Source organism: Talpa occidentalis, unplaced genomic scaffold (assembly GCF_014898055.3).
Source record: "Talpa occidentalis isolate TD23 unplaced genomic scaffold, MPIMG_talOcc4v2.1 talOcc4.7, whole genome shotgun sequence".
In the NCBI taxonomy this organism is placed as follows: Eukaryota; Metazoa; Chordata; class Mammalia; order Eulipotyphla; family Talpidae; genus Talpa; species Talpa occidentalis.
This window is the reverse complement of record NW_023605083.1, coordinates 64157285-64445642: the sequence shown is the minus strand read 5'-3', so window position 1 is coordinate 64445642 and position 288358 is coordinate 64157285. Positions and strand designations below refer to the sequence as shown.

At 47.7% G+C, this 288358-nt stretch overlaps 4 protein-coding genes, 1 non-coding gene and 1 pseudogene across 13 annotated transcripts in view; 3 read left to right on the top strand and 3 right to left on the bottom strand.

Annotated features, from left to right (window-relative positions):
* Positions 1 to 104936: 104936 nt before the first annotated feature.
* LOC119233081 (U6 spliceosomal RNA) lies at positions 104937 to 105043 on the bottom strand. Its single transcript, XR_005122248.1, has one exon. It is a non-coding gene; the product is annotated as a U6 spliceosomal RNA (small nuclear RNA).
* Positions 105044 to 110683: 5640 nt separating this feature from the next.
* RGS3 (regulator of G protein signaling 3) lies at positions 110684 to 251012 on the bottom strand. Of its 9 annotated transcripts, none has more exons than XM_054689374.1 (24): positions 250889 to 251012; positions 236658 to 236838; positions 223835 to 223885; positions 220688 to 220746; positions 219517 to 219611; positions 218419 to 218487; positions 203432 to 203492; positions 202502 to 202592; positions 201848 to 201903; positions 195579 to 195660; positions 194688 to 194793; positions 193574 to 193925; positions 192692 to 192731; positions 187595 to 187791; positions 185229 to 185312; positions 179996 to 180107; positions 173452 to 173495; positions 167728 to 167850; positions 125235 to 126161; positions 117203 to 117267; positions 113736 to 113837; positions 113318 to 113379; positions 112531 to 112697; positions 111612 to 111797 (listed from the first exon to the last, which is right to left on the bottom strand). In XM_054689374.1, the coding sequence occupies exons 1-24, from the start codon at positions 250910 to 250912 to the stop codon at positions 111612 to 111614; spliced, it is 3336 nt and encodes a 1111-aa protein (XP_054545349.1). In that variant the 5' UTR covers positions 250913 to 251012. The 9 variants fall into 9 exon arrangements, with proteins under 9 accessions (XP_037349466.1, XP_037349467.1, XP_037349471.1 ...); XM_054689375.1 differs by having other exon boundaries at positions 193733 to 193925; XM_037493566.2 differs by lacking the exons at positions 236658 to 236838; positions 250889 to 251012 and adding an exon at positions 235047 to 235220.
* Positions 251013 to 254535: 3523 nt separating this feature from the next.
* Positions 254536 to 280925, bottom strand: CUNH9orf43 (chromosome unknown C9orf43 homolog). Its single transcript, XM_054689377.1, has 14 exons — positions 280859 to 280925; positions 272736 to 272935; positions 272492 to 272633; positions 270181 to 270238; positions 267934 to 268034; positions 261610 to 261676; positions 260699 to 260865; positions 259888 to 260038; positions 259467 to 259527; positions 259006 to 259220; positions 258462 to 258522; positions 256208 to 256284; positions 255463 to 255529; positions 254536 to 255266 (listed from the first exon to the last, which is right to left on the bottom strand). The coding sequence occupies exons 2-14, from the start codon at positions 272884 to 272886 to the stop codon at positions 254863 to 254865; spliced, it is 1722 nt and encodes a 573-aa protein (XP_054545352.1). The 5' UTR covers positions 272887 to 272935; positions 280859 to 280925; the 3' UTR covers positions 254536 to 254862.
* LOC119231800 (abl interactor 1-like) lies at positions 262496 to 263793 on the top strand (annotated as a pseudogene).
* A 451-nt stretch (positions 280926 to 281376) lies between the features above and the next one.
* On the top strand, positions 281377 to 284206 carry POLE3 (DNA polymerase epsilon 3, accessory subunit). The gene is made up of 4 exons (XM_037494247.2): positions 281377 to 281751; positions 281852 to 281937; positions 282307 to 282425; positions 282704 to 284206. The coding sequence occupies exons 1-4, from the start codon at positions 281572 to 281574 to the stop codon at positions 282874 to 282876; spliced, it is 558 nt and encodes a 185-aa protein (XP_037350144.1). The 5' UTR covers positions 281377 to 281571; the 3' UTR covers positions 282877 to 284206.
* A 3788-nt stretch (positions 284207 to 287994) lies between these two features.
* Positions 287995 to 288358, top strand: part of ALAD (aminolevulinate dehydratase) — a 17211-nt gene continuing 16847 nt past the window's right edge. The window contains exon 1 of the mRNA XM_037492652.2: positions 287995 to 288088. The gene's annotated coding sequence lies outside the window, so the exon portion shown is untranslated. The remainder of the gene's footprint in view (positions 288089 to 288358) is intronic.

Genomic DNA, 288358 nt, shown 5'->3' with positions numbered 1-288358 from the left:
TGCTGTAGTGGCTGTGGTGAGCTTCATAGGTTGCGTCTTAACCCCTTGCACCACCAGGGAGGCCCCTGGAAAAGGAATCTTTGAATCCACCTATTCGTGTTTGGATTCCTGAAATATTTTGTCTCTAAGACAGAGAAGAAAACTGGCCTGGGTTCTGACCTGGTGGTGTCACTGCCTTTATATCAGCCCCTTGCCCTGGCACCACGAACTTGGGACTGTGAAACAGTTTCCATAGTTGGGTTTTGGAGGCCTGCAGGCTTGAATTTGAGTCCTGCTTTGGCACTTTCTAGCCATGTGACCTTGGCAAGTTACTTAATCTATCTAAATGAAAGAGTATTTGAGGCACAGAGCAAGTACCCACTAGGTATCAGGGCTTGCTGCTATCCAGGGCTACTCCCCCATTAACCTTTGAGCTGAGTAGGAAGACTTGGTTTTAAGTTTCCCCCAGTTGGGAATCATTTTAAGCACTTTTATATTATAAACAGAGAATAGTATAGAGATACAAATAGCATTAATTTTTTCCTGCAAGCACAAAACTTCAAAGGCATCTTGCTTTTCAATAGCTGCTGTGGGCACTGCCCCCATCCCGGGGAGGGTGGGAAGGCACCCATGTGGCTCAAGCTCTTGCTCACCCTCCATTAGGGAGATTTGGGAAGCAAGTTTGGAGGGAGCAGACAGAATCCTCATGACCTTTACCATCAGCTCCATCATAAAGGTGAGGAAGATGAGGCACTGGGAGGGCAAGGTCATCCAGCTTCGTCTTTCCCTGGTACTGTGTGTGGATCCTTTGCCACCCTTGCCAGGACCAGCTCCAAAATCTACAGGGTCAGAGGTAGCCAACATTTATTAAATGCTGTCCTTTGTGTGTCTCTGATTTTAAAATGCAGCTCTTGAACATTCATATTTTCCCCCAGCAAATAAGCAAAATACACTCTTTTCCTTGAAATTCTGCATGTTCAGCGAGATATTTTTGGGCACCGAGGTGGATTGTAATGCAAATGCCCTTGATTTTCTTGGGACTCTCTTTCTCTTGTGAATTTCAGTGAGTGATAGGCCCCCTTGAAATAAATGAGCTTTTGAGAGACGAAAATTCCCTTTTCCTTTATGAAATGTGCTTGGCAGTACATACTTCCATTTGGGGAGTTGGTTTAATAACTCAATGACGTGTAGGGCTCAGATGAGCAGGCCTGTGAGATAAAGTGAGGACCTACGAGGAGGACCCAGGGACTCATGAGCTCACGGTCGGGACCAAGACACAGGGAGCGAGAAGTTGGAGTCTCCACGTTGGCCAAGAACCTGGAAGTGACCGAGTAGGTCCAAAGCACATAAACTTAAAGGCAAGGTAAGCAAGGGTGGGGGAGGGGAATGCAGATAAGCAGAACCAAAGAGTAGGGTCAATACCAGGACGGCTGCTTTTTATTTTGTCCTTTATGTTGAAGCAGCAGCTTGCACAAAAGTGACAATACATGCTTATCTCTCAGAACCCTTGGCGGAAAGCAACCTGCTGCCATCTGCACTGGAATTCTTGGAGATGTGAAACAGCTCAGGATTGTGGTTATCACTTCCAAGAGAAACCTGTTTAGGGTTTGTGGTTGGGCCAGTGGCACCTTCTCAGTGTTGTCATGGTCCAGTGCTACCAACCAGGGAAGACTTATACCAACCAGTATAAGTCCTTGTTTTAGTCCAAAAGCCCAAGAATTGGGAGCCCAATGGTATAAGACTTGCCCTGAGTTCAAAGGTCCAAGAAGTAGGGAGGCCAATGTCGAGCAAAAGAATGGGCACTCCAGCTCAAGCAGAAAGAGAATCTGACCTTCCTCTTCCTTTTTGTTCTAGGCAGAACCTCAGTGTATTGGCTGAGGCCTACCTGTATTTGGGGGAGGGGTGACCTTCTTTACTGTCTGCAGATTCAAATGCCAGACTCTACTGGAGATACCCTCATAGACACACCCAGAAATAAGGTTTTATCAGCTTCCTGGTCATCTCTCAGTCCAGTGAGGTTGCCTCATAAAATTAATCTTTGCAAGTATTTCGGTCTTCGTCCATTTGGGCTGCTATAATATAATACCCTATACTGGGTCCTACAAAAACAACAGGAATTTTTCTCACAATTCTGGAGGTTGGTGAGTCCAAAATCAAGGTGTCCACTCTGAGTTTGCTCTCTGGTTTACAGATCACTGTCTTCTTGCTTTGTTCCCACATGGCAGAGTGGGTGAAGGAGTCTCCAGGGTCTCTTTTATAAGGGCACTAATTCCACTCAAGAGGGCTCTACCCTCATATTCTAATCACCTCCAAACCCCCACCTCCAAATACTGTCACACTGAGGACTAGGTTTCAACTTCAGAATTTGGGGAGGGTCATGCAGACATTCCATCTATACCACTTCCTTATTAGAAGGAAAAGATTTTTAGATTATCTTATAGAGATACATAAGTGAAGCCAAGTAATCCACGAGAGCTAAACATAAGAATTGGGCCAACATAGGCCAGGCGAAGAGAAAACTGTACCTTGATCCAAAATAAGGTAAAATTAAAAAAAAATCAAATGAGATGAAGCAGAACACCTGATAATGTGACAGGTTACAATTCACAATGTGGATGTAACAGCTATGAATATCACTGCACCAAATAGCACACGGCATGCTTCATAAAGCAGAAACTATAGGAGATACAAAATGAAATGTACAGAAACCAGGAATATAGAGACAATTTAACACACCACTCTTACTTTAAGAAAGATGTAGTAGACAAAGGATAAAGATGGATAGAACTTCCAAACAACATGCTCAATAAGGTAGATCTTAGGTGTAGCTATCAAAATTTACATTTGAATGATAATGGAGGATATACCTGCTCCTCAACTGCATGTGAAACAGTCACAAAAATTAACAATACATTAGGGGGCAATGAAGAACTATGTTCCATAAAAATATAAATACAGACAGACTAAACTAACAATTAACTAAAGCATGAAAAATAAGCAAATACACAAAATAAGGAATGACAAGGCAGAAATAACAATTGAAACAAAAGAAAATTTTCAGGGCCTCCCTGGTGGTGCAGGGGTTAAGTCTCAGTGCTATCAAGCTATCACCAGCCACTGTGGCCTGAGTTCGATTCCTGCCCAGGGAGCTAACCCACATGGCACAGCAGACCTCTCCTGTCTCGCCTGCTGCTCCCCCCAGCAGGTATTTCAGTGGATCCCCCTGTTCTGCTCCCCACTCTGTCTCTGGTGAATCCTCCTAGGCCCCTGCACCTCTGGCCTAGACCCCAGCTCTTGTTTGCATAAATAAATAAATTTTTAAAAAGAGAAAAAGAAAATTTTCAGATATCTTTGCACAATTTTATGCATGTAAATTAAAGTCTAGATGAAATGGATAATTTTCTAGGAAAAACCTCACCAAATACAGTTGGCACAAATGCAAATGGCATACATAAATCTATTTTTATAACAGATAAGGCAATGAAAGGAACTAACACCCCCCCATAAAAGACCCAGATGGTTTCAAAGGGAAATTTTACTTCTCCTTGAAAAATCAGATAATTTATCATTTCATTTGTTAAATTGTGATTTAAATTAAATGACAGAAGAATGAAAACTTCTGAACTTTTTGTATGAGGTGAAAATAATATTGACAGCTAAATCTGATATTGTGCAGAAAAAAAAGCTACAGACTAATGTCACTTATCAAAAACTATACAGAGATTCTAAACAGAATTTCTTAACAGAGCCAACAGCATATTTGAAATAATATAATTGCCAAATATTATTACAATAATTCAAAGATGGTTCAATATTAGGAAATTAATATAATTCTAACAAAAACAATATGGTCATCTCCATAGCTGTTCTTCTTAAGCAATATAACTTAATATGTCCAAAGATAATTTCTTTAGCCCAATACCAGTGAAAAATACTTTTTTCAGGAACTAGGAACTTCTTTCAGGAAATTTATTTTTTTCAGGAACTAGACAATTTGATTCTGAAATACACATGGAAAGAAACATGAATGGCCAGGAAAATGTCAAAAACGTAAAGCAATGGCAAAGGAAACTAGTTCTTCCAGGTATTAAAACATATAAAAAAGCCTCTAAGATTAAAATTATATGGTATTCCCCCCACAATCTAGCTTTGTAGTGGAAACATGGAATGGCATCAATGCCAAAGGCCTTGTGGAGGATGCCCTGGGGTTCACGTGGAGTCTAGGCACATGGGCTAAGAGAGAACCCAGAACACCAGCCTACGATGTGGACCAGATCAGGATCCTGGACAACAAAGGCACTTGCATGCTAAATATCAAGGGCTGAACCTATGCAGGGGCCTGGACTGAAGATGGAGACGTGGCTTTCATACTGCAATAGTAAGGCTGGGGACTCCTACCTCATGGAGGTGGCCAGAGGGTCACCAGTTCATATGGCCATTGTGATGCCCTCTGACCTTTTGGTGCCTGACACCATTTGGTTGGGGTCATATCATTCCCTTATTAGAGTTTCCAGTGGGATTAAGCATCTCTTCTCTGATTCCTTGCTCTGAAACTTGATAATGAAAGGGAAAAACCTAAACTTTTATTTTATCCTTCTAGGAAGATCCGTGACCTCTGTCTACTAATTCTTAGAAAAGAATTCAGGCAAAATGTAAATTATACCAGAAAGAAACAATCAGGAGACTCCAAAACGTAGGACATTCTACAAGAAAGAGGCTAGTATTTCCAAAAATTAAAAAAGACCTACGCGTGAAAGATGTTTCAGGTTAAAAGAAATAGAAGAGATACAATAAATGCAATATAGGCAGCAAATGCAATAAATCTTGCACTTGGGGAAAGGTATAAAAAACCATTTTGGGGATTTTTGGTTATTTTACCAAAGGGAGGACTGGAATTAGATAACATATACTTATTAATGTTCTTGGGTGCAAAATAGCATTTCATTATTAAGAAAATTATTTTATTTTTAGATATGTGAAGGATGAAAAATCATTTTGTCTGTTGCTTATTTCAAATACCTCAGCTGAAAAAGAGATAATTATATAGACCTATTGAATCGAGTGGTGAATTAGATACACAAACATTGCCTGAGTTCCAGATTTCATGATTATTGCAGCCCTACTCCATGACTGGCTCACTGCTCAGCATTTTATGGTATGCAATTGTATTTTATTCTTATCACTACCCTACAAGGTAGCCATCACTCTCTCCATTTACCAATTCTTGACTAATATCACAACATGTAATTCAAATCCAGATCTGCCCAGCCTCATGTCCAGAGATCATTAAGGCGCAGCTTATTTACAAAGAAGCCACGCAGTTGGTGGGGCAGAACTTAAAGACACTTCAGTAAGAACCACACAGAAAGAAGTTAAATTAAAACCACTTTCCAAGCACTCCCAATAGAGGGCACAAGGAAAGCAGAGGCAAGATTACTGGAAAGTGGAGAATGTTCTGGAACAGCAATTGATCCAACACATTTCTGAGTATGTTGAAGAATGAGGAGAGGAGTTGAGCCAAGTCATGGCAGGTCTTCTGCACCAGACTGCGAAGTGTGGGCTTTTTCTAGTTGACAATAGGGAGTCCTGGAAGGTTTGTACTTGGGAGAAGGACATTGTCAGGTAGACTTATTTACCCCTTTCTATCTCCCCAGTGGGAGACCAAATGAACATAAACAAACAAAACTTACTGAAGGAATTAGAGCAAATTTTTGATGTCTTATTCATGAACTGAACATTGGTCAAGTGAGGAGAAAAAAACTTAAGATTAAAAATTGATGTAAGAAGAGCCATTCCATGACTTGTAATAGCCCTTGGTAGAGAGAGAAAAATGAAAAGCTATTTCATGAAAGATTGAAACTCCAAGGTACTTAAGGTTCAAGTGCAGGCAGAAAGCTCTCCTGTCGCCATGCATCTTCAGTCGATGGAGTTTTTCTATGAAGGGAAGTGGGCCCTTTCTGTGAAGGTTGGAGCACAAGCTGTGGTCTGACAGCTTGGGGAGCCACTAGGCCTGGGGAGGACCTCTCCACTCTCTCACACACCACAGGGCCAGGCCAAAGTTGGGGAGGTCACAGAACCAAAGCCCTCAGACTTACAGAAGTCTTATAGAAGTGGTCTGGCTGTTCTAGCTGGTCCTCGATCCACCCTTATCACTCCCAATTTCCTCTCCGACAAATAAAGCAATTGTAAGTCATTTATTCCTGACCACTAAACTAAGAAATGTTCACTGGTCATTTGGAAAGGATGAAAAAGCACAAAGAAGAAAACAAAATTCACTCATCACTTACCACCTATAGATAGACAGTTATACACTCATCCCTTAATCCAAGGGGCAGGTTCCAAGACTCCCCCAAGGATCACTGAAATCATAGATAGTACCGAATCCTATATGGAGGAGGTATTCTCTGGTACCTACCGATGGTAAACCTTAATTAATAACGTAAGTATGGTAAGAGATTAACAACAATAATAAAGAATAAGACAGAACAATTATTTTTTAAAAGATTTGTTTATTTATGCATCCAAGCGCCGGGGTGCAGGCCAGAGATGCAGTGGGTGAAAGGATTCACCAGAGACAAAGTAGGGAACAGAACAGGCAGATCTACTGAAATACACTGCTGAGGGGAGCAGCAGGTGAGGCAGGAGCGGTCTGCTGCGCCATGAGGGTCAGCTCCCTGGCCAGGGATGGTACTCATGCTGCAGTGGCTGGGGATAGCTTCATAGTGCTGCATCTTAACCCCTTGCGCCACCAGGGAGGCCTGACAGAACAATTATTAAGAATACCTATAATTTAAGTTGTGTGAATTTGGTCTCTCTCTCAAAATATCTTACACACATATTTTTAGACTGAGGTTGACTGTGTGTGACTGAAACCACAGAAAGTGAAACCACTAATAATGGGGGAATGACTATGTCTTTTTTTTTTTTTATAAAATATAATCATACTGAATGTGCTGTTTTGTAATGTTCTTTCGACACCAAATAATATTCTCAAAATTTTACCCATGGACTTGAATTATTTTATGGTATCTTTTAAAATCACAATTTAACTAATCCTCTTTTGTTGGACATTTGGTTTGTTTCCAGTTTGTTTTTTTAAATACAAATAACACTTTAATAAACACTCTTGAACACAGATGGTTTTTGTGCATTCTGGTTATTCCATAGAAAAATAATTTCTTAAGATAGAAAATCATGCATTTTCCCTTTGCTATGAGTCATGCTACCTTGTAATTTCCCATCCATTAAATCAAATCACTTTCATTGCTTTGGGGGGATGGCGTGGGCACCTCTGACCAAAAAAGTCATTGTCCCACTTTAAATCAAACTAGAGGTCTGAGGCAATTGCAAGAAAGTGGCCTTAAAAGACAGGTGATGCTGAGAAAGATTAAAGTCTTTAAATTCTAAATGTTTCTTTACTATCAAGAACAGTGCCTGGAGGCCTCACATTATAGAATTTTTCCATAAAGTCACATTATAGAAAAGAGGGTGGGGGATCAGTTCCTATCAGAAAGAATGGGGGAGAGAAGGAAGAAAGAAAGAGGGGAAAGTAGAGAGCAAAGACTCCAGGGCACTGGCTCTTTCTTCAGTGCGGAGTTCCCCGGATGGGGTCTAGGAAATAGTAAGAGGCGGGAAGGTCCCATGTCTGGTATAGAGGAAAAGCTGGCACAAAACCCACTCAAGCCTGCTTTACTTCCTGCTACTCTGGAAGGCAGCCCTTCATGTGATGTCTCTGCACCAACACGGGCACGGTATAGTTAAGAGGAGAGAGAGTCCAGTTCCCATGGCTGTAGCACGTAGGGGATCCAGAAGGTCCAATGCCATAGCTAAGGGTGCTGGGAAGTAGGCTCACCCCTGCTGCCCATAGTGAGGGCAAAAAGACCCTATATCGGGGGGCTACAGGATGAACCCCTGATATTGGAGATAAAATAGTGTTTGGGTCACAATGCAGAGCCACTGACGTCAGGACCCGGTGTGCAGGGGAAAATGGTAGAACTTCCAGGGAGCAACCACGAAGCTATTCTAGAGCAGTGTCCCCTGAAAACAGTGCCTGTTCCTCTTGTTTCTGAAGCACAAATACTGTCCTTTGCCTTTAAAGTGTCGTGTCTGATGTAACTTTGAACTTTCAACACTTGAAACGAACTGACCACATACCAGTAAGAATCGGGATGCTTTCCTTGTCACTGGGCACCATCATGGGAAAGAGGGAGAGAAGCAACCTTGTCTTAAGTGGTGATGAGAAAAATCACTGCTCTCCCCCCTCCCCCTGCACACACACACACAAAAGCCCTGACTCCACCTTTGCTTATAATAGCATGTTTTCCTTAATGGGCTTCCCACCATTGGCCTCGCTCTATGTTCTGGACAAAGCTTTGCAAATATGTTTTATCTCAGTTGCCAGTGTCATTCCATCAGTGGGGAGAGTTTGAGGCAACTGTGCTGAGGATTCCAAGATTTGGTCTGACTTCATAGAAAATTATCCACGATCAATCAGTGATGTTTGCCACGGACTTGGGAGGAGAGTGTGATGGCCTTTGGGCCAGCTCTTGCAATCCCTGTCAACACATCAAATAAAAATGATTCAGCTTTTACAAGCTGATCTGATATTTATTGGAGACTGGGCTTATTTTCATCCTGCCTTCTGTTGTTAAGCAGTCCTGGCTTTTTCCTTGTCCCTTCTGGTTTCTAGACTCCTTAGTAGCATTGGACAATTTATTATTGCCCCCTTTTAAAACTGGTCACACAGGAACAAACATATTCAAGGCCTAATTCAGAGCTCTTCCCATACTCTCTGACCATCGAGTGGGCGCTCCCCATTTCCAGATTCTCTCTTTGGCACCGGGTGAACAGGGAGGGAGGCTCTAGCCCTCGCCCACTTCTGTAGGGCTTGACCATGGGGGTTAGCTTGATGCCGCCTCCTACTTTGAGTAAGAGGAATCTGTGAGAACAGATGTCCATCTGCTAAATCCCTGACATCTTTTCACCTATTACTGTGGACCCCAGCCCCCCCAGCCCTGGACCTCTACACCGGGATTGGCTTGTCTCTGTCAATTCTATCATGCTCAGTTTTGTCCCTATCTCCCGGCTGTGTCATTTCTTGGATTCTAGATGCTGCCACTTGGCATGTGTGTTTTTGGGACAATTCTCATAGAAATCAACAGTCTCAATGTGGCAATGTGGCTCTAATTTCAAACAAGAGGGTGGCAAATCCAGGTCCTCCCATGGGAGGGCCTCACTGCAGTGCACTTCATCATCCCTGGTCAGCTGTCTCACACACTGGGATTCTCTGTTAGTGCCCAGCAAATGTGGAAACCAAGAAGCCCGTGATAAATTCCACGTACATCCAAAAAGTTATGCATAGCCACTATGCGCCAGGCATCTATTTGAGTCTATAAAGATCCTAGCCCTTCTGGAGCTTACTGTCCAGTGGGATTTGCAGGAGCAGGGAAGAGAGGGGAGACAGAAAAGAAGCTTAGTAAATTAGAAGGCAGTAAGAATGTGGGGAAAGAACATGTACATTGGAGCATGACGGAGAGAGAGCGTACCATGTTTGATATGGTGGTTGGGGTAGGCCGTACCGAGAAGGGGCCACTGGAGCAAAGACTTGGAAAAAGGTGAGAGTGTGAATCACACAGACATATGGGATGAGGGACAGCCATGATCCAGGCAAAGGGAATAGCAAGGTCACCATCCCGAAGCCAAGCAAGTGACGGGAAGGATGGTGAATATGTGTTTCCTGTAAATATCTGGATCCTTCTCTGGGTGAGATGGGTAGACTTTCTGGGAGTAGAGGTTTCCATATTGAAGGAGTCAGGGTATAAGCAGGAGACTAAGTCAGGAAACCAGAAATGAACCCCAGAGATAGGTGTGACCTATCCAAGGTCACACAGGAAGTAGGAGACGGAAGCAGGAAGAAGACCGGCTCTCCTGACTGGTACTGCCCGGCGACACAGTGGGAGCCCCAACCTTCACAGCAACAGTCTACGGGGTCAGAGGAACTTCAAGCCAGTGTCCAAACTTCAAGTGAGGCTTTCATGAAGAAATGGCGAGAGCAGCTCTGTGATTACAGCCTTAATTTTGCTCTGATTCAACACAGCTCTCCCCTCCGGCATGATTAGTCAGGTACCATTACCATTTTGTAATGAGATTAATGAGAGAATTCATTCAGAAGTCATTATCGTACCTAATAATGACCTTACTGATTACTGTATCTCCTTCAACTAGGTTACTGATTTTGATGAAAATATAATAAATATAGCTTGCAGCACCTGGAAATTTGTTCTCTGCCTGGAACAGTTCTGAGGTGAAGACTTATTTTTAAGAATTTCTTGAAAGTGATTAAATATTTTGGTTCTCCTGAGGCGGTATTTCTGTGTTTTCACAGATGACATTTTTGAAATGTATGAAATATTTGATGATAAAATATTTAATAAGCCTGGCGTTCATATTTTTCAGACATCTGTTTCTACTTTGAGACTGTCTGAATGTGATTTTACATGAAATTTCTATTTGCATGTTGTGTTGGTTTAAGAAAAGGGCTTGTGCTATGCATGACATATGCGTCTCATAAAATAATGAATGCCCGCGCCTCGCAGTCCAGAAGATATTCTACAAGAAGCACTGTGGTCTGCATATTAAAATGTATCTAAGCAAATCATTAAATAAAAACAGAACCATTTCCAGGGGGGAATAATGCAACCCAACTCTTAATCATTAAGAACCTACTAGGTACAAAGGTATTAAAGAGAATAAAGGACTAATAAGCCATGGGTTTTGTCCTCAAGATTCAGATTCATTAAAGTATTATTAAACTCCTACTCAGTGCCTGCTATTTTCAGTCTCTCCATCTCATCTGTTGAGACAGAGCGGTTCAAGGATATAGGTTTCTGGACTCAGATATTGGGGTTTGGATCCCTGCTTTATGCTTTGGGGGTCATGTCATCTTGGGCAAGTCACTTACCCTCTCTGTGCCTTAGTTTCCACATCTGTAAAATGAACTCCTTTGTTTGTTGCAAGGATGAATTATAAAATGATCAAACAGAGTCTCTAGGGTTAAAGGATCTGCCCAAAATCACAAGTTTAGTTAGTGGCGAAGCTGCAAGTCTCAACCCCTTGAACTTCAAACTTCAAGGTTATTCTATTGAGACATCCTGTCTCCTATCCCTGAAGTTCAACCTTGCTGTGAAAACAGACCAAGCTTCAATTCGGAGACCTGGGGTAAGCTCTTAGGCGATTTTCATAAATCTAAATAGTTATTCTATGACACCCACTTCACTCCCTGTTCATCTTAATCCATGTGTCACCTGCAAAGATGGATGAGTAATTTGGAGGCTTGACTGATGTGGGTTTTGCCTTATGACTTTCCTCGAAGTTAATGGGAGCCATGCGGTCCCAGATCCATGAATCACTCCAGCTGGAAATGCTCCATTAGAAGGAAAGAGAGAACAAAAGATCAGCAGGATGCTGGGAAAACAGTCATACTCAGGGCTGTGAATGGAAGGTAATAAAACACCGAGTTTGGAGGTGTGGTGGGGGTGAGAGGGCAGGGGAATTGGGATTCCCATCTGGTCTCTGCTGTGCCCCCAGTCTTGCTGTAGGATCTTGGGTTCACATCATTCTTTCTCAGTGGGCCTCGAATTTCTCACCTTCCCCACAAGACTGAGGAATTAGGACACAGTTGATTATTCTTGAATGTTTACTATGGATCAGGCCTATTCTAAGAGCCTCACACACATTATCTCATCTCATTTCACAAGGACCTTGCCAAGTACCATTAGTTACATTTTGCAAATAAGGAAACTAAGGCACAGAGAAGTTAAGTAACTTGCCTGACGTCACGCAGCTAGAAAGTAGCAGAGGCAGGATTTGAATGCGTATATGCAGACCCAAGTCCTGGCTCAGTCTTTACCGATACTGTCTTGTGGGTATTAAAGTGCTTCAAGCGCAAGCGAGACCTGTCATTACCATTATTACAACATTCACTGTATCCCTATTTAGGTTCTCAATAAAAAGGGGAGAGCGAAGAAATTACTTTGCTTGACAGTGAAAGAGGAGTCAGAGGACAGATGTAGCAGGCACAGCTTCAACACTTCATGGTTGTCCAACTAAGGAAGGAGGAATAGATGAACTGGAGTAAAACTGGGGAGATAGGTCCTGCAGGAGAAATTTATGAAAACAAATAGATATTGAAAACAAATTTATGAAAACAAATAGATATTTATGAAAACAAATAGATATTCAGACAGATATTGACCAACCTCCATCCTTGAGTTTATCCAACTCCATACTCACATGCAAAACAGAGAAGGAAAGCTCACCAATGGAACAAATAGGGATAGCTTTGAAATGGGGTATATCAACCACAGTGACATCACTCAGGGCTTGTTAGAAATGCAGAATCTTAGGCCACTCTCCCAAGGCCAACTGAAACGAGAATTTCCATTGGCACAAGATGTGCAGGGGAACCCTTTGCACATTACAGTTACTGAAATCTTAATTGAAAGACACATGCTAACAAATTGGGGGGCATGCTGCCAATTGAGAGGTAAAAATCGTGGCCCAGAAGAAACAGCTTCTGTTTAAAAATTGCCAAGTTTATGTTTTCTCAAAAGCCAAGCATGCAAAGTCACAGAAAGTCTCATAAGTGTAGTAGATACACGTCGGGTGAGGCTCTAGGAAGTCCTGGTGTTTTTATCTGAGTGACAAGAAGACTTTGAATGCAGGGGCCCAGCCAGCACGAATCAGCCTAACTGATGTCCCATCTAAGCCATGACACTACTGTCCTGAGGGACTTTGGAAAGAACCAGATTAAGGAGTGAATAGCTGGACAACTGCCCAGGACACAAATTGACGAGGGAAGCAAAAACATGGTTAAAATAAATAGGGAAATGGAACACATTCCACTTCCATCAAAGTAGACAGCGCCCTCCAGTGGAAAATAAAAACACAACATTTCTCCCAAGCACAGCAGGGTCTTTATAGGAGACAGTCATGGCGACCTGCAAGTTTGGAAGGTCTGTTTTGTGGAGCCAGGCTGTTTACTGGGAACCACAGACTAATTTTATTATCTAAACATAAAACCATTTAATATACCTCCCCAAAAGTTGTACAGTGCAGCAAATTGCAAAAGAATACTGAAGGAATGTAAGAACCACAGAAATATTTGGAAAGTAATTTTCTGAATGTTGCCACCCTTTCTGCCCAAGGAGGCAAATGAGTAAATGAATTTCTTTTTCTGTATGATTTCTATTAATGTAATGCCAGGATCTCCTTGCCCTCTTGAAATAGATGTTGGGCAAATATTGAAGGGCATGAGCTTGAAGGTTACTAACTAAACCACGAGCCTGGATCACTCATGGTCCTTAATCCCACTCTGCCCTTACATGACCCTCTTCCCCACCCTGTGCTTCCCTCCTCATGGGTAGTAGGAGGCTCGAGGGGCAAAGTGGATTTGGAAAGAGGATGACAGACAACAGAATATTTCAAACTATAAACCCAACAAAGGAATACCCAGAGGCAGCAGACTGAAAAGGTCCCTGGTTCCTGTGCCCAGGAATTGTCCTTTAAAGAAACATGGCTGAACATGAGCCAAGGACAGAGAACAGCAGACACGGGTCAGAACCCCCAGGTCTTTATACCCAACTCGGTTATGAGTCTTTCAACAAATAACTTTGTTAGGTGCTGCTGGATATGTGGAGATATTTTATTCTGCTATCTCCCTTAGAAAGCTTCCAAGTTGCTACAGCTAGTGACTAAAAGCCAGATGTGGGCATAGATTGGCTTCCAAGTTCTTGGCCACCTAATTTCTGGGTGGCCTCTCAGTCTTCAGAGGTAAATGGTTTTTTTTTTTATGGAGCCCCTAAAAGCCCAGTAAGGGCATTGTAGGAAGAAAATGAGATACATATATAAAGTATATATTTGTATACATATATAAAGTATACATATATAAAGTACCTTCATATATAGTCATCAATAAAAGGTTATTATAGTCACCTCACCCCAGTTAGTAGCCCAGAGAGGAGGCTCTTTATTTGTATCACAGAAAGATTAAAGTTGGCAGAGAGGCGTCTATGAGGAGATCAAGCATAAATTGGGTCTGGAGAGATGAGGAAGTAGTGTTGGGGTATTTTAGACAGGAAGGCTGATACGAGTAAAGGTGTGGATGAGGGACTATTCTCCAATTCATTGTAACCTGACTCCTACTTCTCAGTTCCTCAACATCCCTTGCCCTTGGTCCATCTTCGATGTCACTTTCTCCCTTATTGGAGCGGCCAAGTCTTCATCTTCATCCACTCTAACTGGTCTTTCTAGCCTCATGGCCATCATCCACATCTAGTCATTCTCTGGTGTCAGTTCTCCCTTCTCTCTCTTTCAGAATGAAGAGCACACTTCCCTGTCTCCTGGTAGCTGGGTGCAGCCATGTTCATCACCCCGGCTGGCTAGCGCTGTGTGAATCAAAGTCACAGGTGCAACTTCTAGGTGAAAGGGGGAACCCTTCCTGCTCACCTGTCCTTTTGTGTTACAGAACTCATTTCTGTCCATTACCCCAGAAACCATTCTTCACATAACAGTGACAAACAGCAAGCCATCTTGAACCATGGAGACAATGGATAGTCCTCAGGATATAGATCCTTTCAGAAGGACTTTGTACTACAGACAACTTTGCACAGCAGAGTCTTCATACCAGTTAGAACTTGTAGGTGAGGAAGAAATGAACTACTATCTTAAGGAAGCTGTTATTGGTTTCTGTCATATGCAACAGGAATTATTCTAACCAATGCCAGTTGTTTATCACCACTACAGAGGGAAGACTCCTTGGAGTAGTGAAAAGCAGAGAGGTAGAGGGGAGAGCAGAGCTACCGGCATGAAAACTGGATGAATTCATAATAGTTGGTATGTCTGAGGAAGAGCGGTGAGAAATAATGCAAAGGAGCTGGCAGAGTCCAGACTATGCAGAACCTTCCACGGAGATTACAAATGTTGGGCTTTATGCTGAAGGCAATGGGAAGTCATAGAAGAGTGTTATACAGGGGAATGGCTGGGTAGCAAAGACAAGGATTGCCTCAATATTCGGGAAGTTGGAAGAGCCTCCAAATAATTCTCTTGATCCCCAGGATAGAGTTGCCCACCTGCCCCTGAAGGCACATCCCACATTCTTCTCCAAGACTCACCCCTTAATGAGAGAAAACCCACAGACTGAAGAGATTTGATTTTATCTAAACTAAGAGGTTTCTCTGGAACTATGTCTGAATCCTCTCTAGATCTCAAAATTGAAATAACTGAATATCTGTATCCTTCAGTACTGTGTCTCTAGCCAACTAATGATGACAATGATGATTTCCATTTTCAGAACACCAGCTGATCTGCAAAAAGTCAATGGGAAAACTTCAAATAAAGCCACTAATTGTTTCTGCATCCCTGGGTCTTCAACAATATGGTGAAGTGTGTTCTTAAACATTCAGGTGCCTTGGGGGCGCTCAGAAGCTAGTCCACCCAAAATCCTCAAACCAGCATAGACCATAGTCCATGCTGTCAAGTTATTTAACTCCCCTGCCTTTCTAAATATTTATTTGCTCCTGTCCCTCAATGACTAAGATTGCAAGTTGTTCCTTGCAGAAGTTCAGTAAAACTTGTTCAAATTGGATCACGCTAATGTATTCCTTAAATTTTTAGTTAGTATAGTTTTACTCAATTAGGCATTTCAGTTTTTCATCCAGGTTCATGTATATGCCAATAAATATTATAATTGGATGGAATCATGGTTTTCCTGGGAATTATTTCTATCCTCCACAGAACCACTTCTTTGCCCTTATAAAACATGCTTGACAAAAGAAAAGAAAAAATTCCTTGTTATGGTGAATGGTGCCTTATTTCTGTGTTTTCCTAGGAAGAAAAATCAAGATAGATGCTTGCTGTACTTATAAAATTTTGAAAACAACAGCAGTTTTTTTCAGAGTAACAGACACAGGCGTACTGCCCCCAGAATGCAAGTAGGCCACAGAGACATGTTGTCGTTTTTAATCACTTTAGGTTAATTTCCTTATCTATCAGGGCAGAGAGTCAGTAGTTACTGTCTTAGTGAAAAATAGTTTAGAAAGTTAAATGATGGTGGATCTTGCTTGATGGAGAGCCACGATGACATCGTTCATTCATGCCTTGTCTAGCCTCACAAGCCCCCAGCCCTTGTACACCAAACACACAGCAATAAAATAAAATAAAATAAAATAAAATAAAATAAAATAACAGAGAACATTAAAAAGACAGAAACCTGCTCAAAATCCAGAGAAACATCTCACCGGCCCAGAAATGAAAGATGAGAAGCCAGTGAGCCTCCAGATTTCCAGGTGGGGAAGCAAGCTGGGGCAGTGGTGACTTGGATTAAGGATGTAACTGGGGGGTCTCCCTGGTGGCCTAGGGGTTAAGTCTCAGAGCTATCACTGCTATGGCCTGAGTTCAATGCCCAGCCAGGGAGCTGACCCACGTGGCGCAGCAGACCTCTCCTGTCTTGCCCTCTGCTCCCCTCAGCCGTGTATTTCAGTAGATCCACCTGTTTCTGCTCCCTATTCTGTCTCTGGTGAAACCTCTCACCCCTTACACCTCTGGCCTACACCCCAGTTCTTGTATGCATATTTTTTTTAAAAAAGGATGTAACTGGGAGACACAGCCTCCATCATGAGGTGGGGTGCCAGAGCAGACTCACTGCCCCACCCCAGGAGTTTCAAGGGGTACTGTGCTCTAGAAGGAGAAACAACTCCCAGGGGTCACATCCCCTGTGAGACTATAAACTTAGGGGAACAGGAGGAGGACATAGCCTCACAGCAAAGACCTCAATCAAACTGCTGAGTCAGTGAAATTATATGCCATGTTCCCAACGTCACCTCCGGCTAGAGGTCCGTGAAGCTAATGCATGAGCTCGCTATGAACTGAGATTCCCCAGGAGTTGGGTAGAGACAGCCACCTAACTGCTAAGCAGGAAGAGGAAAAGAATCTCTTACTTCAGATGAACCTGTGATAAGTAACTTTCAAAAATATAACAAAACAATACCAGTAAAAATGGTGGAGTAAAGACTCCCCCAAATTCTTCCATAAAAACAATGAGAAAACTGAAAAAAATAACAAAACTTCAGAATCAACTTTTTCACAACGCTGAAAGTGAATCAAAGGTTTGCAGCAAGTAAGGGGCATTTCTTCAAGACAAACAGCTAAATTAAAATAAGATACTTGGGGCCTCCCCGGTGGCGCAGCGGTAGAGCGCTGGGTTGCGAAGCTGCCCGCAGCCTCTGCGGCGCCGGTTCGATTCCCGGCTGCTCCCCGGCCACCGGAGGAGGGTCCCACATGGTGCGCAGACCTCTCCTGCCACCCGCTGCTCCCCTCAGCAGTGTACTTCGGTCCTTCTGCCTGTTCTGCTCCCCGCTCTGGCTCTGGTGAATTCTCTCACCCTCCCGCGCTTCTGACTGTACCCAGTGCATGTATAAACAAAACAAATGAACAAACAAATAAATAAATAAATAAAACATGCCTCTATAAAAAAAAAAAAAAAAGATACTTGGATGACTTCTTTCAGACATATGAAGAGGCAGAGAGGAAAATAACAAACACAATTGAAGAGAATTTTGAATAAAAATACCAACAATTCCATGACACTAACACAACATTATTTTCCATTTCCAAAGGTTTTAGATTATTTCACCTATAACCACGCCCCTAAGATGAATTCCCGTACATTTTGACCCTGAACTCAATCCATTTGGGTATCTTAATTTTCTTGCCACTATGCCAGCATTTTATACTGATTAAGTCCTAGCAGCATTTCATAACAATATTCTTGTCTTTTTAGTATATCTGTTCACGTCTTGCTGGATCCAAGACTCTGGTGGTGGAATCTTAGTAAAGGATCAAGACAGAAGGAGGCTTTGCAGTCGAGTACTCAGTGTCTTGGGTACCATTCAAAGTGTGTTAGAAATATTAAATCTTGAAATAAGGATTTATAACAAACAGTCTAACAAGCCCTTAAATTATTCAAAAATAGATTAAAAGGGAACAAATTACACACACAAGGATAAAAACAATTCCGTCATCAAGGGATGGTGCAAATGTTTAAAGTAACTCTTGGAAATATAAAATCATCACAAGTACCCTTGGACAATTAGATGACAAATACTTAACATGTCAAAGATGTTAAAATGAAAAAGAATATGATAATTGGATAGATATAAAAACACCTAAAGGCAGAGGGGTGAATTTTCAAAGAATTGGTTATCAGACAAATTGATAATTAGGCAGAGTAGTTTTCAGGGATCTGGTCTGTTCCCATTTCAGACTAGTTACAATTTGAATATTCATTTCATGTTCTATTTCCTTCTCATTTCACATTATAACTAAAGCATTTTCTTCTTTGTCGCATATTCTTTATAAAATTAATTGCTATTTCAATGACATTTGTTTTTTTCTGATTATAAAAGTAATATGTGTTCATTATAGAAAATTTTAAAAACACATAAATGCATAAAGGAGAAAACAAAAATCAACCATAATCCCATCATCTGAAAATAAACACTATTTCATTTTATTACTATTTTTTAATGTCACTTTATGATTGTCATAAATTGTCCTATAATTCTTTCAGCCACTTATGATTCATGAATTGTTTACTTCACATCCACTTTTTTGCCTTTATAGATAATACTATGTTTGGCAGTTTTAGACAAATAGCTTTCTGCCTTCGTTGAATTTTTTTTGTTCTTAGGAACAACCATAATACCGTAAGAATGGTATTACAGGCCAAAATTCTTATTGCGACAGATTTCATCCCCTCATCCCTTCCTTTCCTCCACTGTTCAAAAGAGAAGACGGAGGCCCTGAGAGAAGGGATTTGCCTGAAATTATTTAGTTTTTGAGTAGCCAGGACCAGGCTCTCCCAACTCCTGGCTACCCCGCAGTCTCTAAGGAAGGTAAGACATTCCAGATACGGGCTCCATTGTGTGGGAGGTCATTCCATTTGTTATTCTTCTCCCATGAAATTAGAAACTACAAAAGTTTTCTAATAACCAAATCCTTCCAAATGAACTATTCAAAGGCTCTGAAGTCTCACCCCAGGGCAAGGCATTTACAAGGCTAAAATAAATCTCTGCAAAGCCTTTATAGGATCCTTAAAACCCAATTCCACAACAAAATGTTTGTTTTCGTTATAAAGCCAGCTTTTATTATCAGCACGAATGCTCACGGTGCTACTGACATGGTAAACACACAACACATGAGCAATTATAAACATCCACACACCTTCAGCAGTGGGGGTTGTTACCTAGAGCAACAGTTCCGGCCAGATTCTGATGGGCACTCCTAGAGAAAGAGAGGACTCAAAATATAAGCCCAGCCTGTTCCCACCCAGTCCAGAGAGGGCAGTGAGGGCGAAATCAGGCAGGCGCCTGGGCCTGGGTGGCTGCTCCATGAGAGACATGAAGGCCAGGTGGAGGGTCCTGTCTGCTGGGAACTTGTGGTCAGGTGGGGGGCAGGACGGGAAGGGAAGATAGGCAGACACTGTAGGCTGCCCCATCCTACCTCTTTTTTGGCCTTGATTGAGGTAACATTCACATAACATAAAATTCACCATTGAAAGCATATAGTTTAGTGTGGAGGACCCTCAAATTATTAAAAATAAATCTACCATATGACCCAGCAATTCCATGCCTAGGAATCTACCCAAAGGGCACAAAAACATTCATTCCAAAGAAAACCTGCACTCCTATGTTTATTGCAGCACTATTTACAATAGGTAAGATATGGAAACAACCTAAATGCTCCAAAGAGACGACTAGATCAAGAAGATGGGGTATATATACACAATGGAATACTACTCAGCAGTCAAAAAAAGATAAACTCATGCCATTCACAGCAGCATGGATGGAACTGGAAGGGATTATGCTCAGTGAAATAAATCAGAAGGAAATAGATAACACCTGATGGTTTCACTTATAGGAGGAATACAGGGAAACCTAACAAGGGGTCATAAAAGAAGACGAAACTAGCAGCAAGGTAAATCTGAGACATACAGTAGGGGAGGGGGAGAGGCAGGGAGAGGAGTTAAAATGGGAGGAAGAGCACAAGAGACTATGGTGATGGTTCATGGGTGATTTGGTAGAAATTTCACAGAGGAGAAATCAAACATTATACAAAAATGAACAATATGAAAATGCATACATTGTGCAAAAATGAAAAATGATGTAAGAATTATATAAAATATTGGGCCTCCCCGGTGGTGCAGTGGTTGAGTGCTGGGTTGCAAAGCTGCCCGCAGCCTCAGCAGCACCGGTTCGATCCCCGGCTGCTCCCCGGCCACCGGAGGAGGGTCCCACATGGTGCGCAGATCTCTCCTGCCGCCCGCTGCTCCCCTCAGCAGTGTACTTCGGTCCTTCTGCCTGCTCTGCTCCCCGCTCTGGCTCTGGCGAATTCTCTCACCCTCCCGCACTTCTGACTGTACCCAGTGCTTGTATAAATAAATAAATAAATAAATAAACAAACAAATAAATAAATAAAGCTTTAAAAAAAAGAATTACATAAAATATTAAAAAACACAAGAAAAGTTAAAAAAATGAACAATGATATAAAAAAGAATTAAAAAAAATCAAGATATTTTGGGAAAAAGGTATTTTTAGTAGTACTTTGTATATTCACAGCAATGTGCCATCATTACCTCTATTTAGTTCCAAACCATTTACACCCCCAAATGGCAACCCCTCCCTACACCAACCAAACTATCACTGCCCATCCCCTACCCTCATACTCCCCTTTCCCCTAGCAACCATATAGCCCCTTTCTCTCTCTGCAGACCTGCCTATTCTCATTGCTTCATATTTAAGGAAACATCCAATATGTGACCTTTTGTAACTGGCTCTATCACTTAGCATTTGGAGAGCTGTACAGGCTGCAAGGGGAAGTCTGGTGGCAGGACTGGGGAAATGCTTTTGGAGAGTGCCACCCTGGCTACACTGCGGATGGAGGCAAGGGGAGGGGCTGCATGAAGTCTAAGGGCATCCCCTGCAAGAGCTTAGGGAGCCTTCCAGAAGGAGCAGCTAAATGGCACCCAGAAAACAGTGAAAAATTAGCCGGATGGAGCAGGCAAGGAGATTGTGCAGGGCTTTGGACATTGCTCTGAGGCAGGGGGAGAACCACCGAAAAAGGATTTGAAGGTGGACAGTGTCATGATCAACTTACTGCTTTTGATTGATGCCTCTGGTGGTGGGGCAGAGAATGGACAGGAGGGAGGCGAAAAAGCGAAAGCCCAGATACCAGGTGCTCTGGTGGTCCAAGGCAGAGACAATGGGTCCTGGCCATGATGGCCATGAAGGGAATCAACAAGAGCAGACAGATTTGAGATCTGTTTAGTGGATGGCTCGACAGGAAGGGGTGATAGACTAGACTTGGGGAGTAAGGGAAAGAGATATCAAGTATATTGTCCCTTTTTGACTCAAGCAGTTGAGTTTCAGGTAGTGTAATTCATGGGACAGGAAGTCCAAATGCAATAGAGAAGATGACCATGATGGGGTCAGTTTTGGCTGAATGGAAGTAGAGGAACATCCAAGGAGCGAGAGAGAGAGATCATTGGAGACAGCTCCAGTCTCATTTTGCCACCATTAGAGTCAAATTGATGAGCTTTCCTTCCTATAAATAATCTAGCCTCAGTAGGTACTCAAGAAGTGTTTTATTGATGAAATAAGTGAGCAACTACTGCTGGCCCACTTAAATACCTTGCCCACTTTACTCTATTACTTTCACTTATTTCTGCCTTTTACTTATTTAACTCTTGCCCACCCCATCAAGGGTCACCCTCTCCAGGAGCTGCCACCTCTCTGGTCAGCCTGCAGACCCCTGGGCATGATCTCTGAGAAGCTATGGGGCTGGGGAGGATGACCCATAACTGGCTGTTTCATCTGGAGGTAGCAGAGATCAGGGTCAAGAACAATCAAATCTTTTTCTTTGGCCTAGACACAGGGAGGGTGGAGGGCCTAGACCAGAGCCCGTCTCTGAAGAAACAGTGGAAAAGGGCTAGACACACTCTGTCAGTCGAGGAACATGGAACTCTCTAGCTGGGATGGTTTCCTGTCTGCCTGCCCAAGTGCTGGCCTCGGTGACAGCAGCCATGAAGCCAGCGGGCCCTGCCAAGGCGGCTGGAACACAGTGAGCAGTTGCTTGTGATGTGGGTCAGTGTGTCAGATGCCAAAGCCAGACTGGCGCCAAGGAGGAAACGTGCATCTGCTCCCAGGGCAAGAAATAGCAGAGATGGAGGGGCAGAGGATGGCAGCTTGGACACCCTGCCAGGTTCTCAGGCCTAAGTGTGGGTCTAGGCCACCTGGCCCCGTCTTCATGGTAGGCGGTGTGCGTCACTCAAGCCCCACCTCCTAGCCTTTGCTCCTGTAGAACTATCATCTGTGATGCTGTCTCCAGTTCTCTCTCCCACCCACCTCCTACTCAACCTGACCCAAGCTGAGGCTTGGTCTTTCTTGCCTAAGCTTACTTTAAGTGCCACTTCCTCCAGGCAGTTCTCCTTGCCTCTTTCAGCCTTCCCTGCTCTCCTCCCCCATCTGAGCTCTGGGGCCCTTCATCTGAAGCAGCCAGGAGAGTTTAGAAGCTAAAAGCCCAGATTCTGGATTTAGCCAGTCTGGATTCAAATCAGTCCTACTTTACAGCAGTCAGAGTCAAGGCACATTACCTAAGCTGGGTTTCCCCATGCACCTTGGCTTTCTCACCTGTTAACCAGTGCTACTAATAGTGTGTACCCCTTAGAGCGTGAGGGGATTCAATGAAACAAAGCCTGTGAGTATTAGCACAGTGCCTGGAAAGTGGGAACTCTTAGGAGCCACTTGAGCCCACATTTCCTGCACATTTTTTCTGATGTGTGTGTGTGTGTGTGTGTGTGTGTTTATAGCAGAGTCCCTCTTGCTCCAATAAGGGTGGGTTCCTTGAGGAAAGGCAAAATGCTCCACACTTGAATGCAGTTCTATAAATAATCCTTGGTTGCCTTATGAAGGTCACTTGACAGTAACCAGGCGGGAGCTGGACTTTTGAGCAGAGCTCATTCCATGGCTGGTTTGAGGAAGGGGGGGACTGGCAGAGCTTTCTGTGGCTTGTAGGCCTCTTGACCCACCCACCACTCCCCTCACGCACCCTATGTCCCCAGGCCAGGGAAACTTGGGACATGTTAGCCAGCAGGTCCTCTCTAAAGCTTTTCTTGTCCCCTGGCTTCATGTAATCAAACCAGCCAGCCCTTACGCCGCCAGAGTGCAGGGACTGTGTCCTCAGCATCCAAGCAGCCCCTGCGACAGGGACTGGAAGAAAGTTGATGTTTATTAAGCGCTCTCCAGCACCGAGCACCATCCTCAGTACTTCAGGTACATTTTTGTATTCACAGGGGTCCCTTGACAAGGCTTGAGTCCCTTGAGAGAGGAGCCTGCGGAGATGCAGAGACTAAATGACCAGTCTGAGGTCACAGCCAGCAGCAGCAGGACGGCTCCAACCCAAGGCACCAGGACTCCTTAGCCGCCAGGCAGCCTGGGCTCACAGTAGGTGTTCAGGAGGTGGCCAGGGATGGCGTGGCTCTGGCAATTCAAAGCAGCAGCTTCCAGAGACCTTGCACACACACCCCTTGTGCATCCTAGGAAATTCTGAAAAAGTTATTTGAAATATTCCTAGAAGGTTCCCCCATGGAAGCCGACTTTGGGCTTCAGGGGAATTCCCGTAGGGTATTGGCAGGCGCAGAGGGAAAGGATTTGCTGCAGCAGTTTTACTCATGGACCCCAGCACATGAAGCTGCTATTGCGCCTGGAAGCCCAACCAAATGCCCCGCAGCTGAGAGTTCAGACTTTCCCACCAGAGGCAGCTGGAGCAAAGGCAGAAAGTATTGAAATGGGGACAAAGGGAGGATTTCCTCTTTCTTAGAAGCTGTATGTGTCCTTCAACACAGCTGCTAAGCCTGGCGCACCCCACCCTCCTCCAATCCAACCAGTAAGAGGATAAATCCCACACATGAGAATCTCTGTCATAGGCAAACTTTTGACAAAGGGTCAAACACTAGAGCTGAATGACTCAAAAACCTGGACTAATTTAGATTCTGCCAGGCTTGGATTTCATTCTATCTGCCAGTCCCGAGAGCTTTAACAAATTACACCAGTGATATGAGCCTCTGTTTTCTCATCTGTTCAATGGGAACAGTCGAGCCCGCTTTACAAGATTCTATAAAGGATCAGTGAGATAATGTCTGTGCAGTGGGTGCTATGGTGCACCCTCCTTCTAGAAGGTTCCCTCCTTTCAGTTGGGGGCTCTCACGCCACAGGGTGCTGGTAGAATAGGGGACTGATGGCCCTCTAGGAATATGACTCTCCCCAGCGGTGGAGCCAGCTCCCAGTGACTGGTCTATACAGGAGGATGAAGGCCCAGCCCTGATTCATTGGGAACAAGAACCATTAGCTTCAGAGCTCCCAATGGGACAGGCAGAGGCCTCTGTTGCAATTGCACCGCAGGCCCTATTTTCTTCTCTCGCTCAAGGTCTTGTTTCCAAGAGTACCTCCTTACACAATAAACCACCGTCATGTACCTCTCCAGCTCAGAATCTGTTCTCCAATGTGATGGTTACTCATATGTGTCCACTTGGTCATGGGCCCCAGGATCTAATCAGACACCAACCTGGATATACTGATGAAGGTATTTTTGAGATGAGATTGAGATTTGATTCATACATCTGGAGTAAGGCAGCCTGCCCTCAGTGTGGGAGGGTCTCTGCAATCACTTGAAGGCCATAAAACAAACTGAGATCTCCTGAGAAAACGGGAATCTGCCCCTTCAGACTTGGGTCTCTAGCCTGCCAGCCTGCCCTGCAAACTTCAGATCTGCCAGGTCCAAATCTGCCTGCTCCATAATCTTGCTAGCCAATTTCTTTTTTTTTTTTTCCCTCTTATTAATACAGTATTTATCTTCCCTGTCAAACTCTGAGCCAACCACTTCCCCGGGCTGCCTGGGGAGGTATAGAAAAAGGTACAGGGTAGATGAAAAGTGGAAAAAAGAATTTGGGAGGTGGAGATGGCTCCTTTCCCTGGCAGAAAGGATGAGAAAGGCTATCATGAGGGAAAAGAGCTTCACAGAGGGCCTAGCCCTGAACTGCATGAAGGAGCTGTGCTTCGGAGAAAGGTTCCCGCACAACCAACCATGAGGCTCCCAAGCACAGCCCAATTCCAGCCAGAGCCAGCCCTCCCTGCTGTGGCAGCAGCAGCCCCTGTGAATTTGGCTGCTGTGTCCATGTCCCTTGAAACAGCGCTTTGGAAGCTGGGCAGCAACAAGTGAGCTCAGTGGACACCGGGCTGCCAAACCAGAGGTGCTCATCTGTCAGCATCAGGTGGCTTCAGGGCCACAGACAGTGAGCTCGGCAGCTCAGAGGTGCCCCTGACCAAGGAGAGAGTCATGAACTTGGCGCAGGCGGTGAGGGGATATAGCAGGACAGCTGCTCCCAGTGCAGAGGAGAGAGGGGTGGGGTCTTGTTAGCCAATTCCTGAAAATAAATCTCCCTATTTATGCGATCTGTAGGGCTATCCCTCCCTCTTCCTTCCTACACACACACCCTACCCTATTGGCTCTTGCCCTGGAGATGCCTGATGACCTCACACACCCAGAACCCAAGCTCAGACCTACCAGTGCCAGAAAAGCAGCCCTCTCCCACCCCGCCCCGCACCAGACGGTCACATATACGGACTCACTGAAGAGCTGAGGGTCTCTGTACCAGTCAGCAGGGACCCCCGCCCAGTCTCTATCAGCCCCCACACCTGTGGGTCTATGCAGGCACTCTGGCGAGGCTGATATCGGGGAACAGAACAAGACCCAGGAGTCCTAACTCAGGCTCCCTGGAATTCAGGGAGTCTTGGGGGAGGGCTTTAAATCCAAAAGCCCTAAGTCACATTTTCCTTTGGATTTCCTTGTTGGTATGTATTTTGAAATTAGCCCTTATAACATAAAAGGGCTGATGGCAAATTAATATTTCTCTCCCAACAAGCCTGGCAGTGGTCCCACACTTAGGTACCTAACATCTGATCGCCATCAATGGTTTTGGGTGTCTACAATAGTTTCCTGTAAAATAGACATTTAAAAAGATATCCTTTAAGACTTACTCTGCATGTATGATTATGAACATCTGTTCATGTTTACAGAGAAACCAGAGTCAGTTAAAAATGTCAGAGCCAAGAATGAGGAAATGCCCACACCCTTTGGGTTTTACTTTTATCCATAGATGTGTTGGGGTATGCACGGAATTGAGCTTTTTGCAGGCAAGTCCGGGGCCATTGAAGCTTGAAGCCAAGGCACCAAAGGCGTTCATGTTATCAGTGGTCCTCAGCGCAGCACAAGAAGGCTGACTGTCAGGGGCTGGCATGTAGGTGTGCCTGGGTATACGGGCCTCGGAAAAGCATGGTCTCAGAGCTCACTAAGCAAGGAGGCCGCCCTTTCCCCTAGAGACTGGGGAAGCCAGCACCCCAGGAATGGCTGAGCTGGTTTGTGGTTGTGAAGAAAATCACAGTTCTGTCGAATGATGTCATCTGCTCAGCAGCCCCGACTCGTCTTAATATTTTGAATCTGAATTTGACATGCTTGATCCACTCTTGACAGACATTTTCCTTTTCTTCTTATGTATTTGATTACTTTTTATTTTGTCAAAGGAAAACTGACAACAATTTGACAGGAAAGCTAGTTCATTCTGCTTGGGCTTCCTCAGTGGCTGTTTTTTGTCCTGTGAATGAAGCCCATTTTGGGAGGTAATGTATATATTTGTAGAAAAGAAGCCATTGTCATTGTTTATAGTGTCTGATCGTGAAACCGTGCGTGGCGGTTCCTTATCTCTGTTAATCTCTTTTTAAATGGGCAGTTTCTCATTTTGTGTCATTTTATCTTTGATTGAATTTGCCAGAAGTCTGTGTGTTTTATTAGTTGTTTTTGAAAAGAAAACTCTTGGTTTTACTTGCCAATTCCACTGAGGTTTTTGTTTTGTTTTACTCTCGAATTAATTGAACTGTAATCTTTATTATATTAACCTTATACTTTCCTTTGTGTTTGTTCCTTTTCCAGTACATAAGGTGAACAGTTGTTTTCTTTTTGATGACAGCATGTTTAAAGTTGTGATTTTTCCCCGTAAATACTGCTATGTCTTCATTCTACAAAATCTATTATTTTGATTCACATGGATATGTTTTTATATCTCAGTTGTTTTATAAACAATTGAGATCTTTTGGAGGAAAAATAATGATCAGCAAAAAGCCAAACATGAAAAGAAAAAAGGAAAAAAAACTAAATCACCAGAAATCCCATTTCTTAGAGATACAGGGATTGATATGTATTATACATTTTCTAGATTTCTCCTTTACAAATTTATATAGATTTAAATTTTTCTTTTACAAAATGGCATCACATTTAATACCCTTTTGTAATATGCTTTATTTATCTAAATAATAAAATTAGAACCTCTTTCCTTCTTATTAAGACTAGATTTACACTGTCAATTTTAATGGCAGTCAAGGATTTATTCTGTTGTGCAGTATTCCATAATTTATGTTACCAATTACCTATTATTAGACTTTTAGGTCATTTTCATTTATTTTGTCATCATAAAAAGCACACATGCTGCAATGTGTGTGTGTTGCAAATATTTGTATACCTCGGTGACTACTTCCGCAGGATAAAATTGTAGCAATGGAATTGCCAGCTGAATGGGGCAGGTATAGCTCTTAAGACTTTTGATGCATCATCTTTATTTACCCCCCAAATCAGTGATTTTCTTTCATCCTGAAAACTCCAATTTCCATCTGAACTCACCAATACCCAGTGTCCTTAATTTTGACACTAATGGTAGAAGAAATATTTATGCGGCTATTTTTATACATGTATTATCAGCCACTTGTATTTTTCTTTTGACTGTTCATTCATAGTCCTTCTTACCCTTTCTGCTTTATTCTTATGCATTTGCCAGGACTTTTTGCTTTTATCCATATGTATTGTAAATATTTTGACCATTTTATTGTTTAGAGATTCTGGCCTTATGGAATTTGTCAAGATTTATTCAGTTAAAAATATCAACCTTTATTCTTCAGCTTGTTTTTGCATATATGTTTAGAAAGATCTTATACAACAAAGATCTAATTATTATACATTTCTTGTTATTTATTTGTTTACATTTAAACCTTGTAAGCATCTGGGTTTATTTTAGTGTATGATGTAAGCTGATTTTGTTTTTTCACTCAGCCAGTTGGTCTCGGTCATACCCTACTCTTTGCCCATGATAGTTATATTAAAAATATCTATAGAAACATACAAAACTGGGCCTCCCTGGTGGCGCAGGGGCAAAGACACCGCACTATCAAGCTATCACCAGCCACTGCAACATGAGTTCGATCTCTGGCCAGGGAGCTAACCCGCGTGGCACAGCAAATTGTCCTGTCTTGCCTGCTGCTCCCCTCAGCAGTGTATTTCAGTAGATCCACCTGTTCGGCTCCTCACTCTGTCTCTGGTGAATCCTCTCACCACCACCCCCCCACACCTCTTGCCTACACCCCAGTTCTTGTATGCATAAATAAATAAATCTTTTTTTTAAAAAAAGAAATGTACAAAATTGCACACTGGAATGTTCCTGGCTTTCTATTTCTATTTCTGTTATGTTGACTGTCCATTCATTCACAGAATCTGCTGCTATTCACTGTGGTGGCAGGAAGGACCAGACCTGGAGTCACTTTGTGGATATTTGAACTTGTTTCTCCCAACTATGAACACTGACTTGGACAAGTCACTTCAACACTACCTTTGGTTTCCTTGAGGGTGGCTGAGGATTGTGAGGATTAACTAGGAGGATATGTGCAGAGTTTATGGCTCCTCCAGGACATGTAGATATCATGCTAAGGTAGATATCACTGCTACATAGATAGATGTAGCAGTGGAACCCCAGGTCAGCTGGGTCTCCCCACTAACCCTCAGGGTAAACTTGTCTTCATCCCCCCAAGGGGGAGGGAGGAGGGAGCTGTGCAAGCCCAGAGCCTACCCAAGATCCCAGCAGGTGTCTTGCCCTCCCTTACCTGTCTTAGTGTCTCTGGCTTTCCACATGTCTTCCCTTCTCTCACCTCATTCCTCCTCTCAGATCCTATTACAACTATTCCTACTCCTCCTCCAGGAAGTCCTTTCTAATCCCCCTGCATCCAGGTCTCTCTCTCTCCATATCCCATAGCTCCTGCCTGCTCAGTAGTGGGCCATCTTCCTTCGATGGGCTCCCTAGCAACAAGGGGACAGGCTCTACGTTGATCTCATTTCTGAGAGCCCGGCTCCTGGCATTTCACAACTCACAGAGCACCTCAAGTCCTCTCTACCTTTTGATCCTTAACAAGGATCAACAGAGATGACCATCCCATTTTACAAAAGAGGGAACAAAGCACTGTGCCAGCTGGACCCAGGCCACCATAGCTTGAGTAAAAAAGCCCTATTCTCTGGACTTGCCTTTGCCATGCAGATTTCAACAGAGGCTGGGCTGTTAGTGACACCAAATACATTTTTACGGGTCTGTCAGGCGTTGTAGTGGCCTCAGATGCTGGCTCCCTATATCAAGAGCCCCCATGAAAGCCAATGTAGTCACACCACCCTCACCGGAGCGCCTGTCTGCTGCCAGCTCTGGGGGCTCCCTCCCAGGGTGAGTGCTGGCTGCACCTGTTCACATAGGCTGAGGGCCAGCAGCAGGCTCTTGGCCCAGGGACAACCACTTATTCCCCTGACCAAGCTGAGGACAGGGGTGTCCCTGGACCTTGGAGCAAGCTGTAGCAGAGCCATTTTCACTCACTGTGGAGAAATGGAATTGGGGTCCTCAGTAAGTGTCAGCTGCAGCCCCTCCCACGGACTTTCGATCCCCCTGTGAGTTAGTCAGGATGGTGTGGGTTATGTAGTAAAAATCTCCAATCTCTGCATATTAGCACTACAAAGACTTACCTCTTGCTTATGAAATTCCACTGTGGTCCTGCTACTTCAATCTTGTGGATCCCACCTCTGTCTGATGTCCCTTCATGACTACCAGTCACTGTGACAGAGGAGAGAAACCATGGAATGAGCTGGGGTGACACTACCACAGTCTGAAAGTGCCACATGGCACTGCCACTCACATTCCATAAATCAGAAATAGCCACATAGGCCTGACGAGCAGCAGGAGAGCTGGGAAATTTCTTGCATGGCAGGGAAAAGGACAAGGACATCTGGACACCAGTGATGTCCATTACACTCTTTCCAGGGACCAGCCTGTGTGGTTCTCTCCAATGCCCCTCTTCTTGAGCCACTTTTAAAGATACTCATTTGGGGCCTCCCTGGTGGCACAAGGAGTTAAGAAGCAACCTATGAAGCTATTCACAGCCACTGCAGCACGAGTTCAATCTCCGGCCAGGGAGATACCCACATGGTGCAGCAGACCTCTCCTGACTCACCCGCTGCTCCCCTCAGCAGTATATTTTAGTCAGTCTGCCTTTTCTGTTCCCCACTCTGTCTCTGGTGAATCCTCTCACCTCCCACACCTCTGGCCTGTGCCTCAGTTCTTGTATGCATAAATAAATAAATATTTTTTAAAAGAATAAAGATAATAATTTAGGGAAGTATATTAATCAGCACTTGCTACACTACAGCTGCATAACAAACCACACCAAAACTCAGTGGCTGACAGTGGTGAGCTCTCCTGTCCTTGCTCATATGCCTATGGATTGACCGGTGTGGCTGTGTTCCAGATTACAGGTCGAGCCGGCTGGGCTACAAGCATTGTGTTGGGTTCCATCCACTGCCTGGACCAGCAGATGTTCTGGGCATATTCTCAGGGTGTATTCTCATGGCAAGAGCACATGAGTCCAAGTCGAACCTGCCAGCACATTAAGGCCTCTGTGCACATCACATCTGCTCACATTCCATGGGCAAAACAAGTCACCTTGCCAGTGATAGGGAACTGTCCTCTGCCCAACAAGAAGTGATATATGAGGATGAAGGATTCAATTAAAGGAGGAAGTAAAGATTGGGAGCAATGATCTAATCAGTCGTGAGAGGTCTTTGGCAAAAACATAGAGTTTAGAGCCCCACCGACAGTGATTTGAAGCCCAGCTTTACCCTGATTGAGGCTCTCTACCCCTCTGTGCTTTCAGTTTCTTCCATAAAACAGGGCAAATATCTCTCTTCAGGATTCCTGTGTGATTCAATATCACAGATAAGAGTTGAATTCCCACCAGTTCCTGCCAGTTAAATCAAACACCAGGGGAAATGTTTTACATCCACCATTAGGTCTTTATCCCTTGCAGGCACACACACATTAGTGGGGATTAGCATACAGGGTCCCAACCAGAGAATAGATTTGAGAGCTGGGAGCCCAGGGATCCACCAGGGCAGTGAGGAAGGAAATAAAAAAAAAAAAAAAAAAAAAGACCCAAAGATCATGGGAATGTAAAGTGGTACAGCACTTTCAGAAAATGATCTGGATTTTGCTTAAAAAAAAAAAAAAAAAAAAAGGAAATTATGTAGGACCCAGCAATCCCACTCTTGAACACCTACCCAAAGAACTTGAAACCATCAACTCAAAATCACATATGCACACACGTACATGTGCACACACGTCCACATACACACACATCAGATAAAAAGTACAGGAAACATGAGCTCAAGTAATAGTGGCCTCCAGGTCTGATCTCTAATACAAACTGGTGTCTTGCCTGGTTTTGTCCAACCAGAATTTCAGTGTTTGTTTCTAAACAGCCAGCCAGATGACTTGTGATCTAAGAGAAACCTTCTGAACCAGATTGGGTTAATCACGAACTTGGGACAATCCAAATTCACCCATTTCTTTACCTGGTTATCCCAGTGTGAAATGCATAAACATAAGAGGGAGGTCCCTGCTTTCATGAACTCCCCAGTTCTAGAAATTCTACACCTGCAGGCCCCTTCCTTTGGCTAACAGACCCTTTGCTTAAAAAAAAAAAAAGACGTCTATGTAGCTACAATAAATGTACCCCAAATCATAGGCTTAGCCGTTATACCCCTTTACAGTAGAGTACATACTGCAGTTTCTCTGCAACAAAAATGGGCCCAAGGTCATCTTGGCTAGGGGTAAACCAATATTTGCTCTTAATTTTGAAAAAAGGAGGGGATTTAATCTGTCTGTCCCAGGCATGCCTGGCAGAGGTTATGAGAAGGTGACTTTTCCATTAAAAGCCCAGCTCATGTTTTATGCATTTCTAAAGAGCCACAATTTGAACTTAATTCCTTCTCCCTTTAAGACAAGAACCCCAAAGTTAGTATTTAAAATGTCACATGTAGCCAGAGTTCTTGGTAGGTCATGGAGGGCTGGACAATTTATACTGGGAAGTAATAAAATTGATACTGAATGACTTCAAGACCCAGAGAGTTGCCTAAGAGGTCAAACATAGAAAATGTGACACCGAACCATGAATAAATCTTAGGAAAGCTGTTAGCAGAGATTTTTTAAGAAAGGAAGCTGGTAAATAAACTTGAAATCCGCATTATGAGGGCCAGTTAAAGGAGGTAACCTTAGGTCAGCAGTGAACCATGGAGGGTTATCAAGTGTGTGAAGTAAACCCCTCACCAAGGCCTTCTCCACCAAACCAGTGCCCATCCCTATCTATAGACAGGACAGCAGAGGCGCTGGGGCAAAGAGCTAGTGGGTGACAAAGCTGGGATTGGAACCCGAGTCTACCTGGAATCATATATAGAAAGGGCTTAGAACAATGCCAGGCACACAGGAACACTTATTTATGCTGCTCATTATTATCATCATTTCCATTATATATCATCATTATGATTATTTCAAAGCCTGAAGACATAAGCTTCAGGGTTTCTTGGGTCTCATAGTATGACCCCTTCAAAAAGACTCTTTAAGCTGTCACCCAAAAGTTGCCTCCATTACTCGGGACACTCAAGTTGTTGTGTTGTGAAGAGTGAATCAGGATACTCTTAATCATCATTGACTAATCCCCCTACCCACCACTCCTCAAAAACACTGTACATAATTATAGTTCTTTATTACCCGTCTTGTCTTGCAATTGCTTTTTCTGTTTTACCAACATATGCACACATCTTTCCATATCTGTCCACAGGGCTGCACTTGTTCATAATGGTTGCTCGGCGACTCACTGCACAGCTGTATTGCAGTTATTTAACCATTCCTTTGAATCATGGGCCATTTTTTCACGATTACAAACAATGCTGCATGGAGCATCCTTGTACAGTATCCCTGTGCACCACTTTTAGTATTTCTGCAAGACAGATTCCCGGAGATGGGACGACTAGGTCAAAGGGCAGGCACAGTAAAACGTTGATAATTAATGCCAGTCACCCTTCTCAAAAGTTCAGTTTGCCAGGGTCTCCCTGGTGGCACAAGGGGTTACGTCTCAGCACTATCAAGCTATCTGGCACCCACTGCAACACGAGTTCAATCCCCGGCCACGGAGCTGACCCACATGGCGCAGCAGACCTCTCCTGTCTTGCCCACTACTCCCCTCAGCAGTGTATTTCAGTAGATCTGCCTGCTCTGCTCCCCAATCTGTCTCTGGTGAATCCTCTCACCCCCACACCTACACCCCAGCTCTTGTATGCATAAATAACATAAATCTTCAAAAAAAAAATTCAGTTTACCAAAAGTACTTCCTATTCACTTTTACCAACAATATTTACGATCTCTTACTTCCTCCCATTCTTCCCAGTATCAGCTGTATCATTCTTACTTTTAAACAGATAGGTGAAATGATGTTATTTAATTTATATTTATCTGATCATTAATTAGGTTGAGCCTCTTTTATATACTTATTAGCATATAAAACAATATTTTCCTGTATTCTTTTGAGAATCTTATATTTAGATCATTGGCTTGTGTTATTGAGTTGTTGTCTTTTTCTAATTAATTTGTAAGCATAGTTAATACCTTGTGGATATTAATTTTTGGTTTGTAATATAGGGCACGAATATTTCTTTCTAGCATGTCATGTGTCTTTTATCTTTGTTTATTGTTCATTTCCCCAAATAGTTTTAAATTAGGGGGGCAGCCTGTCTGTCAATCTTCTCCTTTGTGGATTCTAGGATTTGTGTCATTTTTGAAAGGCTTTCCTCAGGCCAGAAATACAAGACTATTTTTCTATATGGCAATTTTGTTATTTTATCCTTTACATTTATATCTTTAATCCATCTGGAATGTATTTCTGTTTGCCATGTGAGTAAAGGTCTAACTATATTTATTTCCAAATGGATAACCAGTTGACCCAGCCCCATTACTCAAAATTCACCCTTTCATAACTGATTCAAAACTTCACTTTCATTATATGCGAAAATCCCACATCTACCTGAGTCTGTTTCTAGGTTCCCTACTCCAGAAGATTGCAACTTTGCTGTACATTGGAATCCTCTGATCTCTCGACTCCCGTTCCTAGGCTGCACCCAGAAGGATTAAATCAGAAACTTTAGTACAAGTGTTATAGGACAGGGAGAGGGGCAGCCCAATGTCCTATAACACAAGCGAGGTAGTAGTTTTTAACTCCCCGTGTTTAAGAACTAGCACTCTAATGCAGGGGTTCTCCTAAGTTAGTGCCCATTCACAAACACCCCAGAACTTGGTTAACCTGCAGAGGCCCAGGCCCTAATCTCTTCAGACAAGCCGGGGCTTGCCTTCTTTGTTAGCCCTCCAGGTAATTCTGACACATCAGCGTCTGGGAATCATTGCTCTCACCTACTGGAAGCCTCCAGAGAACCACAATTCAACAAGCCACTCCACTTCACAAGCAACCAAGGGTGCTTGGGTCCAGAACAGGCCTGTTTTCAAAGCTCCCAGGTGATTTGGAAGGTGGAACCAGCCTGAATGCTTGAGACTGGCTGGGCTGGGTCCGATTAGGCAGGACCTGGACTGTGGGGGAACTTCCCTTCCTAAAAGCTCAAGAAAAGTCTCTTGTTGCACCTGCTTCCCACAGGAACCCCGAGTCCTTCTGCAGCCTATGGATGCGCCAGCCCTGGCTGGTAGCAGGTTGAGGACCTGGTATCAAGAAACGCCATTCCCAAGCAGTGATGGATTTTCCACTGCTTATCATTTCTCCCCATAACTAAACCTAATTATTCCCATCCTTCAAATTAATTCCTTCTGAGATTGATCAATTTGGCCATGAAGGGTGAGCATTTCTGTGAACTGGCTGGTGATTACACACACCAGGGCGCAGAAAGCGGGGTTACTCCTTTTTTGTTTAGTTCTGCTCTGTTCTGTTTTGCTTTGTTTAAGCATCTACACCCCTAAAGCAATTCCTTTTCATTTTGTTCTACTCCAAGCATCCACTTCAAGTCCTGCACAGCCCACCTTCCCCTCCCCAGCCTTCCACCGCCTCATGGAATCCGGCTCCTCCATCCGCGGTGGTGAGAACCGCCTGGCGAGTTTTAAAGCTCCGGAGGCCTAAGCTCCGCCCCGCGCCAATTAAACCCGCAGCTCCGGGGGCAGGACGGGTCCCCGAGCCCCCAAAGCCCCGCAGGTGCCTCCAATGCGGAGCCCGCCCAATTCTAAGGCAAGCCGGGCGCTTCTGTTCGGTGGAGCAGCCTCTCATTTCCTCCGCTCCCACCCTAATGCGCACACAGAACACCATTGTTGGTCTATTTGTTACAGGGTGGAACCTCCCCCTTTCCTGGGGGGGGACCACCCTGTTACATTTTCAATGAAAAATGTTACCTTTATTTGTTCACGTTGGAGTAGTCAAGCTTTCAAAGATACAAAAGGGTAGAGGAGAAAGGCTTCCACCCACCAGTCACCTAACCCCTTCGCCAGCTTCTCCCCCCTGCTCTCTGAGGGCACCCTGACTGCAGGAGCTGGCCATGTGTTTGGGGCACAGAGGCCCAGGTTTGAGTCTTCTGGCCACTGACTTCCCAGGTGACCTTGGAATAGTCATTTCAGATCCAGGAGCTTCCCTTTCCTCGTCTGTAAAATGGAGATAACACCTGCCTTGGGAGGTGCCCAAAAATCCACCTGAAGGAAGGTTAGAGATATTTGACTCTGTTGTGGCTTCAAAGACCCCAACAGTGGAGGCTTGTGGAAGCAATCATTTAACTTGCTTATGATGCCGAGGGTCAGGGATTCAGAACTGGGTGGTCCTGATCTACGAGGTGTCCCCTGGGGTCATTCCCCTTGACTAGATCATCCAAAACAGCTTCACTCACATGGCTGAGGCATGGGGACCCCGCCGTGTGGCCTGTCCTCTAGCCTGTGACTCATTTGGCTCATAGTGTGGTCCCTGAGGCGCTGATGTAGATACCCCTCAGCACAAGCCTTCCAAGCAGGGTAATGGACTTGCAGCTGGTGCCAGTCCCTTACCGCCCATTCTCAAAGTTACATGGTCATCCCAGATTCAAGGGGGCAAAGAGAGGCTGTTGCATCACAAACCACCTTGGTGTTCAGAGGCCTGGAAGACAGTCAGGCAAGGCTCCCACGGCAAGTTCCCCTCCCTGGTAGAAAGGGAGACAGGGCTGGGGAGGGACAGGGCCTGCCCACCGTGGGGGCCATGGGCCTTTGGCCAGGCACCTGGATTCCCAAAAACATGTCTGCAAGGCGGGTGTTTAACATTGAGAAATGTCTTAGCAGCATCGAGGGCAATGATTGATAGGTCTGATGAATGCATCCCCATTATTATTGAAATTTATACATACTCTGCCAATCGAAGACTCTCGGTGCACACGTCTCATTTTGTATTCACAGCTGTTGTTTTTCAACTGGGAACTTGGGAGTCTGGCCCCTGGATTGACAAAGCTGAAACCTTTGGGCACCATCCAGAGAGCAAATTCTGGACAGAAAGGCCCCCATTTTGAAACTTCGCCCTGCCACTAATTTTTCTGTGATCTGGGAAGGTGGCTATGGAAGCTGAACCGTATTCTAGAGTGGGGGGTGGGGGAGAAAAGAGGTCACGGACAAGATGAACCAGTCCAGACCCTCACATAATCATGAAGACTCTGGCTCCCTCCGAGAGGAATATGTTCACCCAGGAACATATATTTTTGCTTTTGTTCTGTAAGTTTATCTTTAATTTTCATTGAATTAACATTGGTTTATAACATTATATAGCTTTCAGGCATACAGCATTATAATTTAACATCAATATATAGTACATTATGATTGGCCCTAAGTCTAACTTCCATCCACCACCATGGAATTGGCCCCTTTACCTGATTTACCCTCCCCTCTCACCATCTTGCAATATATATTTTTTGTGGTAGGACTAAGGATAGAGCAAAATCACCTTGACAAGCTCTCCTGTGACTTATGGTCTCATGGAACAGATTCTAAAGGAAACAAACAAAGCAAAATAAATACAATTTGTGATGATACTGAGAAGAAAACAGGGTGCTGTGGTTGGCACAATTGGAGAAATGATTTGGGGTGTTGTTTAATGAATGGTCTCAAGTCCTAAGACATGTTGGACCCCAGGGTAGACCTTCATGCTCCGCTTGATAAAGTTGGTCCAAGATCATGAAGGCAGAAGTGACATAAGGAGCCAGACACGGTGTGTGGGCAGGAGCAAGCACTAACCATCTGTCCACTCGCTGACTTGTCCACACAAACTCAGATGTTATCACCTCATGTCCTAACTCCACAGTGTTCTGGCTGTAGGGCCTAAGGCAAGTTGGTTGGTTGGTGCTTCTGTGCCTCAGTTTCCTCACCTGTACAATGACAGTGGCAATAGGATCCTCCTCCTAGGGTACTTGTGAGGATTAGCAGTTAGCACTTTAAAGTACTCAGAACATTCTGGACTTGGTCTTCACTATTATTGCCCCCCACATTTTGCATGGGGCTGCCACTGAGGCTGGGCTTTGGGGTCTCTGGGATGGAGTTGGCTGAAGGGAAACTGTACTGATGTGGGCTTGTTGTGGTTTGGTGTCTCCCAGCCTAGCCAGAGGCAGGATTTACAAGCAAGCGGCTCATTTGAGAGGCGCTGGAGATGCTGTTAGGCAGTGAGGATGCAGAGGGAAAGGCAGCGTGAGAGGTACACTATCAAGCCCACTGGCACTGTTGGTAACTGGAGTCCATAGTCTCAAGTTTATCCCATGAAAGGGCAAGAAAGCTGGGGTGCTTATGACCAGCTGGTCCTCATTGATGGAGGACTATGTGGTGGTGGAACAGGGGGGCAGGAACTTTCAGCAACCTGTACGCCATCCTGGCAGACAAAGTGGGCTCCAGCAGCCCCAAGGAGCAGTGCAGATTCCAGAAGTGGGGACGTAGGTAGTGGTGTGGGTGCGGAGATGGGAAGGAACCCCATGAGCCAAGGGCAGAGGAGCAGCCTAAGCAGAGATCCAATGAGGCAGAAGTGGGGTCAGCGAGTTTGTAACCTCTGGCGGCTGACAATGCCATGCCAATCCCTGGTCACGAGCACCCTGCTGAGGAGCTGTGGGCAGCAGGCAGGCACTTGGGGTGTTAGGAGAGGAGGAGGCAGAGCCTTATCATAGATAACAATAAAATCCTAAGGTTGGGTCTGCCCCACCCCCAAGTGCCTCTGGAGTCCACTGCCCCAGCTCTTGCTATGCTCACTCCACAGCCAGGAAGATGGACATTCAAGTGTTTTCCTAAAAACACAAAATCTGGTGGTGCAAGGGGTTGGGATGTAGCACTATGAAGCTCTCCACAGCCACTGCAGTATGAGTTCAATCCCTGGCCAGGGAGGTGACCCACGTGGCGTAGCAGACCTCTCCTGCCTCGCCTATTGCTCCCCTCAGCAGTGTATTTCACTCAGTCTGCCCGTTCTGTTCCCCACTCAGTCTCTGGTGAATCCTCTCACCCCCACCCCTGCACCTCTGGCCTACACTCCAGTTCTTACATGTGTGCACGCATAAATAAAAATAAATCTTAAAAAAAGAAAAGAAGAAGAGAGCTGTGGACCTGCTGACCACCAACGGGCACCAGGCTGGGTATGCTGACCGAGCTAGGTCCTGCTCAATCTCTCCATCACTGGGCAGGGTGGGGCATCAGCTCTGTAAGCAGAGGCTACCACACGTTACAGGAGGCTAGAAATGGGATCCAAAGTAGGGTTGGAATTAAATCCGGAGGGCTTCAAATGCTCTGGCCTAGGGTGTCCAGACTTACCTGTGGTCAAGTGTCAAGAGGAAGCCTGGCCACCTGACTGGACTTGAGGGAAAGGACGGGAAGGAAATGTCCCCAGAAGTTAGCAAACTCCTGAAAGTTTGCCTCACCACCGTGTATAGACAAGACACCAAGCTGAGAGAACAGAAGCAGGAGACAACCCGCATCAGAAAGGAAGCCAGCGCTCCTGGCGTCTGCATGAATCACCTGGCTGTCCGCAATAACACCTAGAAGAAAATGCAGGATGCCAAGACTGTTATTAAAAGAGACATTTTGCTGACAGGAGTAAATCAGAGCTGGGGAAGAGTGATAGAGGGGAGTCACGTGGGCGAGCGGTGGGCTTGCTGCTCAGGAAGCTACCGGCTCCTAGGCCTTCAACAGAGCTCCGGGAGAAGGCAGATGGGATCCTGCACCCTCTTCTAGAGGCCTATGTATATGCATGTGTGCACACATGTATGTTCATGTGCACACACATGTGTGTACACAGATGTGTATTGTGAGGGTGCATGCAGCCCATGCACATAGATATGCCTGTGATTGTGCACAAACATGCATGTGTATGCGTGTGAGCATGTTTGTGCTAATATGCCCTGTGGTGTGTACATGCATGCAGGAATGTGCACTCACAGCTCCTTGTATATCTGTGTGCACATATGTATGTGTGTGTAACTACAGGTGGGTGTTCATTTGGACACACGAGTATGTGTTCAGATAAGCTGCTATCACGCCCTTCTTCCCTGCCATTGCCAATGTGACTGGCAATCTGTGTGCAGGAGCAGCAGACCCCTGGTAACCTTGGAACTGAGCCTATGAGGGCACAGAGTAGGCGCTAATATTGAAGTCAAGCCTAAAGACAGTAGGTCAAGCCTAAACACTGGGGTTCTTGCCTAATCACTGTGTAATTCCCCCAAGAAGAGATGAGTTTAGGAGCTGGGACTGAATGTGGGATTCCCTTGTCTGCCAATAGCATGGGAATTGGTTTCCTTCTTTTTTCTTACCCACCCATGATTCCCCTCCTGCCTCGCTCCAGCTCTCCCTCCTCCTTCCCGCCTTGTGGACTCATCAGTTCATACTCATTTTCTTCCCTCTTCCCTGCCCAGGTATTCTTCTTTCATCAAGTACCCACTTTCCATCCCCGTTTCTGTGACCCCCTCAAATCCAACCCAAACTTCACCCCTCTACTCACACCCAGATCTCAGCTCGGAGTGTCTCTTCCCAGAGCCTTTGCTGCTCCGTGGGCTCTGTTTTTTACTTTTCTTAAAAAACAAGCAAAACAACAGCTCTACTGACATATTCACAATCTGTACAGTTCACCCATTTGAAAAGCACAATTTCAGTTCTCAATCCACAGGGCTGTGCCGCCATTCCTACGATTTAATTTCAGGATATTTTCCTGCCCCCCTTCCTTCTCCCCCAGAAGAAACCTCAAAACCTTTAACAGCCTGCCTTCTGTTTCTTTGAATTTGTCTATTTTGGACATTTCACATAAATGGAATCATACAACATGTCATCTTATGCGACCGGTTTCTTCGCTTTAGGAGGCTATTTTCAGAGTTCAACCACGCTGCGCCGGCGTCACCAGGCCCCGCTTCACCCCTTCTTACCGCCAAGCGACCTTTGGTGTGAGATAGGGCCGCGCTGAATTCAACTTGTCCACTCGCTGCCGATGGGCATCTGGTGGCTTCCATCTACTTTTTGCTTATGAATAAGGCTGTTCTGAACATTTGTGCACAAGGTTTGGTGTGGACAGATGTTTTCAATTCTCTTGGGTATGTGCCTAAAAGTGAAAATGCAAGTCACACAGTAACTCCAGGCTTCACCTTTGAGGAACTGCTGGGTGCCTTTCCCAAGTGGCTTCAATCCCACCAAGAGTGTCTGAAGAATACAACTTCTCCTCCCCACTGTCACTTTGATTTTTCTGACTTTTTGATTCTATTCGCCCTCGGGGCTGAGGTTTTGCTGGGTATTCTGGTAACTAACGATGCTATCAACTAAAAGATGAGCATCCCATGGCCATTGTATATCTTTCTTTGGAGAAATGGCTGTTCAAACCCTTTGTCCATTTTTTACAATTATTTTCCTTTAGTTGTTGAGTAGTAAGAGTTCTTTATATACTTCCAAGTACTATACCCTTATCAGATAAGTGATTTCCAAATATTTTCTCCCATGCCACGAGTTTTCTTTTCACTTCCTTGATGGTGTCCTCCCTTGAAGCACAGAAATTTTAAATTTTGATAGTTTGATGTTTATCTTTTTCTTTTGTTGCTTTTGGTTGCTTTTGGTGCTCTTTGTATCCTATCTAAAAAATTGTTACCTAGGTCAAGATTAAGAAAATTTACTTTTATGGTTTCTTCTAAAAGTTTTGTAGTTTTAGCCTTTACATCGAGGTCTACGATACATTTTCAACATTCAACAAATACTTACTGGGAAGCTTCGAGAGCCAGGCACTGATCTAGGGTCTAGGGCTGGGTAGACCTCATATATCAGCAAGCAAAGCAGGCATCCTCCCTCTGCTTGAAGAACTGAAATTCCAGGGGAGGAAACAGACAATAATAATAATAATTTTAAAAAACAACAGAATAATTTGAACAGTGTTGAGCCCTGAGTTATGAAAGCGCATGCATATTCAGGGAATTGGGTCTCTCTGTTAGGGCACAGACTGAGGAGTACCCTAGTACCCCCTAATGTGCAACATTAAATGGTATGATCATCTATGTGCACAAAGACAAAGCATACTCTTAGTGTAAAGGAACTCTACTAGAATTAGTGTGCATAGATTGAGAGAACAAGGGCTATTAGTTTCTCAATAAAATAGACAAAGTTACCCATCCCCTCATGGGTAAATGCCCAGCCAAACAGGATTGGTCTGAATGGTGCCGATGAGCCCCAAAAGTTTGCCACAAATCTAAGGTATATTCTAAGGAAAGGAGCAAAATCAAAGTACAAATCAAGACAGAGGCTGCTGTTGTCAGGCTCCCCACGGGTCTCTCACCCACATGTCTCTCACCCACATGTCTCTCACCCACATGTCTCTCCTCCACATGTCCCCTCCAAGTCCCCCAAGTCCCTGGTGAAAGTCCAAAGTCAAGAAGCAGGCCAGCCCTTCTTCTCCACGTGTCTCTCGAGAGCCACCTGCCTTCCGTGTTTCACAGCTTCACCTGGCGGTTCAGCAACACTCACCAAGGGCGGTGGGGAATATGGTACCTCGCTCTTTCATGGAGGTACCTCTGTAGCAATGTCACAGGGGCTGGCTAAAGGGCCCTGATAAATCTTAGCCTGTTTACAAAGGGCAGCCCGAAGTCTGGGAGGTGGGGTGTCCAGCCCTGTGGGGTGAGGCCGTGGTAGCCCGCAAACAAACTTCCAGTTCCTAAACCTGACTTCAGGTTGGCAGCCAGGATGTGGCTGGAGGAACGCGGTGCATTTTCCTAGCAGCAAGGTTTGTGCTTCTAAGCGTGCACTACAGGTGGAAAGTAGCAGGCAGGCTCCGCTAGCACCTGAGCAGTGTCTGGTATGAAATACCAACCCCCTCTTAGATTAGATGATCCGGGCGATGATTTTTATGGGTAATCCCCTCACGGTGAATGGCTCTGCTGTTAGATGGACTCTTTCTGCCATGGGTTTTGATGAGATAATATCTCAGTTAATCCATTTCTCTGTTGGACTGTGTGGAAACTTCCCCCTTAATCTTCCTTATCTCCTACCATGTGCTTTTGTTGGGGTATTACTGAGCCAGCTTCACCCCAAGGGCTCCGGGAAGTTCTAAGGAGAGGAGATAAAATTCAGAGCAACCCCAGGGCCTTGCCTGTCAGGGGCCAGCCTCCGAGGTCAGGGGAAAATCCCTTACTCTGACACGTCAAGTCTTTGGGGGCATCTGTGGCTACTTCGTGGACCTTCCTGGGAATAGGGCAAAACAAAATCTAACCATTAGAATCAGGAGTTCAGAATTTTACAGTAATCAGGGTAGTCTTGGTCAGCGACTCCAGGTGGGGTTCCTTTTTTTATGCACATCTGCATGATTGGCTTTTATCACTGATATAGTAGCTATAATTTTTGATTTGGGAGTTGCAATTTTTCCCTCACCTCCACTGTTTGTACCCCCTCTGCCCTATCTCCCTCCCTGCCCTCCTAAGCTCAGAAACCCCACTTTATCATTGCACATTAGTTTTCACAATTTGTTTAGTCCAATTGTAGCTATGCAGACGTCTAATATTCGTCCTTGTCATTCTGATTTGCTTTATTATACATAATTCCTTTGAATTTCTTCCATTTGGCTGTAAATGATAACATTTTGTCTTTCCTTATGGCTCAATAGTACTCCGCTGTGTGTCTATAGCACATCTTCTTAATCCAGGCCTCTATCACTGGGCAATCAGGCTGTTCCCATATCCTAACTATTGTAAATAATGCTGTAATAAACACTGTAGGACAGATCATTTTTTTGCATCGATGGTTTAATGTTTTTTGGATAGATGCCTGAGACAGGGGCTTTCTTGGATGGGCTTGCTCCTTTTCCTTAGCATGTAGTCTTAGGAACAAGAGCACTAAAATAATAAATGAATCATTGTTTAATGAATTATAGCAAATCATTACTTATTCTCAGTCCCTAGTAACTTCTCTGTCTTAGTCAATTGTCTTAGAAGTCCAGTGACTACAAGGCAGAACCAGTATGGCCTCATGGACAGGACTGGTTGGATCCAGTTGGTAGAGTGTCTTGAGAAGAAGCCTGAACTTACTCCAACCTAATCTTCATTATAATCCTAAGACCTCTGCCTTTGGGTGGGATTTGTCCTCTGTTTTCTGAACATGGGACACATGAAGAAGCACGTCCACACCCCCTTCCCCCAGGCCTGTACTAGCTTTCTCCAAAACCTCCTTCCTTTCTTGCATGAAGAATAAAGTCATCCCTTGCATTAGGCTCCAGAGAGAAGTGGGCATTTGTATCTTCCAGGGGAAGAGACTGAGGGTCAAGGAAGTCTCCTGGCTTGGCTCAGGTGTCCCCAATCTGGAGGGACCTGGACAGCCCCTCCCCACTGTAACCAGAATAGAACCAGGAAGTGGGGGCTTCCTGCAGCTGGTCCTGGGTTCTATAAGGAATACTTTCTGTCTGTGGAATGACAGATCCAGAGAAAATTCATGCCTTTGCTATGATGAAAATGAAAATTTCCAATTTACTACTCAAAAGCATTTCCCTGTTTAGAGATAAGGGTAAATTTGAGTCTTCGTTATCAGTGATTAATTCATTATAGCACAGAACCTCCTTGCAGTATCTGGCCCCACTACAAGGTTTAGGAAGACGGTGTACCTGGCTATAGTAACCGGCTGATCCCTAAACTCCATCTTGCCTGATCTCCTTGCCAGCACAGCTCAGTGATTTTTATTTTTTAAGTTTTAAGGAAAGTCTACCATGTAGGAAGAAAGAGAAGAATACAAATCTGAGTCTGTCTCATTAAGTCAGAGAAATGAGGGACCATTTAATGAAACAGCCTTCTAACTGATGTCTGCCTACAGCACACTGGACAGGGTGGGTGTCAGGAAACCCAGGGCCTGAGCTTATTTCTCCTGTTCCTCTTGAGCCTATCAATTTAATTTAATAAGAATTTATTGTTAGGAAAGTTGCTAACCAGGAAAGCAAAATGGCTTTCAGTTTTCATGCCAACTTGAATTGATTGGTAGTGACTGCCTGCAGTGCTAGATGGATAAGGATTCTGAGGACACCCAGAGGTTTAGTGGGTAAGAACACCTGATTGATTATTCATGTCTGCCACGGGCCCAAGAGTGGAGAGCAGTCACATACAGTAAAATGAAATAAATAGTAATGATGACATGAATAATAATCATAGTGGTAACAATGAAACCTTTCTGGTAGTCACCAAGTAAATCGCGGCTGTGACGGAGGAACTGGATGTTGAATTCTGATCAAAGCTTTGACTGTGAATTGAGATGTCCTTGTTCATACTGATTCTTTCCCCTGGCATGTTGCCAGCTCTTGTTGTAAGACTAGCGGCAGCAGTGGTATGGAGGGAGCCCTGTAGGGAGATGCACATTCATTCATTCATTCATTCATTCCTGCTCTGGACTGGATGTAGTCCAGTGTTCCCAGGTTTGTGCATCTGTCTAAGATGTATTTGGAAGATCTTTTAAGATCCAGGTACTGGCACCTAGACAATGTGAGTGTCTGTCTCCTCGGAGCTCCCAGAACAGCTGACCTTTGTACTTGATCTTCAAGGAAGGGAGAAGATTTGGCTTCTATCAGTCTTGGGATCTCTCAGCGACTCTGGTACTGGGTAACAACCACCCTGTCAGAACTGCTGGGAGAGACTCCAGTTCCCAGGGCTAAGCGCATGGGTTATTTGGTAGATGACCCCAGAAGGCACTGCTAAGGAGTGGGCATGTAGCTCAGGAAAGGGAAGGAAGCCATTCAAGAGCAGTTTACTAGTGTGGGCAAATGGGGCTCTCTGATGGTATCACATAGAAAGGCTCAGAGTTGCCCCACCACAAGTAAAGATATCAGGGTGTCTGTCCACCAGCTTCCATCCATCAGTGGTTGGGAGATGCTCCTGGTACATTAACGCCTAACTTTTCTGGCCATTCCCTGATGCAGGTCAAGTCTGCTCCTGCAGACAGAGGAAGCTCTAGGCAGAGAGTGCCAGGTGCTTGCCTTAGAAAGCTGTGGTGGGTACAGATCAGAGTGTGCTGAGGGGACAACAGCAAGGATCAGAGTCAGGTCAACTACCGCATTGAGAGATCATCTGGTCAGCCACTCCATTATTAGACCTGGAAACAAATGAAGCTCAAGAAAGTAGAAGAGTGCAAATGTTAACATAGGCAGCTGCTAGCCAGGGTGGCAGCCCTAATGCTACTTGCCAGATAATGGGTGCCAGGCAGATGGGAGGGGCTTACATAATTATCTCTAAGCCTACAAGGTAGATGGTACTCTTCCCATTTATAGTTAAGAAAATGGGGCTCAGAGATGTGACATATTTGCTCAAGGACACTACACTTAAGCAGCCAGAACAGAATTCACACCCAGGTCTGTCTCCATAACCTGGGATCTACTCACCACATAATGTTAGTAGGGTCCTTCAGTTCAGAGTCCAGGGTTCTGCGCATTGCCCAGCAGTCAGGACAAGGGCATTCTCTGGGTTAAGGTCCTCAACCTGCAGGCTGTCTTAAATGCCATTGAGAGCTCAGAGCTAGTCCAACACTGGGCATCTGTTTCCACTGCCAGCTGGCTCTCATCTGCAGGGAGAGGGGAGGGAATGGGTAGGGAGCAGAGACCACCATAGAGAAAATGAGTCGAGCGAGCTTGCCACCATGACGGAGCTGCAGCGGGGTGGTTATCAGCTAAGTGCTCCAAGAAAAAGCACAGGGAATCTGCCCCTCGCCATCCCTGCCTGCAAAATGGGCGATAGTAAGAACAGCTAACACCTTATGAGCACTTCACCAGCCACTTCCCAGCACTTCCCTGAATCACATGACGTTCCCAGCCCACAGGACCTGTTATCAGCATGGTCCCCAGTTCACCTGGAAGAAACTGAGGCACATAAGAAAGGAGTGGCTCACAACCAGGCCGTTCAGCCCTGGGATTGGAACCCAGGCGGCTTGATTCCAAATCTGTTACTTTAATCACTCTGGGAGAATAAAGAGACTACGAAGTGAGCCCCTCTCTCAATGTATAACTACAGAATCCCTGCTTACAAAGTGGTTTGGCAAACACGCTCATAGTGGGGGTAAAGTACTGTTACCATCTCCAGAGTTTTTCTAAAGAGGAAACAGATCACAGCGGAGCCAAGGTCAAGAACAGGCAGGTGTCCTTCCCCAGCTGCTATCTCGCTGGCTGGGGCGCCGGCCTGGTGGTATCGGGGCTCGGAGCGAGGGAGCAAGGGTGCGGGGTCGCGGCAAGGAACCCCGGCCCCGGGCGGGCTGCGCGGCGGGCCCCCCACCTCCGGCACTGAGCCTCGCCCACCCCACCCCTGCCCGCAGGTAAAGCGCCCGGCAGCGCTGACTCTGCGGATTGCGAACCTCGGTACCGGGGAGTGGAGCCTGCGGGGCTCGGCAGCCTGGGGGGCGCCCGCGCGGCACCGCCTAGGGCAGCGAGAGCGAAGACCTTGCGGGAGCATTTATGAGGATGCCCGGGGCGGGAGAGAGAATTGGAGAGACTCCCTAGGTGCCCAGGGAAGCCAGCGTGTGGGAGAGAGAAGAAGGGGGGCAGGCAATGAATTTCTGGAAGCCCTGAAGGTGCAACGATCTGCCTGGGGTGGGCGGCTTCAGAACGGAGCAAATCTACCCCCAAGCCCCCACCGGTGTCTATAAGCATCACGTCTCACTTGGCCTGCACGCCCCCGCCCTTACCCCACAAGAAATTCCCCAAACCGGAAAGCAGGGGAGGGGAGAGAGAAACCCAGTGGAAGGGACCCCTAGAGACCTGCTGCTGCCATCCCACCCGGCTCTGAAGAAACTGAGACCCCGGGAAGGAGAGAGGAGATCCTCCGGACCTGGCTGGGGGTGGGGTTCGTCCTTTAAAAGGGGGTGCAAGGCCAAGTCCCACACTCCCTTTCCCCTCCTCCCCCTGAGGCTCCAGGGTTCTGGGTTGGCAGGGTCTCTGTCTCTAAAGAGGTCCCAGTTTCCCCACCATCCTCAAGAGCTCTTCTCCCTTTTCTAATCCTGGGGAGGGGGTGGCCTTGGGAAACCTCTGCCAGCATCTCTACCTGGGCATGTTGGAGGAGAAGGAAAGGAAAGAACCCCCAGATCTGTGTTCCCCAGGTCCCCAGAGCTGCCCCCTGCTTCAGCTCTGCAAATCACTGGTAGGGAGGGGTCCTGACAGGTCCCCCCTCATCAACACCTGGGAATTATAGTAACAGTAATGAAAACAACTCCCCTGGCCTGGGAGGAGCCCACAAAATCTAGCCCTGCCTCCCTTTATTTTCTCTATTCTTCGGGGTCCCCTCATTTCCAGGCTCCCTCCAGACACCAGGCCTTTGCACCCACTGTGAATGCCTACCCGAAAGCCTCCCACCATGATTGCAAATTAAAGATGACCCCACACAGCTGGGGCAGAGTAGGGTCTGGTCAGGGGCCCTGTCACTCTGCGGTGGGGTCCTTCGACCCTGGCACAGGTCTGGTGCAGTTGCGCCCCACCAAGTGAGAGCCACCTTCACTCATAAGTAGCCTGGTCAGGCCCATGGACCTGCTGAGGGCTCCATTGCAAAGGTGGGGAGGGACAGAGTAGAGCCAAGGGAGGAAGAACAGAAGGAAACTTCCATCACTGGGCCACTGACATCAGAGCCAGGTTTTTCCTTTTGAAACTTCACGAGTGCATGAGGAATGTGTGAATTCCCAGGTAACTGGACTGCCGGCCACAGTGCTGATCTACCCATAACAAAATATTCCTGATTTCTCTTTCTCTCACCTCCACATTCAGTCTAGCAGTGAATCCCATGGACCTGAACTCCAAGATGTGTTCCTAATTCCTCCTCTCCATGTCCACCTTTCTACACCTTCTAAGCTGCCAGCAGCCTGCAACGCCTCCCCTGTCCTCCCACAGCTCATTCTCCACACAGATGGAAAGAGTAGCCAGGGGCCTGTCTGAAAAGTCCCAAGGGGACTAAGTTCGGGCTGCCTTCCTGTGGCTTCCATATCCCTACAGGTCCTCAGCCTATCTTTTTCCTGGTCTCCTGCCCCCTAGTGCCACATGGCTCAGCTTCCCACTTTGCCTCCTCAAACAGTGATAAACTCCTACCCCAGGGCCCTGGCACATGCCCTTCCCCCAGCCTGGCACATTTCTCCCCAGATCTCCACAGGCCTCCACTCACATATCACCTCCAGGGAAAGGCTGTCCAGGCCACATGTCACCCTGTTTCATTGTCTTCACAGCACTTAGCTTTAACTGACAACTTTGACATGTTCATCTACTTACCTTCCAACTGCGCCCCCTCACCCTCCATTGCCCTCAGCCCCCCCACCCCAGGGAGCAGGGACATTGCCCAGTGCCTGACCCTAACCCCACAGGGGCCTGGTACATAGTAGGTGCTCAATGCATATTTGTCTAATAACTGAAAGGACTGCACCATGTCTCTGCATCTTGTACATCTGTTTGGAACTGCAGTGTAGACCCAGATGTGTTATTTTCCCTTGTTAATTACTGCAGAGTAATTATAGTAAGAAGTGTAAGTACAGAATGCATTAATGGGGAAAAAGCATAACAGATTTCACAACACTGGCCTGAACAAAACAGATGAACCAGCAACAGGCCTCACCACAGCCGGCTAGATTTCTGGAATGGGTAATTTGACCTGAGCACCAACCCCCACCCCGCAAATGGTTCCCAGGCCTGTCTGTGACTCAATGGAGACGGTGGTGGGACTGGTAGAATCTGAGTCATTTCAGGTGAAAATCTGGCTCCCTGAGGAGTTCGGGAGTCGTGTTGGGCAGATAACTTCTCTGAGCCTCAGTTTTCCCATCCGTAAAATGGAGACAGCGAGGTCTTTCTTCTGAGGTTCCTTTTTCCTGCTCAGTGCCTGTCAGAGAAAGAGAAGCACCCGCTTCCCCACCCCGGGCTCCCGTGTGAGCCCGCCCTTAAGGAGAAATGGCAGGAGTTGTCTCCATCAGTTCTCCCTCCTCTACTCTGAAACACCACATTGATTTTGACAGGGCTGGTGAGAAACATCTTTCATATGGTTGTTGCGGCCCCCCGAGTTTGGAAGGGGGTGCTGTTGGTGGAAGTGCTGTCTTCAGTAAGGAAGTCCCCTGTGGACAGCCAGCTAGCTCTCCGCTTGGGGCCGGCTGTTCACATTCGAGGGGAGCAACATTGGCCACCCCCAAATATTTCTCTTGATAAGGATTATTTTGAGCTGGTTATTTTTAGGAAACAGCAAATGCAGGAAAAACTCAGAAATCAAAGCAAAAGTTATTCTTTTGGAAGAGATATTTGCCTGTAGAAGGGGGAAATCTCACTTGTAAGGGTCGCTCCCTACCAGGAAGAGGTACATGACCAGACCCTCAGAAATTCTCATCAAAGCAGAAACCGCCCATCCAGCTGTGTAACAACTACACCTGCTTCCTGGTGCTTCCTGGTCACCTCCCCATAACCGACTCCCTGCCCCCCACATCTTTCTTTTGTTTTTAGCTGAAGGTGGTATTGAAGGAGTGACTTGGGCCATTTCCAGGACCTACTTAGTTTCCTGGGTTTCTCCCAGGTCTGCAGGAAGCCTACATCCACTAAACTTCTGCTTGTTTTTTCCTCTCCTTAATCTGCCCTTTATTACAGGGTGTCTTGGGTAAGAATCTAGAATTATTTATCCTCCCCCATATATGTCTGCCTGGAGACACACAAATGGACACCCACACCATACCACACCACAGCACACCCTACCCCTCAGTTGTTTCCCACTAGGTAAAGAGAGAACTCCAGACACCTTCTGGGGTGGAAACTACTAGAAGTGACCTTAGAATGTTCAAATGACACAGGGAGAAGAATTATAAAGTGAATTCTAAAGTTCTGGAGAGGCAAGCTCATTGCCGATTTTCCAGAATCTGCTCTTGGGTCATTGCTGCTCCAGGGAGGATCTGGGACTTGAGTGTTGCCTTCAGGATGACCCTGAGACGCCCTCTTGTGGTCATCACTGGAGTGGCAGGCTTTCTGATGGGCCTTCTGCCAGGTGGAGCCTTACTATCCTTTCCTGTTCATTTTTCTTTTAAGATTTATTTATTTATGCATACAAGAACTGGGGTATAAGAGGTGTGGGGGGTGAGAGGATTCACCAGAGGCAGAGTGGGGAACAGAACAGGCAGACTGACTGAAATACACTGCTGAGGGGAGCAACGGGTGAGACAGGAGAGGTCTGCTGCGCCATGTGGGTTGCTCCCTGGCCAGGGGTAGAACTCGTGCTGCAGTGGCTACAGATTGCTTCATAGGTTGCGTCTAAATCCCTTGTGCCACCAGGGAGGCCCCTTTCCTGTTCATTTTTAAAAGTGCTCTTTAATCCAGAGCCACAATGTTTATGAATAGGATATCCCCAGATCACCAATGTTCTGTTTTCCAAAGCATTGAAAGATGAAGTTCCCATTTCATGATCGATCCTGTCTTTAAAAAGTAAGCATTTATTTTGCCCTTTAAAAATCAATATACAAAATTTTGAAAATTAAACTAAAGAGGAAGTCTTCTAACTTCATGATAGTCCCCCCCAAAAAAGATTAAAAAAAAAAAGAAAAAGAAACCAGCAGAAAGACATTCTTCAGTTCTCCTGGTGGACTAATGGTTTCTTTAGAAAAACATTCTGACAATTTGAACTCAATTCCGAGCTCCTGAAGGAGGCTGGGCACATAGTTCAGGCTGTTGACCTTGAACGTGAAGATTCTCTGAGCTCCTCTCCCCACACAATGTTTACTAGCCATTTAGATGGAGCCAGACCTGTGTGCTCCCCTGAGATATGGCGAAGGCCAACACCCAGCCCCAGTTGCCCTGCAGAACTCGTGGGTAGACTGGGCATGGAAGAAGCCAGCGAGGACAGAGCATGCTCTGATGGGGAAGAGCACCAAGTGGATGTTCTTTGGGGACCTGGAGGCCAATGCCGACTCCATCGTGCCCCAGCTGTGTGACCTTGAGCAAGCCATATCCCTCTCTGAACCTCAGCTCTCACGTCTGTAAAAAGGGGGTATTAGTAGTACCTATCTCATTAAGTTCTGGTGAAGATGAATAGAGAGCAAGCCCAAGTATAAAACATGAAGCTCAGAGTGGTCACTTACTAGTGCTACTTCTCTGCCTCCATATCAAATTCTCTTTCTTCTGATGCTGGAGAGGAAGCCACATCTCCTTGTTAAAGCCTGGTGCCTACTGGACTTTTGGAAAGATCATGAAATTTTATATATAGTTAAGGCAGGCAAGGGGCCTAGAAATCATTCAGTCGCAAGCAGTGGAAATGAGGACAAGAGAAGGGAGGGGATTGATTGGAGTCACACAGAGACAGCAGAGTACAGCCCAGAAGTCCCTGAGACCCCATTCTCTGCAGGGGGAGATGCTGGCTTTTCTCCAAGATTCCATTGCTGGCTGTCAGGCAGATGAGTGGAACTCTGCACGCCCAATACCCTCCTCTGTAAAATGGGCATAATAACAATCTTCTTAGGGCTCGTAGGAGAATTACACTTATTCCCAATACCATGTTAGTTGACCAGAGGAGAATTTACAGAGTTGAGAATTTTAGAACCGCAATCAGCATTCCAAATCTATACACCTTGCCCCCAGAATCATGGGTCAGCGCTACACTCAAGTTCTTCCTGAATGTAAAGACCTTTTGGAGGAAGCCTGGGGGAGAGGAAACAAGCTCCTGTTGCAGGCAGCCTGGGGGTAAATTATGCTGAAAGAGAGTTAAGATCAAAACAGGGCCACTTCCTCCCTGCCCCCACCCCACCCCCATGACTCTCACTTGACATCACTTCAGTGAACGTGGCTGGGTCACATTTTAAGAAAATAGGCTGCTTCTTGATCTCTGATAGTCCACTGCCTCCGTTGGCATGCCCAAGATGAATTATGCTGGTTTAAGGTCAACAGCAAAATGCCAACAATTGCATCAAAACATCAGATTAAATAAGAATTAAAAACAAGCAAACATCAGGCAGGATAAGTTAACTCTGCATGAACTATGGCTAATGGTGGCCTTTCCTCATTTTTTTTTTTTTTTTTTTTCAAAAATAGCTCTATGCTCAGAAGCCTTTCAGGGGTCACCCCAATAGAAAAGGAGTCCCTCGAGATTGGTTGCAAACTCCAGTTCATCCATGTCTCTTCCCATATCACCATGGAAAATCACCAGCAGATCTGCAATTTCTGTGCACTTGCATAAACAAAGAACATACACTTTTCCTTTTCTTCCCAGTAGAGTGTTGAATTTTTTATTTTCTAGTTCAAGGAAAATGTTACAACCATTGTGTGGGGTGGGGAGGGCAGAGGTTGTTGAAATACCTTGAAAGCAAAGATATAATATTAAAGAAATATTTAGAGAAGTAAGAAACCAGTTGAAGGGGTTGTCGTTTGAGGCCAGTTTTTGTGTTTTCAGGAAACAAGTGCCAGAGGGAAGGGAGAATGGAAAATTCCAGAAAGGGAAGGAGGCCAGGATGTTCAGGAAACAAGTGCCAGAGGTCAGGAGCATGCGTTTCATGCTGGTCAGAAAATCTATATTCTTGAATAATTGGTTGATACGCTGTTTTCAGGAATCGTGATCTCTCACAAGTTGATCACCCTATGATCACTCCATCTGAAGGGCAGACCTTGTGAGGTCAGCTGTGCCCTCAGATAAACCGCATCTAAATCCATCTCTGGCATCATGGGCAAGTGACCCTGAGTGCTGGGCTACCTGTCTCAAGAGTCACAGTCTCCTTATCAGCAAAAGTTGACCATAATGTCAATGCCGTCCCTCCTCAATTTACAGCTGTCAGTATCTGATTTGCTCCTCTAGAACCTTCTGAGACCTCAGAGCCAGAATCCTTGTACCTGCTCACAGATACCACGCTTTTAGTCCCTTAAAGATGATTCACTTTGTAGTGAAGAGCATGGGCATCTTGAGAGAAGGGGAGATCTGAGTTCAAGTCCCAAGGCACCAAGTGAAGGCATCATGCCTCAGTTTCCCCCTCTGTGCTCCCATACTTCACCCATCAGCCTAGTCAGTGCAGGAGCAGCACCCCTAGACATTGCAAGCTCTTAGCGCACCCCAACATTATCATAGTCCTCATACTTCAGGAAACAGAGTAGGGGGCATCAGAAGCCCAAGGAGAAGGATGTGCTGTGCAGAATAACACTGTGGGTCTAATCAAGAAAGCAAATGACTTCCCTTAATGGTCTCATTTGTCTTCCTGTGCCCTGGCTTGTCACTCTTCCCAAGGGACAGGCACCATGGCTCATGTCCCCAGGGCTGGGCTTGGAGAGAGGTCAGGCAACATGACCCATGTGGCCCGAGGTGTGACGTCTCTGCAGGACTCCAGCCTGGCAGCCCCGTGGGGAGCATGGAGGCTCCCAGCTCTCTTGATCTCAAGCATCTGAGTTCACTGTAGCCGCCCACAACTCAGCACTCTAAAGTCAGGCTTGGGGAGGGAGGGAAGGAGGGAGAAAGGGGAAATCAAGGGGAAAGGGTGAGGAGAGCCCTGAGCAGTGAGCCAGGGCCTTGTGGATCCAGTGCCAGCTCTGCCTGGGTGACCTTGAATGTGACCTTGACTTCCACATCTATATCAGCTTGGCTGGAGTTAGTGTTTCTCCAAGGCTATTTCACAAACACAGTGTCTCTCAAAAGGAGCTCCTGGGGGCCCAATGCCTGGAAAGCACAGCAGGCAGTGCCCTCTTTGGAGGGTGCCTGTTTGTGCAGATGCTCCTTGACTTATAATGGGGTTACATCCCAATAAACCCACTGATGTTGCAAGTACCATTGAAGCTGAAAATGCATTTAATCCACTTGGCCTACGGAGCATCACAGCTCAGCCCCGCCGACCCTCAGCGTGCCCGGAACACTGACATTAGCGAAGGATGGGCAACCGCATTGAGTCTCATCTGGAGAGTAATCGCTTCCTCTTTCTCTTCTCACCAGCAGCAGGAGACATGGGCACTTTGTAGACCCGATGGGAATAAAAAACACAAAACATTGTTCAGAAACCACTGGCAACACAGCACCTGGCAGGGACTGCTGGCCCTGAGACGGTGTGGCCCCGGGGAGCTGCGGGCTGCCCAGGGTCACGAGGGAGAGCCGTGAAGCTGGCAGGTGCTGCTACGTGCACACTGCTTTCGCGCCAGCGCAAAGTCAAAAACTCATAAATCAAACCATCCTAAGTCAGGGGCCATCTGTATAGTAAAGATTCTGAGAAATCCGACGGGAAAAGAAGACCCTTTAAGCTTTGACTAGATTCTAAGCCCCAGGCAGGGGTTTTGTCTGACTTGGTTTTATTCACTGCCGTGCTCCCCGGCCCCGGAACGCAGGCTTAGAATAAGTGTACAAGAACGTGGGTCAGATGAAACAGATAAGCAAACTTCCTTCAACCCGGCATTTCCCGAGCGGACTTGTTCACAAACTTTATCTTCTTTCTCTGCACCCCTACAGCCCTGGGAAAGGGACTGTTATTTTAGGTCTGACCTTATATCCTGAGCGCTAATCTGTGTACGAACGTCAAGTCCAGGGTCTGGAGATGCTTATGGGACCCTGCCATTAAAGGGGGGCACGGCCCCTCATGCAGGACGTGGCTGCACTGGGAGTGAGCCGGTGTCTCCATCCTTGCCAGGGGCACTCGGCATGTTTGACTCCCACTTTCAAATGCTTCTGTGAGTCTGAGGACAGAGGGCCAGGGAACCTCAAGAGGAAAAAAATTAGGGGCTTCCCAGGATATTCTCCAGCTTCCTCCCAGGACCCCCCAGCTGTGAGCCTGAGACATCACGAACAATGAGGGAGGAAGGGAGAGAAGGACGGAAAGACTTGAGGACTGTGCTCCCCTCCCTTCCCCTCTCTCTGGCTCCCTCTCTCCCCAATGATCTGTGACACCCCCTTTCTCTCTCTTTTTAAAAAACATTTGTAAACTTAGTTTTATTTTATTTTATTTTTTAAGATTTATTTATACAAGAACTGGGGTACAGGTCAGAGGCATGGGAGGGTGAGAGGATTCACCAGAGACAGAGCGGGGAGCAAAACATGCAGACAGACCAAAGACACTGCTGAGGGGAGCAGCGGGCGAGTCAGGAGAGGTCTGCTGCGCCATGTGGGTAGCTCCCTGGTCAGCAGGGGGATCAAACTCGTGCTGCAGAGGCTGCGGATGACTTCACAGTGCAGCGCTCGACCTACTCGTTACCTGGGAGGCCCAACACTCTCTTTCTCTATCTTCAAGCTGAGAAGGTAGACATGGACAACGAGCCTCAGCCCCTGCCTGAGAGCCCAGTCTGGCGGGAACATGGGTGACGACCCACCACGAGGTCCTCACGGGGTACCTGGGCCTGTGGTGGTGGGGAGCAGCCACAAACCCAGCCCGCAGGAGAGCCAGAATGGCCTCCCAGAATAAATCATGCCCGCTTGGTGCTTCGAGGTTAAGTATGACTTCACGAGAAAGAAGCCCCTCTAAGAGAAATACCAGGCGCGAAGATGCCAGGCCAGCCAGCAGCCCCCTGATTCCGGGGAGTCCGTGTGGTCCAGTGGGGCTGGGAAGAGGGTGGGAGGGGAGGAGAGACGGCACAGGGAACCCGTCGGTGCTGAGCACAGACGGGTTGACCTAAATCCTGTTAACTCCTGTTCTTCCTATATAGACAGGAAAATCCCAGGCCTGGAAATGAATGGACAGAAACCCTATTTAAATGAGGTTAGGCGGCTGGTAGTTCCCATGCAGGGCACTCAGCAAGCCTAGGACCCATCAAGCGAGCTCTGTGTCTCCACTAGGAAGTGATGTCGCTTCCCCCACCCCAGCAGAAGCAAAGGACACCTTCAGCCAGCAGCCCCTCCAAAGGATAAGTCAGGGGGTGCTGGCCTTGGACTAGAAAAAGCAGGCCTGAATCTCGCCAGGAGAATGCACTCACCAGACAGCCATTTCGGTGGTGGTTTGCTAAGACGTACATACAGCATGTTGGTGGAATGACTTTTTCTTTTGAGGTCAACGTAGGGAAGGGATCTGATTGGCCCCTTTTTGACATGCCCACTCCTGGGTCAGGGCAGGAGGTGGTGGTTTCTAGACTTGCCTACATTCCAGAAGCACCTGGATCATTAAAAAAAAAAAAACCCAGTACTCAAGCCATACCCCAGGCCAATTAAACCCTAAATTCTGGGCATGTGCTGCCTGAACTACCTTAAGTATGGAAGGGGCAGGTCCCTGCAGAAAGGAACAGGGGTGGGGGAGGGCTGCTGTCTTCAGGGGAGGGAAGGCTGCTGGGCAGACCAGATTCCAACAGACCATTGTGGCGCTGCCATTGTGGTCCATCAGAGATGGGGTGGAGATGGAACGGAGGCCCCAATAGGACCGGCAGTTTGTGGGTGCAAGGGGGGATGGCCTAGCTTTCCCACCCGCTAGGAGAGCCCTTACCAGGCTCAGATCTAGATCACTTAGTTTTGTTTTTTTTTTTTAAGTTTTTTTTTTTTTATAGAGGCATGTTTTGTTTATTTATTTGTTTGTTTGTTTGTTTTGTTTATACAAGCACTGGGTACAGTCAGAAGCGCCGGAGGGTGAGAGAATTCACCAGAGCCAGAGCAGGGAACAGAACAGGCAGACTGACGAAATACACTGCTGAGGGGAGCAGCGGGCGGCAGGAGAGGTCTGCGCGCCATGTGAGACCCTCCTCCGGTGGCAGAGGAGAAGCCGGGGATCGAACCGGCGCCACAGAGGCCGCGGGCAGCTTCGCAACCCAGCGCTCAACCGCTGCGCCACCGGGGAGGCCCAGATCTAGATCACTTAGGAGGGGCCTGGCCATCTCTTCCCACACTGGGGCATGACTGGTGTACAGGGTGCGGCCCTGGAGAACTAGGAAGCAACCATAGGGCCCACCTCTTGGCCTCAGGTTCCCAGTCACAGATAAGGATCTTCCCACCACAACAGGCTGTGAGGAGAGGGAGTTGGACCCAGCCCCATCCAGAACGGATCTGTCCCCAGTTCCTGGTGCACATCTCCACCCGTTCTCCCAGAGAGTGGACTGGCTGAAACCTTAGAGGAATGGAGAGGAAAATAACCAAGCAAATGCTTTGGGGAAAATGTTTTGATTCTGTGTAATTAGAGGGTGATGTTTATACCGATCATAAACACCACAACAACGATAGGAGCACGGGTTTCCTTACACAGGGGTGAGAAGGGCTGGCCTCTGTAAACTGTCGCCTGAGGGCCTGGTCAGGAGGCTTTGTCAGACCCCAAGACACGGCAGCCGGTGCCACCTAAGAGCCCTGTCCTCACCATCCTGGGCATTTGGGGGCATCCTGGGTCTCTCTATCATCTTTCCAGGCTGAGAGAATAGATCACTTTGCTGATGGGGAACAGCTGAGGGGGTGGGGGCCCTCCACAGAGGCCAGACTGACATGGCTTGTTATTTAAATTAATCATCAGGCCGCTCATTTTAATCCACTTGATCGGGCATTTCGCTGCACGTTGTGATTAACCAAGGGAAACGGGTGCCAGAAGCCTGTTTTGTAGGAACATTCGTCTGGTTCTCTCTAACAGGACCTAACAAGGTCAGCCTGGTGTGGAAATCAAGAAACACAAATGGCTGCTTCCAGGGAACTTGCGGTGAAAACAATTGCCATGGAGATAGGGGCCTGTGTGTGTGAAAAGACAGGCGTGGTAGCCAATCGTCTCTCTTTCCAGCCTGACTGTGTCATCTCACTGATCATACCTTCCAGTCCCGCAGGCACTAAGGTTTTATTTCTGTATCCTACCAAATCTCCATGTTTGGGTCGAGATCCAGAATTTGGTGGCCCGCACTGGTGCTTGTTTTCGGACGTCTCTCTGTGGCCCGTGAGCCCTAGCTCTACAGATTTACTCTGGCTCTCATGCCTCAAAGGACCACCTTTTCATGCCCCCAAGAATGGCCTCCTTTGCAGGAATGCAAACTCCCTTCCATCATTATTTGTCTATGCATCTGTTCAACATCTGTTTATGAGTACTGCCAGGGAGGCAGGGCCGGTGCTGGGCCAAGGAAAGCAGACATGCTTGGTTCCTCCATCGGGACACTGATGGTTCAGTGGGGGAGACTTCAAAGGAACAAGTACAGTTGACCCCTGAACAATGCAGGTTTGAACTGCATGGGTCTTTTATAGACAGATTTTTCTCTATCCACAGCTCCTGCTTTCACAGATTCATCCAGTGCAGATGTTGGAATCTGTGTAGTAGAGGCCTACGATAAGAGCCTTGAGCATCCCTGGACTTTGGTATCCGTGGGGGTCCTGACACCAATCCTTTAAAGATACCAAGGAATGGTCATAATTAAGTTTGGGGAATCAAAACCTTTATGAGGATTTTCAACTGCATGAGGGTCTGAGCCCCTAATTCGCATTTTGTTCAAGGGTCAACTGTAATTATAACTGAGATGAATGGGGCATGTTGATGGGACATGTATATAGAGGTCAAGGTGTCCAGAACCCCTAAAAAAAGTGACTCATGAGCCAAGTCCCCATGATGAGGAGAGGGTAGAAGAACATTCTCCTTAGTAAACAGAATGCATAAGACTCTGAGGTTGATGTGTTAGAGGAACTGCTTTTCTTAGCTGAACCAGAGACTCAAGGAAGGAGAAAATGTAGGCGATATAAACAGGGGCCATTTCTTGTAGGTCCTGGTGGCCACAAACTCTTTGACTTCACCCTGAGGACAATGGGGGATCATTAGAGTCTTAAGGAAAAGACACCCTCAGACTTTCTTCTCTAGACATTTCCTGGATTCCAGGAGAGGATGATCTACCGGGAGCAGATGCAGGGGGAAATCCCAGCATTGAGACTGAATTTTGGGGGAAGTTTCAACTTCCATTTCAGGCTATTCAGCTACATGGAGTAGACTAACGAGGCTATGTCACAAAACAATTGGAAAAATGGAGTGGCATTACGCAAATTAAAAAATTTTCTGGTGACACCTGACTTGGGACCAAAGGATATTAATATGTCAGGACACCCAGTATAACAAATAATCCTGACATTTCAATGACAAAAGCCCAATTAAAGTCTGGTTTTGCTCATGCAGCCATACAACATGGTGTTTCTGGTTCTAAAGCTTTCCTGGGTAGCTCTCCTCCAAGTGGTGACTCAGGGATCCAGGCTCTTTCTACCTTGTGGCTCTGTATCCAGTTGGGAGAACATCTGGAGATGGAGAACACTGGGGAGATTTTCATGAATCAGATCTGGAAATCTGATTAATTTTGGAAAGGAAATCCATCCCCATTTTGGTGGCCAGACTCAAAGACAGGACAGCACTTCACTGCAAGGAACTTGGAAAGTGCAGGCCAACTGTGAGCCCAGAAGAAAGGGAAATGCTTTTTGGGGAAGCCAGCCTCTCTCTACCACTGAGCAACCAGTTGTGGAAAACTGGGACCCAGAGAGGAAAACTAATTTGCCTCCTGTTACCCATCGTGTGGGTGACAGAAAGAAGATTGAATCCTAAAATCTGAATTTTGAGGTCTTACCATCTCACCCTTCACTGTAGTTGACAAACTGATCAGTGTGTGGTGGTGTCATGTCACTATGAAGAATAAGGAAGTAGAAAATCAACCCCACATGCTGTTATTAGAGCCTGCTGTTCGTAATCGGAAGAAAGATGAAGAATAAATAATTTCTACCTTCAGAGGCTCACTGTTTTCAATGGGTAGAGCGCTTGCCAGGGGCATAGGAGGAGAAAAGCAAGGGCTCCCAGCCCCTTCAGGAAGAAAGGTGTGAGCTAAGCCTGCCAGGATGGGATGGGAAGAGATTTTTGCTTTTGTTTCCATTTTGGTTTCCTTCCACATTTATCAGAGTCAGGCAAAGTTGCTCATCTCAGTGCCCAACACATTCTCACCATTGAGGACTCTTTTAATGGATTTGGGATTTTTTTTTTTTTTTGGCTTTTCTCTTCTTCTCTGATTTCCATTACCAACCCTCTTCCCCATAGTCATTCTTATTAGTGTAGCTGATATCTCTTCTTAAATATGCACCAATCCTTATAACACGCATGCTCTTCTGTGCTTACGTATACTTTTAATTATCATGATTAATTCAAGGCCATAGCTCTCAGTCTGGTTTCTGTGTTTTTTACCATTCAGTGCCTAGGTGTGTTCGGTGGTGCGTAGTAGTTGTCAGTATTGTGGCACAATATTCCTGGGTGAGAATCCACCACATTTGTCTCATCCATTTCCCCAGGGCTGGGCACTTGGATGGTGTCCAAGTTCCCACCCACCCCTCCACCCCAAAGTCTGCTGCTGTGACAGCTTCATGGGGGGCAGGGCTCTCCTTTGTCCCATGGGACATCTCTGAGGCGGGACAGCCAGCAGTAGTCTTGCGGACTCCTGGATAAATATTTAATTTCTTTAACTGTGTCCAAATGGTTTTCCAAAGTCCAGGGCCCCATCACACTGATGGCGCCTCAGTGAAAATTAGCAAAAGTCGCCCCTACAGGGGATTTGCCCTTTCCCTTGTCCCGGGGACCTCTTTCCCATAAACGACTGGCAAGTCTGCCCCCCGTCTGCCAGCTTTTCCACGTTCTCTACCATTGTAGCTCTTCAGTTTGTCTTTATCCCTGACACGAGGGTTCATGCCTTCAAAAATGGACCCAGGAGCGGCGCAACCGCAGGAGAGCAGAGCACAGGAACGAGAACGGGAACCTTCTGCCTCAGTTCTTCACTTCACCGACTCCTTCTTATTCTTCAGATCTTGACCAGAGGTCACCTCTTCAGAGAAGCAGGCCTGCACCCCAGGGGTGAGACGCCCCCCATCATTTCCTCTCAAGGTACCACATGCAGGATTTGCAATTAAAAATGAATTTGCTTATTTATAGTCTGTTTCTCTCACCAGTCAACAAAATCTTCAAGGACAGAAACTAAGTCCCTCCTGAGTAGCTCCCAGCTCAACACCAGCTCCACAGCCAGAGTTAGCATCTATCGAGCACAAATTAGCTGATGAACAAGCCCCCCGCAAACCTAGCCACAAATACCAACCCTCTGAGGCCATTCCTAGTGACATCTCCATTTTGCGCTGAGGGAAAGTGGGACACAGAGAGGTTAAGTGATTCGCCTAAGACCACACAGTGGCAAAGGAAGATGGGGTTGGCCTTGAACTCAGTTGGGCTAGTTCACGTTTATAGCCTCTCTGTTCCTCACAGAGGAATGCATAAGCACAGGGGAGGAGGGGAGGCGGTCAGATGATTGCAACAACATTAACAAACACACTTGGGCACAGCTTTTTTCCCCAAGTTATTATGCTCCTAATGAGAGTTATTTTTCCTCTAAGATGATGATTTTCATAAATTATGGAAAATTCCTTGGCCATTGCTTTTTATGTTATGGCCTGGGGTGGAGCACAGGGGGGGTGATGAATGACTTTTTAAATTCCTTCACATTGAATTCTCAAAGACAAGACCGCATGTAGAATCTATAATTAATTATTATTCACACTTAATATAGTTAGATAATGTGAACACATCTTTCCATTAATTTATGTGGCTGATTCCTCATCATTTTCCCATAGGTATAGTTCACTGATTTCTCAAGTTATTAAAAATTAAAATTCATATTAGGGAGTTAGAGGAGCTAGTGTCCCTATACCTATTTTTAGTCTAAAGTCACAAGCTGTGGCGGGGGGCGGAGGTTCATTCCAATTGCTTCCTTTGCACAATTCTAAACTAAAATAGGTGGGTGCATTTACTCTTTTCCTTGTTAATTCCTTAAATGTTGATTTGCAATGACTTTGACTGTCCCAGGGAGACAGAGAAGTCTTGATAAGCAGCTGGTAAGCACTTATCAAGAGGGCTGGGGAGGAAGGAAGGGGCTATCTTGCTGGGAATGAAGGCAGAAGTAGGTGACAATGAAGCTGGCCCTTGAAGGAAGAGGACTTAGATGGAGAAGACAGGGAAAGGATGCCACAGCCAAGAGGTCATGTGCCAAGCATAGGAGTCCGGAAAAGGCACAGCAGGTTCTGGAAGGCCGAGAGTTCACTCCAGGAAGCACACCTAGGGGTGTGGGGGTTAGGCTGGAGAAGGGCGGGGGCAAGGCCGTCATGAGCAGAGTATGGAAGGAGAAGAGAGAGGATGGTCCTCCCCAGAAGCCTCAACACTGGATTCTGAATTCTCTGTCTCATCCCGGAAGCTTATAGCTCATTGAGACCAATCCACCCACTTTGAAGGTGAGGAAACCGAGGCCTTGCCTGCTTTAGAAACAAAAGAAATTTGCGGATCAAGTACATTCATCCCCACTCAGATATTCAGGGCTAATGCTGTCCATAGCACAGGGGTGTGCGCAGCCAGGTCCTGGACACTCAGAGGGCCGTGTAAGCAGGTGTGAGTTGGTGGAAAGCCACTGCCCAGCCACTCAGCGGATAGAACCTTCCAGATCAGAGAATCACAGGTGCTTTGCTAGTTACAACATAACCCAGGCTGCTCCTGATTTGCATATTCTGCATAACTTTGCATAAACCATTGACAAGTCTCAGAGCCTGTAAAAGAAAACTAATTAGAGCAGCATCTTGCCCTGGTATCCAGACTTTGCATGTAGGTGAAGGGGAGGGGATGCTCTGTCCTCAAGGGCTCACTCAGGTACAATCTGGGGGCTGGTGGAGATACTGGAGCAAGAAATGAGTTCAAATCCCCACTCTGCTACTTACTGTTTGTGGGACCTTGGGCAAATCACCTCTCCCTCCGGAACTCCCTAATAAGGGGCACTGGATCCTAGACATACAAATCTGTGGGTAGAACCCTATGCATCAGGGGGACCAACTTCCCTGCCACAAAGCCCGACACATTTCCAGCCCCAGGCGAATATTTAGGCAGGAGGATCTGATCCAGGGGCAGCCACCCTTGCTCTGGTACTCAATGCCAGGACATGTCTACCTCGTTTCAGTGTGCCTTTGACTTCTTGCCTGTGCCTCCCAGAATAAGAAAACGTATCCCTAAAACAGAAGAGGGACCCCAGGTCCCCAGAAAATGACCTTCCACGGAGGGGTCAGGACATCAGAACCTTTACCTGCATGGAAGCTTAACCCAATGAGAAAACTGAGACTCAGCGGAGGGATGTGAACATGAGGGCTGGAACCCAGGTTTCCCGACTCCCCACTGGGTTCCCACACTGCCCCCCATGACCTGGATTTAGGACATTTTCGTCCCAGCTCCTCGGAACGCCAGCCCTGCATGGATGCATCTGGCTGGAGTTTCCGAAGATCAATGCTGCTTCCGATACTCCCCCTGCGGCAAGCTCACGACATATTTTTTCACAAGTAATAATTAGCGACAGAAATATCTGACCTACTTACAACTCCACAAATACACACATTTGGCGGCTTCCACATCAGCTCGGAGGCCGTCAGAAGGAGGCTGTTTGGGAATAGCTTTTTTTAACCTGGTTAAATGACAATTCCGCAGCGGGCAGTTTGGGAATGCTAATTTCTGCCCACCTTAGCTTGCCAGGCTGGTAGTGTCCCCCCACATCCCCCCAGCACTCTGCCTCCCCCTGCAAGGTTCAGACCCTGAAGTCGGTGATTATTTTTACATTCTGCTCCCAGGAGCAGAGGTGGATTGAGTTTCTGTCTTTAGAAAGATAGATGTCTAAAGCAATATAGGCAACATGGGGTTTGGGCTTTTTTTTAATGCTAAACATAATAGGATAGTTTGGCAAATGTCTGCTTGTACGATGTTAGTTCCACCCTTGCATTTTCTAAATCCAGCCCCTGAGGGTATGGGCTGAGCCTTCCCCTCAATGCCATCACGCAACTTCACCTCCAGCGGGAGAAGGCCTCTCCCTCACCTGTGCACTCAGGTGCGTTCCTGGACTCGGTCTTGACAAAGTGGGGCCAGACAGCATGAGTGGTCCTGGAAGCCGGCAAGGACGAGTCAAGGGCAGAGCTGAAGGAGGCCGGTTGGAAGGCAGGACAGTCAGGAGCTGCCCTGCGGGGGCTGCAGACCCTTCCACCAGCTTCTCCCAGAAGTCCAGCACCACCCGCTGTGGGATTTGGTCTCCACAGGACATCTGTCTCCTCCTCCCTGGTTCGCCATGGGCAGCAAGAGGCCCTTTGAACCACGAGCCTGGATTGCATACCTCTTCCTGAGTCCCAAGGATGCGGTGACAAAGAGCTGTCCTCAGGGTGCCTGCAGAGGGTCTGACACACAGTGGGGTCCTGGAGACGGGTGCTGGATGGGTGGGGGGACGGATCCAGCACAGAGGGGGGTGGGTGGGTGTCAGAGAGGGGTTCCTGGAGGCGAGGCCCTGGAGCCCTTTCCTATCAGTTCTTCTCTGCTCCAGTTGTGGGGCATGGAAGAGAGGGAGCGCCATGGTGGTGGCCCCTGGAGCAGCTTGTGTAAAGTCCCAGAGGTCTGTGGAGAGTGCGGAGGGCTCGGGAAGCCTCTGAAGCTCAGGGGCAGTGCAGGGAGCTAAGGCAGAAGAGGAATCACGACGCTGGAGAGAACCATGGAAGCATCTCAAGGGCTCAGACTCTCACATGAGGGCAATAGGGACCTGAGAAGCCACTTTAACAAGAAGCCCGCATGATTCAGTTTGGGTTTTTAAAAAGCCACTTCATAGGTTCCCAGCACAAAGAACCATCTGGATGGGAAAAAGCAAACACTTCCCAGCTGCCCCGCCCTCTGTTCCCTGACTCGGGGCAGTAACGTTAGTTTACCACACCCCGTTTTAGGGGCCTAGGTTCAGTGTTTTATCAAGTGTAGACACCAAGGGGAGTCCCCACCCCACCTGGACACAGGCACACCTTTGGGAAAAGTGATCACGGTACTTTCAACTCTCCTGTTGTGAATTTATATTCCTTATGTAATTTTTAAGAATTAAAAATTCTTAATTGAGAATCCCTGCCTTGCGTTCTTGCCCACTCACTTCAGGGGGATTCACGTGTGTCCCCATCTCAGCGGGGGCATCCTTGGCCACGCCATGTAAAAACCGCACTCTGCCCCTCTCCCCCTCACTCTGCTATATTTTTCTTCCAGTCCCTGGCACCACCTCACATAGCTCCCCTGACCTGCTTACTCTCTGCCTCCCTTCTAGAACAGAGTCCCCACGAAGGCAGGAATTCTGTCTGCAACCTTCACAACTCCGGCACAGTTCACTGGGTCCCAGTGGGTGTTCAAATAACATTTTAAAAATGAATTCTTGGCCAGTTATCAGAGAAGATGCCCTTCTCCTTGCCAGGCTTTAAGAAAGCCTAAAAGCTTCTCTTTATAAGGCAGTGAGAGAAAGATCCAGCACTCCAAGAGATAGACATCAGGGGATGGAGGTTTTCCACAAAGTTCTTCCTCATATCCACTCAAAATAAGATCAAATTGTCATGAAATATTGGCACCAGGCGGGTCGCCCCCACTGGTGAAGATTCTCTCACTGTTCTAAAAGCTTCCGTTGTGAAGACCACCCCTCCCCCACCACAGCAAAAGCAGTGAGGAAAGTGTGTTCAAACTGCTGGCTCTCTGGACTTGTTTCTGTGGGATCAAAAGCCCCTGTGTCCTCTTACCCAGGGGTCTTACATGGTCAGACACGGAGCACAGTCCATCACAGCTTCCACCTCTGAGCAGCATTTAGAGATGAGGGCTCCCACTACTTCCCAATGAGAATATGAGTAAGCAGTGATAACTTAGCAAGATAGAAAGATGATGGAGGGGCCTCCCTGGTGGCGCAAGGGATTAAGAAGCAACCTATGAAGCTATCTGCAGCTACTGCTGCACGAGTTTGATTCCCAGCCAGGGAACTACCCACATGGCACAACAGACCTCTCCTGTCTCGCCCGCTGCTCCCCTCAGCAGTGTAGTTCGTCAGTCTGCCTGCTCTGTTCCCCACTCTGTCTCTGGTGAGTCCTCTCACCCCCCACCTCAGGCCAGTACCCCAGTTCTTGTATGCATAAATAAATAAATCTTTAAAAAAAAAAAAAGAAAGATGATGGAGAAATCTCATGCTTTTTAGCAAACCATAGTAGCATAAAGGAAAATGTCCCCTCAGAAATGGAAAGTGACTTCCTAGGAAGAGAATGGGGATGGGGAGACTGTTTCTGAGTTGGGGTGAAGGAGAGATTCAGTACCTCATGGACTGCAGCCTGACTGGAAAAGTAGCTGGGAAGCGAGGCCTCTTAATTTGTTCTCCTTGTTAAAACTTTGGTCAGTGGTAAATACGCATTGGGGCAGACCCACACTCTCCAGGTGAAGCTTATCAGCCCATCTTCCCCCTGCCCCTATCTCTTCTCCCCCCTTTTCCTGCTCCCTTCATCTCCCTCCCTCCTCCACTTATTAAACATCTGTCTGTTCAGGAGGCCTCACCTGAGGCCTCTGAGGTCCCCTGACCCCCAATTGAACACACTGAAGTCTTTGCCCACAAGGGACTCTTAGAGCAGTGGGGGGTGGAGTGGAGGAGGGTGGTCAGTGCTCCCACCGGAGGAAATGCCTTGCGAAGGCCTGGAGGTGAGAGGGGATGGAAAGGGTTAGGGGGTAGTGGGACAAGCTGGGCCATCACCCCGTGCCAGGGCCCACTGATCACCCACAGCACTTGCCAAAGCACCAGCCCATTTTGGACTGGGCAAGGCTCAGGGTGGCTGAGTTTCCCCAGAGCCCAGTGGACTGGACCTTTGGGCTTCACCATCACTGGAACGGAGAATGGGTCTCAACCTCCTACGTGCTGCCATCTGGGAAGTGAACACAAGGTGGCAGCAGAGTATCATAGGGGTCAGGGCTCAGGCCCGGAATCCGCAGATACCCCATTGTGCCCTGGATGGCTAACTGCCGATACCTGAGCCAGGCCCTGGAAGACCGTGGTCCCTGCCCTGACAGCAGGGGCATCAAAGTCAGGATGTCATAAGTGTGTGTGCATGCATATACCCACATGCACAAGTGGGTGTCTCTGTATACATTGCATATATGGGTATGTGTGTGCACGTGTGCATCTGTGTACATTTTTGGGGGCATGCATACTAGTCAGTCATGTATAGTCATGTGTGTCTGTGTGTGTGTGCATATGGGGGTAAGCCTGGCCCCGTATATGTTAAGAATCCTACTTAACCCTTATGCCCAGCTCACCCTACACCACCTCCGAAAAGACATCCTTGGCTCCCCAGGCCTCTCACCTCATAGCTGGCAGGGTTGAATTCACTGCCATGGCCCACCAGCCAGGATCCCTGAGGGCAGGGGCCATCATGGCACCCCCCACTCTCACAAAGGCATAGGCAGGAGGCTACTCAGCTATCTTGGCCCGTTTGGAGCAGGAGATGCTTCCTGGCTGGGGGCCGAGCAGAGGGGCGCTGAGCGTGGCCACCACACTGAAGCTCTGGATGGCTAGGCTCCGAGCCAAACTGCCTGTGTTCAAGCCCTGACGCCTCTGTTAGTGACCTGGGCAAGTTCCCTACCCTTCTGGGCTTCATTACCATCTTCAAATAAGATGACAACAGGGCTGTTGTGAGACTGAAGCGATCACCGCCTATGTAAAGAGTAGCAGGTCTGCACCTGGCAAGGGATTAGGGCGATTAGCTACCATCTTTGCTACTGGGTTCAGATCCAGCAGAGTCTCTGTGACCTTGGACCAGCCAGCTGCCACCTGGGCCACCAGCAGGCCCCCCTGGATGACCACCACGGCCTCCTCCAGGTCCTCCCTGCTTCTCTCCCCATCTGCCACTTTCCTCTCAACAGCCAGTCATCTTCTAAAGCTGAAATCACACCACTCTCTTGCAGAAAAACTTCCTGTGGCTTCCCACACACCTCACACCAAATCTAGTCTCTCCCTGTGGCTGGCCACTGCCCTCACTCGCCATTCCCCCTGCTCTGGCCCTGCTTCGTGCCCTTCATAGCAGTTCCACTCGCTGGCAGCTCACACTCACAAAGACACACAAATATACAAACACACACAAGCACACTACACAAATACAAATACACATACACTCAGAAACCCAAGCACACACATAGATACATACACCAGAGAAAGACACAAACACACATACACACAAGCACACCACACACACTTGCATACATATACACACAGGCACGAGCATACATACACACACACAAACATACACTCACAGAATGTGTGTGTATTTCTTTACCATCTTCCTTCCCCAACACAGACCAATGGAAGCTCCATGAGGGAGAAAGCTCAGTGAAGCACTGGCTCCTAGTAAGGTGCTTGGCCAATAATAGGTACTCAATAAATATTTTACAAATAAATGAACAGATGTGAGCTTTCTTCATCCATAAAACGGGTGACAATAACCCAGTCTTACAGGGCCACTGTTAAGAGCGAACCAGACAAGGCAGGGAAAGCAGTTTCTTCCACGGAGTGGGAGACACTGGTGTCTTAGAAGTAGACACCAGGGGGCAGCACAGCTCCAAGTCACTCTGTGGCACCCAACCCTGGCCAAGAGGCGCAGGAAGAAAAGGACTTTTTATAGCTCTGGCAAAGGTGGGCTGGACACCTCTAAACATCACCCTCCATGCCCAGGCTGCCAGGGAGGCTCTGGCAGGTGAGAGTCACACACTTTCTCTTTCGTTTACCAGCTTTGACTGAGTCACAGAGAGGAAGCTGTCTTGTGACAGAGCTCAGAGCCTAGTGGAGACAGTCTCTGAACAAGTAATAAAAGCAATTACTCTAATTCAAGTGATTAAGGCAAACAAGCTTTTACCCTGACAGTGGCTTGCAGGATGCTTTGCACACAATGACACAATGGTCCTGTGTTTGGGGCTGAGATGTGAAGGCGGAACCAGAATCAACCATGTATTTATGAGAGTTATCAGACGGAGGGAATCTCCTGTGCCAAGGCCCTGGGGCAAGAAAATGTTTGGCCACAGAAAGAAAGGTACTCCCTGAGTAGCAACTCTCCGAAGCCCAGGCTTTCTGGCCCCCAGTCAGGAGTCCTCCCTCCTCTCTGGGTTTCTTCTCCAACAGGCTTCATCTCTGATGTAGCAGCTGCGCCAGAGGCAGAGGAATTTTGGCCTTGAGAGTGTCTGACCCAACTTCCCCAGTGTATGAGCTGATAAGAGATTTTCATTCTGATGTCTAGACTAAGACATCCCCACAGCTGGGGACGCCTACATTTGGGGAAAGGCAGCGGGCGTCCCTGTAATCATGTTTCAGTGGCCCTCGACCCGGGCTAGGGCCACTGCTGGGGGCCAGGATCTGAGCACAGCGGCTCAGAAGGCATTGACTAGGAGTCCAAGACGCCAGGAAAGCTCTGACCCTTCCCTAGATGAACATTCCAGGGAAACTTAGCATGGAACGGGGCAACCTGCCTGTCGAAGATAAGGTTGTATTGGAAAACAACACAACTCCTAAATCCAGAGGCTTAAAACCACAAAGATGTGCTTCTTAATTCAGAGTGCAGGGTGTAGGCAGGCTCTCATGCTGGCTCAGCTTGGCCCCAGCGTAGCCAAGAGCGAAGAAAGATCTGCAGGGACATGCCGCCACCTGGTGGCTACTGCCAGGCACTCGGCCAAGCTCAAGGTGGTGGTAAAGCGTCTTCCCAGGTGTGGGAAGAGGCCCTTAGGAGTGTGAGCAGCACTAATGTCCAGCTACCTGCTGAGGAAGGACCGGATGCCAGGGAAACTACAACTGAGGTTGGACCCTACTTAGCTGAGCAAGCCAGAAGCCTGGACTTGGGGTGGGGCAACCTGCCCTGGCGGTGGTGTTGTTTATTAAGCATTTACTATGGGCCCAGCCCTCATGGGCACTATGACAATCAGTCCCCCAAACAACACTGTCGGTAGCTACTAAGCTCCCCACCCCCGCCTTTTATAGATGGAGAAACTCAAGCATAGAAAGTTAAAAGCAATTTGGCTAAGGCCACACACCCAAGCATCTGTCAAAAAGATGGATTCAAAAAGAGAAAAAAGAGGGGTCTTCTGAGGCACACTCACAGTCTTATGAGTGGTGGAGAGAATATTTAAGACATTTTCCTCTCCTGTGACGCAAGTCTTGCTTAGAGAGATTTTAATAAAGATTTATGGCTTTTCCAGTGCCTTTTTAATTTTCCAATTATTTGAACTGATTTGTTTGTGCATTTATGCATTTTTATTTTGAAAAAATTGCTAACCCATTGACTATTTGAAAGAACGCCCTTCACTGAGATCTACCAACTACCAGTCTCACCACGATTCCACCTCTCTCTTCTCCTCCATCTCTCTCTCTCTCTTTCCCTCTTTCTCTCTCTTCCTCTTTGCACACCCACATGAACACACACACACACACTTCACTTCTACCAAACCACCCAAAAGTAAAGTGGAACATAATTACACTTTCCCCCAAATACATCAGCTTGCCTCTCCCAGGAGCAAGGACATTCTCCTCCCAGTCCCAAACCAAAGACGCTCAATATTAATTTGGCAACATCATGCTCACATTTCCCTAGTTGTGTTCCCAACATGCTTTGTGGCTGTTTGTCTTTCCCGCCCAGCATCCAACCGGGCATCATGTATAGCATGGAGCTGGCAGGTCCCAGCTTCATTCCTCATGACACAGTCCTTTGAAGAGTCTGAGCCAGATGTCCTGTGAGATGTCCCATGGGATCCCCATGTGGGTTTCAGGTCAGACATTTCCAGCAAGGGTGGCACATGGTGTCAGCCCATCTCACCAGGACTCAGGTCAGCCAGAGGGCTGTGTGAAGTTAGGGACTGCCAGGCCTCTCCAGCATCAAAGCATACCCCCTCTGCAGTTCACAGGCCAGCTCTGGGTGGCACTTCAAGACCTGCGACTATCCTGCTCTGCATAACCTTCATGGTCTTTGCATGCATTGAAGAAACCTGCCTGAATCACTTATAACATTGGTGGTTGCAAAATGTTTATCTTTTCATTCTTTGGACAGATGGAGCAGGCCTGGTTCCTCTGTGGATTCAGTACAACCCATGACTGGTCCCAGGCTTCCTGGCACTTTGAGGTCACACTGACAGCAGGTGGAAGGAGGGAGGGCAGGCTGTTAAAGAGGAGGAGGCTGGTGCTCACCCCAGCTCCATCACTCACTTACCTTGGCCCCAGTGGTGGTGCTGGAACCGGCAACATCGACTTACCTGGGAGGTTATTGGAAACGCAGGCCTCCGATTCAGACTGTGTCTCCAGTGACATGGCCAGGGTGTCCATGTGCCTGTGAATGTCTGATGTGGGCTGGCCTGAGGAACTTGCTGAGTCTCTCTGAGCTTTAGCCTTTCCAGGTAACACCACGGCTCAAACAGATTCATTGCTTGGGGCGGCTTTTTGCAGGTCTGCTAATCCTAAGCAGCCTGTTTGGCCATCGCTTTTGTTACCTGCAGTTCTGCATTCCTATACAGGTCAGAACTGCCTGGTCAATTAGTTAGAGGAGCCCAACCTTACAAGGTGCCTTTCAAATCAATCAAGAGCAGAAAGCTTGATCACTCTGGGAAGGCTGTATGTACATCCTGAGGTATGACCAGGAACGCCTGGGGGGCCATTGACCAATGCATAAACTCACCCCCAACTTATACATCCTGAGGTATGACTTGGGAACACCCAGGTGGCTATTGACTGATGTGTAACACGGGACCCCAGAAGCTGATCAGTGGAACGCCTTGTTGATAAGATTGGAACCATGGCTGGGGCCGGGGGTATGGCTTCGGTTACAACACTTGGTCGTCCGGAAGATAAGAATTATCTGGTCAGCAGACTCAGGTCTCCCTGAAGCCCTAGATGAATGACATAAGCACATTTTCAGCTTCACCCATCTTTTTTTCCTACCCCACGTAACTGATGCTATATGATTATTCCACAATAAAAAGGCCAGGATCATGGTCGTTGGGCAGCATCCTGCACGGTGTATCCTGCTCCATGACTCCTCTTTATCAGCGTGGTGTTGCTGATGCAACATTTTTTTCTTTTTTTTCCTTCAGAAAAGTAAATTCTAACATCTACCTGTGTGAGAAGGTGATGACGATGTTGATGGTGGTGATGGTAATGATGATAATGAGGAAGACAATAACAAATACCATTTCTAAGGAGGAGAAAAGAACTCAGACATTTAACCAAGATTTCTGAATGGTGGGATCTGACAGAGGAAGGGGCCTGGGGCATTGTTAACAAGAAATTCAATCTTTTGCATTGAGCTCCGCTGATCACGGGGCCACACAACCTTTCTCCCAAAAGCTCTTCTACTACAGAAAAAGAATGGGGCTCATGCAGCAGGGAGCTGGGGAGGGGATGAGCCGGGGGAGGCAAAGCCTGCCCTTGCCTTGAAGTCTCCTCAGCCTTGTGTTTTATCTTCCAAATGTGTGCCAAATTTGCCTTCTGTTTCATAATATATCCATGTTTGCTTCAATATGTTTAAAAATGTTTTGAATTGCAATCATAAGAAAATAAGCTTCCTATCCTACAGATCTTGTTTCCCCGGTGCAGCCCCAAGACCAAGGGTTTGTGAAGTTTACGAAGGGGGCATCTAAGATCCTTGGCACAGAGGCCTGACGTCCCGCCTACATCTGCCTCAGGTCCTGCCCACAGCTGCAGGTTGAGCCAGGAAGGCTGTAATTGGTCCAGAATCCCGCCTGGGTGAGATGATACATCTCTGCACAATCCTCACTTATACCCAATACTTGAATAGGCCAAGGGTTCCTTCCAACTACCCCCCTGTGCCAGATTCTGCTAGCCAGTGGGTCCTCCTAGTTGGGGGTCACAAGCATCTCATTGTAGGGATGAGAAAACCTGCAGAAGCAAAGCAAGATCTCAGAGCAACTTTTCGGCAGAATTGCTGCAAAGACACAGGTGTTCCGACATTTGGGCCAATGAGCTTCCTGTTGGCTGGTCCCCAGAATCTCATCTCATCCTCCACCAGGTCCAGGCAAAGGGGTGGCAAGGCTAGGAGCCCCTCTGGTGTTGCCAGGGGCACAGAGAGGCCCACTCCCTCCTGCCTGCTGGTGGGCAATCATTGCCCCAGGAAGGAGGCTCTGGTGAAGTGGGAGCCAGGTAAGAGGGAGAGACCTGTGGGAGCAAGGCAGCCTCAGCCAGGCCATTCCTGGTGCCTGCTGGGCCTAGATGGGGAAAGCCTGTGCACAGCTCACAGTTGGGGAGCACCTTGACAAGGTGTCAGATCCCAGCCCATGTGGAGAATACTCTCTCCTAGCCAGTGCCACCCTCCTGAGGAGGTAGTGCGCACTCTGTCGGGAGGCGACCCAAGCAGGGGTGGCTGACCTCCTCTCCTACAGCAATGCGGAGGTTCTCGGGCAAAGCCCCTTCCGATCGTAAAATGCAGCAGGCGTCAATGTTTTGGCCCTTGCCTTTATTTTCAACTCCCCCATGAGGGACAGTAGAGATCCCAGAGCTGAAGGCCATACCTTTTCTCCCCGGGTGGTCTGGCAGAGGGCAGCAGGTCTCTTGGAGAGCAATGACCGCAGAGCTAGAGATCACGAAACCTCCATCCTGCCCCGAGCATAGACGATGGACGCTGTGTGTCGTTGGGAAGTCACTCGCCTGTCCGAGCTGTCCATCCCTCCCCTTGGATGGACGCTACCACTCTTCCTGCCTCCAAGGTCTGTCTTTAGAAGTTCTCAGGCAGTGGACAAAACACTAGATTTTCGAAATATACTCGTAGAGGTCAGTATACTATTATTCTATTTTCAGATGCAAAAAAAAGGGCACTTGGAGAAGAGTTCTGCTCAAGGTCACACTCTATGTCAGAGGCAGACTCAGAACTTGAACTCAGGTCCTGGTCCCAGTTTAGAACTGTTTCTCTCAAAAGGACCCCCATGCAGGGCCACTGAAGATGGCCAGGTTCTCCTCCCCAGAGATGCAGCCATTTGCCAGCATATGCTGTAGTCCATCGTGGCCTGGGGCAGCAATGAGACTGCCTGAACGGGGCAGGGAGGAGGGGTGGGGAGCACTGGCTATCTCCCCCTTCCTCCAATGGCAAGGGCGCCTCCTCTGGAAAACCTCCTGGCTCTGGGCCCACACTCAGGCTAGACAAGAATGATGCCCCCGAGAACCTTGCCAGAAGAGGGCTGGGGACCCACCCCGGGGTCACCCTACTTTGTATAACGTATTGACATTCACAAAGCCCCTGCACGGGTCTTGGCTTCCCCATCCCTAAGATGCTCCAGAGGCTGTGGCCACCTCGAATTCCCCTTGGCTTAGTCCAGCTCTGGTACATACAAGAAAAATGAAGCCTTGATTTCTTTCATAAACCAAACAGATTATAATATCTGGCTCTGAGGCAGCTTTGCTCTGACCCAACGACAGAGCACCCTCCCAGGCCCCAGGGGCTCCCGGCTGGCACCTGGCCAGGCTCTCCGGGAGCATCTGCTTCCACTCAGCGGCAGCAGCAGCCTGCTCTGCCAGCAGCTTGGCATGCAGCCTCACGGGCTCTCCGGGGCCAGGAGGGACGGCTGGGTCCCAATTACTGGAGAGACAAAGGGCCCTGCCAGGCGGCACTTGTATTTCCCACAGGGCTCTCACCGCACTATACCAGCAGACAGGCCTGCTCGGGGTGACCTGGCCAGCCCGCTGGGGCCATCACTGAGCGACTGGGGTGGGCAGCTTGCATAGGGAGGAGGCGCTAAGAGAGACCTTCAGTGGTTTACTCAGACACAGATCCCACAGGGGCCCAGGAGTGGGAGGGAGGGCAGGAGCCGAAGGCTTACCACAGGCCCTGCACTGGGTTGTTGGGCGCAGCTGAGGAGCAGCCCAGAGCAGCCCAGCAGGGTCCGGGCTTCAGCGTTAGGCAGGCCTGAGTTCGAATCTCTGCCCTGCAAGCTCAGGCCACCCCCAGCCTGTCTGTTCCTTCATCTGTAAAATGGGATGGTGATTACTAAATAGCAGGGTCATTGTGATAACCGAATAAGCCAAGATACTCAAAATGTCTTCCCCGGAGCACATGCCCAGCTCATGGTAGCTGCAGTATGACTATCAACGGCATTCATGTGGGCGGGGACAGAGAAGGGCACAATTCCACATCTCACGCCCAATACATTGTCCCAGTGGTGAGCTGGGAAGGCTTCCAGATGCCCCTGCAGCCATAACGGAGGGACAGAGCTAAAGTCCCATGGGACTTGGCAGGCAGCTGCAGACCTGTCCTGCCTCACCCAGCTGCATCAGCCCACCTCCCCACCCCTGGGGGTCAGGACCCCAGCTCTGGCCTTCCAGTTCTGAGGCTGCAACGGTACTCTCTGCAAGGCAGCTTTTAAATCTATTTTAATAGTGAAGGTGGGGTAGAAGAGTTCTGTGCATCCCCTGGGCACAGGGCAGCATGACTTCCCAACCAGGGCATGGCCGCCAGGTCAGCAAGCTTTCAGCCAGGCTCATGAACCTCATTTCTAATGGTGAGGCAGCCCATGCTTGGCCTGGGCCCCACTTCTGGGAAGCGGCAGCTCAGGAAAGGGGTACTGGCTACCCAGAGGCCCAGCACCATTCCTGTCCCCCAAGAACACAGACTTGACAGTTCATCAGCTGATGCACAAATGTTTGCCTATCACTTTCTCTGTGCCAGCCCTGGGCTGAGCCTGAGAACGTAAAGGGCACACAGCCGTAGTCCCTGCCCCCCGCCAGGCTGTGGAAACAAGCGTACAAATGAAGGGAATTACAGGTTGTGCTGAGGTTTGTGTGGGGAGCAAACCAGGGCTGTGAGGAAAATCTCAGGGTGACTATTGCTCCACAGGTGGTCAGGAATGGTTCTCCAAGGGGAGAGAGTGTAGAAAGAAGGGTCAGGATGAAGATGCCCCTAGTTTTCTCCTCTGTCTGCGTCCAGACCTTTGCTCTTTGACCTTGCAGTCTATTTCCCCACCCTTGGGACCTGACACCTCCAGGGAAAACACACACCAGGCCTCCACTGCAAGTTCAGTCAGGTCAGGAGCGCAGTGGGTGGGATGGAGGGCAGGTACATCGCGGTCTTTAATAAGGGCAAGTTCTCTCTCTTTTCCATTCTCTTGCTCTCTGTCTCTGAGACCTTTTAGATGATTGGGAGTAAGATGAATCTATCTGCTTCCCCACGCAACAGGGCAGGCCCTGGGAGGCAGAAAATAAAGAGAAGCCCTAGTCCCTGCCCTCAGCGTGGTCCCCATACACATCCATAAGCCAGTGCAAAGTGCTGCAAAGGACGGACACAGAAAGTTTAGGGATGAACAGAGGGTGTGTGTGTGTGTGCAGAACTTGAAAGGCTGATTCTAAAATGTACATGGAAGGATATGCAATAGGACAAGACACTTTTTTTAAAAAAAATTTATTTATTTATTTATTTATACAAGCACTGGGTACAGTCAGAAGCATGAAAGGGTGAGAGGATTCACCAGAGCCAAAGCGGGAAACAGAACAGGCAGACTGACGAAACACTGCTGAGGGGAGCAGTGGGCAGCAGGAGAGTTCTGCACACCATGTGGGACCCTCGTCCAATGGCCGGGGATCGAACCAGTGCTGCAGAGGCTGTAGGCAGCTTTGCAACCCAGCACTTAACCACTGCGCCACTGGGGAGGCCCAGGACAAGCCACTCTTAATAAAAAATACCAAGCTGAAAGACTTGCTTTACAACTGTCAGGACTTAATAAAAGTAGAGTATAGTAAAATAAAGCTACAGTGAAGTGTGACATCGGTTTAAGAACAGACACACCCGGGAATGAATCCTACTTGGTTGTGGTGAATTATCTTATGGATACATTGTTGGATTCTGATGGCTAAAATTTTATTGAGGATTCTTGCATCAGTGTTCATTAGTGAGATTGGCCTGTAGTTTTCTTTTTTTGTGTTGTCCTTGTTTGGTTTTGGTATTAGTGTAATGTTGGCTTCATAGAACGTGTTTAGTATTATCCCTTCCTTCTCAATTTTTTGGAAGAGTTCGTGAAGGATAGGCACTAATTCATCTCTGAATGTTTGGTAGAATTCATTTGTAAATCCATCAGGTCCTGGGCTTTTGTTTTTGGGAAGGTTTTTGATTACCATTTCAATTTCCCTGCTTGTAATTGGTCTGTGTAGGTGTTCTATTTCTTCTTTATCTAGCTTTGGGTGATTGTTCAACATCACTTGTAATCAGGGAAAGGCAAATAAAAACTACCATGAGATACCATCTTACACCAGTGAGAATGGCACATATTAAAAAAACTAGCAACAACAAATGTTGGCGAGCTTGTGGAGAAAAAGGAACTCTCCTGCACTGCAAACTGGTCCAACCGCTATGGAGAGCTGTGTGGAGATTTCTTGACCTACTAAACATAGAGCTTCCATATGATCCAGCAATTCCACTCCTAGGCATTTACCCAAAGGACACAGAAACATCAGTTCCAAAGAGCACCTGCACCCCTATGTTTACAGCAGCATTGTTTACAATAGCTAAGCTTTGGAAACAGCCCAAATGCCCCAAAATAGATGACTGGATCAAGAAGATGTGGTACATATACACCATGGAATATTACTCAGCATTAAAAAAAGATAAACACATGCAATTTGCAGCAACATGGATGGAGCTGGAAGGGATCATGCTCAGCGAAATAAGCCAGAAAGAAAAAGAAAAATACTGGATGGTCTCACTCATAGCAGGAATCTAGAAAACTTAAATAAGGGACCAGGAAAAAGAATAACTATAAGAAAGAAAAAATCAAAATCAACAAACAATTATGAACCAGAGACACTCTATGGGGTGTGGGGGGTGGGGAAAGGAGAGATTGGAGTCAAAATAAGGGGGTCGTAATTGTATGGGGAATATAAAAATAAAATTAAAAAAAATTCAATAACGTATTAAATGAATACTATGAAAATAAATGTTACGTGATTTTTAGATTTTAAAACATTTGGACAATTTTTCAAACACTGATTTTGACATATAATAAAATGCTCAACAAACTTCAAAAAAAAAAAAAAGAACAGACACACCATGTTCAACAAAATGTTTTCAATCAACAATGCTGAATCTACTGGATCTATATGAAAGAAAAAAATGAGCCTTGATCACTATTATTTAACACCCCCCACAGACAAACACACACGCACATTTCCATGTATATTGCAGGCCTAAACATGAAAAGCAAGTACACATTTTTAAAAGATATTAGGAACCAAAGGTAGGAGAGGATTCCTTAAAAAGCCATAGGTGTGAAGGAAAGGTTTGATACATTTTGTGCATAAAGGTTTAAATGTCTGGTCATGAAAAATTGCACTCAAGGGAATGAGAAAACAAAGCTCGGGATAGAAGAGAATATTAGTGACATTTATCTGACAAAGAACTCATATCCAGAATCAATTCCTACAATAAGAAAGAACAAGAACAAAAGACTTGAGAAGATACCACCACCCCCTAAGCAATTTCAAATGGTTAATAATAATATGAAAAGGTGCTTGATCTTACTGGTGATGAGGGAAATGCAAATTAAAATCATGAGGTGAAATAACTTACCTACTAGGTTGGCAAAAACTAAAGGTCTGCAACAGTAAGTGATGGCAAGACATGGAGCAATGAGAACTTAATTACTGCTGAATGTGTTAAGTTGGTACAAACATTTTAGAAAATAATTGGGATTATTTCATTACATTGATAATATGTATATCCTATGACCCAGCAAGTCTACTCCTAGGTAAATACATTAGCATTCGAGTGTACATGTGCCCAAGGAGATAAAAAAGAAAGTTAAAATGTCTGTCTGCGGTAGAATGAATAAACAAATGATGTCGTGCAGTCGACCTCTAGATTCCAAAGAATGTGAACGAGCAGGAACTATGTACCCCAACATGGATGAGCTTCGCAAACGTAGAACTGGCCAAAGTAGCCAAATACACACACAAAAAATGTGCGGGAAAATTCCATGCACGTCAAGTTCAAGAATGGGCAAAATTGAACTCAATGGTTTAGAAATGCCTCTGTAGACAGCAAAACTATAAAATAAAACAAGAATATGATGAAAAATTAAGATTATGGCTAACTTTAGTTGGTGGGGGGAGGCACACCAAGGGTTGTAGTTGCTGATGATATTCTATCTTCACAATGGTTGTCAAGTGGGTGTTTGCTTTAAAATTATTTGGTAGACTACATTCATATTTCATGTACTTTTCGATATGTCTAAAATATTCCAGAATTTAAAAATTTGCAAGGACAGGAAAAAAAGTAGTGAGAGATGTGCAGACAAGAGAAACTGTGCCTGAAGAAATCAAGGAAAACTTTATGGAAAGGGGGTTTGTTCAACAGATGCATGCTGGGACTCTCCACATGGCAGACACTGAGATGACAAAAGTAATCAAATATTCTCTTCCTGCCCCCGTGGGATTTATATCCACCCTGCAGGGAGGGAGACAGGCGGCAATCAAATAAACACACTATAAATGTTTAAATTACAGATGACAATAACGACTTTGAGAATAGAATTTAGAATCCCTGTGATCTGAAAGGTGAGAATGGATTGTTCAGGTGGTGGGTGGGGGGATTTAGAGGAGACAACACCTCAAGAGGGAAGGAGATTGACTCCAAGGATCTCCTGAAAACGCATGTGACCATGTACACAGAATCAGTGAGGGAGTAGAATGAGAAAAGTAGCGTGGAAAGGTGGGAGAGGATATTTTGAAGTGGGCTTTGAAGGATGCATAGGGTTTACTGTGCAGAAACTGTAAAATTCTTGAGGGGTGGGATTCAGTGTCTTGGTCACCTATGCCTAATGCAAAGTCATGCTCAGTAAATATAGAAAGTGAAAAGACAAAACAGAAAAAGAATTTGGAGGTTTTAAAACTAGGGCCACTGGTGTTGGCCTCAGAGAAATGGGGTCTAGAAGAGGAAGTTTCCTTAGCAGCCTGGCTCCATCCCATCAGTTTTGGAGATCCACCAAGTCACAGACAGAGGGAGAAGAAAGCTAGAAAGGGAAACCCCAAAGGCTAAGCTATCTGTTCTTGAAAGCAGCTCCCTCCACTCCAAGAAAATGGCTTGCACTGCCTCTGCCACTCCCCTACCCCAAAACCCAGGGTCTCATGAGGGTGACAGCAGCAGGGCCCAGGGACACTGGAGCCAGACGCAATCAGAATGAGCAGCTGTGGCTGCAGTGGCTTTGGGAATCTGGTTGTTAGTGGGCAGCTGAGGGAGCCACGCTGTCTCCCCTGTGTTTACTTGGCTCCATTGAGGGCCTGAAATTTGATCTCCACAGGGACCAGGCCAGGTCAGGCCCTGCTGGAGTCCTTACTGGAGTGCTGGCCTCTCAGAGCTGCTCAGAGGATGGCCTGTTATCTGGGCAAACTGGGAGCAGAGAACAAGCAGAGACAGGATTTGCCCAATCATAAATTGAAGGATAACACCTCCCATTTCTCTGAGCACTGGGCAACATGCTTTATACAGAGCCCTGCAAGGGAGGTTAATTTTTATTTAACAGGGAAATTGAATCTCAGAGTGGTCAAGTAACCTGTCCAATGTCACATAGGGCTGGGCTCAAGTCCAGTTTGGCCCAACTGCAAAGCCAGTTGTGCCCCTAACCATGCTACCATCCTGCCTCCAATGGCAGCCTTCGGGGTGTGGCAGGGATGCCAGAAATCAGCCATTCCTGCCAGGAGCTCTGTAAATATCTCTCCACTATGAATCTCTGTCTATGAATGATCCAGGATTGGGGACCTCTGTCCTCATTATCTGACCACAGAAGCCTTGACTCCTGGTGGGTGCCCTCGCTGATCCCACCTTTCTTGGGTCCCTGCAGCCCAGCCTGGGCATCCCACTGCCATGATGCCTCTGGAATGGGTCAGACAACCAGTGTGCAACAGCAAGAATTCCTCTCTGAACTGGCCATAGAAGGGAGAAGCATGAGGGTGGAGCTGGCCTGTTCCCACCGTGGCATACAGCTCCTGGGAATGAAAAAGTCCCACCTAGGATGGGCTCATGTGGCACAGCGGGACACATCATGACTGCACTGACAGCTGTGTGGCTCTGGGCCTGGGAAGAGCCTCTCTGAGGTCCCCCCCTCCCCCGTGTATACACGATAAGGTCATTTACGCATGACCTTATTTTCTTTACATTTCATAATCTCATGCATGCAAAGAGCTGGGCACCCAGCAAGGACTTAATAAATATTGCAGTCTGGATTTGAACTCTGACTTTTTTTAGGGGGGGTGGGGGGGTCTGTATTTTCACTCTTCTAGCAATGTGTTACATGTTTCTGGCGAACAATGACCTTGTACCCACTGCCAGGATGCCCAGCAGAGTACCAGGAACAGGATGGATACGAAGAACTCCATTGTTGGTTTGAAACTTGACCCTTCCACATTTCTCCATTTTTGTCCAGTTTCTGTGGCTTTCTCTAACCCTTGTTAAACCTGTTTACGACTATAGGCTGACTCCTCAGGCAGAGACGGATGATCCAAGGGATTACTATATCCCCTTGAATTTAGTGTCTAAACTTAATCCCTCTTGTAATTCCAGTCCATTTCTCACACTCAGCCCCAAGGTGATGTGAGCAGCTGTTCTTTGTCCTTGGTGAGATCACGTTGCTCTAAGCAGGAAGAAAGCGCCCAGCCCCAGCCAGGGAACCTCTCTCTTGCCTTTCCTACCGGAAATTTCTGCACCCAATTGCTTTCCTTTTCTTTGAAGCAAAATGGCTTCTTTGGGTCAGTCATTCACGCACCAGGCCTTTTAGGGGAATACTCCGAAGTCTTCCCAGCTTGGGGAATTCCAAGGAACTGGAGTCAGACATTCAGGACCCTCCCCTTGGCAAGGGTCCCAGCCCAGGCCCCTTCTTGTATAGAAGGGGGGAGAGAAGGCCACTGTGTGGGGCCTGAGGTCATGCAGCAAGTGAGGTTGGAAGACAAGACTCATGCCTCTTTCCACAGGGAGGACCTGGTCCAGGAGGCCCCACTGTCCTGCTGCCTCTGCGCAGAGGCTGAAGCCAGCCAGCCCCACGCTGGGAACCAGATAAGGGCCCCTTTCTACACCCAGCTCCATATCTCCACAAACCCAACTCCCTGACCTCCCAAGAAGAACCAGCAGGGTGCCAGGCAGATACCAGCAGAGAAAACCTCAGCCTCTCATATTTTGAGGATTCCTTGATTCTGCCTGGTTCCCAGTAAATCAGAAACACTGATGTCAAGGGAGGTTAGCTGTTGCGCTGCCTGAGAATGGCTGAGTCAGCCAAACTTCACCCCGGCAGCTCTCCAGGAGGCAAGGCTCCCCAAAACCCCTGCCTCTCCAGGACCTGGCACTCCACCTCTGAGGGGCTCCTCTCTCCTCCCATCTGAGCCCGGTAGGGCTAGGAATTCAACCACCTCCAGCCTTTAATCCCAAACCTTTTGCATGGTGATGGGGGATCCTGCTGTCAACTGCCCAGAGATGGTGGGTGGAAGACAGGAGCGGAAATTTCCAGAATCCAAAAGCCAAATGTGCCAGCAAGTTATCCTTTCCAGACATGAGTACCCAATTGGGCCAAATACAGCTCAGTCCCATCAGAGACATGGCACCTGGGGTAGAGCAGAGGGCAGGCCCCAAGGGAGGCCATGACCTTGACCATACTTCCTTCCTCGTGCAGAGCCCCTCCATCGGTCCCTCTGAATCTTTATGGTACACCTGCAAGGTGACCCAACCCATGCCCATTTCACAGATGCTAAGACAGGCTCCAGAGAGCAGGGGTGCCCAGCAGAAGAAGCAGTACTGGCTGAGGCCCACAGAGGGCCAAAGCCCCTTACTGTCCTGTAAGGCCAAGGGCATGCCCTGAACTCCAGTCTGTCCTTCCAGATGCTCTGGATGGTAATACCTACCCACAGGGTTGTGCTGAGGCTAAATGAGGCACATGTTCATTGCAGCAGCCTAAGGTCTGACTCACAGTGGATGCTGAAAATAAAGCTACTGAAACTGCAGGTTGCACAAGCAGGAGTAGTGATATAATCAAAAATACAACTCGATTTTTCTGTCTCACTCTCTCTTGAAAGTGCCGTCAATGGGGCAATGCCAAAGAGGGCCAACTTTTCTGCTCAGTGTAAGGTGGCAACTGTCATTCTGAAGCAATTATGAGAATGCCAGTTTCATGCAGAATTTGCTGGTCCAGAAATAAGGGTAGTGCTCAGTTTCTTCTCTCTCCCCCAGTCTCCAAACTCCAGGCTGTAGTTTTAACCCCACCAGGGTTTGAACAGTAGGGAAGGCAGATAGGTAGTATTCTCCTTGGATCCTGCAGCTGCCTTTTGGGGAGCAGAGGTGGTAGGCAGTAGGGCTAGCTGCTCTCCTTTTGCCCTCCCATACCCGGCCACATCATAAAGACCTCCTGGGTAAAAGATTCCTTTCCCCTTCCAGAAGATTCTCATGGGCAGGTATTGACAGGCCTGCAGGTCAGCTCTTCTGGTCCTCTTTAGTCTCAGGAGACCCCTTTAGGGGGAGGTGGATCCTCTCTTTTTCCCACTGGAGATTTCTTCACAACCAGCAGCCCCCAACTTCAGGGAACTCTTGTCAAACTCTCTTCAGATGGCCCATGAAGGTTAAGGAGGTGGCAGCCTGTGTGTGTGCACGTGCAGACACACACACACACACACACACACACCAGGAGAAAAACTTTTTCAAAGAAATTTCTCACCAATTTTCTCTTCCTTCCCCTTTTCTCATGTTGCATATTCAAGGGCTACTGACATTCTCTGCCATTTTCTTGCAAATTCTGGACTCAGTGACCTAGCTCAGCTCACCTGGGCATTGAAAACTATGGTCCAAAGAGGAGGAAGAGGTCATTTTAACCTCCTCTTTCTCTCTGGTAGTAACTCAGTGGAGAGGCAGGGAGGACTAAAGCAGAACTGGCTTTGTGGGGAGAGAAGATTTTTCAGTAGCAAGGGATAGGACTTTCACATTCTATTTTAAATCACTAATACATATTCATTGAGAAATGTCAAAAAGCATAAAGAAAAGCAATGCAAATTATCCTTAATTCCACCTTCAGAGACAAATGTTGAGAAATATACGCCTGGCCATATTTCTGTCCATACATAATTTGACAAAATATGAAACATTCTATGGCTAGTTTTTTTTTTTTTGAGGAACTTCCAGACTGTTTTCCACAGTGACTGAACCATATTATATTTCTATCTGCAATGTATAAGAGAAAGGCTATGAGGAAGAGGGCCTTCCTAATGAGGATGGGGCAGGGCCTGGAGGTGATGGCTCTGATGGTGACAGGGACACTGAATCCCAGATTCCCATCTGTCCTCTGGCCCCCCAAAGGAAGCATCAGAAAAATCAGATTGAAGGAAACATGAAAGAGTCCCACTTCCCTGACTGATGTGGCCATAGGGGAAGGAGCCCCCAAATGACTGGAATTGAAATTCGATTCCTCCAGTGGGCCAGGGTCTGAGTTGTATCTCAGGTAATTTTAAAAATGTAGACAAATATGACATTCTTTACTTGTCTGAGTTTGTGGTTGATAATGTCGACTTTCTCGCTCTCAAATATTTTTTTTTTTAATTTTGGCATATATAGATTGTAACACTCACTGCACCGAGATTAGGTGCCCTGGGTTTTCCCTTTAATAAATCATGAGTCCTCACTTCTATCGATGATTATAATTTTCACAACTTATTTTGAGATCTCATCCACAGAAGATAAATTCACCATTTAAAAGTGTACAATTCAGTGTTTTTTTTTAGTATATTCACTGTGTATACACTGTCACCACTATCTAATTCTAGAACATGTCTATTATCCCTCCAAGAAATTGGTAGCTATTAGCAGTTTGTCCCAGTTGTCTACTCCCCATCTGCTGGCAACCAGGAATGCACTTCCTGTCTACGCTAGGCCCTCTGGATGGGTCACATACATGGACTCGTGCCCGGCTTCTTTCACTTAGCTTGTGTTCAAGGTTCACTCATGTTGTAGCGTACATCCGCATTGCATTTCTGGGGGGAATAATAATCCATTGTGTGGATAGACCACATTTGTTTATGCATTCATTAATTATGCACATCATTAATTAATTCATCAATTTTAATTGATCATTAATTGATCAATATTTGGGTTCCTTCCACTTTGGAAATGGTGGATAATGTTTTCCTCTCTCCTGGTTATATACACAGGAATGGAATTGCTGAGTCATGTGGTAATTCTATGTTTAACTTTTGAGGAACTGCCAGACTGTTTTCCATGGTGACTGCACCATTTTACATTCCTATCAGCAATTTATGAGGATTCTAGTTTCTCCACATCCTCACCAACACTGGTTATTTTCCTCTTTTTAAATTATAGCCATGCTAGTGATGTGAAATGATATCTCATTGTGGTTTGATTTGCATTTTCCTAATGACTGAAGATGTGAGGCATGAATACGCTTTCCACTTGTGGTCTTAGTGACTTACGAATTCCATTGTAAATTACTATAGTGTATTTTTTAATTAACTATGTGGATTATTTGAATTGTTACCATTTTTCTAATTCACTCATACAGATAAGCCTTTGTGTATTATAATCATTTCTGATTCAACCACATTCATTTGTTCAGCAGGTGTCTAAGCCAGGCCCATTGTGGGGGCTAGTGCTGAACCCCTTCCTCCCTCCCTGGAGCATACAGCCTAGTGACTTAGTAAACAGTCGTGAAAAGGTTGTCTTTAGAAAGGCTGATGAGGGCCTCCCTGGTGGCGCAAGGGGACTGCACTATGAAGCAATCCGCAGCCTCTGCAGCAGAGTTCCATCCCCAGTCGGCCAGGGAGCAACCCACATGGCACAGCAGACCTCTCCTGTCTCACCCGCTGCTCCCCTCAGCAGTGTATTTTGGTCAGTCTGCCTGTTCTGTTCCCCACTCTGTCTCTGTTGGATCCTCTCACCCCCCACATTTCTGGCCTGTACCCCAGCTCTTGTATGCATAAATTAATAAATCTTTAAAAGAAAGGCTGATGAGTATTATTAAGGAAAATCACCCGGGGTGAGGTGTGAGGAGCATGCCACCTCCTTGTCTATTTCAAAGCTTTCTGCCCTCCGAGAACTCACAATCTGGATGAACTAGTCTGGAAAGGGACACTAGAGGGATTTTAGCAGGGACAGTGGCATGGCCAGGCTTGACCCTCTTGTGGGCACCTGAGCTTCTGCCTGGGCACTTACTGCCTCTCCAACTGCCAGCTGCACTCAGGTCCTGTCACAATGATACAAGCCCTGGGCTCCTGCCACAGAAAGATGAATCTTGGGAGCTCAGTTGGCAGCCTGTGGTGGGCACCTCAAGACTGTTGCACCTCCTGGCTTCCCCACTGGCTTGGACTGCTGCTCTGTCTGCCCACCTCATCTTGGCCTTTTACCTTGTGCCCCATCGGGAGCACAACTTCGGCTCACTTGCTTCTGCTCCCTGAGCTGGATCCTCCTTTCTGTCCCTTGTCCTCAAATGATGACCACAGTTCCAGACCTAAGGGAGAACAGACAGCTTTCTGAGGCCAGGCCGCTACCCCAGCCAGGAGTCTTCCCCAGGAGGCAGCAGGCGGAAGGGAAGAGACTTTGGGAGAGGCCCAGTGCCAGAACCCAAACTTGACTGTGAGTTCTGGAAATTTCCACTACCCCCACATGAAGGGAGATTTTAATTCCCACCTCACAAAGCTGTAGAGGAACTGAGCGACAGGCTATTGGCTCTTTTTTTTTTTTAAAGATTTATTTATTTATGCATACAAGAACTGGGGTACAGGCCAGAGGTGTGGGGGAGTGAAAGGATTCACCAGAGACAGAGTGGGGAACAGAACAGGCAGACTGACTGAAATGCACTGCTGAGGGGAGCAGCAGGTGAGTCAGGAGAGGTATGCTGTACCATGTGGGTCACTTCCCTGGCCGGGTATCGAACTCGTGCTGCAGTGGCCATGGATAGCTTCATAGGTTGCTTCCTAACCCCTTGCACAACCAGAAAGGCCCAGGCTATTGGCTCTTTACTTACTAAAGGACCCCCTTCCCTCAGCCCCTCTGCCACTGCACACAATTCCCCAGCCACAATTCCCAAACAGCAGCACAGAAGGGGCAGAGTCGAGGTGTAGGCACAGAGAGCCAGAGACTTGATTTTAACACAAACACTAATTGTGGGTCCCAGGGTGACCCTCCCTGGCTCCATTCATGAAAGTGGTATTTTTAGCCCGGGTCCGGACTGCCTGTGGTCTTTGTGGGGTGGCCAGGCCATGTGTCATGTCTGAGTGACCATGGACTCACTCAGCCCAGGAAACAGGCCCAAGGGACCAGCTGTTGGATGCCATCTGGAAGGAGAGTGAGGTCCAGCAGGACTGGAAGCTGAAGCTTTCTCATCTCCCCAGGGGACCACAGGGTGTGGGGGGTGGAGGCAATAATCACCCTGAACTGAGCATTCACTAGATGTCAGGTGCTATTATGACTTCACATGGTTTGACTTATTTAATCCTTACTGTGGGGCAGATACTATTGCTATGTCTACTGTACAGATGGGGAAACCAAGGCTGGAGCCCTACATTTAAGCTATTCGAGTTTCCATAGCAGTTGCAGGTGGGCAGAAGGCTTGAAACCAGGCAGTGGAGTTCCAGAGCACGCACGGTTGCTGTGAGACATGTTCATCTTATGAACTGCCCAACTCCTCCGCCTATGCCAAGCTCCAGAACTCAGCACCTGTGCTCTCTAGAGCAAGGAGCCTGGGCTCTGGTAGCAGATTTGAGCCCTGCGTCTGACTTGCTGTGTGACCTTGGGCAAGTCATCTCCCCTCTCTGAGCTTTAGTTTCCGCCCCTGTAGGATGGCAGTGATTGGGCATCATAAGGCTGTGTGGTGGATATGAATCCCTGCAGATTCAATAAATATGGGTTTCATTATCTTGGGCTATCAAATCACTAATAAATCTCCCTCAGAGTAAGGTGCATGGCTGCTTTTGGAAACTGAAGATCTGATGGTGGAATTGTGAACATTGGGATCAGCTGCTGGGGAGACATTTAGAGAAAATCATGCCATGTTGGCATCTACCTGGTCCTCAGATTCCCAGCAGAAGAGAGTATGGCAGATAGGAGAAAGGAAACGGCTGGGACATCCTCTGAACCAGTTGCCTGGACAGGAAAAGAGAACAGGCGTGGTAGAGCTCGAGGCCAGTTTAGCCATGTCCCCAAGGTAACCTTGGATGAGTCCCTGGTCCTTCCAGGGTCTCAGTCCCCTGAATGTAAAGAGAGGCCAGGGCTCTTTCAGGGCTCCTTCCAACCCTGATTTTCTGTGACTTGACTGAGGCGAATCCCTCCCTCCGGGAAGTGGGACCCTGGTGTCCTCATCATTAGCAACACACACATGCACAAACAGAAACCCCCTCCCCTGTTCTGCCCTCCCCCCGGCCCCCGACCAGGGTGGCTCTCCTACCTACCTTCTGGGCTCCCTCTGGGCTTGCCTATGACCTAAGAAGTCAACTCCCCTTGACAGTGTCAATCCCGGAGTCACATGACCTGAAAGTTTAACTCCCCACAGTTCATTTTTTCCTGGCCAGAGAATTGGACTGGCCTAAGGGACCAGTGATTGGGATCATGTGTCCTGGGCTGGGGTGGAGTCACTTGTCCAAGAACAGGATTTGGATGGGGAGAAAATGAAAGCACCTCTAAGTCAGAAACAAAGCAAATCCACCTGGTATATCAATTAGTTACCTGGAAATCTTATCTACACCAAGTCCTTGTTTATCCAGAAAACTACCCAAGGCCTCTAGAACTGGGCTTAAATTAGAAAGAAAGAAAGAAATCCCAAAACAAGTCAAAAGTTCATATGTAACTCATCAGAGACTCTTCTCTTTCATAGTTTATTAACTCTTAAAATTAGAAGGCATCATTCTGACAGCAGTGAGAAATAATTGCTGATGTGCTTTGAGGAAGGAATCTTTAAAAATACAAAAATAAAAGCAAAGCAAATATAGGATTCAGCATTTTGGGGGCCATTCAGTGCCCAGGCACGTGGCCACATGGGTTGGGAGGCCCTAGGAGCATCAGACATATAATATTTGGATTCAATCTCAGCCCTGGGACATCAAGAATGAGTAAAATTATGCTCCTGACATCCATGTAAGATGGTATAAATAGGTAACACATTGTGAAAGACTTCCACTTAAAATAAAAAGAAAAAAATGTTTTATGTTTTTAATAGAAGGAACAGAGCTCATCTGGAAAATGCATTCTTGTGGAATAATGCAGTTATAAATGATGTATGACGATACAAACGTTTACAAGCCAATCCAAAAAAAATAATAAATGGCACCATCTTGAAACCAAACTCTGTAACTAGCAGCTAGGGTTTCACCACTGCAGGAATAAAGTGCTTTCACAGCGACTTCAGCAGGATCGTGGACCCCAGGGACCCTGCCAAGAGCTTAAAAGCAGATCATTTTCAGGAGCCATGTCCAGTGCTGGCCACCACATAACTTCATCCCTCCCTGCAGGCGAGACCCTCACACTTGCTTGGTGATGAGGGGGACAAACCAGGTCCTGCAGAACTGCGGCTTGTTCAAGCTGGAGACCTAAAGGGAAAATTCGGGGACCTTGGAAGAGGTGCCTCAAAATCACTTAGAAGTTCATAAAAGCTTCAGGACATCAGGGGGAGGAATCAGGACTGTGAGTTTTAAATATGTTCCCTAAGTGACTACGATGTGCTATTCTAGCTAATGGGGGGGACCATTCTGTGGCCCAAGGATCACACACTGAGAAGCACTGTTCCCCCCCTGCACAGATGGGGAAAATGAGGCCAGAGAGGAAAAGAGCAGTGGTTCCAAATCACAGAACAAGTCAGAAGCTGAGCTGGCCTCTGGCCTGTCCAGGGCTTCTTTCCACCAAATTCCTCCTGCCCACAGCCTGCCTCCCAGGGCCACTAACATTCCAGGGAACCTTGTAACAGGAAAGGGCATGTCAGCCGTGCCTGTTCTGATGTTCCAGGGCCCGTGGCACTTGCGTTCCACCAGACACTGTCCTCTGAGCTCAGGCAGCCAAGCTCTGTGAGCCTGGCTTTTCCAGATGGGACTGGGGATGGGATTACAAAAATCAGCCTTTATTTTTATTTCCCCGAGAAAATAAATTGACAGTTTTGCTCCAAGAAAAATGGTCAGAGGAATCAGCGTTCCTAGTCAGGAGGAGGCCCTGGAGCCCTGCCAGCCCCTCGCAGGCTTCCCCTCCCCCCAGGGCTGCCTTCACATCCTGGAGGTGTCTCAAATGGAGCCGGGTCCTCAGACAAAGCATCCTTTGGGCTCCTCATTAGAACCCTCTCCTGCCAACCGAGGCTGAAGGGCCTTGAAGCTGGATGGTTATTTTTCTGCCTGAGCACACAGGAATTTTTCCGATCCCCAAAATGTTGAATAATGGAGGGTGATGAAATGTGCAGTCCTCCCAGATTCTCAAAGGGGGACCATTCGCTCTCTCTTGGGTTGAAGGGACATTTGACATTAGCTAGAATAGCACCTCAAGTGTGTAGTATGTAGAGGCCAGGGAGGCTGCTAAACGTCCTACATGCCCAGGACAGAGCCTGCACCCCCACCTCTAATTGTCAATAATGAGGGGTAAGTGAGCTACGGGGTAAGTGGCCCAGGATATTGGAGTCTGGATGTTGTACAAGTTTCTCCTCTAAATGCTGTGTGACCTTGGGCAAGGCCCCATTTTTCTGGCTCTAAAACTCCCATCTTCATGAGGAAGAGACTGAGAGACTCCTTTGGGGCCTTCGTTGTTTTGTTCGTTTAGGGCTGGGGAGACCAGGAGGCTAGAAGCAAACGCCTTGCTGTCTGCACCTCAGATGTGGCTGTCAAAGGAAGGGGCCTTCTCAGCTCTGCATGCTTGAGGAATGTGTAATCATTCTCCTGAGCCCCTCCCCTAGAAGTAATATCTAGAACTTCTGCTCCACCCAGAATGGAAAAACCATTATCTGCAAATGACATCACTTTGCAAAAATGTGTGTGGATGAAGTGAGGGGGCAGCAGGAAAGGACTCAGAACTTGAGAGTGGCAGCCACCAGCCTTGCCAGCATCCAGAGCCATCATCATTTCAGCAGAAGCCAGGCAAGTTCCTCACCCTCTCTGGATGGAAGTCCTCTCACCTCCGCAGTGAGAGGCTGGCCCTGGGGTTTGCTAGGAGCCTTTCTGCTGAGGCAGTCTAAGATCAGTGATCAAGCCTCTTGTGGCCTTCCAGATCAGGCATCAGTGGGCCCCTGGGCTGCAGATGCACACATGAGGCCCAGGGAGTCCAGTGTTGGGGCCTGGCAGGAGAGGAAATGGCCACCCTGCTTGACTGAGTTTGCTGGTGTCACCGAAGTGCCTGAAAAGAGGCTCTCTTCCCAGAGGAGGACACATATTCTGCCCACCATTTCTTTCTTGCCTAAAATTTGGTAGAACATCGTGATGCAGCAAAGTGCCAGCAAACAGCAGCCCAGGGGGACCTGCTTTAAGGATGGATGAGAATAACCCACATATCAGCATTGTCCAGCTGTGGGCTCCCAGGTGTCTGTCCCCCTGACAGATTGGGCCTCAGTTTCTCCTGGACAATGAATGTTTGGTCCAGAGAGTTTGTAGGGTCTCTGTCAGCTCTAGGATTGGTGACTCCAGGAGCAGATAAGAACAAGCCAAGTTTGGACCCTCACATTGGGACAGAGCTTGGCAGAGCTGGTGTCTTTAGGGAAGACAGTTCCCTTTCCTGCCCCACAAAATTACAATTGATCCCAGTTGCTTTCTCAGTGGAGGGAGAAGGCTGATCAACCTCAACAGGCTTGAGGAAGGGACAGGCCCTGTGACTGCAGGAGCACCTAAAGGTGCTGAGTGCTGCCAACTACCCAGAGGTAGTGTGGCCTGATAGTTAGCATACTTGGGCTGATAGCTCAAGACGAGAGTGCAAATCTTGATTCCCACCACCTCCAAATTGTGCTAAGCTTGGATTTCATCTTCCTCAACTATAAAGCAGAGTCAGCAACACATACCTCATTTGTAGTTTACTCTGTTTGCTTCACCCACTGCCCCCAGATTCATTCTCACCTATCCCCGCCCTGCTTCCCAGGCAGCTAACCTCACCTCAGCTGGAGATCAGAGGGTGAGCAGGAAGGAGGTCAATCCTCATCCTCTCTGCTGGGCCACAGTAGTGACAATGGCTGTGTCTGTCTCCCCAGGTCACCGCTCCTGTCAAGAGGCCTCTATTCCATGCTTCCTACTCTGTAGGGTTCTGGCAACACTGTGCCTCAGGCCTAAAGGACTTAGAGATTCCTGCTGTCGCTTGTCTCTGGGTCATCATATCCCTCATTGGGTCCTTTCATGGCCACACTTCAGTAAAAGGACCCTTCATTATTCTCAAAAGGTTATATACAAATGCCCCACAAACATGAAAGGACGCCCCACATCTCTAGTCACTGAGAAATTCAAAGTAAAACCACAGAGAGCCAGCACCTCATGCCCATTAGGCTGGCCACTGAATATTAAAAACTAGCAAGTGCCAGTGAGGATATGGGAAATCAGCACCTTTGTGCACTCTGGGTGGGATGTCAAGGGGGTAACTGCTATGTATGGCAGTTTCTCAAAACAGAAAACAAAACTACCATGTGACCGAGCAGTTCCACTTCTGGAATTCTAGCCAAAAGACTCGAAAGCAGGGACTTGTAGACCCATGTTTGTAGCAACACTCTTTACAACAGCCAAAACATGGAAGCCACCCAAGTGTCATCAACAGATGCATGGATAAAATTGGAATATTACTCAGCTTTGAAAAGGAAGGAAATTCTGACACATGTGACAGGGATGCAACTTGAAGATATTATGCTGAGTGAAAAAAGTCACAAAAGGACAAATATGATTTGATTTCACTTTCATGAAGTACCTAGAATAGGCAAAGAGACAGGAAATAGAAAGGAGAATGGCAGTTGTGACAATGGAGGGTGGAAAATAGTTGCTTAATAGGGACAGTTTCAGTTTTGCAAGTTAAAAAATTTCTGGAACTCCATTGGACAATATGACTATATTTAAAAGTACTAAACCGCAGAGTTAAACATGGTTAAGATGGCAAAAAAAACAAAACAAAAAACTTTGCAAATCATATGTTTTAAATATGGGCAGATTATTGTATGTTAATTATATCTCAATAAAGCTTTTCTTTTTTTAAGTCTTGTTATTGAACTCTCTTCAGGAAAACCAGTGGTTGCCAAGCTGGTCTGCGTCTTAGCATCTTCTGCGATCTTTTAAAAATGTCAAAGTGGAGTGGGGAAGTGAGAAAAAAATTAAAATGTCAAAAGTCCCAGCCAATTAAGTCACAGCCCCAGGGGTTGCACAGGCAGCAGGGTTTTGATGCTTGCAGGTGATTGAAATGTGTGCCCAGATTTGACACCCACTGATGGGCTCAATGGGAAATTAGAAGGAACAGTAGCCAAACTCTCGGACACAGAGAACAGATGGGTGGTGGTGTGGCGGGAGGGTGGGAGGACACTTAGGGGGTGGACAAAATAGAAAAGGTGGTCAAAAGTTACAAACTTCCACGTATGAGAGAATAAACCCTTGGGGGTGTCATGTGCAGCCTGGTGGCAGCGGTTAGTGACACTGTATTGTTTTCTTAATGCCCTCAATAGGTTCTTGGAAATTTCTACTTTAATTGAAGTGATGCATAACATCCTGCAATAATAACATCATTTCATTCCACAGTCGGTAGGGGATTGTTTTTAATCTCATCAACATTATAACATAACATAGAACAAAAAGATGTTCTTTGAGGACCTACTGTATATATTGAAAGTTACCGAAAGACTAAATCTTAGACGTCCCCAATGCAAGAAAAAAAACTAACCGTGTTTGCTGCCAGATATTAGCTAGATTTATTTCAGTCATCATTTTGCAACATAGATATAAACATCAAGTCATGAGACTGTACACCTGAAACTAATATAATATGTCAATTATGCCTCATTAAAAAAATTGAGAACCCTTAATTTTAAAAAAAGGAATAGTGGATGCAAAGTATGCAGCACAACCCCTGATACATCATTAGTGTTCAATAAAATCTACCCAAAATATCCATTGGTATTATTATTATTACCACTTCTCCAGGTCGCTGTGGGCCTCTGAGAAACTGCAAAGGAGGCAGGGGGTATGGGGATAAAATCTAAGGTAAGACAGGAAAGCAGGAGGGTGGGGTCTGGACTGAGGTAGAGAGAGGTAGGAATCCCGTGCTGGCTGGGGGACTGGGGCATAAGACTCTAAGGACCCTCGGGCCTAAACGATGTCACATTCACCATGTCAGGAGGCACCTGCCTCCAGCCCACATCACTCAGTGGCTCCAGTACTCACTAGGGGCATCTAGAATCAGTGGGGGTGTTGGTCCAGGAAGCAGCATATCCTGCAACAAACAGGCACAAACCATAAGGATTTTTAAATGGCCTGTCATTACAGAGCATCTCCTAATTTTTCAGGGCTTTCCAATCACCCCTAAAGCCCCAGCAGCCCTTCTCTCAGCTTTCCCTCTGGGTTCCCTGGCCTAATTATCACCTCCATTTACCTCCATGTGACCTGACACCCACTCCTCTTGCTGGTCTGGTCCCCATCCTGCCAGCTATTGGCATGCTGGGTGATAGTGGGCAGCTTTTCCCTTCTCTCTTCTTCCCCATCCATCCATCAGGCCATCAGGACCCCGCTAGTCTCAGGAAAGGTAAAGATTTCAAGGTCCCTTTTTACAAGGGGGAAGTGAGGACTAGGAAGGACAACAATCTAGTCAAGCAGTCAGCACTAGAAGTCAGAGTTCCTGACTCTAAATGCCTGGCATCTCTGCCCACTCTCCTCCAGGGGGTTTGTGACTTGGGGTGAGTCAGGGTACCAGTGAGAAGGTAGTACCCCTCTTTAGGGATGCTGCAACAAAACCTCAGCTCCAATTAGGCAACCAGACTTCCCCTAAATAAACCTCCGAACAGATCAGCTTTGGACAAGTCACTCCTTTGCTCAAGTACCTTCGGTGGCTCCCAATTTGCTTCCCTGAGCCAATCTTGCTGTGCATCCCCTTTGCCTTACATTCTGGTCCCCATTTGCAGGCCTTTGATCATCCCTCCTCCTAGAATACCCTTCCCCGTCTCCTTCTTTTAAGTCACCCAGTGTCACCTGCTCCAGGAAGCCTTCCTGCTCTCCAAATTGGACGAGAGCTCTCCCCGTGCTGGGCTACCAGAGACTCCCTTAGGTTGGCCCTGGGAACCTCTGGGTGCCCATCTGTCTCCTTCTGGAGATAGGGAGTGATCTGGGACCAGAGGTCATGTCACAGCTCCTTCTTGTCATTTTCTCACTCTTGGCACCAAGAATTAAAAAAGAAACTGTTCAGTGACCCCCGGGGGCCCTGAGCCCACACCAGAACGAAGAACAGGGACAGTTTTGTGCCATGTAGTACACAATTCCAGGTCGGAGGTGGCTGAAGGCTGGGCCCAGTGCCTGGTCACAGGCCTTGACCCCACCTCCCTGTGCTGTTTTTGTTTTCTTTCTCCCCGGCCAAAGGCTGCAGGCCTTTCCGAGCCACAGCTGGTTTTTATTGCACCAAGGCTCAAAAAAGGCCTTTGCATATTTTTAGAGAGAAGGGGGAAAAAAGAATATTTTCTTCTCTGACCAAGATGAGGGCTTGCTCCAATTTTCCATCTGTTCTCCCTTCTGGGTGGAGCTGGCAGGGAAGTTTCTCTGCGGGAGGATCCTGCAGGCCAGCGGTTTATGAGCTCATAGATATGGCAAGGCCAGAGGCTGCAGGCACGAAGCCTGCCCACCTCCCCCAGCCCCACAGCAGAACACAGCACATCCCTCCGCTTTCCTGCTCGTCCACATGCACACAGGCCCCAGCCCCGACGCCCAGAGGGGAGTTAGGCACGGGGTAGGGACCGCCGGGAGCAAGGAGCCCAGAGCCCCTCCAGAGGGGGCGACTGCATGGAAGTCTGGACCAGGAGCCTCCACTCTTGCTCCCCAGAGCCCTGGGGTGTGTGGCATCCTACAGGGGTGCCTGGAGACAGACAACCAGGGCACCATCTGGGACCAGGAGAAAGAATGTGTCTCGCGCAACTCTAATGGCTGGCTTTCAAGTGTCTGAAGATCCCCTCGGGATGAATGAAACACCCAATTATTTTGAGCATCACCGAACCCTCAGAACTTTTGTTGAAGTGCATTGTCTCAATCAAAGGCTGTGAAATGCATCAGATTCCTGCTGGTGTGTGTGTGCACATGCGTGTGCGTGTGCATGTGTGCATGTTCATGTGTGTTGTGGTATCTGTGGGATGACTTGTGTGGGGTGTGTCGGATGTGTGCTGTGTGTGACTGCTATAATCAGGCCAGGGGCACATCTGGAAGGGGGGCCTGGGTGGGGAGGCGCTGCTTCTTCCCCTGTACACTCACCAACATGGCGTCTGCTCGAGTTCTTTCCAGAGAAACGTGTTGGCGAATGCATGACAGATAGAGGCGGCAGTGGAAGGGAAAGGAGCCATCCATTTTATGAACTTGTCCCCACCAGCCCCTGCCCCTGATAACACAACTGAAGTCTATCGCTAAGTCTGAAGCCCAAGGTGCTGTGTTACCCACAGAACAGGAGCCAAGCCCCATCCCTACACAACAGTGATGGGGGCCTTTCCCCTGCTCAACTCTCCACCTGTCCCAGCAGGTGCACCCTCGTGCCCACATAGCCCCTGGAGGCCAATGTTGCCTGCTAGAGGCTCATCCTGCCTTCTTGGAAATGAAGACAGCCCAGCCTGGGCCTAGAGGAGCTTCTTCGGAGCCGTGCTTTCATGCTACAAAAAGCCAGATTCCAGGTCCTTCCAGCCTGGGGGCCTTGGGAAAATCTCGCCCACCCCAGAGCCTTGGTTTTGTTTCTTCATAAAGTGGTGCACACTGCAGCTGCCTCCTGGAGTGGTTGGGAGGACCACATGCTGTTGCAATGGATTTGGCACAGGTCTGGCACAAAGGAGGCCCCAGTTGGCATGTGTCCCATTCCTAGGTGTCCCCCTCAGCACAGGATACAAGCAGGGCACCAGGGATGCATCAAATGCCAGTAGGCACTTCACTCCCCTGGGTCCTCTAAACTGACCTCCCCCTGCCCAAGCGTCTCCTGACTCCCATCATAAGCAGTGTCCTGAGTCTACAGCTGAGCATTCCAGATCCCTCTCAGTCTCACCAGCATCTTCAGGCTCTCCCCTGCACCTGTTCACACCAGCTAAAGTCAGCTCACACATCCTGCACCACCACCAGCATTTGTCACCTGTGCCAAGAGCTTTATTGGGGGTCTGCATAGAGCAAACAGCTCAACAGGATGTGATCCAGAGTCTGCAGGACACAACATTGATGACTCCAGAGTCATTTACATGGAATGCCATTCCCCTCCTCTGGAATCTCTGACTCACTTTTAAAAACCTGCCTTAATCTTCAACACCTCCAGGAAGCCTTCCTTGATGCGCACCCCTCCAGGCCAGTGAGGAACCTTCTTCCCAAGTGTACCCAAATCCAGTCACTGCTGTCCTAGCTGGATGAGTGTACCCAAATCTAGTCACTGCTGTCCTAGCTGGCATGTCCTCCCCCCCAGAAACCCTGTGGATTTTGATGAGGTTTACACCATCCTGCTAGTTCTCCTTGCTCTCCGCCCTTATGGCTGCCCTCTGTCTCAGTGACCCTTAGGCTCCTCCATTCTGGAGACACTCCCAACACACAAAAGCACAACCATCTTACTCCAAATGCTTTGCAATGCAGAGTTCATTTGGATCGCAGAGTTTCTGACATCCTGGAGATGGCAGAGAGCAATTCCAGTGCTGGGCAGAAGACAAATTGACATTCAGAGTCAGACAGCACATTACTAGACTGTGTCAAACCATCCTTTGCCCCAGAGACTCGCCAGCTGGGGTATGTGTGGGGGGCAGGGAGGACTAGACCTTGGGGAGTGTTCTGGAAACTCCTCCCTCTCCTCAATTAGCATCCCTCCCCCTATTCATGTTATGATGGAGAACTTGGTCTCACTGGGTCCTTGGAGACCCAGGAAGGCCTCATCTAGATAAATTCACTCTCTGCCAATAAGCAAAAGCTGCTGCTGTCCCTTCTTTTAAAGAGTCCCTGATCTGGGCTGAATTGAGTTCCCCAACTTCACATACAGTTCTTCCTTGACTTACCCAGGGGTTATGTCCCTGCAACCCCACTTAAGCCCACTTAAGCTGAAATGCAGTTAATACACCTAGCCTGCCTGAAACATGCTCAGAATACATGCTCAGTCTGCAACCGGGAAAGAGCTATTTTATAATAAAGTGTTGAATCATGCACTGAAACAAAACACAGGACACTGTACGTGGGAGTTGTTGACCTCATAGCCATACCACCAGCCGGGGAAAAGATCAGAACTCAACACTCACCAGACAGGCGAGACTGAATGCGGAGCTTTTACATCCTTGCATGTCAACAAAATGTGTCAAACCCTCTTAAGTTATATTGAAGGTCTAATCCCGTTATCTCAGAACATGAGATTTAGAGATAAAGGCCACTAATGAGGTGTTTAAAGTAAAATTATAGCAGAGTGGTGCCCAGAAAAAGGGGAGGTTTCATGTTCCCTGCCCCACCAAGGGAGGGTGGAGCTGAGCAGGGAGGAGAAACAGCTGCAGAGGAGACAAGGAAGGAAGGAAGCAGGATGGAGAGCCAGAAGGAGACCTGGAGGAGACACATGGAGCAGAGAGACATGTGAAGAAGCTGCACTTGCTTCTTGGCCCTGGACTGGTTGAAACAGATGCGGGTGAGAGACGCACAGCGAGGTTCACAGTGGCAGCTTTTATCTTGATTTTGCTCTTTTCCTCCCAGACTTGTCTGGCTGTTTCTAACCCTTTTCCATGGGTTCCCACTGGAAGGTTTTAGACTTGTGGCAGACTTTCGGGCCTTGCTCTGGGCCAATCCCATTTGGCTGGACTTTTACCCACTGGGGGATGGGTGACTTTAGGTGCTTGATTTAGAAACTATATTCCTTTTCTTTTCTGTATTATTCACCAATTGTGTTAAAGTTCCTTTCCATTAAAGGTCTATATGTTTTGTCTTGATGTGGCAGATGGCAGAACCTATTTAGAGCAGGCAGGTTTGGGGGTCCTGGGGTGCCCCTTCTGGGGTGTCCCTCCCCTGCCCTGTAACAAAATGAGGGTACTGAGGGATGGGAGGGCCTAATCCAATGGGCCTGGTATCCTTATAAGAGGAGGACATTTGAACATAGACAGGGACATGGGGAAGACAATGAGGAGAAGCAAGAAAGTCGCCACCTGCACGCCACGGAGCCAGGCCTCAGGGAAACAGCCCTCTGCACCCCTTGATCTCGGCGTCCAACCTCCAGAAGTGTAAGAAAATATATTCTGTTGTTTAAGCTCCTCAGGTGCTGGGACTCTGCGAGTACAGCCCTAGAGAACTCGCACTGATAAAGAAATGTCATCGCCTGTTTAGGGGCTTGTCTCCCCTTTTAGACTGTAAATTCCCCAAAAAGCTGACCTGTCCATGCCTTGGAGCTTCAAGTCCACCACACCCGAAAAGGTTCTGAGAGTGCTTCCTGAGCGATCACCTTCCAGGTAAACAGATCATGAGTTCATGGGCTCTTTAAATCAACGAAGGCTAGAAAGAGGGGAGCCCCAACAATGCACATCTCCTCCTCCTCCACCCGTGAAGCAGAGCCATCCCACCTACCCTCTGGTTTCACCCTCCAAGCCCTGAAAGAAAGGTAGCCCTCCCTTTAACAGATGAGTAAACTGAGGCCCAGACAATGGAAGTACCTTGCCCAGGTCATTCATGGAGTCAGCCCCATCAGGGAGGAGAGACCAAAGTCCTCAGGTCCCAGGGAGAACCGGGGATGACAGGGGTTGGAAGCCTCTGCAGTGTCCCACCATCTGGAAGCAAACAGAGAGGACTTGAGTTTGAATCCTGATTGCTCCTCCTGCTCGTTGTGTGAGTTACTGACCTCCCTAAGTGGGGCCTCAGTTTGCCTGCCTGGACAATGAGGCCAGTACATGTGGGAGCACAGCACAATGTCCAGCTCACAGAAGGGGCTCAATTTGCTGCTGCTGCTGCTGCTGCCGCTGCTGCTGCTGCTGCTGCTGCTGCTAAAGACAGTCTTCTGGAATTCCAGCTGGCCCAGCACCTGGCCCCACAGGAAGCCTGACAAAGAGCTCCCCACAGAAGTTTTTCCTGCTGGTCTGCGGGGAAGGCAGACAACCTTTGTCACTCCAGGCCCCAGCACGTTGTCATCTGCCCTGCTCTGGGCCTCATGGGGTGCAGGACAGGGTAATGCTCAATAGCCCATTGTTCTTTCTCCCACCCAAACCCCAAGGCCTGCCTGCCGGGAACCAGCAACTAAAAATAGCCCCACTGCAAGTTGGGGTCCAGCTGCTTATCTCCCTCTCAGGGTCAGGAGCTGCCACAATCTTCCTGACCACGACTCTGGGCGAAGTCCAGCTGGGCCAGCTCCCAGACCAATCTCAGCGGAGAGTTCAAACTTACACCCGCAAAATATTTAGTGGAAAATTCGAGGCCAGCTAAAATTCCCTCGAGGCAGAGGCTCAGTGCAGACTTTCAGAGTTCCAAGTTCAGAGGTGGTGGTGAGGAAGGAGGAAGGAGGCTGCCGGGCCTGTGGTGGGTTGGGAGGAAAGACCCGGAAGAACAGGCCTTAATTGGTGAGGCAAAGAAAATTAAGGAAATGCATGCCAGGTGGCAGGACCAGCAGCAGCAAAGGGGTGAGGAATAAGACAACAGAACAATGAGAGGCTATGGAAGTCTGTGTGTTAGAGCAGGAAGTGAGCCTTCGAGGGAAGCCCAGGCCCATGGAGAAGGGCCTGAATGCCAGGCCTGGCTTCCCTGGCTTGCCTTCCTCTTGCCTTGCTTGGGGTGTGTTCAGAGACACCTTCATTTCCAAGGCTCCTCCTATCTCTTCTCCCTACGGAGTATCTTGGCCCTGAGGAAAGGACTGGTGAGTACAGAGAGAGGCGCCTTCAGCCCCCTGGTCTCTGGAAGAGGGTGCTTCCCAGACACACATCACATGGTCTGCAAGGGCTCTGCCGCCATTCAGGCTTTCCACTGGCACTTTTCAAGAGCCTGCTCCGAGTTGGGCCCTGGGTAGAGTGCTCTGGACCCCAACCGCAACTCAGCTCCAGCCCTTGAGGGGTTCCCAGTCCAGGGTAGAAGCGGAAAAGTGAAGAGGCAACTCTCAGGCAGAGTCCCTGAGCATGGTGCTGGGACATCAACACAGGTCACGGCCCTGGGCTGGTTAAATAGGATATAGGCAGGTGAAGAGGTGGCAGGAGGGGTGACCCAGGCAGAGCAGTGTGTGCAGTCTTGCAGGCGCACGTGAGCCTAGCCCCATTTGTGTGAGCAGAGCCGGAGTGGTGTGAGAGCAATGAGGCTGGGTAGATCTTCAGGGGGCCAGATTCTCTCCTTCTCTGAATCCCCCCACTGGACATAAACACAATAGTCACCCAATGAAGGGCTGCTGAATACAATTGTTAGAAAAATAAGAATCAACTGAACTCAATAGATTAAGTCCAATTTTTTAACTCAGAATCTGGGAATTTGGTCACTGATCAGTTCCAGCGGTGAGTTCCCAGAACCTCTGTGGCTGCCTCATTGCTCCCTGCATCCTCTCCCTTTGGGGCTCTACTTGTTGTAGAATGTCCTTCCCTGCCCTTTGACATCAGGCACCACCAGCTGACTTGTTTGTGTCAATGGACACTAGCAGATAAGTTTCAGAGGTTTAAAGAACACTTGTATCTGAAAGAAAAAAATAACATTAATTCTACACAACACCTTCCAGAAAATAAAAAATGCAACTCCCTATTTGTTTTAGAAAGCCAATCTTAACTTGACATCAAAACCAAAGATAGTACAAAACAAAAAATGTAGAGCAGTATCTTTCACGTATGTGATGCAAAAATCCTTAACAAAATATTAGCAAATGGAATTCAGCAACATATTAAAAAAGCACACACTGTTACTAAATGAAGTTTATTAAAGGGATGCAAGTCTGCTTTACTACTTCAGCATCAATCAATGCAATATACTGTATTCACAGGCTGGAAATTCATATGACCAAGTGATGCAAAAACCCAAAAAGTATTAATAAAATTCAACATCACTCATGATAAAAAGCCTCAGAAAATTCGGAATAAATAAATAATAAACTTCCTACATATACATAAACTTCCTATGTAAATATATTTGTAAATACAAACATTCTAAAGAAATAAAATAACAACATAAATAAAGAAGCTTCCTAAATTAATAAATAAAACTACAAACACCCAAAATACTATTACTATTGTTACTATTAGGCTTACCAGTGAAAAACCGAAAAAAGGGTCGGCCTCTCTACCTTAGGCAAATCCTCAATGAATTGAAAGCAACTGGGGGAACTTTTTGAAATAATTCTATATTTTGAAATAATTTCATGTTCACAGGAAATTACAAAGATAGTACAGCGAGATCCCACAAATCTTCACCTAATGCCCCCCAATAATTCCATCTTATGTAATTACAGGACAAAATCAAAACCAGGACTCTGACATGGGTACTATATGTACATGGAGCTCTGTGTCATTTTGTTATGTGTGTAGATTATGTAACCACTAAGAAAATCAAGATGCAGAAGCATTACACCATAAAGATCTCCTGTCCCACACCCCCATCCTCCCTAGTGCCTGGAACAAGGAATCTGCCTAATAAGGAAATCAAGGGGGGAAAATGGCATACAGATCAGAAAGAAAACAATCCCTACTGGTAGATGAGATGATTGTTTATGTAGGGAAACTCAAAGCGTCCACAAAAGAATTCCCAGAACTGTAATTTCAGGAAGGTCACAAGCTAGAGATAGTTGTATAAAAATCTATTGTATTTCCATAATCTGAAATGACACACATGGGAACTGAATTAAAATAAAAAATCCTTTATAATCACTAAAAACAAGAATGAAATACTTGGGTGTAAATCTAACAAAACACTTGTATGCTGAAATTGCAAGATGCTAATAAAAGAAATCAAAGGTCTAAATTCATGGGGAGACACTTCACGCTCCTGCATGGCAATATTTACCAGTTCTCCACAGATTGCGATACATGTTGAACGTAATTAATATCAAGATCTCAGGGAGACTTTTGCAGGTTAGGCAAGATTATCCTAAAATTTACACAGAAAGGCAAAGGAACCAGAAGAGTTAAAACACTTTGGGGCGGGGGGAACCAAAGGGGGAAGATTCACTCTATCTAATTTCAAGACTTAGATAATAACCGTAGTAATCAGGACAGTGTGACATTCACAGAGCGACAGAAACATCAGCACAAAACAGAGAATCTAGAAAGACATCCGCACACATATGGCCAAATGATTTTTGACAGAGGTGCAACAGCAACTCAATGATACCACTTTACACCCCCTAGGATGGTTATGCAATTCTTTGTTTTAAAAATTTATTTATTTTATTTACACAAGCACTGGGTACAGTCAGAAGCACAGGAGGGTGAGAGAATTCACCAGAGCCAGAGCAGGGAACAGAACAGGCAGACTGACAAAATACACTGCTGAGGGGAGCAGCGGGCACGGCAGGAGAGGTCTGCGCACCATGTGGGACCCTCACCGGCAGCCTGGGATCAAACCAGCGCTACAGAGGCTGTGGGCAGCTTCACAGCCCAGCGCTCAACCGCTGCGACACCAGGGGAGGCCCTGGCTATACAATTTTAAAAAGACAAGGGCTCATTAAGATGTGAAAATATTGGAACTCCCGCACTCTGCTGGTTGGAATATAAAATGGTAATTCTAGGTGTAATTTTTAAGAAATTAACAAATCTTCCTGAACAGGAATACCACAAGATCTAGTTTCTCTGCATCCTTGCCAGCACTAAATGCCGTGCCTACATTTTATTTGAACTGTTCTAACAGGTGTGTGGGGATATCTCACCCAGATCTTAATTTGCATTTCCTTAATAACTTGTGATATTAGACATTCTTTCATGTACTTCTTTGCTACTGTATGTTCTCTTTGGCTAAATGTCTCTTTGTATCTTTTTCCCATTTCTAATTAGAGTATTTGCTTTTTTTCCGGTTGAGTTATGAGAGTTCTTTCTATGTTTGACGTCAGAATCCTTTGTCAGATACATGATTTGCAGATAATTTTAGTCTGTAGCTTGTCTTTTCTTGCTCCTAACTTGTCTTTTGTAAAGCTAAGTCTTTTTAATGAGGATCAAATTCAATTTTCCATTTCTCTCTTTTATGGATCATGCTTTTGGTGTTAGGTCTAGGAACTTTTCAACAAGCCTGAGGTGCTAAAGATTTTCTCCTATGCTTTCTTCTAAAAGGTTTAGCATTTTAGATTAAACATAGAATCCATTTCGCGTTAATTCTTGTGTAAGATGTGAGGTTTAGGTGAAAGTTCTTTTTTATTTCATTTGGATGTCCAGTTGCTCCAGTTAAAGACTATCCTAAATGCATTGAATTATTTTTCGCTTCACGAATTTGCGTGTCATCCTTGCGCAGGGGCCATGCTAATCTTCTCTGTATCGTTCCAATTTTAGTATATGTGCTGCCGAAGCGAGCACTGCATTGAATTATTTTTCAAAAAACTTTGAGATGTAACCACCTATCCTACACCTATCCTACATTTAAAACACAACCATTTACCACACAATCCCTCAGGGAAGTTCCTAGACATTTATATTCCCAAGAAGTGAAAACTATGTCCATAAAAAATTCTCTATGCAACTGTTCATAACAGTTTTATACGCAATAGCCCCAAACTGGAAACAACCAAAATGTCCCTCAATAGGTGAATGGTTAAATCAACTGTGCGTCCTTACCAGGAACACTAGTCAGCAATAAACAAGATTGAACTACTGATACACACAACGGCTTAGATGGATCTCAAGGAAATTGTGACAAGTAAAAAAAAAAAAAAAGCAGTCTCAAAGGTCACATACTGTATGGCTCCATTCACATACCATTCTGAGCATGACAAAACTACATAGATGGAAAGCGGATTCCTGTTTCTGGGCTCTAGGGAGGGTGGGGTTGTGGGACGGGAGATCTTTGTGGTGTAATGTTCTGTCTCTTGATGTTTGTAGTGGTTACATAATCAACACATGTGACAAAATGACATAGAGCTCCATGTACACATAGTACCCATGTCAGAGTCCTGGTGTTGATGTTGTCCTGGAGTTATGTAAGATGGAACTATGGGGGGAACTAGGTGAATGTTCATGGGACCTCTCTGTACCATCTCACGATATTTGTAATTTCCTGCAAACATGAAATTATTTCAAACTATACAATTATTTCAAAAAACTCCCTGGGCTGTTTTCAATTCAGCGAGGATTTTCCCAAGGTAGAGAGGCTGATCCTTCCTGCCACAGAATGGAGGTGGGGGTGACGTGTCACATGGGGTGGATCTGAAACCACAGCGAGGAGCCAAGTTATCACCCAGCTCCTCTGGGATCGGTTGACTCCAGCTGAGCTGCAGAAGCCTCAGGGAGGCTTGTGTGTGTGTGATGATTGTTGTCCTAAGTCTCTGGATTTGGAGGGGTTTGTTCTGAAGCACTAGTGTGACAATAACTAACACAGGCCCACTTGCCCCCTCTCTTCCTCACTGCTCTAAGAGGGTGGATGTCTGTCGTTGGTGACTGAACAGATAGCTAGATGTCCCCCAACATTTTCTACCCTTCTATTACCTTAGAGTAATAGAACCTCTGATTTTTTTCTGGTCCTACATTTCCAGCCTCTCTAGGGATTAAGTGTGTCATGTGACTAAGTTCTGACCAGTGGGATGTAAGAGAAAATGTCATGTGACAGGGAATCTTCTCTAAGAAATAACTGACATTCCCTTTACCTGCCCTTTTCACACTGCCCACTAGCGGGAATACAGAAATGATGGCTGGAGCTCAAGCAGCCATTTCGGACATGAGATAGAAGTTACATTTTGAGGATGGCAAAGCAACAAAATAGAAATTAGGGTTTCTGATGATCAGAGAGACACCACACAGTCCTGGGCTACTTAAATCTGAATTTCCTTTATGTGAGACACAATCTTCTCTCTTATGTTTTCTGTCCAGCGCCTGGACCCTATACTATTGCCAGCTCCAGTTGTGAGAACATGGCAGGGCAAGAAGCAAATACAGCCTGAGGAGTCAGAATAAGAGGACTGTTGCGGTGAATTTTGAACATTCTGTAGTTGTTTTTCAGATAGAAAAATTGAGGCCCTGTGAGGGAAGGGTTTGCCCAAAACTGACAACAGAGCAAAACTGGGCAGCGTTTCCTTCCCTCCAGTTCGGGGTCAGCCAGCTTTACCTTTGTTCATCCTCTTCCTCTTTTTTATACCCTCTGGTTGCAAACTGACCTCAGCCCCTGGGCCTGGAAGGGGCTCCTCTGACTACAGCTCGGGGTGTGTGTGTGTGTGTGTGTGTGTGTGTGTGTCCTGACAATACACACACACACACACACCCCATACAGAGGCACACTTGGCCTGGCTCCCAGCACCTCATAACACACCAAGCACCATTTGTCTCTTTGAAGGTCCTCAGAGTCAAGGAAAAGTTTGATTCCCATGTTTTCCTGAAAAAGAAACCAAGAGGAGGGCAGGACTGGGGGTTCATCTAGGATCACACAAAGGGATTTGAGACAGATCTGGGGTCAGACCTACCACCTGACTTTAGATGCTATTCAATTACCCTTGAAACAGCAGGTAAAGACTCTTTTGCGCCCCCACAGGGACTGGGGCCCAACCCTGCCCTCTTGGGTCCTTGCCCTGGCTGTTGAGTCATGGTTTGTCTGGTTTAGAAACTGGCCCCTGAGCAGATGCGGGGGTGGCTTCCTTCTTTGCAGCTGGTTGGTGCTTGGTCTGACCTCACTGCTGTGCCCGTGTGGGGCACCCCTCCGAGGCTGGCACACTGAGGGTTTAGACATATTACCCCACTGAGTCCACGAGGGTCCCATAAGGGACCATTTTATTCCCATTTTATTCCCATTTTATAGATCAGAAGATTAAGACTCAGAGAGGCCAGGTGACATGTCTCAAAGCTCAACGGGAACTGAGATTCAGCTCATGACCATATCGCCACTCAAATTTGCACTATTCCTAGACTGTGCAAAGATCCAGGTCCAGGCCGGTGGTGAGGCTGCCTGGAAGTTGGTGATCAGGGTTCCCAATACTTGATCAGCCATGATGTACTTACCCACTTTCTCTGAACCTTGACTTTCTCACTTGTTAAATGAAAACAGCCTGTTGTGAGGATGCTGGCGATAAGGCATGGAATGCCCTCTGTGACCACAGCAATGAGATTTCGTTTGCAACCTGGCCCTGCTCTCCCCAGCCCTAGGCATGCCCTCATGCCCAGTGGGTCGAGCAGCCCCCATCACCTCTTCAGCTCTTTCTCAACCCCATTTTCTACTCCAACCCAAGAAAAGGGCACCCCAGAGGCAAGAGCCTTCCCTCCTGTCAGAAAGAGGACAGGCAAAGCCAGATGTTTCACAGATGCTGCCAATTGTAAGCAAAACAACAGCACACTAGCAAGCACTTCTCTGAGGCCGGGGCCTGCTGCTTGGGGGTGTGAGAGCACTGGGAGGGAGACAGGGGTGTGGGGCTAGATTTGGGGGGGAAGAGTACTAAATCAGAGAGGCTTTCTAGGGTAAGATTCCGTGGGAGGGACTGCTACCAGGTTGAGACAGCAGGTGAGGGCCAGGGGGTGACAAGGGAGGTGAGGGTAGGGAGCTCAGAGGAGGCTGATGAGGGTGAGCTAAGCTTAAGGGAGTGCAGCTGAGGGTCTGGGGAGACTTAGGGACTGATGGGGCAGATGAACCACAGGAGCTACAGCTGACCTGTTTCCATTGCCCCACACCATCCCAGGATCCCACCTGCACAGGGAAAGAACTTTAGAACCCCACACCCAGCCCCTAAGGGGCTCAAAGTCCCTCCTGGGCTGTGTCAGAAGGTAACAAGTTCCCTGTCATTGAAGCAGAAACCCAAGAAGGGACCCAGAGCTGAGCAGCAGTATGGACTGGACAGAGTCTGGGAGGCCCTCTCTGCCCCAAACCAGGCCAGGAGGCCTAGGACGTAAGGGACTAGACAGGCCTCCTCCAGGCACCGACGTTGGCACAGCCAGGCTGAGCCCCTCCTGTGGACATCCAACCAAGGACACAGCGGTGCCCTCTTTCCATGCCATCTCCAGGTAGTCAGCCAAGCCGACTGGCAGCGGCAAAGGGACGGGCTATTTCTGACTTACTCCCTGGAACAAACTGACTTTGTCTTCCGGCAAAACTGTTCCTGGAGGGACAGGGATGTGGGGTCTGAGGCTAAAGTCTCCCCAGACGCTCTGATCAGGCTAGAGCCAGGCCTGTGTCACTGAAGGATGGGCTTTGCCCATCCCCATGCACCTGAGTGACGCCTGCGCTGCCAGCAGCTCTCACTGAAGGAGCACATCCCTGTGCGGGGCTTGGGGCTGAACATGTCCCAGGCACCACCTCACTGAGCCATCGCAGTCCTGGGGCAGATGCCAACACGCACAATTTAGAGATGAAAAAACCAAGGCAAAGAGAGATCACATGATTTATTCATAGACTCACAGAGAGCAGGAAGTGGTGTGGACAGGGCTCCATCTCTGCTTCCCTCCCTGTGCTCAGTCTTCCCACCTGTGGGATGGAGAGAGCTGACAGCATGACCTCATCGCTCCCAGAACATTCATTGACCAGCCTGAGCTCGCCAGACATAGACCAGCGGGCCTGTGAAAGAAAAGTGGGGTCCATTCCAAACACTGGATTTGGGGGGAGGTGTATATCCCTAGGGGAGCCCAGGCTGGGCCGGGGCAGGAGCATCCAGGCGTGGTTCCAGTCGGCTTTCCAGCTGTTCTCTGCAGCCAAAGCTGCTCTGAGGCTGAGGGACCTGCGTGAGTAATGGAAACCAGGCAGTGGGGCCTTCTGAAATGGGAATTCCATCTGCCTGACTTTGTTCTCCTAGACTTTGGTTTCCAGGGCAACTTGGGGGTGGAGGGAAGGAAAGGTGAAGGGTCTGGCCCGAGGCTAAATCCCAGGAACCTAAAGAAAGGGAAGGTGAGTGTCCAGGGCCCAGTGTCTCCTCCAAGAAGAAGCCACAGAGAGGTCAGGCCAGGCTGGGACTCGGAAGTCGTGGGTTCTGTGGCCAACTCTGCCCAAGTCATCTTGGGGGGAACATGAGTAAGAGCACAGTCCTCAGCTTTCCCAGTGGTCAGGCCCCCACATCTCAGGCCTGGCCAACACCTGAAAGGTACCCTTGTTTGAATCAGGAGCAGAGCTCTGCTGGCCCCAGCTTGTAGCCACCTGAGGCACAGGTGGCTCAAAAGGTGGGGAAGCCCCACACCATTTACGGTGCCAGCAGAGCTCACTGGCAGGCACAGCCCCAGGCCCCCGAGACCAAGCCCCACTCCTGAAGAAAAAGGTCCAGGGAAAAAGGTTGTAACATGCACTGAGCACCTACTATATACCAGGCCACCAGATGCCCTTCTTGTGCCGGGGCACACGAGGGGACAACGGGCCTTGCCCAGGAAGGCCAGTGAGGGGAGGTAGGGAGGAGAGCGCGCACCCAGTCCTATGTCCTTTGTATCCCCAAGTCTCCAGTGGGGAGACCTGAACCCAGGTCCCCACGCAGGGAACAAGATGCAAGGAGACTGGGCCCCTGGCCGCCTGCAGCAATCCCATCTGGATTTATGCCAGCCCAGCTGAGCCCGCTCCTGCTGCAGGTCATGCCCTGGCCACTGGCCCAGACTCTGGCAGCTTGGAGGTGTGAGGATCAGGGTGAGCTTTAGCATCAGCTTAGCCTGAGTTCCAGTCTCTCTTCTTCCCCTTTAGGTAAGTGCTTCAGGGCCTCTCTTGCAGTGTGGCTTCAGACCAGGATACTCCTAAATTTGCACCTCTGTTAGGCACAGGGGAGGAAGCCCTCCCCAGGGCCGCAGAGACTCATGGGAACCCTACCTCCTGGCAACTTCTCAGCAACTCCTGTCCTTAAGGCCTCACCCATTTCTGCCAGCCAACTCTGTGCCATCTGAAAGTCCTACTAGACCCCCCGGTGTGGTGGGCAGAGAAGTGAAGTAACTTGCTGAAGGCCACATAGCCAGGGGTGGTGCAGGCGAACTCCATCCTCTAGAGAACAGGCAGCCAGACAGGATTAGGCTGACCCTGTTTCTGCTGTTTGCCAACTGTATGGCCTTGGACAAGTCACCTTATATAACTGGACTGTGCTCTCCTCGTCTATACAGTGGGGACAAACCCGCTCCCCAGGCTTGTGGAGAAGCAGAGATGGGAATGGAGCGAGCACGGCAGAGCGCCTGGCCCACAGGGCAGCTCCCACTGGGTAGCATGTCTGTGGCTCCAGGATGAGTCGGTGATGGCAGGAGAGAAGCTGGACTGGCAGTCCAGTCACCAACCCTCCTGTCCTCATTTACCGGGTCTCAAAACCAGGACCACACACATCAAGAAATAATATTTTATTTACTCTGAGACTTGGCTACCAGGTGGTATGAGGGCGCCAAGCTTTCCCAGAGCCACAAGGGACACTTGACCCAGAGCTGCTGGAATCCGTGAGAGGTCAGACTGCAGTCCATGCCCCTCAGGCCCTGCAAGAAGACCCAGCTGCCTGTCACTGGTGCCGAGGACCAGGAATCCCCTGATGCTGGAAAGTGGTGCTCACCTTCTCTGTAAGGTGGCTGTTCACAAGGCAGTGGATAAAATATTGCACTTGTAAATTAGGAAAACTGATGAGGCAAAGGTGTCCCATTACAGGACAACGTGCTGTTGAAATAAATAAAACCCAGGCAAGGGTCTGAGTTGCGAGACCCATAGAGGACCCCTGAGGCCAGCTCGGGGTCCTCTGCCACATCAGCCAGTTCTTTGAGGAACTTGGTCAACTCAGAGTCTCCTTAGCAGGGAACAGCAGCTCTGGATCTGGCTCAGCCAGGGTCTCCAACCTGCCAAGGCCTTGGAGCCCCCTTGTACCGGTACAGTGGGGACCCCCCCCGCCCAGGCCAGTCCCTCTACTCCTCCAGACAGACACCTCCGGGAGGCGTGCTTGCCCCCTCTGTTGCAGAGGGAAGGGAGGCAGCTGGGGGGGGGTCCCGGCCCGCATTGTGTGAACAGTGCCTTTGGCAGCCCCTAAAGTGGAGGACTCATCTTCTTCTGGTTAATGAGGTCCAGGTAGGGGTCCGAGCGGAGGAAGCGTGGGTATGAATCCTTTTCCATGAGCCCAAAGATGCGCTTCTGTGCTAGATCGAAGCAGCCCCGCGTGACACTCTGCAGGTTGCCCTTGGTGTGCTCCCGCGTGGAAGAGTCCAGGTTTACCTGCCGAATAGGAGGGTGGCATGGTCAGGGGGCTGACCCTGGGGGCCGAGAATGGGGGACAGGGACTCAGCTCCCCATCTCAAGCTTCAGAGTGGAACCCCGAGTCAGTGGATTCCAGTCCGGCTTGGTCACTTACTGCAGCACTGGTAGTTTTGTGGGGTCTGAAAACCAAGTCTGGGGTCAGGCTGCTTGTGCCAGTCTCAGCACTGCCACATGGAGGAATGTGACCTTAAACTAATCACTGATGTGCCCTGAGCCCTGGTGGTCTTATCTACAGGCTAGGAATAACAGGAGTCCTCAAAGGGTTGTAAAAATCAAGCCAGATCATCCTTAATAACTAGATAGGAATTAAAGGAATAGATCAACCCCTCGGACTTCGCAGACAGTAAGCGCTCAATAGGTACTAGCTACTGTGCTTAGGTTCTCAGGGACCATCTCCTTAGTTTCAAAGTGACGATAACATCAAAACCTATTTTGCAGGTTTTCATGAGGGCTAAAGACACGCATAGAAAGGGCTGAGCACACACCTGGTACACAGCGCCTTCATGGTGGCCGTTGCTTATATCTGCAGAATTCCTTCCTTCCCCTGAGCCCAGCTTGCTTCCTTTCTACCCTAGGTACTCCGGCCTCTTCCATTCCTGAGCTCCTCCCTGAGACTGTCAGGCTCCTCCAATCATGGAGGGACCCCTGGCCATGGGGTGAGGAGGCCTGAGGGTCCAGGCTGAGGTCCTACCTCCTTGCAAGCCTGGGTTGCGATGTACTCAGCAAAGATCTTCTTGGCTTTGGCTGTCATCTTGGACTGTGATTTGACCTTCTTGAAGTCCTCACATGCCAGCCAGAATTCCAGGTTCTCCTCACTAAATTCAGTGCGAAGGAAATTCTGGAACATTGCTATCCCATCTGCAAGGGAAAGTGCAGACCCTGGAGTTAGAGACAGAACCAGCCCCTTGTGCCCTAGGGAGCCCCACCATACCTTCCTTGGGCCTCTAAGGTAGAGATGCTAGGAGTTCAGTAAGATGACCCACTCCCAGAAGCCAGGAGCTCTGGGCTATGGCACCACCCCCGCCATTGCCTCTCTGTGGGCTGTGGTCAGGTCTTCCCCCAATCTCTGCCTCAGTTTCCTCATCGGTAAAATGGAGCACATCAGCCTCAGCTCTCGGAGCCTGTAGGACCAGAGGAGGTCCTGCCCGTGAGACGATGGGCACATCTGGCCAGTATAAGCTCCCAGTACATGGAAATGTTTATTGTTATTCTGGGAATATGGGTATGAGCACACAGGTCCCAAGGGCCTCTCTCAGGCAGTGCCAGCTCCCATGGATGGGGAGGGGCTGGCAGGAGCCAGCTCCAAGACCAGACCAAAGGCCTCGGCCTCTCCCACGCCAGGGACACCTGGCTGGGCCCAAAAGCGAGGGAAAGGCAACCTGTCCAGGACAAGGCAAATCCTGAGTGTGGGAGTGGGAAGGAGAGAGGAGGGAGAAAACAGGATAGAGAGGGAAATAGGCCTCTTGGCCCCCACTTACATTTGTCAAGCAGCAGCTTCTCCAAGGACTCGCCCCACTTGAGGGCTTCCTCCGAGGTAGGCCTGAGGGACAAGGTAAGGGGTGTACTGAAGGCTCAGTGAGGCTGGGAAAAGTGGGGTGGCTGGGGTTGGGCAGTCTCCATTAGCAGACCTTGGCCCAGGTGGCAGCCTGACTGACGAGACCAAGAGGGGGCCTACCCCTTTTTTGGGGGTCGGCATCACATCTAATCCCCACCTCCATCCCTGGCTGCGGTCCTCAGCACTGCTGTTTGTGGGTACCAGGTTCCCTCAGAGAACCTCCATCTCCTCCAGAGCATGGTCAAGCCAACAGAAGCCCCCTCTCCCCCCCCAGTCCTCTTGTCCCAGAGACCTGTGAGAATTGGGGTGGGGGGTAGGCAGGGATGTCAGGGAGTACCTACTTCAAGGACTTCATCATTTTGTCTGCCTTGCCCGCTGGCTGGGCCCCAGGGGACTCGTTCCGCCGCCTGAAGATGGCCAGCTTGTTCTTCATGTCCTTGGCTCTGGGGGCAGAAGCAGAGGAGGTGGTCGGTCAGCCTGGCACATTCAATCCCTGCAAATGCAGGGTGTGGAGGGTGTGGCTGGGGCTGGGGCACCTACTCCTTCATCGTGTGCCGCCTCTGGAGGTTCCCGTTGCGTGTGAGGTACATGCCTCGCAGCATCTCTGCAGGGCCCCCCTTCGGGGCCCCAGGGAGGGTCTGCAGGGAGCACCCTGGGCTCCCGACTCCCACTCGCGTCCAGGGCCCAGGGCAGCAAGGGGCGGGAGCAGCCGAGCGCTCGCCGGGATCCCAGCCGGACGACTGGACGGCCAGGCACAGGCCGGGCTGGGACTCGGCCGGGAGGAGCCAGGAAATGGGCGGGACAAGAGGTGGAGCGGAAAAAAATCCCTCCCGGCCAACCCTGAGAGGGAGCCCGGAAAGGGGCATGTGTCTGCGAGGGGCAGCCTCTGGGGCCCGCCCCGGCAGGAAGCCAGACCCTGTTATTTGTGACCGGCCTCCCCGTTACCATGGCAGCGCCAGGGGAAGGAGGAGAAAACAAGTCAGCAAATTGCCGGGAGGGTAGGAGCGAGGGCGGGGAGGGCCTGCCCACCGGAGTGGCGGGACGGGCTATTTTTAGCCCAGAACCATTTTTAGCCTTGGCACACCCCCCACCCCCACCCCGGGCAGCGGATTTCAGAGCTGAGTGAAGCTGGCAAGAAAGAGGTTGAAGCCCCCCCCTGGTCCCCAGGCCCCCAGCAGAGGTGTCTCCACAAGATCTCCAGCCAGCCAGCCCCCCAGCTTCAGTCGCTGGCTCCGGGACAGCCCCCATGAATTTGCAGGCTTGTCCGGAGGTCTTTGTACAACTTGAAACCAGAATCACTTCAGAAGTACAAATCCTGTAACCTTGGAAAAACGCCACTGAAAAAATGTAATTGCATTTCTTTTTTAACGCACATTTAGATTTGTGCTTTTTGAAAGATAATTTTTCAGTTTGAAGTTTTGGTCCCCATTCTTCTAATGGAAGGTAAAAAACGCTGCCTGGAACCCGGAGTGAAAATTTAAAATTTTAAAATTAGCCATCAGCTAAGTAAGTGTAAAAGAAATTTCACTCACTCAACTTTGCCTTGCATTGTGTAAATTTGTATGATTTATACTTCTGAAGTTATTCCAGCTTCAAACTGTGCTGAGACTAAGGGGGACACCTCGTGTAATTAGGGGAAGTGACTCTTGGGGGCAGGTTCAAATCCCAGCTCCAGCAGTTACCACCAACTGTGTGCCCTTGCTCAAGTTCCCTAACCTCTCTGGATATCAGGCAGTTTCATCTGTCAAACAGGCATGCTGGAGTTGCTTCAAGGCAAGGAGAATACGCATATCAAACAGTGTCGGGGCAAAATAAACTTCAGGTAAGGTAAGGAGCTGACCCCGACATGTCCAGAGGGTCTGGAGTGGTGGCCCTGAGATGGGGACCCTACTCTATCAAGTTCCATGCCAATGAGACAAAGCCCAGCAGTCCCGGGATCAGCCTGGCTCAGCGTGGCCTGGGTGGCTGGAATGAAACAACAGGGCTTCCTGGGGACTCCCTCTGTCTGAGAGCCCGCTGCTCCAGGCCCAAACCAAGTGAGGACACAGAAGCCCAGAGAGGGGTCAGGGGTATGCTTGAGGTCCAGCCTGCAGGCACCTCCATTCACATGGGCCCTTGCCAGCTCAGAGCCTACCAGGCGCTGGCCAGAGGGGGCCAAGCCTTCTCTTCCTGCCCAGCTGCCCCCAGGCTGGCTCAAGGCTGCAGTGCACAGATCCTCAGAAGGGATCTTAGAAGTCCGCAGTAGCAGTTAGAGGGGCCTTTATGTGCCACGTGGGCCCAGAGGCAGAACAAGGATCCACGTAAGAACAAGCACTTTTTCTCCAGTCATGAAGAGACAGGATGATTGGCCTCTGGAGAACAGGCGCCCGTCAACAGGGGTTCAAAGGCCACTTAGCAGAGGTGTTGTGGAAAGGGACGCCTTCAGAGTGCTCTACATTGAGCTGAAAAATAGGCTCTAAAGAAAAAAATATTATTGTATTGTAATACACTATTGATGTGTTTTGATTTTAATTAATACAATGTGTTAATATATATTTTTGGAGCTGCATGCTAGATTCCAGCTCTACCTCTTGCTGTGTGACCTTGGACAAGGAAATTCTTTCTGCTCAGTTTACTCATTTGTAAAACAGGATAAATAAGAAAAAAAAAAGGAAAAATGATAAAGGTTAAATTTTATGGCATATGTAAATGTACATAGAACAGTGCCTGGCACAATAAATATCAGTTAGTTTTATTATCCTGGATTCTAAGAGCCCTCAGTTAAATAAACTTTTAAGAATGTGAGCTTCAGGCATTCAAAAGGCAGCGCCTTCTCTGGCGGGCAGCCAGAGTTGGTGGACCAGGACAGCTCCAGCACCCTGGACAACTTCCAATGCCGCCACTGTTTCACCCCTGGGAACAACACCCATAGCAGCCTGAACCAGATGGCTGGTGCAGAGGACTGTTTTGCTAGTGCATTTCTCCTTCCCTAGAAAGCGCTATTGTTCCTGGTTCAAGAATTGAGAGAAGCCTGCAGTTTCTGCAGGAAGCCGGAGGAGTACAGGGGAACTGGGGCAAGAGAGGTCTTTTAGGGTAGTGGACCCCAGTCAAGGTTGACAGCAAGAAGTTTGCAGGAGGCATATGGGAAGGGCTCCCCCCAAAGGGTTGGCACCATGTGCACCCCACTGCCTTCTTCTCTATTCCACTAAGCAGTATCCAGGGTGTTGGGGTACAAAGAGTCCCGAGGAGAACCCCCACGCATCCAGCTCACTGGCACTCTCACAAACCTCCACAATGAAAGTATAAGGAGCCCTGAGGCTGGCCAGAAAGCCTTGGATTAAGCTATCTAGACCAGCAGCGCCCCCTCCTGGCCATGCCAGAGACTGTTAGCCTTCAAAAGCACGAGGACAAAGGGGAATCCCTTTAATGGGTCAGTTCAGCCCTGTCTCAGGTTACTCATAGCCCCACAGGGAGCAAGGAAACCTCTGAGGTCACTCAGCGTCTGCTAGACTCAAGGGTTGGGCTGAGGCCAGGGCAACCTAGCGGGTTGTGTCTGCTTTGTTTCCTGTGACTTCCAAGTGCTGAATCAATACCTTGCCTGGCACTGGGTGGCTGCTGAGGGCACTGCAGAATGCTCAAGACCCTGCTGACTCCACCCTAGGGCCACTGCTAAGTCCTAAGATCCTATTGCTCACTGTCTGTCGGGGCAGGACTGAGGCAGCCTCTTCTCCCCACCTGTACCCTTGAAGGAGAGACAAGCCCAAGAGTAGAGAAGAAAGAAGGGTGCAGGGAGCCTCCCTGATTGCCAGGGCGGAGCTATCCAACGTACAAGTTTTTGCTCTTTCTCTTCTGGGAGCCTTCATCATTGTCCCCAACTGTGTCGGCCCCACTCGTCTGCAGAGAAAAGAAAGACATGCTGTGATCTGGGCATCCAGAGGCTGCTGTCTGAGCAAAAACAGGCTGGCGGATCCAAGAGCTCCGACAGACAGCCCACCTCACTCCCAAACTTCCCACCACTTGCAGAACAGGGAAGGGAGGAAGACCATGCAATGGGGAGCTGCTTATGCAGGTACTGGAGCCAGCCTGACAGCACCTCTAGCCAGAGGGTTCTCCAGGTGCACCTAGGCACCCAGCTAGGGAGCAGAAGCCAAAGATATAGTCGTGATGGCAGAGTCCCTATTGTAGGCTGGAGATCAGGGGTCCTGTTGGGATTCCGCTGTGTGACCTCAGAGTTGCTATCCCTCTGAGCCTCTAGATCTTATTTTCAAAATCAAGATTTCAATGACTGACTAACTTAGGATTCTGAGGTTTGAATGACACTTGAGATTGGACAGCTGTGCATAAGATGAACTTACACAAGCCTAAGAGCACCTCTCTTGCCTGAAAGTTTTCCATGGCTCCCTAGCGCCCTTGGGATGTCTAAATTCTGTAACATGACATACAGAATCTATCAGCTTAAGATCTGGGCAGTACATTCCATTTTAATAGCAGATACAAATCTTTCAATTATGCTTCCAGCCTGACCCCTGCTCCTGCCACCTCCTTGAGCTGCCCTCCGATCAGAAAAACGTCTTCACCTGCCCTGTCTCCCCCTTTAGGCCCTCAAATGTGCTATTCCTTCCATGAAGGTTGCTTTTGTGACTTTCCCACTTCCTTTTCCTCCAATCTTGGAAAATACCTAGAGTTTGGGTAAGTAGTTTAAATGCTTTCTCCTCTGGGAAGCCCTCCCTGACTGCTAGACCACATTCGTGCCCCTCACCCCTTGGAGGTCTCCACCACACACAAAATGACGTGTTCCAAATCGGTCTCCTCTGCCCCACTGTCAGTTCCCAAGAGTACAGCTTCTGGGCCTCCCCTGGTGGCGCAGCGGTTGAGCGCTGGGTTGCGAAGCTGCCCGCAGCCTCTGCATCACCGTTTCGATCCCCGGCCGCCAGTGAGGGTCCCACATGGCGTGCAGACCTCTCCTGTTGCACCCACTGCTCCCCTCAGCAGTGTACTTCTGTCCGTCTGCCTGTTCTGTTCCCCACTCTGTCTCTGGTAAATCCTCTCACCCTCCCGCGCTTCTGACTGTACCCAGTGCTTGTATAAATAAATAAATAAATAAATCTTTAAAAAAAAAAAAAAAGAGTACAGCTTCTGTCTGCCTCACACATGTTAAAGATCTCATAAATATTTGTCAAATAGGGCCTCCTGGTGGCGCAGCGGTTGAGCGCTGGGTTGAGAAGCTGCCCGCAGCCTCTGCAGCGCCAGTTCGATCCCCGGCTGCTCCCCGGCCACTGGAGGAGGGTCCCACATGGCGCGCAGACCTCTCCTGCCGCCCGCTGCTCCCCTCAGCAGTGTACTTCGGTCCTTCTGCCTGCTCTGCTCCCCGCTCTGGCTCTGGTGAATTCTCTCACCCTCCCGCGCTTCTGGCTGTACCCAGTGCTTGTATAAATAAATATGTAAATCTTAAAAAAAAAAAATATTTGTCAAATAAATGAATCAAGGGGGGAGGGAATTTGACAGTGGTCTTGAGGCCCTCACTGCTTGATTCAAGACCTGCCACTTTATCCCCCAGTGTCCCCTGGGAGCCCACAGCCTATGTACTCCACAACCCTCTCCCTGCTTTACCTCTGCTGTGCTCCCTGCTGGATGCCCTCTCTCCACTCCTCCCCAGCCTCCACCTCCTCCTCTGCACTCCTCCTCCTTCCAGACCACTCTAGATTGCCCCCATCTCTACGAGGGCCACCCTCTGCCTCGCTAGCCCTGTCTATGCTTGTCCTTTTGCCCCTGTGGGAGACCCAGGGCCCCAACAGTGCTACCCCAGAGCAAGACCCCCCAAAATACTCTGAGATGGCACAGGAGCTACACCTTGGGGTAGGCTGGCCATGGACACTGTGTCCCAAGACAAGACAGAAGGCAGCCACGTGCGGATTTCAGTCCTGAATCCTCATGAGTCCCACTCTGGACCTCAGTTTCCTCATTTATGAAGCAAAGATGAGCTAAGCTTTCAATGTTGTGATAATTCTGGAAAGAAAAGTGACCTTTTCCAGATAAAGCCAGCAGGGAGGAGCTCCTCCTAATGCCAGTAGAGCTCCCTCAATGGGTGGATGGATGAGTAAAAACTTCATTTATGGAATTCACACTATAGGGTCGACCTGCGAATGGGCAGAGTCCAGAAACTGTCATTCATCTTTATATTAAGCCCATAAAGTAAAAGGAGGCTCAAGAAGTTATTAAGGGCCTCCCTGGTGGCACAGCGGTTGAACGCTGGGCTATGAAGATGCCCACAGCCTCTGTAGCACCGGTTCGATCCCCGGCCACCGGCGAGGGTCCCACACGGCATGCAGACCTCTCCTGCTGAGCCCGCTGCTCCCCTTAGCAGTGTACTTCGTCAGTCTGCCTGCTCTGCTCCCAGCTCTGGCTCTGGTGAATTCTCCCACCCTCCCGTGCTTCTGACTGTACCCAGTGCTTGTATAAATAAATAAATTTTTTTAAAAAAGAAGTTATTAAGTTGCTTGCTCAAGGATCCTCTGCACCTAAGTGACAGCTGGAATTCTGGTTGAATTGAGACCTGTGTTTCTCCACCAGAGGACACTGTTCCTCAAATGCAAGGATAGGACACACTTTGAATGTTTTCAGTGCAAGAGTCAGGGGAGTAGCCGCCTCCTTCCTGAGTATGCTGTGCTACCAGGATTGTAAACATGCGTGTGTACGTGCGCATGTCGGCACACACCGATGTGGTTTGTCACTCCAGGCATAGGTACAGGGCCTGCTTCCCCCAATTTCAGAGAGGTTTTCTCACTCTCAGCTTTAGCTTCCTTAGCTGTAGCACCGATTTGGAGATGGCCACCCACTTCCCAACGGGCAGATCCGCCAGGATTAAATTTGGGCCCCAGTGGCCCAAGCCTGGCACACAAAGTGCCTTCAACAACCCGGGGCTGTCTGTTGCCCACTGTTAGTGCGGGCACCCCTTGCACACCCGGGCTGTGGTCACAATGACCTGGTGAGGCAGTGGCCGGAGCCCCCACCCGTGGGAAAGGGCCGCAGGCGCTGGGCTTCCTCCCATTCTAACCTCAGCTTCCGCACTTTATCGGCCCCACACAATGGGCCTGGGGACCACTCCCGCCCAGCCCGCCACCCCCAGCCTCTGCACTGCTGGGAAATGGGCTCTTCCTCCCATTGCTCAGAGGGGGTCATCTTCGGCAGGGACAGACTCAAGCCAGTCGACCTGATAGAGGGGCCAGGCGCATGGAATTTGCCCCCGGAGCAGCCGGGGAAACCCAGGCACCAAGAGGGGCCTGCGGGCCAGGAGGAGAAGAAACTGAGATGGAAAATTGGGGTTCTGATTTCTAGCCCCCGAGTGGGCCCCCAGGCTCCTCTCCAGAGGCTACAGCTCGGCCTGCTCAGCACCCAGCACCCAGCATCTGCTCCCGCTGTTGCGCTACACTGCATGACCCCCCATCTTGTGCTGAAAGGCAAATGGAGACAGCCCAGAACTACCCGGGCCTCCCTTCACTGTGGGCAGGACTTTCTGGGGCCTGACCAGCTCTCACCCAGCCACCTTCAGCACCGGGAGCTAGAGAAATCTCATTCTTATTGTAACTATAACAACAGCAGTGGCTAAGTATGTAGGCCCTATGCTGCCTGGATGGGACTCCTAGCTTAGTCACTTACTAGCTAATTGACCTTAGCCAAGTTGCATCTCCTCTCTGCCTTCCTTTCTTTATTTGTGAAATGAGGGTAATCATGGACTGACCTCACAGAGCTGTTGAGAGGATTCACTGGCCTAACACAGGCTAAGTGCTCAGCCCAGTGCCTGGCACGTGTAGCCCTTGATAAGGGAGTGCTATTGTGGACACTGCTATTGTTTGTAGAGCACTCACTATCTATGAGTCAGGCACTGTGCTCAACTTATCCTATTTAACCTCTGTGATAATTCAAACAGCTTAGAGCTAAGGACACTGAGGCCCAGAGCAGCTGTCATATATGTCTGGAGGTAGCAGAGAATTTCAGGCTCCAGAGGCCATGGTGATGCAGGGCCTGCTGTGGTTTCCCTGTTGCTCCTGATCTGACCTCTGGGGTTGCCTGGCCAAGCCTGGCTGCCCTTTCTGACCTGGCCTAGCCTGGTAGGTCCCACAGTACCTTGTGGAAACACAGGTTCTACTTATTTGTTCAGACATAGGATATAATACTTCTTTAGCTTTTCTAAAACAGAAGGCTGGAAGGTACTGTCACATGTTAGAGCTGGAACAGTATAGAGGCCCTCATATCTGACCTCCAGGCTAGTCCTCTGCCCCCACAACCCTCTGCCCTAGCCAGTCTCCTGCAGCAAGAAAAGAGAAGGGAGATTGGCCAGGGTGGGACAATGGCTTCTGCTCTTCTCACTGGAGTGAGCCATGTCAGGCTTGGATGGAATATAATGGCAGCATCCTGGGCTCAGACCCTGGGCCTGAGGCTCTGCCTTGCCAGGGAGCAGCCATCAAGACGGGCAGCTGGCAGCAGAGGGCACTGCAAGACAACTCAATTCAGGGCAAGGAGCCAGGCCCCTGGGTGACCCAGGGGGTAACCTTGGCGGTGTGTGGGGCATTGTGGGGGGTGGGGTGTCTCTCCTCACTGGGCCTCAGAAGGTCCAACGTAAGGTCACCTGAACAGACTACCTCTCAGGTCAATCTGGTTCAGACACTCCTACTTTAACTGCTCAGAGTCCAAGAGAGCAGGATGGGCAACATGGAGCCATCAGCCAGTGACAGGCATCCTGCCTCTGGGGTAGACTCAGTTTAGCCACACAGAAGCACCAGGACCAGACCAAGTTCTCACCAATCCTGGCTGCCCTTCCTGGCTTCCACATCATGACAGGATCACTGACACAGGCACAGCACTTTCTGTCTACTGCAATCTTCTTCAATCCCTGGGACAAGTCCATGAAGACTTAGCACTCCCATTTTGTAAGAGAAACCTGAAACTCAGAGAGAGAGCTAAAACTCGGCCAAGGCCTCAGTACCAAGAAGCAGGAAGTGGAGCTGGACTTGAACCTGGGTCTGCTCAACTCCATAAGCCTGAAAATATCACCCCTTTCCTGTTCTCCTCTTTCTGGAAACAGTGGCCTGTCAGCATTGGCTGACATTCCCGGGAAAGCGAGGTCCAAGCCGGAAAGATGGAAGTCATAGGGGGACGTGCTGTCTCCCCTGCCTGCCAGCACCCCTCCACTGCCTCTCAGCAGCATGAGGAGCAGGTCTGGGGTAGAACCAGAGAACGCTGGATGAAGGTGAGGTCACTGTCCAGGTGCCTCAGTGTCTCACTTCTTCCTGGGCCTTAGGTTCTCTACTGAATGACAAGTCCAACTGGTCCCGCCTGATAGTGAGCCGTGACGGCCAGAGAAGGAGCTAGAGGTACTTGGGACTGTGGAGGTAACTGTTATACTCTTGCCACTTCTCCATGATTCCTGTTTATGGAGCAACTGCAGACGCTGAGCACCAGGCACTGCCCTCAACCCCGTACCCAAATGGGGCTATTTAATCCTCCCAGCAGCCCTGTGAAGGAGGTATTATTACCGTGCCCATCTCACTGGTGAGGCTCAAAGAAGAGCAGGGACTTGCCCAAGACCCACCGCCAGTGAGGGATGGATAAGACCTGGGTGAGGGTACAGAACTCACTGTCCCTTGACAAGATCAGGATTCTTTCTGAAGCTGGCGGGAGGACACAAGATGTGAACAATAATGAAAGACTTGAAGCCTGGAATGCGAAAGGGCCACACTGAAGGGCAGCCACCACAGAGCTGGGGGCAGCCTCTGAGGCCTCTACAAATCAGTTTGCTCAAAACCAAAAAAGGAAGCAATGGGCCCAAAGAGGGTGCATTGGGGATGGGGGAGTGCTAATGGGAACCCTGGCACCAAAGGGGAAGCTGGGAGACAGTTAGTCCAGGCCTGCTGGACTTCCAAGAGGAAGCATTTGCCTCCATATAAGAGCTGAGATCAACTGGTGTAAGGAACCAGAAGGGCATGTATGCATGTGAATTTATCTGTGTATAAATATTTGCATTGGCGCAAGGGGGGAAGGGACAGAACTTGGAAGGGTCTGGTGTGGGGATCAGGATGGGGAGTCCCAGGGCAGGTTGTGGGCCCTTGGGCCTCAGCATCCTCCAGAGAGGAGCATCTAGGCCTGGCCTGAGTGAGTGTGAGTGGACTCTTCTGAAGCAGCTGCATCAAGAAATGCCCTAAGAGGGAAGTCCCCCCTTAAATAGAGAACACCACAATATCTTGGGGGTGGGATGGGGGGAGGTTTGTTTAAAATAGAGGGTGTGGGTACTACCCTGGAAATTCCAACTCCAGAAATCTGGAATTTCGGGACTCGTAATCTGATTAATAACTTCCTCCTCTAGTTTCAGTGCACATCAGAGTTTAAGAACCTCATGTGCTTCCTGGGGACCCAGCCCCAGTTTCTTTGGGATTAGGGGCCCAATTTCTGGGCCCCAAATTTAAGACTTTTTTCCTGGGGGCACCGGCCAGTCCTTTCTGCCTGATCCCCTTTCAGCAGAAGGTGCCTTCTCAAGTGCCAAGTTTGCCTTCTTGCTAGTGACTGAGGAGCTGAGAAGGCTTTCCATTAGTCTTGTCCACGTTGGTTGAAAAATAGACAGGAAGGTCACACATCTACCATCCCTTCCTCTAATAATCCCCTGCCCTGGCTTCCACAGACAGTTTTGTCCAGGTCATTTCCTCTTTCACGGAATTTTCTGTTTATTCAAAATCTGTTCAATCTTTGCAGCCAAGCTGAGGAGCATCTTTCTCCAGAAGCCATCCCCAAGGACTCTCCTCCCTGAACTCCCAGATCTCTGAGGTCAGCTGCCTCCCTGGGACTGACCACCCTCACCGACCCAGCCTCACAGCAGTTGTCATAACGATGCTTTGCCCTGCACTGGCTGTTAGTGCATCAACGACCTTTGCCCAGCTTCTGCCTGATGCCCACCAGGCAGCAGTTCTTTGGTTTGTCCTCAGCCACTTTGGGATGTGAATGCTTTTCAGAGAAGGCTCAGAGGAGCCTTCACCCAAGGCCACACAGTAAATAAGGAACTGAGCCCAGACACAAGGTAGTTAATGGGTTTCAAGGCCACAACCCGATTTTTTTACTCTTTAACCACCGTCCCGCCCACACAGAGAACTAATGCTAATGTTGGCCTCACATTTTTTGTGGTTCCTGCTGTGGCACAGAGCACAGGACTCGGCACACAGCAGGAAGTCAATAAACACGTTTCCATTTATTTATAAATATTTGCAAGAGGCAAATAGCAGGGGTTTAAGAGCTTCAGCACTGGAGCCAAATTCTAATTCTGGTGCAGACATTTATAAACTGTGAGACCTGGTACAAGCAAGAGAATCTCTCTATGCCTCAGTTTCCTCATCTGTGAGAAGGGCACAACCATCATATCTACTTGACAGGGCTAAACTGAGAAGTAATAAGCTAATGGAAATTAGCTGAGGACAACCCTAACATGGGATAAACACGGCTGTCACTGTTGCTGGCTAAGGGGTTTCTAGTCTGCCTCAGCCCAGACCAAGTCTAAATTGTAACTGTTTCTCTAGCTATTATCTCAGACCTTGTAGCTCAAATACACAGCGTCCTGGGCTAGGCCACACCTGCTCTGCTCTCTGTGGGGACCAGCAGTACAATGGACTGTAAGAACACAGTGTCAGGAGACAGAACGTCATGGATTTAAGGTCTGGTTGTGCCTTCCTTATCCTTCTGGGCCTCAGTTTCATCCTCTGTTCATGGGGTAAAAGGCTCACTGGAAGGCTGGGGTGGAACTAGGTGACTACCTGTTCCCTGCAGCTCCTGGATCCCCTCACCTCAAGCTCCCCTTTTCCCCCCACCCTTGACCACCTTACCTTCCTATGTCCCGTGAAAAAGAAGGAAAGGTGGTGCATGGAGCCACCATTGCGGCCCAGTTCCTTCTTGAGCGTGAGAGGCGATGGCATGGCCCAGGTGGACGTGGTGCCTTCGGCATCTGAGCAGTGCAGCGTGGTGTCGGAGGAGAAGCAGGTCCTGCCGGTGTCCTGCAGCAGGCTGCCCTCGCTGTGGGTGCGGCGCCGCAGCGAGTTCTGCACCCGCAGAGAGAGGCCACCCTCGGCACCCTGACCAGTCTCGATCATGCTGCTGCGCTTGACCTCGCTGTGCTCTCCGTAGTTGTCATCACTCGTATCTTCATCCTCCTCTTCCTCACCCTCATCCCCCTCCTCTTCTGCATCTTCCTCTTCGCCGGAGCTTCCCCCCTCTGCCCCTACCTCGCTGTAGGCGCTATCTAGCCGGACCTCAGGGATCACAAAGTTACGCTTGGAAGCCACGGGCAGGTCCCCAGTAGCTGCTGGGGGGTCCCCAGAGCTCATGGTCTCCTTAGCAAGGACCTCAGCTGGCAGGGGCACCTGGCTGGGGGGCAGGTCCTGACAGGGTGGAAGATCATGGGTAGGGGGGTCCTGAGTGCTAGGGAGGTCCTGGCTAAGAGGGGGCTCTTGCCTAGTAGGAAGGTCCTGGCAGGGAGGGAGATCTGGGGCTGTAGGGACTTCCTGGCCTGGTAGAGATTCCTTGCTTGGCGCAAGTTCTTGGCCTGAAGGGCCTTCCTTGCAAGAAGTTGAGTCTTCATTGGACCCTGATTCTTGGCCAGAAGACTCTGAGACCTTATTGGGTGGAAAACCTTGTCCAGGAGAAGACTCCTGGCCAGGAGAGGCGTCCTTGTTGGGTAGGGACCCCTTAGCACCTGGCCCCTTCCCTTCCTCCACGGACATCTCCCTCTTCTCATTGATTTCCGGCTCAAACATCTGGGGAACAAAGAGAGAACAAGAAGGGTTCAGAACAGGAGGCTATAAGATGCGCGCACTGCACACAGAGGCTGAGCCAGAACCAGGCAGTGGTCTGAATGAACCCCATACCCCGCACACCACACCCCAGAGTTTGAAAACCAAAGTGCCACATGGAAACCTGAAAACCCTTGGGGTTTTAGGGATTCCTTGAACCTTCTGCTTCATCAAAATCATATTTTGTCATTCGGGGGAGATGAGGAAGTAGTAACCACTCCATCTCCTATTGTGTGCCAGGGACTATGCCAGATTAACCCCCTAAATAATCTGTAATCTTCCCCAGGGGCCTTCCAAGGAAGTGTCATGTTTCTCAATTTACAGAAAAGGAAACAGAGGCAAAGTTGCTTCCTCCTAAAGGCAGAAACAAGCAGCCTCTGCTTTCATGGACCAAAAACAAACCATATGCCAAATCAGAGCAATCTCAAAGAAGGTCTGATCTACCTGAGCCAAAGTTCATTTTTTTTAAAGATTTATTTATTTATACAAGAACAGGGGTACATGTCAGAGGCACCAGAGGGTAAGAGGATTCACCAGAGACAGAGGGGGAGCAGAACAGGCAGACGGACCAAAGACACTGCTGAGGGGAGCAGCCATGTGGGTTGGCAAGACCCACAAGGAGACTTCTGCCGCGCCATGTGGGTTTCTCCGTGGCTGGCCGGGAATCGAACCCACACTGCAGAGGCTGCGGACAGCTTTAACTGTGCAGCACTCAACCCACTGTGCCACCGGGGAGGCCCCTGAGCCAAAGTTAAAAATAGAAATCCTCAAACAAGAACTCGCTCTGAATATTTACGTATCTTTCGGAAAGTAGTAACCAGAATGAAACTAGACGTTCAAAACTTTGCTCACACCAAGGAAATGACCCTGTTTCAGGAAACCTCACTGAGGGGTCATCCCCCCGGGGGTGTTCAAAGGTGTGTTTGGAGCAGTTCCACATACAAAAGAAAGCATTTCCTGCCTTGCACACGACCCTCACAACCCCTGGAGTTTCTGCTAAGTTACTACACATTTCATGAGCAAAGGCAACAACGGCATCCTTGATGAAATCTCAAGAGCTGCTATCTTCCATGGAGATCAGAGCTCAGAGCCAGCAGGAGTGTCCATCCTGCCACAGCCACATAGGAGGAGAAGAACCCCAGCCTGGGCTCACCCCTCAGCATACTCAAGGACTTGGAATACTGGTGCCAGAATGATTCCAAGTAAGGTTTTGTCCACGAAGAGGCTATACCCACCTGGAACTAATGGAAGAGAAAGATACCGCACAGACTGGAGAACCGGATGGGTATGTAGCAATGTGTGTGTGTGTGCGTGCATGCGTGCGTGCGCACACACACACACACACACACACAGATTAAGGTTAAGAGGTTAAGGGCTCTTGCTGTAAAGACTATTAACATCCATTTGACGGATGAGAAAGCTGAGCCCAAAGAGCAGTGACTCAGAGCTGCTCTGAGACAGAACGGCTATTCCTGAAGCCAAAAAATCTTTTTAAGCCTTGGAGAGTCTCTGATGGGGTAGCCCCGGCTGGGCCTCTTATCTGGGGATCAGCGGCCCAGCCTGGCTCAGGGCAGCTGCAAGGCGCTGTACCCACAAGTCACACCAGCATCTGGGAGAGCCAGGGAGGATGTGAAAGCACAGAGTAAGAGGCACCACCTGGGAGTGTAAAAGTGAATGCCCCTCCCCACACCCAGCAGAAAGTGTGGCTGAGCTCAGGAGGGGAAGCCTCAGAAGATTCCAGGACGTCCTGATCAGGGTCTGGCTCCAGGCTCAGCAAAAGACAGGTGTCCACCCATCCCGTAGACTTTCTGCCCTAGAAATCCTGCTGCCCCTCCTCCACCCGAGGACCCCTCAGACCTCATTGCCTCCAACCCTGAAACATCAGCGACCCCAAATTCCCACCATACAGATGGGGAAGCAGAGGTTCAGAGATAGCAGGGACCAGCGTGGAATCACAGGGCGTGGGAGGTAGATCCAGCCACTGAATCTAAAGCTCTGGATTTCAAGCTCTTCACCTATTACATGGGGTAAACCATGTGCCCAAATGACAAACCAGGAAAATAGACTCTAGCGAGGACAGAGCTCTTAAGCAGGATGATGGTGGCAGTGGTAGTCGTAGTGATTAAAAAACAGCTCTAGAGGGAAATGCTGAGTTCATGGACTTCAAACAGCAGCACATCTGCCCCTCCGACCCCAAGAAGCAAACTCTGTCAGACACCCAGTATCAAAGTTGGCGACTGTGATCTCAGCTGGAAACTAAAGACTAAATTTGAGCCCCATCAGACTGAAGAAAGCCCCGCCCTTGAGCTAAGAGTCCCCTAGGGACTTGCCAAAGGCACTCCACACAAATCAGGGCTAGGCTGGGGTTACAGCCTGGGCTTTCTGGCTCCTTCTTCCCAAACCTTCCTGTGATCTCAGTCCCCATAGCAGCCTGTCTCCCTCCCCACCACCACCCCGCCCATCAGAGAGCATTCTCCATAGAAAAAACCAACCCCACCCCATCCCATCCCCAGCCAGCAAACTGGTGCCCCATATTCAAGTCACCCTTCCCCTGGGGCAAACCTCCATCTGCCTCTGATACTCCCGGCTAGCGGCTGGAGCACAGGTTAGGGTGCAGGAAGCACAACTAGTATCCTCCGGGGCTGTTGCTGAATGGTCCCGTGGGGGACCAGGCACAGTTTCCCCTTTCCTTGGGGTGTGAGTGGGTGGGGCTGTCCCAAAGATGGCAGCTGCCTGACACCGCCCACCCCTTAGGAAAGTGTAGCCACAGGCTCGCCACAGGCCCAAAGCCAGAAATGCTAGTCAGCCGGCCTCTGCCAATTCTGCCCTAAACCTAGGCCAAACCAAACAAAGCTGGGAGGCAGCCGGCAGGCCCACTGCCCCTGCCCCCCCACAGCCACGAAAGCACCCAGGACCTGGACAGAGGGCTCTCAGAGCTGAGAGGTTCCATGCCCTGTTGTCCCAGTCTGACTTGGGTTTTGCTTCACTGGAAGAGTCTCCTAACCCTCAGGCCTGTTCCTCACCTGCAACAGAGTGGATATCACACCAGATGCACAGGACTCTCTGTAATGTTCCCCACAGACTGTGGCCCAAGACACATTTGACAAAATGATGCCTAGTGATAGTCTCGTCTTATTTGTGAGATGGGGACAATGAGGTCCCGAGGTTAAGGGAATTTCCTGAGATCAGGGGCTGCTTCGGCATAGCCACTCATGTTTCCTGTCCCAAGGTGTCTCCCTGCTTCCTGGGACCCTTCTGTAACAGGGTGGTCCCCAGGAAAAGGGGCAGTTCCAGGTTTCCTGCCCCACCCCGCTCCAAAGGAGGGTGGAGTAAAGAGAAGAGAAGCAGCTACAGAGGAGAGGAGGAAGGAAGGAAGCAGGATGGAGCCAGAAGGAGACCTGGAGGAGGCGCATGGAGCCGAGAGACACATGAAGAAACTGCGCTTGCCTTTTGGCCGTGGACTGGGTGACACAGATGTGGTTGGGAGGTGACAATGGCAGCTTTTATCTTGATTTTGATTTTGCTCTTTTCCTCCCAAATTTGTCTGTTTCTGACCCTGTTCTATGGGTCCCCGCTGGAAGGTGCTTTAGACTTGGGGCAGGTTTTGGCGCCTTGCTCTGGGCCAACCCTGCTTGGGTGGACTTTTACCCACGAGGGGACGGGTAACTTTGAGTGCTTGATTTAGAAACTATATTCTTTGTCTTTCCTGTGTTGTTTACAGATTGTATTAAAGTTCCTTTTCATTAAAGTCGCATATGTTTTGTGCTGATGAGGCAGATGGCAGAACCTATTTAGAGCAGGCAGGTTTGCGGGCTTTGGGGTGCCCCTCTCTCTGCCCTGTAACATTCCATGTAAGTGTTTGGAGTCCCCAGGGGTGAGGACAGGGGAGCATACTGTGAGCACTCTTGGGGCTCAGCCCACACCGTCCCCAACAAGGACTGGAGCCCACTGGCTCTCCCATACTCCTGATGGGGCTGTACAAGCCTCCAGGCATGTTGGGCCTGGCCAGTCAGTGTTCCTGGGAGAGCCGGGTTGGGGATGCCTTGAAGGGAGGCAGCTTCTGGAGCAAATACAGGGAACCTCAGAAGTCTGGGGTTGACAAGTGAGACAATTCAGACAGGAGAAGCAATAAAGTTAAGAGTGTGTCACAGAGTGGATGTCAGTCATGGGGCTGTCCTGTGAGCTACGAAATGACACCCGCACAGCCAATCTATGCAAAAAACCATGCTGAGCAGTGTCAATAGGACATGGGGATAGGAGAGGGCCAGATGGGTCTGCACCCCTGTGTGTATCCATTCTCCAGGCACTGAGTCAGGCCTGAGGGGGACAGTAGAGAGCCAGTCAAACACAATCCCTGCCCTCAGCTGAGCAGAATCCACAGAGGTTGGACAATTGCTCTTAACAAGTGTGGCGAGTGCTCCAAGGAGGAAGCGCAGGCAGCTTGGGACACCTAGTTAGACAGCTGTCACAGCAGGTTTGGGTAACAAGAATCCAGCTGAGAGACACCAGCCTGCTCCTCCAGGGCGTGCGTTCAGAAGACTCAATGCAGCTGCCTACCTCCTGCGGGCAGTCTGTATCTCTACCATCCATCACTTCCTTGGCTTGGCCAGACCAGGGCTCATTCTATCCATGTCTGGCCTGCTAGAAGCACACAGGAAATGAACCAGGCCTCTAAATGGAGCTGCTGTTTAGGATCTAATCAAATCCTCTCCCCAGTCCAATTTAGGCTTTGGAACAGGCTGAGAAGGGTGGCAGGCATGACACCCAGAGATTGCCCACTCACACCAGCTGTGTCTCCGGTGCCTCCCCGCAGAAGCCCACCTGCTCTTGGGTTGGGGGTACCAGTGGGCTGCTAGAAGTGACTTGCCCAAAGGCACACAGCTACGAAGTATGGATCCAGGTCTGCTGACCCCAGAGTCAACCTGCAGCTGTAATTTGGAAATGACTCACCACATCTACACATGCTGGGTTCCTCATCTGCAATCAGAAAACCACTTCCTATTCTTGGTGAGGGCAGGGGTAAGAGGATGGGAAATGGATTTTATCTTCATCTCAGGATGGCACTTGGATTTGGCAACTAGGATTTTTCAGAAAGAGTACTAATATCAGACCAGAAGACCCGGGCTGGAACCCTCACTCCATTATACCATGCTGTGTGATTGCAAGCTATCACTTCTGATTTTCTCGGCCATGAAATGGGGTGAGGATGCTTCTTGTCCCTCTGCGCCAGAAAACTGAGGGGGCCAAGTCTGAGAAAGGACAGGGAAGTGCTCTGTGAACTGGGAAGCTGCTGGAGTAAAGGAGAGACTATTAGAAATCCTGTCCATGTGGTACATATACACCATGGAATATTACTCAGCATTCAAAAAAGGTAAACACATGCAATTTGCAGCAACATGGATGGAGCTGGAAGGGATCATGCTCAGCGAAATAAGCCAGAAAGAAAAAGAAAAATACCGGATGGTCTCACTCATAGCAGGAATCTAGAACACTTAAATAAGGGACCAGGAAAAAGAATAACTATAAGAAAGTAAAAATCAAAATCAACAAACAACTATGAACCAGAGACACACTATGGGGGGTGGGGGGCGGGGAAAGGAGGGATTGGGGTCAAAATAAGGGGGTTGCAATTGTATGGGGAATATAAAAATAAAATAAAAAATTAAAAAATATAAATTAAATAAAATAAAAATAAATAAAAATTTAAAAAAAAGGAAATCCTGTCCCAGCACTAACCTGCAGGCCTGCCTTCAGAGATGGGGGTGCTCCTTCGAGTTCAGCTCACTCTGCTGAGCAGCTCCCAGCTTCCAGTCTCTAGCACAATGCTGGTTTCTTGGAACCTCAGCTGTTCACCCAAAACTTAGCTGCCCCCAGCCCAGCCTTGGTCCAGCTCCTGCAGGCTTATCTTCCTGACACCCAGGGGCTAGAGCCAGCACCCTGCCTCTGCCAGGGTTGATCTCCATCCCCAGGCTCTCTCCTCTTCTTCTGCCCCGAATACTATAGATTTGGAAAAGTCCAGGAGGATGGAGGCAGCCCTTACAATGGCGAGAGTTCTAGGTAGTGACCCCTACTTCACAGCTGGGAGTCCTGGAACTTAACCTCTTTGCGTGCCTCAGTTTCCCTAGCCATAGTATGGGATTCACAGTAGCTCCTCACAGTGTTGTGGGAGGGCTGGGTGAGCTGGCACCCGAAGCACCTGGTAAACAGCAGTCACCAGTTCGGCAGTACGGCCTGGCATCTTCCCCTGGACTTCCCCCCGTGGCCCCTTCTCCACTTCCTCTGGGCCTCTCGCTCATTCATTGGAACATGTCCGAAACCCCTTCTGTCTCAGCCCCACACACCCTCTCATGAGCCCATCTCCTCCCCAGGCTACAACCACCATCTGCACCACCCGCTACTGAGGATGCCCAATTCACACCGCCAGCCCACACCTGTCTCCTGAGTCTAGATGAGGAGCACTACTCTTCAACACCATCCTGGGGTCTGTGGGTACAATGGGGAGCGAGACAGACACGATCCCCGTCCTGGGGGAGCTTATGGACTAGACAGGATGACGACATAAACCAACTCACTGTCCCTGGAAACCTGCGGTAAATCCAAGCTGTGATCCATCATGAAGGCAAACTCTAAGGTGCTATGGGAGAGAATGAAAGGGCAGGTGGGACAAGCCACCCTTTGAACCACCCTGAGATAGAGAGCTGGGCAGGGAGGGTTCCTACACACTGGTGGAAGGAAGAGGAACCTGTGTGGCTGAGCCCAGTGCCCCCAAGCAGAGGCAAGGTCTTCCCCATCCATTCCTCTACAGAACCTCTGTATCAACGATGCCACCACCAGATACCCAAACCTTCTTCCTTTTCCTGGCCCTCCACCCCCCATGGCCAATCAGCAAATCCTCTTGATCATAAAAATCTTAAGAATCTTTCCACTGGGGGAGGCTATGCCTGTGTGGGCCAGGGAGTATGTGGGAACTCTCTGTACTTTCCTCTCAATTCCCAAAACTGCTCTAAAAAATAAAATTTATTCATTAAAAAAAAAAAGAATCTTTCCATTTTCTCCATCTCCACTGCCACCACCTCCCTGCAGACCATTGCCATCTCCCCTCGGGACTGATGCTGAACTCCCACATCCCTCTGGTCATACTCTGCACCATGTCAGCGAAGCCTTCTCAAAGCTGATCTGACCCTATTGTGCCTCTGCTTAAAACCTTGATGTGACTCCCCAGGGCCCTCCAGATAAAGCTCAAATTCGGTAGCCCCGGAAGACTCTGGGCTTTGCCTTTCCCTCTAGCCTCACCTCTTATTACTCCCTTCTTCAGTGTTTGATGATGAATGAGTGAGTGTACCAGTGATCCAATGAGCCTCACAGGACCATGCAGACTTTTACTACTCACATGTGGTCCATGCACCAGCTGCATGTAGGAGCAAGTAAAATACAGACTCTTAGGCCTCTGTCCAGAATCTGCATTTTTACCAACAACTCAGGTAATTCATTAACATTAAAATTTAAAAAGCACTGATCTAGACCATCTCAGCAAAGAGGTATATTTTAAAATCACCTGTGGGACATTGAAAAAGTATCTAGATTTGGGCCAAACCCAGGCCTACTGGATAAGAGTCCTTAAGAGAAGGGCCAGGATATCTTGACTTTTTTCTAACCCCATACCCGCAGATAATTCAGGGGAGTAACCCCAGCTAAAAGACAAGGTGACTGAGGCCCAGAGAAGGGAGGTGAATTGGCCAAGGTGACACAGCAGAATCAAGACTAGTATCCAGACAGAAGCTGGTGCGGCACCGGCACCAGCATTCAGTGCTCCCTATGCAGTGGGAAGCCCTTGTCTGCAGTGGCCAGTCCACTATTCAGTGGTCCCTCTGTGTTCCCTGCACACAGAGGCCCAACGGCAGGAGAGAGGAAGCAGTCTGACAGCGGAGTGAAAATTCTCTGTTCCTGAAGGATCCCACACCACCTCGATCTGTCAGGGGCTCAGGAGGGTAACATGCCACAGCAGGGAGTGTACCTATTCCACTGGAGGCAACACTGAGGCACAGAGGAGAAGCAGTTCCCCAGCCCAGGACTGTCAGGACGAAGTCAATATATGGGGAAGAGGAACTCCTGAGGAGGGGGACGACAGGAGCCCCTCTTAAAAACCATCCCCACTCTGGGCACAGCCATCTGGCTGAGCCAGCAGGGACATGCCTCAGGCCTGGCCCTCGGAGCCTGCCAACAAGTCTCTCCCCCTCCTGACGCCAAGCTTCTTTCCCACTGGGCATCCTGCCATCACCACCTTGCCCAGCCTCTTGTCTACACGGGTCTCAGACACCACTGCTTCAATGTGGGGGGCAGGGGAGACCTGGACTCACTCTCTGCCAGCCCCCTGCACCCCAAAGTGCCCCTAAATCCCTTTCACACCTCCAGCTGATCTGAGAGGCACTGGAGTAGAGAGAAGGGTGTTGCCTAGTCTCTTCCTGTGCCCGTAGTAGCCGATGCCGCATCAGGGGTAAGAAAAGCCACACCCCTACCCTGGGCTCAATGTTCAGGAAACAGTTCACCAGTGCGTTCCCCCACCACTCCCCTGCCCACCCAGCACCCTCTTTCTGCCTGATCTGTGTGTGCACACAGACTATCTCATTTTCCTATTACCTCTACTTCATCAAGTCCACTGTCTACCCACCCCGCGAGCCCCAAGTAGGTGCTCCAGGATGGCCTGGCTAGAGCATCTCTGCTCTCCTCCAGTGCCCAGCCTGCCTGCTCTCACAGCCCTAGGCAGGCCCTGCTTGGCTCATCAGGAGCTGCCCCTGGCTTACTCTCCTCCACTCCCATCCCCAGAGTTACTCAGCAAATAACTACAGAGCTGCAGCCACGCGCCAGGGCCTGTGCAGAGCAGCCAAACAGTGGCAAGACACGTCCCAGTCCCCAAAGGTGTGAGGTCTGTGGGGGAGAGAACCAAATAAATGGTCTAGGTCTGTCTCCCATTCACCAGCTTGGGGGCTGTGGAAGGGGAGCAGCTGCAGGAAAGACTGGATGGGACACGGAGGAGGTAACGGGGAAGGGTGGGAGAAGATGTCTAGCCTGAGGCCAGAGACAGCAAAGAACATTTGAGGAAGTAGTTCCATAGAGCAGAAGCTTGGATATGTTAAGGAATTTGGACTTTACCCTGAATGCCGTGTTTACTTGGTGCTGTAAAGACAGAGAAGGTGGGGCTAGAGATGGCAGAAACAGGAAATACTGAAAAAGATGGGGCAGAAGGGAAGAGAGAGCCCTTCCGCTGTGCATCTACTAGAAAACCAGGGGCTGTGACAGCTTCACCTACACTCTCTCACTTCCAGCACCCCCATGAGGCAGGCATCATCCATCCCGTCCTGCAAATAAGGATGCTAGGACTTGGAGAGCTTAAGTAACCTGCGCTATATGGGAGAGCAAGAGGCAGTGGGAGGCAGAAGGAAACCGTGGTCAGCCTGGCCCCAGCGCCTGTCTCCTTCCACTACCCCGTGATCTCTTTTCCCTTCCTCTTTCCTTCCTTCAAAAGACCCCCCCTGCGCCAGGCACTGTGCTAGGCAGTGGTGAACAATACCAGATGCAGGGTTACTGCTCTTCCCCAAATGGTTGGAGAGTGATTCCCCTGGAGGCAGTGGGGTGTGGGAGGGTGAGGGGGTGCAGAATTCCATGCCTTGGTGAGCCTCCCAAACTGTTACCCCCCGTGGACCAGTTCATGGGTAGGGAGAGCTGGAAGCAAGAGTCTTCCCAGTGATGCTCCACTAAGCGGGCCAAACCAAAACCAAGGAGGACTCCAGGGAAAAGCAAACAGCACCATGGTCACAAGACCTAAGCCCATGGCTGAGTCAGTGTGAGCCTCCCTTGCAGGGCTGCTGGGTTGGGGTGGGGGTGGGGTGGCAGGAGGCAGGGCCCGCTACTCAGCTACGCTCAGCCCACAGCCAGCCCAGAGGGGGCCTTCTTTGTGACCTGACGCCTGGCACCAGGAGCCAACCCAAAATCTAAGGCTTAACTCCAAGCAATGGCTTGGAGAACAAGGAGAACTTTCAGATCCAGAGGTGGGGAAGGGAAGCCGAATGCAGCTGAAATATCGGCATCTGGAAACAGAGCAATCTGGGTTAAAATCCTGGCTCTGTCACCTCCCAGCTTGGTGCCCTTGGTCCAGCTGCTTAATCTCTTCAAACCTCCATTTTCCTATCTTGAAATGGCAATATAGGAACCGGCCGCCGGCGAGGGTCCCACATGGCGCGCAGACCTCTCCTGCCGCCCGCTGCTCCCCTCAGCAGTGTACTTCGGTCCTTCTGCCTGCTCTGCGCTCTGCTCCCTGCTCTGGCTCTGGTGAATTCTCTCACCCTCCTGCGCTTCTGACTGTACCCAGTGCTTGTATAAATAAATAAATAAAATCTTTTAATAAATAAATAAATAAATAAAATGGCAATATAAGCATAGAGTACCTACAACACAGCTCTGAAGGAAAAGAGTCCCTTACGGGGACCTGGCACAGTGGGTTTCAGGTCCTGCTATCACACTTATCATCCCGTCTTCATGCTCTCGTCTGCACCCCACTCTGGGAGTGCACACTTGACTTATCCTCACCCTGATAACAGCCCTACCCAGGGGGCCTATAATCTGTCTATTCCTGTTCATTTGGGCATTGAGACCCAAACCTAAGGCCCTGAAGGGTGGAGATGGAGTTGAACCTGCATTCAGCATGGCCCTCAGCCGGTGCTGTCTAGCTCACTGAGAGGCCGGGAACAACTTGCTCGGCCATCTGGGTCACATTCCCAGTCTGTCCAGCCCTGAATCTCAGCCAACTTGGAAAGGCTGGATCTCAGGGTCCAAGGTAAGGCCAGGTCCCCTTATGGGGGACAGGAGATGCCAAAAGCACCCCTTTCCAGAGATCTGCCTGTCTTATCTGTCAACCCCAGTTTATTTTTTTAATAAATATTCCTATTGGGTCTCCCCGGTGGCACAAGGGGTTAAGTCTCAGCACTATCAAGCCCGAGTGTGATCCCCGGCCAGGGAAGTGACCCACATGGCACAGCAGACCTGTCCTGTCTCACCCGTTGCTCCCTGCAGCAGTGTATTTCAGTAGATCTGCCTGATCTCCTCTACACTCTGTCTCTAATGAATCCTCCACACCCCAGTTCTTGTATGCATAAATAAATAAAAATAAATCTTTTAAATAAATAAATATTCCTATTTTAGGATAAGTGGTGCTGGGGAAGGGAGGGTGACTGGGGGAGGGAGAAGGAGAGGTGCCTTCACTTGAAGACATTGGAGTGGACATAGGCTGTTGGACTCAGTCACAACCCTGAAGCCAAAGGTCACCTTCCATGACCCCAGCACCTGGTGGCCTTCACCACTGACCCCCACAAAAGCAGACTCCCTCTGTCTCTGTGGTAGGTGATGTCTAGACTCAGTTTGGTTGGATTTACAATATACTCCAAACGCATCCTCTTATCATGGGACCTTCTTTCATCTTCCTTGCACAAACCTGACTAGATTCCTCTCCTACTTAAAACCCCTCCATCCTTCTGGGATAGCTCAGCAACTTATCCTGCAGGTTCTGCCTCTGCCTATCAGCCTCTCCACCGCACCTCTTTCCTCGCTTTGCTCTAGTCAGCCTGAACTGAAGTTCCCCAGACACACTCTACTCCCAGGCATCTCTAAACCTGTGCTCACTGTACTGGAACACCCTGCCTCCCTTGTCCACCTGGTGAACTCCTATTCATCCTGCACATCCCAACTCACCCACATGTGTATAGCCCCTTGATTTCTGACAAAGGTGATATTGTCCTATTGCCCTACAATGAGAAAGTATGGGGTTTTTTTTAAATAAGTTGGATATCCATGCAGAAAAACGGAATCTTGGCTTCTATAACCACTGTGCATAAGATCCTGTTTCAAGTGGGTTTTAGAGATAAATGTGAAACTGAAAACAACACACAAGTTACGATATCCATAACCTTGTAATAGGCAAGAAACAGGATTCAATAAGCACTCTCTATAAAGAAACAGACTGGCAAGTCAGAAGGCATTAAACTATGAACAGCTATGCTTCAAAAGGTAATCCTGAGCAGAGTAAGAAGCACGGCACAGAGCTGGAGGAGATAATTGCAATGTGTCTATGTGACAATGGCTGCAAATCCAGAATGTTTAAAACCCCCACCCCCAAATCAATCAGAAAATAGGCATTTCAAGAGAAAACTGGGGGAGAGACTGGAACAGGCACTTCTTCACAAAGAGGCTGTCTGAGTGGCCAATCTACCCAAGAAGAGGGGCAGGACCTCAGCCATCAAGGAATGCAAATTAAACCACAACTAGCTATCATCACACCTAATGCCAATTATATCGGAGAGGATGTGGTGCAACAGGTGCTATGCCTTGCTACGGAGGGTGTATCGCTGTCCCATTTTAGAAAATTATATGGTGGTACCTACCAAAGCTAATTACATACAACTCTGTGACTCAGCAGTTGCAAACCTGAGGTATTTACCCAACAGAAAAGTATGTACAGTGCATCAAAAGGCAAGTACGAGAAAATCCACAGCAGCACTATTCATCCTAGTCTCCAACTGGCAACAACTCACAGGCTTATTGACAGAATGGAGAAATCGCAGTGTATTCCCACAACACTATCCCGTAGAGCAACGGGAAACAACAAAACACAACATCGTAAATAACATTGTCAAAACTCACCATCAAAACTCTGACTGAAAGAAGGTACCACGAAAGAATGTTCCATGATTCCACAAACAGGCAACAGTGATCAACGAGAGAAGTCAAGATAGGCATTAATATTGGCAGGCACAGTGACTGAAAGGGGGCGCAGGTGGGGATTCCCAGTGTTCTGGAAAGTTGTTTCTTGACCTGGAGGGTGTGTTCACTCTGTGAAATCCATGGGCTCTATACTTCTAGTCTTTCTTTAAGTACGTTATGCTTCAGTTTAGAAGTTTAAGAAATGAACACGACTTCATCGTGCTCCCTGGGCTGTGACAGTGGCTTCTTCCTCCCTGAGTCCCTTATCTATGCAAGCATCTCTGACAGCACATTCTAGCTGATTCCCCCTGCAAGAAAGCTGCTGTGCCACCTCTGGTCACTGAGTGCCTGGTCTGCGTCACACCCGGGCCCCATGCTTTGCTTGCTCCACCCACACCTTCTCATTCAGTAGCAGCCACCATGAGTGGGATGCTGGTGGCACTCTGAACTCTGTCTATGCGTGTGAAACACTCACATGCACACATCGTCTCATTCAGCCCTAGGTAGCGAGGCCTCTACTTGGGGAAAAGGAGACACAGAGAAGCTTGGTGTGTTGTCCAAGGGCACACAAATGTAAAGTGAGGAAGTCACCCCCCAAGTCTAGAGCCCATGCTTTTACTCCCAACATCACATCCTCTCCTGGGATAGGAAGGAACATGTGGCTGGAGACACAAAGATGATTTCTATGGCCCAGCAGTACTCACACCTACACATCTACACTCAGGGGCATGGCTAGACTGGTGTAGAGCTCTGCTCCTGGGATGAACAAGAATCTATGCAACTAGATTCAGCCTCACATTCGGCAGATGGCTCCAAGGAGGTTCCCAGGGTTCCCCCTCCCGCAGCCTCCCCATCAAAGCTGCACTGTTGGCCATCCGTTACATGCTCATGCCCAGCACTAGGTGAAAGATTAGGCCTTTTTCACCTACACCTCCAGTACCTGGCCAGTGCGCAGCACCTAGTACGTATCTAACACATGTGGAAGGGAGGGGTGGAGGAAGGCGGGCAGGCACAGAGGACAAGGGAGTCACCATGGATCAACTGGGAACTCTACAAATCTAGGTCTGAGCAGTTGTAGTGTCCTGGATGGCCATCGGTTACAACTCTTAATTTGAGGAGCAGCATGTTCATGTCACTTTCCATTCCATAGTTCTCCCCCTGATGGCTGTCACCCTTTTGTCAAGGTTGGGGCCAGTCATTTGGCCCCCAGAGGCTATGCCCAGCAATTTCTTTACCCACCCTACCCCAAGTGTCTGAGGTTCTACTATTATAAGTGCACCAAGAGGTAATTGAGAGCGCCCTGGCTGTGTGTGCCAGCTCCACATAACTTAGCCCACCCTTGTCTTGCTAAGTCGGGAGCCACTGACAGCTTCCCAGCAGCAGCCTGAGCAGTGGCAGCAGCCTGAGCCTCAGCACCAGGTAAAGGGAGGCTGCCCATGGTGGCAGGGAGAGGGGAGAAGCCCTGGACCATCTGGAGCAGAGGGCACACCTGGCAGCTCTCCACACATCTGGATGATGACCTAGGCCCGCTGCCAGAGGAAGAGGGAATCCTGGAACACTTTCCACACTTCCTCTGTGCTTGGAAGCTCTGATCTCCCAAGTGGGGAGGAGGTGGCCAGCACCCTTCTTTCCCAACCCTGTCTTCACCCACACCCCAATCCTGATGCCTGGGTGCATCTGGTTGTGCAGGGGGTGGCGGTAGCTCCCTGGGGTTGAGCCTGGCTGGCCTGCTGTGAGTGGCTCCAGCCTCTCCGGGCTTAGCAGGCTGAGCCATAAGCAGCCTTGTTTATCCCTGGGAGGAATGATGGTTTTCCCTGAGCAATGACATCTTGGAAACGGCTTGGCTCCACAAACAACAACAAACCTCCCAGCCTCAGCTTGGGCTCCAGCTCTCATGAGAAGCCTTCCACCCAGAAGTGCCTGAGTAACAGGTTAGGGGCTGATTCCCTGCTCATCCAGATCCTGGCCTTGACCTTGACTCCTGAAACCCAGGAAGAGAAGAGGGGCTGCAGAGAATTCAAGAACTGGATGGCCAGAAGGGGTCTGGCACTACCTGGTCCAGTCCCTGATTGCTCCAAAGGGGAAGCCGGGCCAGAAAAAAAAAAAAAAAAAAAGAAAGAAAAGCACATTTGCCAGACACCATCCAGTGAGCAGGGTCTAGAATGTACCTCCAGTCTCTGGCCTGTTGGCCAAACCCGGGCTTTCTCTGCAGCACACACTGCTTTTTCAGAAAACAGCCGGGCTCTAGCCAACCAGCCCAGGGATCCTGGATGGAAACATGTCACTGCTGTCCTAAAAAAGGGGGAACCAAGATGAAACTCAGGTACTGAGTCATCCAGTTGGTGTGACACAGAGAGACTGGGGCTAGGGTGTCAGAGACATGGGTTCCGAGACTCCGCTGTTGAGTCGCATAAAACCTCAGGCAAGTCTTTCTTCTCTTGCTCTGTCCCCTATCTGTCCAGAAGACAAATGGACTCAGCCATCTCCAGGATTTAGGAAATCAATTGTGAAGAAGCTCTGAGAGCTCTCAAGACCCTGATTGGGCATAGGCACTCCTCCTCAGCTGTGCCTCTTCTAGGGGAGCCAGACAATGACTGAGAACTATGCCCCAGCCCACAGATCCGCCTCCCCAGCTGGCACCATCCCAAGGGGGCCCAAGCTGAGCTCCAAATTGCTGTAGGCTAAGCAAAGGACTGTGAGCATGGCATTCAATCCAGCTGGGAGGCCCCGCTAGCCTTCCATGGCCAAGCTGTATGTGGACACCATTCGGCCCAGCACGACCCCTGAAGGGGCTCTCCTTGTGGGCTCAGCCAGGTAAAGCCAAGATTCTCCCCGCCTCACCTCCTGTGAAGGGCAACGCCTTGGCTCAAGGGGAGCAACTTGACATGTAGAAACCAGGGCCCCTCCTCAGGCCCCTAGAGTTTGTAGTACCCACTCTTTGCCAAGCAGAGCTAGGAGATGGTCAGAAGGAGCTGACTTGGACATCAGTCCTTGTCCCCCAGGAAAACCCATCCTGGCCCTTTGCTACCATGCTACAGCCCCCATCCCACACAACTAGGACATAGAGTAATCACCATGGGTGCCACCCCGAAAAGACAGATTCCAGCTGGAGTATTTGCTCCGGTCATGGAAGTTTGGGTAGGACCTGGGAAGAAGAGAAGAGATAGGCTTTCCAGGCAGAGGGAATAACATGTGCAAAGACAAGAGAGCTGGAGGTGAGGATGGTTTCACTGATACTAAGTACTTCTAATCTGAAGCCCCATCAACAATTTCTGGTTCAAAGCTCTGATGGCAGGAAGTCACCGGCTTCAGCTGCCTCATCTTCATCATCCCCCTGCTCCCTCTGATGCCAGGCTGGGTCTAGAGCCAGCTGGATGTGGAACTTGGCTCCCTGAAGGGCCTGCCCTGGGCTATGCCCTGCCACGTGCTAGCGCTGGGGAAGAGGGGAGGTGCCCCTTGGCTGGGTATGGAGGACTCCAGGGGCCCTGGTGGAAACTTTGACTCTGGCTCCAGTGCCCTGGCTAAGATCCCATGGCATTGGAGGGGCAGGCCCAGCAGTTCCTTCCTTCCAAGGGATATAGCCATTCCAGTTACCTTGAGGGGGTAGCCAGAAGCCCGCCAGTCATAAGGGCCTGGATGGGTGTGGCAAGTTTGCACGCAGGGCCTGGTGGTCCTGTATTGACTAGGCATCTCTCACCAGGGGTGCTACATTCTGTGCTGAATTATGGAGCTCAGGTCAGTGTCACAACACCGCATAACCCATGCTCACTGATCCAGGCAGCAGAAGTCCTCCATCCTGCTCTAGGCTCAGCCAGAGACCTGCCGTGTGAACTTGGACATGGCACATTCCCTTTCTGTGCCCAGGTTCTTCCTTGGTCCTCAAGTGCCAGGGCAGAGGGCTCTTCCTGGATACCTTGGGACAAGAGTAGAGATGTGGGCCCACTGACTTAAGAATTGGCTTCTGTTTGCTCAGTGGCTGGCTCTGTGGGGCGAGCAGTTCCCTAACCTGACCCCTTCTTGTGGGTCTCAGCTGGAGGCAGGAGAGCCGGGGCAGGACCTTTCCCAAAGGACCCCAGGCACGGGAGGCAGTGCATCCCGACTTGTGCTTTCAGCAACTGAGACCAACCATCTGAGACCACTTCCTTCCCTGACAGGGAACTAGCAGGAATGGCTATGCACGGTGCCTGGTGTGCGGTCAGCATCCCTGATGTGATCCTAGCACTTCTGGCTGAGTGCTCCCTCCCCATGCAGTGTCCCGACTTGTGGTCACTAAACATTCCTTTCTCCCAGAAAGAAAAGCCGCTGGCCAGCCTAAAAGTGAAGAACACACACAGCAGAAACATGCCCCTCACCCTGAGGGACCCCCGCCCCCTGAAACACACACACACACACACACACACACACACACACACACACAGAGAGCTGTCTCAGTCCAACACAAACAGTTTGGTTGCAACATGCCCATCAATGGCTGCCCTGGGGAAGAAACAATGGAAACAGGAGCATAGGGCAATCTGGACAAGAGCCCCCCGCCCATCACACACACACCCCCTGTCACAGAAGCACCTACCCACCACACTCCGGCAGGGGCCCAGGCGACTCCTGGCTGCCGCTCCTGCCAGCCCGCCCGCCGGGTCTCCGCCTGGCTCCTCCCGAGGGCGGGCGGGCAGGCAGGGCGGCGGGCAGGCGGCGGTGTCAAGCGGCTCCTTCCCCAGACAGAGCGCCTTTGTGTCAGCAGAGCTATTTATGGACTTACCCAAGTTCCCCAGGGCAGCGATACCTGCTGGGAAAGGCAGAACCGAATGACCAGGTTCCACCTCCCACATCTAGGTAGCGTTTTCCAAGCCCTTGCATCACCCGTCCTCCTCCTCCTCCCCTTCCTCCTCCCCCTTTCCTTGCCCTCCTCCTCCTCCTCCTCCTCCTCCTCCAGCTCCCTTCCCAAACACACACCCTGTCCAGCCGGCTGTCACCACTCCGGAGCGAGGCTGGATTTCTTTCTTCCATCAAATAGAAAACTGATTTCTCAAGCCACTTTCATCCGAGAAGGAGTCCAGGATGCCTCGAGGAAGAGTCCTGGGCCAGCGGGTCCTTTAGCCTGCGAGGTGCCTGGCCGGCTCCTGGGCGGCACACTCACCCCCGTCGCCCATCCCCAGGGCCCTGGCTGGTCCCGGAAGAGCTGCTCCAGAGGGAGAGGCATCCATTGCTCACAGCAGCACCCCCTTGCACTGGGATTCCGAGCTGGCTGCACCCCACACACATCCTGAGGGCTACCCGGCTGGGGCAGTGCAGAGCCACTGGCCACGGCTCCCCAGCAGGACAGAACCAATCACAGAGGCTTCCCCGTCACGCCCCCACCCCCACGCTGCTCTCATCCCAGTGGGCGGCTGCAATTTAACCCAGGGTCCTGCAGCCAACACAGGCTGACTCGAAGAATGCGACCGCCCAGCGGGGGAGCGGCCGCTTCAGTCACCTCCCCGCGCACCGTCCAGTGCAGCTGGACACACATGTTTCCATTTAGAGCCTTTGTGTGCGAAACTCTGGGGAATCAGAGACGGGCAGAGTGGGGGAGGGGGACGGCTTCCTCTCCCCCCACCCCAGACAATGGCTGAGAGGGGGGTGCATTACAACAACCCCAAGAGTTAGGGTCACGAGTGAAGGAGATACCCCTAACAGAGAGACCGTGGGGATCAGGGTCCCCAATTCTACTTCCAGCTCCAGCATTATCTGGCTGGGCATCACTGCACAGGCCCCTGCCCATCTCTGAGTCTCGGTCTGCTCAGCTGTGAAATGGAGCTGACAACACTTAGCCTGCCTATCTGTGGAATGAACAGAGGACTCAGTGATTCTGTGCCATGCTCTGTTGCGAGAGCCTGGCCTTCATTAATTAATTTAATCCTCCAGCACCTTGTGAGATGCAGACTATTATTATCCTGTTTATAGATGATGGATCCAAGATACAGACTGTCAGAGGAAGCTGCTCATGCTCACACAGGGAATTGACTACGAAGCCAGGACAGACCAGTGCCTCTACTTCTACTCACGTGCACCCCCCACCCCCACTCAAAGCTGCTTGAAGCCGTGGCTGTAGCTACTGGGATGTGTTGTCTGATATCAACAAATGCATCCCGAGTTGTGCCTGGGACAGAGTTGGGGGTGTCCATCCCATGGCCAGCTCCAACCTGACCAGGCTACCTACTGGAGTCACAAGCACCCTGGGATGTCAGCACAGGAAAAATGGAGAAGGCAGAACTCCTAACCTCACTTCCTACTTCACCTCTTTGGTCACCTTGGGCTGAAGGGCTGTCCCTATGCACCCCCTCTCCAATATTAATCTCTCTGCCTTTCTCCCACTTCCTCTTTCTGTTGCTCACAAAAACTTGCGTATACACACATGATGGTGTAAGAAAACATCCTTTATCAGGGCTAACCCAGACAGTCCTCACCTGAGTCCATCACTTACAAAGCCAGTCAATGTTTTGTCTGGTCCCTGAGGGCAGAGCCAAAGCAGTCCTAACAGGGCCCAAGAACCTTCCAGATTGGAAGGCTGTCACCCCTGCAGGCTCCTGGAAAGCAGGACCCATCTTTGCCGAGAGAAACAAAAGAGATGAGTCTCAAGATGGTCAATTCTAATGGGGCTGACCAATTCCCAGTGTGACTGGCAGGTTCCCTGGATGGAACTTCTGGTGCTTAGGGCAAGATTTCCTCAAGTGGACAACCTGAATATTGAATTCCTTGACCTGAGAGGAGCCCTCAAGCTTCACCTGAATCTTCTGCTTTCAATCAGCAAATAGTTCCAGAACACCAACTACATGCCAGGCTCTGTCCTAGGCCCTTGGGATGTGGTGGAGAACACAGACTTGGGCCCTGCACGCACAGAGTGCGAGGAGCAGACATAACCACACAGCCCAACTCATGAGTCCAAATTAGATCCAGAGCCACGATGGGCATAGAAACTCTGCCTACCCACAGTGCTGGGTCCTGAACAGATCCAGAATACATTCACTCGTGCTCCAGATGATAGAATGAGGAAAGGGTACAGTTTAGTGCCCTGGCATCAAGTGCCTGCAGGAGCCTGGGACAGCCACTGCCCTCTGCCTCACCAGGGCCCCAGACACAAATCAGTGGAGCAGTGCACACCCTGGGGAGGCTGGGGGAGTCACTGACAGACAAAATATCTGAGCCAGAAGGGCCCTAGGAGATCTTTTGCTTTTATTCCCCACTTACAGTGAGGGAAACCAAGGCCAGAGAGGGGAGGGCCATTCCCAAGGAAACAGAGCAATTGAATGGCAGGACTGGGACCAGGGATTGCTAACTCCAGTTCAGTGCTCCTTCTCTGCACCCCTACACTTGTCAGATCTGTATAAATGACGGTGCTGATGGTGTGGGAGGAATTGGGATCTAAGACATGGGGCAATCCTGTGGCCTCCAAGCCACAGGGATGGGCACCTGAGCACTCAGGGCCTGGGCCCCATTTATTGATCCACATAATTCATTTAACACACACTTACTTGACACTTAGTAGGTGTCAGCACTGTTCAAAGCACTTCCGGATTGTTGACTCATTAATTCTTCATAACCCTATCAGATATAATGTCTAATGCCCCCATTTTGCAGATGGGCAGAGAGATCACAAAAGTTGCTAGAGGTCACAGAGTAGGAAGTACAAAGCTATGGTCACGTCCAGTCCACTTCACTCATGCCTTGCACCATTGCACGGGTAAGCCCATGGAAATGAGAAGCAAGCTGGCTGTATGTCCCAGGCATGCAAGCAAATGTCTCACTGTTCAGACAAGTTGGCGGCAGCAGCTCCAAGGGCTGGGACCAGGGAAGGTCAGCAGGGAGCTGGTGTGTATGTACCTCCCATTTGGGACGGCAGCACCCCCAGAGCAGAGCCCCAGGCTCCAGAGAGGGCCCAGGTGGGATACGCAGCAGCAGTAGGATGCAGCCCAGGCACTGTGGACAGGCAGGTGCCCCTGCAGCCCACACCACAGCCAGGCTTCTACCACTTCCCTTGCTGCCCCTACTGCATCAAGTACCATATACCCAGGCTTGCATTCTCCAGAGCCCACCAAGAACCGTGCACAGACAGAAACCACCCACCTCTCCCAGGCAGCCTCCACTGGCCGGGAGGATACGTCTTGCCAATGCCCTCTGCAAAGAAAAGTGATTTAGTGAACTTCCCCATCCTGGTTTCTGATCCAGAGTCCACTGGGATTCTGTTCCAGGTTCGGGGGAGGTGATGCTACAAAGGCAGAAGTGGGCACAAGTCAGGGAGAGGTGTGGTTCCAGCAATTCTAGAGTGTCTGGCAAACTAAGACCACCCCCAGACCCCACGAGCAGCTACATGGGCTTTCACTAGCCCCGGACATAAAAGGCCAGGTCTGTGCTTGGTACCTGGGGTCATGAGAGCTTGGGTGGGACATGCTGGCCTCATTTTCCACAGAGCCTTGCAGCTATATGAACCTGCTCCAGAAGAGGTGAGGACTCTGCCCAAGAAACTGTGCAATTACCTGTCTCTGCCCACCCCAGCCTAAGCTTTGAATCAGCTAACCCACTTAGGAAGTTCTGGGCTCTTATTCATTGAGTCTCACTGTCCTGGCCTAGGTGGGTGTCTATGGACTCCTTGCAGAAAGGCCCTCTCCACTGAAGAGTCTGCCAAGAGACATTTATTCAGTACTTCAAATAAATGAGAATCCCTCCTATGTGCTGGAGCTGTGCTCAGAACTAAGGACGCGGACAGACAGGGCCGCAGCCTGCTCCTGGGTTCTCACTTGGCCCGTGGGCAACGCTGAGCCCAACTGAGGCTGCCATCAGGGACTGTCCTGCCCACTGTGTTCTGGCCTCTGTGACCTTCACACCAGGGGAGGGAACACACTCCCCCACTGCTTGTGGAGGTTGTGGTCTGGCCTCTCCTGGTGGCATGTGCCTGGTTCTTGGGGCACAGACTGCCAGGGCTGGGGTGCCTGCTGGGAAAAAGTAGTATCGTCAGGGTTAGATTCACAGGGAGTGCTGGCCTGTAGTCTATAGAACCCAGGCCGAGTCCCGTCCCTGGCCCCTTCCAGGCCCCTCTAGACTCTCTCACTAAAGGAGTAGAAACACAGACTTCAGACTCCAAAAAAATGAGTGTGCCTTATCTCAGGCAAGTTTTAGCTTCCTCATCTATAAAATGGAGGCTTTCTCACCTGCCTTAATGGCATAGAGACGCATTGCATGCCTGGCATACAGTAAGACAGTAGGAGCATTCACTGCTATGTTGTTCTTGCTATCATTGTCAAGGAGCAGAATTTACCTTGAGAGGGTTGGCGTACAGACTACACTTAAATGGGTGGTATCTGTTGAGAGTCTAACAGATGAGGACCTAACATGGCCCCTGGTGTGTACAAGCAGCTAATAATCTCGAACATTTATTGAGTGACAGGCTACCCTCATCACCCCCATCTTACAGATGGAAAACTCCAGTACAGAGCAGTTTCATGGCAAAATAGGCAGTCTGGCTCAAGGCCTATGCACTTCACCTGCAAGCTCGGCCCCCCATCTCATGTACCCTGAATGCCTCTGCCCTTGCCATCTGCCTCTACCACAGCAGCTTCAGGCTGCAAGGACAATTCTCAATGGGTTCACCGGAGACACTTAGGAGCTGCGTCTCCCAACCACAGCAAGAAGGCGGCCACAGGCACCAATAGGCAGGAGACCAAATGTCCCCCTGTCAAGCTGGCCGGCTTTTGCCTCTAGCCTGGGGCACACATCGCAGTCATCTCAGCAGCATCAGGCTGACCTTGGCGACTGTAGCAGCAAAGGATGGCCAAGAACCATGACCATCTCCCTTGCTGGTTCCTGTCCAACCAACCCCATGCTGGCCTACGATCTCAGGCTTCTGAGAGTAATCCTCGACCCACTGTGCCTGTGCCAGCTCCAGGGTCAGGCTGTGTCCTGACGACCCAAGTTCCTGGGAAGTATTCAGCACAGAGCCACTGACTCAGATATGTGGAAGCCAGCCCTGTGACCTTGGCTGCTGGACAGAGTTCATCCACACACTCCCCCGAGTTCACTCCCTGCTTGGACTGTTGGGCTGAAGCCCAGGCCACCAAAACAGGCGGTCAGGAGGGAAAGGCTGGACTGAAATGTTGGCCTTGCTGCCGCCTTCTGTGAGGCCTGGGCCAATGCCCTCTCTGGGCCTCAGTTTCCCTGTCTGGAGTCTGGAGTTGAACTAGATCAGTGCTTCACAAAGTGTGGCCTACAGAAAGGTACTGACGCACCAACTGGTTTGCAGTAAGATGACTAGCAAAACTAAGAGTGTTTGGAAACTTTCATGGCAAGTTAACATTGGCATGACATCCAAATGCAACACCAGTGGACTGGTCTCATTGAATACGGTTCCTGAGAAGTCACTGTGATGTGAATCTCATCCATGAACAGTATAAGGGCATTCACCACAGGTGGCTTAAGAAACCCTGGTTGGAATGAGCCTGTTTCCAGGAGGACTCACTAACCAGGCCTCAATCACGGCCTTGGCACCCATACTATGGTGGGACTGTGACACCGTCCACACTGCTCCTGGCTCACAGAATGGCTTGAGCCAGATCCAGGTGTCATCTCTCACCCAAACACTCCCCATCCAATTAATCACCAAGTCCTGTGGATCCCACCTCTTGCGTACCATGGGCATCTTTCATCTCTCTCAATCCCTACTGCCTCCGCCCTCATCCAAGGCACCAGCACCTTTCCCAGAGGTGAGGACAACTGTCTCTCCTCCTGCCTCTTGCCTTGACCTTCCCCAAGCCATTCCCCACAACACAAATCTAACACAAAGATCAAGGTCAGGCTTCTCACACAGCCTCTCAGTCAAAACTGTCCTCCAGTCACATCTGACCTTCATCCCCTTTCTCATGCCCCTCTCATGATCCTTCCCATACCCCAACTCCTGTCCCTGGCCTCAGAAGCTTTCCAAATGTCCCTCACCGGGTCCTCCTGATAGACACTTTCATGGGAACTTTGGTCACAATTATCACCGATTTATAATGTATTATTCACATTTGGCTGGTGTCTGTCTGTCCTCCAATTGTCCCTCCACCACACTAGACCAGTAGCCCTGTGGGGATGAGCCTTGTTGGTTGATGAATCACCAAGTGGAGACATCAGAGATCTTGCCTGACCAGCTTCTATTCTCCCTTCTTTGCCATCAGAGGCATTACCCTTCCTTCCCTCACTCTCGAACCAGGTGATTCATATGGAACTGACCCACCTCCCACTGCAGGGATGCACAGGTCCCCAGGCCGCAATGGTTGTATTTCACCCCATTGTCTCAGTAACTGGGATGGGTGCACGAGCCACCCAGAACCAATGAGTCTCAGGCCCAGGACTATTGTTGAAATGATGAGGGAGTAAAACAGTAAGGCCACAACTCTGGCACTGCTGGTATCTATAATGCTACCTGTAAGGAGAAAGCCAATGCTACCTGTAAGGAGAAAGCACAGGCAGGTGAACCACATGATAGAGAGGGCAAGGCCAGTTCTTGATGACAATGCTCAAGGGCCTGAATCCAGCTATGCCTGAAACCTACCCTCCACCATCCAATAAATTCTATTCTTCACTGAAGGTAATCTGAGCTGGGTTTTGTCACTTGCAACTGGAAGATTCCTGACTAATAATACTAGATCACTAGTATACTTAGCACCATGTCTGATATACAATAAGCACTCTGAAATTATTTGCTCATTCATGCAGTCATTCAATAAACATTCAGCAATGAGAAAGTGCCCAGGTTTGCTCTATAGGAACAGTCACCTTGGCTGATGTTAAGAGAGGTGACTGAAGGGAGAGGAATAGGAACAGGCACAGGGAGATCCACCAGAGACCAGTAGTCCCAGGGACAGAATGAGGCCTGAAGAGGATGGCTGAGACTGAGGGTTAATGGGGAAAGGCACAGATGTCCCACTATGAATTCACTGGGGAATATTTGACAATCCTAGCTCCCCTCTGGTCACTGTCCCGATGTTTAGCACCCCCATGTTTCTTCCCACTGGTTATAGAGTCTCTAGTTTCCACACTCAAATTTTCACCAAAGGGTATTAGGGTGAGGGTCAGATTCAGGTCAGATTCAGGTCAGATCTGGAAGTTGAAGTTGACCAGCAGGTTGTATAGGGCCATGGCGAAAAATATGAGCTTTGGAGCCACTTGTCTTGGTTCAGGTCATGGCTTACACCTCCTAACTGTGAGGCCCTGTACAAACTACTTAACCTCTCTGTTCCTTTGTGTTTCATCAGTGGTGCTGGGCAGATTACACATTAGAACACATTTGATAAATAATCGTGCCATTATTATTATTATTATTAATCATCTTATTATTTGTAATAGGAAACTTCAAGAGAGGAAACTGAACACTTAAAAAGTAAACAATTTCAAAAATACAAAATTTCCCTGAACAAAGAGAAGATGTGGGCCTTCCTACTGAAAGGACTTACCCCCTTAGTCAAGGAAAAATTACCTGAAGAGAACAAGTGGCCAGAAATGATCGGGTACAATTTCCAAAGACTGGAGAGAGAAATCTTGCTGGTTTCCGTGAAGAAACTTCGGAGAACCAAGTGAGGATTGTGCCTCTTCCAACACTAAATGCTGGGAAACAGAGCGTGGCTCCCAGGTTTCTGGGGGAGAAAAGCTTTTAACCTAGAATTCTGTACTTGGGAAAAAGATGACTCAAATCCAAGGGCAAATATTTTCAAACTTACAATGACTCAGGAAGTATGCCACCCACAGACCCTTTCTGGAAAAATTACTCAAGAATAGTCTCCCGACAAAAATGAATCAAGATCAAGAAGGCAAGCACGATGTGATGTGACTTATAAGAGACAGGCGAGCAGAGCAGCCAGAGACATTTAGACACTTAACGACCAGTCACATCATTGAGAAATAAAGTGCAATTTTAGGTAAATGATTCTTAGAGCATAATAGAAGTAATGTTTAAAAATAGTAACAATCATAAAGTAAAATCCCAGATGATTTCAACAAGAGACCTGGAAGAAAGCAAAGAGAAGTATGAGCAACTGACACATTCAATAGGAGGGACGACAAACTATTACAAAGCTGGTATCATTCCTGATACTGAAATATGCTTGCGAGAAAGGTAAGAAGGATAGGGACCTCCCTGGTGGCCTCGGGGTTAAGTCTTAGCGCTATCACTGCTGTGGCCTGTGTTCATCCCCCGCCAGGAGCTGACCCACATATGATAGAGCAGACCTCTCCTGTCTGGCCTGCTGCTCCCCTCAGCAGTGTATTTCAGTAGATCCACCTGTTCTGCTTCCCACTCTGTTTCTGGTGAATCCTTTAGCTTCTGGCACCTCTGGCCTACACCCCATTTATTCTACAAAAAATTAAAAAAAGGTAAGGGTAACACCACCAGCAGACTAGTCTTAGGGTATATAACACCAAAGGAAATTTTGCAGAAGAATAATGGGGAAGGGAGTAGCCTGAGCATGTTTAAAACATATTATGAAGCTTCCTGAGGTAGGAATAGACAGGTTAATGAGGGAAACAAAAGCACTAAAATCTAACTCACTTATGTGCGTGGAAATTTGGTCAATAAGTGAGAAAAGGCAAGATGATTCAAAAGAGAGATTTGGAAAAACTGGTTAATCATTTGAGGCAAAAAAATTAATGAGTGTTCCATCTGATAGAAGGAACTATATTAATTGCAGATAGATTAAAAATATGAATGTAAAAACAATGGGATAAAAGTACTTGAACAAAATATAGAAGAATATATTCATTATAATCTTGGAGTGAGAAAGGCCTTAGAAAGTAGGACACCTTCTACCCCTTCCCTCCCCAAAATACTTGATTACAAAAACCTTTGGTTATGAAAGAATGTTAACTTCTGAATGATGAAAGATACTATAAATAAAGTTAATTGACAAATGACAAACTGGAAAAATATTTGTAACCTAGATAATAGGCAAACGGGTACTATTCTAAATATCTAAAAGGTTCTTACAAATAAAACTAATGTCCAAGGAGAAAACTGGGCAAAGGAGATGACCTGACAAGCCAAGGAAGAAAAATAAATGATTAATTTAAAATAAAGCCCAGCTTCACTGAGAAATAGCGACATGTTAAGATTAAAAAGAGCTTCGTCACTTCTTAAACCAACAAAGAATCAAAGGAGCAGTAACAGGTAAGGTGCAGGGCAACAGACATTCTCATTCACTATTAATAGGAACATAAATTGTTCTCTCTGTTCCTTTGTTTTCTTATCTGTAAAAGTGTTAATGACAATAGTGTTGGGCAGATGACTCTTTAAAGGGAAGCATTTGCAGGGCACTTTGGAGAGTGTCACTCTATCCTAGAGAAAGGTGCAGGGAGACAGAATCCACTCCAGCATTGCTGGTAACATCACAACATTAGAAATAGCCTAACTGCAGGTCTGTAGGGGAGTAGCTAAATAAATTTGGTCCATTGTCTAGCAAAAAGAGAGACTACTTTAGGCACCAATGTAATAGATTTACATATTAAATTTCAAAAAATGAGTTAGAAATTTTCAGACAACATACTATCTAGGAGAATAATGCACAGCACATGTCTACCTATATGCTTGGGAAAATATTTGGAAGAACCCACCAAACTTATAGAAGTGGTATTGATGGGGAAAGGATTTGAGGAATGGGGAAATTTCTTTATTTTATTCAGTTTTGTAAGGTTTCAGACTTTATTTTTTGGTACATACAAGTTTTGCACAAATATATTATCAGTTAAGGAACATATATGTTCAATAAATATTCCACCATTTGCAATATTAATTAAAATTTTTAATATCCTCAAATAAGTTTAATACATTAAATTTACACATTAAAAAATGTGCAAGACCTATATGAAAGATTTTTTTTTCAGAACTTGAGAGATCTTAAAAGAAACTGCATAAATGAAGAGACATAATCTCATTCTTGGGTGGGAAGACAGTATTATACAGACTTCAATATTCCCCCTTTCGATGTATAGTTTTAATATGATTTTAATCAAATGTCAGTGAGATGTGGGAGGGGCAAGAAGAAGGGAAAAACTGAATAGAATTATACTGAATACCACTTTAAAGAATAAATATGTGAGCATGGGGGAGAAAAAAACAACTCCTCCTAACATAATATGCAGGCATAGGAACAATAACTGCGAAAAATGAAAAGGATTCTGTCGTATGCTATATATCAAAGTAAATTCTAGACAGACTAAAATGTTAAAGTTGAAAAATAAAACCATAAATTTCGGGAGTGGGGTGAGGGGAGGGATGGATAGGGAGTATTATATAATCTTGGGATGAATACAACACCAAAGGCAAAAAGTGATTTTAAAAATTTATAGATGTGATAGTCATCCAAAATTTTCAACTCAAAACTATAATATTCATGCCCATAGGGTGGTTATAATTTTTCATATGGGAAAGGAACAAGTATTGGAGAGGATATGGAGAAATTAGAATCCCTCTACACTGTTGGTGGGAATGCAAAATGGTGCAGCCACTTTGGAAAACAATCTAGCGGTTCGTCAAAAAGTTAAAAATAGAGTTATTGCTTGACCCAACTTGGTATCTACCCAAGAAAAATGAAAACATATGTCCACACAAATACTTGCACACAAAGGTTTATGGCAGTGTTATTCATAATAGCCAAAAGGTGGAAGCAACTCAAATGTCCATAAATGGAAGAATGAACAAACAAAATTGGTATATCCATACAATGGAATATTATTCAACCACCAAAAAGGAATGACGTTTTGATACATGCCAATAATAGAGCCTTGAAAACAAGCAAAATGAAAGAAGGCAGTTGCAAAAGACCAAATATTATAATGATTCCATTGACACCAAAGGTCTAAAATAGGCAAATTCATAGAGACAAGTAGAGGACGGATTGCTTTGAGCTGGAGTAGGTGGAGGACTGGTAGATGACATCAAAAGGGTACCATTTTCTTTTGGAGATGACAAAATGCCTTAAATTTGATTGCAGTGATGGTTGCACAAATCTGGCAATATACTAAAAACCACCAGATTGTATACTTTAAAAGGATGAATTATTTGACATGTGAATATCTCAATAAAGCTACAACCAAAACAACTTCTAGATATGACTGCCTACAAATCCGAAACATCTATACTATGTTTCAAGGATTTTTATTTCAAGTTTTATAACAATAAAAAATTAAAACAATCTAAACATTGAAGTACTGGAGATTATTTAAATAAAGACTGTTTCATTGACAAAATAGAATTCTCTGCACGTACTAAATACAATGGCATAGAAGAAAATTTATTGACATGGACACATGTACACACTACATTGTTAAATGGGAAAAAAGCCAGTTAGAAAAGTCTGTCACCTGGAACCCCAATTTGCAAATAAGATATATGTATATATAAACAAATGCCTAACAGGATACACCCCAACATGGTTACAATGGTTATCTCTGGGTGTTGGACTTAAGGGTGAACTTAATTTCCTTCTCCTCGTTCAACTATATGAAATGTTTTCTCATAATGCACATGAATTACTTTTATAACAACACCAAAAAAGTCAACTAAATTTAAAAAAATATTTAAAACACCTGCCATGCGCCCATGGGTGGAGGCCCCAAGGAAGGGGATTGCAGAGCAAGAACATGTTCACGCTTCATCCAGAGATGACAAGCTACCTGAGCACCTCCCCCATGCCAGCATTATAATGGACACAGCACAGACCATCCACTTTTATCCTCATGAGAATCCAGGAATACGGGTGTCTTTGCCTCATTTGATAGATGTTAGGTAACCTGCCACAATCCCACAAGTAGTGAGAGGCAGTGCTAGGCCAGGGCCTGCAGGACCCTTGTCTCCACCTTAGCTGCCTCTGCTTGTTCCTGGGGAAGGGCAAAAAAAGATCCTGAGCTGCTAGGCTCTGTGTCCTACAGGCCAGTTCTACGCTGGCCCTTGTTCTCCCTTCCTGCACTCAGGCCAGGGGGTGACAGAAGAACAAGTCAGCAAGGGTGAGGACACCAGCAAAGGGAAGGCGTGACCCTGAAAGGCCAGCTGGCCAAGGCCAGGCCTCTGGGCAGACTAGCTGGGGACACCTCGCCTGCCGGGCGACTCTCAGGAAGCACAAGCACTTCCGGACCCAGGAGTTCCCAGGCCCTGCTCGAGCCCAGGGGCATTGGGAGAAAACTTCACAGGCCAGCTGAACAGCAGGAGGAAAACAGCCTGCCACCTGGAACTTTCTCACTGGGCCTGCCCTTCCCTACTCTGGGTCTCCAGGGTTTCTTAAGTCAGAGGAGGGGGTGTGAGGGCTCCACAACCCTCCCAGATCTAACTTCTCTGAAGCTGTGGCACTTTCTTACTGGGGCCTGACAGGAAGAGGAAGGGGGTGAGACACCCCACCCAGCTCCTGAAGAAGCCCCCTCTCTTCCCCTCCCCTCTGTTCCCACTGCTGTTTTTAGAACAGGCCACAGGGAGCCTCTCCACCAGCCCTGCCTTGCACTGAGCTCCAGGTAAAACACAGCAGCCCATTCATTCCGCTCCAGCAAGAGCACATCAGGAATTTACAGGCGAGCCAACTGAAGACACGCTCTCCCCACACCATCAGCGGAGCCATTTCTCACTATTTCCATTACAGCCCGAAGTGGTGACTTGCTTTTCCTAATGACGACCCAGAGTGAGAAGACAAGAACGTCTCGAAGACCATCTGCTTCCTGCCCCCAACCTCAAAGATTTCAAGAGTCACTGAACAGGCGGGGGCTGGAAGGTAGAGGGGTGGGTCCTAGTTCCAGCACTCAGTTTGCCAGTTCTTCCTCTCTCTAGTCTTGCTGCCCACATGCCCGTTTGTTAATCCAATCATTGATCTTGGTGGGGGAGGAAAGTTTTCAGCTCCACATTCTAAGATTCTATGGTTGCATCAAAATCTGTCACTCATAAAATAAACACTGTATGCCCTGATTTTAGGCCTGTGTCGCCTTGTGTTCTCAAAGTCCACCCGAGCTCGATTGTAGGAGTGGATTTCCCATTGAACACTACGTTATAAATGGTGATCAGTTTCTGAGCCTAGTACTTCACCCTAAATGCTCTTCCATAAGAAGTAGCAGCACAGGTCTACCCTGGTGGCACAGGTGGTTGAATGCCGTGCTGTGAAGCTGTCTGCAGCCTCTGCAGCACTGGTTCGATCCCGGCCGGCCGGCTAGGATCCCACATGGCACGGCAGACCTCTCCTGTCTCGCCTGCTGCTCCCCTCAGCAATGTATTTAGTAAGTCTGCCTGCTCTGTTCCCCGCTCTGTTTCTGGTGAATCCTCTCACCCTCCCACACATCTGGCCTGTACCCCAGTTCTTGTATAAATAAAATCTTTAAAAAAAAAAAGTAGCAGCAGAAAACTATATTGTAATGGCAGACTTCAACTAAAATAGAAGACCACTAACCTTTAAAAAACACAGCTGTAGAACAAAGAGGACAATGATCTAGTGAAGGACAGAACTGGGCAGTTAGCAGTTCACGTAATACAGATACACACGTGCTGATTCTCAATGAGGCACGCCTGAAACTCTTCTACACTATAATGTGATGTTACTTCAATTACAAAAAGATACTGCTTTAGAACATTTACCTGCAGTGGTACTGTCTGGGCAAAAGAAGCTATACATCAAAGGCAATGAACAATTTAAGGGCAACTTCTGGGGGAAAGTCTGAAGCAGAGATTCTGAATACAATAGAAGCAAATCCCACTTGAAAATTAGCCTTATGCCATAGACCAGTAGATGGAGAAGTTAAAAAATAGATGTGCATGCAGATTTGTGTGAAGTTCAAACAAAAGAATCCAGTGGCCATAAAGGAAGGATAGATACAGGAAGATTGTGAGTTGGCAAGTTCCCCGGCTTCCGGGGAGGGGGGCAGTGCCTGGAAGGAAGCACTTTTGGATGGAGAGGCAAGGAGTATGCTCAAAATTTGAGGACCCCTTCCTGTATAAGAACCATAAGCATACCCATGCATGAAGTATACGAGCGCGTGGTAAATATTAACCACCACCAACATTTGCATTTAACCACAGACATACACTCTTGCTCTTGTTTTAATGTGAAGACCAAAATGTCTGTTTTCTTTCTTCCTTTATCCTCTTTAATAAGAGCCCTGGGGCTTTGAAAACTCCTGGAGAACACCTAAATCCAACCCCTTCATTTTTCTGAGTAAAGAAAAAATCAGAGAGGTGAAGTAATTTCCAACAAGTCACACAGTGAGTTGCCAGCAAAATCAGGATTTGAATCAAGTACTTCAGAATGCTCTCTAGTTTTCTCTGAGAGTGCCAGGGACTCTGAGGGAAGAGAGCAAAGACCTGGGGTCAAGAATCACAGGAGGCCTCCTATCCCCCTGAGGATGCCAGGAGCCAACTCAGAACATGACAGTATCGGCACCCTTAAAGTGAGGCTGGCCAGGCTGCTTAATAAGCCAAGTGGGATCCATGCTTTGGTCTCACAAGGTCAAAGTCACCAGAAAAGCTCTGAGCCAAACGATTCAGGAGACCCAATTTCTAATCCTGGTTATGACACTAACTAGTCCCAGGACTAACCATGTCACTTCCCCTTTTTGAAATTCAGGCTCCTCATCTAGATTCTAGAACAAGAGTGAGTTGAGCTGTCTGGCGTAATTCAATTCTACAACATCTCCTGAACACCTAATAAAGGCCAGGAAATAACAGAATCAAAAAATAAAATATGACTTCCACTGGCTCCTAAAGAGCCCACAGCCTTACAGGTGAGACAGGGGTGCTGAACACACTGTGTTTAGGATGAACAAAATAAGATGAAGATGCAGAGGGTGGGGCAGGCCTGAGAAAGGTGTCTCAGGAGAGTGGCCAAGCCTGGAAGGAGGAATGCATTCAGCAGGGAGTTGAAGGAGGGAAAATAATTCATTGTGGTTATGGGCACAAAGCAGGAGAACAGAGCCACCAGGGAGAGCTTTGACAACAAAGCCATGGGCCTTACTCTCAAAACCATGGCCTCCCACCCTGCTGTTGAAGCAGAAGTGGGAGTGCTTAGTCTCCCCGGCCCCGCCCACCTTGAACGTTCCAAGATGCCTGGAAAGCAGCAGAGCAGGCAGGTGTTCTGGAGCCGGGCCACCCAGCTTTTGATCCTCGCCACCCACTAGCTGTGTGACCTTGGGCAAGTTTCTTAACTACTCTGAGACTCAGCATCTTCACCTATCAGTTGGGTAGAATAAAAGTAAATGTTTAACAGGGATAATGAATCTCATGCAACTGTACTGAGGATTTAAGAGACAATGTAGGTCAAAAGCTTGGCACCGCATCAATGCTCACAGTATAAATGCTCACCAAATGACCTGGTGTTATTATCCTTAAACCAGGGATCTGGGAACAATTTGGAGGATGGTAGCCCTATTCAGAGAAAGACTTGTGGGAAGATAAGGTCAACACCGGATAGAGGGTACGATTGTGCTGTCTTCCTTAAGAGCTAAAAAAAGAATAGCAAGCTGGGCTGAGACCAAGAGCAAGAGGGCAAGAAGGCGGTCCCTCCACAGCCAGCCCAGCAGCAAGTTGGGGAGGAGGACTAGAGAGACAGGAAAACAGTTGTGCTTTTTAGGGAGGAGTCTGCTTCTTTGGGTGTTATGTGAAACCCAATGCAGCTGATTCCCAGTTACTTAGGATTCGAAACCAACTAGCAGAATCTGGGTTACAAACTGAAGCAGGCTCTCCCCCCACCTTTGGTGGGGCTCAGGACGAAGGTCTCCATCCGTTACTCACACTCCACCTGAGTTACTTCAGCTAACCCTGAAGTTCTCCCTTCGGCTACCATTCTGTGGCCAGCCCAAACCCCAAGACCGTGTCTCCTGGTCCTCGAGACCAATCCAGTGTACACTCACACCACCTCTCCACCCCCCCACCCCACGCTGACAGCCTGTCTTAAGGGGCTTGTCTTTTATATCAGGTTTTTCAAATTGTGTGTGAAGCTATGGATCTTGCCAGACCATGCCGCCCCTCAGGAACATGAATTCTTCAAGTTTATTCTCCACCGGGTGGAGAATACACATCTCATCATATTTGCCCTAAAAGCACCCTCTCTAGAGTTTGAACAAGGACCGCAGCTTCTGCGCAAGGGTAACCTCCTCTTCCTAGAAGACAGGGTTGATTTCTCTACTTCCAGCCCTAAAAGGCAAATCTTTGCATCTGGAAAGAGCAATGGATTTGATTCCAAGGCCTTCGCTTAAGGACACAGCTCTTACCAGCGGTGTGACCTTGGATAAATCACGGAACTGCCCTGAATCTTAGTTCCTTTTTCATCCATAAAATGAGACTGGCGGGAGATCTAGGGGTGATAATGCCTGCCCTCCCCGCCCTGTTGCCACCTCCAAAGCCCCTGCTCTCACTGTGGGGGACCCTGCCACCCTGTGAAATTGCATGTGCACCTTCATTTTGCAGAACTCTCTTGGTGTTATGTATGAGAAATAAAGAACTTTGGTGAGAGTTTGTAAGAGTCAAAAATGAAGAAGAAATAACAGCCAAGACGTGTGTAAATAAATGTCATCATTATTTCCAACAGGTCCCAACTCCCAAAGGGCCAAAAGACCCAGGCCAGCAGAGACCCAGACATGACTGCTACAGGAGAGATGGAGAATTTCAAAAGACCCTGGGCCTGGGTCCCAAGAAAATATGAAAATGGGGTCAGAGGGTGGCGGTGGGGATGGGGGTGGGGACTGAAAGGATCACTTTGTATTCAAATCACACAGCTGGCCTTTTCAACAATAAATAGTTGTGTTCCCATCCTCCCGGCTCCTAGGCTCCAAGACACCAAACCAAGACAATTGGCCCATCAGGAAAAAAGACCATTGTGTGTGCTTCTGAGCATGATTTATGGGGAGGGCGGGGCTGGCTGTGTTTCCCGTGATTATGACTCTCAAATGCAATCTCGATAGCTTGTTCATCATCCTGGACGGCTGGATGGACTGGGATGCTGAAGAGCAGTGGCCACCCGGTCATATTTCATCTTCTCGAGTCCGTGGAGCCAAATTAATTGTTCCATCGATTGGAGAGGCAGAACAGCAATGGCACTGTGGCTCACCACAGTCCCGGGGAAGACCGGCCAGACCCTCCAGGGGCTGATGTCCAAACCCCCAGCAAGCAGCCAGGGCCTGGGACCCTGCCACAAGCCGCTGCTGCCTCCACTGTGTCCCCAGAGCTGGGTGCTGCATCCACAGTCTCCATTTCCCCTGGGGCCAGTGCGCCTGTCCTCTGCACCTGTCTGGCGGACAGAGCCAGCTCATCGGGTCTGGGAGAGACAAGCTTGCTGCCTTTCCAGACAGGCGGTTCTCCTGTGTTCACATTCTTAATGTCATTTCGGGAGGGAATCAAATGAAATCAAAGTGCAGCTTTCTCTCTGTGCAGACCCAGCTGCTCAGCCTCCCACAATTAACCCTGCGGCTGAGTCCTGGCTCACTGATGCTGTGTCGCTGGTCCCAGTTCAGGCCTCAGGCCAAGTCCACTTCCCTGCCGGGTGGGGGTGTTGGCCTGGTCGAGGGAAGATACATCCCATCCTGTTAGGTTGCTGCCATGGCCACCCCTCTGATCTCTCCTAGGCTGCGAGGAGAAGTGGAGGTGAGGGATGCGTTCTTTTCTGGGGCTCCTTTCTTGAGGGCTCATGTGGCCACAGCCGCTGAACAAACTCATCAGGACACAAGACCCTTCTCTAAAAACACTGAGGCCACACAGGACACCACCCAGAGAGTCTGTGGTTAGGGGCTTTTCTGGCCTGAGCCACCTCTCCAGTCTCCCTGACCCCCTTTTCAATGCTAGTGACCCTCACGCTACTCACTCTGTGTGTGAGCTATGCTATTCACATCTGTGGCCTTAGGGTTCCCTTCCTTAGGTCTTGGCAGTTACCCACTGTGTCTGCTGCTGAGAGCTCTGCTGAAAGCAAACCAACTCAGTTTCCAGAGGGCTGTGTGCTCCAGCTTCCTCTCAGACCAGCCAGTGTGGGATGGAGGACTAGCACATATAAGCCCTGCTGAGCCCTGGGGGCTGTGAACTTTCCCACAATGACTAGACTAAGCACCCACGGATCCCAACTCCCAATTCCAGAACTCAGCACTGGTCCCTAGTCGGGCCTGATGAGGAGAGGGCTCTGTGAGGAAAGTCCCAGACTTCACCTGCTCCACAGAGAAATCAAGACACAGGATGAGGGCAAGGTGGAGTAGAGCAACTGGGAATGATCTCATCTATTCCAGAATCTCCACCATGCCCCAGGGTCTGAGCATTCATGTGCCCACCTCCTGAGCCTCCATCAACCCTCACCTGGAGGACTGAAGGAACCCCTAATTAATCACCCCACATGGGGTCCTCTCTCCTTGGGCTCTCTGATCTAGAGATGTTCCTGTGAGACTTGGTGACTCCCTTTCTCAAAAGCTTTCAGTGGCTTCCCACTGAATCTAGAATAACTGCCACAGCCCTGCGTGTTCCCCATGCCCCTGGCCCTCGTCCTGAGCACTCCAGCCACAGCCCCAGGTCTGTTTCCTCTAGCATGCCAAGCCCTCCCCATCCCAGGTACTCTTCACAGGCTTTCCTGTCTGTCTGGAACTTTCCAAAGTCCATGACTAGCTAGCTTTTCTGGCCTGCAGCTTTCAGCTTAAAAGTTATACTCTTCCCTGTGCCCACTCACACAGCAATCTAAATATTATTTTTTCTTAGAGGATTCTGTTCTGTCCTTCATAGATTATCAATCACATGTGTGCGTGTGTGCTTGCATTGATTCATTTGCAATATTCATATATTCAGGCTCACTCCCCTCCTAGGACTGATATCTTGGTAAATACAGAGACCACGTCCTGTTCTCCACAGCACCCGCAGTCCCTAGCACAGAGCCTGGCAAACATAGCCCCCAAATATCCACTGAATGGATGAACAAATGAGTGAATGAGTACAGATGAGAAATGAGTGAATGGGTGGAGGAATCTTCTGGCAGCAGGGGATCATGGCATTATTGTTCTCCATCAGGGCTGACCTCTTCCAACCTCTCCTGCTGTCCCCAAGGCAGGCACTGGAAACTCAGGTGCTATTTGTCCGCCTTCTTCCTTGCAGGGAATAAGCTTCTGAGTCTTCTCCATTTGGCACTTTCTGAAGCCAGTCTGCACATGCCCACAGGGCCTCTCACACCACTGTGGTCCTTCTGATGCCAATCCACACATGCCTGTGGGGTCACTCCCTTCAGATGACCCCAGCCAGGCCCACCATCTTGGTCCTCCATTTTGGGTCCAGTTGAGGTGAGGTTACTGTGTGGTAGGGGGTGCCCAAGAAAGGGTTAAGTTGCCAGAAGCAGAGTCCTGCCCTTGGGTTTGCTCAGCCAATCAGAGTCTGTCCTGATGAGGTAAAGCTTCTATCCTGGGTAGCATTGGTTGAGTTGGCCGGCCCCATCTCCTGCTGGAGAGAGCCATAAGGGTGGAGTTTCTGTGGAACCAGACAGAACTGGAATTAGCTTGCTGTCTACTCAGGCCAGGGCTGCCTGGCTCCGGGACCTGCCCCTGCTCCTTTCTAAGGTGCTCAGAGAGACCCTGGCATCTACGGGGCCCTTCTCTAACTGCCTGTGGAGATGACAAGGTGAGGTGGCACGCACCTTAGTGTCACATGTGTGAGAAGTCTCACAGCCAGAGCAGGCCCAGGAGGCCTCAGTTTCCCTGCCTGAGCCCTGGAATTGGGCAGGAGCAGTTGCCACTTGGGCTCAAGAGTGCCAGTATTCAGTTTCAAAACACAAGGCCCCTTGATCGAACTTCCTATACAGCTGTGATTTGAACATCATGATAATAATAGCAGCTAGTTCGCAGAGTTCTTGTGTGCCACTTGGTAAGCACATTACCAGAGTTTAATCCTCATGAAAACCCTGTTAATCCACCTACTTTATTGATGAAAAAGCTGAATCTCAGAGGCTTGGTGCCTCTCTCGAGGCCTCAGAGCAGTAAGAGTTGGCACCTCCTGTATCACTTGTTAGGTTATTTTCGCACTATCTGTTGGCATATCTGTCTCCACTGGACTGTGCTTTCCTGTGGACAGAGGGTGATGGTTTCATCTGTGTGTTCCCACTGTGGAGTCCTGAAAACGGGGAGCACATGCTGCATGGCGCCTCCCACACACACTTCTCACCAAAAAGCCTACTCCTTTCAGAGGCTTCCCCTCTCCCAGGCCAGCCCTATGCACATGTTGGGGTTCATAGAGGGTCATTGAGTAGATGATGAATGTGAACCAAACCCCCACTGCACCACTCCGAGGTGCTGTCATCATGGCCTTTAATGCTTGGATTACAACTCTGGTGCCCCTGTCTAGTCTGTGCAATTAAAGGAGAATTCTGTAAGGGCAGGGACCAGGACTCATTCATCTCTGTGATTCCAAAGCACTAGAACTGGCAACAGAGCAGGCATTTATTATGTATATTTGATTGAATAATCAAAATAATATAGATCTGTCTATCCCTGTTTGCTAAGGATCTCAGCAGTCCCCTCATGACCTCTGGGGAGTTGTTCTAGATGAGAAGCGTTAGTGAGCTCCCGTGGCAGGGGGCTTAGTAAAAGCCGTTCATTCCAGACATGAAAGCTAGGTCCTCTCCAGGGAGAGATCATGAAGCAGAGGGGCAACAGAGTTCTGATGAGGAAGAGGTGAGCAGAAGCAGGGGAAAGCGAGGAAGTGGGTCATTTGTTTCTACAGAAAGAGGAGGGAAAACACACAGGCCACCCCAGAGCCGCTGAGAGCAAGCAGGAGACAGGCAGTGGAGCCCAGAGAAGGGAAGCTGTTAGTGGCTGCCTGCCTCGTATCTACCCCACCACAGCCAAGACCCACAACACTGTATATAACCCACATGCCACAGGCACCACAAAGACAGCACAGAAAGTCTGTGCCTGCCCCTCTGCAGCCCCTGGCTGCGGGGAACAGCCCTGGCCCCAAGTGATCAGGAATCTTCAGGGTTCAGTGCCCTGCTGGAGACTGGATGACCAGGCCCTGAACTTTCATGTCACTGCAGAGCTGGAGGAGCTGGAAAGAGCCACGGGACCAACGCACAAGGGGACAGCTGAGGCCCCCTGGGAAGTGGTGGCCAAGGTCACGTTGCAGGTGGGGCACACCTGCCTCTCCATTGTTCTATGAATCATCTTCCTCCAATGCCCTTGGTCCTTCCCAGCAAGCATTTCATTTTCACAGCAAATCACATGGATTATATTTTGCAAATTAGGGGAGAACTTTACATTCATTGAGATATTTGAAGAAACCCCCATTCCAATGTGTCAGCAAACAACTTCAGAGAGGAACAGAAGGGGCAGCAGACCACTTTAGGGTTTGCAACACTGTTCCCCTTGTCAGGAATGTGCAATTAAACCTGGCAAACCCCTTTCCCTGAGGTGTTGGGGGAAGGGGCCAGGGCAGTGATTCCCTTTGTTCCAAACAAGGCGGGGCATCACTGAAAGAACAAAGAAGAAGCTTTGAAAAAGGCAGGGCACGCCACTCCTCAGGACTCAGAACCACTGGTCAAGACAGGACTCTTTTCTGAAAAGCCAGAAGCTGATGTCCAAGCTTGCCTTGTTCTCCCCTCTTCTCTCTGCCCTGCAGGACAGCAACCTCAGTGAAAAGGCCATGGCTCGGCCCTTGGGAAGGAGGCTCGTGGTCACCTCTGAGGCGGCCAGGACCGAAGCAACCTGAACACAGGTGGACAAACTGTTAGCAGGCTGGCAGGTCACCTAGGCCCAGTCACTGAGGTCGCTAAAGCACTCCTAGAATACGTGGAACTGGGGAAAATTATAGTTAAAGCTATATTTACCACAACTTCCTGTATGGGGAGCATGGTGTAAGAGACTAGAAAAAATATGTTGCTAAGACTTCAGGAGTACAGTGGGAGTGGGGTGAAGAAGGAGGTTGGGAAGGGAAAGCCCCGTTGGGGTGGCACCATTGCCTTCTAAGCGGGGGTAGGCCCAGTGGGGTGAGCAAGGCTGCAGCAGGGCCCAGTTCTTAGGGGCAGAGCTAGTTCTGAGGCTATCCCAGCAGTGAGGCCCAACCTCCTTACCCTTCCAAGAAGCCCGCAGCCCAGGACACTTCTCTGTTACACATACATTTAAAGAGTTTTGATTTGAAAAGGTGACTGACCCAGGATGCCCATATATGGATATAAGATCTTGAAGTCAGATCCTGAACACTTGCAGGGTCAGCAGGTCAAGCCTAAGCCCTACCAGGAGCAGAGCCTCTTCTGGAAACCTAGCCTGACCCCAGTCCCCCATGGAGATGGAGGGAGGCACTCTGGGCTCTCCGGGCACCGAGAAGCCTGCCGCCAGCGCTCCACAGAGCCTGTAGACTCTGCAGTTAGGGCAGGAAGAACTCTTTGCCCCAGACCAGGAGGAGCTACACCCCAAGAAGAGAAAGCTAGGGGATACGCACTCCACCTATGACACCCCCAAGGGCTGCCCAGTGAAGAGAGGATGGGCTTGTTTCTGACTTTGACCAACCCAGGTCATCAAGGAACAAGGCAGCCAGTCCCAGCACAGGTCTGTTTAGAGTGAGAACCAGGCAGGGGAGCATGCAGCAGCCTGGGTGGAGTTGGAGTAGTGCAGTGCCTCCTGATGGATTGAGCGCCTACTGCATACCAGGCCCTGGCTATCAACTGTGTATGCCCAGTTACAGTTAACTTTCACAACAACCCTTTGGGGGAGGAACGGTTGTTCCCAGGTTGGGACACCAAAGCATGGTGACTCATCCAAGGTCACAGCAACAATCAAGCAGCCAATGGTGACTCCAATTCCTTGCTCTACCCCACCCTGTCCTCCCTCATCAGAGTTCATCTTGCCCCTGGTCAGCATAAAACAAGATAACTGTCAAGTTTGGGATAATGCAATTCTCAGACCCTCATTCCTTCAGGGAATAGCTCCAGAGCTGCTGTCTACCCCTCATCCCCACCTCCTGCCCTCAGCAGGCCTGTCCCCCACTGCCCCACCGCATGCCTGCTGCCTATGGCAGTGGCCTGAACGCATCGGGAAAAAGCAGTAAGGCCAGCAAATTTATAAACTGCCACTCACACACATTTATTCTCTTTCTCCAGATCCAGCAAAGCAACCACCTTGGCTCCTCTTGCAAACAACCAGACCAAATCCCAAAATGGCCAACACTTTTACAAGAGAGGGGGGCTGAGTCATTCACAACTGGGGACTATGAATGTGTGTTGGGACTGGCATCAGGGGTCAAAGCCCCCATCCCATCCTCCTCCACAGGCACTGGGCCAGCCGAGAGGTGCCTGTCCCCAGTCAGTCTCAGTTGGGAATCTCTAATCTTCCTGATCTCCAGGGCCCTGGGCCCCAGAGAACTCCACTTGGCTGTGGCCTGCCTCAAACTCTAATAGCTTCTGCCACAAAAGTCCCCTCCCGGTGATGTTCTGCCTCGAGCCAGTGTTAAATGCCCATGTGCTGTCTCTGGACATCACCTACCCAGTGGCAGAGGGGGCAAGCATGCCAGGCAGCAGCAAGGAGGCCAGCGCAAATTAGACCTTGCCATAGGCAAAGCAAAGAACAGACCCGAGAATTGATGGGTCATGCTCAATTGGACTCTGTCACTCTAGCCCAGCACTGTTAAATCTACTCAGTGGACCCGGGGAAGGCCAAGGGGCTGACATTCAAGCACAGGCTTCCTTGCCAGGAACTCAATGCCCAGATCCAAGTTCTAAGCTCGGACAAGTCCCAAGCTCAGTGTGGAGCCTGGAGGTCCAGGCTGGCAGCAGGGAAGTCAGGCAGCCAGGGCTGGGGCCACTGACAAGGCCCTTACCTTGCTCTCCAGGGGCGATGCCACCAGCTGTTGCTGCTTAGCGATGTTCTCCGACAGGCACCAGCACACTCTCTTCTTCTGCTCCTGCGAGTGCGCTTCCAAAGTGAATAAGCACTCGGCTTTCTGACGTAAGGGAAAACAGAGAAAGGGCCGGTCAGGGCTGCTCCCTGGCTCAGGGGGCTCCCAGGCCCAAGCCCATTCCTGGGCTCCGGAGGGTGAGGCTGCAGCAAGGAGGGAGTGTCCGCTAAAAGCCACAAATGCACACTAATCCCTGGTGACATCAAGGTAGCCAGAGGAGCAGCAGGGAAGCTGGTTCAGGGGGCCAGCTAGCTAGCCAAGCCCTGTGCCCACAGGTTGGGGGAAGGGAAGGAGGGGTGGTTCCCAACACAGTGGAGGCTTGTGGAGGGCCATAGGACAGAAATGGTGAGGTCACCCTCTGGAGACAAGCAGCACAAGGCAGCAGCTGGAGGAACGTATGGGGAACCCCGGTCTCTGGACCGCTGATGCTCTGTGGAGCCAGGACCCCTCCTCAACCTCACCATCTAATCTCTAGGCCAAATTAGATGGGTGGTTGAATAGTCATATCAACAGAACCCAGACAGCAACTCGGTCCCTTTGGAAAGCCTTTGGCAGGCAAGCACGTGGCCCTACCACTGTCTGGCACATGAGCAGGGTCTGATCAATGACTATTCAGTTCAGCGGACTGCAAGGACAGTCTTTGCTATCATCTAAATCTTGCTTTGCGATTTAACCTCGTTAAAAGCTGAGTCTTCCCAACTAAACTAGAAACTCCTTCCAGAAAGGCCTTTTTCATTTGTGCCTAATACAATGCTTGATAAGTAATGATCTTGGTCAACTCTGGGTCCCTGGAGGGACTTCCGCGATGAGGTCAAATCCAGGCCAGCTTTGGCACAAATACCAGGGAACTGCTGGGACCCAGGGAGATGCAGTGAAGCAGAAGGAGCTGGGGGTGGGTGGGGAATGGTCCAGATACCCATTATTAGCATCCACTACAGGATGCTCTGATGGGGAATTGCAAGCTCTTTCTGACTCTGCTGGAATTTGATTACAACCCCACAGGGCTGCATGGAGATGAACTCAACCAAGGAGTTAAAAGCACGAACTGGATGGCTTGGAACAAAGGAAAAGACAATGTTCCAAACAGTCCTTTTTTGTTTTGCAGTTGGGCAGGCTTCCTTTGAGTCTCAGCTTTGCTCCTTTCTAGCTGTCAACCACAAGAAAGTCTGTAAAACGAGAATGATAATGACATCACCTACCCCTCCCAGCTACTGGGACACAAGCAATGAGGACAACCTCAGGCCTCAACAAAGAGCAGCCACGGGCATTACTCAGGCCTTCATTTGTTTAATAAATACCTGCTCTATGTCAGGGTCTGTACTAGGCCCTGGGGATAAAGAGGGAAGAGACCTGAGCTCTTGCCCTCAGGTTGGGAAGCAGAGACAATAAACCTAGAACCAATGACATCAGCAGTAGAATTACAAATTGTGAAATGACCCCAAAGGGGGAGCTTCTGGCAAGCCTGGAGGTCTGCGAAGTTCTCTCTGAAGGGGGAGCACCAAAGCAAAGGCCTAAACAGTAAGAAGCCAGCAAGGAAAGTGCTTGGGAGGGGAGAAAGTGCTGCAGGCAGAAGGAACAAAGGCTCTGAGCTGGGGTGGGGACTGGCATCACCTAAGAGCAACTGGGACATTTTCCACCCTGCCACCCAACACAGTCTTCAGGGCAGGGCCACTAGCCATGTTGTGTTCCCAGGGTGCCAACCCTTCCTCTCCTACCCCAAAGTGCTCAGAGGCTCATTTTCCTGAATGCCTCAGAGGAGAGAGGGAGCCAAGCCCTGCCCTTGGCTTCAGGGATCTGAGTGCAAGTGGCAAGGCAATTCTGGAGCTACCATTTAATCACAGGTTCTCTGTACCTCCCAGAACCCCCAGTCCCCTGCAGGGACACATGCACCCAGCAGAAAGCCTCTAGGTCTCCCAAGGAGCAGTCAGGTGGGGCACAAACTGGCCAGAAATTCCTCCTTTCTCTCTCCTTCCCTCTGCGAGGGGAAAAAGGAGGTGGGGATTCTGGTATCTTCTGGCTTAGAAAGACCACTCTTTCTAACCACAAAGCTGGTCCTGGTCCTGGCAGAAGCCTCCCAGCCCTACCTCCACCAGTTTTTTGGGTTTCAGCAAATCTCTAACCTCCCTCAGCCCCAACTTCCCTCTTCCAGTTCGGAAAGGGGGAGTCATTTTAACAAATTCTCCTTTCACCTAATTATCATTTTAAAGAGTACTTTTCTATCCACCATCTCATTTTGGTGTTGCTAATTCTGTGGAGCAGGATGGAGAGCATGAATTGTAAATCCCACTTTATGGCAGGGAAAGACCCAAGTTCAGCATAGCTAATGGCCTCCCTGTTAGCTTATGACCAGCGAGCAAGAGAAAGCAGACCCAACGCCTTGGAAAACTACCTGCTGAGATATCATCCCCCACAACATGGGGAGGCCGCCTAGGAGGACCACCCCCTTGTGGGAGTACCCTCCCTTGCAGATGGGCCTGAAGGCAGCCAAAGAACAAAGCCCCAGAAGAGCCAATGGGTCTCAGAGACCCCAATGGGTCTCAGAACAGCTGCAGGGCTCACTAGCAGAAATGCAATAAAGCCTTCTCATGCTGAATGGGTTTCTCCCAGCAAAGAGTCACCTGCTCCCCAATCCTGAGTCACCCACCTCACATCCACACCACGCACCCTGCTAGGCACTTGACCAGCAGTGTCTTAATGCTTCTTCCAACACTCTAGCAAGGTGGCAGTTATGGTTACCTCCATCTTATCAACAACCCCAAGAACCTCCTCCCCATGAGTAATCTCCTTTAGAAAGCCCTATTTCTCCACCCCATGGCGACTGCATTGCCTACCTCAATAGTAGTGCATAGGACTGTGGCTCTGAGGGCTTGAAGCTAAAAGACATGCAAGGCTAGAGGACCCCAAAGTCTTCTGAGATCACAAGGACCTAGACCCAGGTGCTGCACCTCCCCCTGCAGTGACCTTTAGGTGCTGGTCCGCGGCACACAGGCCTGGCTCAGAGGTGTGGGATGCCTGTCTTAGATTGGCAAGGCTTCTCTCTAGGTGCTGCCTGGATCTTTGGATGCTGCCTGGAGCAGGGAGCCATAGCCCAGCAGGGAGGCTAATGCCTAACTGCCTGTGCCTGTCTATACCAGGGGGCTCTTGCCATCTCTCTTAATCTCAGTCCAAATCCAACTCATCAGTTTCAGTGCTGATGTGTAATGACTGTGCCCTCAACACCAGGCTCCAGGGCCACATCCAGAAACCACCCTGCAGGCATCCTCGCTTAACTCAGGGCGGGCCCTCCTGACAACACGGTGGTTGGTTGGTGTAGCACAGACTTCAGATACAGCAGCACTGGGTCCAGACTTCTGCATTTAAACATGAACATCCCCAAATCCAAGCAGAAACCCAGCTCCCCCTGGCCTCTTTAAAACCCCCATTGCCTCCCTGTTCCCGAATTAGTGTTATCTTTGTAAAAGCTAAAACCTCTTCTGCTATTGTATCAGTTTGTCCATATGCTTTGACAAACATTCTCTCCTATAATCCAGTTCTGATGACCCTGTGACAGAGGAAAGAGGGGAAGGCACAGTTGTTACCATTTTTCAGATGAGAAAACCAACGCCCAGAGACATTAAATTGGTGGCCCCAGAAGGTCCCCAGAGAGGAAAGAGGCAAAGTCTGCCTTCTGCCTTCCAGAGCCTCTGATCTTGCCACATCTGTGTAACTGTGTAGGTACATTACCAAGAATGTGAGATATTCCTCTTAGAGTTCTTTTTAAAGGATCGATAAATCGCTGGTGTTGTCTCTAATGGAGAGTAAATGAATATAAAAAGCTCTCCCCCTGTTATGAAGCTAACAATAATAACAGCTACATTTATTGAGCACTCACTGTGTGCCAGGCTGTGCTAAGTGCATTGGACACAGGAGCTTATTGAATCTCATTTAATCATTACAACAACCCTGCAAGGCCAGCCTCCTTAGCTTTGTTTTAGAGATGAGATCCAGATCCCTGGGTTGGAATTAGGCAGGTTTAGGCAGATGGGGAATCAACAGAGCCAAGATTCAAAGGTAAGCCTTCCTAATTCCAAAGTACAGACTTTTAAATTAATGGAGCCAGCTTCGGATTCTAGGTTAGAAAATGGTCCCTGACTAGCATGCCCTCTGATCCAAAGCTCCCTCCCCCTCCCCAGCCCCCATGCTCTGAAGCTAGTCATGGGCCTCATCTGTCTCCTATATGCAAGGAAATAAGGAACACCTGTCCAGGAGACTGGAGACCCCAGGGTTAAGGACTGTTTGGGACAACGCCAGCAGGACCTCTCTGCCAGGGAAAATCAGAGCTGCTGCCACCCAGGCTTATGGGGCTTCTCAGTGCAAATCCTGACTCTCTTACCCTGGTTTCTTCCCTGGGTGCCACCTGCATGTTAGGCAATGAAGAGAACCTACTTGTTGGAAATGCCAACTACCACGTGAGTGCAGGATTCTCCGCAGGATCCAAAACCACTGTGTCAAGACAGTCCCAGGCTACAGAGCAGCCGGCATCTTGTCTTCCTGCCTTACAGACGTGCCTCTCATAAATAGCAAACCATTAAGAGAAAAGAGAGGCTTCTGGTTGCCTGTGAGCTTCCATCCTCCAGCCCCTTGGGGTCAGATCACCTGGCACTTTACTGAAATAAAAGGCCCCAGATCAATATCCCTTCATCAATCTTTGGAGGGCTAAAAGGTCACAGCTCCCAGGAAGCCAATGAGCAGAAGTGCTTTTCTCTGGGAAAAACAAAACCCAGCCTGGCAGGAAGCTCTCTTGGCATTAAAAGATCCTGGAGCCTGATTTCAGGCCCTGCCAGAGAGAATCAGAATCTAGGGGCTGTGAAGCTGGGGGGGGGGGGTAAAATAAATGCTCATATTAGCAGAGACACGAGGTTACAAATAGAACATTCACTGAAAATTGAAAATAATTGGTATGGCTCAGTGGCTCTCAACTTTTTGATCCCAAAGGACCTCTTTGATTAAACCTCTGGTTTAATGATATTTTGTCTACTAAACTATACCAAGCATTATGTTGTTGGCCCAATTTTGTTCAGCAAAGACAAAACACTGCCCATCAGAGCTTCTGATGAGACAGAGATAACTAGGAACACCAGTCAGGATAGCCATGGAATGGGGGCCAGTCATTCCAGCCCCAAACACAGACAATTGATGTTTTCTTTAGCTGGTGGTTCCTGGCCCAGTAAAGGTACAGTTAGCTTCAGGTCTTTTGAAAACATGACAGGCTCCCTGTAGAAGGGGTCATAAGTAGGGCTTCCCAGAAAAAGAGGAAATAAGAGTAGGTACAAGAATCAGAGCACTCTGTAGAGGGAGGGCTATCAAATAAATAGGGTGAAGCACAGAGGTCAGGGCCCACCCTCACTGTGACCCTTGAGCTAGAGACCAAGAGAGGGAGAGCACGGCGTCCTGCCAGCCCCTCTGAGCACGTACATGTCCACTGTTCTAGCCAGAGGGCAGAGAGGCAGAGGTGAGGACTGCGGTGTCTGTTCTTCAGGGCAGGGAACGGCCATTCTGGACTTGCCAAGACCATGGCATCTGCAGCTGTGCTAGAACCAAGCCCACTGTCACCCCTCCAGCACCAGGTCACAGAGCTGTCTCTTCAGATTCAGAGGAAGGACTCACCTCTGCTAGATACAGCACACAGAATTTCAGGTCTTCTGAAGAACCTTTGAGGGAACAAAAAGTAAGCCTTGCATTAGAATTAGCTCCAGAGTCTCAGCAGTTTGCTAGAGCACAGCCAGCAGTCTCACCCAGGGGCCTGTGTATGGTATTTCCTGGAAAAAGAGGAGGAAAGGGGGCAAGCACCAGGGACAGGGAACCATGGTGGGGGGGCGGGGGGGTCACTAATAACTAACCAGGTTCAGGCACAGCTGTATGGTCTCTGCCTACAGGTCAGTGGCCTGTGGAGGGCTGAGGATGCCTCTACCCCTGGCAGGAGAGAGAGTCAAGAGCACCCTCTGGCATCGGACAGGGAACTGTCCGCCCTGGCAGATTTCCTCCTTCCCACACTGCCTCTGATGAGGGACATTGAGGCAGCACATATTTTGGGTTTTCTTTTTCTTTTTTTTTTTTAAAGATTTATTTATTTGTTTGTTTATTTATTTATACAAGCACTGGGTACAGTCAGAAGCGCGGGAGGGTGAGAGAATTCACCAGAGCCAGAGCGGTGAGCAGAGCAGGCAGAAGGACCGAAGTACACTGCTGAGGGGAGCAGCAGGTGGCAGGAGAGGTCTGCGCGCCATGTGGGACCCTCCTCCCATGGCCAGGGAGTAGCTGGGGATTGAACCGGCACTGCAGAGGCTGCGGGCAGCTTCGCATTCCAGCGCTTAACCTCTGCGCCACCAGGGAGGCCCATATTTTGGGTTTTCTGTTAAACACTGCAACTGATTTCAACAGTTTGAAACCCAGTGAGGATATACTTAGTGGCCAGGAGAGCCCTGTTTCCCACCAAGGAATGCCTGGGCTGTGCAAAGGGATCCTGGTCATGCATTGGGTAGATCCCAGAGAAGTTGCCCAGTCCAGTTCCAACCCCTTGGTGTATCCTTCTAGAACCTTCTCATCCCCTGGACTAGAATCCCAAATCCAACCATTCACCTTCCAACTGCATGGGCAAAGACAGGGAGAGGAAGCACAATCTGGACTCCAGGGACAGCAAGTGTGAGAAGTCCCTCCTCCTCTCCAGGACACCTCTCCTGACCACTGCAGGCTCAGAACCTGACACCACTTCCACCTGGGAGGGACTGTGGGCTGCTCCCCTCTGGGAGTCCTACTCTATGATGGCAGATGATTCAGTCCACAAGCTTCAGAAGCACAAGGACGGCAAGATCACTTCCAGCCTCCGGGGAAGGTTTCCTGGAGTTTGAACTCAGAGTAGGAAGAAAGGGCTCTCCGGGGAGTGGGAACAGCATGGGCAAAGGCAGGGAGATGAAGCACAATCTGGGCTCCAGGGACAGCAAGTGTGAGAAGTCCCTCCTCCTCTCCAGACACTTCCCCTGACCACGGCAGGCTGCACCTCAGAACCTGGCAGCGCTTCCCAGGGGGGCGACTCCACTGGGCACAGGCCAGGCGTGGTTCATAGCTTCCCGTATTTCAAACAATCAACCTCACCAGGCAGGTTGTTGGGGGTGGGGGCTGGGGAGGGTTGGAGACGGAAGTTGCTGCACAGCATGTACAATAGCAAACACAGAGTGTCGGAGAACTTGAGAGTACCCGGTGCTATGTGCCAGCCACTGTGCCAGGGCTTTACATGGATAAGTTCAACCCTCACAAAAGCCCCTGTGAGAAGGGGTTGTTAGCCTTCATGATGATTCATGTGAGAAAACTGAGGCAGAAGTGGGCTGAGTAACTTGACCTGGGTAGAAAGGGGAAGAAGCAAGATTTTCACGCAGGAAACCTGGCTCACAACATAAGTCTTAACCAGCCCCTCTGTCCTCTCCAGGAACCAGGCCCAGCGCTAAACTCAAAGCAGTTCCCTCAGCCCAAACTTGCATCAAAGAATTATCAGAAAAACCAAAATGTGTTGCAAAGCAAAGGGGGCAAGTGGGCCAAGCAAACTCCTAAGGACAGTAGTGAATGAGAACCCCAGGTAGGTGAAGGCCAGGCCCCCTCAGAAGAGGTGCCTGGCACTCCCCTGGGTGAAAATAGCCCTAGGGCCAGCCCTGTAAGCCAGAGACAAATGAAAATAGCCCATAAGTAAATGGGGGTTCACTTTGGACTGAGAATAAGTCCTTCTACTTCTCCACACTTAGAGATGGGTTGGGAGGGAGAAAGTCCTGCCTGAGAAGCCATCATGTTTAAAGACTCTCTAACTTCAAAGCTGCCAGGTCTTTGATTTGCCAAGGGTGGGGGTGGGGAGGGGGTAGAGGCCCAGGGAGGGCCTCTTTTGTTTAAGAAAACATTCTGGGATGCTTCCTTGACTTTCCAGAAGCAGACCCTAATGCCAAGAGAGAAACAGAAAGATCTATGTAAGAAAATAACCAAGTTTGGTTTTTAGAAGCTGGCAGAAGAGAAGGTTCTAGAAGGGAGGGGAAAGCCAAGGAGATGGGGACCTCAGGGAAACAGGATGCAAAGGTTGAGGGTTGCATCTCGGACAAATTCCCAATGGTGAGGATGATCGACAGCTTGTTTTGACAGCTTTTCTGTGCTGTGACAACTCTGCTACCACCCTTCTGTGTTACCCCAAATCATCTCTGAAATCTGCTCCTCATCACAGCCTTGTGCTGGCAGCACCTTGAGGGGAGGATGGAATGAGGGCAGAGCTCAGCATGGCTCAGAGCTTCACAAAAGGACGACAAGTCTCAAGATCCAGGGGTGCCAGGAAGGAGCCGCAGCTGCAGAAGCACAGCTGCAAGGTGGCTGACCAAGGAGAGAAAACTCAGTCCTACCAGAAACCCTTCTAGAACATGAGACTGGGTTCTGGAATTCCCAGAGCACGGATGTGGGTCTAGTATCAACAGAAGGGACAGTGAGGCAGCACTTATTTGGGTTTTCCCTCTAACCCTCAGACTGCTTTCACCATTTTGAAATTTAAGTAGGAGTCGCTGGTTCCTGGGTGTGCCTTGCTCCCCACCCACCAAGGAAGGTGAAAGCCATGGCTGAGTGGGTCCCAGAGAGGAGTTTCCAGTCCAAGTCTGAGCCCTCTCAAGCCTGGTCCAAGGTCCTTACTCAACCACTTGAGACAAGCTGGGAGGGTGTGCGCTCCATTTTGCAGATGCAAAAGTGAGGCCCAGGGAGGGAAGCTAGATTCACAAGGCACATAGTGAGCAAGCGGCTGAGCTGAGATGCAAACACAGGACTGCCAGCCTCTGAAGCCTGTGTTGTGACCTCTGCATCACACTTCTGTCCCTCTCCTGGAGTGGTCATTTTCCATTCTACCAGGCCACAGGCTCTGGAGACCAGCACGCATCTCTCTATCTCCTGGGTGGCCAGCACTGGGCTCTGCAGGCTCAGAAAATGTCAACCCACTAAACTTAACTCCAAGCATCCCAGCAGCTGGCACCTAAGCTGCTAAGTTTCCAGGGCCTGGCACCCAGCTCCCCAGGGTAGATGGAGAGCCCAAGAATCAACGAAACATTTCCAGGCCATCCTGAGAGACTGGAGCAGGCCAGGAAGACATGCTGTGGGCGGGATGCTGGCTGCCTGGGAGGTAAAAACACAAAGAGCAGTAAAGCCAGTGGGCGGCAGAGGCAGGAAGAGACCACAATGGGCCCTGGCTGACCGGAGATGTCCCAATTGTTAGCTCCAGCTCTCCGCCTGTTCCCATTACACTGTCGTTCAGTCCTGCTGAAGCTTGGGAGGATCAGGCAAGGTTTAAGTAGCCACCAGCCAGGAGCAAAGGGAAGGTTTGCATGCCCACTGCCCAAGCTGAGGCAGCCTGTGTTTCTGGGCTCCTTCCAGTCACCCATACATACACCCAACAAACTGGGCACCTGCCATGTTCTATGGCCCAGACTAGGCCCTCGGAGTCCACTTGACCAGCAGAGCTGAACACACTTCAGAAAGTTACACGAGAGTGTCCTCGGTCCCTGGGTGGACAGATTCTGCAGGCCCTGCCAGCAGGAAAAGCTGGGTGTGCACCTTATTCACCATCCTCTGCCCCAAATTGAACTTGCCATACATGTTAACTTGAAAGAGACTAGAAACCTAAAAGTCATGTTATTCAAAGGCTATTCTGCCAACAGAAGCCCAGCAGAGGCCCCAAGTGCATCTCTAAAAAGCCTCACTCAGCTCCTTGCTGCTGCACTGTTCTCTGGGGGCACAAGGGAGGCAGGCAGGAAATCGGGCGCCAGGGTTCAGGACACTGGGTCCTGTGGCTCGACACTGATTGCAGGAAAAAGAGTCACTGGATTTCTGTGAATTCAGGACCCACAAGTCAGTCTCGGGTGAGCGGGGCAGAGTGGAGAAGTGCAGGCTCCCTCAGTGCCAGAAAAGAAATCCAGGCGATGGAATGTGCCCCTGAGTCATTTCCTAAGCTCTCAGCAGCCCTGAGGCTCCCAGGAGAGCCACCTTCACTGCCTTTGCTGGCTGGCATGGCTGCAGAAGGGCAAGACAACTTTTCTACACCAAACCATGTGCCCAGCAGAGCAAAGATGGGTATGCATGTATGCACACAAATACCCCTCCTGGCCTTGGCCACCCTCATCCAGCTTGCCTGCCATCTGTGGGGAGAGGACATGGTGTCCAGCCCAAGTGAGCCATGCCCACATGGGAGTCACTACATTCTACTCAGCACCTGGAAGATTTCTCTGCCACACCTCAAGGCCCTGTACCACCCACCCTCACAACCCACCATCCAGTGAAGATGAGGTCTACCTAGCCTCTAACTCCTTGGGTGTGGGGCTCCAGGAGGCAAAGATCCCCACCCCCAGTAGGAAGGGTCCCTGAGGGGTGGCGGCAGGACATATAGGTGTTATCCACCTTCTCCAGCAACCTCATGGGTTCCGTCTGAGGATGTCAAGGCTGGGCAGGGTCACAAAAGGCTGACCCAATCCTAGTTTCACAGTCAGAGAAAGCCCAGGAGGGGTAACAGGCAGCTGAACTGACATGGCTTGCCAGCAGCAAAGCCCAAGCCAAACACCCCCATTCCCAGGTACTATGCTCAACTTGCCCACTGCCCATGTCTCTCCCATCCCAAACCCACCCAAGCAGAACCAGGTTGCCTGCTCACCTCCACCCCCATCTCTTCCCTTACTTCTCTTAGCAGGAGGCTGAGTAAAGGAGGCTTCTAGGCTGCAGACCCAGGCCTGAGCGGCAAGCAGGACAGAGTGAAGTTAGGGTCTCACGATCAGTTGGCAGGGATTATGAGCACTGTCCCTATACCCCTCCAGGCTGGCTAGGTCTGAAATCATCTGAGCTGGGGGTGGGCAGGCCCACAAAAGAAGGGACCGTTTAACATGTGTGCATGAGCAAAAGAGACAGAGAAGAAGAGACAGAGAGATACAGATAGAGAGGCAAGACGCAGAGAAGGAGGGAGGGAGAATGCGCCTATAGGGGAATGGGGTACAGGGAGAGAGGCAGGGCAGGACAGCTGTGTAACCAAGGGCAGAGTCCACCTGAGTTCTCACCTGCCCCTCCCACAGGCACAGGAGAACTCTCTGTAAGGCCAGGGCTTGGGCTGAACTTGCTCAGGGGGCTGCTCCTCGGCACTGACTTGGTCAGTCCGAGCCTGCCCTCAGGAGGAGGCTGATGACTTGCTCCCCATGACCCCCAACTTCATAGCTGAAGTGGCCAGTGGCAAGAGAAAGCCAGAGAAGGAGAAGTTGTGACTTCCTGTGGGGCGGCAGAGTGGAGGTTTTCACACTGCCTGGGTTTCTAAGGAGGAAGAGCGGTGGGGGCACCAAGCATACAGGCCGGGTTTGCAAACAGGCAGGAAGTTTTCCTGGAGCAAAACCCGTCAAAACAGAATTCTTTCGTCGGGTAATATTTTCCTCCCTGCCCCTGTCACCCATGCTCAAACAGGTCTTGTTGTTGTTTTCATTAATCTGGGAGAGGAAATTGAGCCCCTTTCAGCAGAGACCTTAGGCGCCAAACCAAACCTCTCCACGGACCCTCCCAACCGGCTTTCCGTTCCCGAGTGGACAGGGCACGATGGAAAATTGCGGGTACAGACTCACTTCATGCTCCCTCGTGCTCCAGCTTACCAGCACCCAGCCACCCCTGCTCCGGCTTCCTGGGCCTCTGGCGGGGGGGGATGCAGTGAGTGCAGAAGGAACAGTGGTCTCCTGTCCCAGAAACAGCCAGCATCTACTGGGCACAAGAGGTGGGCCCAGCACTTTGCCTATATGACCAAATTTAATATTCACAACAACCTTCTGAGATCTGATTAGTCTCCCACATTTACACATCAAGAAATAGGCTCAGAGAGGTTGAGTAACTTGCCCAGAGTCACACAGGAGAGGGGGCATGGTAAAGATTCAAACACAGACCTATCTGATCCAAAATTCTTCCCATTCCACTCCATGGCCTCCCTGAAACTTCCCTGGAAAACAAATCTCATGCAAAGTTCAGGGTGGCTAGGGAGGCTTGCTGGCCTAAAATGGAATATCAGCACCTAAGAGCCTACCAGCCCAAGGGCAGGAGCTGACCACAGGGGCTGAACCCAAGTTGAGCATGCAGGCTAGCCTGAGGGCAGGTGGGAGGGGCCCAAGGCTTCTCAGGATGCACTTACCTTCCTGAAGCTTCACACTCTGGAGGTAGAGGGGGTTCCTCAGCACATTGCAGCGACCTGGCTCGTCCTCCTTGGTGAAGAGCAGCAGGTCCGAGTAGGCAAACAGTGTCACCTACATTGGGAGAAAGCGAACAGAACTGGCTGCGCTGCTGCCCCAGAGGCCAGGAGCCATGACTCCCCTTGGCAGTCCAGGTCCTTGTCATCTCAGGTAGAGTCTGGCCGGCAGTGAAACTGCCCCTTTGCTTTGCAGTTTTCTATACTGCCACTTCTCAGAGTAGAAAGATGTAGACAGAATAAAAATGACCTTCACCCTCCATGGCAGATGGCCCCCCACAAACCTCTCCATAGCCCGATCCTCTCACGGGCCCACATCTGGGACCAAACACCCCTGGACTCTCCAGCCCAGTACCCTGGGCTTGGAGTCACCCTTGAGCTGGGGGAAGCTCCACATTTGCTTATATTCACCTCAAAATATCTGGCTAAACAAGCACTGGACTTGGAATCAGAAGTCACGAGGCTCCAATTCTAACTTACCATGAAAAATTGGTTAAGTTCCCCGGACACCCACAGCCTCAGTCTTGTCATCTATGCAAACCGAGACAGTCCCTGCCCAGTTCTCTCCTTAGCTCCTTTCACAAGCTCTATGTAGACTGAGAACTGAAGCGTCATGCAATGGAGGAGGCATTATTACCAAATCCCTTGCGGGTAGTTCTAGCTGCATTAATGTGCAATCAGTTAAAAAAAAAAAAATAGCTAGTTACTTACGCTCCAATACAGACATGTACATAACTTTTATCTCTTTTATAAGTAGCTGCTCCAAAAATAAAGGAGAAAGCTATTTTTAGACATTATAGGTAAACAAACAGGCATGCTCAGCATATTTTTATGCTTAAAAAAATCTACTTGATCCCCTAAAGCCACTAAAGATTACACTGATCTTTGTTTTGCAAAGCCTACAGTGGTCTTTGGTCATAAGCAATAAAAGCCAATTTTAGGTCCTTCGAAGAAAGCAAAGTATTATTAATTGCATGACTTTCCTTTTCAGGTGTCAAAACCCAATACTTCACTTCTTTGAGAGCTGGCCAGGAGTACTTGGCATGTACAACTAAGGGCCACAGTGAGAGTGCACTGGGTTGTCAGTGAAGTTTAAAAAATCAGTATGTTGACATTTAGCTATCAGACCATTAAAGACGAACTACCAGCTCCACCTCTAAGACCCTGTACCACAGAAGCATATATAACCATCTATAAATAAGAACATACGAGGTGTTCTCAGCAGCATTTCTGCCATTGGAAAAGAAAGAATATAAATAACCATTAGAGAGAGTGAATACAATCCAGTACCCTGCCTTCATGTGGCAGAACTGCATGTAACCATTAAAAGAATAAAGGAGAGCTATGTGGGTAGGAATGAAAATCTGTCCATCACAAGTCAAAATAGTGCCATGTGCAAAAATACCTAGAGTAAAGCAAAATTATACATCTGCCTGTATTTAGACATTTTTTAAATGTCTAAGATACTCACTGCACTCTTCACTCTAGGAAATAGGATTTTACTTCACACTTGCTGCTTAAATTGTACTACTCTACAGTGGGAATCTGCTACTTTTGTAATTTCAAAATACATAAATCCTTTTTAAAGTACCACTTGGTTCTTGAGCTTAGTACAAACAGAGGTTTGAGGGAAAAAGAGGGTTTCAGGTTTGAGGGCCATAGACACAACAGGAGGCTCAGAGGCGCCCATGAGGGCTTAGGACCCTGAGCTGGAAGGCGTCCTGAAGGTGAGGCCAGCCAAGGCCCTTCTCACCACGGCCCTGTTCCAACAGAAGCCACTATTTGCTGAGGACTTACTTTCTGCTCAACAACAAACAGAAATCAACACTGAAGACAATGGCATCATTGACCTTTTTACAGAGGAGAGCCCTGCAGCTCAGAGAGGTGGACTGTGACGTGTCCCAAGGTGAAGTGAAGTGTCCCAAGATGCACAGTCAGGGACCATTGCCTAGTGTGAGACCCGAGTTCTCTGTATAGGAAAAGGCAGCACTACAACTACTGCTGTCTTTTCCTTGAATGCGAAAGACTCTGAAGAGGCACTAAAAAGGAGGCCAAAATAATGAAGAAAATGATCCAAGAGCTGAGAAGGACGTGAGAAGCTGGTTGTCTGAGGAAAGACTTCAAAGTCCAAGCAGTGAAAGGGAGAAGGTTCTAAACTAGCTCAGCACAGGCAAATCCTCAGGCGAATCCCTGACCCACTCAAGGTTAACCTGTTAGTCACCTCCAGCCCCACAGGGAAGCTGGCAAGGGAAGGGTTGAGGGAAACAGTCTGTCAGGAGCCTAAGAATTCAATAAATGGCCCAGAGCTGGATGGATGGCAAATAGGGAAAAGCCAGAGGCAAAGTGAGAAAAGTCCCAAGCCCATGCCCTGGCCTTGATTTCCAGAGCTGAGAATGAGGTCTAGACAGGAAGTGATTAAAGCCTGAAGGAAGAATTTTCCCAAAGGTCCGGTCAGGGAAAGGGCAGAACTGGCACACAGCAGGAGACAGAGCAGAGGGGCAAGTGTGCTGGGGAGGGTCAGGGGGACCCCTCTTCCATCTCACCAGCATCCTGCTGGCCTGAGTCCAGCAGAAGCCACAGCAGCCCACAGTGGAATGATGTCCATCTTCATGCCACCTTCACAACAGGCCAGGGAGACCGCCAGGTGTCTTCCCCATACTTGCTCCTTGGAAACATCTGTTTTCCAAAGGACCCTGGGTTGCAGGATTGCTTGGTAAGGAAATCCTTGCAACTTAGAGGGTCACTCTCAAGTAGCCCTAAGCAAGCTTCCTCTTGGGAATCCCGCCCAGGGCAGGGCTGGCAGAAAAGACTTTGGTGCCTTAGTTAATGGTAAACTCAGTGAGACAAGTAAAAAGTGAGGGCGTGTCTAACTTGGGGCCCACAGTACTCCTGAAAGCTCTAGCACAGAGTCAGTCTTCGTTGGAGAAGTTCAGTAACTATTGTTTCCATGTATAAATGAGGTTGCTCCAAAGTACTGATTTGATCTCAGGACACATTAATCAAGTGACTTCTAGGAGGGGGGTGGCTGGATCACCTCATAGACTGGATCAGCTCACAGACATTAGCACACTGGACAAGGAACCAAGAGGGAACATTCCAGGAATAAAGAGTTCTGATGAGCATTAGGGAAGACTTTATACAATTTAGGTTGCTTCCATTGCCTGGCAGGGCTGCCCCTCAGACTCCAGAACTGGCTGGAAAACCACTGGTTGGGAAGTTACAGGGAAGCAATTAGAAGAGATAACTCCTGAAGGCCAACCAACACTCAGATTCTACCATCTTAGCCAAATCCCCCTTGAATTTGGTTTATCTTTTTTACCGGAATAACATGACAGGATAGCAAGAACCACATATTTGCTTCCTAGTATACTTCAAGGAAAAAAAGTCTTGATTTTCCTTGATTTCAAATTATTTCTTTCCATCTCCAAAAGGGGGTCTCAGTTCCAAGGCCCCAGAGATCCAGTAGGCAAGGATGTACTGAACAGACAGGAACTGTCATCAGCTCTGGCTTCTGCTTGCGGTTGCTCGTTTGTTTTTAACAAACATGCCAGAGGCAGCATGGAGCATGCAAAGAGCTGAGCCAGAGAGCTGGAAACTGGTCCTAGGTTTGTCCCTTGCAATCCTGAGATTCTCAGGCCCCAGTTAATCTCACTGGAGACTCAGTTTTCTCATCTCTACAAAGGGGACAATTGTGCCACTCGTGGGATGGTGGGAGGAGCTGTAAGAGCTAATTGGGATCAAGTCTATAAAATGCATGCACAGTGAGGATACCCAATAAGTGCTCAGTGTTCGAAGGCTTAATGGTGAGGGGACAAACAAAAGAGGAGATTGAGACTTCGGTGAATGTTTTGGGGTGCCTGCCATTGCTAAGTGCCTTCTTCTGAGTCTGGTGAATGGACAATCACACCACACTTTCTGACCCTCAGCCAACAGATTTAGATCTACCACACACTTATCACCAAGTACAGCTCCAAATGACTTCTTGTTCCTAAAACTCAAATGCCCCCTTCGTTCCTGCAGAGGTTATTCAGAAGACGTGCCAAGGCCCTTGAGAAAGCACCCATCGAAGAGGCCCAGAGCAATGCCAGCATGGTGGCAATCACCCTGAAGTGTTCCCAGGGAGCTCTCCTGCAAGAGACAGAGCTCATCTGGAATAGATGAGTTCTGGCTACTGGTAGAAAAAGCAAGAGCAGCCATTTGTGTTCACCACAATTCAACAGAATGTCCCAGATGCTAAGGCTGGAAGGGCCCTTAGGGGTCAGCCAACCTCCTGCCCTGCCCTTGCTACACACACACACACAGTTGAGATGAGAAGACTGAGAGAGAAAGGAGTCATGGCTATCTGTTTCCCACCTCCCAGTTTCCTGATCTTTCTGTCTCACCAAGCTGCCACTCAGCTCAGCCAAACCCCATTGCCAGCTCTGAGTCAGTATCTGCTCTGCAGCAAGCTCTCTCCTCTCTTCAAGGCCCCAGGTAGACAGCTAGACCTCAGGGTACAGTGTCTATGCCCAAGGAGCCTCCAGCTCATGGGACTGCACTGGCACGTGGCCAGATCTAAGACTGTGGGTGAGTGAAATCACACACACACACACACACACACACACACACACACACACACACACACACGCTGTCAGAGATAAACTGGGGCCAGCTCCCCGGAGGAATGGCATAACCTCTGCACCTGGCCTGCTCTTGGCAGAGGTGGAGTCCAGGAGCAGTCATAGACTTATTCCTCAGAAGAGGATTTGATTTAATACAGACCCAGAAGACCCAGGTAACTGGTGCCGCTCTCAAAAGTCTCTTTGGCTAACAGGTCTGACTTTCTCTTCTACAAAACCACTCATCACAACAGGGGTAAATGGCCACCTTTTTCTGCTCCTTAGAGGAAGTTGGGATAAACAGTGGGATGTCTCTAGGGGTTGAGAAAATTTTCTAGCCATCAAAAATAAGCTAAACAGCTTTGAGAGGTGGCAAACTCCCCATCACTGGCAATGTACAAGAAAAGGCTGGGAAGCCATTGGTAAGGACAGTAAGGAGGGGGGTGGAAGGCCATTTGGGTCTTTTCTGCCCTGAGACTATATGATTCTAAGACCATGAGGAAGAAAGCAGAATTAGGGGACAAGAGAGAGGGGCACGCAGTCCACCAGGGAATTCTGCGGGGAGCACACGTGAGTCTTACCTCGGCAGCCTTGTTCCTCCCTTCGTACAGCAGCAGCTCTTCTGAGAGTAGGAGGGTCCGGGCAGGGTTACAGAGATCTAAGGGCTGAGAACAAGGGGGGCAGTTCAAAGAGGCCTGATGGAGCTGGTAGGGAGAGAGGAGGTAGTTTGCCAAAGTTGGCCACTGATAACCTTCTAGAAGATGCTCCCCCTACCTCAAGAACCCCAACACAGATGTAAACAGAAAGACGGACACTGTGCAGAACTGTTGCTGTCACCTTCCCCAGCAACCCTCACCGTGATAGCTGCACTCTCTGGCAGGAAGTCCAACCACATGTTTAGGCCCTTGCAGTCCCCCCGCCCCCCCACCACCCCCTTTAGCTCCCAGCCCCCATACTCCCTCATCTTTCCTGTTCATGCCTGGCCTAAAGGTCCCCGCTGTCAGGTCTGGGCTCTCAGGATACCGCCAACAGTGCCGGATTTGGTCAAAGAGTACCTTCGAGGCTATGTCAACCCCTGCTCTACATTCATAACACACTTAACAGGCCCCATCTCAGTCATCAGTTCCCAGAGGCTAATTCTCACCCATACCTCTCATACCATCTCACTGTCCTGCCCCCTAACCACCGAGGAGCCTGTAGCTCCTGCTGAGCCTCATCTAGCGAAAGCTCTGGATTCCTAAGCTCTGGACCACTCGGCAAGACTTCTCGGGAACACACATTTACCAACTGGCTTCTAGGTATCCTACACCAGGAAGGTGCCAGAAGAAAGAGAATGAGACAAAAGTCAGCTACACACAGCAACCTGGATGGATCTTACAAATGGTGAGACAAAAGGCCAGGAAGAGTAGACAGAGCATGGGCCCATTAAACAATGCCAAAAGAAGGTCAAATGGGACTTGTCATTTATAGGAAATCACACCCAGATGGTTAAATGAAAGAAAAGCCAGGAAATGGTTATCATCAAGTCAGGCTGGTGGCTACGTCTGGTGGGAGGAGGGCATTACTATTGAGGAGAGAGAGTCAGGCTTCTGGGGTTGTGCAACAGCAAATGCTTTTATCTTAGCAGAGAGCAGCTTTATCATTATCTATTGAACTGTATGTTCGAGTGTCATACCATTGGTGGCTGATATATTTGACAATTGAAAGGTTATAACTTTTTAAAAGCTAATTTTAATTTTTTATAGATACAGAAGTGAAAATGAGCATGAACCTTATGGATGCCAAGATCTTTGTGTTCCATCCTAGGAAAGGCCAGGCCCTCCTGAGGGAGGTGGCTAGAAAGAGGCGTATCACCTGCTGGATCTTAGTTGTATGCAGAAAAGAGTGAGCTCTAAAATCCATGGGATGGATTTGGGATGGCCCAAGCTGTGGGTGCCAGGGAGACCAGAGAAAGACCCGACGGTCATGCTGCTGCTGAGAGTCTGAAATAATAGAGTTGTTCTGGAAGCAGTTTGCAGTATGTAGAAAGAGTCTTTAAAATGTTAATGACCCCTGACCTGGTCATTCCACTTCCAGAGATCTCTCCCCAGGAAAACAATTGGAGAGGCAATACATGTACACACACTGTCATCACAGAAGTAGACAGAACATACATGTCTGAATAAAGAACTGGTTCAGTAAGTATGGCACATCCATAGACCAGAATAATGTGCAGCCCCTACATAACACAGATGCAAAGAATCCTAGACCATGTGGGAAGTGTTCATGGTGTAGTCTTGGTTTAAAAAAGGCAACAGGATAGAAGATGCACTATAAGACCCGTTTGTTTTGTTCTGTTTTATGTGTGTATTTGCATCTTAATATGCAGTCTTAAACATGTAATATGTTTTTGTTTTGTTTTTTAATATGTATATGTACAGAAGAGACTGGAAATGTTTTACACAGATTATATCTGGGTGATGGAATAAAGAAAGGTGATTCTAAGGAGAAGGGGCACTGGGGAGAAGAAGAGAGGGAGAACAGAAGAAGAGATCTGAATGAATACTGGCCAGACCTGTTCACTGAGACCAAGGAGATCAGACAAGATGCCAGCTCGAGATTCTCCCTTGACCAACAACAGGCCGCTGACGGGCCAGGAAGCAGGAGCCTTGGCAAACAGGCCTTGTGATATTATAACATGCAGCTGTTGTGTGGCTGGCCTGTCCCCAGAAAAAGGGGAGACTGGTGGATAGGTAGGAGAATCCCCTCATGTCTGGGCTTCCCTGTTTCTCCCCCTGGAAACTTCTGTTCCTCCAGAATCCTGAGTCCTTGAAGCTATCTGTGTTTCTTATCTGCAGTGGAGGGCCCTCAGACCTGGAATGACATGTCATCCCTGAGTCCTGGGGTGAAGGGCACCCCCTTTCTCACCTCCTCTTGAAGGAACCCTTGGGGTAAGTCACCAGCTCACCTGAACAAAGACAGGGAATACCAGGACCTTGGGGGCGAGGGTGACGTAGGTTCCATAGCTTGAGTGGGAGGTATGCGGCCTCATGACTGGGCAGTTCTGGTAATTCCCATGGCCCTTCACGGTCTGCACCGTCTTCATCAGCCTGGACTTCTTCCCCAGGCCCGTGTAGGACTTTCCTTTAGTAGGGCTCCCTGATTCTGTGGAATAGAGATCAATTCCATAAGGCATTTCTATCACCACTGCAAAAGCACCCCCTCTGCAGAATGAGTACACATTCAGGGGAATCCCCATGTCAGTGGTAAGCCAGGGCCTGAGCAAGGTGCTGAGAACACAGGCCCACTGCAGAAGAGTCTCAGGCCCTAGAGAATCCCCCACACTCCTACAGGAGCTACTGACAGCCCAGGACAGCAACTCCTGCCTAGGACGGAGCTGGGAACCACCCAATTAAAGGAGCCGGCATCCCTATTTGGTGACTCAGGGTCTGATTCAGTTTGGTCTCATACTTCTAGAAATCAGAAAATCTTTCAGATTTAAAAAATCAGAAGATATGACTTCCCGGGCCCACAGTCCCCCAAAGAATCAATCAGAGCAGAGCAGCGACCGTCCTATGTGGCAGAGCGTGCACTCCTTTTGCCACCGCGCCACCATCCCCTGCACATGCCCAGCAGAGCCACCGATCCACAGCCTCCAGGGCCCCATGACAAAGGACTGGAGACCTGTCCCTGTAGTGGCAACAGACACCAGGCTTTCCCATGATGTATCAGGGCCTACCCTCTGCTAGCCACAGAGCTAGAGCAGCCTGGCTCCAAAGCAAGTCAACGCACAAAAAGGAATCATAGCTGCTGCTCCAGTCTCTGGAAAGAGCACCAGCTCTGGAGCTAAAGGCTGAGCCCAAATCCCACTCTGCTTGCTAGCTTGTGGCCTCGGGTGACTCACATCCCCCTCTGAGTCTGAATTTGCTCAACTGCAACATCAGTGCCAGCTCCTGGGGCTGCTGTGAAGACTGCATGATACGCTCCAAGGAAAGCCCTCAGGACAAGACCTGGACACCGGTCAGTGAGCTCAGACTTTGTGTGATTCTTGTCATTGTGGGGCCTCCACTGGGAAAAGAGGTGCATCAGGTGCCCCGAGGCAGCCTAGGAATCCTCGGGAATCACAGCTAGGAGGTACTGCCAGCTTGGCCACCAAGTCACAGATGATTCCAATCAGAAAAAGGAGGGAGGGAGGAAGAGGAGGAGAAAGACAAGAAGAGAGAAAAACATCCCCAGGGAAAGAGCAAAAGGCTGCAGTGGCAGGGGTGGCTTACAGGTCTTTATCACATCTCATCCTGGGGGCAGAGAAGCAAAACACAGCGTAGCTAAAAATCAGGGATTCCCAAGCAATCAGGCTGCTCACGTACCTGGGCCCCACTCTGAGGACTCCTGCTGGCCAGTGTGTCATTGACCAGCCCTCCCTGACCTGGGTGCCCAGTTCAGGTCTCCTCCTGCCTTCCCTCCTACCCCTGGCAGCCAGGGGGTGAACAGGAGACATGACCCCCAACTACATCTCGGGGAGGCTCCCCACCAACGCGAGGTCCATGGCCTCAGAAGAAGCTCTCAGCTCAGAAGGTTTCATACTTGCTTCCTCCGCCCACCTCATGCCCCTTCTCACCCAGTAGGGTGAGAAAAACAAGTCGACTCCCCCGACAAGTGACCACCGATCACAGCTGCATCTTGGGGCAGTGCTCAGACCATAGTCACATAAACCACTTCCTGCCTGTTTTAGAGGAGCAAAAAGAGCATGAGCCCAGAATGGGGCAGTAAGGCAGGTGCAAGAAGTCGCTCGGGTCCTCATCAGGTCAGGCCCAAGCATGAGCTCAGGCCCCTCCCTTTGCAGAAAGAACCCATGCTGGGTCTCCAGAGTCACACTAAATTGGAGTTGGACGTGACCCCTGAACTTGAGCACTGGCATCCCCAGAGACTTGCTGTGCAACCCTGAACAGCTTCCTTCCCCCTCTCAGCCAGAGTTCTGCAAAGTGGAGACAACACAGGTCACTGCCTTATAGGTGGGAGGCTCACAAAAGAGACCTGATAGGGAAGGGGTTGGTGGATGGTTCCAGAGTATAAGTGCATCAGGGATTATTACAAACCCCAAGCCAATGAAAAATCCACCCTTTGGGGCTGCATTAGGACAGGGCTACTGAGCCCTAAGCCATAGTGCAAAGGGGGTTACAGGGCCTGGAAGTCAACAATCTACTTTAACATGGCCTAATAAGGTCAGAAAAGGCAAAACCACACAGGATGACAAGCCAGGGACAGAGGCAAAATAAACCACAACAAAGAGGAAAGTTACTGTTTACTGATACTGGAATCAGGCCCTGTGATGCCCAGGTACAGGGCTTTCAGAGAATCCATTCTTGCCCTGCCCTAGCCCAGCTCCACTGGCTGTCATAGATCTTCACCTTGGCCCAAAAGAGTCATGAATAGACCACCGGACACACACCTCTGCTTTAGACAGCAGAAGTCTTCTTGGCCCTATTTCATAGACATGGCAACTGAAGCCTAGGAAGTCTGGGTGACATGTCCACGGTTATTTGGGCAATAAAGACTATAAGACAGGTTCAACCCAGGCTTTGTGGCTCTCCCACCCTAGTGCCCCATCTCCATAAACACTAGGACACTCTGGACAATGGGTACCTTTGGGTGTGGCTCTGCAAAACACATTTTTGAAGTTTCTTTTTAAAAATGGTCCAGGTTGCAACGCAGCTACTGAGCTCTGTGAAGGAAAACACCTTGACTTCCTCTCTTCCCCCACACTCTGCCTTCTTATTACAAGCTCTGGTCCAAACCCCCACCTCACCCTTTTTTACGCTAACATCTGCTTCACTGACAAAACACAGTAATTACTCAGCTTTGCTCCAGCTTCCGAGGTGAGCCCTGGCAGTCATCCCACCCGGCAGTGGCAAATCTGAGGTCAGACTGACCTCACAGGGCAGGGGACAATGCCGAGGGCCCCAGGGGCCCCAGGAAAGATGCCAACCACAGGCCAGTAGGTGCCCCAGGGCCCAGAATGGCACCAGAACTTATTCAACTCAAAATGGTTCAACGCCCCCTCCTGAAAGGAGGTCAGGCAGTCCAGACAAAGTAGGGGACAGAAATTGGCACCCTTGTGACAGACATAACCTCTGGAGAACCCCCAAGTATGTCTAAGTCCTGTGTGGACCTCCCTGGTGGCACAAGGAGTTAAATCTCAGCACTATCAGCTATCGTCAGCCACTGCAGCAAAAGTTTGATCCCTGGCCAGGGAGCTAACCCACATGGCACGGCAGGCCTCTCCTGTCTCGCTTGCTACTCCCCTCAGCAGTGTATTTCAGCATATCCACCTGTTTTGCTCCCCACTCTGTCTCTGGTGAATTCTCTTACCCCCACCCCAACCTCACACCTCTGGCCTATACCCCAGCTCTTAGATGCATAAATAAATCTTAATAAAGGAAGTCCTGTGTCCTGAAGTCCACCCTCTCTCTCTCTGAACCCCAGAGCTGTGAAGATTTGATCCTGGTAAAGAGCAAAGATGTCCTTGGGTAGCAGAATACACAAAGTACAGTGAAGATCTTAATACAAAAAAGGCTACTGTTGCTGCAAACATCATCATCCTCTCCACCTTGTCAACTCCCCACCCCTGCGACTTAGATATCTGTCCTTCTTGGTTCACTAAGTACTGTATCCTCAGAGGGGAATCAGAACATGTATCCAGGTTGGGAGAGTCCCAGGGGAGATTGGTGGCATCTCTTAGGCTGAGAGAAAATCAATCCCTGACCTCTAGGCCACTGCAGACATGCTCCAGCTCCCTTCACACACTGTGTTCTGCAGCCCTCAGAGGCTACCGAAGTCATTCTCCTTCTATCACTCAACTGAAATGCTACTGTACATGTGTCTTTCAGGCTCTGGGTCCAGCACTGGATCCACAGAAAGAAGCCGGCCAGGCCTTGGCCTTCATGAAGTCACCAGTTAGCAGTGGCATTCCAGCCTGGCCTAAAAACTAAGGGTGTTTTTATAAGCTCACTAAGGAATCATTCTCAGATTTCTCCTCAAAAGGAACACCCATTCATTTCCAACAGACCAGGCCCAGCTGCTCAAATGACCAGCCTGGAGAGAACAACGATGTCCCCCATCAGCAACTTTGAGCTCCGTGACCCCAGAAGGCACAGGCAGGCTTCCAAGCACCTGCTACAAACCATTCACTGCAAGTCTTCACACTACTGCCCGAGGGAGACAATAAGGGAGGGGCTGCAGGTGGTCTGTCAAGGCCGGAGGCCAAATGGCACTGGGAAGGCACAGAGGAACATCAAGCCCACCCAATGTGGCCATCATGGACCACCTGGCAAGGCTGGTCTAAACCTCCCAGACACCAACGGGAACCAGGGGTTTGGAGGGCCTGAAGGAATGCGAGCCCGCTCCAGCATCAAGACTGAGCTCTCCAACTTCCAAGAGGAGGAACTGCTTTTGAGCCCAGCTTCTCTCCCTGGTCCTTCAAAAAGAGACTCAGGATTTGAAGTCAGGAGGAGAAGAATCCATGCAAACAGCGGAGATATCCATGTGTTTCAAAGACAACTTCCCTCCCTCTGTCTAGCTCTCTCTGGGTAGTCACTAGTCATTATCTCCTCGAATTCTCCCTCAACCCTCCGAGGTGGGAAGGATCAGTCCCATTTTACAGATAAAGAAACAAGGCTCAGGGAGGTGACATGAGTTGTTCAAAGTCACACGGCTAGAACTCCAACCTGAGACCTTCCAGCTCCAAATTCCATTCCCCCGTCCTTGCAGATCTGCCCACGTGCCTACAGTACTGACTGCTCAGCAAATCGGATTGAAAACCTAAGTCCTAAACAGACCATCTCTTAAACTACCCTGGTCACAGCCCCTCTCTGCCTTCTTAGTTCAGGCTCCAAGGAAGAAAGGTCTGGTTCAGGGAAGGAGAGGAGATACCCAGTGTAAAGAGTAGGGGTTGTTGACCCTGTGACGAAGGCCTCTGAAATCAGAGGGAGAGGCCAGGCCCAGCCTCCCAGCTACCTCTCACCATCCCCACCTGGTTGGAAGGCACAGCAGAAGAGGGTAGACTCACCTTCAGGGATGGCATCCTCCTGGTACACAGGCCGCAGCAGCTGCAGGAGAGACAGGAGAAGCTCAGCCCCAGCAACAGGGTGGGACCACCAGGAGGGCTGCTCCCCAGGGCTGGTCTAGGCCTAGGAAGAGAGCCTCTCAGGGCACCAGGGCAAAGCAGCAGCACAGCTGAGGGGGAACTTGGAGGGAACACAGAATCCAGAATCCTAGGTTGAAAGCGACTTTAGCTGTCATCAAGACTAACCCTAGGTCCCCAACTTCCTTTATGGCAGCTTGTTCCAAAGTGTGTCCCATGGAACACGGGCATTGTGGGATGCTAACAACCTGCCAGAAAGGTGGCACCATCAGGGAATTTTGGGAACTGCTCACTTCAACAATTCTAAACCACCTTTCACAGCAGGATGCCCTCAGAGCCTCGGGTGAACGTGCGTTGGAAAACTCCCAGAAGGGGAAGAAAAAGGATATTTCTCAAATGTATCTGGCATCAGAATACTTCTTTCCCGGAGTAGCTCATGGGAATTATTTCAGGGCCCGGCATTCTGTCCTCCCGCCATCATCACATGGTGTCCGTTTTCAAGCCCGCTATGACAAGGCTCACTGCCCAGCATGGCACAGACAGGCAGAAAGTTCATCCTTCTTCTGAGCTGAAATCTCCAGCCCTGTGGCATCCCCTGGTCCTGGATCTATGCCCTGAGGCTTACAAAAGTCCATCTGCTTCTCTCTACCCAGCACAGCCCTGCAGAGGCAGGGGCGTTCACACACACCCCACCTCCTGCCAGTACTCCTGAGTCCTTGCAGGCTCCTCCAAACACATTTTGAGTATTCGCAACTTCCTGGCTTCACCCAGGGACCTTGCCCTCGACCTTTCCAGATCTATCCTTACCTGGCTCCCAGGGTTCAGCGGGGCCAGGATGATGTAGTTGGGGTCAGTGGGGGCCGTGGCCCGGGAGAGTGCAGGCAGGGTGTGCTGGCCCCCACGCTTTGTCACCTCCGAGTAGCGCTCCCAGCCACCCAGCAGCAGCCCGTCTGAGCTGTCACACACCAGGTGGCAGCTGTGGCGCTGCTCTGGCCGGGCCTGGACACCATGGGTGCAGTTCTTCTCCCGTTTGTTGGGGGGTGACTGGAGGTCATGCGTGGACTTGCAGGAGGCCCGTCGTAGGACGCCGCCGTCAGGGCCCGGCTTCACCTGGGGGACCATGCGCCACACGAGCAGGATGATCTCGCTAGGGCAGCTCCTAGAAGTTGGGGGGTAGGGGTCACATAGAGAAATTGAGTCTGAGGGAGACCAAAGTCAGCCAGGGTAGGGTCTATGGGGGAAGAGAAGTGTAGGGGAGCCAGGGAAGCCCCCAGGGAGGAAGGACAGGAAGGGATGTAAGAGGGTAACTGAAGTAGTCAACGAGGGGTCCCTTACATCAACTCTAAATGACAGGCAGCGGCTGAGAAGGACACCGAGGCCAAGGCCAGCTTAAAAAAGAAAGAATCCTGATCTCAACAAGTGATGTCTGTCACAAGCAAAACATAAGCAAGGAGGAGCAAGCCAGCTGCCTACGTGCAACCCCTCATCTCAGCATCCTAGAAGCAAACCTAAAAAGGGCCTCAAAAGGCTTTACCCCAGTGGCCAAAATTTGGGGCACCCAAACATTTTAGAGAATAACTTTTTTAATTGTGCGACTGAAACCTTGGCAACAGCTATACATTCTTAATGAACAAACGGCTTAGTGCTGAGGTGACAGAAACAATTAGCTAGCTGGAAAGCGACCCCCTGGAGATGCATCATGCACCACAGGGTTTGTCTGAGAGCTTCTTCCCCTGCTGTTTGCCCTGGGATCCAAAATTGCTCTGAGCCTGAACCTTCCATTTTCAGGCCAAGAAACTGATTCCCTGGGGAGCTGAGTGAATTGCTCACAGCTGGGCAATGGAGGGAAGGGCAAGAGCAGGGGGGAATAAGGCTGTGCGCCCAGGCAGGGGTGGGAGGTGCACCCGCTGCCCCCTGTCACCGGATCTCGTGTGCCAGCTCCACGCATTTCCAGTGCTCCACAGGCCTCTCGTTCAGCTGCAGCACCGTGTCCAGCTGCTGCAGCCCTGCCCGCTCCGCTGGGCCTCCTGCAGGGACAAAGGAAAGTCGCTCGAGGGCTCGTGGAGTCCATGGCCCTCGCCAAACACCCGAGCATTTTGCCTCAGCAGTGACCACAAACCAGGACTGCCCTCTTGGTTTCTGCATCTGTGCAATGCAAGGCCAACTTGGCAGGGCTTAGGGGCCTTGATGAGAGGTGCCTCATCCCCACCTGCCTGACTGCTGTCCACCCTCCAGCTATCCTACCTTCTGTCCCCAGGACCCCCCCAACCCCCTTGACAATGCGTCCATGTTGCCAGACTGCCAGACTCACAGATTCATTCATTCATTCAGCATCATTCATTGATGCCATCCTCAGGAGCGGGGACACCCAGATCACGGAGCCCTGGCTTCCCTTAGTATGTTCACTCTATGATCAGAAGTCTTTTTTGTGTGACAAATAGGGAGGGGGTCACTAATGTTAAATGCTAATCAAACTTGGAATAAGCTAAAACACCCCTTCCCAGGAGAGTACATAAGCAACTCTCACTTTCCCATGCAGCCATTACTGAAAATATAGATTTAGTTCCTGTTTGAAGTGATTGGGAAACAAAACATAAAAATCTATTTTCATTTTGATAAAAGCAAAAGGGAGAGGTGGGTATATCTTGATAAACCTTAGTTTCATCTATGGTTATTTAAAAATATTATTCTTATTGTTTTGAAAAGCCAGGACACTTGGCTCCAGTTTGGGGTTCCCCTTTCAGCTCCAGTCTTGTTCACAAAGCCCAGGTGTGTGGCAGGAGAGGCTGGTGTCCCGGAGACACTCACTTACCAGAATCCACGGCCTGGACTCGGACGGGAGAGTCGCAGCAAATAGTGAAGCCAAAGCCATCCTTCCCCCTCGGGATGGTGATCTAGGACACAGTTCCGCCAGTTACTCCCAGAAGCGCAAAGCACCTCTGCTCTAGGGCTGGCAGCCCAGAGCCACCCCCTTTCTAAGGGAGCTGGAGCCAAGGAGGAGCCAGCCCCATGCTGTCCCTATCTCGACACAGGCGTGTTGGGCACTAGCTTGTGAGCCAAGCAGGAAAGCCAAGTGCTCAGGAGGTAAGCCCAGGCGGTGTGGGAGGGCCCAGGGTAAACACATAGGTGGCGTTGGAAGAGTGGACCTCACCATCCTCAGCCCTGCAGACACACGCAGTCCAGCCCTTTACCCAAGGGCCCACTGGAACCGCTCATCCCCACCTCGCCTGTATCCACTGTCTGCCATGGCCCTTCCTCTTTGCTCCCAGAAGTCTATAGCGCATCCACCGAGGGCTGGCCCTGTGCTGAGGTCCAGAGATGAAGCCCACCAGGTTGTTCCTCTACTGGAGCAGAGGGGAGGGAAGACAGGCACACACACACACACAGCCTTAGGCCAAAAGCGAGGGAGGGGCAGGTGCAAGGTGTCAAGGCATCCAAGGAGGACTGCCAGGTGAGGGAGCAGGGACAGGCACAGATGGGCCTCCAGGCTGAACCTCATGGGGGGCCCTTGTACACAGCAGGTCCATACCCTTCCTTTCAGAAGTCCCCTGAAAGAGCCTTCTGTCTAGATTCCCTTTGCAAAGCACCACATACTTTGTGAGCTCCTGCTGCATGCCAGGCTCTGCTGAGGCCTTGGCCTCTGGCTCTCAGAGGACCTGGGGAGGGTATGCAGGCCTCTCCAAAACAAAGCAAGACATGACATGACAAGCACTGAGCAGAGCCTGTTCCTGAATTGGGAGCAGTGCTTAGTGTTTGACTTTGAGGGGCAGGCTTGGTGCGGGACAGGAACTCAGCGAGTGTCAGTGAATGAGGACGCTGGCAGCATCCTGGCAATAGCAAGAAGCTGCAGCCGCCCTGTGTGGTCTGCTGGCTCAGTTCAGATCGGCCTTGCTGCATTGCCCTTCTGTGCCCATTTAGGTTCTGGGTAGGGTGTAGACAGCCCTGTGCCTGGCCACCCAAACAACAATCATGGGCTGCTCAGAGATGTTCTATGAGAGCAAAAGATCTAAGGGAGCACAAGGGGCTCAGTGGGGTCCCAGGAGACATGCAAGAAGAGGTGGGGTGCAGCATGATCCCGGGTGAGGTATAGGGAGGGCGTCCCAGTCAGCTGGGAGAAAGTCGAGGGCCGCCTGCCTGGTCAGGAGGCTTCCTATAAGGCTTGTCTCTTCAAGGCTGGGCGCCTGGCCTTCACCTGCCGGCTCTCCCAAAGGCCAGGCCTGAGGAAGGGGAGGGCCCCTTGGAAGCTGCTGGGGAGGCCCCTGAGGCTCTGCTTCCCACCAGCCCTGGGCCTGGATTCAAAGCCAGTTTGTAAAACAGGAAACCTGACAGACAAGGGGAGAGAGGAGGGGGCAGGAAAATACCCTGTTCCCATAAGAATTCTGGGAAAACACATAGCTAAGACAGGAAAAGGAAAAAAATGGAAAGAAAGAAAGAAAAACAAACTCTGGAGTGAGTGCGGAAAGCTCAGCCTGAGGCTGAGGGAAGATGTAGGGAGCCTGGTCGACTCCATGTGACCAGGAGGGATTTAGGGGGCCTTGCAACCCACCCCTCCAGACAAGCAAAAGCTGGGATCCCAAAGTTACTTTGGTACTTCCCCCGGCCATCCCATCAAGGGGCCAGAGCCACTCTGCCTGGGTTGCCAGCTCAGGACATAGGCCTGAGCTGAATCTGGAGCAGGTTGTGTGCCAGCAAAGCACACTGGCCCCTCAGCCAGGTGGGACAGTGGCCTAGAGCCCACTCTGTCTTCCTGGGCACCAGGAAGCTGGAGGCTGGGCAGGAGGGAAGAAGAGAAGGTGTCAGGAAGCAAGCTCCTCTCCTGTTCAGCACGACAGGGTGAGACGGTGTGAAGGAAGCAGAATTATCCTATGTCTGCCATGATCACTGATCACCCGAGGACAGTGTCCCAAGAACCCGACCATCACCTAAGGGGAATGCAGGGCTAGTTTCAGTGTGCTCGCTGGAGGCCTGCAGAGAGGAAGTGGTGGCCCCAGCTCTCAGATGAACCTTGGGCCTCTGGGTCGGGAGGTGAGGTAGCGGCCCTGCCTTTATTCAGAACTTAGCGGCTCCTGACAGGGGCCATCCTTCTCAGGGGGTGGTTCTTGCTCTTTCCTGTCCCAGGCAGGAACTGCTACTGCTCCCAGATCTCACCCCCACCAGCACCTCACTTTTGCCCTCCTGCCTGGCTCTGGTCAACCACCATTCCTAGACTTCTACCCCAACCCCTCCCTGCCACCATTTGTGAGCACTTCTGTATGCACAGATCAGGCCCTGCGCTGGGCACATCAGACACCAAATTCTGTTTATGGTCTCAGCATCATCACTGGGCATTATCATCCCAATTCACTGTCAGGGAGACTGAGGCCCAGGGAGATAAAGTTATATTCTCAACAGCCACAGCTCAAGAGAAACAGGGCTGGGTTTGAACCCAGAATCAACAAAAACTGGTGCTCTCAACCTGTGCTGCTCTCTGACCCAGGATCTATCTTGAACTTGAGCCTCAGGCCTAGCCCACTCCTATTCCACTCTGACTGCCTCTGTGCCCTGGTCTTCTGGCCCACAGTCCTAAGGTGGCCAAGCACCTCTAAACCTCCCAGCCATGGCACGCTCTGCCTCACTGTTCCGTTACCCCGTCACTGGTGTGGCACAGATGCTCTGCCTGCTTCAGGAGGGCAGGAAGGGCAGAGTGGGGTCGCAAAGGGGCGGGAACTGAGAGACAGGGAGGACGGCAGGGAGAACATGCCGGAACCATGGCTCAGGGCAGCAATGCCGCAGTGCAGGAAGCCGCCCTGGGCATCTCCCTGGGACCTAGACTGCTGATCAGAAAGAGTCAGGCTCCAGATTCCAGTGTGGACATTCAACCACGCAAAGGAACATTTCTGTACTTCTAAAATCAGGACCCTTTCCGAGCTCTCCTCCGGTATGCACATTCCACAAACCTGAATATCCCTTGCCTTCACCCTCCCTTTTTGTAAAAAGAAAAAAAAAAATTGTTCACCAAAATTCTAGAATAGTCTCAGAGGCTACTCAATCACCACTCCACTCTGCCCCACACGCCGAGACTGGAGGCAGAGAAGCCAAACCATCTCAGTGAAGTTGCGCTACAAACGCCAGAGGACTCGGAACCACCGCAAGGCATCAGGGTGAGCAGGGAGGAAAAGCATGTGTGCGCGCACACACAGAAACATCCCATCTCCCACACAATCACACACCAACAATCACACACACAGCGCAGGCCTGCCCTGCTATCCCATCAGAAGCGAGGAAAATTAGCAAAAACGCAAAACCTAGCTGTTCGGCAATCTAGCCATTTCCAACCTCAGACTGGAGATGCTTTTTCAACCCACACTCCCACTAGATTAAAATAATAGACTATCAACTCGATAATCTCACCCAGGACACCACCCCATCAGTGGTTAGGACAGAGCTGGACTCCTCCACCCTTCGGGAGGGCTGGTGGGGTAGTTAAAGGCTGAACCTCAGGACCAGCTCTGGCCTCTATCCCTTCCCTAGATCAAAATGAACCTGCAAGGTTCATCAAGGAGGAGGCAAGTAGGCCCTGCAGGGAGAGAAGCCTTGTCAGAGGGATCCCTCACCCTACCCCCCACCCACACTCCCAGTGCGGCCCCTCTGGGGCCACGCACCCACCTGGCGGTAGCGGCGTTCCGAGCACACCTTGCAGAGCCCATTGAACCGGTTCATGGCTGCGGGTCCCGACTCGGTCGCTGCCCCATGAAAACCCAGCTCTACCCCCCAGCTGCGGGAGCCCGCTCTGCGCCCTGTCAGCCTGGCATGACCGCCCTGGGAAGCCCGCCCCGCAGAAGAATGGCAGGAAGTCACCTCTCACCTCCCCAAGCCCTGTCTGTGCTGTGTGCCTCTGCACGATAAGCCCGAAGGCTTCCTGAAACCTCCGAATGACAAGGAAGAGGGAGAGTTTTATATTAAAATTCCTGTCAACTAGTTAGTATTCCCCTGGCCTGGCGGGGAGAGGGCGCCTTTGTTCTGGCTGCATTCTCCGCCAGGGGCCACTTTGTGATTCCAATGTTCTCACAAACACCCCAGGCTGGAGGGGAACCCAGGCAGAAAACACAGCCCACTCTAACAGCCCCACCTCCCCCTGCAAGCCCATGGACCCCTGGGAGCAAATCCAGGGGATAACTCAGCCCAAAGAATCCAAAGACACCTTGGGGGGACTGCACCCACAGACAGCCCATCCCAAGACAGAAACACCACACATTTGGAGTCTGACGACCTGCCTGCCACTCACAAGCGCTGTGAAACTTGGTTTCTCATCCATGTAAGGATGTGATGATAGGTAGACCATAAAGCTAAAGTGGAAAAGGACTTCTCATCTTCAGATAATCCAGCTTCTTTATTTTACCCACGAAGAAGCTGGGGACCAGAGAGGTTTAGGTCACACCTCGGGGTAGCAGTGGAGTCAGACCCAAACTCTAGCCTTGTTCGCTGCCTTGTATAGCAGTACTTGGTGAGCCTGGCCCAGCTCACACACACCTCAGAGTCTCTGGGGAAACCAGCCACCCACAGATGTCCTTGGTGCCAGAGAGTGTCCCTTGGTACAGCTCAACTTTGGTTGCCATGAGAATGGCAAGGTCACCCAGGTTTCTGGGCCTCTAGCATCCCAGCCACACAATGGGGGAGTTGAACAGGTGACCTCTGGGGGCTCTCCCTGTGACCCAACCAAGCCTCTGACCATCAGTCCCATTTTAGACAGTCCCAAGGACATCTCTGAGAATACAAGCCCAGGAAAATCAATGCACCTCAGAAGAATGTCCCCATGGGCTCAGGCAGGCACTGTGGGACAAAATCCAGCATGGAGCAGGACTCCCTAGCCACTGAGAACCCCATGTGTTAATGTCCACATAATTCCCATAGGTCACCAGTGAGGCTCTCAGACACTGTCCTCTTGGTGCTCACTAAGTCCAGACAAAAGGAAGAAGAAATCTGCAGCTCCCTCCTGAAGCCACAAGAATATTTGAAATGCCTAATGAAACCACTCTAGGACTGTGCTATCCAATACACCAGCAACTAGACACGTGTCAAGGTAAATGTAAGTGAATCAAAATTACATAAAATTGGAAATCCAGGTCCTCGGTCATACTAGCTATGTTTCAAGAGCTCAGCAGCCACCGTGGCAAGCTGCTACCATAATGGACAGTGCAGCCCTCGACTGTGAGCTCATGAGGGCAGAGATGCTGACTTTCTCTGGGCTATATCCTGGTGCCCAGCACAGGCACGGTCGTGGAGATGCTCAAGCAAAATGAGTGAGGCAGTGAAAGAACTGAATAAATGAAAGGGAAATTTTTGTAGAGTATAACACTCCTACATGTAAGATTTCACCATGAGGAGTACCAATATCATCTCTTCCCAAGTAGGCCAGATGCAGGAAGCAGCATGGCCCAGGGCACTCCACAGGCGGCCAGACCTTGCTTCAGAACCTGCCTTGCTTCAGAAGCGCACACCTGCTGGCTGTGTGGCTGTGGAGAGTAACCTCACATCTCTGAAGTCTGCGCATCTCTTTCCTCTGTGAGACGGGGAAGGAACCACCTCAGAGGTGAGGACAGTATGGGGGCACAGTGGCACCTGGCAGAGGGCCACCCAACCACTGCAACTTTTTTCCTCCCTCTCTTCATTGTAGGAGGGTCACCAGCCATGTCTTAAGAGGCAGAAATTGGGAGAAGGTTCCAAAATCGCCACGTGAAGTTTTCCTATGGATTCAACACCCTAGGGGAGTGAGAAGCCACTGGTCTTGGGCTTGGATTCCCAGGTGCTCCCTCACATCAAGTGGGCCTAACCTGAGAGGGTGACCTCATCACAGAGCCAGAGGTAGCAATGGGGCAGGATGGGGGCACAGAAAAGAAAGAATTCAGATTCCAATGACCACAAGTCAATAAGAACCTGAGTTGTCCTTTTCCAGGTATGGGGACTCTGCTCTCTCTCATCCCTGCCCCAAGCAAAGCTCAAAAGGTAGCCCCTTAAGTGTTCATGCTTGTGGAGTGGCCAGGAGCTGGTAAGAGAGGAAACAGCACTTGGGCCCATCAACCCTGCCCAGCTGCCACTACCTACCTTGAGTTTCTGCCCATTTTCAGTGTCCTCACCTCCTGGCATTCTCAGAAGTGGGTCTGGAAGATGACAGAGCAGTCAGAACATTTCTGTGGCAGATAAGACACCATCCCACAGATCCCTCCAGAGGACTAGTATGGGCTGACAGGCCCACACAGCTGCCCAGGTCACTCCCGGCCTCTAGGGGATGCCCAAAGCTCAGGTCAGGCAGGGGACCTGCAGCAGGAAGGATGGGACAGAAAGGACACAAAATCCAAGCCCTGAGCCTCAGGTCTCATGGCAGAGCCCACCCCCCTAGCCATAAGCTGGCCGTTCCAAGTCACCAACACAGCCTAACAGGGATCATGAGACCACTGACTGTGGGAAGGGGCCGTGCAAGGAGCTCCTGAAGTCCAGTCCTCCATGAGCTAGGGCTGGAAACCTTGTGGTGTCAGGCTCTTAGCCTCTCCAAGGAATGTCCAACCAGATAAACAGAGGTGCCGTGGGCCCTAGGCTACCTACAGCCTGCATTCTAGCGGGACCAGTGATATAATCAAAACCTGGGGTGACAGGGCCACAAAACACAGGGACTGATGCTACTGCCCAGGAAGGGAGGAGGGCAAAGCAATAGGGTCAGAGCAGCACATCTGCCAGAAGCTGAAGGTGGTGTGCTCGAACCTCTCAGGGGCCGCAGTCGCCTCCTGGCCACCTTTAAGTGTTTCGTCCGGCCCAGGTCTTCCCCCAGGAGGTAGTACCAGCCGCTGATCTCCTGTCATGAGAGAAAACATCACAAGCTCAGACAGAAGAGTCAGCCTCCAGCCCCCCTCAAAAAGCAGTAGCTGCACAGCCTCCCTCAGGAGCAGCATCTCTACAGAGAGACACTCTAGTCTCTCTGCCCAGAGGGAGCTACTATGCTTAACCTCCAGGAAGCCTTCCCTGATGCTCCTAACAAAGCTGGTCCTCCCCTCTGCTGAGTCCCACAGCCTCTTAGCCTTGGAGAACAACTATCTCCTTGCATACCTGCCTCCTCCACTAGGCTGTGTGCAAGCTCTTTGTTGTGCCCAGCACTGTGCCTGGTCTATAAATGGAGCCCAATAAATGATCAGAAGGGAAGGCGTGATGGAGAGATGGAGAGGCTAGAAGGTAGAGAGCAGTCTGAGGCTCCTTGCAGCCCCATGGGAGACAGCTTCTCCTAAGAGGGAATGAAGCTGAGGCTGCAGTCAAGAGAATATATTGGGGACCCACACATGGGATAAAGGGCCCTCAGTCACCTACCCCAGACTTTACTTCCGGGCCCCCCACCAATTCCATGTGAGCAAGCCACCAGGACATCTCCAGGGATGTGCAAAACGAGCTCATCCCTCCTCTACTCAAAAGCCCCCAGATGGAAGTATGGTATGAAGTAGAAATGGATAAGGGACTGGTTACCCAGATGGAGAGGGTCTCTAGATCTAAATAGTCCTCACCCAGCCCGAAGGAAAGCTCCATAAAGAATGCTGCTTCTCGCTCACTCCCTGAGCACCTGCTAGACCCAGAAACACGAAACCTAGTACCCAGGCAAGATAGCACCCAGAGAAGACCACAAGACGCACCTCCCCTAGGACCCACCTTGTCCGGAGTCAGGAGGGACTTCACCCCGAAGCTCATGCAGCCGATGAGTCCACTCTGTCTGGGAGAACAACAGAGGCTTGAACCAGTACTGTTTCATCACACTACACGGGGAGATTGAGAATCAAGTGTAACCTGGGTTTGCCTGGTGCACTGTGGTTTGCAAGAACTTGGACCTGCATCTTCTCATTTGAGCTTTCCAGTTTTGTGAGTTGGGCTGGAAAGGAATTGTTCTCTCCATTACACAGAAGGAAAAAACCTAGCCTCAGAGTTATCTCCCTTCCCAAGGTCACAGGCTGCTGGCTGATCAAGTCCATGGAACCCAAGCATCCTAAGCCATGGCGCTGCTCCCTCCACCATCCCAGAAGCTTGGCCCTACCACCCAGGTTTTAATTGCCCCAGTGCTGAGTGGATCTGAAGAGCTGAGCCCCACAAGAAATTCTAGCTCCCACATCAGCTGGTGAAACCCAATTGAGAAGAAAAGTTATAAGACCTCAAGCCCAAGAAGTTTGGTCTCAGGTCCAGGCAAGACCCTGGCAGTTGTAAGACAGCTCCAGACCAAGGTCCAGACCAGCATGACTCACAGATTCACCAAGACTAGCCTGCACTGGCTGCCAGCTGAGCAAGAGGCATGAGGCTGCCGCACTATGGCAATGGGGCAAGTTAAGTCATTCCAAATCCTTGAAAACTCTTCTGTTGAGCCCCAGCTTGCAACCATCAGAGACTGCTTGATCTTGGCAACTTTGAATAATGATGGCATACAACAGACACATGAAAAGATATTCTAGATCACTTATCATTAGGGAAATACAAATCAAAACCATGAAGAGATTTCACCTCAGATTAGTTAGAATAACTGTTATGAAAAAGTCAAGAAACAACAAAAGCGGATGAGGAAGGATGTGGAGAAAAAGAAACCCTCATGTACTGTTGGTGGGAATGTAAATTAGTACAGCCACTCTGAGAAAAAGTTATGGAGGTACCTCAAAAAATTAAAAATGGAATGACCATATGATCCAGGAACCCCACTTCAGGGTTTTTACCCAAAGACTACAAAAACACTAATTTGAAAAGACATATGCACCTCTACATCTACTGCAGCGCTACAACACCCAAGATATGAAAATCCAAATGGCCAACAAGAGATGAGTGGATAAAGTTGTGGTAAGCATACACAAAGGAATAGTACTCAGCCATAAGAAAGATGAAAGTTGCCATTTGTGACAACATGAAGGGCATATTAAACTGAATGAAATAAGTCAAAGGAGAAAGATACATCCCAATGATTTTACTCATTTGTGTAATATGAAGGGTAAAAAAGCAATCAAACAAGCAAAACAAAAACCCTTGGACTCTGACAACATAATGGTGGTCACTAGAGCGGCAGGAGGAGGGAGGAATAAGTAGAGGAATATATACAGTGCTGAAATAAAAAACTGTCCCCCTGAAACCTAGTCAGTGTTGTAAACTAATATTACATCGATAGAAAAGATGAAAAAATAAAGATGGCATAGATTAATAGTAATGGAATGCAAAACATAATCTCACTATTGTGAGAGAAAAGGAAGCTGACAGATCTATAATTTAATGAGAAAGACACTCTTCAAAATATTAACAATGGCTGTTAATGAGAAAGACACCCACAAAAAAATTTAACAATGGTTCTATCTGGCAGGTGGGATTAAAGAGGTTTTGTTTACTTCTTTTCAATGTTTTCAGATTTTCACAAGGAACAAGCACTACCTTTTTAATGAGGGGGAAAACAGTGTAAATGTATTTTTAAGAACTTTTATCACACCTTTATCTATCCTAATGTTAAAGTTGGGTTTTTCTTAACCTGTTCTCCTCTTTCAGCACATCCCCAACTCAGATCCCTTCATAATTTGGTTTACTAGCTATTAACCAAGAAACAACACGGGTATTTAGACTGGAGCATAAATTTGATGTCTGACCTCACAAGCTGAGGAGCCCACATCCTTGAGGAATTCAGCATGTTCTGTGGGAGACCCAATATTAAAGCTAAAAATGGTAAGACCTCCCTGGATGGGTAATGAGCTCCCTGGAGACATGCCTCTCAGAAACCCAGCCTGACGGGCCAGAGTGAGAACAGGAGTCTAGCCAGGGCACCCCACAGAACCCCCCACAGAGCCTGTCCCAGTCCCCTGCTCTAGCACCTGCCTCAGGGATCCAGACCCCCGAGTGTATCAGGAGAGAGCTGTCCTGGAATCCCACAGGGTATCTATCTGTGTCTGCCCGAGGCAACGACGTGTTCTGGAAGGTCTCCATAAGTTCAGATCTAAGTTCTCCGAGAGTCCTCAGTCAAATCAAACTGGCTTCTTGCAGGCCATCAAGCCAAGTGAGGGGTGCGCACACAGAGCTCAGGGGAACGATGCTCAACACCAGTATGCCTGTCCTGCCTTCCCCACTCTATGCATGGCCATTTCTCAGGAGCTACTTTCACTCCACTACTGATCCCCTGCTCTCTCTCCCGGCTCCCACTTCCTCCAGCTTGGGCTCTGCCTCCTTCCATCATATCAAGTCATATTAATAATCTACCCAAAGAGGACAGTGCAGTTGCCACAGTAAAGCAACTCTTTCACATCCACCACCACCCTCTCCCGCCGCCCACCATCAAAAACAAGCCTCCCTTCCAGAAGTGGCCGAGTCAGCATTAATGAGGGCAGCTGCAGTGACTGCTGGAAGCAGCAGACTCAGAGCTCAGAGTTGCCATTCCAGAAAAGTCTTGTCAAGACCTTGTCCAAATCCTCATCTCATTACCTATTTAATTTTGTTCATCAGCACATTCAAGAGGCACCTAGCAGGTATCTAGGTGTCCACACCGCCTTGCTGTACACTTTTTATTCACTCTGGGTATGGCTGTAGCTTCCTAAATCTCCAAGTGCCATGATTTAGCTGCAGTAAAGGCTGCCTCTCCCTGTCCTTCAGTAAGTGGAATTTTCATTCCCTTCAGTTAGAGAATGCTAAATGGTTAATAGCTTCCCGAGAGCTTTACTTCCTGCTAAGGCGCCTCCAATGATTTCACGATAATTCAGGCAGAGTAAATGGTCACAATTAATGGTCATAAGCAGGAACTTCTCTCTTAAGTGTTCTTCAATTAGCAACTTCTAAGCCTGCTTTTGAAAAAAAATCTTTGGAAGAAGAAAGACTACTTCATCGTGCCACCTGAGAATATGGCAATAGATGAGTCAGCTTATAAACTTGGGAACTAGCATTCACCCTACAGACTGCATGAAATTTCTCTAAAAACCAAGTCTCAGGGATCAAGGCTTGGTTACTTCTGAACACCAAATCCTGAGCTCAGGACTTGGTACACTCAGCGAAGGCTTGACAAATGGGTGACTCCATCATGCCCACCATTGGCAGGGGCTGGCAACAAGCCACACGCAGGATTGAGGCACCAGGACAGGCATTTGGCAATTTAAACAGCAGCACAAGAGTGCAATGCAAGGAAAGCCACCAGACAGGGTGATGCTGACAGATGAACACAGCAGGTCACAAAAGCTGAGGGCTCAGGGAGGCAAAAGGTACTTCCCCACTGAGATACTCAGAGGGTCTAACAAGTCAAGTCAGAGAAAAAGAGAGAAAGTGCATTTCCAGCAGAGGGAAGTCAGAACAAAGGCTCAGAGGTAAGACATCATGGAACACTCCTGGGGAAGAGGACCCAGTTCATTTTACTTTACTTTTGAGCATGGGGCTGGAGACCCTGCAAAATGGAAATGCATTATTTTGAAGGAATGCACCTTATTTTTTTTCTCCCAGGAGCTTTAAACTATTTTAGTTATAAGGATTAAGCTATTTAATCTCAAGTTATTTTTAATTTGTTCACATATTTAAACTGCACACATTTTTCCATTCTTTTTTTTTCCCCCTTAGGTTTGGATCCCACCTCTGATCACAAGCTTTCCAACATTACTGCACTGTATGTGGCACTAAAGTCCTGTTTATAACACGAAATTAAATAGTGATGAGGACTTGGGCAAAGTCTTTTTTTTTTTTTTTTTTTTTTTTAAATATTAAATTTTATTTTTATATTCCCCCATACAATTGCAAACGCCCCATTCTGACCCCAATCCTTCCCCTCCCGCCCCCCCACCCCCAAAAAGTGTCTCTGGTTCATAGTTTTTTTGTTGATTTTGATTTTCACTTTCTTATATTCATTTTCCTGGTCCCTTATTTAAGTTTTCTAGATTCCTGCTATGAGTGAGACCATCCGGTATTTTTCTTTTTCTTTTTGGCTTATTTCGCTGAGCATGATCCCTTCCAGTGCCATCCATGTTGCTGCAAATTGCATGTGTTTATCTTTTTTGATTGCTGAGTAATATTCCATGGTGTATATGTACCACATCTTCTTGATCCAGTCATCTATTTTTGGGCATTTGGGTTGTTTCCAAAGCTTAGCTATTGTAAACAGTGCTGCTATAAACATAGGAGTGCAGGTGCTCTTTGGAATTGATGTTTCTGTGTCCTTTGGGTAAATACCTAGGAGTGGAATTGCTGGATCATATGGAAGCTCTATGTTTAGTAGGTCCAGAAATCTCCACACAGCTCTCCATAGTGGTTGGACCAGTTTGCACTCCCACCAACAGTGCACAAGAGTTCCTTTTTCTCCACATCCTCGCCAACATTTGTTGTTGCTAGTTTTTTTAATATGTGCCATTCTCACTGGTGTGAGATGGTATCTCATGGTAGTTTTGATTTGCATTTCCCTGATTACAAGTGATGTTGAACATTTTTTCATATGTCTGTTGGCCATTTGCATTTCCTCTTCAGAGAAGTTTCTTTTTAGCTCTTCTGCCCATTTTTTGACTGGATTATTTTCTTTGTTGTTGCTGAGTCTCATCAGCTCTTTGCAGATTTTTGTGATCAGTCCTTTATCATTAGTGTTGGGTGCAAAAATGTTCTCCCAGTTGGTGGGGTTTCTCTTTGTTTTTGTTATTGTCTCTTTTGCTGTGCAGAAGCTCTTTAATTTGATGTAGTCCCAGCTGTTTATCTTTCTCTTCACTATCACTGCTTTGGGTGATGTGTCTGTAAAGATGTCTTTGATGTGCAAATCCCGTAGTGTTTCGCCTATATTTCCTTCTATGTATTTTATGGTTTCAGGTCTTATGTCTAGTTCTTTAATCCATTTTGAGTTGATTTTTGTGTATGGTGTGAGGTAGTGGTCAAGCTTCATTCTTTTGCATGTAGCGACCCAGTTTTCCCAGCACCATTTATTGAACAAACTTTCTTTGCTCCAATGCATAGTCTTTGCTCCTTTGTCAAAGATTAGTTGACCATAAATCTGTGGGTTTATTTCTGGATTTTCTATTCGATTCCATTGGTCTGTATGTCTGTTCTTGTTCCAATACCATGCAGTTTTGATGATTATGGCTTTGTAGTATAGTTTGAAGTCTGGGAGTGTGATGCCTCCATTTCCTTCTTTTTTTTTCAGTAGAGCTTTGGCTATTCGGGGTTTTTGGTGATTCCATATGAATTTCATCAATAATTGTTCTATTTCTTTGAAGAATGCCATTGAGATTTTGATTGGAATAGCATTGAATCTGTATATTGCTTTTGGTAGGATGGCCATTTTAATAATGTTTATTCTTCCAATCCATGAGCAGGGGATGTCTTTCCATTTCTTTGTGTCTTCTTCTATTTCTTTTAACAGTGTTTTATAGTTTTCTTTGTATAGGTCCTTTACCTCTTTTGTTAGATTTATTCCCAAATATTTGATTTTTTTTGTTTCGATAATAAAAGGGGTGGTTTTTTTTATTTCTTCTTCTTCAGATTTATTGTTTGTGTATAGGAAGGCCACTGACTTTTGCGTGTTGATTTTGTATCCTGCCACTTTACTGAATTGATTGATGAGTTGAATTAGTTTTTCTGTGGAGATTTTGGGGTTCTCTATGTATATTATCATATCATCTGCAAATAGTGATAGTTTGACTTCTTCTTTTCCTATTTGGATTCCTTGGATGTCTTTCTCTTGTCTTATTGCTCTGGCTAGGACTTCCAGTATTATATTGAAAAGCAGTGGTGAGAGTGGACATCCTTGTCTTGTTCCAGATCTTAATGGAATTGCTTTCAGCTTTTCACCATTGAGAATGATACTGGCTGTTGGCTTGTCATAGATGGCCTTTATGATGTTGAGGTATGTTCCTTGTATCCCAAGAATTTCAAGGGCTTTTATCATGAATGGGTGTTGCACTTTGTCGAAAGCTTTCTCAGCATCTATTGATATTATCATATGGTTTTTATATTTCTTTTTGTTGATGTGTTGGATAACGTTGATTGATTTTCGGATGTTAAACCATCCTTGTGCCCCTGGAATGAATCCAACTTGGTCGTGGTGAATTATCTTATGGATACATTGTTGGATTCTGATAGCTAAAATTTTATTGAGGATTTTTGCATCAGTGTTCATTAGGGAGATTGGCCTATAGTTTTCCTTTTTTGTGTTGTCCTTATTCGGTTTTGGTATTAGTGTAATATTGGCTTCATAGAACGTGTTTGGTATTGTCCCTTCCTTCTCAATTTTTTGGAAGAGTTTGTGAAGGATAGGCACTAATTCGTCTCTGAATGTTTGGTAGAATTCATTTGTAAATCCATCAGGTCCTGGGCTTTTGTTTTTGGGGAGGTTTTTAATTACCATTTCAATTTCGCTGCTTGTAATTGGTCTGTTTAGGTGTTCTATTTCTTCTTTATCTAGCTTTGGGTGATTGTAGAGTTGTAGGAATTTGTCCATCTCCTCTAGATTGTTGAACTTGTTTCCATATAACTGTTCATAGTAGTTACTGATTATTCTTTTGATTTCTGCTGTGTCCGTTGTGATTTCTCCTCTTTCATTTATGATTCTGTGTATTTGTGCTTTCTCCCTTTTTTCCTTTGTGAGCCTGGCTAGGGGTTTGTCTATTTTATTTATTTTTTCAAAGAACCAGCTCTTGGTTTCATTGATCTTTTGGATTGTTTTTTTAGTTTCAATTTCATTTATTTCTGCTTTGGTTTTTATTATTTCTTTTCTTCTACTGGTTCTGGGGTTTTTTTGTTGTTCTTTTTCTAGATCTTTGAGCTTCGAGATTAGGTTGTTTCTTTGAGTTCTTTCTTGTTTTTTGATGTGAGCTTCTATTGCTATATATTTTCCTCTTATTACTGCTTTTGCTGCATCCCATACATTTAGGATATTGGTGTCCTCCTTGTCATTCAATTCAAAGAATTTTTTAATTTCTTCTTTGATCTCCTCGTTAGTCCAGTGGTCTTCCAGTAGTGTGGCTTTTAATCTCCATGAGGTAGGATAGTTCCTTGCCTTCTTTTTATGATTTATTTCTAGTTTGATGCCTTCGTGGTCAGAAAAGATGGTTGGTATGATTTCAATCTTGGTGTATCTGTTGATGTTTGTCTTGTGCCCCAGTATGTGATCGATCCTGGAGAATGATCCGTGTGCGCTTGAGAAAAATGTGTACTCCGTTTTTTTTGGGTTTAGTGTTCTATAGATGTCTGTTAAGCCCAAATGCTCTAGGTCCTTATTTAGAGCTTTAGTTTCTTTACTTATTTTTTGTCTTGTTGATCTATCCATTGTTGATAGTGGTGTGTTGAAGTCTCCCACTACATATGTGTTTTCTCTGATGTCTGTTTTCAGAGAGGACAACAGTTGTCTGATATATTTTGGTGCTCTTTCGTTTGGTGAGTATATGTTAATGAGTGTTATTTCTTCTTGAAGTATTGTCCCCTTAATCATAATGTAGTGACCATTGGGGTCTCTTTTTATTTTTTTGAGTTTGAAGTCTGTTTTATCTGATATAAGTATAGCTGTTCCTGCTTTCTTTTTTGGCCCATTTGCTTGTAGGATTGTTTTCCATCCTTTGACTTTGAGCCTATTTTTATCTTTTGTAGCTAAATGTGTTTCCTGGAGACAGCAAAAGGTTGGGTTTTGTTTCTTAATCCAGGCTGCAACTCTGTGTCTTTTTATTGAAGAGTTTAGTCCATTTACATTTAGAGTTAATATTGATATGTTAGCATCTGTATTTGCCATTATGTTTGTCTTTCCTTTGATTTTATTTATTTATTCTTTTAATAACTTTTTTTTTTTTTTGGTCTTCTTTCGTTGTTATTCGTCCCTCTGAGGTTCTGGCTTTAGGATTCCTTGTAGTATTTTTTGGAGTGGGGGTTTAGTCGCAATGAAATTCCGGAGTTTCTCTTTGTCTGGGAAGGTCCATATTCTTTCTTCATGGAGGAAAGAGAGCTTTGCGGGATAGAGTATTCTTGGTTGGCATCTGTTTTCTTGGAGTCTGTTGACTATGTCCCTCCACTCTCTCCTTGCCCGTAGTGTTTCTTCAGAGAAGTCTGATGTCAGCCTGATTGGTTTTCCTTTGAATGTTATCTGTTTCTTCCCTCTTGTCAGCTTCATTATTTTTTCCTTGTCCTGGATTCTTAGGAGCTTTACTATTATGTGTCTTGCTGTGTTTTTCCTTTCGTCGTGGAAGTTTGGTGTTCTTCTTGCTTCTTGTATATCAATTTTCAGCTCCTTCTTCTCATTTGGGAAGTTCTCTTCAATTATATCCATGAATATTTTCTCTGTTCCTACATCTCTCTCCTCTCCTTCTGGAATTCCTATAACTCTTATATTTCCTTTCCTCATGGAGTCAGATAGTTCCCGAAGTCTTTCTTCATTCTTTTTCCTTCGTACTTCTCTTTCCTTTTCTGTTTTGGTTCTTTTTATTTCTGTGTCTTCAAGATTACTTATTCGTTCTTCCATTTCATCTATTCTGCTTTCATTGCTTTTCCCAGAGTTCTTTAGTTCCTCCATTAATTCTTTGATCTCCTGCATTTCTCTTACTTCCCTCTTTAGGGACTCAATTTCCTTCTTCTGATCTATCACTTTTTTAATCATGGCAATTTTAAATTCTCTTTCTGGAAGGCTCAGAAGTTCTTCCAAGTTGCTGTCGTTGCAATCTGGGGAGTGGTTTTCTTTTTGTGGTGTGCTTCTTTCCTGAGGAGTTTTTAGGTTGCGTGTGGTTCTTCTACTCCCTACTGTCTGTTTTCTAATTTGTCGTATGCGTTGGGACACTGTGTTGCTCGGACTGACTGACATCTTGGGTGAACTTCTCCGCTCCCCTCTGGCTCTTCCAGGAGCCATCTCTGTCTTCTGGGGGAGCTTTCTGCTGGTTTTAGGCAGTTTTTACTGAAGAAATGTCCCTGTTCTCAAATGGCGAAGCGGGATGCAATCCCTGCGCCTCCGGTTTCAGGCACACTCTTCTGCGCACCCGGTCTGCCCCGGACGTGGGTGCCTGCTCCCTCTGTGGGCTCAGACTGCTGGTCGGAAGGGGCCTGGCGTGGAATAACTTCCCGGCTGGCCACTGGGTCCTCCAGAAACCTTCTGCCCTTTTCAAGCAGTCTTAAGAAATGTCCTGTTTTATAGGGTGTTAGTGACTTTTTTTTTTCCTGGTCGCTAGGTGGCGCCAGAGATCTCTCCTATTGTCCTTGGGGGGCTGTTTTTCGCCTCCCCCCACCCCGTGGGACAGAGAACAGAGCGGGAATGGTAGGGTACACCTCAACAGCTTTGGGGTGCTGTGTCTGACTTGTGCCCCACCGTCGTGGAGAAACCACGCCCCGAATTTTCGTGCCCCGGGTCTCAGTTCAAAGCCCTCAGTTCCAGGACGCGGGCTGTAGCCCAGTTCAGTGGCGCGGGAATGGCGCCTTTTGCACCGCTCCCGTGCCTGGGCGCCTGGATCCTGCTTACTCAGGGAGGGACCTTCACCTCAGTGAGGACCTCCGCGCGTCTCCCCGCAAGCCTAGGTCGTCTCCCCGCAAGCCTAGGTCGCAGGCGCGGGGACCTGGGCAGCCGCGATCCAGGTCTGCACTTGCTTTTCAAGCGCGCCGAGCGCGCCGCGTTTCCGCGCCAGCTTACCGGCAGCCCGGGCTGTGTGCGCGTCTCCCGGGGTCTTTGTTCTTCTCCAATGGCGCCCGGAGCCGTTCGCTCACCGCCGCGGCGGATCCTGCAGGGTTCGCCTCAGCTCCCGTTCACGGGGTGTGGTGGCTGCAATAGTTCCTTTCCGCTCACAGTCCCGCTTGCTGCCTCGTTTGTTCTTGTGGGCCGTTTTGGTTTGTTGTTTCCTCCTCTCTGCCGGTCGGAGAGTGCCGCCTCTGTGGGCGGGGGAGGGGAGCAGGGTTCTGCGCTTCCCTCCCTTCTAGTCCTCTTTTATGGCCAGTTTCTTCTTCGGGTAGTTTGCTGGCGTCACCCGTTTATCTTCCGTGTCCCAGTTCTCACTGGGACCTGCCGCTTTTCCTCCCTATTCACTTTTTTTAATGGGAGATCTTACTCGCAGCGTCTCCTCGCCGCCATGTTGCTCCGCCCCCTCCTGGGCAAAGTCTTGACAAGTGAAAGGAGAGAGTACAGGACCATGTGTGCCACATAGCAAGCTGACTCTCCACACACATGGGGACTATTGGTGTAAAAGATTATGTTCTTCAAAGATATGTGTGTCTGCCAGTGTGCTGTGACTTGGTGGGTGATGTTACAATTCTCTCCAAGATTGTTCTCTGGCCACAAGTTCTGAAAATGCTACATTTGTTTCTAGAAGCTTCCATTTGGCTTTCACCATATCATGAAATAGAACTTTTAAATAACTCAGTTCCATAGTCAATGATATTAAGGAATCGCAGTTGCTTTTTAAGCATGGTAATGGAATGGTAATGGATGTTTATTCAAAGCCAATGATGTTTATTCATCTTTTTCGAGATACATACAGATGAGGTGATGTTTGGGATTTGCTTTAAAATAACCCACTGGAATTGGGGAAAGTGGGTGGGAGCATAGAAGAAGTAAGATTGGGCATATATTGATCACTGCTGCAGTGGGACCGTGAGGCTCTGAGGCTTTATTTTGATATTTTCTATCTTTGTAGATATTTTCTATCTTATATCAAAAAAAATTATTTTGATATTTTCTACCAGAAAGCTGAAAGAAGAGATCAGTGCCTTTTACAGACAAGGAAACTGAGCCCCAGAATGAGGAAGGGATTTTGCCCATGGTCTCACGGCGAGGCAGAGCTCAGACAAAATCGGCAGCTCCAAGGCCGGTCTCCCTCAGCTCCCACTGTGATGACCGATGGCCATTTAGCCATTTTCCAGAATGTTTCTGCATAGCCTCCTGTTTCTCTGATGCAAGTTTACAGCCAAGACTGGAAGGATCATCAGAATTCGTGAAACAGATACTCAGTTTCTAAATGTAACTGCCACATATTCAGCCAGATGATTTATACAAAATCACACTATAAATGCTATGGGAAGTGGCCCAAGACCTGATGGACAAAGTGTACTGAACAAGAAGAGCATGGTTTTGAAGTCATTTATCACCTGTGTGAAAAGGTCAAGTGTATTGTACCGTGGTTACGGGTACACAAGTTTGGCACCAGGCTGCCTGGCTTTGCACCTTGTTTTCCCGGCATCCTAGCTGTGTTATCTTGGGCAAGTTACTTAACCTCTCTGCGTCTCTATTTCCTTCCCTGTAAAAGAGCAACAATAATAATATCGCATATGGTTTTGTGAAGATTACACTAGATGATGCAAGAATGTGCTTTGATTCACATTCACACATAGGAAGTGCCTAGTAAATACAAGCTGTTCTAAAGCTCAGGCACAGTCCTTCGCTTCGTAAGTCTCAGTTTCCTCTTCTCTGAAGAAAGGGACAATAATAATTCCTATCTCTTGGGGTTGTTATGAGGATTAAATGAAATAATGTATGTAAAGTGTTTGGCACAGAGATCAGTTCAATAAATGCTCATTTCCTTCCTTCCGCAATCGTCTTTCATGTTGATAAGCTGAATGTCCATCTTTCAGAGAAGCCCAATTTGATTTGGGAGCATTCAGCCGGGTAGAAGTTTCCTGAAATCACTCTGTCTGCCTCCGCCAGCTCAGAGGCCTTCTCCTTCAGAGACAGACGGCTACTACCTCCCCCAGCAGAGCCCGACTCCCCAGCCCTTCCGAAGGCAGGCCTGTCTGAGCCTGCTCTGGCCCTCCCGAGCTTTGGATTGGGACTGTGACCATGAGTTCGACTGTGTTTTGTTTAATAAGACATCTCACTTTCCCAAAATAGGCAACAAGTGGAGAGCAGCTTCTGTCACGCTGCTTCACTGGGCGCTGACTCACTTTTCCCCCGCCTCACCCTCTTTTCCAAAAACCGTGGACTGCCGTGCTAGCTCCTCCACCAGCTCTGGCATCGCAGGAGGGTGGAGGGCAGGGAAGGAAGAGAAGCTCCCACAGTTAGGAGTCAAATTCCAGAACCTGCTCCACTCTGTCCGTCCCCCACCCCACCCCACCCCACCCCCACCCCTGTGGGCTCCCCAGACAGCCTTCCATCTGTCACGTGCGGGGCTTTCCCTTCAACACAGGAGTCTGACCTTTAGTCCTTGGCACTCACTGCCTTGGTGGGTGGTCTCACCTGCTCAGAAGTTCACCCACTGCCCTGGGGCTCACCTCTCCCACATCCCACCCTGGACAGACCTCTCTCTCCCCGAACTCCAGGTCAGCAAAGGCAACCCCTCTGACACAGCTTTCACCTGGGTGCACCCCAATTACCTCTACTTCACCAGCCCTCAGGCTGGCTCTGCTTCCCCACCAGTACACCCTGGCTTGGTTGGAGACACTACCAGTTACCCGGGAATTATCCTAGATGTCCCCCACTGCTCTCCCAGTCCAATCAGCACGAAGAACTACTGATTTAATCTCCTAAGTATGCCTCCTCTCCCTAAATCATCTCTTGCAGATCATGAGAAACTCCTAGCTCCTCCCCAGCCTTCCAAATACCTACCAGAATGACAGATGTATAATACACACCTACCATTCCCTTGCTCAACAACCTTCAGTATCTCCCCATCGCCAGATTCCCAAACACCAAACCAGCTGCAGGGGGCTCCCCCAGAAAGCTTCATGGGCCCAGCCCATGAAGATTCAGGTTTATCTGTGTGGAACCTGGGAATATGTATTCCTCACAAGCACCACAGGTGATTCTATGTTTATCCAGGATTGAGAACCTTGGGCCTTAGGAGAAAATTCACATTCCAAAAAAAAGTCCTATAGAATCATCCAATTTGGCTTATGCCAGGCTCTTCATTTCTCCAGCCAGTTTCTACTTGATACCTGACATCCAGCACACCAATGCATTTGCAGAGCCCTCCTGTCTCTACTGCTGCCCTGCCCTTTATACCCTCCTGGCTCATTCTTCTATCCTTTGTACAGCCAGGAGGCATTACAGTGTTGAGAGTAAGAACTCTGGGGTACCTGCCTCAGTTCCCATCTGGCTCTGCTGTTCACTGGCAAGTTACTTGTGCTTAGCTTTCATTTCTTCTTCTGAAAACTTAGGACAAAAAATAGTCCTCTTAGAGCTGTTGCAAGAATGAAGTGAGATAATGCTCTATGTCCTGCTGGTTTGTGGTCAACACCCAGGAATTGGTTGTTCTTGTTATTATTAACATAACATCCTTCTCACACCCTCCCCCAAGTCTCTATCAACGGTCCCCTAGAGAAAAAGAGTCTCCAAGTGACGCCATGTGTCTCCAGCAACTACAACAAGGCTGTACCCAGGACCTGATGGCTGGCTGGCTGGCTGGCTGGCTGGATGGATGGATGGATGGCTGGATGGACAGATGGATGGACAGATGGGGTCTACAATAGCATAAGTACCATCCTATAATAAAATGTAGATTTTCTATTTTCACTTAGACAAATCCTTCATTATGAAAGTTGAATAAGGATCAACTTGAAAAAGCACACTAGCTGCAAAATTTATGGTCCTAAACAGTAGTCAACCCCAAAATATTTTCTGGGTCTAAACTGGTGACTAGGGCCTCCCCAGTGGCGCAGCAGTTGAGCGCTGGGTTACGAAGCTGCCCGCAGCCTCTGCAGCGCCGGTTCGATCCCCCGTGCTCCCCGGCCACCGGAGGAGGGTCCTACATGGCGCGCAGACCTCTCCTGCCGCCCGCTGTTCCCCTCAGCAGTGTACTTCGGTCCTTCTGCCTGCTCTGCTCCCCGCTCTGGCTCTGGTGAATTCTCTCACCCTCCCACGCTTCTGACTGTACCTAGTGCTTGTATAAACAAATAAATTAAATAAATCTTTAATAAATAAATAAATAAACTGGTGACTAGAGCTGCTTTTCATTTACATAGATAGGCCCTCTCTCAGTCACCATCTGATTCTATGGTTCCTTGACAAATGTTGCTGGTCACAGGGTCTCCCCAGTTTCTTGTACCAGCTGTCTCTCCCCTGCTGCTCTGGGTGGGCCATGGCACTCAGTCAGGTGCTCTTACCCTCTTTCTTTAGCAGTCAATTCACACCGTCCTACCCAACAGTCCTCCCTGCTCTGTATTGGCCACCCTCACTAATGACTACGTCTGGCCTCCTACTCTGGTCTGCCTGCAAGACCAGCCTGTCTGGATTCTCCTAGAACTTCCGCATCTCCTACACAGCCCTCCTCTGGCAGCCTGCGCCCACCCTGCATATTCCTGGGTTCCTGCCTTTGCTCAAACTGTGTTACCACCCAGCATGCCCTTTCCACTGTTATCTCTCCTTTTTATTCCTTAAATTTTATTGATTAGCCAACTGTTTCTATAACCATAGACTGAATAATTTTGGGAGAGCGCTTCCCACCTCCGCGTGTGCAAACACTTCACTCGCCCTCCACCAAAGCCCGGGTGCTAATACCCTGCCCTCTTCCCTGCTCGAGGCCTTCTCCCTTCCCCACCACTGCCTCTGGAAACACTACAGTCTTCACAGAGACTTCTTTCACAAGACCTACTTTTGCCCAACTTTATCTCCTGTCTTATCTTGATCTCTGTCCTAAGTTCAAAATCCCTTTTGGCTTGAAGTCTACCACCACCACTCACTGGTCCAATAAGTACTGGCTGAGCCCCTGCTGGATGCTGGATGCTTGGTTGCCACCCACCCACAAGCCCAGGGCCAGATCTGCCCCCAGCTCTGCAGTTCCCCTCACCTGGAGTCACCCGCCCTGTTCCACACCGTGACCAGGAGGCGCTTCTGCTCATCTTCCTCTTGGACGGGACTACAAAGCAAACCAGACAGTCAGAGCATGAGGGGGGCCAAGCTCCAGGCTCAGGACAGACCCACGGAGGCTGTCCACATTGCAAAATTTGGAAATAACCTAAACATCCAACCATAAGGAACTGGTTAAATAAACCAGAGAACAAATAGTGTAGTAGGTGAGTATTTTACATACATAAGAGAGTTTACTTTACATTGTTGTAGACAAAAAGGAGGTTATAACACAACACTATAAAACAATTCCATTTTTGGAAACACACACATACACACCCACACAAATTCAAGCATCTGAAAAGAAATAAAACAAGGCACATCAGAGAGTAGTAAGGTGAGGCCTGTTTTTTTCCTTCTGCTATCAATATTTACTATTTTTCCTAGGGTACTAAAAAGAATTCCACCCAAAATTTACTATTTTTCTACAAAAAGCAAAATTACCTTCTGTAGGGGAGAAAAAAAATATCAATGGTCACTAATAGGAGCACACAAAATGTCCATTACTTTCCCATTGGCCTCAGAGTTCAGGAATGCAGGAAAGGATTAATAATAATAACAACAACGCGGGCTGGTGCTTGATGCTACATGGGTTCATTGACACCACAGCTCTCTGAGGTTGGTATAGGCCCATTTTACAAATAAGGAAGCTGAGGCTAGGAGGTTAGCAAGGCTTACGAGGGGGCGGAGAGCACAGGCGGGCAGGCAAAACATCCCTTAGCTTAGAAAATTCCTTCTGCTAAAGGAGAAAACTTGGCCCGAGGCACAGAAGGAAATTGCTGACTCTTTTCAGGGACTGCCAGCCTCAAGCCAGGCATCTTAGTCATGAGAAGCCACCAAGGGATACCTTATCACGGTGGACCTCGCTGCTGCCGGGCCAGGGGCCAGGGATGCAAGGACACAGTGAGTGAGAAAACAAAGACATCCTTTAGAAGTCAGTTTTTCTGCTTAGATCTAGTTCTAGATTTGGCAAATAGCGCTGTTTCAGATAAACACTCCTTCCCTCTCCTCTCGAGGGCTGGCGGCAGGAGGTGCTTACAAGAAGAAGTGCTCATGGAAGACTGGGTCTCTGCAGTCTGCGACAGTCTGCGTCTTCCGCCGGCGTAGCCGATCATCGTCAGGGATCAAAGAGATCTTGAATTGGAAAAAAGCAAATGTCAGTTGATCTTGGGGGTCACACAGTCACCTAAGCCCAGCAGCTGACTGTGCACGGCTCCAAGCTATATGTTTCCTCGGTCTCCTTCAAACTCTGCAGAGGACAGCGTGGAGTCCTCAGTCAGACCCTGGGAAGTAATAAGGAGCTCCAAGCCAAAGGCAGTGGAGGCAGATGCCAGGACAGGGCCCAGGAGTGGGTGGGACCAAGAAGGCAGTCACCAGCCCAGCCAGAGGTGGGGTCAAACCTGCCGTTTCTGCTCTTCCTCCAAGCAGAGAGGTTTCCCCCAAAGCAAAAGGCCTCATCTCTGCTATACTGCCAACAGCTGCTGAGGTGCAACCTCCCCAAGAGGCTGCAGGTTGGCCCCTACCAAGGCCCCAAATCCATGCTTTCACCCTAGCGCGGTTTTCCCCTTGCCTCAGGCTCCCCTGCCTGCTCCTGACCAATCCTCGCCCATAAGAGCCTCCAGTCAACCCAGGAGCTTCAGGAAGAATACAGAGTGGTGCAGCAGGCCTGGCTTGGCATTCCAGCCACCACACTCTAAGAGGCATGTGGCCTTTGACTCTGGCTAGAAGTAGGCCACTGTCCCTGTGGGGCCTCTCTCTTCACTGCAAGGGCCCCCTCAGATGGACCATCCAAGCCCCTGGAGATATTCCTTCCACTGCACTACCCAGACCTGGCCATCCTGCCTGTAGTTTTGTGAGGGGAGAAGAACAAGACATGGCTTTTCATGAGAGGGTTTGGGTTTGTGTGTGGATTTCTGTCATCTGCACTCCCATTGTGTTCATCTATGTGAAGGACTAAGATGACCAGTAAGACTCCAGCTCTTACAGGAAATCCTAGTGACCAGGGCGGCTAAGGGAGGGGGGTATCTCTGCTCGGGGCCTCATCACTGGGACTAATAAATGCCTACTGAGCTAATAATGTGGTAGTTGCCACTACAAATGGCCCCAGGCCACAGACAGGCAGGGACCTTGAGATTTGGTCCAGTGATATGGCCCCTCATCACCCCTCCCACCCCATCCAGACCCACCCCTGGTACCTCCTCATCATATACCTTCACGTAGGAATCACAGACACCAGGCTCTTTGCTCATCAGGCCTTTGCCTTCTATGACTAAACAGAGAATTAAAATGTTAGAGTGGGTGGCTGGGTAGGCTGTTAATCTGCGTAATAACATTGGATATTAAGCCCTCTCTGGTCTAGATCATTCCCACATCCAAGCAGCTCTCCCACTGAGGCATTATAGGGTACATTCAGTTCCCCGAATCTAACTACTTGGAAGGGGCTGCAAAATATACTAAGTCGGATCTCCAAATGAATAGAGAAAACAAGACAACGGTGGCCGGAGAACCAAGGACAGTAAAAATCTTTCCCAGAGTCACAGGCAAAGGGAATGACAGAGCTGGGTTTTTTTGTTTTTGTTTTTTTTGTGGGACCCTCACCAGCGGCCAGGGAATGAACCCGTGCTGCAGAGGCTGCGGGCAGCCTCGCAACCCAGCGCTCAACCACTGCGCCACCAGGGGAGGCCCAGAGCTGGGTTTTAACTCATGTCTCTTGACTCCCAGTCCAGTGCTCCTTTTTCCACTCATCCTTCCTGAGCTGGAAGGGCCAAACTAGAGTGCTCGCCCTGCCTAGTGTGCTGGGCTGTGGCTGACAGAGGGGCTAGCACAGCAGGTGGAGGCTCGGGTCCCAGAAGGAGAGACCCCGGAGCCCAAATCTGGCTCTGCCACTTACTAGCCACCTGCGCTGCAGCAATTTGCTTTGCCTCTCCTGAGATTGAATTGTCCATGTGTGAATGGAGCAGTGATAATAATATCTGCTTCACATGGTGATAATGGTCATGGCGATGGTGATGAATGGTTAAATGAGATAATGTGTCTTAGTAGAGTGACTGACAAATAAGAGCTCCTCAACAAAGTTTTGCCAAAGAAAGAAGTTCTGAATAATGGCTTGGGGTCAGCAAGGGCAGGGCACAGTTCTGAGCATGGAAGTTAACAGGGCTACAGGACTCAGACACTAGGCCCTACAGGCTGAGCTTCTTTTCTGTTTTCCTTTATGTTTGGTTTTGATTGAGCCTCGGGTTTTGGCTCGAATGGAGCTCTCGTGGTCTGAGGCGTGAGGCCTGGGAAGCCAAAAGAGAAAAGGGAACCAGCAGGAAGGAATGAAGGGCCTGAGACTGGGTTGAAGCCAAAGCAAACTGTGCAGGACAAATGGAGTGGGGGAAGCCAAGATGCACTTCGCAAAAACTGTTTGCACAGCTGGAGTCAGGCTCTGGCGGGCAAAGAACACCCCTCTTCTGGTCCTTGGGAACTTCACCTTGGGCTCCCAAGGCCAGGCGTGGAGGTCCCAGGCGCCTGCTGGTCTACTCTGCCTAGTATCCTAGTGACACTTCCTGCAGTCAACCTTCCCCACAAGGGTGTGGTCCTTGAGGCAGGATCAAGGTTTCTGGGTTTCCCCTTCCCCAGTGGAGGTACGGCAGACATGGCCCTCCCCTCACAGCACTCCCATTCTGATGGAAAGAAAGACCCTGGACAGACCAAGGTGACAAAGGGAAGTGAGGACTGTGATGAAGACACAGGAAAGGAAGTAACAAATTCAGGTCTGGCAGGTAGGTCAGGGGGCTGATTCCTGGGGAAATATGAATCTTCCTTCCTGAGTCTTAGTGATTGATGATGGTGACAGGCATGCTTCTTGCAAAATCAGAGGAAGGGAGAGTTATTTTCCAAAAGGAGTTCAAAAAGAAGGCAGGCAGTTCTAGACACAAGGAAGAGCGGGTGCAAAGGCCCAGAGGCATAAGCAAGCAGCATGCATTCAAGAGGAATACCAGTAACTGGACAGAAGAGAGGATGGAGGATGCCTTTAGAAGCAAGAACCAGGGAGGCTAGAGAGATAAGGCAGGGTATGCAGAGCTAAACAGGAGTCTGGGCAGTGGGGACCATACAGGAGCTCATAACTATTTGCGAGCTGGATAGAAGGATGACAAAAGGATAAATGGACAGGTGAAATGTAAAATCCTCGGGTGGCACATAGTACCTCCCTTGTCAGGCTCTGGCTCACACTGACAGCCCCTCTTGTGCTGCCACGTGAAGTGTTTCTGCCAGTGCATCATGCTCTCTCTGACCCCCTAGTCCTTGCACTTACATCTCCCCCTACAGGAGATCCCCAGTTCCCCGCTCCCTTTTGCCTGGCTCAAGCGTGTTTCTCCTTCAGGATGGATATGGACATCACCCCTTTGCCAAGTCTCTGCTACTTCCCTCTCATCATCACCAAGACAAGTGTGGGTGTTTCTCCTGGATTCCCAGCCCATAGCACATATCAACACTCATTTACTATTTTGGGAATTCATGGCTTTCTATCTTACCTAACACTAATCTAGGGTTTACTATATGCTGGGCACTGTCCTAAGCACTTTACTAGTATTAACTAATTTAATCCTTATAAAAACCCATATGGGGCCTCCCCTGGTGGTGCAGCGGTTGAGCACTGGGCTGCGAGGCTGCCCGCAGCTTCTGTGGTGCCGGTTCGATCCCTGGCCACTGGCAAGGGTCCCACATGGCGCGCAGACCTCTCCTGACACGCCCGCTGCTCCCCTCAGCAGTGTATTTCGTCGGTCTGCCTGCTCTGCTCCCCGCTCTGGCTGTGGTGAATCCTCTCACCCTCCCGCACTTCTGACTGTACCCAGTGTTTGTATAAATAAATAAATAAATCTTTTAAAAAAACAAACCCATATGATAGTTATTACCACCATTTGATATATGAGAAAACTGAGCTTACTTAAGGCTATTCCACAAGAATTATCAGACTCTAGCAATCTAATTCCAAATACTGATCTTAACTAGGATGCTACACTGCCGTGGAAGGAAGGAAGGAAGGAAGGATGGATGGATGGATGAAGAAAAGTGAGAGGACAGGGAAACTCTTCGGTGGCCCTACTCAGCTGGGGGCAAGGATGGTACTGAAGTGCCCAGGGCAGAGACAGCTCCAGCTGAGAGGAAGAAGCCCATTTGTGGGCCCCATCAATATCACGGGCAGGATCAGGGAAGACTCGTAGAGTCAAAGTGAATATGTACCTTTTCCCATGGACACCTCTATACACAGATGAGGAAAGAAGCCTTGTCCATGGCAACACCCACCCCCATCCCTGGGCAGGAGGCCCAGTGGCCACCCTCCCCTGGTGAGCCAGGCACACAGCCATACTCACTGTGAAGCAGCAGCACCTGGTCCTGGGCATCAATCGACAGCTTCAGCTGACCTAAGAAAACAGCAACATACGACCTCACTATCTCCTTGTTGGGTGAAAAATGGGTATCAGTGACAAGACACTCATACAGTCTCTGGGGCAAATGGGAGCTCAGATGCCAGCTAGTTCAACCTCCTCACCACATCAGGAGCCCCTTCCACAATACCTACAGCAGTGGTTCTCCAGCTTATGTTTATACTCTGCTGCCTTCACATGGCAGCCCAGGTCAATTCTGGGGAACTCTCATTATTGGACAACTGGAAGAGTTGTTGCACACACATTATGCACATCCTAGATTGGAGAGTGAAGAATCCTGGGCCTTAGCCAGAAGTCCAAGGAGGGGGCCAGCCAAACCCACCAGCTCTGCCAGACAGCTAGCTGCCTTCTGGGAAGGCACAGACACGTGCTACCCCAAGTGTAATCTAAGAATCAGTGTCATGAGGAGCATCTGGAAGATGGCTAGAAACTAGAATCTCAGCCCAGGACTACTGAATCAGAATGCAATTTAACTGGATCCCCACAGAAGAGCCTCTGAACATGTTTACAAGTTTGGAGAAGACCCCTTGAAGTAAGACGACCCCTTGAAGTAAGAAGACCCCTTGAAGTAAGAAGCCAAAGGGAAAAGTAAGATAAATTTGACTCCATAATAGTACTACAAAGCCATTATCATCAAAACTGCATGGTATTGGAACAAGAACAGACATACAGACCAATGGAATCGAATAGAAAATCCAGAAATAAACCCACAGATTTATGGTCAACTAATCTTTGACAAAGGAGCAAAGACTATGCATTGGAGCAAAGAAAGTTTGTTCAATAAATGGTGCTGGGAAAACTGGGTCGCTACATGCAAAAGAATGAAGCTTGACCACTACCTCACACCATACACAAAAATCAACTCAAAATGGATTAAAGAACTAGACATAAGACCTGAAACCATAAAATATATAGAAGGAAATATAGGCGAAACACTACGTGATTTGCACATCAAAGACATCTTTACAGCACATCACCCAAAGCAGTGATAGTGAAGGCAAAGATAAACAGCTGGGACTACATCAAATTAAAGAGCTTCTGCACAGCAAAAGAGACAATAACAAAAACAAAGAGAAACCCCACCAACTGGGAGAACATTTTTGTACACAACACTAATGATAAAGGACTGATCACAAAAATCTGCAAAGAGCTGATGAGACTCAACAACAACAAAGAAAATAATCCAGTCAAAAAATGGGCAGAAGAGCTAAAAAGAAACTTCTCTGAAAAGGAAATGCAAATGGCCAACAGGCATATGAAAAAATGTTCAACATCACTGTCATCAGGGAAATGCAAATCAAAACTACCATGAGATACCATCTTACACCAGTGAGAATGGCACATATTAAAAAAACTAGCAACAACAAATGTTGGCGAGGGTGTGGAGAAAAAGGAACTCTTCTGCACTGTTGGTGGGAGTGCAAACTGGTCCAACCACTGTGGAGAGCTGTGTGGAGATTTCTGGACCTACTAAACATAGAGCTTCCATATGATCCAGCAATTCCACTCCTAGGTATTTACCCAAAGGACACAGAAACATCAATTCCAAAGAACACCTGCACCCCTATGTTTATAGCAGCACTATTTACAATAGCTAAGCTTTGGAAACAACCCAAATGCCCAAAAATAGATGACTGGATCAAGAAGATGTGGTACATATACACCATGGAATATTACTCAGCATTCAAAAAAGATAAACACATGCAATTTGCAGCAACATGGATGGCACTGGAAGGGATCATGCTCAGCGAAATAAGCCAAAATGAAAAAGAAAAATACCGGATGGTCTCACTCATAGCAGGAATCTAGAAAACTTAAATAAGGGACCAGGAAAACGAATAACTATAAGAAAGTGAAAATCAAAATCAACAAAAAACTACGACCCAGAGACACTTTTAGCGGGGCGGGGGTGGGAGGGGAGGGATTGGGGTCAGAATGGGGGGGCTGCAATTGTATGGGGAATATAAAAATAAAATTTATTATTAAAAAAAAAAATAACAAAAAAAAAAATTTGACTCCATAATAGTAAACAAATGTCTGTTACAATTAAAGAGATTGTAAACTAAGTTAAGGGACAACATAGGGCCTCCCCAGTGGCGTAGCAGTTGAGCGCTGGGTTGCGAAGCTGCCCGCAGCCTCTGCAGCACCGGTTCCATCCCTGGCTGCTCCCCGGCCACCGGAGGAGGGTCCCACATGGCACGCAGACCTCTCCTGCCGCCCGCTGCTCCCCTCAGCAGTGTACTTTGGTCCTTCTGCCTGCTCTGCTCCCCCCTCTGGCTCTGGTGAATTCTCTCACCCTCCTGCGCTTCTGACTGTACCCAGTGCTTGTATAAATAAGTAAAAATAAATCTTTTTTTTAAAAAAAAGGGGGACAACACAATAAAAATGATAGAAAGGACATTGAGTTGGAAAGTCAGAGAAGACAAAATGGCCAACATATAAAAAAATGCTTAAGCTCATGGATCTCTGGAACATGCAAATTAAAATAGCAATAAATATCATTTTCCCTAATCTGATTGACAGATAATTTAAAAGACATGATGTTAAATGTTGGTAAAGATGTAAGAAAACAGGGAATACCCTGGGAGGTGATTTCTGGCACTATCCGTTCGAATTTATATGTGTATAACCTTCAACCTTGTAATTTTACTTCCAGGTAACTATCACAGACAAAACTCACGTATGTGCAAGGCTGACACTTCAGCATTGTTTAAGATACAGGAAAATTGGAAGCACCTGAAATGTCCATCAATCTGAAAGTGTTTAAATGGCCCAGTATAGCTGTGCAATGGGACAGCTTACAAAGAACTGTGGGCAGTTTCAAAGGACTCGCTGAGACGACTTTTTAAGTAGAACCAGCAAATTGCAGGGCATTGCATATGGTATCTATTTCTCTGTGCATGTGTGTGTGTTTTCTGAAAGGACGCTCTAGCAGCAAACATGGATCACTACGGATTCAGGCAGAGAGAAAAAGGAGAGTCCCGGAACCCTTGGTGGATTTTGCAGGCTTTAATGCTTTCTCAGGAAACCAGGCAGGGAGGCTGTTATGCAAGGAGGCAGGCATGGGCCAGGCAGGGGAGCTGGGAGGCAAGCAGGCAACCGAGCCTCCCAGCTCCCCGACAAATCTTTACACTCTTTCTCTGGGGTCTCTCTGGCATTCTCTCATGGTCTCGCCTCTTCTGTACTCACGCTGCTCGTCCTCCTGTAGTCATCCTCTATATCTGAGTGACGCTGCCTTTATATCCCCAGCCTTCAGGCTCAGGCATGCACACTTGCTCATATGCACACACCCAGGTGTCCACAATTAGGCTTGTGTGCCCTGTGCCCACGCTCCCAAGTGCCTTCTGCATTAAAGCGATCAAGGCCTCAGGTGATAGCCACAGAGGCTAGTGGCACAAAAAGTCGGATTAACTCACCCTACAGATGCCAAATTAAAAACAGCGATCACCTCTAGGGAAGAGACAAGGAACTGGAGAGAAGTCAGGAGGAATTTCAGTCTATCATTATCGTCGTTTTAACAATATGAGTTACCCATGAACTACATAGCACTTCTATCATTAAACATAAAAAGGAAACAAAGAAAGAAAGAGGAGAGAGGGAGAATTAGAGATAAGGAGGAAGAAATGGGGGGAGACAGCAGGAGGGAGAGGGAAGGGAGAATGTGAAGATAATAGGACGAGGAGTAGAAAACAAGTGAAGAATAAGGGGATGGATGGCATTTCCCACCAGCTTTTCCAATTTTTTTTTAAGACAATATAGAAACAAAACTAAACTCCAGGTGATCCTCATTGACACCCAATGGCCTTACAGCACGGACAGAGGAAAGAGAGGCCCACCACCTCCTCTTCCTCAGCGCCACTGCCTCAGTTCCTGGGACTTCAAGATGCCATTGAACTGGACCCACCCAGAGGACATGCTCTGGAGAGGCTAGGAGGGCAGGGCAGGGCCTCCCAGCCCGCAGTGACCCCACACATCAAGCAGAAAGTCCTTGGAGCTGCTTAATCCATGACAACTCTGCCTAGCAGTCACCTGCCTCTGCTCGATCACCCCCCATGATGGGGAGCTCACTGCCTGAAATGGAGCCCTTTCCCTTTTGACACAGCTGTGGGCGTTCACTGCTCCATCTTTATAGAGCCAAAAGTGGCCTTTCCTCTCATTGGTAACTTTCATGGGCAGGACCTGGGTCTGCCATTTCTGGACTCTCTCCTCTAGACTCGAAGTCCAAATTCCTTCCCCCATTCTCAATCATGGCACAGCGAGACATCCCCTCGTCATCCCAACTGTTCATCTCTGGACACACCCCATGACAATGGGTTGGTGGACAGGCATGTGTTTTGTTGCTGGCTGGGGAAAGGGCAGGCAGGGTTTGGAGAAAGAAGGAAGCTCTGGGTCTCAGAACTCTGAAACACTCCACCAATGACTATGACTATGACAGGTCTACCACTTGTTCCCTGGACTTCGGGGGTGTTTAATCTACAGCAACTGAGGCTCCAGCAAAGTCTGGTCCAGCTCTTCAGCCCTCAGAAGTCCCTGCTGCTCTCCTGCCCAGAACACTGATCTCAGAAGCCCCAGAGGCCTGTTCCAGTTCCACCCCGATTACCCTCTCCTCTCAGAGCCACAGTGTCCATGCTGGGAGATGGAGCTAATAATAGGGGTTCTTGCCCTCTCTGAGCTGTGTGACGATCAGATAACGCTGGGAGGACGAGGAGAGCCTTCTTGGATGGAAGGCGCCAAGAGAATCCACAGTATTTATTAGCTCAAAGTCTAAGCAATTACCACTTCAGGGATCCCTGCAGCTGTTTTTTTCCTACAAAAGCCATGCCTGAACCAGCGTGGGATGGGAGAGGGTTTCACAGAAACAAACAGGGCCAGTCGCAGACTAGATCTCATCAAGCCCAAGGCATCTGTGTTTAACAAAAAAAAAAAAAAAAAAAAATTCTGATGCTCTTCCCAGTGCAAAGCTAGCTCTGACCCTAACACATTCAGCTTTTCAAAGCTATGGAAGCACAGGCTGCAGGGCACCTATCATCTGCCAGCACCTGTCGTCAGAACTCAGGGTCGAGAAATCTCCCAACACAAATGGTCCCTGATTGCATTGGAGAGACCTTAGCGAGGCACCTACACAATGTGCTGAGGGAAGAAGGGCAGGTCTGGAGAACTGGTGCCTGCCCTGAGGATCCTGCAGCCCAGTGGCTAGACAGGGGCCTGGGCAAGGGCAAGGTGGAGCCGGAGCCAAGGATGGGCATGGAGTTAAGACTAACTAGAGGAGTCAGCACAACTCTAGGCAGCTCCAGGGAGCTCCCCTTCCAGACCCTGCCAAGCAGGTCTCCTTGGAGAGGGTCAGCGTGCCCTGTACTGTTACAGCAGAGAAAACAACCCAGCAGACCAGGACCCCAGTGAGATACACCCTATGCCAGCCTATCCTTCAGCCTTGCATCTCCCCCATTCCATCAGATGTCTGAGACACAAGGGCCCAGAACTCATCTCACCCAACCTCCTCATTCAGTAGCCAGGATGGCCAAGCTTAGGGATGGAAGGTGACTCCCCCATGGCCCAGGGACCATGGTGGGCACCAAGCCAGAACTGGAGACCACAACTATAGTTCTATGGTACACCAGTATGTTATAACTAAGGAGAAAGAAGACCCCCTGTTTTTGAGGTCCTTGATTTTCTAAATAAAGAATTTCGATAGATACAAACCATACTCATTACCACTAAACTGTAAAATCTGGATTGCCCTGCCCACCCCAGGACAGTCAAGCACACTCGTGAACATGCATCACCTGCAGAACAAGTGGTTTTCTTTTCTCCACATCTGTGTGTAGTACCATTATGCACAGAGAATTCAGATTATTCTTCCTTTTACTGGGTCTCTTTATTGAACTAGTGTAATAATTTCTCTTTATTGAATTAGTGTAATAATTTTTAAATCACATATGTAAAGTCATATAATTTTAATCTCCAATTGTAGTTTTAGTACATTTTATAAATTCCTCAGCATCTTTATCCATTTCATCCAACAACAGACTTTTTCTCCATGGTTAAATATGTGTTACTTCATAATGATGAGTGTCTGTTCTGTGCTTGCTGATAGCTTTAAGCCACACAATGGAATCAATTTATTTTCATTACACTTAATATTTGTGTTATTTTTTCATTATCGTAAAGTTTTCCAGCAGAACAAATTTAATATGGCAAACACGAGAGAGGAAGCCTGGAATTACAAGCAAAGTGTGGGCTGGTGGTAAGATCTGATTTGGATCCTAATTCCACCACTAGTAACACTTTATCAGTGTGTCATCAATTCCCTCATCTGTATAATGGGAATAGTATTAAATACAGTTTTAATAGGGCAGTTACAAATGTCAGAACTGATATTTGTGAAGTACCTGACAAAAAGAGAAGGCACTCCCACGGAAATGAGAACAGAAAGAGAGGGAGAAAAGAAAGAAGGAAGGGAGAAAGGCCAGAGGAAGATGGGGAGGAGGGAAAAAGGAAAAGGAACAAGGAAAGAAAAACACTGAAAATTTAGAAATCCTATGTAGGGGACTTCCATTTTTGGGATGACAGAGCCACTGAGGAAATCTGAAAAAAACTGGACAAAAATATTTATAAGCAACTTCTTAATAATGTAACCAGATAGACCACCACAGGGTCTGGAGGGATGGGGGCCCATGGAATTAACATTTTCCTGGGCTAATTTTCTCCTGGGGGTGTTTTCAAATTCCAGAAGGGTGAATGACAGGCTAAGAGGCTGTGTAGTTCTGCCTACCTTTTGGGGCTAAGGGAACAGGAGTTAGAAACAGGGCCTACCAAGAAGTGGGGTCCTGATTAGTCCCTACCTTTGGAGTTGGAAACCTAATGGGTTGTCCTTGGGAACAGAGTTAATCATAATCAGACACCTCAAGAGACTGAGGCTCAGCTTCATATAACCTCAGCCCCCAACACGAGTCCAGATTATCCCAGATTGCTCATGACCTGAAGCACCTAACAGAAGAAATTAAAGCTCTCTCGGAAGGAAGAGCTCATCCCAGGTCTATATTAAGAAGAAAAGGAACCACACCATGTCTGCCCTTTGTAACAGATGCAGCACATTTAAAACATGAGAAACAGAGGTCTTAAAAGAAAATGAACAGAAAAAAATGTCAGGCAAGAATTAACCAAAAGAAGTCCAGGTAACAATATGACAATCAGGAAAAGGAAACTTTAGTAGAAGTAGGGAAAAGCACTCGTAACAATAAAAGAAAACTGTAAAATAACAGAAATTTTAATTCACCAGAAGGACATAATTTTAAATGTGTATGCTGTTAAGAGTGCTTCAAGACACAGGAAGGAAAAAGTGTAGGACAAAAATGAGAAGCAGACAAATTTACAATCATGATAAGAATTTTATCACACCTCTCTCAATGACTGACAAAACAGGGCCTCCCCTGGTGGCACAGCGATTGAGCACTGGGCCGTGAAGCTGCCTGCTGCCTCTGCAGCGCCGGTTTGATCCCCGGCCGCCAGCGAGAGTCCCACATGGCGCGCAGACCTCTCCTGCCGCTCCCGCTGCTCCCCTCAGCAGTGTATTTCGTCACTCTGCCTGTTCTGTTCCCCCATCTGGCTCTAGTGAATTCTCTCACCCTCCCGCGCTTCTGACTGTACCCAGTGCTTGTGTAAATGAATAAATAAATCTTTAAAAAAAAAAAAATGACTGACAGAACAAATGGGGGGAAATCAGCAAAGACAGAATATTTGAACAACATCATTAGCAACTCGACCTGAACCTGATATGGTCAAAGAACACAGTACTCAGATCCTGCAGATCTTTTCAAGCACACACAGGACATTTACAAAAACAGGCCTTATGCCAAGCCATCCAAGACTGAAGGGACACAGAGTGCGTACTCTGACTGAAATGTAGCATGAAGAATAAAAATAGTACTAAAAATTCCCCAATATTTGGAAATTAAGAAATATGCATCCAAATCACCCATGGATTCCAGAAGAAGACTATGAAAGTTAGGAAATATTTTGAACTGAATGATAAAGAAACTGTACCTCCCATGAGGCTCTGGCTATCAGCAATGCCCCAGGCCCGACCCCAGTGAAAGCTGCATGGGTATTTGCTTTGTGATAAACCACTGAACTGCACGCCATTTGGGGGCTTGGGGAGTGCCATCTGGGGCACTTTTCTGTGTATGTGTTACAGTTGTAATAAAAAAAATTAGGGGGGAAGCAAAGAATATACTCAGAAGAATTCAAAAAGAGAAAAAAGGAGGACTCGCAACAGGCCAGAAACTTTGAGGAATTTCTGAACAATCCCAAGCAGATAGAATGCAAAGGCAGAAGCAACAATCGCTGTGGAAGACCCTGACGTGCAAATAACAAGCTCCTGGGAAACTACTGGATGGTTTTCCCCACCATGCCAAGGGACTGTCCCAGGCTCAGTGTGAGAGCACTGCAGTGTGAGCCAGGGGAAGCTGGCCGGGGCAACCTGCTGGCATCTGTTCCGCAGGAGTGGGAAGGGGTGCCAGTTGACAAGGTACTGCTATATCAAACAGAAAAACAAAGAAAATGCCCAGCCAATGAATGACGTTCCTTAGTCTACCCTGCCTTCCGAATCACATCTTCCTGTCTTCCTTCTGGCAAACCAAAGATTCCAGGCACTTCTCCAAAGACTAACCTGCCGAGTTGCTCCCCATGGCGTTCACCTTGCAAGTTCATTTGGGGATGACAGTTCTAAATAGAGTTGAGTTGGGTCACCCACTGTCCAAGCAACTTGCAACCCCTGCTGAAGGTCTGGGGCTATCTGCCATGCTGGTGAGTGACTAGCAAACTGAGGTAAACTTAAAAAAGCCCTTCGAAGCTAAGGGAGTCCATCTGGCTACCAAAACTGACTATCCATAGCTTCCAATTCTACCCAATGGTCAAATTGCTTCTGTGGCTTCATAAAATAATAGATCCTTAGGCTCCACCCAGATCTATAAAATCAGAATAGAGAAGATTCTAGGAATCTGTGCTTTTAATAGTTTCCCCAAGTGCTTCTGATAATTGGGCAGGTTTGGTAACCACAGATATGAATCTTCATACATGAGCAGACAAGCAGAGATCGCACATCATTTGAAGAAAATCAGCAGCCAGAAAGAGGAGTGTCATTTGTCAAAAAAAAAAAACAATGCAGGAAACAGGTGAGAACTTTTCCCAGGTCAATCCATGTCCACGGAGAGGTCTGAGAGGAAACTGCACACACAAGATCAGGATGTTCCACACCCCACCAGGTTCCTGGTCTGCCCTGCACACTCAGGCCACAGTCACTGGCTCAAGCAGCCAACTTCACTGATACCCACCTGGCCCAACCCTGAGGCCATGGCTGGGCAGGCTATCCACTCCCTGCTGGACCCTCCCCAATTCCCAGATCTGGCAGGAAGATTAATTCAATAGAAGAAAACGGACTGATGCAAGGAAATAGTCACATCATACCAGAAAGGAAAAGACTACAAAACTATACATACAATGTGATGTCAATTTTGTTAAAATTAGAAACCAAACCCCTACCACCCTACCCCTCCCCATCTCCCCCAAACACACCTATACACACACAAAAATAAGTCTGGAAGGATATAAACCAAAATGTTAGCAATGGTCTTCTCTGGAGAATCAGATTACAAGTGTTTTCCACTTGCTCCTTTCACTTTGTTTTCAACAGTGAACACATCTTACCGTGACAATAAGAAGAAGAAAAAGCCAATGAAACATATATTTACTTTTTAATCAGGACACAGCTAAGGTAACTAGGTCTCACAGCTCTCTGACACTCTTTCCTGACCATCCGAGTCCCACCATTTCAGAGCAACAGAAGGAAACCTCCCATATCCCACAGACTTTCACATCCCAATGGGGTTAACAAGAATTGCCTCCAAGGTTTGGGGATGAAATGAGATAACACAGGAGAGGCACTTGGCACAAAGCATGGCACATGGTAAATACTCAACAAATGGCAGCTAGTTAATAACTCTCATTGTTGTTCTCCACCAGCTGGGCCCGTGAATCCCAATGTACCAGACCCCATGCCATTTCTAGGGACTTTCTGGTGACTTTTCCATCACTCCTTCTGTCCCTAGAGGTAAAGTCAGGTTGTGAAGAGTTTGTATGCTAATCAAAGTAAGTCTAAGTGTAGGTGACTTGGAACCCCAGGGAGGGCCTACCTCCTAGGGTGCTTTTGTCTTTGAAATCTGAGCAAAGACCCCACTCTTCTAAAAAGAAAACTGTGTACACATCCCCCAAAAGTGTGCTGGACAGGCCATCTCAGAAGGCTTGAGCTCAGGGACCAACTCTAACTTTGGTTCACTGGGAGACATTCCTCTCAGGATCTTAAGTCTTCACAGAGGAACTATAACCCCTTCCCCACTGGAAGTGGCAGAACCAGAGAGGAAGTAAAGAGCTGTGAAGGGCTGTGTTCCGGTACAGGGCGTTATCTTTACTGTGATTACATAGAAGGCTGGGTTTGCCCAGACCACTGGGAAGCTGCTGTTCAGCTGTTATCTGGGGGAGACCCAGCCCACTGCTATCTGGAGGCTTGGAAGCAGGAGTGTCCTGCCCATTCTTTCCCACCTCAAGCCCCCAGGGCAGCCCTGTACCCCTCCAGGGTCTTGGTCACTCTGGAAGGGAGAATTCTTGAATCCCTGCAGGTCAGCTATCCACCCCAACAGTGGCAACACTCTGCCACTTCCATGGTAAAACCACAAGGATCCCAAGGTGAAACCACAAGGCTCAAAGGCCACCCAGGCTGACCTGTTACCTGTCCCGTCCCTGAACCAAAAGAAAGAGGACTTAGAAGTTCTTGATATGTGGGACAACAAGCCTGTGATTTAACCCTGAGCTGCTTACTAATGGGAAACTCAGTGGTGACAAACCCCTTCTCTGAAGATTAACTGGGGCTTGATTATTCCAGCCAAGTGAGGCAGAACCTTGGCACCAGGAGCGGCAGCTGGTGGTGCCGGCTTGCTGGGCCAGAGGCTGTGCCCCAGCCTGTGCCTGTCCCCGTCCTGGACCACCACGCAGGAAGGAGCCAGAGAAGTGACCCCAAACTGAGAGAGTGCTTGCTCTCAACCTCACCAACCGCCATGGTCCCGCGGTCTCAGCGGGCACTTACCAAAGGTGGTGAGGTAGAAGGACAAGTCCGGGTGGGCACGCCGGCTCCCAAGGGAGACACGGTGCAGGGAGCGCTCCATGGCGTCCCTGCTCGCGCAGGACAGGAGCGCCGGTAACCCGAGGCGTCTGTGTTGCTTCCCAGTAACCGAGGCAGCAGGTTCACCCGCCCCCAGCACCAGCGTCTGGGAGACAGTAGCCGGGCGGGAGCCGAGGCCGGCTATCCGCGCGTTGGAGCCGCGGGCGCGCCAGGCCCTGATTGGCCCGCGCCGGTTTGAATGAGGAGATTTCCACCTGACTGAGCAGACGCAGGGCCAGAGGGGAGGAGGCGCCCGGGCTGTGAGGACAGCCACCACAGCCCCAGGCGGCCCCTACCCGGAGCTCTGGGACAGCAGACGTCCCCCAGGAGCTTGCAGGGCAGGGCGGCCACGCCGGGGCTCCCGGCTCCAGGATCGCTCCAGGCTGAACGTGCCAGCCTCACAAGAGACCTCAGCCCCTGGCTTGCCCACTCGGCGGGCTTGGCCTGCTCACCCGGCTCCCCCAGGCCAGCAATTAGCTGGGTTTGAAACATGCTTTGAAGCTCAGACCTGTAATCACCGGACCCAAACAAGGCTAAAGGTGCACCCAAAGCAGTGGGGTTTGGCAAAGTGTTCCCTCCCCTCAGAGCCATGTCCCTATCGCATTGCAGCCCCTTACCAAACTCAGCCCTCTCCATCACCTCTTGAGCATCCCTTGAATAAGAGCAGCATGGCACAGGTCCAGCCCAGAGCATCTTGCTCCAACCAGCCTCACCAGCACCATGCTTGCAGGCTGGGGCATTGCACAGGAGAACAGGCCCTCTCCAGCCTCTGAGGGGACAGAAATGCAGAGGTGGTAGGTGCTTTTAGTCTCCAAAGCCCAGTGGAGAAAGGCAGAGTTGGAAAGAAGGTCAGCCCCTGCACTGCTTTGTGGGCAAACATTGACAGACACCTCCTGGGAGCAGTTTCACACCAAGACATCTGCTCTGCAAATCTCTGACTATTGCTGCTGTGGGAAGGAAAGCTGCTGGTCTGATGTAAATTTAAAAATGCGAAGTGTTGGAAGTTGCCAAATGAATATCCAAGGCTCAGTGATCTGTTCAAAACTGGAAGGCAAGATTGGGAGATGCCAGGGAGAAAAGACAGATGATGGATGGATGGATAGATAGATAGAACCAGGTGCCAGAAACTGCCCTAAGAAGTATTAGCCCCTAGTTATCGGCATAAATCTGAACCTTGGACAAAGGTAGGTGACTTGATCAAGGTTTGCACAGCTAGGAGGAGGCAGAGCTGAAATTTGACCACAAGCCTGTCTGCACCAAGGCTTCTTTCTGTGCCAATCATCCTGTTCTTCCTCAGCCTCTACACTGTTCACATAGCCAAGTAGAAGTAGAAGTAGCACACCACAGGGCCAGCTGGCTACCAGCAGAAGCAGAAACTAGTGAAAGAGCCCTGAAATTAGCAAGCTAGTTGTTAAGTGGAAATGAGTCACACAAAGGTCAATGGATCATTTTATGAAGCCCCTCTTTCCCATGAGCACTGCCTAGCTGGGGCAGGCCCACTCCCATAGCCCCAATCCCAGCGACACATGGACTTACCTCGACCCTGGATATGAGAATGTGGGATCCTCCTCCTGGCTGGGGAAGTCTGAGTCCAGGCATCCTTTCTGGGCAGGGAAATTTCCAGGCTCTGCCACTCCATCCAGCCAGGGAAAATTGGCAACCTCAGACTCAAACCGCAGGATACAGACAGGACACAGAGACTGGAGGTGTTATAGACCTGCAGGAGCAAGATGGTAGTATGAGTTAGGCATGGCCTGAGGTTGCCCCCTGAGAGGGATGTTTACTCCCACAGGAACTAGAAAGCATGACATTCCAGGGCCAGGACAAAGTGAGTTCAATCCACAAAAAAGGAGAGAAGCGGTTGAAAAGCTGAGAGGAGGGTGACCTCTCCTGCCGCCCGCTGCTCCCCTCCAGTGTATTGGCTCACAGCTTCTGGCCAGTGCTCGACCAAACTGCCTGATGTGCCCAATTCCACAGTGGCCATGGACCACTGCCTATTCTAGGGAAGACCACCTTGGACACAGAGGCTATGAGCAATCTGCAGGTACACATCCAGGTGGGCGGGACCCACTAGTAGAGCTGGGCAGAGTTGCACTTTCTGAATGTGGGCTGGGGAAAAAGACTAAGGCCCACATGGACACTCTATCCCCACTCAGGACAGAGGTCCCAGTACACTGTAAGTTCCCTATCCTCCAACCCCGACTTCTTCTGCCCCACTCAACAGTTAACACTTGGAAGACCCCAGGGCCACGCTGATCCTGATTTGACCCCTCCAGTGGCACTATGCCCACCACCAGTAAGACTCCTTTACTTAGTAGAAGCTGGGAGCTGCCTTCTCTTAAAAGGACAGGTTGCTCTTTTCTCAGAGAAGGAAGACAGAAGTAAGTAGGAGCTTGGTAGTGTCATTACAGCAAAAAATATCCCTATTAACCCACACTTCTGTCTACAGGGAACAGAAAGGGTCACGGTTATAGCCCTGCTGTCCCCAAGAAGGCAGGGGACTTTTCACATTAGCTATCAAAGAATCCCAGTGCCTTCAAGATATTGTCTGCTCTAATATGCAAAATAATTTTGAAAAATAATAATACAGGGGGCTTGGGACTACCATATATTAAATGGTATTAAAATAATATAGTGCCAGAAGTAAGACAAACAGATCAATAGAAGAAAATAGAAAGTTCAAGGGTAAAAATGATTTTATTTAGAAAACAAGAAAGTTTAAAAACTTTTTAACTAGAAGAAAGATAGCCAAGATATAAAAGCAATTTTTTTAAGTAATTTTAATGATAAGGGGAAACCATTGCAACCTTGTTCTATAAATTTGAAAATTAGGGGTCTCCCTGGTGGTGCAGGGGTTAAGTCTCAGTGCTATCATGTTATTGCCAGCCACCGTGACCTGAGTTCAGTTGGGCCAGAGAGCTAACCCACATGGCGCAGCAGACCTCTCCTGTCTCACCCGCTGCTCCCCTCAGAAGTGTATTTCAGTAGATCGCCCGGATCTCCTCCCCACTCTGTCTCTGGTGAATCCTCTCACAACTCACACCTCTGGCCTACACCCCAGTTCTTGTGTACATAAATAAATAAAATATTTAAATAATAATAATAAAATAAATTTGAAAATTAGGGGAAATAGGTATTAGAAAGTATTAATTACTAAAATTAATAAGTTTGAAATTCTCAATAAACCACCTACTATACATAAAATATAAAAGGGAATCAAAACTATAGAGGATCCAGATTAGTTTAGAGGCCATTTTTATAATACCTTCAAGAAACAAATTACATGTATATTATTTAAACTGTTGCAGAACTTGGGGGGAAAGCTGTAAAAATTTGTCTGACTTAGATATACGGTTAGGTAAAAGACCAAAACCAGATAAGGTTAGCAACGAAACGGTGAAGATAAAAATAAGAGTAGGTATTAGTGAAGTTGAAAACATATCTAGAGATCTATTTAAATTGTGATAAAACTAAGACCACATTCTCCACATTCCTTTTTTTTCAAAGAAAAGTCAGACATTTCAAAAGTTTAATATAATATCTCCTAATTTTTTAATGCTGGCAATTCACTCAAATATTTAGAAAATACTATGTAAGTCAAATAAAGTTTACCTCTGCATCATCACTAGTTTGAAACCTCTACTAGATCATTCTGACTAGTAAATATAAATGGAGCATTGCTGAATAAAATTATTAGCAACTCAAATTCAACAGAACATTCATGATTAAGTGGTACTTGTTCCAGAAATGCAAAGGTGGTTCAAATTTAATAAATAAATCAGGAAGGAGTTAGCAAACTATGCCCACAGGCAAAGTTGGGCCCACCACCTGTTTTTGTACAGAAAGTGAGTTCACAATGGTTTTGTACATTTAAAAAGTTGAAAAAAATCTATGCCATAAAAATTAAAATTTTTCAATTAAAGATGAATTTTAAATATCTATAAAACATATGGCAAATATGTATATACATACCAAGAAGTCTCACAAATCAATAAGAAAAATATAAATGTACCACAGAACATGAATTGCACAAAAGAGGACATATAACTGACATATGCACAGCATACGAGTAAACAAAGAAATAAAAAGAAAAACATCATCTAATCCCATATTTGCCTTCAGAAAGTTCAAGCATTTGTATTTATAGATGAAGCAATTAAGATTCAGAGTGATAAACTGAGGCCAGTCACTAAAGTAGTAAATAAACAGTGGGGAGACAAGAATCCAGCAAGAGAACGACTGTAAGAAGTCATCTTTCATACCAATTCTCCTGCTCGGAGTGACTAAACTGCAAACAAGTAGAACTGAGACTGCAAGGAAATGTAACTTCAGCTTGAGCCCGCTAAGGTTGCCCTGTCTAAGTGCTGCCCGAGTAAAAATGTCAAGTGAACAGTTGAATGTACTGGACAGAAAAATACTTAGGCTAGAAATATAGATTCAGGAATTCCCAGTGAAACCACATGCATGCCTAAGTGAGCCTAAGAAAAATTTTATTGTGAGAAGACAGCTCAAGAAAGAACCAAGAAGAGTACCTACTGACAAGACAGGCAGAGGAAGAAAGGCCAGAAAGAGGGAAAGGAAAACCAGGGAGTGTATTTAGAAGGAGATGATAGTCCATAAGGTCAGATACTGTTGAGAGGTCAAGTAGGTTAATAACTGAAAAGTACCCATTAGGTTTAGCAACAAGGCAGTCATTGTTGGTCTTCCATCCGAGAAAGAAATGCTGGAAGGCAACAGCTTCACATGAATGAAAATTCACCAAATTCACTCTAAAAGGAAAAAACCCTGGGCCCAAAGCCAGAGAATATTCTTGGGTCAGGGTTTTGTTGTTTTTTGTTTTTTTTTTTTTCCTAAATTTAACCAGCTGGAATGCTTTGTTGTTTGGTATTTTATTCACCCTTGAAATGCAGGGTCTGCCTTTTTTTTTTTTTTTTTCTCATGTATATCAGTAATTCATCTTGAAGGGACATCTTTGGGAGAGTGTTCTCTACAGGAGCAGATGCTGTTTGCTGTAAACACCACTGAGAAACTTAAATATTTCTCAGATGTAGAAGCCTTTGGTGACCTGACTACACAAATAGTGTTTAAGTGAGAACCAAGTTAAAAGAAATTGAAAATTTCTAGTGAACTGAGATAACCTCTCTGCTCACTTTCTTCAAAGTAGAAGAAACCAAAACCACACCTCAAAAGAATGCAAAATAATAAGTTGGGGCCAAAGAACTGACAAGAACCAGAAAAGTGCCCCATCTCCCCTAGAATGCTGTAGCTATGCTGGAAACCCCTTTTCCTGACCTGATAACAAGCAACTGGGCTTGGCATAGTCAAGAGGCCCTCAAAAAGTTTTCCAGCTTATGATGAGACTCAACAACAACAAAGAAAATAATCCAGTCAAAAAATGGGCAGAAGAGCTAAAAAGAAACTTCTCTGAAGAGGAAATGCAAATGGCCAACAGGCATATGAAAAAATGTTCAACATCACTTGTCATCAGGGAAATGCAAATCAAAACTACCATGAGATACCATCTCACACCAGTGAGAATGGCACATATTAAAAAAACTAGCAACAACAAATGTTGGCGAGGGTGTGGAGAAAAAGGAACTCTTCTGCACTGTTGGTGGGAGTGCAAACTGGTCCACCCACTATGGAGAGCTGTGTGGAGATTTCTGGACCTACTAAACATAGAGCTTCCATATGATCCAGCAATTCCACTCCTAGGTATTTACCCAAAGGACACAGAAACATCAATTCCAAAGAACACCTGCACCCCTATGTTTATAGCAGCACTATTTACAATAGCTAAGCTTTGGAAAGAGCCCAAATGCCCAAAAATAGATGACTGGATCAAGAAGATGTGGTCCATATACACCATGGAATATTACTCAGCATTCAAAAAAGATAAACACATGCAATTTGCAGCAACATGGATGGCACTGGAAGGGATCATGCTCAGCGAAATAAGCCAGAAAGAAGAAGAAAAATACCGGATGGTCTCACTCATAGCAGGAATCTAGAAAACTTAAATAAGGGACCAGGAAAATGAATAACTATAAGAAAGTGAAAATCAAAATCAACAAAAAGCTATGAACCAGAGACACTTTTTGAGGGGTGGGGGGCGGGAGGGGAGGGATTGGGGTCAGAATGGGGGGGTTGCAATTGTATGGGGGAATATAAAAATAAAATTTATTATTTAAAAAAAAAAGTTTTCCAGCTTAAAGAAAAATGTAGAAAAACTTCTGTTTTGCACCATGATGGAGTAACAGGGATTGAATTTTCCTTCTCACCTGCAACAACTAATAGACAAGTACAAAGTACGTGAAACAATGGTTTTCAAGATGAAGGCCAGTGGCCACTGAGAAACAGAAATCCAATAAGGAGAGCCCTATGATTACCCTAAGTTTATTGCCTGAAAAGACTGTCCAGCAGGGTGAGGAAACCCAGGCCAACTCCAAATTCTGGAATTGAGGAGTTCAGGAGGTTAAGGCAGCTTAATACCAGGACAAAGTATCAGAGCAGAAAGAGTTACACAAGGAGAAAACTCCAGAAATCTGCAGAGGGCCTCCCCTCAAATCATCAGTTCAGTTCTGATGAGTTTGTGGGTGTGAGGCACATAGCCCTAGGCAGGATAAAGTATCACCCAAAAGAGTTAGAAAGAACAATCGCTGAAACTCACATTGGGCCAGGAATGCTTTTTATTCTCATTAGTCAGAGTGGAAAGACCTCCTATTTGAGGGTTTGGGTAGATAACACAGAAGGATTTTGCCTCAGTTATGGAGAGTACTTAGCCCTAGACTAAATGATGCTCTGTTCCCATCTTAAACAGCTCAGAATGTTACTGGTAATTTAACTGTATTCCAGAACAAGGTCAAGAATATTCATAGGAACACAAAAATATCCAACACCTTACAAGGTAAAATTCACAATGTCTGGTATTCGATAAAAAGTTATCAGCCATGTGAAAAAGCAATAAAATGTGATCCACTGTGGTGAGAAGTCAATCCTTAGAAACCAATCCAGAAACAATAAAGATGGCGGAATTAGACAAGCACATTGGCTATATTCTGTGTTAAGCAAATTCATGGAAGATAAAAAAAAAAAAAAAAAGACCAAATCGGGCCTCCCTCGTGGCGCAATGGGTTAAGACACAACCTATGAGGCTATCCACAGCCACTGCAGCATGAGTTCAATCCCCAGCCAGGGAGCTATCCTCATGGCACAGCAGACCTCTCCTATCTCACCTGCTGTTCCCCTTAGCAGTGTATTTCAGTCAGTCTGCCTGTTCTGTTTTTCACTCTGTCTCTGGTGAATCCTCTCACCCCCCTTATCTCTGGCCTGTACCTCAGTTCTTGTATGTATAAATTAATTTTTAAAAAAGACCAAATCAAATATCTAGAGGTGACAAATATGATGATGGCTGACATGACAAAACATACAGGATAGAATTAACAGGATGGGATTTAACCTTAGGAAAAAGAAAACGATTGTGAACTTGAAGACAACAATGGAAACCAAATCTAGGTTGGTGAGGTGGAGATAGAGGGGGTGGCCCTATTGATAGGGGCCTCACCCACACTTAGAACTGCAGGACAAGACTCAAAAACAGACACATGGTGAGAAACAACAAGAATAGGGTTTATTAACAGGGAGTGAAAATAGGGAAGAAAGAGGGGGAGAGAGGCACAGGGCGATGCAGTCTGTCCTTCCCCATAGGGTTTCTGTGTTGCAGAGTCCAAACCAAAAACCACACATGGAAGATAGCAGCTGTCAACTGAGCAGAGATTAGGAGAGGCAGCAGGGGACAAGCCACATGTAGAAGATGGCAGCCAGCTGTCCAATAAGAGTCTGGAGCCAGCCAAATGCATGGAGGAAGAAGTGACATTTCTTGGATCAGGCACCAGAGAGCCCAGGGATGGACAAGTAGAAGTAATTGGTCTGCCAGTCAAAAGTGACACAACTCACTCATAGCAGGAATCTAGAAAACCTAAATAAGGGACCAGGAAAAAAAATAACTATAAGAAAGAAAAAATCAAAATCAACAAACAACTATGATCCAGAAACACACTATGGGGGCGGGGGGGGGCACAGGGAAAGGAGAGAATGGGGTCAAAATAAGGGGGGGTGCAATTGTATGGGGAATATAAAAATAAAATTTTAAAAAAGAAAAAGAAAAAAGAAAAAAAAAAGAATACACAATGAAAACAGAAAAAAAAAGTGACACGAGACAAGACACCTGGTGTAGAAGGAAGAAAGACAGCTCTGTATGCAAGGAACAAAGGTCAAGCTGACTACCACTCATGGAGAAAGAATGAAAGCATCTGTGCTCCAGCTTTTAAAGGCTTCATGGCTATTCTGTTCCTCCCCTCACCTCCGACACCCTTACTTGAATGGGAGTAAGGGGTTTGGAGTCCACTGACCTCCACTTACCAGCTCAAGCACCACCCAAGGCCTTGGAGGTTGTTAGTCCCAGTCATTGTCAGAGTCAGTGTGTCTGGGAAGGTGGCGGGTTACCCACTGTACCTATCCCATGAACACAGCCTGCCAACCTCACTGCATCCTGCTCTCAGCCTAGCAGTGGTGGCTCAAACAGTTGCTCTGGCTGTGGAATCCATAGTCAGTACCCACTGTCCACCTGACCCTGTCCACACAACCAACAGTTGCATGCATGGTGCACTGGGCTGCTGCAGCAATGCAGCCACCATATAATACAAGTGGCTAGCAGCTAGCAGCAAGAGCTGGAAGCCCCAGAGCAGGGCAACCACACTGAGGAGTAGTGGTCACTGGGACCCTATCAGGCTGGCTTGAAGGTCACTCCAAGCACCCAGGTACAGGGTGCCACCAGCCACCAGCATGGTCCAGAACTACCATGTCCTCAGCCTCCATGGAGATGTCAGCAGAGACTCAGAAGTCACCAGAGGTGGAGGCCCAACTTATGCTGAACTATTCCTCCTTACATGAGAGGGAGTGGGCACAAGCCATGCTAAGAATCCCGAAAGCCTGCTGCAAGTGGCTCAGCAGCCCCTCACAAAAGTACACAAGAGGCAGTTGCCAAGGTTGCCCCTCTTACAAAACCATCCAAAAGGAAACACAAAGAGAAAAAGAACCAAAACAGACAAAACAGAGCACCAGAACATCAATCTGATAGGGCCTCCCTGGTGGCACAACGGGTTAAGCACCGCACTATGAAGCAATCCGCAGCCTCTGCAGCACGAGTTCGATCCCTGGCCAGGGAGTTACCCACATGGTGCAGCAGACCTCTCCTCACCCGCTGCTCCCCTCAGCAGTGTATTTCAGTCAGTCTCCCTGTGTTCTGTTCCCCACTCTGTCTCTGGTGAATCCTCTCACCCCCACATCTCTGACCTGTACCCCAGTTCTTGTATGCATAAATAAATAAATCTTAAAAATAAAAAAGAACATCAACCTAATAAATATATAGTTGGAATTTCTATAGGAGGTAGGGGTCAGAAAACTTACTTTAATAAGTAATGGATAAAATTTTCCCAAATTTGATGAAAATTATAAATCCACAATCTAAGAACCTCAATTAAATCTAAGCAGAAGAAACATGAAGAAATCTCAGATACTCCGGTGATGGCATGGTGTGATAATATACATTTGAAGAGGTGTGACCCTGTATCCCTAAGGCATACACAGTGATGTTAGCTAATGTTACCTTAGTAAAATAAAGAAGCCTCTACCAAAGCATACCATGATCAAACTGCTTAAAACCAGTGGGAAAGAGAAAATAATAACAGCAACAGGGGGTGGGGGGTGGAAATTACATACAGCAAAACAAAGTTAAAATGACATTGGACTTAGAGAAATACACAGCAGAAGACAGTGAAGCAATATTTTTAAAGTCACTGAAAGAAAATAACTGCCAGCCTAGAATTACTTACCAAGCAAAAATATCTTTTGGAAATGAAGGTGAATAAAGATGTTCTCAGATTCACAAAAGTTGAACAAATTAATCATTCATTCCTATAGGGTAACAACAAACCTGCATTATAGAAAATGTTAAAGTCTTTTAGGCGGAAAGAAAATGATGCCATATCATTCTGCACAAAGCAATGAAGAGAACATCAGGAATTGTAACTATGTGGGTACATAGAAAAGATTTTTTTTTTATTATTCAAATCTTTTTTTAAGGAACAATATAACTAGGATACGAAACCATTGACTAAAAACACCCAGTGCTCCCTACTTCCTGGAATAAATTGTTACATGTTGCCTTGTCTAAATTATGATGAGGTAATTGCAAAGAGCAAACTCCAGGGAAGCTATTAGCAAGTTAGCATTTGCAGTCATGTGGGAATGTAGATTTTACTTGTGGAAGAAATAATATAGATATGTTTAGTATAAAAGGGAGCAACCACAGCTGAGATCATGCCTCAGCTGGACTGCACACCAGCTTGCCTGTCAGGCTTCTATAGAATAAAGCCCTTTTCTGGATCCATATACCATAATGATAGAGTGCCCTTCCAGTGGACAGTAGCAGACCACACTGGGAAGAAATAACAGCAGCAGATGTCATGGCATTTAGAGATTCCCAAATATTCTCCTGAGAAATTCATTGGGAACAAGGGGACATATCTAGACTGGCTTTACTGGAACTGTCACTGCGAGAAGTGGTGTGCATTGCCTTTGCTTCCAGTTTCCTAGAAACCAACTTAAGATTCCTTTTCCTACCTGTACCACTCCACTTAAACAGTTTACTCACAGGTGACCATTGACTTCCTGTTCTCAGACTTCATCCACCTTGCCTTAGCTTCCTCCCAGTTCTCTGACAGTTGCTATGCCTTTTTAAAATTTTTTTTACATCATTGTTCATTTTTAAACAATACTTGCTTCCCCCCACCCCCTCAGGTGTAGTCCCCATAGAGTTTCCTTCCCCAATGCACCCGTGCACCATCACCTCAGTCCCCTGTGCTCCTCCCTTCCTCCTCTGATCCCGCTCCCACCTCCTCCCCTGCAGATGTCTCTGATTTATAATTGTCCATTTTTGCTTTGTTGTGTTTTGTACTATTATTATTTTTTTACACTAATGTCTTATTTGGTTCCCCTATATTCCTGCTATAAGTGAAACCATGAGATATTTTTCTTTTTCCTTCTGGAAGTTGCTATGTCTTGGTGCTCTTCTTGCTTTCTAATGAGAATGTTTTCTAGCTGTGCCCTTCGGTCTCTATCCTTCCTCAGTAGTTTCCCAATTTGAGATCTTCCCTATCTCCTTGCTATTCTCACATGTTCTCGTGACTTCCAGATCTCTCTCCAACCCCAGGGGCCCAGAATCACCTTTGCCAACCAGTAATCCCCTTCCCTTCTCACCCACTCTCTCCCTGACTGTTCACCTACACTGTAGCCCTAATTGCCCATTTCCATATCTTTCTACCCCACTAAACTATATGCAACTCTAATACAGTGACTAAGATGTGTCATCTTAGCAGCTGCCTACTGCCCAGTCTAGTGGCTGGCACAGTTTCATAAAACCAGATCTTGTCAGGGAATTCAGATCTCAAATCACCATATAAGGCATAAATTGTAACTAGCCAAAATTGCCCTCAATAAGCCCTTAGTCACCCATAACATACATGTGGTTTTGTAAATCAAAAGGGGAACTGCAAATTTACCTTCCCCAACTAGTACTCCCCCTGGGATGTATTTTCTCTGAGTGGCAGCACTGAAACAGCCCCACCAGTGACATTATATTCTGTCACTCCCTCCCACTTGTGCTTCTTTTTTTTTTTTGCCCCACACATTGATTGGATTGTCATAGTGAAAAGCATATGTAGCCATAAAGCCATTGTAATGTTTTGATGAAGTCTGTTTTCTTTCCTTAAACTGTTCCTTCCTTTTGACTTCATGGTTTCTGATAATGACAGCACCTCACTGAATCAGCCTGAAAATCCTTTTATTCCTCCCTCTTCCTCACTCTTTCCTTCCAGTTTCCAGGTTCTTGTTAATTCTTCTTTTACACAATGTCCCTCTGTCTCCATTCTTGTGGCCACTTGCATAAACCAGGCCCTCCTAACTTCTAACTTCTACCTACCATCCTAACTTCTATGATAGCCTCCTAACTAGTCTCACTGGTTTTGCTGGTCTCTGCCCAATTCACATTTCACTGCCATTAGATGAACATTTTCTAAAGTGCTAATTTAGTTCAATTATCATTCCCTTTTTCAAAAGCCACCAATGGCTCCCACTGGCTATCATTAGAGTCCATTCGCTCCAGCCTGGCCCTCAGAGCTCAGAACAATCATAAATGGTCTCCAGTCCTGCCTTCTACTCTTTCTAGATAGAAACACCACATCCCTTGCCTATCCCCCAACTTTTCCCACCTCTGTCACTTCCTGCCACCGCAAGAGGCACCTCCACAAACATCTTTAATTGCCAAAACCTACCTCAGCCTCAGAAAGTAGCATCCAAAGTGCCCCCTCCAGGGTTGCAATTGTATGGGAAATATAAAAATAAAATTTAAACAAACAAACAACAAAAAAAAACCTTATATGCATGTTTATGTGAGTTAATATTCATATTTTAGTATTTATATGTAGTACATATATATTACTATGTAGAAACTAATTTTAGCATTATTTAACTAGTGATTTTATCATTTAACCAGCAATTTAGATTGGCTTCATCTGGGAATTTTTTCTGCTCTTCTCTGGACTCCTTCATGCATCTGCAGCCTAATGCCCAGTCAACTGAGTAACTCTGCTTCTGGGGGTGAGTGGGCTCTTGGCTGGGACATGTTAAAAAAAAAAAAAGTGCCCCCTCCATCTTCCCACCACTAGCTTTGTACACCAGCTCACACGGCTAGATAGTGTGTACCCTAATTAAAGGAGATGCCATATACGTTTTTTTGTTCATTCACTCATTTGGCGTATATTATTGAGAATTTATAATGTGCCAGGCACTCAACTAAGTGCTAAAAATATGCAGTGAAGACAGATGCCACTCACAGAACTCATAGTCTGGCAGTGGAGGGTGGCAGGTGACAAGCTGTGGATCCCATAAGGTTATGAGAAGAAAAATGAAAGAGGGGAAACTTGCCCTGACAGTGGTCACAAAAAGCTTCCCCAAATATGTAACATATATGCTGAGACCTAAAGAAAGAGTAGAAAGAAGTTAGGCAGAGGTGCAAGAAAAAAATCTTACAGGTTGAAGGGAAAGTATGGGGGGCGTGGGGGGATGTCTGAAAGTAGAGAGAATATGGCTCATTAGAAGAAACCCCCCCCAAAAAAAAATCATAACTGGAGCATATAGAGAAAGGGGGTGGGGTAGAGTGGGGAGGGCCCAGTCAAGTCATGGCCTGCCTTGCAAGGCTAGTACAAGCAAAAGAGATTGGATTTGTTCCTGAGGGCAAGGGAGAGTTTTAAGAAAATATTGTGATCATACGGGAGTAGAGGTAAAGGTCAGGGGGTGGTGCTGTACACCAGATGAAAGAAAAGGAAGACCTGGACCAGGGTAAGAACAAAAGGACCAGAGACAGGATGGATTTGAATGCTTTAGATATATGATTTGGTGATTAACTGAACTCAAAGAGGCCATGAGAGAAAGGACTGAAAGACAATCATGCAGCTAGACAAGTGCTTTGTACACAATAGGTGCTCAATGAACATTTGTGAAATGAACAAACAATGAATGAATGACAAGCATACTGATGAATGGGAGGCAGAGAAGAGTAAATCATTTTTTTGACATCTCTTCCAATAGAGCGCCATCCTTAGAACATACGCAGACTCAAGGAAAAAAACATTAGAACTTACAATTTATACCCTCCCTGTATTTTTAAGCAAGCGAAATCAGACCAAGAAAAATGTAGGAGATGCAAAGCTGTATGAGAGCCTCAGGTGGCTTTTGGTGTTTCTACCTTCCCCAATGCTGCTTTCCTGAGATTCTGCCCAACTGATCCTCATCAGGATCATCAATAGCTCCCAAGTTCCCCAAATTCTAAGCCTCTGGGCCAGAATCTGCAACACTCTTGAAGTGGTTCTTCCAGCAACAATCTAAATTGTTCAAAGACTAATTCATTTGTCAAGTTTTTAGCAAGTGCCTCCTAACTAGGTAACCTGGGCCTATGAGAAGATAATAGATCCAGACCCAGCCCTCCAGGAGCTCCCAATTATCTCAAGCATTTAAAGTGGATCACATTTGGGGGGGGGAATAATTATAATAAATCAAAATCAACAGGCAACTATAAACAAGAAACGTTCTGCGGTAGGGGGGGAGGAGGGAGAAGGATCAAAACAGGGGTGGGAAGAGCACAAGGGACTATGGTCATGGGAGACGGGTGAACTGGTGATGGGAATTTCAAGGGGACTACACGTGAGAGAAGAAAGCATACATTGTACAAGAATGATATAATATATATAATATATATAAAATAATATAAATATAAATAATATATATAATAAAATTTTTTAAATAAAGAAAAAAATTAATAAATTGGATCACAAAAATAAGTGGCAAAATGAGGGGGGGGCTTGCCATTTACTTACAAAGAAGTCTCTGACTCTGTAGACAGTGACCTCAGAAATAACCAGAGGCCTCCAGTCTTTGAAGCGTATCCTTTTCATAGTGTAATATTGCCACCTAGTGGTCACAAGCAACTTCCCTGCTTGATCCAGGAAATTTTCTAGCTAAATATGTTCCTGGGAATCACCATCTCTCCAGAATTTTTCCTTTCTCTATCAAGATAATCTGGGGGGTGATTCTCTAACATATAATGGGTACTCACACTTGTCAAATAAATGTATAAACAGAAGGGCAATTGAACTTCATACCCTGGTTTCACTCACTCACCTAATGGTGATTGAAAGAGAAAATTAAGGAATTCTTTCAGATTCCTTTGGACTCTAAAGGGTCTTCAAACATCTCTATCAAAAGTCGAGAGGGGTGTGTGTGGCGGGGGGGGTGTGTGTTTGTGTCTGACCTCAGTTTAGCAAACAATTCCTTTAAGTGCATTTGAATATAATGATAAATTTTTTTATGAAATTTTTTTAAAAGATTTATTTATTCATGCATACACGAACCAGGATATAGGCTAGATGTGCGGGAGGATGAGAGGATTCACCAGAGACAGAGCAGGGAACAGAACAGGCAGACTGACAGAAATACACTGCTGAGGGGAGCAGCGGGCGAGACAGGAGAGGTCTGCCACGCCACGTGGGTACTGCCGCAGCCGGCTGGGGTCCAAACTGCACTGCAGAGGCTGCGGACAGCTTCATAGCACTCGGCCCAACTGCCTGCACCACCAGAGAGGCTCTATAATGATAAATTTTTAAGGGTCACAACTACTATGACCTACCAAGGGAGCACTCCGCACCCAAAACCAACAAAGAATAAAGTCTGTTATCACAGATGTCAGGGCTAATAACAAAACCAAAGACTGGTTGGCTCAGTGAGGATGCAAGCATGGATGAAGGCTATCTGGAGTCTCATCAACTCCACTCCCCCACACTGGTCAAACTGGGTCAGAAATCATTGAAAATTATGCTCAGAAAACCATGGTGACCCAAACCCCAAAGGCTTATTCCTAGAAGGCATCACCAAAAAAAAAAAAAACCAAAAACATATAAAAGAAACTAGAGGCTAGTTTCCCGGGAATATAATGCTAAGTATTCCAAAAGGCTAAGTCTTAAATCATCTTGTCTGTTTAATTGCATAAAGAAAATTTCTAAGCACTTCTGGTTGGCGTCTCCTGGCTCTCAGGCCTTAATTCTCTGGACTCGTATGACCCAGAAGTTGGGGGAATGGCAGTTAGCAACAGTTACCTGAATCCTCCTCTCTTGGAACATTGGGAGGCTAAAGTCCGGGAATCTGGAGATCTCCTCCCCATCAGTCAATTATCTTCTACGTGGCCTTCACCTTCCTTTCTGATTAAATCTGTCCCTGTTAAATCAGCTGTGCATTAGAGAGAGAGACAGAGACAGAGAGACATCAGAATACAGTGCTGAGAAGTAAGGGCCCAAGTTCTAAGTCCACTCCCATTCACTTAATGGCTCTTGATTTCTGGCAAATTACTTACCCGCTCCATCAAGACCATCAGGTAGTGCTAAGACTGCAGACCTGCTTATATTGTAGTCTTCATAGGGGGCCTGCTTATATTGTAGTCTTCATAGATTTGTGTATTCTTTGAGGTAATTTCTCAGCAAATGGTTATAAAATACCTTAAGAGGTACCTTTTCTCTCATTCACTCAAGGACCAGAAATGGGTTACTACCAGGCTATAATCTGAGCCTGTGTCTCAATATATAAAATGGAGACAATCCACATTTGTATAGAGAACCTACTGAAAAACCAACCAAAATAGCAGGTTTAAAGCACCTTTAACTGTACCATGGAATAAGATACTTCCCTAAATTTTGTTTGCAATTATCCCAATTTGAGGAGCTAATGTAACAGAAGCGAAAAAGGTTTCAGTCTGCAAATATTTTTCTTGCCTTTGAAAACAGGAGCAAAGGTCATTCAATAAAAATATCTTCTTCTTCAGAGTATGTCATGATTCTGAAAGTAACTCTGTACCCATCAACAGGATTTAAAAGAATGTGACAATTTCTGACAATTGCATTACTACATAAAGTAGTTGAACTGTTTACAAAAATAGTTGGAACTTCTCTGAGTATTTAGACAAAGTGAGCAAAGGAAAGCTAAGCCCTCTCCCCACCTCAACCCTGCTACTGACCATTAGGAGACAGGTTTGTTCAGGTGCACAGAGCTGAAGGCAGGCTAAGGACAAGTGAAAAAAAGTTGTAAATTTTTAAGTTGGCCCACAGAAGCCATTCTTCAAAGTAATGTATATTTGAGAAATAGTTATTTTCGGGAAAACAGCCCATATAACACCTCTTCAATTCCTCCCACCACGAAGAGTTGGCTAAGTATAGTTTAGTCTAGTAACACTACTGATGTCACATCATTTTTCATTTGGCTCAGAAAAGAAGAAAAATGAGTAGGCAACACATCTAGCTTTCTAATTTGGTCATCCTTGAGACAATATTTAAAAGGAGTTCACATTTAATCTGACTTTCTCCCAGGAACTCTACTTTGGGTAACCAAATAATTGATGAGGACTGTTTCTCTTTATAAAAAACCTCAGGCCCAGTGCAAAGTTCCACTCCTGGCATAAGAGTATAAGGAGCTCCACAAACTGCTCTCCAGTGTGTACCAGTGAAACTGGTGACCATTATTTTTTAAAGTTTTTTTAAGCTATTTAGAAAAAAAACAATTCATGAAGTTGACCAAAACGATGTAAATTCGAGGATCTGCTTCATTTCACTTAAAGTTGCAGTTTCCAAGAAGCTATGGATGTTAAGTGAGAATTCAGTGCATCTCTATTCATAAATACCACAATCTCCTAGAAAGAATATCCTAAGAAAACCCTGAAAAACTATTAGAATAATAAACAGGTTTCACAAGGTAGCAGGTTCTAGGCTCAATATACAAAAATCAGCAAGGTGGGCCTCCCTGGTGGTACAAGGGGTTAAGACACAACCTATGAAGCTAACTGCAGCCACTGCAGCACGAGTTCTATCCCTGGCCAGGGAGCAGCCCACATGGCGCAGCAGGCCTCTCCTGACCTGCCCGCAGCTCCCGCAGCAGTGTATTTCAGTAGATCTGCCTGTTCTGCTCCCCACTCTGTCTCTGGTGAATCCTCTCACACACACACCCCCACACCGCTGGCCTGTAACCCCATTCTTGTATGCATAAATAAATAAATCTTTTTTAAAAAATCAGCAAGGAACATCATCAATCACTGAGATGAGGGAAGAGACCCCCCAGACATGCTTCCTCATGGACACACATAATGCCATCTATGAAGTGTTCTTGCCCCCAAAAATCTTTTTTTTTTATTAAAAAAAGAACCCTGGTTTTTAACAGTTTTGATCATTAAAAAAGTTTAAACCTATATAACAATCATTTCAAAAATTAGTTAATGTTTCATAATTAAACTGTACACAACCTACTCTTAGGACAAAGAAGCCAGTGAGGTGAGTTTGGTGCAGTCCAGAGCAGTCCCAGAAGCCAGGAGGTGAGTTCCCATTGGCATTTTGCTTTTTGTCATTCTGTTGATCTAAGTTTATTTGGATACTTGGCACAATATGGCTCCACGGCTGAGCGGATCTGCACTGGGAAGAGAGGGCAGCTTGACCCCCGTCCCTTCTCGCTTCCCCTCCCTTACTTGGCCGATTCCTCAAAGTCACTCAATGTCTCAGTATTTCTTCCTCAGAATAGAGACCTGGTCCAGCCTCATCTGAGAGTAGATCAGCAGCCTCCAGATGTACGTAACAGTTTATCGGACTAAAGAGCAGAGAAACATGTTAAAGAATATATGGGGAGGCAGACTGAGAAGTACCATTCAAGTCTGTGGCTCAATCTTGTCTTCTCATCCCATCCTGACTGGGAAAGGCCACATGTGGAGATACCCCAGTTCACATGTCAAAGCTCCAGCCACATCCCCTCTAAATAGCCTCTCCTTGGGTGCCTCCAATCCAGCAGTGTACAGGCAGGTGGTGCAATCACTCTGGGAAGGATGGACCCAAGAAGGGGGTCCACACAGCCATGGACACACAGACTCTACCTTTCAGGTAGAGAATTCCAAGGATTTAGGTAGCAAGAGTAAAGTCTAGAAAGGAAGACACAGGCTCCAAATGGGGGTACATCCCGTGGCCTGCAGGTTTCTCTCCTGGTGAGGAGGGGAATGGCCAGGAGCAGGCCAGCATGGGACTTTTTATTTATTATTTATTTACTTACTTACTTACTTACTTTGTGGGACCCTCACCAGCGGCCGGGGAACGAACCTGCGCTGCAGAGGCTGCGGGCAGCCTCACAGCCCAGTGCTCAACCGCTGCACCACCAGGGGAGGCCCCAGCGTGGGACTTTTCAAATGATGACGCCCAGGGCAAGGGTTCATATTTCCCAAATTTAAGACACTAAGTAACTGAGAGTCTCCTGTTATTATCCCCTTCACTTCTATGCAACTTTGAAATTTTTCTATATTTAAGGATAAAAACATGAAAAAATTATTCTAAAAGCCAAGTTCAAGGTTACCTGAATTCTAAATCTTGATGAGCCTCATGAAAACTTTCCTTCATACTCTAACTTAGAAACTGAAAGCTCTTTCAGGTTAATAAGAATCCATACCACACACATGGAAATATTATACACAACAACATATGTACATGACACAATGAGTTAATATGCCACACATATACACAAAACACAATGAACATTATTGATAATGATGGCAATGCCATTCCCCAAAGAAACCATTTCCAGAGACTGAGAGGAAAAACCAGAAACGTAGTAGAGGCCCCCACAGGCCAAATTCATTTTCCTACAATTGGAAATCTTTCAGAGTTTCAGTGAGGAGATAAAAGGGACCAAGAAAACAGATACCAAGAAATAGCTCTTCCCCTTCTCCCGGAAACAAAGAATGAGTCTTTTGATTTAGCAGCAACAATGTTTAATCATTAAAATTATCCTGGCCCTAACAGAAGAGAAACTATCTAAGGTTAAAATGGGCAGGGCTTTCCTCCCTCGTTTATTTTAGAGGCAAGTAGAAGTGAATGAAACAAACAGAATTCCAAAGCTCAGCTCCTGGTATAGACTCCAGGGAGTATTAGTCCCTTCTCCTTTTCTGCCTTTAGTTCAAGTTCACTATACTGAACGTTCCAGGCATTCTGCTCCAAAATAAGGCTCTTTCCTGGGGTCCTCTGCCGGGCCCGCCATGAGCCCTCTGCCTGCCCCTCTATGAGGCCTTCTTCCTGCTCTTCCCTGAGGACCTCTGCCTGTTCTTCCCTGAGGCCCTCTGCCTGTCCTCCCTTAAGGCCTCTTCCTGCCCCTCCATGACGCCTTCTGCCTGCCCCTCCGTGACGCCTTCCGCCTGCCCCTCTGTGACACCTTCTGCCTGCCCCTCCATGACACCTTCTGACTGCGTCCCCAAAGTCCCTTCACTCTCTTCCTCTGAGGTTTGGTTCTCCTCTTCCTGATCAGTGGCCTGAAGAATCCTCAGCAGCTTGAGCTCAGGGTTCCAGGTTGTTGTCTTCACATAAGATGAAAAGTCCACTGGGGTCTTCTTTTGGCCTTCCAGCACAAACTCCATCTGAGTGCTGATGCCCCTGTTCATGGGTTCTATTCTGGGTAATTCAGGATCTAAAAGAAAACCCAAGCATTCACTGTACCCATAGTCTCCCCACAGATGACTGTGACAAATGGAGGACAGAAAGAGAAGGACCCTTCTGAAGGATGCGGACTGCGCCCTCCAGAAAGGCGAAACATCCTGGTCAACACCATTTAGCTCTCCCTGTCCTCAGTCGCTTACTAAGTTTCCTCTGCCCTAGTCACTTACTCTCCTTACTGGGGACAGAGTCTAGGCAGGTCTCAGTGTAGTTCCTCTGCAGTCTCTCTGTGGAACCCTGAAAAGCATTAGAGAAGCATAAGGCAGCTTGAATCAAGACTTTAGGAAATCCTAAAAATCCAAGAGGATTTTTCTGAAAGATGATTTTCTTGGGGAAATTAAGATCTAAGACAGGACAAAAAGCCACCTCCTGACACTAAAGAGAAAAACTTGTATCACACATTCTCTGTATCCAGGTTGACCAGATGAAGCCATACCCACTTTTCCTCATGCCCAGCTGTCAGCTAAGGGGAGACACCTCCGGAGGTGCTGCCAACAGTTCCTCCCATTCCTGTATCCACATGCTGTGCCTGCCATCAAAAGAGGAATCGATTTCTTCTTCTCTTGAATCTGGGCTAGTGATTTTCTGACCAATAAATGTGGCAGAAATGACACTGGTTCCAGGTTCAGGTCCATTCCCTAAGAAAGTGCCTGTGTGAAATTGCTATGCTATCAAGAAACCCAAAGTAGCCACATGGAAAGGCCTCATGGAAGAGAACTAAGGTAAATTGGCCAAGGGCGCCAGCCCAGGCTCCAGCTGAAGGGAGCTCATTGGGTGACACCAAGCAAGACCAAAAAAGCCACAGAATCATGAGAAACAGCAAACCATCAGAACTTTGGGCTTTGGGGTGGTTTGTTATACAGGAATAGAGAACTGAAACAGGACCCTAGCAGAATGGCCCTGGAATATGCTCACCAGTTTTAAGATGGGCCCTCTGATCTTCTGCTTCTGCTGCTTTTCATTACTTTCCCAATCTTGTAGAGTTCCATGACCTAGTGACCACAAAGAAGTCAATTCTTGTTGACTTATTGGCATGTCCTATGCCATTGTTGGGTTTCTAGTTAACCCTTAGGCTACAAGTGACTCCTTACCCAGGCCAAGACCTTAAAAACAAATGAGAAGGACTTAGGCCTTTTGACTTCTATTTGTGATTCTGTTCCCTGGAACTATGACTCTATCACAGACTTAGAGATTAAGGTCAAATGTGTGTTAAAAGACCCAGGATTCCTCCAAGAAAGAAGTAGGCACCTTCACATCATACAGGCAAAAGAAACCTTAACTCTACCGTCTCAGTTTAGGAATATTCTCCTTACTTTCTTGCACCATTTCCAATGTACACTTACTGGCTTCTGAAGACCCCCCAACCACTAAAAAAAAAAAGAGAGAGAAAAAAAAACACAACTCAAGTTTTGTAAGTCTTTTGCATCAGCTTTTTCCCCTAACTGGTTGCTAAATACATTCATTCATTACTTTCTCAATTTCCCTTTCTTTACACATTGTCCAAACTGCTACCAGATGTATTATGCTAAAAATGGTAAAGCCAATCAAGGAACTCCTTTGCACAACACTTCTGTGACCCCTACTAGCACTGGTTCTCTCCTCTGCTGCAAACCAGCAGTGCTAGGGAGCTCTAAGAAACACTGAGGCCTGGGTCTCAACATCTAAATCAGGATTAGTAAGTTCTGATTTACTAGGTCCCACCTTTAGCCCAGGTATTCGTGTTTTAAAAGCTCCATGGCTGATTTCAGGTGCAGTCAAGTAGAGCAGCACAGAAGACAAAGAAATGTTTGTTAGCAGCTATGTAAGCCTGTACTTCCTCTTCGTCCTGATTTATCATTCTTCCTTAAATACCCAATCCCACAGCCACATGGATGTTCAGTGGTCCCTGAGCAGCCAAGCTCTTCCGAGATATCTTTGCACAGGCTATGTCCTCTCCAGGAATTCTCTTCCATAGCAGGAAACCTCTCCCACATATTCAAGATTCAATGCAAAAATCCTCACTTCCAGAAGGCCTTCTCAACTCTGTAAGGACAGGCCACTCATCCATGAACATGAGTCAGAGGGACACCCCAGTCACCCAACCAAAACTGCTCCTAATGGAAGCATCAGGAAGAGGAACAAAAGGCGCTGCAGCAGAATCCAAGGATCAATCACCCCCATAGGGTGCTAACTTCCCACCCTGGGACATATGGCCCTGGCTCTATCTCCCATGAAAGTAGAGCTTGTTCTTAGAGCTTCAGGTTAGAGAACACTGTTGGCATCAGAGAGTTCAGTGGAATGGGAATAAACCAAGAGAGCAACATCCTTGTCGGGAAACATGTCACCTGAGCCCTCTCAGTGCCCCAGGTTTGGAGAGTGAATACTGATGATTAAACCATTATTGTCACATTACATCAGCAATCTCCAGTCTGAGCAGGGCAGAACAATCTTCTTAGGTTTAGGGGAATTCTTTTTCCCTTCTTCCCTGCTGCACTCAAGCTGAGAAAGGCCAGAAGGATCTTGATAAGTATATCCTCCAGCTCAGGTATGAAAAGCCCTCCTAACAGGGAGATACCCATTCTCATTTCCAGCATAGACACTAGAGGAAAAGGATTTTCTGTGAAGAACCAGCTGCCTGCCTCTTAGAGGGGGAGGGCGCGCAGTGCGGGGGTCTAGATGTATGTTGATTTCAGCCTGAGGCGCCAGAAACTTAACCTGTGGATGGGAAGTGGAGGGCCCAGGACTCTGCTATCTTAGGACTCTTTGGGGCTCCATTGAGGGACCCAGAAATTTCCTGCCTCCTTGGTCAAAGGATCTTCTCTTCGGTAACCTGGGCTTATTCTTAATCCTCAAACCACTCTGGCTTTCCTAAAGTAGGACCTGAGGAAAAATGACTGTGCCTTATGGCCTTATGCCTGTGGCCACCTGTCAAATCCCCATGTGGAGCAGACATCAAGCCAAGCTCACTTGCATAGTAAATATTTGATGGAAGGATGAGATTGCCTGATAGACCAGGCAAACTGAACTGTTCCAAGGAGAATTCTGTGTGCCTTTGAGAAAGGTAGGTCCCAACATGTAAAACAAACAAACAAAAATAAGTTGTTTTTTCTTGACCTCAGCTATATCCTGATATTCTGTCCCTCCCACACCCATATTCTCCTTACTATGGTTGGACCATGAACCACAGCACCTGAATGTTTATGCAAAGCCTTCTGGCTCCCTGGATCACTCTTGGATTTCTTTTTAGCCTCCTGCAACCCATATGAGAAGGAAGTAAATTAAAACTTTTGGAAGTAAAGAAAACTTTTCAAAAGGAGTCTAAAAGAAAGGAGTTAATATCTACATACAGAGAACAGGGAGAATCCCACCTCTCACCCAACCCTTCCCATTATGGGCTGCATATACCTCTCCCTCTCCCAGTTCCAGCAAACCCTGGGGGTCCACTCATTGCCACTATACCTGTTTCTTTTTTCTTTTTTGAAGATTTATTTTTATTTACTTATGCATACAAGAACTGGGGTGTAGGCCAGAGGTGTTGGGGGGAGAGGATTCACCAGAGACAGAGTGGGGAGCAGGACAGGTGGATCTACTAAAATACACTGCTGAGGGGAGCAGCGGGCACAGGAGAGGTCTGCTGCACCATGTGGGTTAGCTCCCCGGCAGGGATTGAACTCACTAAAGTGGTGGTATAGCACTGAAACTTAATCCCTGAGTCATCAAGGAGTCCCCTCTACCTTTTTCTTAGTAGGTATCTTTGCCTTCATCTGTTGATGCTTCTGCTGCTGCTGCTGCTGCTGCTGCTGCTGCTGCTGCTGCTGTTGCTCCTGCTGCTGCTGCTGCTGCTGCTGCTGCTGCTGCTGCTGCTGCTGTTGCTCCTGCTGCTGCTGCTGTTGCTCCTGCTGCTGCTGCTGTTGCTCCTGCTGCTGTTGCTCCTGCTGCTTCCAATGATCTGGTGACCAGAAAGCCCACTCAACCCTGACAGGCCCCCCAGTCAACCCAGGGCTGCTCTATAACAGTGACAGTCTCCCTCTGACAGGGACCAAGCAGAGGAGGCGAGGCTGCAACTGACACTGAGCTCTACATGTGACCCTGTGCGAGTGTGGCCACAAATATCACTGATAGGGGACATCAACTATGAGGAGTGTGGACTGAAGGAAGAGCAGCACCTGGAGATCTGGCCACACAGAGGACTTACCTTCTGTCTTCAGGTTAGAAGATAATTTCTTCAAATGTCCAGAGTGTCTCAACAATGGCTTCTAGAGGAAAGAAAAGGAGAAAATCTCTACAGCACGTTTTTCCTTTTCTCAAAATGTACCTCAAAGGCATTTATCCATCTAGTCAACTAGCACTTTTTGAGAACTGGAGTGTACAGCGTTGCACCGGGGGCTGAGGAGGAAAGGTGGGGAATGAAGCACAGAAGAAACAGAAGCGGTTGCCTTCCTCAAGCCCTTCCTGGCACCTTTGCTTTTACCTACATAGAGCCCAGCCCTTCTATGGGGCTTAGCCAAGAGTGGAAGGACAGAAAAGCAGGAAGAAATAGAGTCAACCCTTCCAGCCTGAGGAAACGACTGTGGATCTGCAGACAAACATCTTATTCCGAGGCTCCCAGCTCTTACTTGCAGGGTGAGGCGCTGTATAGATAAAAACATCCTAGCAGAAATTGCACTGTCAGGCCGGCTCTTTTCCAGGGGAAGAGTCTTTTTCACCATGGCCAATTGTGCCTTCAGCTCTGGACAAGAAACGGTTTTCCCTTTATCTGACAAGAGGCTGGAAGGGACAGAGATGGGCAGTCAGCAACAACGCTTGGAGAGTATAGCTAAGGAGAATGAAAAGGGCTCCATAGTCAAAGAAATATCCACTTAGGGACTGGAGAGCCCATACCTCCAGGCATTGCTAACAACACCTGAAGTCACCTTTGGCAACAGCTCTAGTTAGAGCTATATGAATTAAATGTCTACTATAGGTCAGGTCCATGTGTTCATACCACTGAACCTCGCAGCACCCCAAGGACAGGTATCCCATGTTGCCGATGAGGAAAAAGAAGCTTAAAGAGGCTAAATGAAGCACCAAAATTCACTAAGTCAGTAGGTTTCAGGATCAAATTCAATGCTTGTTTCATTCCAAATGGCATGTCCACTCTGTCTTCCACTTATCCATATCCATCTAGAAAAGGAGGAGAGTAATAACGTCTACCTCCTAGTGAGCTTTGACTGAGATGTGATGTTCTTAGCACAGGGCCTGGCAGGTGATAAGTGCTTGATAAACGATCATGAATACCGTCCTTGCTACCTATTGGTAAGTCTAAGAAAACTGCCATACTCAGGGAGATAGTTTTCGCCCCTCCCTACTCAGAAAGATCACACTGCTTACAGGTTAGCCTCCTTCACTTCAAAGAAAGGCAGAGGCACAGGCTGACAGGATACTTACTCCTTCAATAGATCCTGAGGTAACATGTCAAATTGGTTCCAAAGAGGTGAGGAATGTGAAGTGAGTTGCTCAAACAAATGTACTGGGGAGGGGGGAGGCACCATCATCCTTGGAGTTCTCCAGTCTTTTTCTGAGTGTTGCTTTCGGGACAGAGGTGACTTGCTGCTCTGGAAGAGAAACAATGAAAAACTCCCTGAAGCATTCTCTTCCATGCTATGCCTTTCCATCAACATTCCAACCTCCCCACACAACCTTGGTACATGAAACTGTTTGCAGACTCCTGCCTTCTGTGCTGCTCTGAGGGTCACCTCATTCCCCACCTCACCCCCGACTCCCCAAACCGGTTCATTGAATTCACATCATATGGAGATTAGTTGTTGAGGTTGTATTTTCCCAAAAAGGTTATTAATGTACTTATTGAACAAACTAAATAAATATTTATTGGCCAACTATCTGCCAAGCACAAGGCTAGAGCTGGGGACTCAGCAATGAACAAAATGGGCCAAGACACTGCTGTCATGGACGGAGCAATCTTCCAACTCTGGCTGATCCAAGCCTGAATTTATCCAATATATGGTAGAGTCAGAATTAGAAGTCCAGTCTAAGTCTATTATAATTCTTGGTCCTCTGAAATTCTATCCCTATCACACAGGAAACTAGTTTTTATTTGACAAAAAATTCTTCCTGAATAACCAACAGTCCTTTCTAACATGTCTTCAAGGTGTTCTTCACCTCCCTGTATGAAGGAGACAAGGAAAGAATCTCTGAATAAAAAATGGCTTGGTACTTATTCCTACAAAGAGGTTTTCTTTTACAGATGTTGCTCAATTAGAGAGTGAATGAGTAACTGAAAGGAAAACAAAAACTCTCAGAGTGATGTCTTAAAGGTTTGGCCAAAACATCAAACTTACCACTGCAGCCTTCTTCCTTTCCTTCTCCCCCGACTGTTTAGGAACAATAGGCTTCCTCTCAGTTGGACTTAAAATAAAAATAACCACAACTTATTCCAGACATTAATCAGAAGCACTAAGGATATCTGTGAATGCTGACAGTGAAGACTTCTAGCCATTAATCAATACTCAAAGCTATTAGGCTACTGGGGATCCCAGTGGTACCCACTGCCCAGAGATTATGAAAAACATGAACCCCCCCCCATCTCAATTAGGCTCCCACCATTCTCTCATACAATCCAATTATTCTTTTCATAGCATTAATCCAAATTAGTAATCATCTACTTGGCTGTGGTGATGTTTGTAACATTTGGATTCCCCACACACAAACTAAGACTGTAGGAGGACAAGGACCAAGTCTACTTGGTTCTCCAGTAAATTTTCACTGGTTAGTACAGAGGAAGTATTCAAGTATTTTTCACCCTACTCTTCCTCCTCCTTCTTGCCTGGAATACGGATATGATGGCTGGAGTTCTAGTAGTCAAAAAGACCCCACAAAACATCTTAAAAGATGAAAGCTTTGGGCTAAAGATAACAACCCAAGAGTTAGAAGGAGTTATGGTTTTGATTACCTCATGGAGATGACATGCTACTCCTAGTCCAGAGACTTCTGGACTTCTTTTACACAAAAATAAACCATTAGGAGTATTTTTGTTTAAAACATATTTATATACATATATGTATACATATATATATTCACACAAAAATGGATCTATAAAGAAGCATTCACACAATCATTGAAAAAGAAGAAAACAAAATAAAAAGAATATCTTGACTGTGAGGCACTTGGAGCCATTGCAGACCATGCTGCCTTTGTCTCTTTAAGGCATGAACTGCAGAAGGGAAAATGGCAGAGCTGCAGATGTTGTTACTTGAGGAGCTCCTATCTGGAAAGCAAACACTGATAGAGTTAACATCACTTGACTCAGGTAGCAACTACTGTGAAAACAACTACCTATGTACAGTTGGTTCTGACTGATGAAGAATGCTAATACTCCTTGTTGTGGAAAAGAGGCTGCAGATAAAAGCTTTAGAAGAGACCAAGGCCTACATTGCCCAATCTCCAGCTAGTGTTGCTTATTAAATAAATGCATTGGTCAACAATGTACTCCAACTGCTTTGGAGAATGGAGTCGTCCATCAATCATAACTCCCAGACCATGGATACTCATAAAGAGAAAGTGGCTCAAAGAGAGACACATATTTTGACAACAAACAAGAATACATCAAGAACTCACAATATAATAGCACCAACAAATATGCATCACCCCATAAAGTAGAAAACTATTGACTGTACAGTTCTGGATGATGTGGACCATGATGTCAAGTGTAGAAATAACCAAAACTGGCACACAACTCCTACTCAGACACCACCAAATGCAGTCAGATCAGAAAATATTGGGACAGAATACTTAACCCCCAATGACCCAAATGACTACATGCCAAGTCCTGCTGGACTTGGAAGTCAGCATAGTCCATGAAGGACAGTTTCTTTAAATCAGAGACTAAGGACACAGTGAAGGTAGTAGAAGAACTGGAAGTAAAGAAAAGAGTGGAAGAGGCAGTACTGGCATTCCCTTTGCCATGTGTATACCTTCACCACCTTCTACCCAGACCCCGGCTCAGCTCTGATTCTGGTATGGCACCATGACCAGACAAACTTCTTGACACTCTACCACTCCTTCAACATCATCTAGTGGATACGGATGACCTCCCTCTGTGACTGCTCAATTTTTCTGCTGTTTCTTGCTAATAAAGGTCCACTTTATTCTTAAATTTCAATGCTGATCGTTCAACTCCATCACCACCACCTCCACCAGACAGTATTCCTGGATAACAAGTTTGATGACTCTCCGCCTCCTCCCCCTCAACCTCCAGTAGATTATGAAGATGAGGAAGGATGGCTGTTCAACATAATGAACCATATATAAATAGAGATCCTGCTGGGGCCCCCACGAATTATATTGAGAAAGTTGTAGTAATATGTGATTATACAGAAAACAAGGATGATGAGCTGTAGTTAGTAGAGGGTGCAATCATTTGTATAATAAAGAAATAGGGTGGCCAATATAAAGGATTCTGCAATCGAGTGACTGGTCTGTTCCCTGGGAACTATGTTGACTCAATCATGTACTACACTGATTAAATATTTTGCTTTTAATGTAGGTCCTGATTATTACTCAGTCACACTGTGGGACTATTATGTTAACAGAATTGTCTTGAAATGTTTTAAAATGTGCCTATATTTTCAGGACATGCTGTTTTATTGGTATAACTAAATGTCTACCTATAAGAATCTTTGAGGCAGTTTGTGTATTGCTAAATAGCAATTTATATAAGAGGCTATCCATACTTGAATATATACTTATGCATTGTTAAATTTATGACCAGCCTAAATATTTGGGGTGTATGGGATAATACAATTTGTTAACAAGTCATGATTCATATTGCACCATTACATGTTTTAGTACAGCATGGTTACAAATGCTATATCAGATTAATATTAATATCAGAAAACAAGTGCTGGTCATACTTTTTATATAGACTCATTCATTTTTGAAATACACTATTTGTTAAAAGCTTGATAACATTGCAATTTGCACTTAAGTTTTTGAATGAGGGGCTCTGCATTATAAGATTTTTCAAATCATAAACATAACTGGGTTTTGTCCTTTACTAGTTTGTTTTAAAAAAAGAAATAGACAAAAAAGATACTGACTTATTGCAGATTTTTGGTTCTATTTCCCAATATATTAATTTGGAAACACATTTTAGCTTTATCTTAATCTATCCCAATGTGATAGGATTGATTTTTGCAGATTTGACATCCAAAATGGTTATTTATAAATTAATCTACTGAATTCCTTTTCTAAGGTAACTTTTCCAAAGATTAGAAAATATGGGCCTCCCTTGTGGCACAGGGGTTAAAGTCTCAGCACTCTCAAGCTATTGCCAGCCACTGTAGCAAAGGTTCCATGCCCTGCCAGGGAGGTGACCACATGGCACAGCAGACCTCTCCTGCCTTCTCCACTTCTCCCCTCAACAGTGTATTTCAGTAGATTCACCTGTTCTGCTCCTCACTCTGTCTCTAGTGAGTCCCCTTACCCCCCACACCTCTGGCCGACACCCCAGTTCTTATACGCAGAAAAAAAAATTTTTTTTTAAAAAGATGAGAAAATATGTTAAAGTATGCATATTCTATAAGTGAAATTCTTATGATGGCTATCCTTAAGCAATCCTTCAGTTGTTAGGTAGATTGTTGTACACTGCTCCAATGAAAGGGAATTACAAATATCTTTTACATATTGTTTTTGTAGAAACAGGTGCAATTGATTTTTTTTCAATTTAAATTTTCATATTTATTTATTTATTTATTTATTTATTTTTATATTCCCCATACAATTGCAACCCCGATTTTGACCCCAATCCCTCCTTTCCCCCACCCCCCAAAGAGTGTCTCTGGTTCATAGCTGTTTGTTGATTTTGACTTTTTCCTTTCTTATAGTTATTCTTTTTCCTGGTCCATATTTAGGTTTTCTAGATTCCTGCATGAATGAGACCATCTGGTATTTTTCTTTTTCTTTCTGGCTTATTTGCTAAGCATGATCCCTTCCAGCTCCATCCATGTTGCTGCAAATCGCATGAGTTTATCTCTTTTGATAGCTGAGTAATATTCCATGGTGTATATATACCACATCTTCTTGATCCAGTCATCTATTTTTGGGCATTTGGGTTGTTTCCAAAGCTTAGCTATTGTAAATAGTGCTGCTATAAACATAGGGGTGCAGGTGCTCTTTGGAATTGATGTTTCTGTTCCTTTGGGTAAATACCTAGGAGTGGAATTGCTGGATCATATGGAAGCTCTATCTTTAGTAGGTTGAGAAATCTCCACACAGCTTTCCATAGTGATTGGACCAGTTTGCACTCCCACCAACAGTGCAGGAGAGTTCCTTTTTCTCCACATCCTCGCCAACATTTGTTGTTGCTAGTTTTTTTTTAATATGTGCCATTCTCACTGGTGTGAGATGGTATCTCATTGTAGTTTTGATTTGCATTTCTCTCATTGCAAGTGACATTGAACATTTTTTCATATGTCTGGTGGCCATTTGTATTTCCTCTTTGGAGAAGTTTCTTTTTAGCTCTTCTGCCCATTTTTTGACTGGATTATTTTCTTTGTTTTTGCTGAGTTAGGTGCAATTGATTTTTGAATGAACATTTAATCCAGGGCCTCCCCTGGTGGCACAGCAGTTGAGCGCTGGGCTGCAAAGCTGCCTGCAGCCTCTGCAGCGCCGGTTCGATCCCCGGCTGCTCCCCGGCCACCAGAAGAGGGTCCCACATGGCGCGCAGACCTCTCCTGCGGCCCACTGCTCCCCTCAGCAGTGTATTTCGTCAGTCTGTCTGTTCTGCTCCCTGCTCTGGCTCTGGTGAGTTCTCTCACCCTCCCATGCTTCTGACTGTACCCAGTGCTTGTATAAATAAATAAATCTTTAAAAAAAAAAAACAACCATTATTTAATCCATTACCTGGCACTAGCAACATAACAAGGTTTTTAAAATAAAATAATTGGGGGCTGGGGGGTGGTGGGTCACATATTAAATCAGTGAATAGGGATATATACCTGACCAATAAATTTGTATTGTCTTTGATATAACTGAAACGCAGCACATGCTTAATTTAAGGGAAAGTCAGAGGGATGTTTTCTCTTTTTATTTTGTGTACAATTCTATATTGCCTTGGATATTAAAGTAGAGCACTCTGATGTAGGTTTCTGTGTATTGAGAATTTGTTTGGATTTCAAATTACAGTTATATACTGGGTGTTACAGACTTGTAACAGCATACTAAATGTTAAGACTAGTGCAAAAACAATTATTTCACACACACAAACAATTGCCTTAGCAGTCATTAAAGAAAAAAACATTCTCTTTCAATACGGGTCAATGTTGGCATACCTTTGGGTCTTTACCAAATGATCTTATCACGCTCCACTTTGTACACAAGTCCAATACACTATTCATTTTGTATCATTCTACTAGGTTTTGGGTTGAAACCAAAACTTCATGTGTTTTGCTGAGAACATTTTCACTAGTTGTTGAGGCTAATAAGAAAAATTGATAGAGGGCCTCCCCGGTGGCGCAGAGGTTGAGCGCTGGGTTGCGAAGCTGCCTGAGCCTCTGCTGCGCCGGTTCAATCCCCGGCTGCTCCCCGGCCACCAGAGGAGGGTCCCACATGGCGTGCAGACCTCTCCTGCCGCCCACTGCTCCCCTCAGCAGTGTACTTCGGTCCTTCTGCCTGCTCTGCTCCCTGCTCTGGCTCTAGTGAATTCTTTCACCCTCCTGCGCTTCTGACTGTACCCAGTGCATGTACAAACAAACAAACAAATAAATAAATAAAAATGCATGCCTTTAAAAAAAAAAAAAGAAAGAAAAATTGATAGAAAGTATGTATTTCGGGGCCTCCCTGGTGGCACAAGGGGTTAAGCACTGCACTATGAAGTATGAAGCAATCCACAGCCTCTGCAGCACATATTCAATCCCTGGTTGCCAGAGAGCAACGTACATGGTGAAGCAGACCTCTCCTGTCTCGCCCGCTGCTCCCCTCTGCAGTGTATTTCAGTCTGCCTGTTCTGTTCCCCACTCTGTCTCTGGTGAATCCTCTTACCCCCTGCATCTCTCTGGCCTGTACCCCTGCTCTTGTATGCATAAATAAATAAATCTTTTAAAAGAAAAGTTGTATTTCTTAGTCAAACCTTACAAACACATTAGGCCCCATCTTGTATGCCATTACTGCCATGTAGCATTTGATGTAGCAAAGTCCACAGCATGACTCTAAGTGCATTAAAATAGAATTCCAGTGTATCAAGAAACAGATGTAAGAAATCATGACCACCTTCTCTGCTTGATCTCCTATGATCTGCAATGAAGTGACTAAAAAGAAGAGTTCAAAAGGAGGCATGCAGAGGACAGTAGGGATTTGTAGATTATAAGAGTTGAAGGTGGCGCAGGCGGTTGAGCACCGCACTGTGAAGCTGTCAACAGCCTCTGCAGCACGGGTTCGATCCTGGTCCACCGGTGAGAATCCCACATGGCACGGCAGACCTCTCCTGTCTCACCCGCTACTCACCTCGGCAGTGTATTTCATCAGTCTGCCTGTTCTGTTCCCTGCTCTGTCTCTGGTGAATCCTCTCAACCTCCCACTCATCTGGCCCGTACCCAGGTTCTTGTATAAATAAATAAATCTTTAAAAAAAAAAAAAAGAGTTGAAGGAGTTGCAGAAATGATACTCACATCATCTGATTGTCTGATTCTTCTGGAATCCAGATTACAACCATATTTCTAACATCCTGAGGACAGGGAATTTTTGTCCTATTCAAATTTAGCACTGGAAGCTCGAAGAAAGACAAACAGTCTAAATAAGGCTTGAAGGTACCAGTCCCTGAGAGCATTCAGTACCAGACTAAAAGAACTGATTACCACCCTAACCAAAAGCATTTAGTCTCAAAGATGACAAAGACATCTTCTAGTCCCAAAACATCTTCATAAAACTCCTCCCCTCAAAAAAAACACATGTATCAGTAAAGGTAGTCTGCAAGGCTGAGCATTTGTAAATGAATAATTTCCCCTGCCTCCCGGAGATAGTAGGGTTGTATTTGGCAATTCCCAACCCCATCCCATATAAGTATACCTTCAGGCTTATCTAGGGGACCACTACTCCTTCCGTCTACCCCATTCCAAAGACTTAAGTCCCCTTCAGATAATAAAATGTAGCTTGGGAGATAATATGTAATTTGGGAGGAGACTGCTAGAGACAAAAGCAAAATTCCTACTGTCACTGCTTGCCTACAGTTATTGGTATCTATCAAAAAGTTAGTGTTAGCTCTTTTCACATTTTAGCCACTTAGCTATTCACAATGCTCAAGGAAACCTTATAATCTAGTCCATGTCCATGGTTGGATACAGGGGATGAAAAAACTACTGAAAATAAGGTTGTCCCCACAAAAAATGAGCTAATTGGCTTGGGGGAAAAAGGGAGATTTCTGGCATTACAAACCCTTTTATGCCTTTGGGACTTAGAACCAATTGCATGTATTATCTATTCAAGTAATTAATTTAAAACTAATTTAATCTGGGCCTCCCCGGTGGCACAGCGGTTGAGCGCTGGGTTGCGAAGCTGCCCGCAGCCTCTGCAGCACCGGTTCGATCCCCGGCTGCTCCCCGGCCACCAGAGGAGGGTCCCACATGGCGCGCAGACCTCTCCTGCGGCCCGCTGCTCCCCTCAGCAGTGTACTTCGGTCCTTCTGCCTGCTCTGCTCCCCGCTCTGGCTCTGGTGAATTCTCTCACCCTCCTGCGCTTCTGACTGTACCCAGTGCTTGTATAAATAAATAAATAAATAAATCTTCAAAAAAAAAAAATAAGACTAATTTAATCTAATCATCTTGCTCTGAAAAGATCAAAGAGGTAACTACTGTCATTCATCCATTCAAACTGATCTACCTTCTCTTAGTCCCTTATACTCTCCACCACATAACATTGAAAAGTGAGTAGCTCTCTTTTCAGGCAGACCGTAAAGAATAATCTCTCTTTATAACAGATAATAAGTAGAAAGCTTTTTCTTCCTAAGCGCTAATATAGCTCTACCCCTAACTAGCTATGTACTTTAGCAAAGCATGTCCTATCTAGGCTTCAGTTTCCTCAACTGTAAGATACATGAGAGACCATGGTTACCAATGTTCTTCAAATTTCAATTGCAAATTATTCATAGACCATGAAGTAAAATTTTATGACTCACAGTCCATGTTGTTTAAAAACAAAATAGAACAGGAGATAAAATAATACAGCACATCATCCACAGTTAGGATAAGAATTGTTCCATGACATTTAATTGTAACATGTATTGCTTGCCATAGACCACAGCTTAAAAAGTTTGAAAGCCAGGGCCTCCCCGGTGGTATGGCGGGTTGAGCACAGTGCTGTGAAGCTGTCCGCAGCCTCTGCAGCACAGGTTCGATTCCCAGCCAGCCAGGGAGCTACCCACATGGCACAGCAGACCTCTCCTGTCTCACCCGCTGTTCCCCTCAGCACCTGCCTGTTCTGCTCCCCTCTCTGTCTCTGGTGAATGCTCTCACCCTCCCCTGCCTCTGGCCTGTGCCCCAGTTCTTGTGTAAATAAAAATAAATCTTAAAAAAAAAAAGTTTGAAAGTCATCAAATGACAGTAAGGGCCATGTTAAGTCTGACATTCCAGGATTTGCATTACCTTAAGAGATGACAGTAAAAATACTCCATGCAGGATAGAGGCAAAATCCTTACTCAGGCCAAATTGCCATAAATCAATCCCACTTTTATCTGGGATTTCTGGAAACAGTATGCAAAGGCATTAGTAGAGACTGCCATATAAGTAAGGACCCAAGATCAGGTCCTATTATCATTACCACAAGCATCTTCATTACTCAGATTATAGTTATCCCAAGGAATATTTTATTTCCACTTGTAAAGAGAAAGTGTTGAAGAAGTACATTTTTAATCTGTGACTTACTTTGAGAGATCTGTCAGTACGACTGATTAAACTTTTGTCAGGTAAATCCTTCTGAGGCCTAAAAAATGAAAGTTTCAAACATGAAACACATATGCAAAGACTTATTAGGATGATAAAGTTAGTGTTAGCAGGAAAAGCCTTCTACTTACCTACAGAAATCCTTGTGTTGAATACTTATTATGGATGTAGGGTCTCACCATCTTAATTTTTGTTTTTGTTTTTCATGGACCAGCTTTCAACCAGATATTGCACATTGCAAATACTACACAATTATTTGTTACCTCAAATTGAATTCACCTAGCTTCTGTCTTTCCAGCTATAGATAGTTACAATACCATCAATAAAAGTTTTATTAAGTACCTTTGATAAGATGCTCAAAAATACATTAAACTTTAAAAATGTGGTATTTACATACAATAAATATATTTCCATTTAAAAAGGAATTAAACTCTGGTACATGCTACAACATAGATGAAACACAAAAACATGCCAAATGAAATAAGCCAGACACAAAAGGTCAGTTATTGTATGTACTTTCACAGTATTAAAATAGGCAAATCCATAGACACAGAAAAAAGAGATACCAAGGGCTGAAGGGAAGAGGGGATTGGAAGTTATTATTTAATAGATAAGGAATTTCTGTTGGAGATGATGAAAAAGTTCTAGAAATGGGTAATGGTGATGGTTGTACAATGTAACTGCACTTAAAGTCACTGAATTCTACATTTAAAAAATATTTAAAATGGTAACTTTGATGTGTATATGTGTGTTTTTTTTTAATGTCACAGAGTTTTCTTTTTTTTTTTTTAATAGAGGCATGTTTTATTTATTTATTTGTTTGTTTGTTTGTTTTCTTTATACATGCACTGGGTATAGTCAGAAGCCGGGAGGGTGAGAGAATTCACCAGAGCCAGAGCGGGGAGCAGAGCAGGCAGAAGGACCGAAGTACACTGCTGAGGGGAGCAGCGAGCGGCAGGAGAGGTCTGCGCGCCATGTGGGACCCTCCTCTGGTGGCCGGGGAGCAGCCGGAGATCGAACCAGCGCCGCAGAGACCGCGGGCAGCTTTGCAACCCAGCGCTTAACCGCTGCGCCACCGGGGAGGCCAGTATATGTGTTTTTTTTAAAGATTTATTTATTTTTGCATACAAGAGCTGGGGTACAGGCCAGAGATGTGGGGGGTGAGAGGATTCACCAGAGACAGAGCAGGGAACAGAACAGGTAGACTGACTGAAATACACTGCTGAGGGGAGCAGCAGGTGAGTCAGGAGAGGTCTGCTGCACATGTGGGTCAGCTCTCTGGCTGGGGATCGAACTTGTGCTGCAGTGGCTGCAAACAGCTTCACAGTGCTGTGCTTAACCCCTGCGCCACCAGGGAAGCCCTGATATGTATATGTTTTGTTGCATGAGGATGATCGAGAGGTGACCTAAGGACGGCAAGGGAAAGGGCTTACCAAAAGGCATACATCAGGGCGGAAAACCGCCCAGGAGGGACGCCCCAAACTTGCTTTGTCCTTGGAAGTCTCCCCAGTCATTACCTAGCAACAGAGGCCCACTGGGGCAGACGTGCAGATAAGCTCAAGGCCTCACAGCTCAAGGCCTCACATATGCGGTGTGTATGAGCTCACGTATATGGTGTGCGAGGCAAGGTTGTTTTGGCTTTCTCTGACTTGTGAAAAAATGCAGATGTCTTTGTTCATAATTCCTATTCAACCATGCTGAGAAAAACAGAAAATCACTGCTTCTGGCTAACAGCAGTTCCCCGCCTTGTGTGTCCTTCACGATCAGTGTCCCAGGTCTCAGAGTCCACTAGAGGCTCACATGTTTACAATAAAAATAACATCCCATTTACATTTTCATATCACATGCTACTCCCCTTTTTTTTAATATGTCAAATGTGTGTACTAATCATGCAAAGAAGTGTAGATAAAGACCCAACTCCTTAGTCTGATTTGTGAAGTTCCACATGAAGGCCCCTGTTTTCTACTCTAGCTGACTGGCCTCATCTATGACCAGAACAGATAGTTCTGTTCTAGATTCTAGACACACAGAACTACTGTTTCCTGTTAGCTGAAGAATTTACTCTCACCTCCAGTCCTTTGCATATGTCATTTCAGTAATCTAAAACATTCTTCCCCCACCTACAACCCCCACTACATGAGACTGCTCTAATTTGAGGTCAAGAAACAGACGCCACCTGTATAGAAAATAGTGCCCTGTTTGCTTCCACATACCCAGAGGGGTTCTCCTCTCCTGGAATTTTGAGATAGTAGGCTCTGAAAGGCTCTTAAAGAAAGACTCTATGATAATTTACCTGCCTTGAAATTTAGAGTGAAACTTTGAACCTCGAGCCTTAGAGAAGGTAAATCCTGATAAATGATGACGATGACGAGTACGTCTCTTGGCCTGGAGGCAGGGATTTGAGATGTTCACAATAGTGAGCATTGGGAGTTTGTCTGAGAAAACAGATCAGAAGAAAACATGAAATATGTCAAAGGAGCCAAACATTAATAGTTCAAGGATCTTACAAGGAAGGAGACAGGAACTGGTCAATTCACCTTCTGATTCCAGAGTTTTGCAAGGAACACCACCCAGGATTCGAGGGTGGCCACTCTCAATCCGGCGGATACTTGCCCAACATTGCGGATGCTGACAAATAGCCAATTTGCAGGTGGTTTCATCCCATTCACTCTTAGCTGGCAAATCCATAGCCACAAATGGTTTACAACAAAAGCCAATGTGATAGCTTTCTAGAATTCTGGAGAAACATCAACCACATAATTAGGGATCATATAGTATCCATGCCAATCCAGATCTAAATTTGGACTCAAAAGAATAAAATATTTCTATTGAACCCATATAGGTAGTGATAGTCACAGAGCAATTAAGAATTGGGTAATAAGAAAATATGAAAATATCTCAGTATGTGGAGTGACAAGAGTTCAGGAGCAGACTGTTCAGAAAACCCCTAATTAGCCATTTAATAGCTAAGTGACCTGGGACTTAACCAATCTGAGCTTCAGTTTCCTCATTTGCACAATGAAGATAAACTTATTTGACAGTGCCATTACAAAAATGAGTTAAATTTGTTTAAAAGTCTGGCATACAGCAGGAACAGCTATACTTATATCAGATGAGATAGACTTCAAATTTAAAAAAGTAAAAAGAGACAAACATGGGCACTATATTATGATCCAGGGGACAATACTCCAGGAAGAAATAACACTCATCAACATTTACTCACCAAATCAAGGAGCACCAAAATATATTAGACAATTATTATCAGCTCTGAAATCAGAAATTAAAGAAAATACATATATAGTAGGAGACTTCAACACCACATTCTCACCAATGGACAGATCAACGAGACAAAAAAATAACAAAGACACTAGGGACTTAAATAAAGACATAGAACTCATGGACTTAACAGACATCTATAGGACACTGCACCCAAAAAAATCTCAGTACACATTTTTCCCAAGCGCACATGGATCATTCTCCAGTATTGATCACATACTGGGCCACAAGACAAACATCAACAGACACATGAAGATCAAAATCATTCCAACTATCTTCTCCAATCATAAAGGCATCAAACTAGAAATAAATCATGAAAAGAAAACAAGGAACACTCCCACTTCATGGAGATTGAAATCCATAGTACTGGAAGACCACTGGACTAATGAGGAGATCAAAGAAGGTATTAAAAAATATTTTGAGTTGAACGACAAGGAGGACACTGCTTTCCAGAATGTATGGGATGCAGCAAAAGCAGTAATAAGAGGAAATATATATAGCAATACAGGCTCACATCAAGAAACAAGAAAGAACTCAAAGAAACAACCTAACCTCACATCTCAAAGAGCTAGAAAAAGAACAACGAAAAAACCCCTAAAGCCAGTAGAAGAAAGGAAATAATAAAAATCAAAGCAGAAATAAATGAAATGGAAATTAAAAAAACAATCCAAAAGATCAATGAAGGGCCTCCCTGGCAGGCGGTGGAGCACCACGCTGTGAAGCTGTCCACAGCCTCTGCAGCGCCGGTTCGATGCCGGCCAGCTGGCAAGGGTCCCACATGGAGAGCAGACCTCTCCTGTCTCACCTGCTGCTCCCCTGAGCAGTGTATTTCGTCAGTCTGCCTGTTCTGTTCCTGCTCTGTCTCTGATGAATCCTCTCACCTTCCCGCGCATCTGGCCTGTACCCCAGTTCTTGTATAAATAAAATAAATCTTTTAAAAAAAATCAATGAAACCAAAAGTTGGTTCTTTGATAAAATAAACAAAATAGACAACCTCTAGCCAGACTCACAAAGAAAAAATGGGAGAAAACACATATAAATAGAATTATAAATGAAAGAGGAGAAATCACAACAGACTCAGTAGAAATCAAAAGAATAATCAGAGATTACTATGAACACTTATATGCAAACAAATTCAACAACCTAGAAGAGATGGACAAATTCCTAGAACGATATAATCATCCAAAGCTGGACAAAGAAGAAATAGAACAACTAAGCAGATCAATTACAAGCACGAAATTGAGGCAGTAATCAAAGCACTCCCCAAAAACAAAAGCCCAGGTCCAGATGGCTCCACAAATGAATTCTACCAAACATTCAGCAGTGTATTAGTGCCTATCCTACACAAACTCTTTCAAAGAACTGAAAAAGAATGAATACTACCAAATACATTCTACGAAGCCAACATTACACTAATATCAAAACAAACAGGGTCTCCCCGGTGGCGCAGTGGTTAAGCGCTGGGTTGCGATGCTGCCCGCAGCTTTTGCCGCGCCGGTTCGATCCCCGGCTGCTCCCCAGCCACCGGAGGAGGGTCCCACATGGTGCGCAGACCTCTCCTGCCGCCCACTGCTCCCCTCAGCAGTGTACTTTGGTCCTTCTGCCTGCTCTGCTTCCCGCTCTGGTGAATTCTCTCACCCTCCCGCGCTTCTGACTGTACCCAGTGCATGCATAAAAAAAAAACAAACAAACAAATAAAATAAATATATAAAACATGCCTCTATAAAATAAAAACAAACAACAACAAAAAAAAAAAAACAGCACAAAAAAAGAAAAGTACAGGCCAATCTCCCTAATGAACACAGATGCAAAAATTCTCAACAAGATCCTTGCCAACAGAATCCAACAATGCATCAAAGGGATAATATACCACGATCAAGTGGGATTCATCCCAGGGGCACAGGGATGGTTCAACACATGAAAATCAATCAGTGTAATCCAACACATCAACAAAAAGAAAAATAAATACCATATGATCATATCAATAGATGCTGAGAAAGCATTAGACAAAGTCCAACATCCATTTATGATGAAGGCCCTTGAAATTCTCAGGGTAGAAGTAACACACCTTAACACGATAAAAGCCATATATGACAAACCCACTGACAATATTATTTTCAATGGCGAAAAGCTGAAGGCCTTTCCTTAAAGATCAGGAACAAGACAAGGATGTCCTCTCTCACCACTGCTCTTCAATATAATACTGGAGGTCCTAGCCAGGGCAATAAAACAAGAGAAAGACATACAAATAGGGAAAGAAGAAGTTAAACTATCATTATTTGCAGACAATATGATAATATACATAGGGAACCCTAAAAACTCGACAGAAAAACTACTCAAAATAATCAACCAGGGCCTCCCCTGCTGGCGCAGCAATTGAGCGCTGGGCTGTGAAGCTGCCCACAGCCTCTGCAGCGCTGGTTCGATCCAAGCCGCCAGTGAGGGTCCCACATGGTGTGCAGCAGACTTCTTCTGCTGCACCTGCTGCTTCCCTCAGCAGTGTGTTTCGGCAGTCTGCCTGTTCTGTTCCCCACTCTGGCTCTGGTGAATTCTCTCACCCTCCCGTGCTTCTGACTGTACCCAGCGCTTGTATGAATAAATAAATAAATATTTTTAAAAAATTAATAATCAACCAGTTCAGTAAAGTAGCAGGATACAAATCAATACACAAAAATCAGTAGCCGTCCTATACACAAACAATCAATCGGAAGAAGAAGAAATCAAGAAAACCATCCCTTTTATAATTGAAACAAAAAAAATCAAATATTGGGAATAAAACGAACAAAAGAGGTAAAAAACTTATACAAAGAAAATTATAAAACACTGTTAAAAGAAATAGAAGAAGACACAAAGAAATGGAAAGACATCCCCCGTTAATGGATTGGAAGAATTAACATTATTGAAATGTCCATCCTACCAACAACAATGTACAGATTCAACACTATTCCAGTAAAAATTTCATGACATTCTTCAAAGAAATAGAACAAATACTGATGAAATTCATATGGAGCCACAAAAAACCACAAATAGCCAAAGCCCTACTGATGAAAACAAAGGAGAAAGGAGTTATCACATATCCAAACTTCAAGCTATACTACAAAGCCATAATAATTAAAACAGTTTGGTATTAGAACAAAAACAGACACACAGCCCAATGGAATCAAATAGAGAGCCCTTTCTATAAAATCACACATGGACAACTAAAGGAGCAAAGAACATGCAATGGAACATGGACAGCTTGTTCAATAAATTGTGCTGGGAAAACTGGACCACCACATCCAAAAAAATGAAACTAGACCAATACCTCTCACTGTGCACAAAAATCAACTTAAAATGTATGAGAGAACCAGACTTAAGACCTGAAACTATAAAATATATAGAATAAAATATAGGTAAAACACTACAAAACGTACATCACAATAACATCTTTTTTTTTTCAAAGATTTTTTTTAATTTATTTATACAAGCACTGGGTACAGTCAGAAGCACGGGAGGGTGAGAGAATTCACCGAGCCAGAGCAGGGAGCAGAGCAGGCAGAAGGACTGAAGTACACTGCTGAGGGGAGCAGCAGGTGTCAGGAGAAGTCTGCGTGCCATGTGGGACCCTCCTCTGGTGGCCGGGGAGCAGCCGGGGATCGAACCGGCACTGCAGAGGCTGCAGGCAGCTTCGCAACCCAGCGCTCAACCGCTGCGCCACCGGGGAGGCCCTATAATAACATCTTTAAAGACTCATCACCCAAAGCAAAGATAGTCAAGGAAAAGATAAACATGTGGGATTACATCAAGCTGAAAGGCTTCTGTACAGCAAAAGAGACATTAACCAAAACAGAGAGACACCCCACTGACTGGGAAAAAAAATCTTTGCACTCCAGTCAACTGATAAGGGACTGCTCACAAAGATATACAAAGAACTCACACGACTCAACAAAAACAAAATAAACAATCCAGCCAAGAAATGGGCAGAAACGCAGCCTCTGCAGCGCCGGTTCGATCCCTGGTCGCTGGCAAGGGTCCCACATGGCGTGCAGACCTCTCCTGCCACGCCTGCTGCTCCCCTCAGCAGTGTATTTCGTCAGTCTGCCTGTTCTGTTCCCCACTCTGGCTCTGGTGAATTCTCTCACCCTCCCGTGTTTCTGACTGTACCCAGTGCTTATATAAAAATAAAATAAATCTTTTAAAAAAAATGGGCAGAAGAACTTAAAAGACATTTCTCCAAAGAGGAAATGCAAATGGCCAACAGGCATAGGAAAAAATGTTCAACATCCCTTATCGTCAGGGAAATGCAAATTAAAACCACATTGAGATACCACCTTATACCACCTTACTCCACCTTATACCACCTTACACCAGTAAGAATGGCACATATCAAAAAAACAAGCAACAACAAATGTTGGAGAGGATGTGGTGAAAAAGGAACTCTCCTACATTGTGGGTGGGAGTGCGAACTGGTCCAACCACTATGGGAAGCTGTCTGGAGGTTCCTCAGTCTACTAAAAATGGAGCTACCATATGACCCAGCAATTCCACTACTATGGATCTACCCAAAGGACACAAAAACATTGATTCAAAAGACCATCTGTACATCTATGTTTATTACAACACTATTTACAATAGGTAAAACCTGGAAACAACCCAAATGCCCAAAAATAGATGACTGGATCAAGAAGATGTGGTACAGATACACCATTGAATACTACTCAGCAATCAAAAAAGATAAACTGATGCCATTCACAGCAACGTGGATGGAGCTAGAAGGAATTATGCTCAGTGAAATAAGTCAGAAGGAAAAAGAAAAACATCCCATGGTTTCACTTATAGCAGGAATATAGCGAAACCAAATAAGACATCAGTGTAAAAAAATAATAACAGTACAAAACACAACCAAGCAAAAATGGACAATTATAAATCAGAGACATCCTGCAGGGGAGGAGGCGGGAGAGGGATCAAAGAGAGGGAGGGAGGAGGACAGGGGACTGAGGTGATGGTGCACAGGTGCATTGGTGAAGGAAACTCTATGGAGGCTACACCTGAGGGGGTGGGGGGAAGCAAATAATGTTTGAAAATGAACAATGATGTAAAAAATAAAATATTTTTTTAAGTTGACACACAGTAGGCTTTTTTTTGATACTTTTTTTTTTTAAAAGATTTATTTATTTATTTATTTATACAAGCACTGGGTACAGTCAGAAGCGCGGGAGGGTAAGAGAATTCACCGGAGCCAGAGCAGGGAACTGAACAGGCAGACCGATGAAGTATACTGTTGAGGGGAGCAGCGGGCGGCAGGAGAGGTCTACGCACCATGTGGGAACCTCGCCCAGCAGCCGGGGATCAAACTGGCTCTGCAGAGGCTGAGGGCAGCCTCGCAACCCAGCACTCAACTGCTGCGCCACCAGGGTGACCCAAAAATATTTTTTTAAAAAAGCATTTCTCATAAGAAAAAAAAATCTGACATACAGTTCAAAATAAGTATTAGTATCCTTTTCTTTCTCCCTTCGTTAATTACTAGGGAGAAGATGCTATCACTTCCAAAAGGCTTATCAAACTATTAGTAAATATAGTCACAGATGTGCTATAAACAGCTCGTCAATTCTCAATATCCTCCAATTCTCATACAGGCAGCTAAAATACCCACCATAAATAATTGGGTTTGTTCAAACAGCAAATCAGTAGCTTTGCCATTGTATTAGATGCCAATGACTTTTTTATTTATTAGCAGTATGGTCTTGACAATGGACCTGTTTCTTTATATAAAACCAGGGAGGGTAAACCCCTAAATTAAATGAGATCATAATTTTAAGTAGATATATGTTATAGGTGCTCAATAAATATTGCCATCTTTCTCTCACTAGCAATGTTTTAATCAATCACTACCACCTGTTCCCTAATAACTTTTAAGGATTGTATTCATTTCTGCTTTCATTCACATTCCTTTTAACACGTTTATTGACTACCAAATATCCAAGGGGATTTGTAATGGGCATGGAAAATAGTAATGAACAAATCAAGGGGTTGCTCTAAAAACTTACAGTTTAGACCAAAACTAACAAACTATGGGCCTGTTGATTGCATGTGACTATGATGTGTTTGGTCTGCATGTTAAAACATTTTTGAAATGCAAACAATGCATAATGTTCACATATCTGGCTCTACTTCCAGATCAAAATACCATACAACAGGAGGGCCCAATTCCAACTTGACAACAGTTGGCTGGAGCTCAGCAGCGCTAACATCTTTAAATCGGATCTGTTCTACCCAAGTGGAGAGTTTCCTCACCAGACCCTATCACCTCTAACTGAAGCAGTTTCAGTTGCCATTTATCATCGTATTTGCTGTTGCTTTCCTCACAATAGGGAAATATTTCCCATACTCATGTCTCTATCAAAAGTAGGAAAGGAGTGACTTGGGAGAGCACGTTTCAAGGGGAAAAGCATGAATGCTCATGGGGAGTGAGGACAATTTCTACATAGGTAATAGGAAAACGATACGCATTTAAAAGCCACTACAAATCCGTGGTAATATTTTTCACTGTGAAAAGAGGTACTATGAACAATTCAAAAAACTAATACATAGGGCCTCCCTGGTGGCGCAAGGGGTTAAGCACCACACTATGAAGCAATCAGCAGCCTCTGCAACACTATAACGGGCAGCCCGGATATAAAGCGGTTGCCTGACTGTGGGTCCTCACCCGCATGCTTAAAAAGGAGTTATTAATACTCTACTGCAGGCACACACAAAAGGTTAATAAAAGGTTTATTTACAAGGGGAGGGGAAATGAGGAAATGTACAACTCAGGGAGAAAAGAGGGAAATAAAGTCTTAAACACGTCCTACCCTTTCCGCTGCCCTGGAATCCCAATGGCACTCTGAGAGCTGGCTGCGAACCACCAGCCACGAAACCAAGAGGAGAGAGAGACCCGCAAGACCCACGTGTCTTATACCACGTTTTATACCAAACCTGGCTGCTTAACTCCACCCTCAGGTCCCAGCAACCTTCCCTTTGGTGGTGATGGGATTTGTCTTTCCCAATGTCTTGACGGCTTTGGTCTGGAGTGGGGGTGGAGTACACAAAGCCTGTACAGGATTAGCTCAGGACATCCTTTCCCCCTAACAGAACAAGTTCGATCCCCAGCCAGGGAGCACCCCGCATGGCGCAGCAGACCTCGCCTGTCTCGCCCCTCAGCATTGTATTTCAGTCGGTCTGCCTGTTCTGTTCCCTGCTCTGTCTCTGGTGAATCCTCTCACCTCCCTGCACCTCTGGCCTGTACCTCAGTTCTTGTATGCATCTTGTATGCATAAAAATTTAAAAAAAAAAATTTAACTAATACATATATGCAATTTGAACAGGATTTGTTTTGAACGCGAATGCAATGTTGTCTGATCCTTACAACTGGCTGCTTGTTGACCTTTCGTTGCCTGAGCAGCCTGAATTGAGCCCCGAGGTCTGGTCATGCCCTTGTGTATATCCCTCGCTTTAGCGCTGTCCTAGCAAAGTAGTTTGCCTTCAACATTTGCAGGTAGCAGTTTTCCTTTGCACTATTACAAAATTGGGAGATTGAAAAATTAACTATGGTCATCAGCTCCAATAGAGCTAAATGAAAGATGCCACTTCACTCCCGGAAGGGAAGTGGGAGGATCCGGCCTCGGCGGGCCACGGCTCCACGCAACCAACGCAGACGCTTAACCGCCAGGTGACCGAAACCCGCGTAATAGCGAGGTCCCGGGAGGCGGGTGACAAGGTGAAAGGGCGCGGCGCGTAAGGCCCCGCCTCCCATCCGCAGGAGCCCCGCCCAGCCAGCCTGCGTACGCCTTCGCTGCTCACGCACGCCAACAGTCTGCGCCGTCGCCAGGTAGCGGCGCAGAGCACTCTGGGGAGTGACGGAAGCCCCAACGAGCCATGCTTAATTTGTGCAGACTTGGTGGTGGCGTGAAGCCGGGAAACGCTCGTGCGGAGGGACGCGCGGGTGACGGTGAGGCCGACGGAATCCCGCCGGGCCAAAACCTTAGCGGCGTGGAAAACTTGCACGTATCGGCGACTTGAAGCAGAGGCGGAACTGGGCGAACAGGGAGCGATGGCGCGCGGGGCACTGTGGGACAGAGCATGGGGGCGGGACGGAAGCCTCGTTGGGTCATACGGGGGCAACGCGGGAAGTCCGGACGCCGTAGCTGCCTGAAGAGGAGGCCTGAGCGGGAGGCGCAGGCCCCGGCCGCAGTAATGGCGGAGAGACCCGAGGACCTAAACCTGCCCAATGCCGTCATTACCAGGATCATCAAGGAGGCGGTGAGCAGCCCGGGCTAGCGGGTGGGCGGGGGGCGATGAGCAGACCGGCGGGAAGCAGGTCGCGGGCCGACAGCTTTGCTCAACCCCGCTCTTCTCACAGCTCCCGGACGGTGTCAACATCTCCAAGGAGGCCCGGAGCGCCATCTCCCGCGCCGCCAGTGTCTTCGTGCTCTACGCCACATCCTGGTGAGGCAGAGGCGGGCAGAACTAGCTACAGCATAGCTGGGACCGAGGCATAATGGAGGCGAACAGCCTCCGACTCGGAGTTCGTGGGTGGAGCCCACAAACTCCGTTAACTGTGTCCGACCTCAGTGGAAGGAGTTGCACAGCCCTCATCTTGTTTCCAGTTATTATCAGTTCGGGAGCAAAGTAAAACCACAAAGAACTCGTTCCTAGCTCTTTTGTACAGGGAAGGGGGCGCTTACCCGTGTCACACAAAAATCCATGTATCTAAGCTAGATGAATTCCGCAGCTTGTTGCTCCTTTTCTCACCGCTCTCCAAGCGCGGCAAGAGAGAGATCCGACGGCAGTTAATCTTTTTTTTTTGTCCCCCAGTGCCAACAACTTTGCAATGAAAGGGAAACGCAAGACACTGAATGCTAGTGATGTGCTCTCAGCCATGGAGGAGATGGAGTTCCAGCGGTTCGTTACCCCGTTAAAAGAAGCTCTAGAAGGTAATGATCCTATCGGTTTTCCAGCCAAGTAGAAAACCGCCCTCCTGTGTGGCCTGGTCAGTTGGCCCCGAGTCTTGCTCAGCTTGGGTCTCTTTAAGTCCAGTAAGGAAAATTGGATGTGATTCCGAAGCATTTCAGTGAGTCTCACAAACCACGGCACATCTGTTTGGATGCTGGCCAAGTTTTTTCCCCTTTTCTGCCTCTACAAAGTAGCTACTGTGGTCACTCTGTATTATTCTTACAGCACTGCCTCCTAATCCCCTCCTTCCTCCTTACAGCATACAGGAGGGAGCAGAAAGGCAAGAAAGAAGCTTCAGAGCAAAAGAAGAAGGACAAAGACAAAAAAACAGATTCGGAGGAGCAGGACAAGAGCAGGGATGAGGACAACGATGAAGACGAGGAAAGGCTGGAAGAAGAAGAACAGAATGAAGAGGATGAAGTGGACAACTGAATAGGGTGAAAGACTGGCACCTTGGAAGGTACCACCCCGAAACATGGTACTTGTTTAGGTGAAGCTTTCTGTGCTGGGCATAGTAGTCTTAGGCAGAAAAGCCTGAAAAGACCGAAATAAAAACTGACTAAAATTGTCATCAAAACCAGCACTTCCCAGACTCAGAGCATCTGAGTAGCAGAATCCTGTTTTTGCTTAATCAGTCTGAAGGTTATGACTTTTTGGCAAGAGGGATTCTGATTGGCTAATTTAATTAGTCATTTTGATTGTTTGTTTACTAATGTATATGGCCAGGCAGTTGTTTCTTTTTTTTTTTTGATTCCCAGGTCTCCCACCCCCAAAAGTAATAACTTCCATGCTGCTTGTGTTCCAGATTACAAAGGCAGTCAAGCCTCCTCATCTGCCTGTCACAGTGTACGGTATTGGGCAATACCCACTTATCACAAGTGGTCAGAATGGATTAGCTTTAGGAACCTACTTAAAGGCTGGGGAGAACAAAATCTGTTGTTGTTCTTCATGCTATTGTTAATTGCCTTGGACCCTTCTATGTGCCTATAGGCTTTTGACCTGCTGGGCTCTCTGTCCTCTGGGCACATATGCTGTTAAACCAGCAGTGTGCAATGGAACTAGTCAAGCAAGGGTACCAGTGTTACACTTTTAGAGAACAGATGGTTTTAGATACACCTCATTGCCTGCCACTGTAAGTTTTAGGATTGATTGCCACCTTCCAGAAGGTGTAAAATCCTGGCCTTCTCTTATAGTCAGTCTTTCAGACTTGACTATGAATTTTCATTGACTTGTTCGAAACTTTATTTCCTCTAGGCACAACTTTTTCTCTCTGTGCTTCTTGCTTTCTGTCTCTCCTCTGCTCCCCATTCCTACTCTCCCTCCTTCCTTTTCTCATTTCCAATCTAGGAACTTTGATAACCTCTGTAATATCCCAAAGTGCGGGTTCCTTTAATTCCTTTGTTGTAATCTTATGTGTTTTAAAAACGACTTTTCTCTGGACCTTAAGGGAAATCTGATGGTGCTCAGGAATCTAATTTCACCACACTCCTTTTTCTAGCCATCACTTTTAACTGCTTCTGAAGTATCCTGTTGACTCTTCTTGCTCTTTTTCTTTCAATTTGGTGCTCCAAGCACTTTTTTGTTTGTCTCTAAGTTGAGCACTTAGAGATTGACAGGTAGTGAAGTGTAGTTTGACACTGTTAATTTTGTTAAATGAATACAGTGAAAGGTTTGTTGATAAATGAGTGAAGAATGCTGAGAAAATTATTCTTTGTACAAATAAAGAACATTCTTGTTAAAAGTGATGACTCCTGTTTCATCCTGCTTGTTTATATGAGTGTGCTTTTGGAAAGAACTCACTAATTATGCACTGTGCAGTTTTGGGGATCCTGCATCACCCTGGATGACCAGCAGATGCTGCTTGTTCACAAGCAAGGGAGCTGCTCTTCAACCTCCTGAGCTTGGGATGGCTGGGTACCATTTACATACTAAATTCTCAACTCCAAACACTTACTGAATCTCTGCTGAGTCTGGCACTGTTCTAAATACTTTTGAGAATTAAGTCAAGCCCTATAAAGGCACACTGCTATTTACTTCCATGAGCTTAGCCACAGTGCTATATTAACTAATATATATGCTTTTTTCATATTGTAAGTTATAACAGATACAATCCCAACAGTCATTAGATCTAGTGGCTTTTTCCTTCACAGTGGAACTATTCTTTTTTTAATTCTCATAAACACCACCACTGGCTATGACTTCAAGTCCTATCTGGACTCCTGTGGCTTCTGTTGAGCTTTCCTGCCTCAGCTCTGCTAGTTTCCCCTGTGTACTGACTGCCAATGGATCCTCCTGAAATATTGCTATAACAGTCCCTCCCTGCTTGCTAGTAAGTCAAATCCATACTTGAACCTATTGTTCAAAGCCCACTTAAAGAGAACTAGCCTTACAATCTATTCTAATCTGCTGCTACTTCAATATAAAGTTCCAGGCAAAAATGAATCCTTGGGGCCTCCCCTGATAGCGCAGGAGTTGATAGCACTGGGCTGCGGAGCTGCCCGCAGCCTCTGCAGCACCAGTTCGATCCCCGGCCACCAGGGCAAGGGCCCCACATCGCGCGCAGACCTCTCCTGACTTGCCCGCTGCTCCCCTCAGCAGTGTATTTCATCAGTCTGCCTGTTCTGTACCCCGCTCTGGCTCTGGTGAGTCCTCTCACCCTCCTGCACTTCTGACTGCCCAGTGCTTGTATAGATAAATAAATCTTTAAAAAAAAAATTTTTTCTAAAAAAAAAAAAAAAGAATCCCTGAAAGAGCTCCTTCCACATGACTTTATTCCTTCCGAAACTGTGACAACTTTAAGAAAATATGCCTCTGAGAGGGGAGAGTCTAACTTTCAATTACAGAATCTTTGAAATTATCCACCAGTTTTTCCAAGCACCTCAACAATTTCTCTAGTGGTATTTGGATTTTTAACGTTCATTACTAGACTAAGGTAATGGTCCTCATCCTTTCTTGAACCACAGCCCTTCATCATGAGATTCTCATGTGGACTTACAAGAAGGAGGGTAAACATCCCTATCCATGCACAAATGGGAAACAGGCTCATTAGAGAGAAGAGACATGCTCAAGATCTAACCACTTATGAAACCCACCATCCAGTTTCAGTGGCCTGCAATTTCTATTAAGCGAAATTCCCATTTGGAGGCAAAACAAATGATTTTAGATTAAAATAAAGAATAAAGTTGTAAAGAGGTCCCATATCACCCAACTTCCCTTATGTTAATATGGGTTAACATGGTTATCTTACACAACAGTGGCACTTTTGTCAAAAAAAAATTCTATTTGTATTTCACTAACGTCCTTTTTCTATTCTAGGGTACAACAACCTGCCCCAGAGTACTATCAACACATTGCATTTGGTGAAGCAATTTTCTTTTTTTAGAGGAGATGAAATTCACAGAACATAAAATTAACCGTTTTTAGATCTGTAGTTCATTGGCACATTCTCCTGCAACCACCACCTTTATTGAAATCCAAAACATTCTAATCACTGCAAATAAACCCTATGATCAATTAAGCATACTTAATAGGCCCTGACCACAGGCCTTCACCACAACCAACCTCTGATTTTATGCTCTTTTAACAGCATTTGGCACAATGGCATATGCTGCGAGGCACTAATGTTGCAGATAAGTGTTGCAGATAAGCTTGATAAATTTTCACAAACTAAGCATGTAATACACTCAGGTGAATAAACAACATGGCCAGCACCCTAAAAAGCCCGAGTCACCGGGTCTATGGTCTCCCAGTCCCTCTCAAATCCCCATTGGTAATCACTGCCCTGACTTCTAACAGCACAGATTAATTGGCTGATTTTGTATTCCACGTCAGTGAAATCATTCAATGCGTACTCTTGATTCTGACTCCTGCTCAACATTATGTTTGAGGCTTATTCACAAGAGTAAAAGACAAACATAAAATTAATTTTTGAAGGGAGGTTAAGAAACAGGTATTTCACTGAAGGGTAAGAGAGATGGAGAAAAATTACACTAAACTATGTAACATTTAGGGGCCTCCTTGGTGGCACAAGGGGTTATGCACCGCATTACGAAGCAATCTGCAGCCTCTGCAGCACAAGTTTGATCCCCGGCCAGGGAGCAACCCACATGGCGCAGCAGACCTCTCCTGACTCGCCTGCTGCTCCCCTCAGCAGTCTATTTCCGTCAATCTGCCTGTTCCGTTTCCCACTCTGTCTCTGGTGAATCCTCACCCTCACTGGGTACCCCAGTGCTTGTATGCATAAATAAATCTTTTAAAAAAAAAAAAACTAACATTTAAAAATTTTCTACTCTTAGAGATAGATGGTGCTATTTTTAATTATCAATACATTCAGAGATGGAACTGATGCTCTGAAAGAAATACTGAGCAATGGATCTAAAGTTGGGGGTGGGGGGTGAGCAGTAATTTCCCTGGCAAGGTTAAGGAGCATGGTTAGCAAGCATTGCAGGGAAAGCCCAATGTGATATGCAACAAATTGTTTCATTATGTTCCCATTCTGTAAAATGAGGACAGAAACAGTTGTCAAAATTAGATGAGAATGTATATTGCAGGGTACTGTCCCTGACTTGAATGCAAGCACAAAATACTTCCTTTCCACCCCTTTCATTACTTGAACACAAATCAGAACTCCAGTAGCTGGGAACTATGTAGTGTTGGAGGTCCCTAGCACTAAGCCTCTGTAACTTGAAATCTAAAGAGGTATAAAACAGGTTTGGGGTGCAGATTTTGAGAAATAAAACCTGAGAGTAGGTAATAAAACCCTCTGGCATCATTTACAGTTCAAACTCAACTTTTCACTAATCCCTTTGCTAAGTAGGGTATTAATCCCCAACCCTACTTCAGCCATCCAACCCTACCAGTTCACCCAAGCCCCATAACCTCATTAGATCCTTCCTGTCCTCGCACACATTGCATGCCTTCTTCCCTCTCGCTCCGGATCTTGTGTAGCCATCATGGACAGGTCTGGTGCCCCTATCAGACTTGGGGCTTTTCTGAAACGCCTGTTTTTCACATCACACCTCCCAACCCGTGGAACATAGTAGACCCTGAATAACTGCCCTGGACTAAACCTCCTCTGAAAACTTAAAAAGCAGCCTGGAGCTGAACTCAACTTTAAAACGCTCAGTCCGCAAAATGAACTCAATTATTATGTTAGGTATTATGGTGTTGTTTTAATGTCCTTGACATCCAATTATTCTTTCAGCAATTAATCAGAGCCAAGTATGTGCTAGGCTGGGAAGAGGAGGACTCTAAAATGAACCACAGGGCAGTAATCACCTGCAAGGCAAGCTCAAGCTCACACGCAAGGCCGAGCCGCGCGGTTCCAGCTCTCCCACGTGGGCGCCTCCCTCCTTGCCCGCCAGACCAGCGAGTCCCGGGGCGGGGAGGGGCTGGACGGCCAACGCTTCGGCACACCTGATTGGCCAATCCTCATCTGTCGCGTGGGGCGGGGGCGGGGCCACTCCTGGAGCGGACTAGCCCCGCGCCCCAGAGGGGGCGTGGCCTGCAGGCTGGTGGGGCGGAGTGTGAGCCCTGGGAGAACAGCTGCTTCCGGGTGAGCCGCCCCGCCCCCACGTGGACCTGGGGCGAGCAGAGCGCACCGCAGCGGTGGCGGGAGCGGCGCTGGGAGTCGTCTGGGAGCCAGGTGAGCGGGGACCGTAGACGGCGGGCTTGGAGGGGCGGGGGAGTGTGGCTCTTCGAGTCCCTAGTCCTCAGACCCAGATTGTGCAGTGTGCCTGCAGCGCTCGTGGTGCAGCGGGGCAAAGTCCTGCGGGATCCCGGTTTGGGTTCTTAGCGCTAAGTGGACCTTCTCCAGTCGGCGTCGGAGGTTCCCGTGGCCATAGAGCCATTGAGGGTAACAGGATTCGCGGCTCGTCACTGGGGTCCACATTCTCGGAGGCCGCTGGGCAGACCC

What these genes read in the sequence shown, in the direction of transcription:
- RGS3 (XM_054689374.1), bottom strand. Translation starts at nt 250,912, where the DNA reads ATGTTCCAAGAGAGGAGGATTCAG. An exon ending in CCAGGTGCTGCTGCTTCACA is followed by an intron (nt 220,747 to 223,834) that starts GTGAGTATGGCT and finishes TTCTCTGTTTAG; the next exon opens with TCATAGAAGGCAAAGGCCTG. An exon ending in GAGCTGGCACACGAGATCCG is followed by an intron (nt 193,926 to 194,687) that starts GTGACAGGGGGC and finishes CCCAACTTCTAG; the next exon opens with GAGCTGCCCTAGCGAGATCA.
- CUNH9orf43 (XM_054689377.1), bottom strand. Translation starts at nt 272,886, where the DNA reads ATGGATTTGCCAGCTAAGAGTGAATGGGATGAAACCACCTGCAAATTG. An exon ending in CACTCTAAATTTCAAGGCAG is followed by an intron (nt 270,239 to 272,491) that starts GTAAATTATCAT and finishes TTCATTTTTTAG; the next exon opens with GCCTCAGAAGGATTTACCTG. An exon ending in TTCTAACCTGAAGACAGAAG is followed by an intron (nt 259,221 to 259,466) that starts GTAAGTCCTCTG and finishes TCTGGTCACCAG; the next exon opens with ATCATTGGAAGCAGCAGGAG.
- POLE3 (XM_037494247.2), top strand. Translation starts at nt 281,572, where the DNA reads ATGGGGGCGGGACGGAAGCCTCGTTGGGTCATACGGGGGCAACGCGGG. An exon ending in GTGCTCTACGCCACATCCTG is followed by an intron (nt 281,938 to 282,306) that starts GTGAGGCAGAGG and finishes TTTGTCCCCCAG; the next exon opens with TGCCAACAACTTTGCAATGA. An exon ending in GTTAAAAGAAGCTCTAGAAG is followed by an intron (nt 282,426 to 282,703) that starts GTAATGATCCTA and finishes TCCTCCTTACAG; the next exon opens with CATACAGGAGGGAGCAGAAA.